Source organism: Episyrphus balteatus, chromosome 3, assembly GCF_945859705.1.
Source record: "Episyrphus balteatus chromosome 3, idEpiBalt1.1, whole genome shotgun sequence".
Lineage (NCBI taxonomy): Eukaryota > Metazoa > Arthropoda > Insecta > Diptera > Syrphidae > Episyrphus > Episyrphus balteatus.
In genome coordinates, this window is record NC_079136.1 from 93,477,485 (window position 1) to 93,686,795 (window position 209,311).

A 209,311-nucleotide genomic window follows, 5' to 3' on the forward strand; every position below is an offset into this window, starting at 1 on the left:
TGTTTTTTAGGGCGATTCGTAAGACATTCCAAAGATCCTTTTCATAGACCAAAAATCACAGACGAAAAACCACTCCCCTCTAGGCAAAGGAAGGGCATTTATTTATAAGAACTAACTAAAAAGGACGATAGAAAGGACAACAGTCAGCCAGAAAACCAACTAGAAGTGCGTTATGAATAATTTAGGTGTAACATCATGTCCTCCCTTGTCATTTGTTGGCAAACCATATTTCTTGTATTTCTAACATCTTCTTCATCTTCTTTGTGTTGAGAATATCATCCCACTAATACACATGTCTGAAAGTTGCAACACGTCTTTGGCGTATCCTTGAGCCAGTAAAAGGATAAGTTAATAAGAAACATAATTTGAAATTAAATTGATAAATTAAGGTTTATTGTCAAGACATGCGGCATATCATTGTTTGTTTAATTTTTCTCTTTTTTTGCTATAAGGATGAGATATCCTTTCATGGTAATAATTATTTAAACACATAAAAAAGGACGAAGATTCGAGTGTGTTTTGAAAGCGAAACAGAAAGAATAAAAAAAAATTACAAACAATTAAAATTGAGACAAACAAAACGATAATTTTCCTTATCTTGTTAAAGTTAATATTTCTTTTATGGGACTTTTTGGGGGTTGAACCAAGCTTACTCTTCTCTCACGTGAATCTGAGTCTGAGTTCTGGAGAGAAGGGTAATGGTGAAGAAAGGGACTAAGGAGGAAAATTATAAAGAAGAAAAAGATGTAATCCTTCGGCAGAGGTAATTTCTTGTTATTCTTAATTGTGCGGTCGTTTTACAAGGCTTTACTTTAATTAGGAGCCAAGAAGGCGACAACGAACGACAATGACAAAAGGGTGATGGTAACGATTTTTACACAGCATGTTGTATGGGTCTCTTGGAAAATTGTAGACGGTGCGGATGGGCCAGAACAACTCTGCCTATAACTGGACAATTACCTAATTTGAAGTTATCAACAATAAAATAGCAGCTAGGGTAAGTGGTGTCACAGTAATGGGCATTGTGTTAATTATTCCTTTTGTACCTATTTTCATAAAAAGGTACAGGAAAGGCAAGGAGAGGATTTAATAATTTGGTATAATTTAAAAATAAAATGGAATATTTTTTAATGATGCTATACGATGGTTATTGTTTAGAAATTTAACAAATTTAATATTCATTTTGATTCTTCAGAAAATTTGGTATAGCGAGAGCCCCACTGCAATTTTTGATGATAGAATAAAATTATTGGAAAAGTCTTTGAATTGTACGTATAAGATTTACACAGTCCTGTAGGCATTTGGAAGCTTAGGGGCAATAGTTTTTAAATATGAATGATACCATAAAGATGACTGGGACAAAAATAAATCCAACGTCCGAATTCCCTACTAGAATTTGCAAGACATCTCAAAAACCAATTGGGATTAAAAAACCTCTCAAAAAAAAAAAAAAAAAAAACAATAATTTTATGCTATCATTCACACTAAAAACATTTTGCATTAAAAAATGTTATTGCAACTGAAAAATATTTGCATTGAAAATAAAATTCAATGCAAAATGTGTAATACATTAAATATTAAATAAAATGTGTACATTTAAATTTCTCACAATTTTACCTATTTGGCCACATATTAGGTTCAATTTTATAGCTTAAATACCTAATGTGTTGTCAAATAGCCAAAATTGTAAGAAATTCGATGAATATTTAAAAAAAAATATTTAGTGCACACATTTTGCATAGATTTTTTTTTTTTCAATGCAGACATTTTTACTTGCGATATAGGTACTATAGGGCAAGTTTAGGATTCGTAAAAAAATCGAACTCGAGATAATAGACCAGTGCCGATGCCTTCAAAAATATTAAAAAGTACAAAAAAATCATAGTAGGATGAAACCCATTGGAAAAGGAGGGGAATATGATAAGAATGAAAGGAAAAATAAATTACGGGTGAGCCGAGTTCGGGAAGTGGGTGAATTGAATTTTTAATGGTAAAAAATGGTATATCTCGATTTCCGTCAAAACTACAAATCCTATAGAAAAAAGTTGTATGGCAAAGTTGTAGGTAATAAAAAGATCTACAACTTTTAATCAATGTTACATGAAATCTTACGTTTTTTGAGTATTTAAAGTGTAAATTTGAATAAATAGGCCAAAATTGTAAACAATGATAAAAATTTTTTTTCCAATTCAAGCTTTTTTCATTTTTTGAATTTTACTAGAACATGTTCTATAGTATACTAATGTAAATTTTTTTTTACACCATCAGAAAAAAAACATTTTAACGAACGAAATGCCCACCGACTTTTTGAAAAAAGCTGATATTTTGACACGTGAATTTTCGATTGAAAATTAGGGTGTTTTTTTGGTATTAAGTCAAAATTAGGTGAACAAATTAATATTTTAAATCAAATAAATTACAGTGTATTTGGGACATAATAAGGTAAGTTTTCACCAAATTTCGTAAAAAAATTTTTGTTTTTGAAAAAGATAAAAATAAAAAACCAAAAACTCTTTTTTTTGAATTTTTCACTAAATTTTGAGGTTATGTGAAAAAATTGTAGATCTTTTTATTACCTACAGCTTTGCCATACAACTTTTTTCTATAGGATTTGTAGTTTTGCCGGAAATCGAGATATACCATTTTTTACCATTAAAAACTCAACCCACTCACTTCCCGAACTCGGCTCGACCGTAATTTATTTTTCCTTTAATTTTCATCATATTCACCTCCTTTTCCAATGGGTTTCATTCTACTATGATTTTTTTTGGTTTCAAAAATTATCGACCCTGGTCTATAACAATTTTACATGATATTACGATGATGGAGAATGCCAAAAAAGTGTGTCCGGCAATTCTGTGTGTGTGTGTGTGTGTGTGTGTGACTTAAATGAAAATTTGTATACAAAAGTGTTTAAGTAAAGGTAATATTAAAATTTTAGAAAATTTTCAAAAAACGCATTTTTGGATTTTTAAAAAATATTTCAAATTTTTTTTGAAAAATCAATTTTTTGAAAACGGATCAATGAAAAATTTTGAAATTTAGTTTTTATGTGTAAATTAATTATTTCTTCAAAATGGCATACCAACTTTTTTTTTGAAAAATGTAAAAAAAATTTTACATATTATAAAAAATTATTTTTTTAAAAAACGGCTCCAACGATTTTCGAAATTTTTTTTTCTAAAAATATCTTTTTATACAAGTAATAAAATGGTATACTTAGTTTTCTGTAAGAGATCATTGAAAGCGGTATTTAATTATTTATTTTTTTTTTTTTTTTGAAAAATGTTAAAAAATTTTTATATATAAAAAATTTTTTTTTTAAAAAACGGCTCCAACGATTTTCGAAATTTTTATTCTAAAAATATCTTTTTATACAAGTAATAAAATGTCGTACTTAGTTTTTTGTAAGAGATCATTGAAAGCGGTATTTAATTTTTAATTTTTTTTTGCACCACTTTTGAAATTCCGTGCAAATATCAAATTTTAAATTTATCCTTTGTTTAATGAAAAGCTTTAACATTAGAGTTACTTTTACCATAAGAGCAAGTACGTGCGACCCCAGTCGTACAGTTAATTTTAGTGGAGCGTTCGTTTGGTCCATCTATAAGTATTGATAAAAATGTGTGAATAATTTTTTTTTTTTTTCAAACAAAAGCTTTTATAAAATTTTAATACAAAAAAACCAAAAATTAAAAAAAAAATAATTTTTAGTTTAAAAAAAATGAAACTGTTTTCTTTATTTTAAAAATCTTTTTTTTTGAAATTTTAGCGTGTAGGTACCTACCTACCTATATTAAATTACTACAAAATGGCATATCAATTTTTTTATCAAAAAATTATTTCTTTTAAATAAAATAATAAATAGAAAACAATGCTCAAATAATTTTTAAATAGTTTTGCTAAAAACGCTATATTAGTAAAAAAAAATATCATTTAAAAATTGTGTTTTCCTTTCTTAAAAACAGATTTTAATGTTTTCCGATTACAATTTTTTATAAAAATAAGTTTAAAAAATGTAAGCACCTTGAACTCAAAGAACAAGCTCGAGCGATTCAGTCGTGCAATTTCTTCATAATTAGGGTTTTCAAATAATGTTCCATTTTGATAGTCACCCTGTTGCCAAAAATGACGTCTACATATTTAGGGCTTGAGGCAATTTAAAAAGTTATTTTGATAACTTTTTAAAAAATTAATAATTATGTAAATCTTTTGTCCATCTCTTTCCATCTATATAAAATCAATAAAAAAAGCTCCAATACCGTTAGTACAATGGACGAATTTAGAGTATAAATCAATAAAAAATCAAAAAATTATTTTTCAATAGAGTTCGTTCACAAACTTATTCGCAAATGCATAGCTAATATTTTTCTATCAAAATATTTTATTAAGAAAAAGGCAATATATTCTCAGACGAAAAAGTTTTACATTTCCAGATGTCAACTCTCTATCTTATTTTTCTTCCTCATCCCATCAAAATATTCACCCACACAGAAGACACCTCCAGAGATCCTGACAAAACATTCATCATAACAAAAAACACCAATGGCACCATCAGGAGCACTAAAGCAAAAATGAACACCGATACAGCTGAAAGAATATACAATAAATAAAAAAAAAGAATAAAACAAAAGAAATAAAAAATCACTGTTTATCTAAATGAAAAGTCTTTCTCTTTTTCTTTTTATTTGCTTTTCTCCAACCATTGCGCTAATGCCGAGAAAGAATCTACTATATTCCTTCACCTTCGTTTGAAGAAGAATTTTAAATTTCCATAATTATATGCATCAGAAGGTTAAAAAATAAACGAACGTGGAATACTCTGCGCTGTTATTCGAAACAATGCAAATTGGAGAAAATATATATATTTTCGCACACAACAATGGCGTTTTTATTGTGCAAAGCAAATATTGACTTGGAATAAAAATGATTTAAAATTATATACACGATGTGGTTTAAGATACACTTCAAATAATTGTTAATTTTATATTCCATTGTTTTAAGAAAAAAAGGGAGGTTCGAGAAGATTTATTTGATTGCATGATTTTTCCAATTTGCTTTTCTAAAATTACATTTTTGTAGATATTTTGTATAATTTGGATGCTTACAGGACTAAATAGTTCAGGTTTATATACAAAGATAAAAAAAAGAGAATTTCTTTTCTAAAAACAATAATAACCACTTTATCTAAACCCTTTTACGACTTTATCCATTCCCGAAATGTATCAACCTTATCATTAAAACATTTAAAATATTATCAGTACAAACATACTTTGACCGAAGACAGCACAAGTTTCCATAACGCTTAAGCGGATTTGAAATGCCTGGACACGCCACACGGACACTTCCTATTCCGAAGCATTCGAACAGAAGAAAGGTAACCAAACATATGAAAGTCCTAAATCACTGCTGATGGTGTTGTCACCCCAGAAAAAAACAAGGTACTTCCTTTGGGAATTAGCCTCCTTCTTTTGTCACGAGTACCGGTACTGCAGAACATACACCACATATCAGAGTTTAAACCTCATAAAGGACATATATGAGTGAATTTTTCACAGAAGGGCTGTGAAAATTATTTCTCTGGCAGAGTGATTAAAAGTTTTTATCCAGCTTTCTGCTGAGGACGACTTATGAAAGTGAAAAAAAAAAACATGCTTCATACTGTAATTAATGCCATTTTTGGTCCTTTTTCAAAAAGTATTTAATGCAATCATAAGTTTCAGTCAAAAAAATAATATTCACTTTTAAAAAATAACATTTGGCAAACTACTCCATAAAACCATGTAGGTTTTTGGGGTAGGTACTCAATTGGGATCATCAGACACAGAGAGCTAAAAAGGACATAGACTCGAGTTGTTCGATGAACTTTAACGTGGCTTTTATGCAAATATCAGCTATTTATAATAAGAAGCAATCGTTACTTTCTTTAGCTGAAATGGGTCCTTCAAAGAGGCATAACATGGAAATGGAAGTTGTATTCCTGGAAGCAGGATCATATTCAATAAGCCATTTCGGAAGACAAAACTCCTCAGGAGTGCTTATTGTTTGATTTATGTGTCTACAAGGACTTCGTTTATTGAACTAAGGGCTCTACTTCACTCTCTTTTCGTAAAGCTTTTAGAATAAATGTGTTTGAGTTCGAAAGTAGTTTAGTTATTAATATAAATGTTGTTGATGTAAAATTCAGATCCTTTCCAAAGCCAACATTGCATCGAAACAACGTTGAATTGTTCTTTCTTTTCAAAATATTTAATATGCATAACTTATAAATTTCAATTTAGGCAATTTCATGCCCTGCCACTAATTAATTAACAAATTTTTGGCGTGCACATATTATATTTTTTTGTGATGAGCTCATCATAAATTTTCCTACCGGAAATCCTTTTTGTACGATACACACATGTGTGGCAAAATTGTGGCCGCGAAAAGACACATATTCTCTTGGTTTTCTCTTGAACCGCGTTAAGGGTAAGAATTCAGCCACATTGTGTTGTAATGTAGATTGTTTGCTTTTGGTACAAATACAGGAAGAAGTTTTGAAGGAGTTTCTTCGTTGTTTGTTGTTTGTCCCGCCATAAATTTAGTTTGCATAAAAGTTTAAAGATATTTGAACAACGACAAAATGTTACGCATGTATGGGAGAAGTTTCTTGTTATGTTCAAATAAAAGACGAAATGACTTGAATGAAAATGAATAGTTTTTGGGTAAAAGAAACATAAACTACTGTCTCAGATATTCAATAAGAAACAAAATAAAAGGATGTAGTGAAAGGAAATAGAACCTTACAATTACAATGAATTTGACTTCCTAGATGCCTTAATACGATAAACTCTTTCACAACCAACAAACTCAATAGTTACAAACTATATTACATGTTAAGTTACAAAAAAGTTGTTGGTCAGTATACAAAGAATGACAACCCTCTTTCTCTCAAGATTTAAGGAGAATTAATTTTAGTTATATGCAAGAAGTTAAAGACCCCAGTTTCTTCGGCAACAAAATTTTTTTCCAGAACCCTGCTCCAGAACTATCACACATTTCAAATCCATCAATTTTATAGAGCATTTAAGATGATCTTTTGCTCAGCTAAAGCGGACGATTTTGTATGCGTTCTAGAACTGACTTATAACAAACTAAGCTTATGAAACATGATCTAAGGCTATTTTCCGATGTTGGATCTCATGGAACTAAAATCAAGACAATTTAACTTCCTAAAAAATTGTTTGCTCTATTAAATAAGGATTTGTCATAGCAAGTTCCTGGAGTGGCTTTTTGAGAAATAAAATTCACATTTTTTATCTGGGATTGGTGAGCTTTCATGTCATATTGTGTCTCTTTTAAATAGATTTTGAACTTTTTTTGTCATTCTTTTTAGGCATTTTAATTGGTTAAATCGGCAGAACATCTCCGTAAATGGTAAAAAATTGTATTTCTCGAATTCCGGCAAAACTACAAGTCTTATGAAAAAAAGTTTTATGACAAAGTTATATGTAATAAAAAGATCTACCTTTTGTATAAACATTACCTTAAAATGTATGTAAAAAATTCAAAAAAAAAAAAATAAAATTTTTTTTTATTTTTATCCTTTTCAATTTTGTGAAAACTTAACTTAATATTTGTTTTTTCACCTTATTTTGACTTAATATCAAAAAATACCCTTATTTTCAATTAAAAATTCTCTTGTCAAAATATCTGCTTTTTCCAAAAAAGTCGGTGGTCGGTTGAAATCTCTAATTTCTGATGGTATAAAGAAAATTTACATTACTATACTACAGTACATGTTCTCGGAAAATGCAAAAAATGAAAAAAAAATTGAATTCGAATTTTTTTTTTTAATCATTATGTACAATTTTCGTTTATTTATTAAAATTTACAATCCATGTAACATTAAATCTTACGGTTTTTGAATAATTAAAGTGTAAATTTTATTTTCATTTCATATCATATTCACCTCCTTTTCCAATAGGTTTCATCTTACTGTTATTTTTTTTACTTTTTAATGTTTTTGAAGACTTCGGCCCTGTTCTATAATACCTAAATGTTTTTATAATAGAAATTTCAGAAATAGTCACTGTGGTGTATACGTACTTTTTTATATTTTTCGTTGAAATTTTATTAAAATTTAAGGTTGTGTTAGTTATACTATTTTAAACTCGAAAACGGCTAAACCGATTTGACAGAAAATAGGTGGGGATGTAGCTTAGAACCAGGACACGGACATAGGATATGCCGTTGTCGTGGGACGTGACATAAAACGTGGTATAAAAAAACGATACTGACTGGCCAAGTTTTTTTTCTCAAATTTTAGTATAGTCCCAAAGAAGGTTTTTATGAAGAAAAAACCTGAAAAAAATTACAGAAAAGAATATAAATCGTAAACTTAAATACAAAACATAACATTGATTTTTATTCAGAATTTAAATTTTAAAATTTCGTAAAAACTTTCATTAAAAAATAAATACAAATAAAATTTAAGAAAAAAGTGTCATGGGAAAATAATTGAAAGAAGTTAGTTTAAAGCATTTAAAGCACATGAATATATCGTCAGCTCTCGATCTATAAGTAAGATGTGCATTCTTCGTGGACTGTCCTTTCAATGTAAAAAAAATCTTAGAGCAGGAAGAGTGGCCTAACCCCTTAAAGTCTATTACCTACTTTATCACCATTCTCAAGAAAAAGATGTTTAACTTTTTTTGTTTTTGTTTTTTTTTTTTTGCAATCAAATTGCTCATCATCTATCAATCCCTTGAAAGATAGATCCAAGTTTATAAGCTATAGAAAAACCACCATCATGAATAATTAATTTTTACCATTCCAAAAAAGGCAATGGGTCAGGTGATTTTGAAATAAAAACAAATAGGCAAACAGCTTGCGGGCATCGTTTGTTTAGTAGAAAATGTTTCTCAACTTTTTAATGGCTACTAAAAGCACTTAAAAAAAGGTCCTGTTTGTTTGTTTTTTTTTTTTTTTTTCAACTCAACGAGAAGAGAAGTAAGAGAAGAAGACTTGAACCCAATTAAATTAATTTGATAACCGATGAACTTTTATCCGATCCGAAAATTGAGGCCATCTGGTCTCTAAAGAATAATGATTTTTTTTTTGCTGTTGGTGATTAGAATTATATTTTATAAAATCTATTCATTTATTTTATAACTTGATTTTGAGGATGATTAAAAATGTCGTTGGAGAGAAGTTGAAAAAAAATATGTTTTGAAACACAAACAAATTGAAAATTTGGGGGTACCTTAGTCATAAAAAAATTGAAAATGCGCTTAAAACTGTGCTAGCTCTCCGACTTCATATTTTTTTGATGATATCTTGCTTGATAAGTTATAGGTACAAATTAAAAAAAAATACAAATTAACAATAGTAAAAATACAAAAACACATATTGTTCGTATCGAATGGCATTATTTAAGAAATTTAAATATATTTTTTTTTAATAAATTAAAGATAAGTAGCTTGCTTCTGTTTAATTCAATTCTTTTAAGAAAAATACCTAAGTTATGCATTAAATTTCATTTGTTCGTTCATTCGCTCTTTCGATTTGCAAGGGGCTTTAGTATCTACGATAGCTTTTAATTCATACTTTCTCCTATCAACTGGTAACTGAAGATCAGTTTTGGTCCCCTAAATTAATTTTAAATCAAATTAAAAATAAATATTATTAATTCAATAAATGTTTTGTCTTATGGAAAACCATTTAAATTAAAACAAAACCAATTTCTTGCCAATACTAAATCCAAAAGCAAAGACGTCATAGTAAAATATTTATGTACTATAATACGATCTACTATCGCAAAACTAATTTCACAAATCAGCATAAAACTTACATACGTGAGGTTGGTTCACTATACTTTACTCAATGCGACGAGTTTTTAATTTGACCAACAATTTGACATCGGGGATGTAGCTCAGATGGTAGAGCGCTCGCTTAGCATGTGAGAGGTACGGGGATCGATGCCCCGCATCTCCAGTGACTTTTTTTTTTAATTCATATTTTTTGAAGTGGTATTTTAAGTAGCAATCGCTTTAACTAATCGAACTCGAAAGAGACTATAGGCATTAAGAAAAACTCATTGGTTCAAATTCAAGTTAGGTTTTTTTTGTAAATAAATTATTTTATTTTCAAGAATTTATATAAAAATGTTCAAAAAAATATCTTGGGAAATAGGTCTATACTCTATACTGTTTGTTCCCTATTTATTGAGCTTTTGTACCAAGTGACTTTCCAAACTTTTTATTTAAAAAAAAAATTGATACAATGTTAAATTAAAATTAAAAAAAAAAATTTGCCGGTTAACGATAATTAAATGTGATAACGTCATAAGAAAATTATGAAAATAAATATTTGTAAGCAAAAACAAAACAAAAGTTTTCAATTTCGTATGTTTCCATAAAAAGTATTTGGCTGTCTTGGGATTTGAACCCCAAATCTCAGGTGTAAAAGACAATTCGTAAAACTTATTTTATTCAAAGTTTTGGCGTATACTTTCAAGAAAAATAAATCACAACAATACCATTACTGTTAAAAAAAGAGCCGAGTTCTCCTATGTTGAAATTATGCTGGCACAAAAAGTATTGAGATGTAAAAGTGTACCAAGTTCTAAAGTTTGGGTTCAAATTCGTATCAATAAAATTTTGATTGTTCCCTTGACAATTTTTCTTTTAATTACCGATTTTTAAAGTTATTTTAAAAATTGCCAAGTTAACAATCAAAATTTTATTGATACAAATTTGAACCCAAACTTTAGAACTTGGTACACTTTTACATCTCAATACTTTTTGTGCCAGCATAATTTCAACATAGGAGAACTTGGCTCTTTTTTAACCGTAATGTTTTTGTTGTGATTTCACTACTTTTTGCAAGGTATGGCTGTAGAATTAAAAATCTTTATATTTGATGAAAATTCAGCGGAAATGGGCGGTTGCCACGCCCCCTGGCTGAAATTCTCAAACTTTAATTTTGTTCCTTTGTATAAACTACTAGCTCTACCATTTTACTAAATTTAAAGATTCTACGATAATCAGAAGTGCTCTATAATATTTGATCAAAATTCAGCGGAAATGGGCGGATGCCACGTCATCAGAATTGAAAATCTCAATTTTTTTCCTTTGTACACACCACAAGTTCTATCACCGTGCAAAATTTCAAGTTTCTACGATATCGGGAAGTTTTCCATAATTTTGATGATCTGTCAGTGAGTCAGTTACGGTTTTTGCGATTTTTGAAGCCCTATATCTTAGAAACTACTCATCGTATGAGGCTGAAATATTGTGAGGTGTTTGGTTTTGACCAGTTCAACAAATGTAGCGAGTTTGAAATTTCTAGCATCTTTGGTGTGGAAGTTAGAGGGGGGTCGAAAATGGCCTGAGTTGTTTTCTGTAAATAAGGGTGTAGTGCCAAAGTTGCTAGAGAATTTGGCTGGGCACTACCGTGCCCCTTGATATAGACAGCTATCAAAACTATAGAGGTTTCAATAAAATGGTCGGAAAAACTTCGTAAATAACAAGATAGACATGAGTGACAAAAGCTTCTATAGCGACAAAATTTGAAAAAAACGACTAAAGCAACAAGAGCGAAAAGAGCGGCAAAAAATCAATAGCAAAAAAAGGAACAAAAGTTATAAGAGCGACAAAGGCGACAAGAGTGACAAAAACGACGAAATGAAGATGCTCTCGACAAATATGAGAAAAAAGCAATGAAAATCACAAAATAAAAAACGACAACCGAAATGAATAACAAAAGCGACAAAAGTGACAAGAGCGACAAAAGCGATTTTAGCGACAAGAGTAATACTTATGATGAGCCTTTGATAGTAGATTGAAGCTTGATCTAAGGTCTGTATGTACATCTTCAAAAGACGATATAATTTATTTGCAAATTAATAACTAAATTTTTCAAAACTCTTTTTTTTAATCATAATCAATACCTAGTAGGAAAATTCTTTGTTTCAAAACAAAAACAAACTTTTAATTTCCAATCACACGTTCAAAAACCTTAAACATCGAAAGAGCATACAAAATACTTTTGCGTAGGTAGTATAGAGGCCAGACCTCTATTAGAAAATCCCCTCGGGATTCTATAAGTGATCCATTTATCTTTTTCGTAACAACGACACCGCACAATTACAACAATCGATTTATCTTTTAAACGAAAAATACCGACAGAAATAGATGCAAAGATACTCTGAAAATCCTATATAACAAACGACAAAGATATCCACAGCTTGGCATCTTAGAGCTGTCGAATGAATTGTAATCGAAAAAAATACAACAACAAAAAAACAAAATAAAAAACGCAATCATCGATTGCAAATGGTATCTGTATAAAGAAAGCCCGCAGAACAATTTCAAACAAAAAATAAAAAGAAAGACTTCATTTTTAAAGAAAGGAAAACTCACTAAAAAGTATCAAACGGACATAATTTATACCCTACCACTTTGCCACCACTGCTACTTGTTAACAGTGGGGTTATTTGCTATAAAACATGATCTTAAACCGTATTTTTTTTTTATTTTCGAACAACAATAGAAAATAATCTTTATTTCTTCTTAATGAGGTATTCTTTTTTATTCTTTCTATTGGACCGCCCATTTTCGCCTTTTAGCTATACTTAACCCTCTGTAGGCACACCTCTTTTTTGTGACGTGATAGGCACACGGGTGCGAATTTGGTTTATACTTTTTCATGTCGCAACAACTTTTTTCGGTCAAAATAATTTATAGAGAATCAAGTATGAAATTGATGTAGAATATTCCGAGGAATTCGAATATTGTATTCACAATACCGAAAAAAATATTTTCACCCTTATAAAGAGACTTTTTTGTGACCACTTTTTTGAAAAATCGTAATTTTTATATTTTTGTCCTGCCAAATTCGCACCCGTATGCCGACAGAGGGTTAATGAACTTAAATCTTTTTTGGGTTATTCTACTAGGTTGCCGAAAATTCGTTAAGAAAAATTTTTATCTTTAAGGACTAAAAATTAGTTATTGATATCCCACTGTTAAATGCCACCACTTTTTTGTACCACCAGATCGCAAAGGCATACCAGCGATTATCCTTCAAGATAAGGAAGTGCTATAGGAAAGTGCCACCTAACCACCCATTTGTTATCGATTGATTTCTGTTACCGAAACAAAACAACTTGTTTTCCATTACCATGTCCTTCCGATCCAAAGAAAGGGCAAAAAAAAAAAACAAAAACACAAAAAACAAAAATTCTGAAATAAAATGTAGAAAAAAACAAAGAAGTACTTCTGCTAAGGCTAAGCCTCACCTAATGGACTTCTTTTGGAGGGAAGAGGATATTGAAGAATGAATGGTTTTGGTCAGCAATTGGGGTAGTCAGGGATATTTAGTTGGATTTAGCCTTCAACACTTCGTCCAAGTTGTGGGGGTGAAATCCTGGTAATGAGGGTTATTTCGTTGGGAGATTTGTCTGCGGGTTATCCTGTTATGGTTAGTCGGATTCGTGTTAGTTGCCAGAAAATCATTTGTCCATTTAGCCGCACTGGATTTCGAAGTTGGCTATTTTTATTCATCCTTCTTAGAATTGTAGAAGAAAATGAGATCGAAGGATGGTTTGATTTTTGCTGATTTTACTGATTGTATTGTACAGTACGAAAATGTATAACTACTACCTACTCAAGTTTGCTTACGCAGTTTATAAGTTTTCTTTATTACTTTTCGGCCATCCATAAGGCTACAAATCACAAGAGATGGTAATTTGCAAATTGTTTTGCTTATATGGAAAAATATGACACCATAAAAAGCAATCTGGCCCGAAGGACAATATAAAAGATAGAAGGCAGTGAAAATATGCGAAAATGTAGAAAAAAAAACGTCCGCAGGATATGTCAGCATTTTTTTGTTTTTGTTTTTTTTTTTACTGTTTAAGGACCAGCATTATTATATTTGTGAATAAAAACAAAAAAGGACACATCATCCTTAAATGATGGCATCTACCACATTACCTTGAGTTTTTTTTTTTTTTTTTTTTTTTTTTTTTCATTTTGTGTGATATCTTTGAGAGGAGGACATTAGAGCATTAACATAATTTATGTGGTATTGGGGGTGGTAACCAGGACATAAAATGATGTCCAGAGAGAGGCAATTTGTTCACTTTCCATATACCTACCCATACAATGGCTGCCTGGTCATCCTTGAACAAATAAGCACCTAATAAGGGATATAATGTCATAGGGGTGGATGTTTTTTATCGCTCAAGGTGATTTCTTGTAGTTTAAGTTATGGGGGGACATTATGAAATTTTGGTACAATCTGGATGATATTATCTGCGCTAGTGTTACATTGTTTATGCCATATTTGAATCGGATGGAGCCAGTTTGGGTTTAGATCATTTGATGTAATAAATTCTGAGAAATATAGGGGCGTAAGGGTAACAAAAAGCTACACACTTTCAGGTGAAAAAAACGAATTTCGGTAACTTTTTCCTATATATTCTGAAGCATTAACATACCTACAGAGCTTCACACCTTTGGCTTAAGATGTTTAATTTTTTAAGGAGAATTTTTTTTTTTTTTGGTTTCTTATTTTCTCTATCATCTATACGAAATGCTACCAATGGATTTTAAATATTCGTGTAAACTAGCGGAAAAAAATAAGGGATCAAAAAAGTGACTCAAGTGACTCAAGAAATTTTAAAGCTCGAACTTTCTAATTTTTATATTTTTTTTGCATTTCTATTGATAAAAATGTTTGACTTTAAGACAGTTTTATCAATAGAAATGCATATAAAAAAGTGAAAAAAATGTTTTTTTTTTTTTTTTGTTAAAGATTATGATCATTTAAAGTCAAAACCGTGATCCATTAATTATTTTGCAAAACTCAATCGAATAAAATTTAAAAATGGTTTAATAGATTGAATCGATACATATATAAGACTTTAAAAGGCACAATTAACATTTTTGGTTTTCTCGACATTTCCCGTTTTTTCTTGATTTTCAAATTATTGCAAAAAATTAAAATAAATAATTTTTTTTTCAAAAACCCATACTTTTTTGGGAAATTTATTCAAGATTTCAAAACTCTCCCTAATTTTCTTGTGCAATCAGCGGCTGCTGAGATATTGATGGTTAAAGACAAAAGGATTCTTTTTCGTTCAAAGTTCGATATCTCAGCATCGAAGTGAAAATAATAATATAATAATAAGAAAATAAATAATTAAACTGGAGGAACAAGTTATCCGATTCATATAGTGGTTAACTTAGAAAAAGAATTTTGAAAAAAATGTTTTTAGGTATTCAAATGGCTTGAGCCGAACACGTAGCTTGAAGCATTTTTTCTTTGTAAATTCTCTTCAAAAGTTCGTGGTTTAAAATCCTGTTTCAAAATTTCAGTGCTAACATTTTTAAGGGAAATACAATTACTTGAAAATTGTAAATTGTTTGTTTAATGCCTTAATTTTTTCCGCTACTGTAGAAATTGTCTAGAATGTTAAAGCTTTTTATAGAATAAAAGAATTATTTAATTTTATTTTATCGTTTATTAAAAAAATAGAAAAGTACTAAAAATTGTTTTTAAAATTATGAAATCTATCAAATGAAGGCGTTTCGATTTCTTAACAAAGAATTTTTGAAATTTTTTTTTTTAGTTTTTTTCGTAAAAAGTAGTTTTTTTTTTTACTAATAAAATTACTAAAACCCTTTAGTAAAAAATAATTCGTTGAAGTCGGTTTATTCTTTAAAGTCAGAAACGGTTCTATGGCAGGTGTCGTAAAAAACGGGTCAGAAAATGTTTTTTTTTTTAAGTGGTATCTTATTGGCAAAAAAACACGTATTTTTTTTTTATAAATATATTTAGAGACGTTTTTGAGAAAAAACAATTTTTTTAAATTTTGGTCCTCGAATTCGATTTTGTTTACGTATCTTAAGCTTGCCCTGTAGTAGAAGTGGGCACTTCTATCGCAAGTAAACAAATGATAAAAACCGATGAGGAGGCCAAACGAACTAAAATTTGGAAAGAGACTCCTAAACTCAGACAGGCGAAATCACTACTTGGGAATTACAACCAAAAAAGATTTAAAACCTGCATTAACCTGAGTAGAAACAACCTGAGAATAATAACAGGGATCCTTACAGGCCACTGCAAGCTGAGAAAACACCTCAACAACATTGGCCTGGCAGACAGTGCCACCTGTAGATTCTGCAACAATAATGAAGAGACACCAGAACACATACTGGGCAACTGTGAAGCACTAATGCACAATCGACACAGATACCTGGGCCAGCACCAGGTAACAAGTAAAGATCTACCGTCGATAGAAATACTCCAGTTAATCAAATACCTAAAAAGTATCAAACTGGAGACTGTACTGTAAGTAGTTAATTGCAGCCAAATTTGGGGGCACAATAGACCTTTAAGGTCGCAGTGCAACTTTCCCCCACAACACATTCATTCATTTATTCATCGCAAGTAAAAAAAGGCGCCGGAAATGGGGGAGAACTTGTGAAGAGCAATACAGCAATTCGATTTCTATATCTAAGACTTCAAGGAACAGTACAATTCAAAGAAAATCCTGTTTAAAATGTTTGTGATGTTCCGCCGAATTTTTCTGTAATTCGGCTGTATTATTTATTCTTATTTTTGGTGATATTTAAAAAAATAACTGATCAAAAACACAGCCTTTGCCTTCTTACAATCAATCATTACCATGTTTGAACACGAAAAATGCACAAACATGCATTTATTTTTTTCTTATCTTTGTTGATTTGAATAGAAACTTGATTTTTCATTGATTTATTAAAATCATAAACTTTAGAGGCTGTTATAAATAAAAATTTATACGTTTTTCACCAGTTAATGGGCGCATTCACGAACCTAGTGACTTGTTCTGATTGGCTGAAAACAACAAAAAAATTAGTTAAAATTTCCCCTCCGACCGACGTAGGGAAACAATTCTATTTTGATTTTAGTTTTTTAGTGGAATTGATGAAAAAAGCATATAAAATAAAATAAATTGTGCAGTATGTAAATATAAATTATGAATTACAATCAAAAAAGCTATTTAAACCACTCAAAACACATTTTTTTTATTTCATCTGTCAACTAACTTTGTAGTCCAAATTCGCATTCCAAAAGCTAGTTGAAATTCGACTACGTAGTCACTACATTCGTGAATGCGAGCAATATAAATTGTTCACTGTGTCGTATGAGTAATATTTTCTTTAGAAACAATAATAAAACTATAAATAATGTGTGGTATATACATGCGGCTCAATGGTCTAGGGGTATGATTCTCGCTTTGGGTGCGAGAGGTCCCGGGTTCAAATCCCGGTTGAGCCCGTATTTTTTGTTTAAAAAACTTAATTTTTTACATGCTCTATAGAGCACGTATGGTTTCGTATGTATGAAAAAAATTTTGAGATTTTAATCAAAACCAACGATTTTGTCCAACGTCAGAGCTAATGTGTATGTCTTTTACTCAATCAATGATAATTTTAGCATGTAGGTAGGAGTGCTGAGAAATTTGACTAAGCGATTTTTAAAAAGAGGTCCTCATCTATATGACATAAAATTCAAAAACAAAAACTCATATCTGACTTATAAGGTATATGTAACAAAAAAAAATCTACGGATAGACAATCGTGGTTGTTTTCTTGATTTCGAGACATTCTTGAACTCAACATGTTTAATTAGTTTCTTAAAAATGCCTGACACTGAATAATATTTAAATACCTTTCAAGTAATCTTTGTACCAACCGCAACGCCATAGCCATATAATTAAAATTTCAAGCTGTAATTGTTAAACTTTCGATTACTTTGTCTGAAATAATTTTTTCTTGCTTGCCTCAAAGGCATTAATTGCTTGCCATGTTCTTCTTAACATTTCACACTTCAACCCATGACTTTTCAAATACAAAAAAAATTAAATCGTCTAAAAAGCTATTTACCTAAATAAGGCTACTTCGTTAACAAAAAATCCATTAATTGCCTGCGGTTTAAGGAAAAAATACGAAAGTAAAAAAAAAATCTTAAACAAAAGAATCACTGAAAGCCATTGAATCATTTTTTTTTCCGTTTAGATAACAAATCTGTCTGAATGCCAGCAATTTAAATGAATGGAAGCAAAATCATTAACGCCATTCGAAACAGAAATGTTAACCATTCCATTCCCATACTGCCGACCGAACTTTATACCAACATACACGACTATACAACAATCCGCTACTGCTGCTGCTGCTTCTGTATAACCATCACTCCTCCAAAAATGTTAAACCAACCCTGAAACCTCTGTAACCACTTCGAGTGTTAACTTATTTTGAGGTTTGAGCAAGGCCAAAAACTCAAAATTAAACACCACGACACACTTCCACGAAGTAGGTTCATTCTGAATATGATAGTCATAGTTGGGAAAACATTGCCAAAGGGTTGATTCCATTATGGATTCTATATCAGAGTATGAGAAATCTTTAAGGAATGTTCGAAGAAGAAGAAGAAGAAGTGTACATTTTCATTTTATTTTTCTTTAACCCAGGGAAAACTTTCTTCTTGCTGTCTTGAGTTGGCTTGAGCTGAATTTAATTATTCATAACTCCTTCGGGTTTGGTAATAACGATGTCGTTAAACATGTTTTCTGAATGTTCCATATTAAAAGTTGGGGGGCATGTTCTTACCTATGTGAGTTGTACCTTTTGTTTTATGATATTGAGAGACGACAATGTAAATACACAAACAAGAATATTGTTAATTGGTTTGGGGGAAAAACGTCGTCTTCGTTGTTGTGTCGGTATCAAGAGTCATATAAGGGTAATTTTTGAAAACATATTGCTATTCAATGGAACATAAGTTTTCTTGGCTTGTTTTTGAAATCTGGGTAGTGAGGGTGGGGTGGTTTAACTTATGACCCAAAGATACGAGTTTTTAATTATATTTTAATAGTTGCTGGAAAGTCGTAAAATGAAATTTTTCATTTCTACTTGATATTTTTTTTCTGACACCACCGAGTGTTCTGTATTGTAATGTAGATCTTATCCCCAAACTACTTCCATCCTAATACGGCATAAGAGGAGGTTAATACAGCCTTCTTTTTTCCATGCAAGTTTTTAGCAAAATAGAAGCTGTGGACAATTTTAGTAAGTAGACAATTCCTGATTTTGATTCTATGATTCCCTCCTTGATATGGAATTAGTTCAAAAATACAAATATGTTGAGTTATGTTTTTTTTTAGTCAAAGTAGTTCGCTCAGTGGCAAAATTTGAAAGTTTCAAAAAAAAATTATTATATTATAATAATTTTACCTTTTATGAAAACTAAAAATGTTTGACATCGAGAGAGAGCTCGATCAAAGATGCAAAAAACTGCATTCCATCACATTTATGACTCGTTATAATTTTTTTATTTTCAAAAATTATTGGCTCTGGTCTATTAATATTACGGAAACAAAAAAAATTTGAAAAACTGTTAAAGCATATCGTATAAAGATCTAAAATTGTTTTGCAAATGGTCACACTTGTCGCACTTGTCACGATTGTCACACTTGTCACAATTGTCGCACTTGTTTCACATGTCGAATTTATCGCACTTTTATTTAATGGAGTTGGTTACATCATCACATGATGTTTGAGTCACAAAAATTGAATACGGCTAAATTAGATAAAATATGGACTTTCAAAACCTACCTATTTTTGGTATTTTTGAGCCATTTTTATTTAACATATGTTTAAAAAAAAATGATGATTAGCATGTTGAAAGATAAAGTATTTTCTTTTCTTCCGTTACACATTCAATATCTATAGATGCTCAAAGTATAAAAATAGACTATTTAGTATTTCGACATTTCAAAAATGTAATTTTTTCTCTTTTTTTAATAGTTTTTCTTGATTTTTTTTACAAAGTGGTGATATTATTTTTTCTATTATAGGTGATATAATTGTGAATTTATTGCCGATCAAATTTTATCAGTAAATCATATACATTTTACTTCGAAAAAACACAAAGCGCCTTTAAATTAGTACACATTAAGAGTTTTTTATTCAATATTTTTCAATAATTTGGAATGAGAAATTGATATGAAAAGTTGATAGTAAAATATGAAAAAAAAAAAAAAATTTCGAAAATGTGATATTTAAATATCATCCTGATAATAAAAATATTGTTTTAATATTTTAATTACACTGGTCAACAAGGTTTTTGTCACAACAACCGGAATATACTTTTCTAGTAGTTTTTGATGTGCTGAACTCGAATCTGAAGTCAAAAAATTGTTATTTTCCTCCATTTTGAAATATTAACGTTAGAAAATGTCAAAAAACGTCATTTTGGCTATTTTCGAGGGTATGTTTTTATGTGGGGTAGTTCATTATGAATTAATTTGTAACGGTGCCTATAAGAACTGGTTTTATTCTTTCAAAAAATGTTTAAATATTTCCGATATCTCTTTTATAGCCCGAGATATTTAAAATTTAAGTAGCGGTCTTTGAATCAGAAATCAGGCCAACCAAATCAAACATTTTTTGCCTCAAGCACAAAATATAGTTTTCTGAAGGTTTTTGGGTTGCTGAACTCGAATCCGCAATCAGAAAAATTCTAAAAACAGCCAAAATGACGATTTTTAGCATTTTATAACGGTAATATTTCAAAAACGGAGGCCAATAAAATTTCTGACTTCAGATACGGATTCAACACCCCAAAAACTACTAGAAAAGTATATTTTGGTTCTTGTGGCAAAAAAAAAAAGTTAAATTTTGTTGACCAGTGTTATCATAAAACACATTTTATAGAGCATTTTTTGCTGATATTTAAAAAATGTTAATTTGATATTTAAAAAATGTTAAATTGATATTGGTTTTTTTTTTTCGGTGTATCAATAGGAAATTTAATTATCTACAAAAAAAATTCTTAATAAAAATTTTCAAATTCGGATTCCTTTTCTAATTATAGACAAAAAAAAAAAAAACAAAAAGTAACAAAAAGAGTCGAAAATATTGATCGTTACAAAAATTATCATATCTTTTGACTTAGATATCCATAGATTTTAAAAAAAATTATTTTGTTATTTTTGCCAGGAAGTACACTACACATACAAATATAAAACCATGAGGATTCCAAGGATTTAAATTTTTTATTTTAGTATAAGAACTTTTTTTTTGCAAAAATTTCCTTAAAAATCGTTTTTTTTTTTTTAATGTTTTGATACATTGCACTTAAACATCTGGAGTGACCCAAAAAAAGTTATTCCAGTGTTTGTTGCTTATTTATTCAGCTTTCAGGCTTTTCTGTTTCGATTGATCGTTTATTACTCAAGATATGGGCCGAATACTAAGTATGCTGGAAAAAAAAACTTTGAAAAATCATATCTCGAAAACTTTTCCATAAACATTTTTTTGGATAAGATTTTCGAGTTTCTTGGGTTCGAATCTATATGAAAAGTATAACGGCACTTGGTGTCAAAAATAATTTTATTTTTTTGTAAACTAGTGTTTCAGAAAGAAATTTTCATAATTTTCATAATATTCTATGTATAGAAGTAAGTACACCATAATATGATATTGGTTTATACAAGTCACACTCTCCCGTTTAATACTTATTCATTGTTTTCTCCGATTTACCCACGAACCCTACAAGGCGAAATCAATATTTTGAATACCTTTCCAAGTAAAATAAACCAAAATCTAGCTATCTTATCTTTCAATGCAAAGACATAAAACATGCACACATGAATAGCATAAAATGTCCTTCCAGTCGACAAATATTTAATTAAAAGATTTTCAAGAAGTATATCGCCTCTTAGCAATCAATTAAGATAAGTTTTGTCCCTTTGTCTGGGAGAAATCTTCTGAGAGAAATAAACTTCTCCATTTAAACATACGTGGGACATATCATCTATATTCTAATACTGCCAAAAAGGAGCGGAAATTGCTAAAATTCAAAAGACAACACCCGAATTCCAAAAAACACACGTAAAACAAGAAACAACCATCCCGCAGAAATATATATCTTTGGGCCAAAAATAATTTTATAATCCGCATTCTAGCAAGCTACGCCTGGTTGAGTTCATATAAAGGATAACCCCTCTAACACACATTCGAGTAAAACTCTAAAGGACACCATTTGCATAGCTAAGCACCGATTTAGTCCGAAAATGTTCTCCTAATTGGCTGCGATAGCACCCGAGGGACCAATGTAAGTGACAGCAGATACAATCATTAGAATTATTATCACCATCATCATCATCATCTTTGCCGCAATCATCATAATCCATGCGAGCGAGTATAAGGTATATAAAATAGTATCCCAAAAGAAGAGGAGTCCTGCGGGTGTCCTTTCTTCACTGCTAGAGCAATTGGGACTGAGAATGAAGGTTGGATTCGCCAGTTAATGGACGGTTATCGTTGTAATCGGTTTATACACTTGAATGAAAATGAAATTAGCATTTTTGTTTGCCTTTTACGCTTTGGAATGGAACCTCTCTCTCCCATTTGACCATTGACCAATTCTTTCTGAAGCAATTTAATAAGAATTTTATGTACTTTTGGTCTTCATTCGAATGGAAGATATTCTTTTCGATTCATGCAGTAAAAATAAATACCATCCCATTAATGCGTATAGCCAAAGGAATAATCAACCTTGTTTTTGTTCGATTTATAAGGGAATACAAAAAATAAATGGTTGAGGGAAGAAATTGTCTTCAGTACAAAGACAAATGACCCTTATCACAGTGCGTTATTTATATTTGGATGTTTTTATCTATTTTAGGAGTTCGAAGAAAAATCTTAGTATTCAAACAGAATAGAACTCAATTTTAACGCTGGTATTTCATCCTGAAATATTGAAAGGTGTTTAGTCTAAGAAAAGTTTTTTTTTTTTATTTTACTTGCAAATAGGATTGGTTAATACCTAACAAATGGGTGTACCATAAATCGCAGACTTGAGTTAAAGATTTATTTGCACGTCGTTTTGCACTTACACTGTGGCGTATACGTGCTCTATTTTTTTAAAGGTTTTTTTTCTCTTAACAGCTTGTACCCCCATGTGACATTTCTGTTACAAACCAACACAAAGATCCCACAAAAGCTTTACAAAATATATTTATTTTCTTTTGACGCTTATAACCTAATTTTTAAATACATATTTCTTTATCGAAATGGTACGCCATATTTCTAATAATTGACACCAATAGTTTTTAATGGGCACTTAATATTTAAAGTTCGGCGTTTTTTGAAATTAAGGAAATTTGTATAAAAATTAAGGAATTTAAAAAAAATAGTTTTTCTGGATAAACTAACGAGGTTTTATTTTCGGATTTTAGGAAAGTACCTAAAAATAAATATTAGATATTTTTTTGTTCGAATTTTAGCATGTACAGTGCGGTTCACATGGTTAGACGCACCAATTTTCGTTAACATAAATTTCATTTTTTTGTAGGTGTGTGCAAGAATAACCAAAAAAAATGTATTTATTAGAATGGTTAGTTAGTTCTTAATAGAAAAACAAAAAGAAATAGTGGGTGAGTTGAAGTTAACGGTACTTTTTAGTCCTTCTTGTCTGTGATGTAAGAAAAAGGGCAGCTTTTTTCGGTTCACATGATTAGACGCACACCTTAAATTAGTTAGTTTGGCGAGATCTAATGCACTGATTTGATTACATTTGGAAGATTAAACATCAAGAAGTTATTTTTTAGTGATTTTCATTAAAAATCTGTTAAAAAAATTTCTGAGCGCGAAAAAATAAGGGATAAATGACGCGTTGGATGAAGTGACTATTTCGAGAGAAATTATTTAAAAAACAGTGCCTCCTACGAAAAACACTTCAAAGGAGGAACAATAGAAGCTTTAACACCCCAGAAAAATGAAAATTTATGAAAAAAGCGTCGAAAACAGCTCTATCCCCGAGCAAAATTAAAGAAAAAGCTAGGCTAACGGCAAGAACATCAACTTTTCGGTGAATTTTTTTGAATGCTGAACATCCTAGATTAAAATTAAACTTAACAATAGTTTTTAAAAACCACAATTTGAAAGAAACAGCGGATGGAGATCGCACGTCTTCACATAACGTGGGAAACAAGTTTTTGAAGTTTTTTTTAAATTGGCGAAATGTGTTTTTTCTAATGAAAAAGAATTTAATTTGAATTGTTCTCATGGGTATTTCCACAACTTTCACGATTTTCACAAGGAGGAAAAGTTTTTGACACTTCAACATTTAAGAAAAGGAGGAGTAATGGTTTTGGGAGCCATTTAATATTACATTCGATTTAGTTTTCGTTTCAATCCGCTCTTTTTTTCAAACGGCGTTTTTTAAAGACTATTTTTAAGTTTTCTATATCTATAAACCAAAATATATTATTTAAACTTATTGTTTTAATCCGTAAATATCTATCTCAATCTGCATCTGCAGCCCAAACCAATCAAACGATTTGCTTCAAACTTGGTAGTTCAGGGTTTTTGGTGATTTCCTTGAGGGAAAATTGAAATTTTTTTAGGATCAAAACTAACGGTACTTGCTATTCACATGATCAAAACAAAAGAAGATGTTTTTCTCCAAAATGGCTCTAACGATTTTTATTACAAAATAATTGTGTAGTGTGGGAAATAAGTTCTTACTTTAAAGAAAATGGACCATTTTAAGAACTTTAGAACTGTTTTAGTGATTTGGTACTAGGCTTTATAATAATTCTAAATTGTTCTTTTTCACAGAATGTCCAAATTATTTTTTTTTTTGTTTTATCATTTTGCTATCACCTTGGAGCAGGGTTGTAAAAATCATTTTTTTTTATTTGTTTTTCATTACAAAAAAAAACAAATATTTATTGCAACTAAAATTTTACAACTGAAAAAAAAAATTGCATTAAAAAAAAATTTTGATTGCAACTGAAAAACATTTGCAATATTTCCATTACACAAAAATATTCCTTGCATATAAAAATATTTTGCATTAAAAAAATAATTTTATTGCAATTAAAAAATTTTCTACATTGAGTTTTTTTTTTGTAATATTCGTCCAATTTCGTACAATTTTGACTATTTGGCCTTGCATTCGGTTCAATATTATAGTTGAAATAGCTTATACATACATTATTATTATTATTATTTAATGCACATATATTTCGCTCTGATTTTTTTTTTCAATGCAGAAAATTTTTTATTTGCAATAATTTTTTTTATGCAAAATATTTATTTATTTGTAATACAAATTTAATTTTAAATGCAAATATTATTCAGTTGCAATAACATTTTTTTTTTACTTGCAAGAAATATCCTTTACAAATTAAAAAAAAAATATTTACTGCAAATAAAAAAAATTCATTAAACAAAAAAATATTTATTGTAACTGAAAAATATTTGCATTAAAAAAATTTATTGCAACTGAAAAATATTTGCATTGAAAAAAAATATTTATTGCAACTAAAAATATTTTGCATTAAAAAAAATTGTATTCGAAACGAAAAAAATTGCATTGAAGATAAAATTTTTACTGCAAATAAAAATATTTTGCATTGCAAATAAAAAATTTTCTGCATTGAAAAATAAAATTCAAAGTGTGTGCATTATTTAGGTTAGGTTCAATGTTATAGTTGAAATCGCTAATATATGGTCAAATAGTAAAAATTGTAAGAAATTCGACGAATATTAAAAAAAAAAATATTTACCTACGCACACATTTTGCATTGAATTTTTTTTTTTCAATGCAAAATATTTTTATTTGCAATAAAAATTTTACTGGCAATGCATTTTTTTTCATTTGCAATGCAATTTTCTTTTAATGCAAAATATTTTTAGTTTCAATAAATATTTTTGTTTTTAATTGATATTTTAAAAACCCTTGTTGCAATAAATATAAGTGATTGGATTTAAAATTTACTTTATATAAGCCAAACTAAATCCAGAGTGAATAACATGGCCGTAAGTCAAAAATATAATAGTAATGCCAAAATATATCCCTTCTAAAAATCCCTACAGGCGCTGCTATCTATATCAAAATAGTTAGATCAATTATCCCATAGTTTTTCATTTAATTTATTTTAGTATTTTGATTTTAATTTAAAAAAAAAAATACCTTATTTATTGCATTCCACAAAACCAAAAATCTTTTCGCCACCGTTTGAGAGCCACTGTGACAAATCTCTCCACTACGCACGCTCAATTCTTTAAACTCTTGCCAACTTCACATCTATTATTGCCGGAATGCTATTTTTCCAAATGTCAGCTGTCACTCACACATGTCGAATAACTGGAATTCGCCAATTACTATTTTTCACACAAAATCAACAAATTGTTTTTGTTTTGTTTTTTCTTATTTTTCTTTTAAGAATAAAATAAAAATTACATTTTAGATGAGTTTATTAATTATTTACAAATTGCTTTTTCATGAAATACATTGGTTGTTGGTTTAATCGATGAAATGTTTCTTTAAAATTAAGTTAAAGTGAAATTTGTAACAAGCCAAGTGCCCAAAAGTGTTGCAATGCAAAAAGTGAAATGGAAATCTTCTAAATTAAAAAGTTAAATAAAATAATTAAAGATGGAATCCAATAAAAAATCAAGTCCGGCAAAAAAACCAAAACCAATCCAAAAGCCGCCTGTGTCAAATAAAAAGAAAAACACAAATATCCCAAATGCAAAAGCATCACAATCGTCCAGCAAAAATGTGTCTAATTCGACTAAAGCGTCGGAAAGTAACCCAACTGCCAAGGCATCACAATCGTCCAATAAAAATGAATCCAATTCGAAACAATCGGCAGATAAACCAACAAGTCGACAACATTCTGAGCACAACGACAGAAGGTAAGTTTTGTCAACATCAAAATGAGAACCGAGTCGTAATAATTCACGACCTTCCAACCATGTAACGTTTTAATAAGCGACACTTCTTCTGCATAGGTAAACGAGGATTAGTCTCAGATTTGCCAAGATCTGTGAAAGAAGTTGGTAGATTTGTTTTACAGGTGGAGTTCTGGACAAAAGATATTCTTTAAAACAAACGATTCAATGGTCTTGGAAGAAGGCTTAACCAATTAATCGGTTCCTCGATGGTTCAAGAGCACGACAGCGCAAAAGCAAACGTTTCGTTTTTATATTGGTCTCCAAAACTTCGCCAAGAAGCCCTAAGTATAGGTCCTGGCTTCGTCTTTTGTTGGAGTTTTGTTAATAGTGAGACAAATCTTCCTGGATACACCACTTAGATATTATCAAAGTACTCACCCTTCTTTTCTAAAAAGATTGCCCTTTTCAACTCCTGGAGGGATACAAACTCTTTTTTCAGATCAATCATGAAGAGCTAGTCCTTGATCATTATTTGAGTTTCAAGGCGCTGAGTGCAACTTCTAAAAGTCCTTCTGTTCTTTGAACCTCTTTTAACTTGTTTATATGATTAGGTATACAAAAGTTGTCCGCTAAACTGGAAAGTTAGGAAATACAACTTTGGTTAGGGAAAGCCAGGCATTTTTGAGAGCGGTCAATTTTGTTTTTAACCTTTTTAAAATACTCGCTGGAAAAAAATGTATATAATCAATCACCGCTTTGCACCTTACTTTAACAATCAACTCCTTGAAGCTGTTAACAAATCTGAAAAATATTTTATTTGCTTGGATGAAATAGGTACACAATAAAGTAGATCAAAAAGGACAAATGGATTTCGTTACTTCAATAAAACGAAAGGCATGGTCTGTAATCGATGTTTAGAGATCATTTTTTTATGCTATTATGCCTGATTTACAATATAGCCAGACGTCGAGACGAGAGCTAGCGAGATTTTTTCTTGGTCATTTAAATCGTAAGCCATTTGGTAATGTTAAGATTTGTTTGGGTAATTGTCTATTTTTGACAGGAAATAGAAGAATGTGTGTAAAAAGAACGACATTATTTGGTTAAGCATCGAAAACTAGATATCAATTTTATTTTCGCAACGTTCATTTTTAAATCGCTTATTAAAAGCCCAATAACTTTGATTTGCCAAATGTTTCTAGTGATTTACAAGTCATAATAGGGCCCTAATTCGTTTGTCCTAGATTGTAAACCCAAATTTCTTTGAATATTTCCTAGACATATGTACATAGGTTAGACAGATTATGATGTTAAGTGTGTATCAAGGTGCAAATTGCAATTTGTTTTATACGTCTATCTCTTTAAAATTTTTTGGTCAAACGGTTGATAAACGAATAAGACTAGTTTGTATCAAAAATTTTTGGGTAGCAGTTCTAGATTCACGGAGCTAAGGATCAGATATACTTTAAACTTAAACTCCTGCTCAAATTTAACGAACGTCCTTCTTATTCTATATAAAAAAAAAAAACGATTATTACTTTATACCTCAGCATCATAGTTCTTTTCTCAAATGAGACAAGAGTGAGTTTAGATTCAAGGGATGGAATGAAATGTTTATGGAGAAGATTTGGGGAACGATTTGCATTTTGGAGTCGGGTCATAAATTTTACGGGGGCTCTAATCTGCTTTCCAAGACGTACGGTGTTAGTGAGCTTTCCTAGACCTACGTTATGCTTATGTTCCCAAAAATAATAATCTGGATCAACTAAAAAATACAGTAAAAGAAAAGCCGTGGAATATTTCACTGTAAAACGTTTAAAACTTAATTATTTGTGGAACAAAAAGCCGACTCTAAGTATGCGCTGAAAGAGGAAATACCAAGCAGTTAAGGGGTAATAACACCTTGTAAACCACGAAATCGAGCGTCATATTCATCAGCGTATAAAACAAAGAAGAAATATTATTTTCTTTTGGTGTTTGATTAGTTTGATTAAGTATATTAATAGGTAACAGAATAGGTTAGTGTTAGATTTTTTAATGATGTGAAATTTTTTAAATGGCGGTGTAGTTCAGGATGATAGTAAAATCCTGTGCTCCCATCGGGCGACCAACTAACTCCTACAGTTCTTAACCGATTGGGCTGAAATTTTGTGTGGAGCTTAAAAATACTATTCTCTAGTGAAGTACGTAGGATTTTTTTAAAATATTAAAATTTAACGATTTTATGGTCTTTTTTCAACGAATTTTGTTTTTGGGATGAAATAATTTTTTCAAACTAATGCCATTTCTTTAAAAATTAATATTTTAAAAAAATCCTACGTACTTCACTAGCGAATAGTATTTTTAAGCTCCACACAAAATTTCAGCCCAATCGGTTTAAAACTGTAGGAGTTAGTTGGTCGCCCGATGGGAGCACAGGATTTAACTATCATCCTGAACTACACCGCCATTTAAAAAATTTCACATTAGCCTATTCTGTTACCTATTAATCTACTTAATTAAACTAAACAAACACCAAAAGAAAATAATATTTCTTCTTTGTTTTATACGCTGATGAAAATGACGCTCGATTTCGTGGTTTACAAGGTGTTATTACCCCTTAATTCAAGTGTGCAGCTAGACTCTTGATTTCGAGGTCTTAACAAATACGGAGCTTTAACTAACACTCGGTTTTAATTTCACAGTTTTAATACTTGTATGAAGAAATCACTTGGTACTCACTTGAGTGGTAACGATTGGTATAATAAACAGGTACTGATTTTAAGCTTGTACTGTGTCCTAGCTAGAACTTGGTGCTTAATTAACAGAACTAGGACTTAGTTCTTGAGTGAAAAAATGAGTTGCTACTAAATTTAGACTTAGAACAAGAATTAACGCTAGCACTCTGAAGAAATTTTGTTAAAGTTGGAATACCTACAAGCAGCGATGCCAACTGAGGCATAATTATGCCTTTTAGGCATAATTTTATTAGCTAAGGCATTGAGGCTTATTTTTTGCCAAAAAGGCATAATTTTTTTCTTTCTACTCTTGATTTATATTTTAAAACTTTCTTATAATTTTTTAAATATTTTAATAATAAGACTAAAAACTTATATTTTCTATATCTTTTAAATAAAAGTTGTTCGAAATTTTATATACAGAATTTGTTTTTACCATTTAGCTCTTGGTAGTGTTTAATTTTTCGAAGAATTTTGTTCACACTAATCACTTTTACTAGAAAAGAATCTAATTTTGTTGCTGTAAAAAGGTCTAAAACGCTTGCAAATAGGCTAATATTTTTTATTGGTGAAAAAAATTGGGCGCTAATTTTTTCCAATTATATGAAGCAACGTCTTGAAATATTCTTTTCGAAGAAAAAAAGTTTCCGTTACGTGCCTTTTCAATCGTCAGTTAGACTATCAGAAGAATAAATTTCAATACAAAAAATTTTATTCCTAGGAATAATCTCTATCTGAGGTTTATCTGACTATTGAAAAATTGGCCCTTAATGTTTAAATTGATTAAAAAAACATTTCGTTCTGTGTACTTGTGTACTTTTTGTATATAATTTTTAAGCATAAACTAAGAAATTTAAATTGAGGAATAATTTATTTGAAAAGGCATAATTTTTTTTCAAGTGAGGCATAATTTTGACTGAATGGGTTGGCAACGCTGCCTACAAGTGTGATTTTGCTTTGTAGTTTACAATATTTCTGAAAAGTCCAGAGATGAAATTTCACTCCATAAGAATCATTCCTGAAAACAGATATGCACCGTGGTATCTTTTATCAGAAGGTTATATGCCCACAAGCCAAAAGTACATTCTAATGAAAAAACATCTACTTAAAATATAGGCCATGATTCCTTAATTTAAAAGAAGTATTTTATTGCATAACATTATTTTTTTACGTAAATTAAAACTTGAAACTTTACACACATGAAATAAAAAAAAAACAACTAATGAAAAAAAAAATCAATTACAAATTTACTATCTACTGGATTTTTATTCGAACTTTCTCTTAAATTGGTTTTATTTATTATCATCATTCTTCTATACTAAACTTAAACTGCTCTATAACCTTGAACTATAAGATCGAATACTCCGATCTAGCCCTGCATTTCTCTAAGTCTTCAAAATTATGTATATCAAGCGGCTCAATGGTCTAGGGGTATGATTCTCGCTTTGGGTGCGAGAGGTCCCGGGTTCAAATCCCGGTTGAGCCCATTCATTTTTTGTATTTTTGGCCCAAAATTTGCATTGCAGTTTGTCAATCAAAAGTCAAAATTAAAAATACATTCATATTGAAATTAAAAAAATACTTAAAAAACTAACCACAAGTCTGTCAGTGAGGTGGTTAATGAGTAATAGCCTAAGATTTACAAGCCAATTGAACTGCTATTAATATTGTACCCCAAATGTGATTTCACATCACAAATTATTATTAGGTTTATACCCTAAAAATCATAAAAAGTATCCATTTTTTTGTTTTATTTTACACAGTGTTTTAAAAGCAGATGTTGCAAGAAATAAAAAAAAAAAACAATTTAAACCAATGTTATCCGTGGAATGGGCTTGACTTTCACATGCGTTATGATGGCGAAAACGTGTTGATAAATAGGACAAAGTTTGAGTTCGATGAAAGAATATAAAATATTTTTGTTTTCTGGTTTGAGTGTAGAGAACGAGGTGTTTTACTCCGTTTATTACAAATAAACGAGGGTAACACACTTGTGTTGATCCTTAATGCGATATAAATGCCAATGTATTCGATTCAATGATTCTTATATTTTTCTTTTCGTTTTATGTGAATAAGGTACATATGGTTTCAATATTTTGAAAATTCAAGAATCCTTATGCGGAAATCTGGATTTTATTTTTTGTAAATCTATTTTTGAGAAAAAAAAAAAAAATTAAAAATATTTTCAAACTCAGAATTTTGAAAAAATTAAAAAATTTACATTTTTCGGTAGTATAAGAAAGTTAAACAAAAATAAATAAATACAGTAGACTCTCGCTAACTTGAACATACGATAACTTGAACAATCCAATAACTTGAACATGGTATTTTCTTCTACTTTTGTATTACTGATTCTATAAGTTGAACAACTAAAATACTTGAAGCTCTATAACTTGAACAAATAAATTTTTTTTTAACAGAAATTTGAATTTCCTCAATGTAGTAACTACGTTTTTAATTGCGTTTTGTGTCATTTACATTAATTTATAAAACAAATTGAATTCATACAAAAACGAAGACTTTTTTTTATGTTCCAGTTACTTGAACAATCCAGTAACTTGAACAAGCCTGGTTTAGCATGTGTTCAAGTTAGCGAGATTCCACTGTAAGTCTTTTCTTAAATAGTGACCTTAACCCTCTACTGCATGAATTAATATTAGCGGACGAAAAAATTAAAAAATGCTTTACATGGGTTCTTTGGGTTGTTTCAAAACGGTTTACATTAAAAAAATTTGTTTAAATTAATTTGTTTAAAAAATTTATTTATAAGCCAAATTTGGCTTCGTATGCATTAAGGGGTAAGAAATTTTACTAATTTTATTTATTCAGATTATGTAAAGAATAAAATTAAAAAAATCAAAAGATAAATATTCATCATTTAAAAACAAAATAAAGTAAAATAAATACATTGCATTACAAAAGGTTAAGAATTAATTCAAATTTGGCTCATTTTAAGCCATGGAACCGAGAAAAGCAATTTGTTTTTTCCGTTATATATATTTTTTTCTGGTTCACATTCTTTCCACTGTCAAAGTAAGTCTTGCTCCAACATTTTCACCCACTCCCAGATCTTAAAAAAACTAAAAAGTAATAAAATGATTGAAAATATTATAGGTAAGCCTCCCTCCCCCTAAATTTTTTGTGGTTACGCCCCTGGAAATGGGGTTAAGGTAAAAAAAATGTCTCTAAAAGTGAAGGGGCTCCATTTCTGAAGCTTTCAAGCAAAAAAAAATGTAAAGGAACAAAATTTTCCAACAACAAAATTTAACAAATTGTGTAGATTTAAAACCCCTTAATGCATACGAAGCCAAATATGGCTTCCGTACTTTTTGCCCTCCCAAGACCAGGCCAATAACTTTTTTTCAATAAAAATTGGTTCATAGCGTACATAATAAGATAATCTATCAAAAATAAATTTTTAATTCGACTTTTCTTTCCAAACAAACGCAGTAATTAACACTTAAAGTATGAATATATTCTACACTTTCGATTTCAATGCACACGACTGATCGACTCACCTGTGATCATAAAATACACCTTTATTTTGTGTCGGACACACGAAAAAACTATCCTTATGGGTTCTCAGAAACACAAAGAAGAGGATTGTATTGAATCTTTATAATTTTTTTGTGACAGAGAAGAGAAAAGTGCATACAAATAGACAAAACCATATTTGGCTTCGTATGCAGTAGAGGGTTAAGCTCCAGAGGGGTTTGCCCAAGTATGAGAAGAAGAAGTAGGAGCAAATATTTTTATTACAACCAAGATATAAAAATATTTATTAATTCATTATTATTGTTATCGCTCTACGAGCAGTTACTTCGCTTCAGCTAAATTTTAAATTGGACTTCCACTTTGTATTTCGTATTTTCAAATTGTTAAATTTGAAACAATTTGAGAAGCGAAATCAATTAAAGCTTAGAGAGACAAATTGATACTTCCTAAGCAAATAAAAAATAAAAAAAAAAAAATACTAATTGGAGATGCGGGGCATCGATCCCCGTACCTCTCACATGCTAAGCGAGCGCTCTACCATCTGAGCTACATCCCCTTGTTGCACCTCGCAATTTTTGTTTTCATTTCCGATAAAGATAAAATTTTCGTAGCCCAGGAAGCTTTTTTAAAGAAAGTATATAGTTAAACTCGCATGGACAAACGATATATTTTTGGGACTTTAAAATTTTCAGTACAAAATTTGGTTTTGTAATATCTTCTAACCAAACGATAGAAATTTAAATTTTTGAAAAAAGAGTCATTTTTGGGGATTTATTTAAAGAACTCGAGTTGGACAAACGACAAAATTTTGAATTTTTGAAAAAAAGTAATTTTTGGAGATTTCAGGGGGACTTTAAAATTTGCATACACTCTGGTGTATGTGTAACATTTGTTGGGAATTTTGTAAATTTGTATTTTGATTATTTCCTCAACATAGGGTGGAAAAACAATGATTTTTGGTTTGTATCCATTGTTCAAGGTGGACAAACGATGGCCGTTTGTATTTTAGAAAAAAATGGCTCCGCGAAATTAGGCCCCAGGAAATAAGGCCCCAAAAGAAAAAATTAATTTAATTGGGGTATTTTTTCATAATGAAAATATGCCCCAATAGTCTATTGAATAGACCCTTTTGGATGGAACAAATTCGTTCAAGAGTTTTTATTGGCGATTATGATTCCTTGGCATACAAGAATACTCCACCCAAAAGTGCTACTAAATCCATTGGTGCATTTCTGAGAAAACGGCAACACTGGTCGGTTTTCAGTTTTTTTGATTTAACTCGAAAACCAAGCCTGACTTTGAAATGGTTCAAAGACACTTTTCATAGCAAATTAAATTTTCTGTCAAGTTAAGATGGTTAAAAAATTTTAAAAATTATTTTTGTCTAAAATTCTAACCTAAAATCAAAGAAAAAAAAGTTAAAAAATTGACAATTTTATTTTTTTTTACTAAATCAAGGGGCATTTTGCGTATGTAGCCGGGACGTCCAAACTTTGTACTAATGAAATAAAGTAGAGGTAAAATCCTTTGATAATATGCAATTTTTAATTTTTTTTGTCAAGAAACAACTTAAATGTACCTATTCAAAAATTAGCACTTTTTCTAAATTTTTGACTTTTTTAGTTAAAAGCAAGTTTTTAAAACTCGATAAAATCGTATTAATTGGTAACTTTTAGACTTTTAAAGTAAACATACTTCGAGGGATTGATTTAATATAAACTAAATATGACAAACAAAAAAATTTATTTGCATCCTTATGGCCTTTTGTGCAATTTTGTGTATGTGCATTTTTATAAATTCGGGTCGAATGGATGGACGGAGAGCCATTAGCTTTGGTCTATTGCATAGAAGAACATTTAATACCAACTCTTTTACTGTTTTCAATGGCCTGAAAAACAATTCTTGTAAAATCCGCGACCAACGAAAAGTTTCTCTTGAAAAACGAAAAAAATACTCTAATGAGTTTGAAACAAAATAGCTCAGGGAAATTAGTAAATCAAATTGCACTTTTCGCGGGACAAATTTTTTTCATGGAACGTGTTTTAGTGAATGTCCTTATCGTAAAAGTGAATTTTTTGGGATGATAAGATATCGGGAACAGCCGCCATCTTGGAAAAGAGGTCGGTGCCGTTTTTATTTTATAACTCCATTTTTACTCATTTAAACCAAAAATGTCCGAGGGTAGACTTATTATCAATTAAATTATCTAAAAAATGTTATACAAATGAATTCCGTGAGTTAGTTAAATTCAATTTTATAGTCGGTCAAAGTCCGGGTTCTTCTCGCAAGGTTAAGACAATATGACATTTTTTCAAATATCTGAAGAACTTTTGATTTGTTGGGGATTTTCTTAAAGAATGAATTATAGCACTTTTAATTATCTATGAAATGAACCCTTTATTGTTTTTGTAACCATCACATTGTAGAGGCAACCAAACGTCGAAGTCATGATATACGATTTTTTAACTGAACATATTTGGGATTTCAATAGTTCAAATAAACAATCAAAAATTAAACACAATAGTCTCGAAAACATAACGGCTTACACACCTCATATCTTGAGTTATACTTATCGTAATGCTGAGATTGAGGTGTTCATGTTTAGGAAAAATGACAGGGCATCAGTTCTTATATTTAGAATTTTAAATAGTGTCACTTGAGCTTATTCACATTAATTGGAAAATTCACTTCATTTAAAACCTCGAAAACCATATAAAGGTTAACATTAAAGATTTCAAACTTTGAATTCAATATTTAGACGAATATAGTTAAAAAACTGTTTACTTATATTTTGGTTATACCTCCACTTCAAAAATTTGCTCGGTCTAATAGAAGAAAACTTGTTATTTTCTCACTTTTGGATAGTAGAATGTGAACTTCGACGTTAGATGGCTTATACATTATGTTGGTTACAGTAACGATAAAGGGCTCATTTCATAGATAATTCAAAGTGCTATAATTCATACTTTAAGAAAATCCCCAACAAATCAAAAGTTCTTCAGATATTTGAAAAAATGTCATATTGTCTTAACCTTGCGAGAAGAACCCGGACTTTGACCGACTATAAAATTGAATTTAACTAACTCACGGAATTCATTTGTATAACATTTTTTAGATAATTTAATTGATAATAAGTCTACCCTCGGACATTTTTGGTTTAAATGAGTAAAAATGGAGTTATAAAATAAAAACGGCACCGACCTCTTTTCCAAGATGGCGGCTGTTCCCGATATCTTATCATCCCAAAAAATTCACTTTTACGATAAGGACATTCACTAAAACACGTTCCATGAAAAAAATTTGTCCCGCGAAAAGTGCAATTTGATTTACTAATTTCCCTGAGCTATTTTGTTTCAAACTCATTAGAGTATTTTTTTCGTTTTTCAAGAGAAACTTTTCGTTGGTCGCGGATTTTACAAGAATTGTTTTTCAGGCCATTGAAAACAGTAAAAGAGTTGGTATTAAATGTTCTTCTATGCAATAGACCAAAGCTAATGGCTCTCCGTCCATCCATTCGACCCGAATTTATAAAAATGCACATACACAAAATTGCACAAAAGGCCATAAGGATGCAAATAAATTTTTTTGTTTGTCATATTTAGTTTATATTAAATCAATCCCTCGAAGTATGTTTACTTTAAAAGTCTAAAAGTTACCAATTAATACGATTTTATCGAGTTTTAAAAACTTGCTTTTAACTAAAAAAGTCAAAAATTTAGAAAAAGTGCTAATTTTTGAATAGGTACATTTAAGTTGTTTCTTGACAAAAAAAATTAAAAATTGCATATTATTAAAGGATTTTACCTCTACTTTATTTCATTAGTACAAAGTTTGGACGTCCCGGCTACATACGCAAAATGCCCCTTGATTTAGTAAAAAAAAATAAAATTGTCAATTTTTTAACTTTTTTTTCTTTGATTTTAGGTTAGAATTTTAGACAAAAATAATTTTTAAAATTTTTTAACCATCTTAACTTGACAGAAAATTTAATTTGCTATGAAAAGTGTCTTTGAACCATTTCAAAGTCAGGCTTGGTTTTCGAGTTAAATCAAAAAAACTGAAAACCGACCAGTGTTGCCGTTTTCTCAGAAATGCACCAATGGATTTAGTAGCACTTTTGGGTGGAGTATTCTTGTATGCCAAGGAATCATAATCGCCAATAAAAAGTCTTGAACGAATTTGTTCTATTTTTGCTCTGGAGCTCGGGTCTATTAAATAGACTACAATGAAACAAGGCCCCATCAAAATGAAAAAATGCCCCAAATATAAATGAAATAAAGTTTTTAAAATACAATGAAAGTAAGCCCCAAAATAAGTGTTTAGGTCTAATTTTATAGGGGCTTTATTTCGTAATGAAATTATGCCCAAAAAACAAAATGAAACAAGGCCTTAAAATTTGTTTTTTGAATTTCTCCAAAACGGTGGGTGGAAAAACGATAAATATTTGGCATGTATATTAGGGTGTATATTAGGTTGTATTAGGGTCTGAGATTTGATAATATGTAAAAAAAAATTATAATATCGTTCGTCTTTGGCTCGCTCAAATCCGTTGAAGTTGTTAAGAAAAAAAAGATTTTATATGAAAAAATGATTTTTTTCCTTCACTAACTATTTCGCAGCTTCTATGTGTGCTCAATTCCAACAAATATAAGTTTTTTCTTGGAATTATCTTTCACGTAAAAGCCTAAAAATATTTAATATATTTTTTTTTTGTATCCAAACCGCGCAATTTAAAAAAAAATCATATTTTTCAAAAACCTCTAAAAATCCAAATTTCTTCGATTTCTTCCTATATTTTGAGCGAGCCAAAGATATTAATTAAAATGAAAATTGTAAACGCAGGATTTAATTTTGATATGAAAAAAAAAACAGGTGGACCAACAATTGGTATTGGTTTTATATGTAATTCTCAAAATTTGAGCGGTTGTTTAAACGATTTTTAAGGCTCCCTATACAAAAATAGAATTTGCTCTAAATTTTTTTTTGAGGTGTGGACAAAGGAAAATTTTGGCTAACCAAACATGGACAAATTAGACTTTGTTTGGTATAAAAAAATATTGAGGTCGAAGTTCTGGCTTCACGGAGCTAGCCCAGGAAGCAGCGACAGCTTTGATGAAGTCATATCAATACGGCTAATTTGCGTGTGAGCATCATGAAAAACGAAATTGCACAACTGTCACCTCAGAGGCGTTAGTGAGAAAAAAAAAATTATAAAACATACTTAAGTATGAAAAAATCTTACATTACACTTAGAAGGCATGAAAACGTACACTGAGAAAATAACGCAATTCAAAATGTAATATACTCAACTTTGATTTAATGTTGAAAAAATTTGTTGAAATAACTCAAACAAATTTGAAAATTCTTTTCATACTTCACGTTATATTGATTTGTGGTGATCCTTGAAGCTTGATCAACGAAGTGGAGTTTTGATCAATAGGGCTGCTCAACTTTAGTTGACCCCAACAACGCATCACTGATCAACAATAACACGGTGTTACAAAAATGAGGTTTTAAAATATACGCGGGCGGAGACCTATCAGGTTTTGTAGAGCTAGTCGCACTGAATACGAAACGGTATTTGAAAATCCCCTAACACCCCCAAAATCTGGAGTTACGGGCAAAAAACGGTTTTTTGGACCTTCACCCATTGAAAAAATTCTAGCTTCGACAATTTTTTACCCATTTTTACAGTTTCTGATAGAAGATAAATATACCTTTTTAACAATGTATAAAACATGTAACTCGGTTAAACCACTTAGAATTTATAAGATGTCAAAGTTCAAAAATTCAATTTTCTAATTTTCTCATAAACTAGAAGACATAGAAACGTATAGTTTTCACTGTTCGATAAGGAATTAATTGAGGCAGTTTTCTGTCCAAGTAATTTATTTACTAAAATTCACAGTCTGGACAAAAATAGTATAAAATGAGTTTTCAAACATTTTTTTTTCCCTATTTTTAACTTTGAAATCGATTATTTCAAAAACTATTAGTAATATTATATTGATTTAAAAATTAGAATCAAATGCACAATTTTGCCTTTTGGAAATGGTATCATTTATTACTGTAAGTGTTGTCGTTGTTTTTTAATCATTTTTTTTTTTTATTTTGATAATTTTTTTTTAGAAAAATGCCCCTCCCACCTAAACGGATGGAGATAGACCCCCCTCTTTAAGAAAAAAAATGTTTGTATTCAGCTCCTCTACAAAAACCCTTCATCAAATCCTGGCGTCCAACTTATCCTACTACGTGCCGAAACAACATTTTTGTTCTATACCTAAAAGTTCGAATTTCTGTATCTGGGTTGAAATCGAAAAATTTTTTTTCTAAACCAATTTTGAAGTCATTTTCATAAAAAATACATCGATCAATTGGGAAATAGATATAGTTTTAGAATATATTTTTTAAATAGCATGTTGTTTTGAAAACATATACTTTAAATTGATGCCGAAGTTGGGCAAATGACAAAAAAAATTGAATTTTTGAACTTTGACATCTTATAAATTCTAAGTGGTTTAACCGAGTTACATGTTTTATACATTGTTAAAAAGGTATATTTATCTTCTATCAGAAACTATAAAAAAATCGAAAATGGGTAAAAAATTGTCGAAGCTAGAATTTTTTCAATGGGTGAAGGCCCAAAAAACCGTTTTTTGCCCGTAACTCCAGATTTTGGGGGTGTTAGGGGATTTTCAAATACCGTTTCGTATTCAGTGCGACTAGCTCTACAAAACCTGATAGGTCTCCGCCCGCGTATATTTTGAGTGTTACACCGTGTAATCAACTTGTGATTTTTCAAAATTAATAAAAACTTTGATTTAAGTATATTTTATAATTAAAAACAAATTAAAATTTACGTCATGTGAATTTTTCCAAAACTGTCTACTGCCACAGGAGTGCTCCCAATATAATTTGACGGTTGCTTTTATACTTTTGTATAAATTTTCGCTTAGTCGTTTACGAAAAAGTCAGAAATTAATAAAAAAAAAGGTTTTGTCGGATTTCCCCTCCCAGAGCTACTTTCCTATTAAACAACAGGCTTCAATTTCATCATATTAAATTAACTTCATAAATACCGAAACCATGATACCATTCATGTATACGTTCAGTATAGAGTTGTCAATACACTGTATCTCCATCGGTCCTCTGGAATTCACAAATAAAACATATTGAAAAAGTTTGACAGGACAATTCACTTGGAATGCTGAAAGCAGTAAAAACCTTCCAACCGAAAAAAAAAATAAAATAAAAAAAAAAAACTTTCTCCCGTTATTGGCGGAAATTTATGTGTTAATTTTCCTATTTTTCACTTTGAGTCCGTTTTTCGTCCTTATTGTTTGAAAGAATAAAAAAAAAAGAAAACAAACTTTTTTCGGGAGGCACCAAATCAAAAGGTGAAAAAGGACCAAACCCGGACAGTGTGTCCCCTTTCCGAACAACAACTACGATGTGTCGTCCGGTGTGAAAAGTAATTTTTCTTAAATACACAAAAGGTGACAAACAAACACAATCAGCTAGGCAAAAAAAAAAAAACAAAAAATAAATAAATGGAAAGGATATTAAAAAAAAAAGGACGAAAAAAAATGATTATAATAAATGAGTGAAGAATGGTGTTCTTGTTTTTTTTGTTTTTCTTTCAAAAAAAAAAAAAAGAATGAACAAAAAATGCGCATTTTTCTCGCGAATATTTGCCAAGTGTAAATGGCATTTGTATAGAAGTGGGTGGACAGCACTTTCCAGATAAACCCTAATTTTTAGGTGGAGTCTTTTATTCCAAGAATTTCAATAAATTACCCATTCCAAGATTTTTTTTTTTTTGTATTGAATTTTTTTTTTTTTTATTTTCGAAAAACAACGTCCGCCACAACCTAACCAATCATCTGGATCACAAATAGCAATTATCCAAATCCCTTGTTGTTTTTGTTGAAAAATTTCCCTAACCAGACTGAGGGAGACAACGTGAGCAAGAATACACAAGACGTGTAAATTGGACAACTGACCGAAAACCAGGTCCCGTTCCATTGAAATACTTAAACTAACAATCCTGATCCTTATTTGTAGAAAACCATCTGTAGACAGACAGAAAATTTACCACACACACATTGGATCAGTGGCTGCGGTGGTGACGTTAATGGTAGTGGTTGGGGTAGTTCTATTTCTTATTAAGGAGCATGAGTCGAATTCAGGATATATATGGGTTTTCAATTTTTTTGTTTTTTTTTTTGGAAGGAAAACGGATATAATGTGTAAGAAGGAAGAGCAAGCGGGTGAGGGAAAAGATAATAAAAATAAAAATTCCAATCAATCGCCGAACAGAAATTTTTCTTGTTTCTACAAAATTTCTCCAGACTCGACTCATTTGCTGCTTTGCATCGGCTCTGTTGTCCTACGTTTTCGTTGTTCTTAAAATTCTGTTCTAAGAACCAGAGTTGCCGTCTTCTGTTATATAAAATTCAAAAATAAATAAAAGTAACCTTAACCATTTTTATTTTGCAAAAAATCAATAAACTCCATACGAATTTACATTTTGAGTTTTTTATAATTCACACTCACTTTATTCAAAAAATTCTAAAATACTGTGCAAGGAAGTCGGAACAAATAATCTGAAATATCAAGAAAGGCTTGATTTGAATATGTACAGACTGAATGAGTAGGTAAATCTCAATTTTAGCATATACCTACATTAGGGTGGGTAAAAACAAAAATCGAAATTTGCTAGACACCTCAAGAATATGCACACCAAATATTAGCTCTTTATATTAATATCGAGGTCCTCTGCTTCGGTTGAAACAATTAATTTTATGCCAAGGACTTCTTTGTAGAACGTTTAAGCCCCAACAAGAATACATCTTGCTTATTTGAAATTAAAGAATTTTCAGTGAATTAGAAAATTATGAAAAGTAAAAAATGTTTTTCTAATTTTTTTTTTTCCTACAAGAACATGTAAAGATTTATAAAAAAATGATTTTTTTTTTAGTAGAAGCTTGATGTAAAAATGCAAAATTGCGAAGCAGAAGACCTCATATTTGGTGTGTATATTCTAGAGGTGTCTAGCAATCGATTTTTCGGAGTAAAAAATAAAAAAAAAAAGGATTTCGATTTTTTTGACCCACCCTAATATACATAGATAAGTACAAAAAATTGGGAGAATGTCTTGGAGAATAGACCTTTAGAAGTGGGTTCCAAAAAGTACTATTGTTTTTGGGGAAAAACCATTTCTTCTTCTGACATCCTTTAAAAAAACACGTCTTTCCTAAAATAGTCCAATAAATGAAGCTAAAAAAAAGGGGGTTACCCTACAAAAGGTCCGGTAGTTCTAAATTTTTGATATGTTGTTAGGTATGGTTAGTAGATAGAAAAACCAAATTTCCACAACCACGCCCCCTCCGCCCCCTTCAGCATCACCGAAAAACCATAGAAATCTGGCACTTTTTTCACTTTTATGCCCATAACTTTCTTCTGGTGCATTTTACTGAAAAAAAGTTGTTGGTAGACTTGTAGAAAACATAATTTCCTATGAAAATGACCTTGGTAGTATTTTTATACATCCAAAAACAACGAAGTTATGAAGCTTCCAAAAACATGTAAAATTTCGGATTTTGCAATATTTTCAGTTTCTTGTCACTTAACAGTGCTATAACTCTTTAACAATTGACTTTTACGCAAAAGTCTTCATAATCAATCTTATAGACAATTTAATTACCTAAAATAAAATGTAACCCACTTTGATTTTGTGAATCAAATAACCGAGTTAGGGCTAAAATAGTAAAAAAGTATTTTTGATAGTTTTAGAAAATTTTTTAATTATCCATTAAATGAAGGATTTGAATCCCACAAAAAGTCGGGTGGTTCTTATTCTATATTTAATCAGGTTCTAATGGTAGATTGAAAAAAAAATTCATAGCCACGCCCCCTCCGCCCCCTTAACCATACTCCAAAAACCAATTCTGCATTTTTTTCAGTTTTATGAAGTTTCATATATGAGTTGATGAGTTGACAAGTACGATTGAAGGAGGTTCAGCTTTATTGCTATATACAACAGGGTGGTCCTTAGGAACAAAAAATTGGGGACGTCCCCTAGAGTGGTTCCAAATCAGGAAAAAAAAGCCCTAATTTTTTCAAATTTGTATTCCTAACCCTTCCTGACCATATTTAATTAAGAAGTTTATATCAAAAATCCGCCATTTACCCAACACTGGACACAGAATATCGCCCTTGCTATAGTAACTTCTTATCAAAATAGGGCCAGGAAGGGTCAGAGATAAAAATTAAAAAAAAAATAGGGTATTTTTTTTCCTGATTTGGAACCAATCTAGGGGGCGTCGCACTCAATTTTCGAAAAAGAGTAAAATAAGGACCACCCTAATATACAACTATCAATCGGAAGTTGATACAAATTTAATTTTAATATCTTATTACTTAATTAAAAAAAGTTTTGAAAGCAGAGAATGGTCCTAGTCGTTATAAAGAAATCTAATTACAAAATTCCAGTTGACCAGTTTTCCTATAATTTTGGTTTAAAAACCCAAAATTACAGTATTTATCAACAATCGATTGACAGTTGTAAATCACAATACGGGTGATTATAAAATGGATAATAAAACAGTCAAATCCTGTTTGCCTAAGAAGTATGGAGAAGGTTAAAAGGTTGAGAGTAGTCAAAGCAGCCGCAGGCACAGTTTTGGAAGTCATTCGGTCTAAAGTTTACAATACAGATGAGTACCCTTACCCATCCTCTATTTTTTGAAACTGTAATACTGAAGAATAAGAGTGGCCCTTTGGATAAATGGAAAAGGAAATGTTTGGCCTTATCCCATGCTGTTATAGCTGCTGCTCGTCCCCGATCCTTCCTTTCCCCCTTCAAACAAGAATAAGTGTATATGTATAGGAAGGTCCTGAGCTTCTCATTTATATGATTACATCCCTTGGCTTTTCATCAAATCACCACGAGGCGCAGCTACTTTAAGTTTCTACTATCATGCAACCACAACCACCCCTGATTCAACTCGAACGTAAGGATGCTTTCTTCCAGTTGCGCCAGAATTAGTATCTAAAGCAGGTACCATAGAGCTTCAAAGATTTTTGAGGAAGACATCGACTTACTATACCTAGGGCAGAGAACGTGTATGTACCTTCGAAAACCTGGGAGGATCAATTTATCTGATGAATTCTCCATTTTTCACATTCAATTCTATGGAGAACGTCTCATTCATGCCATAAGTGAATGTGACACCACCTCAAACATCTTTGTTTTCGGAAAAAAACAAATTTTGCAAAATGTTTCAAAAACCCCTCTGCTCTTGAAGCTGCAGAGAAGCTAAGGACCCAAATGCCAGAGATCAGAAAGTATCGGAGGCGGAAGAACATATCTTGTTGGCTTTATATGGAGAGGACAGTAGTCATATCTCTAAGCTCTCTTCGATATTTCAAATTTATGAGCAGTTCAACTAACTTAATTTGTGCAAACTACCGCGTACAACAGATCCAGCACACTTTCATTTCCTCCGGACTTATCACCAGATCATGGCGTGGATGGGTATTGAGAAAAACCTCTGAAATGGGGCTGGACGAGAGGATGCCACGTATTGCAACCCATTAAAACTGTGCAAGATCCTGCTCCCCAAAAATTGATGAAAGCTGTGTCATGCAAATACCTATGTGCCTAGATGCATGGGAGCTGGCAGATGCAGGAAAGAGGGACTTAAATGTTCCACATTCTGTAATTTTTGCTGTGGACAATCCTGTCAAAATCGTCCACTTGAATTTTTTATGAAGATGTCGACGAAGAAGATCAGATATCATCGATCAATTTGAAGAAAAATTCAACGAAGCCAACTTTTCTCATAATTCACCATCTTCAACTCCACCTATTACTTCTATATTTCCCCACCTGCTACCCCTTCCCCTCATAACGCAATTCTTTTACCTTCGTCCACTCATAGCCCAAAGCTTTATAAGCGCATGAGATATTAAACTAGGTTATTAAGAAATACGACTTTTATTAAATAAAAACACTTACTATTACCTGGTTCTTATCAAAATAATAAAGTTATGCAAATGAATTCCCTACAAAAGGATTTTTGGCTAAAAATTAAAAATTGGGAAGTTATAGCGCTGTAAACAGGTAAGAAACTGAAAATAAAGAAAAACGGAAATTGTAACTTTTTTTTGAAAATTCTTAGTTTGGTGGATATTGGATGTGCAAGTTGTAGAAAATTTTGTGTTCTACAATTTTGCACATTAATTTTTCACATTTAAATGACCAGAAGGAAGCTATGGGCATAAAACTGAAAAAATGCAGAATTGGTTTTTGGGGTATGGTTAAGGGGGCGGAGGGGGCGTGGCTATGAATTTTTTTTTCAATCTACCATTAGAACCTGATTAAATATAGAATAAGAACCACCCGACTTTTTGTGGGATTCAAATCCTTCATTTAATGGATAATTAAAAAATTTTCTAAAACTACCAAAAATACTTTTTTACTATTTTAGCCCTAACTCGGTTATTTGATTCACAAAATCAAAGTGGGTTACATTTTATTTTAGGTAATTAAATTGTCTATAAGATTGATTATGAAGACTTTTGCGTAAAAGTCAATTGTTAAAGAGTTATAGCACTGTTAAGTGACAAGAAACTGAAAATATTGCAAAATCCGAAATTTTACATGTTTTTGGAAGCTTCATAACTTCGTTGTTTTTGGATGTATAAAAATACTACCAAGGTCATTTTCGTAGGAAATTATGTTTTCTACAAGTCTACCAACAACTTTTTTTCAATAAAATGCACCAGAAGAAAGTTATGGGCATAAAAGTGAAAAAAGTGCCAGATTTCTATGGTTTTTCGGTGATGCTGAAGGGGGCGGAGGGGGCGTGGTTGTGGAAATTTGGTTTTTCTATCTACTAACCATACCTAACAACATATCAAAAATTTAGAACTACCGGACCTTTTGTAGGGTAAAACTCCTTTATTTACTGGACTAAAAGCTCCTTTTTTAAAAACGTTTCTTTCGTCAGGAAAACAAATCCTAATTCCAGTAGCAAAGATTAGTAGAAAGATTAGCTTCCTAAAAACGGTATTTATAAATCACTAGGTAACTCTGCTTGTTGCTCAATATGCGCTCATTTATCCCTTCGAATGGAATGAGTTTTTTTTGGCGAAAAGGATTTTGAAGTTGGATCTTTCAACATTCTGTTTTGTTTTGTGGGTGAGTGGGAAGTGACGTCGATGACGCCGGCGGCGCGAAACCAAAGTAATTTTTCGGTACGATGATGATGACAACCAACTCTACTACGACGACGGAGACCACGACGACGATGTGTCCAAAGTCGGAGAAAGTCCGGTCAAATTCCAGAGGACTCATCTGAATATTATTCGTCGTTGAACAGGAAGATGTCGTGGATTGTTGTTTTTCCATCGTCAGCTACGTCGTCGTCGTCGTCTAAGGTAGAGATATAAACCGTGTCGTCGTTGTGGATTGTGCTTATATTTTTTTATTTCTTTTTTTGCTTCTCTGTAGCATAAAGAGTGAAAAACTTTTTCAACGATAACATTCTCTTGATTCTAGGATGTTTCCTTTTACATGCGACATGGTAATCTCTGTTGTATAGTGGGTGAATGAGTCTCTCATAACTTGTAAAATACAAACAAAACAACCTATAGCACAGCAACGGGATGTTTTCATTTATTAGTTTGTTTTTAATTTTCTTCTCCTGACTTCGAAAAGAGTTATGAGATTGAATGTTGTTGTGGATGGAATTTTTCGTTGGATTTAGATATTCAATTTTAGGTAATTGAGTTCAAGCAACAAATGGTAGAAAATTTAAAGTTGACCTTAAATTTTTTTTAAGGCGTTAGAGGTGTTGTCATCTTCTATGGAAAATTCAATTCGATGAATGAAAAGATTTTTTATATTTTGTTTTGCTGAACTGCAATATTTTTTTTTTTTTTTAAAGGGATTAAAATCAAAAAATTGCTACTTTCTCAACCAAGCACTTTTCATAGTCCGTTCAGCAAAGAAAAAGTGTCCTTGTTTAAAAACTCAACACAGATCTTTGGAAAAAATCTTCCTGGTCGGCAACAAACAAAAAAAAAAAAAAGTCGGGAGCAAAAACTCTTTAAGGTGATTTAAATTAACTTGAGTGTGCTGTTTACTACTCATCACTATTTTCGCTTTTAAGTCTCAAAAACTATATTTGGAAAACGTGACGTACCAAAGAGATTTTGACTTCGGACTCGGAATCAGCACACAAAAATCCTTTTGAAAAATATGGTTTGGTTCAAGCTCTATTTTCGTTGCCGATCAGTGTAGTATAAAAAGTAGTTTATTAAAGAAAATGAATAAAATCAGTCTAATAAAAGAATATTTTTGGAGATGCGGGGCATCGATCCCCGTACCTCTCACATGCTAAGCGAGCGCTCTACCATCTGAGCTACATCCCCGTTATAAAATTGTTAACCTTAAATTTTTTTTGAAAAAAACTATAAAAGAATTCAATGGCCAATGGTTTAAGCTTCTATGAGTGGTAAGCTAAAAATTTTACTATTCCAAACACGTAGTACATGCAGGTGTGCAATGCCACAAAATGGTACTAAAAACAATTATTTGGTTTACCTTTTATTTTGTTTACATTGAAGAAATCCTATCTTAACTTACTTTGCTCTGTATCAGCCCATAAAATAAACAATGCATATCCAATATAGTTTTCTTTTTTTTTATTAAAAAAAAAAAAAAAAAAAAAAAAAATGGGATTGGACACAAAAAATAGTACGTATACGCCACAGTGTGTCAATTAATTAATTAACTTATATTTGCGAATGAATTTTTTTTCTGCATTATATACAAACTTTATGTTCCTACAGTCAGGTTGAAAACAGAGCTACAAGTCTATATGAAGTTGCAAGACCAAATTTTGCTCACCTTTACTACGCCTACTTACAATTAGGACCAGATACACTCATTATTTGTATCTATTTTTTTTTTTTAACCTATAGCTATGATAAATTTCTTAATAAGTAAGAAAGTAAGTAGGTACACAGAATGATGATAAGAAATAGTTGTCAACAATTTTGATTAATACAGAAATAATAAAAAGTATCAATTTCCGTTTTTGAGAAAATTGTTGTATCTTTAAACCTTTATTTGGGAGATATTCATTGTAATACTAATTTTCAACGAAATACGAACATACATTCGTTAAAGCCATAGTTCTTGATAATGTTTGAAAATTTAAAAAACTTCTGCTATATACATATGTAGAGTAAGAAAAAAAGAGGCAAAACGAGGGCTATATATTGGTTTTATGATCAAGTCCTGGAAAAACTAAAACTACAATGTCCTGACCTGACTAATTTCAGATGTGAAATCGTGAACATATGTACATTTGTGAATGTTTTTACAATTTTGAATATTTAAAATAAAGATCTTCGTTTCATATGAAAAGAAAAAAAAATATATAAAAAGGAGTTTATAATAAAAGAATATCTCCTTAACTTAATAGTTACAACATTTATTTAAAATTTGATTTTAATTAATTTTGCGACGCGTTTCGGATTACTTATCCATCATCGGACAGAGGTGTAGTTGACGTTTTGAAACGTTTTGACTTCACCAGTTCATATGAAGAGAAAAAAAATATAATAAAAGGAATTTATAATAAAAGAATATCTCCTGATTTTAATAAAAAGGATACTTTTGGAGATGCGGGGCATCGATCCCCGTACCTCTCACATGCTAAGCGAGCGCTCTACCATCTGAGCTACATCCCCATTAAATATTGCTAACTATAAGCTTATATTCAACTTAATTTCGAAATCATTATGCTTGGAGGGACTGGTTTACTTATTGTCATTTAAAACACGTTTCAAGCCAGTAAACCTATAAAATGTTGCGTATACGCCACAGTGTATCATTATACGAAGATTGTTTTAAATATTTAAAGGAAAGAAACACCACGAAGAGAATTATGGACGTAATTATTAACATATCGCTCATTTACTTCAACAGCGTAGGTACTAACTCCAAAAATTGTTTCTTCAAAAAAACAGTTTCAAGTTTCTTATTTTTTCATACTTTCATCGAGTATGAAGGAACAAAATCTTTATAGATGCTTTTTATATTTGCCAGGTTTCATGTTTTATCAACATGTTTTTTATATGAATCAACACTTGCGGTCGAGTTTTAATAAACCATCAGCTACCTTTTTTTCCGTTATTTAAAGTTGGAAAAAATCTTGTACCGTTTACCCATCCAAATGCCACCAGGATTCTTTTTTGAGCTTATATCCTGGCGGAGATCGTTTCAAACTCAAATAGAAACCAAATTAATATTAAAAGCTTTTAGTTTTCTAGAACAAAAAAATTTTGTGTCCTTTAAAAGGATATTTTTGGAGATGCGGGGCATCGATCCCCGTACCTCTCACATGCTAAGCGAGCGCTCTACCATCTGAGCTACATCCCCGTTGAAAATTACCACCAATTTCCAACTCAAAAATAAGAGAAAGAAATTACAATCAAAATTTACTTCACCTACTTATTTCAATTAATTGGAGTAACCGGTTAATTGATATTTTGTTTACGTTCACACTAAGAAGTACGCTAACTTTGCATAGCAAGTTTGCTTGCGTTGACTTCAAGCAAGCAGATGTGATTTGTTTGGTTTGGAACTCTCAGATAAATATCATGCATTCACTATGCACAGTAGACGTGTGTGAAATGACAATAACCAAAACCAAGAATGGTCACTAGATTGGCATTTTACTCTGATTGCTCCTCTTCGGAATGAACTAAGTTTTTAAATGGACGATTGATGGTAAGTTTTAATGGGGATGTAGCTCAGATGGTAGAGCGCTCGCTTAGCATGTGAGAGGTACGGGGATCGATGCCCCGCATCTCCAAAAGTATCCTTTTTATCAAAATCAGGAGATATTCTTTTATTATAAATTCCTTTTATTATATTTTTTTTCTCTTCATATGAACTGGTGAAGTCAAAACGTTTCAAAACGTCAACTACACCTCTGTCCGATGATGGATAAGTAATCCGAAACGCGTCGCAAAATTAATTAAAATCAAATTTTAAATAAATGTTGTAACTATTAAGTTTAAAAATAAAATAAATTTAAAATAAAATAATAATTATATTTTCAATAAAAAATTTTGTTTTTAATTTATATATTCATAAAACATACAACATGGAGACAACACCACAAAATCTATCAAGTCAGAACATTGTAGTTTTAGTTTTTCCAGGACTTGATCATTAAACCAATATATAGCCCCCGTCTTGTCTCTTTTTTTACTTACTCTATACAGTAGAAATTTTCAAACATTATCAAGAACCATGGCTTTAACGAATGGATGAAAATCTGTATTACAATGAATATCTCCCAAATGAAGGTTTGAAGGTACAACAATTGTCTTTCCCTCATCACTCAATAAAGACAATGTTCCTATTGAGTTCGTAGACAAAGCAAAGAATCTTGGAATATACTTTAATCAGAATCTGAATTGGAAAGATCATATCAATAGCATAGTATCAAAAATATATTATTGTATTCTTCGAGGTTTGAGTCCTACCAAAATTTACTTGCCTATAGCCGTAAAACTAAAATTAATCAAGACCTTTGTATTGCCTATTGTTATGTATGGTTGTGAACTATTTTCAAATTTTAATGCTGAATCACTATCGAAGTTAAATGTCGCCTATAATAGTTGCGCAAGATATGTTTTCAATTTGAGTCGATATGACCACTTTTCTACTTATGCTAAGCAAATAAATGGTTGCTCACTGATAGCTCTGTTAAAATTTAGAACAGTTTTTGCACTACAAAAAATTATTTCAACAAGAACTCCAAACTATCTGTTTTCAAAAATTAAATTTAATAACTCTCAAAGAACCCATGCAATAGTTCCACCTAGATATCAATCTTTGGCCAGCAGTCGACAGTTTTTTGTTTATGCAATTCACCTTTGGAATAATCTCCGTCAAAATCAAACATATAAAAACTTAATATTTCAACATTTCGCTACTGATTAATAATATATACAATGACTCGAGTACATGCAATTTTGTTATTTTTTTAATTTTTTTTTGTTTAGTGTTTTTACTTATTTGTAAATTTAAATTTTCAAACCAATTGTTTTCCTGTACAAGAGAAAAAGAACGTAATTCTTATTTATGTATGGAGTTAAATTATTAATAAATAAATAAATAAATAAAAAACGGAAATTGATTCTTTTTTGTTGTTATTTCCGTACTAATCAAAATATTTGACAACTATTTCTTATCATCAGTCTGTGTACCTACTTACTTTTTTACTTATTAAGAAATTTATCGAAGCTGGAGTTTTAAAAGATAATAAAAATAAAGGGTGTACCCTAGACTGGGCCAAAAAAATAAAATATTTTTTTTTTTTGAAAGTTACTTCGAAAATCTTGTTCAGGATGATGAAAAAAAATTTTGTGAAAATTTGAGCCGTTAAAAAAAATTTTAAGAGGTCTATCATCGATGTTTTTTATTTTTATACATGATATGATGTTTTACAACAGAACTGCTAGACGATCAAAGTAAAAAAAATTTCTGTTCATTTTTTCTTATATAAAATTAAATTTCCTACAAAAAAGATCTAATTGAAAATTTTCGTCAGACGAGCCGTATTCGAGTAATTAAGCTTTTTAAATCGAAGTATTTTTTCAATTTGACTGTTTCACTTTGGAATTTTGTGATGAACAAATAAGTGAATAGAAAAATAAAACCACGACAGATTCTTATAGGAAATTTAATTCTCTACAAAAAAGGTCTTGTAGTAATTTTCCCTAAATTGAGTTCTAAAGAAGTTATTCACGATTTAAATCGAGAAAAAAATTAAAAAATCAATTTTCAATTTCAAAATTTTCTAATTCACTGAAAATTCAATATTTTCAAATTAGCAAGATGTTGATGATAAAAAGTTCCTTGGCAGCAAATTAATTGCTTTAACCGTTTAGATGAAAATCGTATTCAAATCGCAATGCATACTTGTCATAAGAAAACTATTGAAATCAGTGGACATTGGTTTTGATACGAATATCTTCTTAACGGTTAAAGCAATTAATTTGCTGCCAGGAAACTTTTTATAGAACGTTTAAGTCCCTACAAGCAATGCCGTCTTTACCATAAGGGCACACGGGGCCCGTGCCCAGGGCCCCCATTCTCAGGGGGCCCCGAAGGAACGAATATTATATTCTCAAAACATTTTTGTCGGTCAGACCATCTACCAAAAAATTTTAGTTTTTATATGGCAACCAAACAATCAAATAAATTTTTTTCTACACCTATACGGAAAATATATGTTTTCAAAAAGAAAACAAACTATGTGGCGTTGTATGCGGACAAAATTTTAAATCCAAACCACCAAACCCAAATTCAATTTTCAAAAAAAAAATAAGACAATAATATTTTCAAAAAACAAGAAAAATACCTTTTTTTCCACTGTAGGTAAGATTATTTATTATTTATTAATAAAAACAACGAATTCTCTTCCATTATCTTTTTCCTTAAATAATAATTTCGTTTGAAGTTTGCAAAACTGTCAAATTTGTAGTGCGTGTTAAAATCAGTGTAAAAATATGAGTAATTCGTATTAAAAGACGAAAAAGAATCAATTCGTCGGCAAAAAAACATCAATACATTTTCCGTTGGAAAATGTTTACGAAAAAACTATTGTCGGCTCGTCGACGGTACATCAATGTTTTGGTTCAATGGAAAACACCATGGTACAATGGTTTTAATTTGAATTGCGAATTGCTCTCGTATTTAAAGATTGACACATAAAATTCATTAAATAACTTTTAAAAAAATTGTTTTTCAAAAAAAAAAAAAATTTATTTTTTAAATCCAAAAATAACACCGGCACACAAAAAAAAGTGTCATGTACCAGGAACCAGACCTATCTTTCTATATGTTCTATGAATTGGAATTTCAAGTCTGTTTGGCCCTGTCACCCTCCAGTTTTGAGTAAAATGCAAAAAACTCAAAAAAAGGAAGTTTTTTTTACCTTTTTTGGGGTCATTGTTGCATTTTTCTCAAAACTGGAGGGTGACCGAGAAAAACGTACTTGAAATTCGGATTCAGCGGGTCCAAGCACTAGAAAGATAGGTCTGGTTCCTAGTACATACAACTTTTTTTTTGTGTGCTGGCACTGTCGCGACATGTTGCTGTCATCCCCGGCACACAAAAAAAAAATTTCCAAAATAATTTTTTTTTTTAAGTTTTCTTAGTTTTAATATCAGTATAAACCTTTTTATGTAAAAATTTTCATTAAAATCGGTTGTGTCGTTTTCATTAAGAAATCGTTCTATGGCAAGTAGGTACCGTTAATAACGGTCCAAAAAATATTTTTCTTCTTTCCAAAGTGCGGCCTTATTTGCAGCAAAACATATTTTTTTTTCAAAGCAAAATCGTTATCCGTTTTTGAGAAAATTGCAATATCTCGAAAACTTTATATTGGAGATATCCGTTGAAAAAGAGACATTAAAATAAAAAGGCAAAAAATAAAAAAACGGCTCTTGAAAATTACGTAGAAATCGTATGTACCGAGTTTTTAGCAAATCTATCAATCCGTTTGAGCTCCTTTTTCCAATTCTTCAAACTGAAACTTATAACGGATACAGGGTACAATTATTGGTAGTGGCAACGATTGATGTCTCGATGCACGTATTATTGGCAGCCCCTTTACTTTATATGAAACGATATATTGGCACCCCTTTTTAACCATAACCATTGCCTTTAAGGTTTAAGCCAACCATTGTACTTATTTTACTTACCAAAAGGGCCCCAAATTCATGTGTGCCCAAGGGCCCCAGGATAGTTAAAGACGGCCCTGCCTACAAGAAAACATCTTGCTAATTTTAAAATATTGAATTTTCAGTGAATTAGAAAATTTTGAAATTGAAATTGATTTTTTAATTTTTTTCTCGATTTAAATCGTGAATAACTTCTTTAGAACTCAATTTAGGGAAAATTACTACAAATTTTCAATTAGATCTTTTTTGTAGGAAATTTAATTTTATATAAGAAAAAATGAACAGAATTTTTTTTTTACTTTGATCGTCTAGCAGTTCTGTTGTAAAACATCATATCATGTATAAAAATAAAAAACATCGATGATATCCCTCTTAAAATTTTTTTTAACGGCTCAAATTTTCACAAAATTTTTACTTGCGATATAGGTACTATAGGGCAAGTTTAGGATTCGTAAAAAAAATCGAACTCGAGATAACAATTTTACATGACATTACGATGAATCAGAGTTGGGGAGTAATCATTACATTTGTAATTAATTACTAATTAATTACAATGCAATTACTAGTGGAGTAATTGCATTGTAATCGAATTACTTTCCCATTACAATGGAAATGTAATTCGAAATGCAATTACAATTAAATTACCGTGTAATTTTATTGTAATTAAAACGATGAAATTACAAAAGTAATTGCATTGTAATTAAAATTGTAATTTTAAAGTAATTATATTTTAAAAACAAAATAAAACCAAAATCTAAACCTTCAACATTTCAAAGAAAAACTATGCCACATGCCACATGTAAAGGGTGGACCTACAGGGATGGGAGTTGTACCCAAATGTAGGTTAGAGTCCCCGCTACCTTCGGGCATCAAAAATTTTGTATTCATTTTTTTTCTTCAAAATTCCGATATATAGCCGTTGGAAGTTGGGGGCGCGAAAAAGCTTCTGGGAGCTGAACGCTTTGACCTAGAGACATGGGGGTGGTGCCATATGAAAGGTTATATTCTCAGCTACCCAATAGTGGTATAATCCGGTTTTTGGATTTTGTTCAAAATTCCGAGATAATTGCGTTTGAAAGTTGGGGTAAAATTTTTTTTCGAAAAATCCCCGAACCTTTCAACGCTCCGCGAAGCTTAACCGCTTGAGAGCAATTTTTGGGAGTGATGCCAAATGATAGCTTGTGTCATGGGCCTACGCTTTGCACATTGTCAGATTTTTAAAAAATCATCTTCCATTTTAAACCACCGCATCATGCCTATTTTTTCAGAATCGGGCTTAACTTTTGTTTGACCTTTAAGTTCTCCCGGTTTGAGAACGCGTGCACCTACAGGGATAGAGTTGTACCCAAATGTAGGTTGGAGTCCCGCTACCTTTGGGCATCAAAAAAAATTTTTCATTTTTTTCAAAATTCCGATTATCAAGTTGCAAGTTCCATGTAGCAAGTTGCATGTGGCAAGTTTCATGTGGCAAGTTGCATGTGGCAAGTTGCATGTGGCAAGTTGCATGTGGCAAGTTGCATGTGGCAAGTTTCATATGTTGCATGTGCCAAGTTGCATGTGGGAAGTTGCATGTAGCAAGTTGCAAAGCCATTGTTCCTGATGTACAACACAATACTTCAATCGTCGTCGCTCCCATTGAAAGATTTTCTTCATTTGCGGGCATAATGCACTGCGGTGAAATAAGTTATCGGACACAAACTTTGAAAAGTTTGTTTTGCTTAAAGCAATAATAAATTACCAGTAATTTTACTGTAACTTTTCGCGTAATATGATAATTGCTGTGTCTTATTATTCTCGTGATCCAGATCAAATCATATTGTTTTCATTTCTCTTACAAAAAAAAGCAGGATCTTGCTTTGTTATTGTATAGCTAACAAATAAAATGATCTGATCTAGATCACGGGAATAATAAAACACAGCTAATATTAATTAATTTATTGAATGATTTTGTTTCATTTGACTAAAATAAAATGTTTAATTTAATTTAGAAATTAATTTCAGAGTTTCAATTACAATATAATTACTTTCAAATTCCAAAATATTTAATTACAATGCAATTACTTTTGTAATTTCATAATGTAATTACAATAAAATTACACGGTAATTTAATTGTAATTGCATTTCGAATTACATTTCCATTGTAATGGGAAAGTAATTCGATTACAATGCAATTACCCTGTAATTACATGTAATGTAATTAACGATTCGATTACCCAACTCTGACGATGATGGAGAATGCCAAAAAAGTGGGTCCGGCAATTCTGTCTGTCTGTCTGTCTGTCCGTCTGTCTGTCTGTAAGAACCTCGAGCTACATCCTAAACTACTGAAGGGATTTTCTTTAAACTTGGTAGTTAACAGTTTTGAGTGATTCCCTAGAGGAGAAATTGAAGTTTTTTTTTTAGGACCAAAACTAACGGTACCTGTCATATAACGGAAACAGAAAAGTTGATTTATTTTAAAAACGGCTCTAACGATTTTGATTAAAATTTTTCTGCTTACTGTTACAGATAAGAGCCTTCTTTGACAATAAAAAAAATATTTTTTGTACCGTTATCAACGGTACCTGCCATAGAACGGTTTTTTTGATTTATGAATTTCTCATAAACGACATAACAGATTTCGACCAAATTTTTAATACAGAAACGTTTAATCAATCATTATTTAAAAAAATTTAAAATTTTTCAAAAACCACATTTTTGGATTTTTAAAAAATATTTCAAAATTTTTTTTTGAAAAATCAATTTTTTGGAAACGAGTTGGTGAAAAAATTTGAAATTTTGTTTTTATGTGTAAATTAATTATTTATTCAAAATTGCATATCAACTTTTTTTTTGAAAAATGTTAGAAAATTTTTATATATAAAAAATAATTTTTTAAAAAAACGGCTCTAACGATTTTCGAAAATTTTTTTCTAAAAATTCCTTTTTATACTAGAAATAAAATGGCATACTTTGTTTTTTGTAAAAGATCATTTAAAACGGTATTTTATTATTTATAAAAACGGATTTTATTTTTTTTGTACCACTAACGAAATTCCGTGAAAATGTCAAATTTTCCCTAATTTTTTTCAATAAAAAACTTTAACATTAGAGTAACTTTTACCATAAGAGCAAGTACGTGCGACCCCAGTCGTGCAATTTATTTTTTCATCATCCTGAACAAGATTTTCGAAGTAACTTTCAAAAAAAAAAATATTTTATTTTTATGGCCCAGTCTAGTGTACCCTGTACCTGCTCCTAATTGTAGGTAGGTGTAGTTAAGGTGGGCAATATGTGATCTTGCAACTTGATATAGACTTGTAGCTCTGTTTTTAACCTGAGTGTGGGAACATATTGAATGTACATAATGTCTGTATATAATGCAGAAAAAAAACTCATTCGCAAATATGATGAATAATAAATCAACATAAACTTATTAACTGACACACTGTGGCGTATACGTTCTATTTTTTGTGTCCATTCCCACATTTTATTTTTTCATTTTTCCTATCAAATAAAAAAAAAAATAAAAAATAAATTACATATGCATTGTTTTTTTTATGTACAGATACAAAGCAAAGTAAGTTAAGATAGGATTTCTTTAATGTAAACAAAATAAAAGTGAAACCAAAAAATTGTTTTTAGTGCCATTTTGTGGCATTGCACACCATTGGCATTGTACTACGTGTTTGGAATAATAAAATTTTAAGCTTACTACTCATAGTAGCTTAAACCATTGAATTCTTTTATAATTTTTTTTTTTTTCAAAGAAATTTGTGGTTAACAATTTTATAACGGGGATGTAGCTCAGATGGTAGAGCGCTCGCTTAGCATGTGAGAGGTACGGGGATCGATGCCCCGCATCTCCAAAAATATCCTTCTTAAGGACACAACTTTTTTATTCCTAAAACTGACACACAAATAAACTAATTTCACATGTTATCGTAACTAAACAATTATAATTATCAAATCCCAAGACAATTTTGCTTAAAAAAAAAAAAAACTATTCCAAGATTTGAAAGACTGAAAAGCTTAAAAGTTCACTTCTGAAAGGCATATTGAATGCCCTATAAGTATAGTATCCACCCACAAAAATGTTGAAAAAATAGTAAATGCTTTTACTTTGAAAAATTGTAAAGTCTGAACTATTTTATCCACATTTTGTGCATACCAAACCTAGTTTATACTTATTAATATCCTATTGCTAATATTAAGTATTTTTTATGCGTACGGGCAAATGTCTTGTACATATAAAAGAGTTTTTGATATTTCCTTCCTCATCTCCTTTAAGAGAAAAAAATTGAATGAATTTTTATTTCATACAACATTATTTTTTCTAAATTCTCTTGATTTTCAAAATATTTACGATAATATACTAATATGAGGAACTTTAACGCTCACTTCCTGTCTAAAGCTCACAAATTTTATTTCTGGACTGTATTCATTTTTCATTGAAGATTGAAGAAATCCATCATTTTTCTAATCCTTCTCCTTATCTGAAAGATTATTCGTTAAAGGAGAACCACCAGTTTGTACGTAAATGTTAATGTTTTCAGTCCTTCAATAACAGCCATCCTGTCGTATGTTTTGTTTTTATATTAGGCGTTCAGAATAATAATGGGTCAAGTCCACTTCTCTACAAGTTGGATGTTGTAAGCTTTAAGGTCTTAATAATTAAGTGTTTCGTTTTATCTTAAATAGAATGAAAAAAAAATATTTTTTTCAAAAGTTACTTTAATTTCTAAGAAAAAACTTCTGAATATTTCATATTTAATATTTCACACCTGTTCTGAAGTGTCTCTCTCTCTGTTTTTGCAATTTTAGTCTGTGTTATGAGATTTATGGTCAATTTCATAAAGCCCTTTTAAACAATTATCAGGCTTTTACATCTTAAAATGACGGTTGTGCCATACAAAAAACCGTCATTTAAAATTTTAAAAGCCTTATAAATCCTTATGAGATCGGCCAATAAAGTTTTTTAAATAAACTAAAACAAACTGTGTGATATAGAAACAAAGATAGCAGATTCTATAAACAAAAACAAAATAAGTTGAAACTTAATTGTTCCAATCCATTTATAGTGCAGATCAATCGCCCATGTTGTACTCGGTGGCGTATACGTAATATTTTAATTTCTTTTGTTTATAATTTCTTATTGCTTTGTATGGAATTAACAACAATTGTATATTTTCAGAAACGTGTTTTAAATGATAATTATCTTAAATAATACAGTCGCTTAAACCACAATGACTACAAGAAATTCAGTAAACTAGTGGTCAGCAAATTTCAATGGGGATGTAGCTCAGATGGTAGAGCGCTCGCTTAGCATGTGAGAGGTACGGGGATCGATGCCCCGCATCTCCAAGAAATCCTTTTTAAGGATACACACTTTTTTTTTAAATAAAAAAAAAACGAGCTTGTCGGTCGAAAAAAGAATGGGGCACAAAAAGCAAGCGGAATAAAATATGTAGTTGGAATATTGAAATATCTCATCTTAAAAAAAGTTAATATTTTTAATAATATTTTATGTTTTGAATGTGTTAAGTATTTTCTAAACTGTATGAAGCTAGATAAATGCTGGTACACTGTGGCGTATACGTAATATTTTTTTTTCTTTTGTTAATACTTCCTTAGTAATGGTATCGAGCCAACAACAATTACATTATGTATCTTCATAACGCGTTTAAAATGGTAATTATGTTTCTCCAAATAAATCAGACCCTCAACCCACAAACACTACGAAATTGAATTGAAATCAAGTTGTTTTCATAGTTTTTTTTTTTTTTTTTCAATAAACTATTGGTCAGCAGATTTCAACGGGGATGTAGCTCAGATGGTAGAGCGCTCGCTTATCATGTGAGAGGTACGGGCATCGATGCCCCGCTTCTCCAAAAATATCCTTTTAAGGACACAACTTTTTCAAAAAAAAAAAAAAAAAAAAAAAACAACAACATAAACATTTAATTTTCAATCGCATTTAGTGTTAATTTAGCATAAAATCATTTTCAAAAGTTATTTATTATTAATTAAAAAAAAAAGAAATACTTAACCAAACCTCTCGATGGTTGAATTTTCAAGTTGAAAAAATATATATTTGTTTAAGTCTCTTCTTTTTCATGACGGTTTATAAATTAAACTTCATTAATTCCTGCCACAGCTTTGTCAATAGTCCCAAACTGAAATTGTAATTTAGTTTTTTTTTTGTATGAAATCACGGATATCCTTTTTTATTTAACTATGGTTTAAATTAAAATATTCAAACCCTGATTTTACCACCATTCCTCATCACACGTCAAAAAAAAAAAAACAAGACAAAAAATAAAATAAATCCTAAAGACAATAAGAAAATATGCGGAAATGAATAAACGTCTCGACTTTTGCACATAAAATACAGCCGGCCTGGCCTGTCTTAAGATATCGCCCCAGCCCACTCTCAGAAATAAAAAATAAAAAAACAGAAGAAATGAATTTGAATAACAAAATTATCATCTCAAACTTTCACCTTTCACAGTAAGTTGGATTCTTTTTCTTATACTTATCCCTCCTGTTTATACTTCCTTGAAAGACAAAAGGACTTCTCGATCTATCTATACATATCCCAAGAGTGCAGATACAGAAAAAAAAAAAAATTATAAGGATACTACCCAGCACACCTTCAACCCCAATCTCCGGGACAAGATTATTAACACTCCACTAAATATGCATTTCTTATGTCGACATGGGATGGTTAAAAAAATAACACAGGACCTTTTTTTCGTTATATTATTCCGAAAAGCAAAAAAAAAAAAATACAAAAATAAAAAGAACAAAAGGAAAAACCAACAAAACTCCCAAAAGTAAAATGGATGCACTCGTCCTGTTTATCTAGGAACATCCCCAACCAGAAGTCGCCTTTACGTGTTGTTTTTATTCTCGACTAACTTTTACTCTCAAAAACCCGAAAAAAGGACACATTTGGGTGTTTTTCTTATAAATGGATGTAGACTCCTTAATGGCACTTCTCCATTTGACGATTGCCACACGACTCCCATATAAATAAGTTCGAGTGTTGTCGTCTGTTTACTTTTTGGATGTACCTTCGTCTTGTCCTGAGAGAATCCGCATGCGTTTTGAAACTAAATCTACATCATTCATAAAGTTCTTTTGGCGCGAAATTCAAATAGCATCCACATATTGTCCACAAAATTCGTCCTTTCTGGTCTTAATCATGAGTATCAGAGACGTTGGCTACCTCCGCACGTGGTACAAAGTCTGTGGGAATCTCACCAACCAGTCCCCCAAAACAATTGTTTTGGTTTTTTTTTTTTTTTTTGTTCGTTGGTTTGGTCGTTTTTTTTTTTTTTTTTGTGGCGCTATATCTTTAGCAAGGAGGGTTGTTCCTTTCACAAGGACTTTGGTGTCTGTATATAGATTTCTCGTATAAACTTTTAGAGGGTTGTTCCACAACGGAATGCTAAGTGGCCTGGCCAGCCAGCAGGATTCTGGCATTTCGTTGCTGGATCCCAAATCGGTTGTTTGGTGGGTTTTTTTAATCGTCCGATGGGAAAAGGATATTTTTCGTTCGTGTTGTTGTTGTTGCTTCGTGTTATCCTCTTTTCGAGTGATGATGGTGTGTTGATGTCGTTACGGAAGGACGATTCCCTTTGAAGTGCGAACGTTTATATGATGTGTGATATAAATATCGGGTGATGGCGGTGGGTGGCACAGTAATTGCAGTGTAATTTTTAACGTGATTTTTAACGCGGTTTTTGCGTTTAATTTTTTTTTCCAGTAGTTTATACAAAATGTGTGTGAGTTTTTTTAAATAACAGAAAATTGTGAGAAAATGATTAAGTATTATTAAATTCTGTGGTAATAAGCAACATAGTTGCATAGTGTAAAAAGCATAAATTGTGATTTTTTTGGAAAATACTTAGTCGTAAGAGTACATGAATTTAATTCTGTAAATGTGATTTAAATTAATTCAAGCTAAAAAAATTAAAAATTTGTGAAATTTATCGATATAATCTATCAAAGGTTAGTTTATTTTTTTTTTTTACATTTTTAATTATTCCTATGCTCGAAAACTTCTCAAAATATATTTTTAAACCAATTACCAAAAAAAAAAAAATCTTACCCATTCCTGCTTTACCAAATTCGTTTTATGTCTAAATTTTCAAAAATAAATTATTCCTGTCAAATTGTATTCGGACTCACATAAAAGTGAATAATTTTGGTTAAATTGTTTTTTTTTTTTTTTTTTAATTGTCGAACTCAATTTTTAAGTTATATCAAAAAATTTCACACTGCAACTATTGGAAATTTTTAAAAAGTGAGAACATTCAAAAAAGTTATATAAGTTAGAAAAATGATAGATAGAGTTGTACTAATAAAGTTAACTAGCAGAAATTTTTGAAATAATACGTTCAAAAAAGTTTTTTGAAATATACAAGCAAAATAATTTGTAACGTACTCTCGAGATGTTGTCGAGTCGGAGATGAAAATTTAAGAAAACTTCAACCCCAAAACCACCCACTCCATACACTACCAGTAGGGTTCAGAGCTTACAGGGACTCTAAAACCTACATGGAAGCAAAAGTGGATGGGTGTCCTGTTCCCTAACCGCGCGGCATGCTTGCATGGCCAAAGGTTAGCTCGTCGGTGGGGGGATTCTTGTAGCCAGGGAACTGGACGGCCGTTACTTTTTCATGCCGTTGAAAATTGTACGAAAAATATCGCGAAGCTGATTTGTCCATTATTATTTTTACAACCTGAAAATATTTTGTTTCCTTGTTAAAGTGAGGAGAGCCAGATGTATTGCTCTCAGAGGACTATCCCACCCTATAGTGTCACACATTCCTACTCTATGAGCAGGTCCATGTGACCAACCTAGTTACCACGGCCTCAATATTTGTAGCAACCCCAAAAGAACAAAATAAAACAAAAAAATAAACTAAGTTCTCATTTTGCCGTTATCGCCTTATAGCTCACTCTTGTGAGAGCCACATCCACCTGAAAAAAAAAAAAACCTAAACCATAATCATGGTTTCAACTTCAAAAAGCCAAAATAAAAAATTTATAGCAAAAGTCATCTTATCAAATTCACAACAAAAAAAAAATGACTAAATTCGATGCAGAATAAAATTAACCCATCCATATGTAAGTAACCTCAGTAAAGATAAAAGATGTTTTTTTCTTAATTGAAGTGTACAACAAATTTTATTAAAATTTAAAAAAAAATATCAATAGAACCTAATACGAAATGTTTCGACAAATCACTTATAGCCAAAATGATAATAAAGAAAAATGTATAAATGTTCAAATTTTTTTATAAAAAAAATATAATTTGATTATAAAATAATTATAGTTAAATTTCAAATTAATATGAATTCAATATTAATTCATTAATCATCACAAAAAAAAGTTAATAAAAAAAAATCACAATGACACCTTCCTTAGCAATGTCAACAAAAAAAATTATCAATTAGAAAGTTTCAGTGTACTTTTTTTTCTTTCTTTTTCTCTATATATATTTTTTTCTATCTTTCTCTTTAATCTTATTATTCTTATCTTTCGTATCTTTCTTGTTTTCACTTTTCAAATATCTTTATCTTTTATGTTTAAATTTGCAACAATTAAAAATTATTTAAATTAAATTAAATTATATTCGTTCGTTCAAATTTTCAATCAATAAATTAATATTCTCACTTACCCCACAAATTGTTTTGCAATTTTGCATATTTTTATGTGTTACAGTGGTGAATTGTATTTTTGTTCTTCGTTGTTTATAATTCACATTTGGTCATTTCCTCCTGATAATGTGCACACCATCGCAGGATTGAGTTTTTGTTGTTGTTTTGTTATGATTTTGCTTATTTATTTTAAAGCTAGACTAAAATAGGGTAAAATAGAAAAAAGAAATTTGAACGAATTGAATGTACAAGGTCAAATAGTAGATATGCAATAATTTAAGATTTATAAAACTTTTTTTTTATTTTTTTACTTGAAAGAAAGATTTTTAGGTACTTAGCTTTTATAGGTTTTGTGATGATTTTTTTTTTTTGAAACGTGATGAGATGAAGGCTCAGGTAGAAGATGATTTTATATGTTTTTCCTGGATATTGCTTATTTAGGTTATAAGTGCAATTTTAGATGTTTTCCTGGATGTTTTCCGAGGATGAAAGTTTGGATGATTTTGATTGTTGAGTTGAGAGTGTGTGTTGTATTTTTTTTTTTGCTGTTAATTTTATTTAGTCCTTGCAGGATTTTTAAACAGGATCAAAAAAATAAAAATATGTACTTTTTTTTTTACACATTTAAATAAAAAGGTTCCAAGATGGAGATTTTGGGGGTGATTTTTTTTTGTTTGCTCAGGCTGCGAGTCAAATAGTTTTTTTTTCTGAACTTGGGCGATATTGTGTGGCTTAGCAAAAAGAGCACTTTTAGACTTTAAAAAGTCTGATTGGATGGTCGGTTTTTTTTTTTGTTTCGAATCGAATTCGATCGATTTTTACTCTGGAGCACCTGATTGAAAAATCACATTAATTTACATGTTCGTATCTAGGTACGTAGAGCGAGTAAACGAAAAATGTCTCACCTTTAATTTTAAGCAGTAATGTTTAATAAAACACAAAATTAATGTATGTAGGTGTTAATTAAAACAATTAGAATTTTCTCCACCTGGAGCACCTGGTAGAAAAAAATCACGAGGGCAAGTATTAGGGTAAAATGTAAAGCCAACTCAATTAAAAAAAATCTCACCTTTTAAAATAATTGGGTTTTGCGCACAAAAGTAGGTATTGTTTTTTTTTAAGATAACAATTATTTGTAAAAAAAAACTTGAAAAAAAAACTTTAAATTAAACTTTTTTTAAAAAAAACTTGAAATTGAAAAAAAAAACACTTGTAAAAAAAACTTCTTGTATCTTTGACTCGGATATAACGTATAACGTGTAATGTACGGGAAAAATCACCAAAAAAAGGAAAGATTATGATTTTCTTGAACTATTTATACCCTTGAGTAGACTCACAGGTTCCCTCACACATACACTCTCAAAACAATCATGGACGAAATATTTGAGTTTCCGTTTAGTCATTTAATCAATGGTTTTTGACCACAAAAATACAAATAATATCTTAAAATTCATTTCTGAATTTTTCAAAAATATGTGTAATATTTCTTATCATTTTTGGTCAAAATTCACCGATTTTAAGATTTTTTTTGATATTATATTTCACTGTATATGTGAAATTTTTTTTTGTAAAATTTCGAATTTCGAAAATTTTATAAGAAAATTTGTCCTTGAACATTAATTTTTTGTTTTTTTTTGTTTTTACCTTTTTTTCTACCTATTTTTGTTCAACCTAACATACCAAGAACTGCTATAAGCTTCTATTACGACCAAGTTGATTCTAGGTGCCTCGTAGTCCAGTGGATAGAGATGCTGAACACATCTCAGACCCCCTGGTTCGAGTACCGGTGCGTGCACCAATGTCTTTTTTTTTCTTTTTGTCATTTTTTTATATTTTTTCATTTTTTTTTTTTTTCATAATTGTTTTTTTTTTTTTTTTAAACTACCTAATACAAAACAACTCAAAAAAAAAACAACCCTTAGCAGTTTTGGAGAGGTGTAGAATATCCTTACATATTTTGGAAAGATTTCATATAACACCAAGTCGAGCTTATTCATTGCTCCTACATGTATGCAACATTTTTTGTATTGATGTATATTTTTTTGCTTAGGTTCCACAAAGCTGAAATATACCTAACCACAGCTTCTCAAACTATTAAATATACAAACACAGCAGACATAGAACACTAACAATGACCAACGATGTTCTAGTTCTAGTAACTATTCACATCTAAGACACAAAAAATAAAGTTGTTAAATGATAGGTTTCCTACAAAACATTTTCATTTTGTATGCTACGAAGCTTAAAAATGAAAATGCAAAGAAACCTGAAAATGTAATTCTATCAAGAGAAAAACCCACGCCCGAGGATAAAGTGTCTCGTGTTCAGACTGAGTTAGCCTTGAGTTCACTTTTTTTTTGTTTTACTTTTTGAGGTCTTTCGAATGAAATATTCCCAGTATTTGTCCTTGTTCATTCTCCAACTCGTAAAGATGGTTGCCTTTTAATTCTAGCCTTCAAAAACTTTGGACACAACTTAGCATTTCTTTTTTTGAATGCGTCGCTAAGGATAAAATTTCGTTTATATACAACATCACCTATCTTGAAATTTGAAAGCTTGTAACCGAATTACAAAAACTTAAAATTAAAACGAAGCTCAAAAAAGTTAATTAAGAAAATTTGTTGGTTTGAAAAAAAATTGAAAATTAATTTTTCGAAAATTTAAAACCCAATATGCAAATAAAAAAAACGAATCAAAGCTTTAATCAAATTAAAAAAAAATAAAAATAAAAAGGTAATAATAAAAATAAAAATAATAACAAAATAAGAAAAAAAATTTAATCGAAATCAAAAAAAAAAATTAAAAAAAAATCAATTGAAAAAAAAATATAAACCGAAAAAGCACAATATTTTTTGAAACAATTAAAAAAAAAATTGTAATTAAGTGAAGATAATTAAGTTTAAAAAAAAAATAAATCGAATATTAATAATAGATACAAAAAAAAATTAATTTAAAAAAAAAATAAAAATTAGAAAGCCAAAAAAAAATCAAAAAAAAATAAATTCAGAAAACAAAATAAATTAAAAAAAAAATATCAAAAATAGTTGAAAAATATTGTTCTTTTTTTTACGATTTTCAAAACGATTCGAAAATAAAAAAAAATCAATCAAAAAAAAGGAAAGCGACTTTACCGAAACAAAAAAAAATTAAATCAAAAATCACAAATGAAATCAATAGAAAAATTATAAAAAATAAATCAAAACAAAAAAATGTCAAAAAAAGTTTTTCAAAATATTTAAAAAAAAGGATCTTTTTTTTTTTTTTTTTAATACCAAAGAAAAATGTAAAGTAAAAAAAATTATATTTTGAAATATGTATTTTTAAAATGATATTTTCAACTAAAAATCTTAGTTGAAACAAAACAAAATATATAATGTATTTTGTACTCAATATTCATGATGTAGGTGGATGTGACTCTACGTTTTGAGAATACACCCGAGCTAAACGACGAAAACGATTGTTATATACTCACTCACAAGTAAACAGTATCTTCGATTTCTAATTATGAGAAGACGTGGACAATTTGAAGATTGTAGTGCTTATATGAAAATTTAAATTTTGAATAAAAAACAAACATAAATAAGTTAATCTTTTGCAGCGAACTAGTAGGCTCTTAGCCACGCTATCGGTCAAAAGATTAAACAAAAATGTAAGTTAAAGAAAATGAAAACTGAATCTAATTAAAAAAAGTTAAATATTAGAAATAGAAAAGGAATTAAGTTTATCTTTTGCAGCGAACTAGTAGGCTCCCAGCCACACTATCGGTCAAAAGATAAAACCAAAAAAGGAAAGAAAAAAAATAAATCTAATTTGAAAGGTAAGAGAAATATAAGTATTTAAGGAACAGAGAGAGAAAAGGTCCGAAGCAACAGACTAGACGAGGATCACACCCATCTACTGGACATCTTATCCTTACTCAAACTGAGAAACCAAAAAAAATTATATTTACAATTTAAGAAAAGCAAAAAAAAATATTAAATGAAATCAACCAGGAAATAATCGATACCTGCAGCAGACTAATCGAGGATCTCACCCAATTACTGGTCAAGTTCTCGAATTTATTTTCCTGATGCCATTAAGAAAAATAAAAAAATTTAAAATTGAGAAAAAAAAAATTAAAAGAAAAAAAATAAGAATTGAATGTAAAATAATTTAGCACTAACAACTTGCATTGAACCAACGCGACTCAAAAATCAAAAAAAAATTATAAATTTTTTTTAAGTTTTTCAAAAACAAGACAAAATCGGGCCCCACGTTGGGCGCCACCTGTAACGTACTCTCGAGATGTTGTCGAGTCGGAGATGAAAATTTAAGAAAACTTCAACCCCAAAACCACCCACTCCATACACTACCAGTAGGGTTCAGAGCTTACAGGGACTCTAAAACCTACATGGAAGCAAAAGTGGATGGGTGTCCTGTTCCCTAACCGCGCGGCATGCTTGCATGGCCAAAGGTTAGCTCGTCGGTGGGGGGATTCTTGTAGCCAGGGAACTGGACGGCCGTTACTTTTTCATGCCGTTGAAAATTGTACGAAAAATATCGCGAAGCTGATTTGTCCATTATTATTTTTACAACCTGAAAATATTTTGTTTCCTTGTTAAAGTGAGGAGAGCCAGATGTATTGCTCTCAGAGGACTATCCCACCCTATAGTGTCACACATTCCTACTCTATGAGCAGGTCCATGTGACCAACCTAGTTACCACGGCCTCAATATTTGTAGCAACCCCAAAAGAACAAAATAAAACAAAAAAATAAACTAAGTTCTCATTTTGCCGTTATCGCCTTATAGCTCACTCTTGTGAGAGCCACATCCACCTGAAAAAAAAAAAAACCTAAACCATAATCATGGTTTCAACTTCAAAAAGCCAAAATAAAAAATTTATAGCAAAAGTCATCTTATCAAATTCACAACAAAAAAAAAATGACTAAATTCGATGCAGAATAAAATTAACCCATCCATATGTAAGTAACCTCAGTAAAGATAAAAGATGTTTTTTTCTTAATTGAAGTGTACAACAAATTTTATTAAAATTTAAAAAAAAATATCAATAGAACCTAATACGAAATGTTTCGACAAATCACTTATAGCCAAAATGATAATAAAGAAAAATGTATAAATGTTCAAATTTTTTTATAAAAAAAATATAATTTGATTATAAAATAATTATAGTTAAATTTCAAATTAATATGAATTCAATATTAATTCATTAATCATCACAAAAAAAAGTTAATAAAAAAAAATCACAATGACACCTTCCTTAGCAATGTCAACAAAAAAAATTATCAATTAGAAAGTTTCAGTGTACTTTTTTTTCTTTCTTTTTCTCTATATATATTTTTTTCTATCTTTCTCTTTAATCTTATTATTCTTATCTTTCGTATCTTTCTTGTTTTCACTTTTCAAATATCTTTATCTTTTATGTTTAAATTTGCAACAATTAAAAATTATTTAAATTAAATTAAATTATATTCGTTCGTTCAAATTTTCAATCAATAAATTAATATTCTCACTTACCCCACAAATTGTTTTGCAATTTTGCATATTTTTATGTGTTACAGTGGTGAATTGTATTTTTGTTCTTCGTTGTTTATAATTCACATTTGGTCATTTCCTCCTGATAATGTGCACACCATCGCAGGATTGAGTTTTTGTTGTTGTTTTGTTATGATTTTGCTTATTTATTTTAAAGCTAGACTAAAATAGGGTAAAATAGAAAAAAGAAATTTGAACGAATTGAATGTACAAGGTCAAATAGTAGATATGCAATAATTTAAGATTTATAAAACTTTTTTTTTATTTTTTTACTTGAAAGAAAGATTTTTAGGTACTTAGCTTTTATAGGTTTTGTGATGATTTTTTTTTTTTGAAACGTGATGAGATGAAGGCTCAGGTAGAAGATGATTTTATATGTTTTTCCTGGATATTGCTTATTTAGGTTATAAGTGCAATTTTAGATGTTTTCCTGGATGTTTTCCGAGGATGAAAGTTTGGATGATTTTGATTGTTGAGTTGAGAGTGTGTGTTGTATTTTTTTTTTTGCTGTTAATTTTATTTAGTCCTTGCAGGATTTTTAAACAGGATCAAAAAAATAAAAATATGTACTTTTTTTTTTACACATTTAAATAAAAAGGTTCCAAGATGGAGATTTTGGGGGTGATTTTTTTTTGTTTGCTCAGGCTGCGAGTCAAATAGTTTTTTTTTCTGAACTTGGGCGATATTGTGTGGCTTAGCAAAAAGAGCACTTTTAGACTTTAAAAAGTCTGATTGGATGGTCGGTTTTTTTTTTTGTTTCGAATCGAATTCGATCGATTTTTACTCTGGAGCACCTGATTGAAAAATCACATTAATTTACATGTTCGTATCTAGGTACGTAGAGCGAGTAAACGAAAAATGTCTCACCTTTAATTTTAAGCAGTAATGTTTAATAAAACACAAAATTAATGTATGTAGGTGTTAATTAAAACAATTAGAATTTTCTCCACCTGGAGCACCTGGTAGAAAAAAATCACGAGGGCAAGTATTAGGGTAAAATGTAAAGCCAACTCAATTAAAAAAAATCTCACCTTTTAAAATAATTGGGTTTTGCGCACAAAAGTAGGTATTGTTTTTTTTTAAGATAACAATTATTTGTAAAAAAAAACTTGAAAAAAAAACTTTAAATTAAACTTTTTTTAAAAAAAACTTGAAATTGAAAAAAAAACACTTGTAAAAAAAACTTCTTGTATCTTTGACTCGGATATAACGTATAACGTGTAATGTACGGGAAAAATCACCAAAAAAAGGAAAGATTATGATTTTCTTGAACTATTTATACCCTTGAGTAGACTCACAGGTTCCCTCACACATACACTCTCAAAACAATCATGGACGAAATATTTGAGTTTCCGTTTAGTCATTTAATCAATGGTTTTTGACCACAAAAATACAAATAATATCTTAAAATTCATTTCTGAATTTTTCAAAAATATGTGTAATATTTCTTATCATTTTTGGTCAAAATTCACCGATTTTAAGATTTTTTTTGATATTATATTTCACTGTATATGTGAAATTTTTTTTTGTAAAATTTCGAATTTCGAAAATTTTATAAGAAAATTTGTCCTTGAACATTAATTTTTTGTTTTTTTTTGTTTTTACCTTTTTTTCTACCTATTTTTGTTCAACCTAACATACCAAGAACTGCTATAAGCTTCTATTACGACCAAGTTGATTCTAGGTGCCTCGTAGTCCAGTGGATAGAGATGCTGAACACATCTCAGACCCCCTGGTTCGAGTACCGGTGCGTGCACCAATGTCTTTTTTTTTCTTTTTGTCATTTTTTTATATTTTTTCATTTTTTTTTTTTTTCATAATTGTTTTTTTTTTTTTTTTAAACTACCTAATACAAAACAACTCAAAAAAAAAACAACCCTTAGCAGTTTTGGAGAGGTGTAGAATATCCTTACATATTTTGGAAAGATTTCATATAACACCAAGTCGAGCTTATTCATTGCTCCTACATGTATGCAACATTTTTTGTATTGATGTATATTTTTTTGCTTAGGTTCCACAAAGCTGAAATATACCTAACCACAGCTTCTCAAACTATTAAATATACAAACACAGCAGACATAGAACACTAACAATGACCAACGATGTTCTAGTTCTAGTAACTATTCACATCTAAGACACAAAAAATAAAGTTGTTAAATGATAGGTTTCCTACAAATTTTTAAAAATATTTTTTCGTTCCTTCAAAAAGTGCTGATTTCATGTACCTATTTTCCAACGGAATATGGATTTTTGGTACGAAACCAATAATTGTTATTTGCAGCGTAGTAAGCCAATAACGAAAAAAAGAGAACATGTGTTTCATGCTGTGAGAAATTTTGTTTTGCACCTTTAGTTAATGTTTAGCACACCAAAAACTAGACCAAAACCGTAAATAAGAACGCGGTACTTCGCTAAAATTGTTAAGCTTTTTTTATTTTTCCCCCGATTTTTGGAAAAATTTTTGAAAATCTATTTTGTATTGCAACAAATGATTTTTAAATTTAATTCATCGCATCTACAACACCCATAAATATAATTTAAAAAAACGCTTCAAACCACAACGATAGTGTATTCCAATTTCTAATTGAATTTAATTTGTTCGAAAATGTGGGTTTATTTACTGTACATAGCCATGCATATTGCTTTCGAAGCAAAGGTGTCGCTTAGTTAACGAGGGAGGAGTAGTGATGGGCAAATACCCGGTATATTCCATTTGTGGGTTTATACCCTGGGTATATATCGGGTATTTACCAAAACGAGGGTAAAAACGGGTATTTACTTATAATCGCTACAAATTCGATTGTTTGTCATCAGAACCCTGTTTCAGAGCTACTACATCAACTACATCAGCTACATCAGCAACCTCAAAAGCCAATAGTTGAGTCCGATTGAAATTCGGGAAATATTTCTTATGGTTTAAATAGTGTAAATGTTCAAAAAATGCTTCGTGAAGTCCAACAGGCCTCCGCAATTAAAGTCATTGATGTAGCTGATGTAAACAGTGTATTAAGTTCTGAAATAGGCTCCTTATATTATATAAACATGACAGGGGCACACTTGTTCGGTCTTCTTGATTGAGGTTATTTTGTTGTGTTAAATTTTGGAGGAAAAAACAATTTATTTTTTTGTTCACCCACGTTTATTAGTGTTTGTTTTTCAAAAACGGATGTATAGTTTTAAATGATATTTTCAGAGTTATGACGTTATGAGCAAGAAAAAAGTAATTTAAGAAAAATCCGCTTAAATTGAAACTGCTTGAAAACGGCCCTATTTATAAAAAAAGTTTTATTTAATTAAAGACACTAGCGGAAAAAATTAAAGGATCAAAAGAAAAATTTCAAAATTTTAAACAAGATAAAGCTCAAACTTTCTAGTTTTGAGAAATCATAATTATTTTTTTTCAAGCTACATGTTCGGCTCAATCCTATTAAATCCAAAAAAAAGAAAATTGGAAATTTTTCCTTTTTTTTTTTGGTCTAAAAACTTGGAAAAAATCTTTCCAGCTTAACCCCAATATGGATCGGATAACTTGTTTATCCAGCTTAAATTTTCTTTTTTAAAGTTTGATTTCGACGCTGAGATATCGATTTTAGAACGGGAAAGGATCTTTTTGGCTTTAGATCAATAAATCGGCATCCGCTGATTGCACAAGAAAAGGAGTGTTTTGAAATCTTCAATAAATTTCATACAAAAATCTAGTGGTTTTAAAAAAAAAAAATATTTTTTTTTGCAATTTATGGAAAAATCAAGAAAAAAACGTGCTTTTGGTTCCTATCGGGATAATCAGGCGCTAACTTATATAAAATGGTTAGATCAAAAAGCGTAGAGCGGTTGTGTGTAGTTTTATTAATAAGTATGAACAAAGCGCGCTTTACTTTTTTAAGACTAACCATTTGACATAAACTAACAAAATTATTTTATAGTTTTTAATGCGTGATAAAAGCGTTGTTTTTAAAATTATATATTTTACTATGTATTTTACTTTTTATTCTTATCATTATTCTTATCATTATTGAAGGTATTCGACTTACATAGGTTGTATGTTGTATAAGCCTCCATGATTTTTTTTCCATTTAATTGATTTGGAATGTTTCAATGTTTTTAAGCTTCCGTTTGTTACAATAAGTTGAAGGCTAAAATTGATTTGGGGTGTTTCGACCCACTCACGCCCCTCCCCTGACCACCAAAATATTGTGTTGACGTCTGAATTACATATGTGTACAAAGTTTCAGCTTGATACGATAATCGGAAGTCGGTCAAAATTAACTTCTTTGATTTTATTACATTGCTAGTTAGTTTGTTTGTTACAAGTGAAGCTAATAAAAGCTTATTAAAAATACAAGTATTGATTGAAAACGTTCTAAAGGGCATGTAATGGAATTTATGCAAAAAATATTTCTTGACATCACTCCTCCCCCTAGTGGGATGTTTCATTTTCGTCTGTAAATCGTAAATACCCTCATTTTGGGTATATACCCGCCGTTTGGGTATTTACCCGGTATATACCCGGTAAATACCCATTTGTAAATACCCACCCGATTGGTATATTCCCAAGGCACATCACTAGGGAGGAGCCTCGGAACCACGTCATTAAGAATTCAAACTGATACCGCCTTGTATTTCTGTAACCCACACAAACTTCACTTCTTAAAATTAATAACTTTCATCTAGCAGTTTACGCGGACTATATCTTTAAGTACAGCATAAATAAACAATTTATAAATTTATAGTAAACGCATTCAAAATCAAACTTAAATATATCCGTTCAAAACTTAATATACACTTCTTGAAAAAAAAATTATGCCTGAAAAGAAAATATAAAATTTTTAGCGATTTTGTTAAAAGTTTTTTGTATTGGAGACGTAAAAAAGCAATTTTAATATTAAACACACTTTTAAGATTTTGAGACCGAGCATTTTAATGTTATAAAATTCAAATTTAAATTTTGCTGGCAACTTTTTTTTTGAAAAGTTCCATAAAAGTTGAAAGGCTCATCATCGTCAACTTGTAACTATAGTTAAAAAGAAAAAAACTCACCATAGACTATAAATTGATTTTGTTAATTTTTTGAGTTCTTCCTTAATAAAACTTCAGATCTCCTTAAAAAAAGATTACAATCCACATACATTTTTGTTTTGAAATTTGTGAAAAATTTAAAGTGTATGTGTCATCTGCAAAGATACAACTATTAAAATGCTTGAAGATCACTCATGTTCCTTAAGTTAAATTTCATGCCAGATTAAAGAGTCTTTGCAACTTGCATAAAAAGTTTCCGTTTTCAAAATAGTAAAATAGTTCACTAATGATTTGTCTTTGAAAAAAGTAAAATTTCTTGTAATTTGTTCACACTATTCATCTGCATCTTTTCATGGAATTACCCTTTTACAAAACTATTTGAAAGTTTTTTCTCTTGAGATATGCAAGTTCAGTGAGAGGAGACTTCGAGATGTCGCCTGGGATCAAAGGCTCACTAAGCCAATCGGTGTTTCAATTTAAATGTTATTAATGCTTTAATAAATAAAATGCGACCTATTTTGAGAATAATTACTTTTCGAATTTTGAGATTTTTAAGAAATCAAAAAATGTATTCTTTCTTAAATTTTGCAAATTTTTATTTTAACGCTTACTCAAAATTTTTTATAAGTACAAAAAAAATCCTTGAACTTAAGAACGGCCCAAAACATACTTTTTGACGTGATAACGTCTTATAAATCGATGAACCATGGCAGCCACCACAAAAAAGTGACGCCATTTTCTCACATTCCACTCTCGCACTTTCGCAGTGCGGCAAAAATTTAAATTCAAAATTAAAAAAAAAAACTATTAGTGATACAAAAATTATCTATAGCTAATTTGAAAGATAATAACCTAAAGCTTAATCCAAGTGAAGGATTTTTAAACGCGAAGTCGTAGAGAATTGATTTTTTTTTTGCTATAGATAGATGAGATTAATTTAAGAATAACTGCATTTAAGAAAAAATTCTAAAAAATTTTGAAACTAAGCTATAACGTTTTGTTTGAACGTTGTACACGTGTTGGGGCTATGACAAAATGATGATTTTGGGTAAAGGAAATTTTTTTTGACAATTCCAAAAATGCCAGGTGAAAGATGAGGGAAAAAAAATTAGGCGTCTGATACGGATTTTTTTCCAACACTCTGCGTTTCGAAATATGAATTTTTGAAAAATACCTTGTTTTTTAGGGGTATTTTTGGGTAATTTTTGATTTTTAGCTTTTTTTTGGAGTGTTCAAAAAATCTAAAACTTATAGGACATGTAGGTTTTAGCTTTGCCTTGTGCATACATGTGCAAAAACTTGGAATCGTTTCGTGAGTTTTGACTGAATAACGGAAGAAACAAGTTTAAAAAAAAAACACGTTTTTTGACCGTTTTTAACCGATTTTCATCGTTTTTTATTTTTATCTTTTTTTCTTTATTAGATACAAAATTTTTTGTATCCCAACACAGTTATGTAATTTTTTTGAACCAAGTTAATCGAGCGTCTAGTCAAAATGTATACTTTTCTGAATTTTATTACATACATTTTTAGACATAAAATGCATCACTGCACTTTCCCTGCACCAGATACATACTTGTGCCCATAGAAAAAAATAGTACACTCATCGAGACCTTTCATTTGATGTATGTATGTCTCAATGTGTTACACCAATGGGCCAAAATGCTCACTCTCTTTTAGTTTGTAAGGTGTTCGTATCGCAAACACTTTTGATCTGAAACATGTACAGTACATGATGTATCAGTGAGAACCGGGCTGTAAATTTTAGGAGCTGCGTTTTTATCAACTATATTATGTCTGATTGTTATCTCGTTTATTTTTTTTTTTTTTTTTCGAAGCCTTAACTTGCCCTTAAATACCAATAACCAATTTACCTATATCGCAGATTTCCACCAATATTTTTTGTTACCAATTATTTTCGCTATTTGTCTCAAAGTAATCTAATTTGATTAGACTATTTATTTGTATTTGTTGAGCAAATAACCGATTAAAAATTCATATATATAGAAATATTCAGCTGTTATTATTTAACCATGAAAAGGAAATCGTAAAATTTAGCTACTTACTAAAAGAATAATAATAAATAAATGCTCTTAATACAGAAACAAAACTAGTTTTATTGTCACTATAACGGATTAATGTGAAGTTACCATTCATTGAGAAATTTACGCAATAAACGTAGATCGATTGGAAATCGAACGTGATTGAATTAATAATTACCTAAATAACCGTTGTCAATCAAGTTATGCAGCTGTGTTATTTTGACACGTCGGGTGTCTTTTGAATTGAAGTTTATTTTTATTCTTCGTTTGAAAAAATTAATGATTGCTGGCCATTTTCAACGGGGATGTAGCTCAGATGGTAGAGCGCTCGCTTAGCATGTGAGAGGTACGGGGATCGATGCCCCGCATCTCCAAAATGTGTTTTTTTTTTGTATTTTAAAAATTTTTAAGTGTAGCTATTATAAAGACATTTTTTTTTAATTAATCAATGCTTTTGTTATTTTCTTTCAAACATTATGGAACACTTCTGATTATAGTGAATGGTAAATTCTTTAAACTTGATGGAATGGTAGAACTGTTGTTTTCTTAAAGTGAACAAATTTCATATTTAAGATACTATGCTTTAGATGTGTGGCATCCACCCCTATTGAAATACATAAGAATTTTTATATTTCTAATCATTCCAACTGACGAAATTATGAGATTTAAAAAAAGGGACGCGAAATTCATCCACATTGCCTAATCAAATACAAAAAAAATTATTCAAGTATTAAAGAAAGATTTCAATAGAAATGAAATACAAATATCAAATGTCACACCCGTAACAGTGTATATTTTTGATATTGTTTCTTCGTTTTGTGTCTCTTTGCGTAAAAGATACTGAAGATAAACATACAGATATACATTTAGAAAACAATAAACGTAAATTAAAAATCAAGTTCATAGGTCACACCCGGTAACGCAAACAAACAAAATAAAATAAACTAAATTTTCAGGTTAACCATTGTCATTGTCATTACTCAATTTGAATTTTTATTGATAAGTGTCACATCCCTAAAAATACTATTAAAATTGTCATAAACAAACTTTGTCTGAAAAATTGTATTTAATTTTAAAATGAGTTAAGTGAAACTAAAAACTATCTCAAAACAATTCAAGAAAAAAAAAATTCTCGGACACATCAATAGACAATTTTCTGGAGTCTTGATAAAGAGTGAGAAACAATTACTTGTTTTGAAAACACTTCCAATGTTCTGCATTTTCTTAAGCAAGAAATTAACTTAGTTACTATACATATGAAATGAAATTATTGGTATTCAAGTTCTTAAGAAAAAAACAAAAGTAATTTTTGTTGTACGTAATAATCACGATAAGTCAATGTGAGCTCCACCGGGACGAAACGCCAAATTTTTGTTTAGGCTAAAGGCCGTAAAAGGCTTTATAAAAAACTTACTTTTGGTTTTTTCTTTAGAAATTGAATACCAATATTTAGCTCAGGTTAAAATGGTCTCATTTTGTATAGTTTTGGAAAAAAAATCAAAAGGCTACTGCTTTCCTAGAACTTTTTTAAGTTTTACTTGTCACATTTTTTTAAAATCTTTTTCAAGTTTCAAGAACATAGATTTTAGGACTATCACTATTTTTTTTATTCTAAAAAAAGACAAAAAAATATACGGAATTTTTAGTTGTGATTCAATGATAGAACTTTGCCTTAAAAAATTGCATTACATAAGCTTTTTTTTCTTAGCTCAATTTCACATTCCAAATTTTGAAAAGAAGTTCCACTTAATAAATCTTAACCAAGAATAAAAAAAAGAAACAAAAACACCTTTACTTTATCCACATCTAACTTGCACCACTTTATAAACCTTGTTTACTTTTCATTCGGCATACGAAGAAGAGTTTGTCTTCCCCTTGTTCCAAAAAAAAAAACTTTTTTACTAAATATCTTTTGTTTTTGGCAGGAGGTATAAATATACTCGTATGTATTGTGATGATCCTGGAGGGGACGACTCAACAATGATGGCAGAAGTTTTTACTCTCAATGAGTCCTTGCGAAATCGTTTTCTTTCCAAACAAACAATAAAATATTGGCACATTAATGTTTAGTCAGACGTAAAATTACTTTTAAGTCTTTTCACTATGTCTCATTCTTTTTTCCCATTCTCAATACAACCTTGCTTCTTTTTCTAATGTTTTTTTTTTTTGTTTTTTCTTGGTTCGAAAGTTTTAAAATAATGCAAAAAAAAATATTTCCTATATTTTCCGGGCATTAATCCGCTTTATTGAGGGAGGCCCAGACGTGCGTCGTGGTGGCAATCTGGATTGATGCTCTTTGCCTTTTGCTGTCTAAAAATGTCATCCCCTGCTTCCGACCCCACATTCCAATCATTTCTTTTTTTATTTCCTTCAAGCTTCGATGAAAATATTGTGATCATCTCAATTAGGGATGAAGCTCACTCTCTCTTTTGCTCACTTTCGTTACTCTTGGATTGTTATATTGTTCCTATGATTATATTCCGATTGACAGGAGAAAGAGCACATCATTTTGCTCTCGAAGTTCATTACGTTCTTAAAACTTAGAGAGGGAAGGGGTGTTTTAATCTGATTGTCGGTATGATTTGTCACCCCCTCATTCATCGCGGCGATGGCATTTTGAAATACATTTATTAATCATAATAAAATGGATTTTTGACGGCAAAAGAAAAGAAAATAAACTTTTTCGAGTGTTTGCTGTTTAATTAAAAAAAGAAAGATATTTTTTTTTCTCTCGATGAAGTACCAGATGCTCCAACAACGACACTTGACGGAGGTTGTTGGAAGTGTCTCAATAGATTGTCTCAAAAACTTAAGTGAAAATATTTAATATGTTTTTTTTTTTTACTGTGAAAAAATGCAAATAATAATTCGAAAAAAAAAAGATTTTTTTAATGAAAAACTTTTTAATTGGTTTAGAAGTTGCGTTAAACTGAGGTGATTCTTGAATTAAAATTTATTATTTTAATACGGTTACTTTTTGATTTTTGTAATTTTTGTAATAGTTTTTTTTTTTCACTGCGAAGAATTTCATCAGCAAATACTTGCTTATTAGCTTTACAAAGTAGCGTTTAAGAACCAATTTACTTGTTCTTCTAAAAACGATTTTCCATTTTTACTTGCTCTATAGGGCAAGTATTGGTTTCGTGTCGAAAAAAAAATTTGAGGTTTTAATCAAAACCAACATTACGATGATGGAGAATTTCAAAAAAGTGGGTCTCGCAATTCCGTCCGTGCGTCTGTACGTCTGTGCGTCTGTGCGGTTGTGCGTCCATCTGTACACATTTCCACAGCCTAAACGGGTGGACGGATTTTCTTCAAATTTGGTACAGATGATTTTTATAGAATTCTGAAAGTTGGTTTTTTTTTGTTTTTTTATATCTCGTTTAGAACGTATACCTCCCATACAAAAAAAATACGATATTGCGAATTTCTCGAAAACGGCTCTAACGATTTTGATGAAACTTTGTATACGTAATATTTAAAGCAGTGGCAATAAAACTGCATTTTTATTTTTTCTCAAAAAAGTCAAATAACAAAAAAAAATTTTTTTCATGCCCTAAATGTCGGCTCTTCCTCAATATCATTTTTTTTTTTTAATTTAGAGCCAGCTTTTAAAATCTACAAGTAGACTAACATAAAAGTGCTTTGAACTGCAAGAGCAAGTACGTGCGACCCCAGTCGTGCATTTTATTTTCTTTGAAATATGAATTTCATGTCGGTAAACAAAACGCAGTGACTAATTTCTCAGCACTAATCCACTCTGTTTACAAAAGTGAAGTTTAAAATAAAAATAAAATGAAAAAAAACATCAATTTGGTAAGGTTTATAAATAAACTTTGGAAAGTGAATTAAGGTCCATTTTCTTCACTCGGAGAATTTTTAATATAAAAATTCTCAAGTTTTGTTCAACTCCGAGTGAAGAAAATGGACCTAAACGTATTCCCAAAATCTTTTCTTGTCATTCAATTTCAACAAATAAATTTGTTTGTAAAGGCCAGCAGTCGTACCCGCAACATGAGCGAATAAACATACTTAATTATAAAAATAACCAAACCCAAACGGTCATTATAGCACTCAATAGACATGTATGGATTCCTATGGATAGATGGAAGTTGTATTTGCTTTGCTTTCTCCGATTGCTGGTAAATTTCAACGGGGATGTAGCTCAGATGGTAGAGCGCTCGCTTAGCATGTGAGAGGTACGGGGATCGATGCCCCGCATCTCCAAGAGTTTTTTTTTTATTTTTTACTGGACTATTTTTTAGAGGATGTTTTATTTATTGTTTAATGGACAACTTAGTATGTGCTTTTGAAAGAAGTTTTTAAATATTGTTAAAAAAATATATTTTATTTATTTTTGTGTTTGACTGTTTCAGAACATATTCCAGGTTTTTGATCATGAGATATAAATAAGATTTATTAACGTTCTTCAGGGAATATGTTTGAATTAAACTATAGCTCATTAAATTAAAAAAATAATTAAACTCAATTTCTATTTAATTGAAATTAAATTTCAATTTAATTTCAATTCAATTTCAATTCAATTTCAATTCAATTTCAATGCAATTTCAATTCAATTTCAATTCAATTTCAATTCAATTTCAATTCAATTTCAATTCAATTTCAATTCAATTTCAACTCAATTTCAATTCAATTTCAATTCAATTTCAATTCAATTTCAATTCAATTTCAATTCAATTTCAATTCAATATCAATTCTATTTCAATTAAATTTCAATTCAATTTCAATTCAATTTCAATTCAATTCAATTTCAATTCAATTTCAATTCAATTTCAATTTCAATTCAATTTCAATGAAATTGAATTAAAATAAAATAATAAAATCAAAATTATATAAAACTCAAACAACAAAAAAGGGTTGAAGAGGAAAAAAGTATTAAAACGAAATAGAATATGAAAATAATTTATATTTTATAGAGAAGACTTTTTAAATAAAACAAAAGCTTGAGATAAGAATTAAAATAGCGTAAAAAAATAAAAGTTTAAAAAAATGGGATGAAATAAATCAAATCTGCAGATTTTGATTTGCGGCAGAAAATGGGACTTGAAATCCATTCAGAATGTCAAGCTTGTTGGGAATTCCCTTTGTAGGGGATCCCAAAAGTAATAATTTAAAATACATATCTCAAATTGTTACCATTTTAGATTAAATGCACTTCTTGTGAAATTTCGAAAAATTCCTACTTTGAAACAGTATTTTACTTCCCCTGTTCATAATTGATTTTTGTTTTTACAAACGTTCACTAAAACATTGGTAAATTAAAATCAATTATTTAATCAAAACATTATTTATTTTGTTCGCCATATCGCTACAAATTAGTTAGCAGTTTTAATGAAATTCAATTTCTTACTTTTATTTTATAGAGCAACACCCTAAAAAATAAATTGTACATTTTGAAACTGGTCTATCATTTTTATAACTTGCCTAGTTATCACAGTTTTCAATAAAAGTATAAAAGATTCGGAAATTGAAGTTAGGATGAAAGATAACTATAATTTGAATTCAACAAAACAATGTTTTTCAGAGTAAAAAAAAAAAAAACAATAAAAAACATAATTTTTTTTAATTTGTCAATTGTTCCTAATTGTCAATTATTGTTTAAGGGACAGATTTGTAAAAAAAAAAAAAACAAAAATAAATTATGAACAGGGGAAGCAAAATACTGTTTTAAAGTAGGAATTTTTCGAAATTTAATCGGAAACTGTAAATATTTGGGATAAACAAGTTACCAAATTTTAAGAGCCCTTTAAATAGCCTATCAGGATATTTGATTTTAATCATTAATTTTGAGACACCTTGTAGATGACAGTAAAAAAAAATTTGCAAACATTTTTGTAAAACTTTTATTTTATACATTTTTGTTATTTTTTTTAAACAATCAATTTAAAGTATATTTAAAAGCAAATGACGGATTTTTAAAGTAGAGATTCTAACCTTTTTATTGATATACAACACTTATAAGGTTTCTTCACAAACTTCTGAGAAAACTAAGTTTAAACTGTTATATAAAATAGGACGAAAAACAATAAAAATTGAAATGTAAGGTTCGAGACTCATTTTAATTACTTTTATCCAAAATATATTTAAAACAATGTATGCTATCATAATTGCGCACATTTTTATTATGTTAAACAATCATTACTTTTTTGAAATGATCACATTTGTTAAAACCAATTTTGAGATGGTTTTGGTCGTTTGGTCCCATTGTGCGCTGCTTGGACTATTAAGGATCCATATTCGAGGTTTTCAACCTCACGCTTCGAGTTTGTGGTGGACTCTATAGTACTTTTGCCGTTCGAATATGATTTTGGTTTGAATTCCTTGCATTATCTCGCCGGACTGCGTCGGTGTTTATTTGTTTTACATATCCCCCTTTTTTCAGTTTTCTGACCAAGTTGATGCAAGTAAAGTTCGTGTTTGAATTTCCAATGAAGGTACAGTGGACAGAACATTAAAATAATCTTTCTCTAAAAGGAAGCCAGAAAGTCCGATTTTGTCAATGCCCATGCCTTCACCCAATACAGCAAGACTGTAATGACTCATTTCTTGAACAGGGCTTTCTTAATCCTTTAAAAGAAGGCTTTACTGCCATTTCAGTCTCGAGAAGCCGATGTTGACATGAAAGAATTTCCTGATTTTACCCATGCCCTAACATCCCTAAATAAAATCGACCGTTTTTTTTTTTCGTTTCATCTCTTTTTCGGTCTTAAAATTCGGTGTTCTTATCTCCGTTTTGGTTTATTAGAATGAAAACAAAATTTGTTCTAAAAAAATTACAACTGGACACAACTACTATTATACTGTTCTACTTGTGCCTGAGACGGTTGACAATAATAAAACAGCAATTTTTGTATTATTTTATCAATGAAACTTGGCTTACTACTTTTTTTTTGTATTGATTACTCATTGTTTTTATTAAATTTTATGTTAATTTAACCGGCTCATTCCACACCCATTACCGTCATCTTGACTTTTTCTATCAAACGAAAGAATTTCAGTTTACCAATAAATTACTTAAATGTATGATCATAATCAGTACAAGTGTATCTTCAATCTAAACGTCGAAGAATACCTCTGAGCTCTGAAGGCTTTTTAATTAATTATTCAATATAATCTCGTTGATTCTGCTTACGTCAAGTAAAATTCCAAACCTCTTCTACATTTCTTTTATCGCTTCTTCTAAGGGTTGAGAGTGTAAAACAATTTTAAAACAAACACTTCTTTCTTTCGCATATATATCAAATATTCTACCGCAGACGACATTTCAGCCTCTCTTTGGCTAACAGGGAGTATAAAATATGGAAATAAATCGCTTCATCCGGTTTTTTACGGTGAATATCTTGGAAGCAAATTGATGAATATTCACATATACCGGCGAGAAAACAGCAACTCTGCTGATGGCTTGAGTTATAACGACTACAAAAGGTACTTCTTCTTTTGCTGGTATAGTAAACTGCCAATATGCTTGTTTCTTTTTGTTTGTCTGTGCAACAAAAAATAAACCCCATCACATTTGTTTGCCATCACATATGAATCCTTCTCATACTTATAGTTGAACAAAAAAAATCCCCAACGGATACCAGGAGTTGAAATCAACCCGCGTAATTTGATTTCCACCCTTGCTTTGGTTTTTATACCCCATATAAGAGGGTTGAGTGAATTCGTCCTGTTTGTTTTCCTAAGTTGGCTGTTAAGCAATTAAAAAACGTGTATGAGTTCAGAGGAGGTGGATTGTTGTGAAACGGTATGCTCCTTGGAGCCTCGTATAATGATACATGATGTGCTATTTACGATGACAGTTTCTGTTTTAATTTTACTGGATCGGCAGTGAATTTTAAAACAAACAAGGGATGAAAATTACAGTTGGTGTAGTTGCTGTGTGTGGTTCTTCAGCAATTGTCGTCAATTTTGCTCCCACATAAAGTTTTTTTGGAAAATATTTTTGGCTGGATGGAGAAGTCCTTCATTATTACACGATAGTTAGTCTTACTTTTTGAATTTTTTGTTTTCTTTTTTGAGGAAATTGTAGTAAGGTGTTGTTGTTGTTGTTTTTTTTTCCTCATGATTGCTCCATTGGGTGATGCTTTGTGTGTGGGATTTCCCTCCCCCTCATGATTTTGTTTACTCTTGCCTTAGTATCTAATTTTATTTTGGTTGAGATGTGATACAAGACGAGCAGAACCAACGACGATGATATTTGTGTATATTTTCATTTTGTGTATATTGTAAAAGAAAAGTTCTTCGCACAGTTTTTCCCCGACAAATGAAAATTTATTACCTGAGTGTTTTTAATTGTTTTAAGTGTTTTACGATGTTGTTTGTCTTATGTACGAACTCTTTCGCATTTTGAATTTAGGGAGAAAGCAAATGTAAAATTTTTGTTGGCATGAGTTCTTTGAATGCTCATCCATATGTATAGTTTTATTGAAATAAATCGCGTATAGATATCGTTGTGGTGTGGTATGGTGTATCACAGTTGGAATTACAAACGTGTCTTGCATATCTAATTTTAAAAATATAAAAGAATGAATATATTTTTTTTTTGTCTATAATTTCAAAGTTTAAAGAAACGAAAATTGTTGAAATTTTTATCGGGGATGTAGATCAGATGGTAGTGTACTCTCTTAGCATGGGAGACAATAGGGGATCAATCCCCCTCATCCCCAATTGTTTTTTGGTTTTTTTAAAGGTACATTTTTATTTTTTTTTTTTAAGTGCCCTTGGGTAACCCTAATTTTGGCAGTAATCGATTGTGGTAATTGATTACAAAAGTAATCGAATACAAAAAGGATTGATCTTTACAAAAGTTATCTTTAAAATGCGAATTTCTATGTGGCAACACCATTTTTAAGGAAAAATTAACACATGACCAAATTAGTCAGATCTGTACTTTTTTCAAAAAAAGCAACATTTAAAATGCTAATAAATATTAAAATTATTTAAGTAATGTATGCGTACAAATATGGTAACCCTATTCAAATAAAAAAAATTCAAAGCAAATGTGTGATTTTGTATACACTGAAAGCTTTAAAAATGTACCTTACTGAGACCTTCTTCTATCTTAAATAATATCGATTGCCATCTCTTAGATACAAAAAAATTACTCGGCTACCCTACCACCAACAATATTTTTTTTTCGCCTAAAATGTAAAACAATTGATAAAGTTAAAGGCTAAAGCTGATCAGATTAAGGTGAGACTGTTTTCGATCTAAAAAATGCATTACCTCAAAAATACAATCAAGTAGGCACTCGCCAACCCTATCTGAATGTTAAAAAACACCAAAAACCCTCATTTTAAAATTTGATCAATATATAAAAAAAATTGTATGGTGATATTTTTAAATCTAAGAAAGTACTGGGCACCTCACTCAAAAAGTTAAAATTTGTTAACTCTGTTAAATACGATACATATTTTGGGTAAGTTTTGTTTGTGTTTTTTTTAAACAGTGGAATATATGTGCCCTTAATTATGAAAGTGGACTAAGGCACTCCCAAAAATGGCATCAAATCTAGCCTAAAAATAATTATTATTTAAGGGGTAAAGTTTATTTGAAAGCGAAATCCCAGTAAATAAACTTCTTTATTGCTCCTCTAGTGATTTCATAAAAGAAATATAATTAAATCGTTATAATAAAATTATTATATAAGTTTTTCTTCAAACAATGCAAAAAGTGACTTAGTCCACTTTCATAATCATGGGCACATATCGTTGTCGAGTACGTTGAATATGATTGCCCAATAGCGAAATTCACATTTTTGATTTTTTGAAAAAAATTCCAATTCTTTAAAAAAAATTTATTTTTTTTTAAATGAAATGTTTTAAAACTTTGTTGTTCTACTTTTTTGAATTTTTTTATATAACAAACCATTTTTATAAAAATAAGATTTTTAAGTTTGTTTTTGTCTAAAAATTCATTGTTGTACAAGAAATTGAAAATGATATTTCGTTTAGAGATTAAGAATAAATGTTTTCGTAACTTTAAAATATGATTTTACGTTTTTTATGCTAACATTTCTTAAAAAATCAAATTAAAATTATTCTTTTATGATTTTTTACATAAAAAGCTTGAACACTCGCACCTTTGTTTTACAATTAAAACAATTACGTGCTATCCAGTCGTACTTTGTATTACTACAAGGACTCAATTTTTTTTTTGTATATACCTACCAGCCGGTTGTATAAATCATTGTATATCAACATTTGATACTATACAATTTGCCTACTATACTTGTACCTCAGGTCAAGAAATAAAAAGTAATGCTTCTAATATTTTTCGCTAACGACATTATACTTTAGTGTTCTGAGATCTTAAAATTTCTACTAATAGTCCAGTAATTTTAGGTTTTATCTGCGGAAAAATTCCTACTGGGCTGAATTTTGGTATACAGCTTAATGACGGCTTTGTTATGAAGATGTGAAAAATCGACATTGATATCGTGTCCGCGTTAAGAGTTATAGGGGTCAAAAGGTCACAAAAACTGGTTTTTCACGATTTTCAGCAAAACGGTAAGTCTTATCAAAAAATATTCAATGCAAGAATTGTAGACCAGATTATTATATATAAAAAGTGTCATGACACTTTTTTTCCTAAGACCCACCGTTTCTTGGGTATAACGATTCAAAAAGTTGAAGTTTAGTTGTAATCGTCATAGTCCTATTCCTGAAAAAAAAAACTCCTAACTGAAAAGTTCCTGAAATTTCATTATTTTTTAGCTTGAATTTCGTTCCTCCACTGTTAAGAATATGGGGAAACCAAAAAAAAATGGAAATTTTCGCCATTTTTCCGATTGGGGCCCTTCTCCCGAAACCATTTCCCTGGGAATTTTTGTTTAGAATATGTCTGAAAATATACAGGGTGTGCAATAGAGAATGGACAACCCTAAAACGGCTTATAGCTACACTCATGATTGTTCTAAAAACAGATAGAAAAAAGTTCTATCGCAACCAGTTCATAAAATATGGACTTTTTTTCGTTCAGTGTATTTTAAATTTTATCATCTTATGTTTTCGTTCACTTCAACCACGAATGAATGAATTTTATTTATTTCTTTTTTTTATAATTTTCTACAATAATTGGATGAGTACATAAACACTTTAAAAATTTCATAGCTATTGCACATTTTCGTAAAAAAAATTTTGAAATCTGTTTTTTGATGCAAAATGTAAAAAAAGTATTTTATGAAAAATTTTAAATACCTGTGGTATAAAATAAATCTATAAAAACCTAGGTGGCCATCTTTCTTAAAAATATTCTCCTTATACCAGAATATTTTTAAGAAAGTTGGCCACCTAGGTTTCTATAGATTTATTTTATACCACAGGTGTTTAAAATTTTTCATAAAATACTTTTTTTACATTTTGCATCAAAAAACAGATTTCAAAATTTTTTTTACGAAAATGTGCAATAGCTTTGAAATTTTTAAAGTGTTTATGTACTCATCCAATTATTGTAGAAAATTATAAAAAAAAGAAATAAATAAAATTCATTCATTCGTGGTTGAAGTGAACGAAAACATAAGATGATAAAATTTAAAATACACTGAACGAAAAAAAGTCCATATTTTATGAACTGGTTGCGATAGAACTTTTTTCTATCTGTTTTTAGAACAATCATAAGTGTAGCTATAAGCCGTTTTAGGGTTGTCCATTCTCTATTGCACACCCTGTATATTTTCAGACATATTCTAAACAAAAATTCCCAGGGAAATGGTTTCGGGAGAAGGGCCCCAATCGGAAAAATGTCGAAAATTTCCATTTTTTTTTGGTTTCCCCATATTCTTATCAGTTGAGGAACGAAATTCAAGCTAAAAAAAATAATGAAATTTCAGGAACTTTTCAGTTAGGAGTTTTTTTTTCAGGAATAGGATTATGACGATTACAACTAAACTTCAACTTTTTGAATTGTTATACCTAAGAAACGGTGGGTCTTAGGAAAAAAAGTGTCATGACACTTCTTATATATAATAATCTGGTCTACAATTCTTGCATTGAAAATTTTTTGATAAGACTTACCGTTTTGCTGAAAATCGTGAAAAACCAGTTTTTGTGACCTTTTGACCCCTATAACTCTTAACGCGGACACGATATCAATGTCGATTTTTCACATCTTCATAACAAAGCCGTCATTAAGCTGTATACCAAAATTCAGCCCAGTAGGAATTTTTCCGCAGATTGGGCTTAAAAATGACTAAAATGACTGGGCTATAAACCTTTTCGTAATTTTAAATGTCAAAGAATTGTCATATTGTTTCACTACTAACCATCAGCAATTAAAGTAAAGAGAAATTTTACGGTAACTATGGTGTATGAGTAACTTTTTATTATTTAAAAATCTTTTTCAAAATTTTATATTCTTAAGTAATTAAAAAAAAAATTTTTGGACAATTTGGCCATAGCCGTAACCTGTTTCAACTGTAATATTAGATCTAATGTAAGACCGAATATCTCTCAGGGAAAAAACTTTTAATGCACACATTTTAGATTGATTTTTTTTATGCAAAAAAGCTCAAATTCCAAGGGGGGTAAAATTTTACAAGAGATAAATAAAAACTTTAATGTGTAAAAATACACCCTGGATGGTTTTGGTTTGTGTCTTTTTAATATGGACGCTGCCGATACAATTAATTGCATACAATTCCTTGCATAAGTATAAACACACTATTAAAAATCAATTTTTTGGGTAAGGGTGATGTTTTTTTTTTGTTTTTAACTAAAAATACAAGTTTTTTTCAGTGTTGCATAAGCATTGCATTATATTTACTCCAAATAATAGTTTGAACAAAAATTAATTTCTGCACCAATTTCCGCTGCATTTTTCTTGGCCATAGTTTTAATTTTAATGAAAAAAATTTCTTCAGATTTCTTGAAACCAAAACAGAACAATATGTAGGTACCTTTATAATACAGTGTGGGACAAATATATATTACTTACTATATAATTTATTATTAGCCTATTAATTAAAGGTGAATGATTTTATATAACATTAAAAAAGCTATTGTTGTTCCATTCAAAGAGTAACAATTGCACTTTTTGTTCAAACCAACTTTTAATCAAAGTATGTAATTCATATAATCCATTTTCCCTCGCAAAAAAAGTGAACTAGTTTTGTTTTCATGAAGCAGTCATTCAGTTATAAAGTGTCTAAAAAAATGTCTTGAACAGGTTTTGCTGACCATGGCAAATGGGTTACATTAATGTGCGTCCGGCACACCTTTTGTTGGATTTTGTGATTGATAAAGAAAAAAACATTATACCTTTCGAATTGCTACTTATTTCTTGTATAGTTTTACCATTGCAGTACTTTCAAGTAGGGGATGTAGCTCAGATGGTAGAGCGCTCGCTTAGCATGTGAGAGGTACGGGGATCGATGCCCCGCATCTCCAGTAATCTTTTTTCAATGGGATAAGCTCTTATCATTTTTAAAATATTTTTTTGAATAAAAATTATAATTTAAAGTTCTATTTTAAACCTCTTAATAAGGCCTCTTTGGGTGGTCAAAAAAGTTAAAGGGCTTCCAATGACACTTTTTAGGGCCAAGTTAACACTGCTCAAAAAATCGTACACAACTAATGTTTAAATCTTCTTGCATTTTAAATTACTTCCAACTTCAAGACGCTCAATAAAAAAATACCCCTCAGTAAAAAGATGTTAATTTATAAAGAAACAAGGAATTCTTAATGCAATCAACGCCATACTCTATAATTTTTCCTCCAAGCAAGGAAAAAATGAAAGAAAACCCAAGATTAATTTAACAGATTTAAAATTTATAACTTCAAGACATGAATTGAGAGATTGCAAACAAAAAAAAAAATAATAAATTCCAAAAGAGAAACAATTATACAAAAAAAAAAAATAATAAGAAACCTCGCCACAAATCTTTTCACCTTAAACTAATTAAAAAATGTTCCTTCGAATTAATTCGCTTAAAAATGCATGTCCTTTGTTTGTAATGATTTAAAATTCCAACTTTATTCTTCATCAACGCCATCGTACGCACCAAGAAAAGAAAAAAGTGATGAAGAATGTAAGAAGGTTCTATAGCACCTGACTCTGGGACCGAGCGTGACGTGACTTCGGGTTTTCTCTCAACCACCATTTCCTCCTCCGGACTCCTTCTTTTAAACATTTCAAATAAATATTTTCATTAATCACAGCGATAAATATTTCATGGTATTTTTGTCAAGCATAAAAGTTTTTGACTTGCAAAAGTTTTTGAATAGCAAGTAAATTGAGGTAAATCACAAATTAGGTTCCATTTCAAAGATTCTGAGTGACATTGTTGTGGTTATGTTATATTTATATTGGAGGAGGGGAGAGAGTAGTAGTATTTTTTTTTTTCTTTTTTGAGGATCCTGATGAAACTGGGTAGATAAATTTACTTATAGATAGGTGCGACAAGATTTATTTAATATGCAAAGCACGTAGGTAAAAAGGATTCTTTTTCCTTTTGACAAGTTCATAACATTTAGAATTCACTGTTTGTTCAGTTGAAAGTGTGAGAGTTAAAAATTTGAAAAAAAAGTCAACCAGTAAACATTTTTTCAGAGCCCTACAGTGGCGTTTGCAAAAAAATATTTAGGTGTTTTTTTTTATAACAATTTGGTAAAATAGTCCAGATTTATTTATTTTTGTATTTATGTATTTTTAGTAAAAAGTTTGGTTTTTTAGTTCCAAATTTGGTTTCAAATATTTTAAACAAATTTGGATGTAGATAATGGTTCTTTTTTGAGCCATTGTGTTTTGAAAGAAAATGAGTTAATATCAACTTTCTGTCTATTTATCTGCTTGTCTGAATAAGGAGCTTAAGCAATTCCATACTTTTAAAAACTGATTTTTTTTTTAAAAGCCATTAATTTATTTTATACAGGTTTATGAATGATTTTGAAACAAAAAGTTATTATTAATTGAATGTACCTATTATTCCTTTCTGATACCAAAAAATGTTATACTCTTTCCCTTCTACCCATCCCAAAAACTGCATCCGAAAAGTCAAATATCCAAAGTCTTTGAAGGAATATTGTTGCCACATATCTCAATACCATATTTTTGGTATCATGGAAGAAAATTCGTCCGTTCTGACTTAATGGGGGAAATAGAATCTTATATAATTTTTAGGGGCATGTCGGGCTTTTCAAAACTCCCAAAAGAAAATGTTTAAGGATCCAAACTACTGCTTTATTTTTAATTCAGACTCCGAATTTTTATAATTCCGGAGAACATGTTTTCTAGTATACATATTACATAGTAAATATGAAAAAGGGATCATGTCCACTTTAATCCAAGGAGAATGGGCATTTTGGAAATTTGCGAATCTATTAATTCATTTAAATTAATTTCTTATTTAAAAATTATTTTTACTTGCGATATAGGTACTTATATACGGTGACCATATTTCTGGAAGCGAAACCCGGGACAAATAAAAAAAATCGTAAGATCATTTTGAAAATATTAATTTTTCAGAAAAAAAATAACATTTTCTGAAATGAGTTTTCATAATTTTTCCTTATTTTGATATCAAGATTTCCTAAACGATTTAATTTGAGCATTTTTGATGAATTCATTTAAATCGTTTACGAAATCAGAAATCATTTTTTAATCAAAATCAGGAGAGCTGTTTTTTAAAATTTTAATTTTGTTTAAATTAATTTGAAATTGTATGATCTTTAATTCAACTTTTAACTTGTCCTTAAAAGTTTATAAACTCTTCTTCTTTACTCTTTCATTTGTTGTTCATTATTCGAAAAAAAAAATTTCCTCTTGTAGCTTTTCAACCTGACAAACAAAACCTGGAACTTATTGACTAACAATTTTAAGAACTAAAACCTAGTCTAGAGAAAATTTTCATACGTAACCAGTACAACGAAATCGTAAGGGAAATTTTTTCTTTTCGTTGCACATTACGCGGTCTAGCCAACGAAATTCTTACCTGTGCTAGAATACTTGGAGAGTTTTCAATCGTTTGTCACTCCAATTTATTTGTCCAGTCAATTTTTCTTGCTCCAAAAGTTTTTTAACTTTCCTTTTGCTTCATTAGCGTACTGAGCTGAATGCTTTATCCGAAAAATTAGAAAAAATTTAATTTCCAACCACTGTTTTCTTGTTTTCTGTACAAATATTGAAAATAGAATGTGCAAATACGGGACAATCACGGGACAAATAACAAAATACGGGACACTTATACGTCCCGGGTTTCTTAAATAAAAACCCGGGACAAGCTGTAGAAATACGGGACAGTCCCGGGTAAACCGGGACGGATGGTCACCGTAACTATATATCAAGTTATGCATTCGTACAAAAAAAAAAAATTGAGATAACATTTTTCCATGACATTACGATGGTAGACAATGCCAAAAAAGTGGGTCCCGGAAGTCCGTCTGTCTGTCTGTCTGTCTGTCTGTCTGTCAGTCTGTCTGTCAGTCTGTCAGTCTGTCAGTCTGTCTGTCTGTCTGTCTGTATAAGGAGCTACAGCCTAAACGGATGGACCGATTAATGTCAAACTTGGTATGTAGCGTTATTTGGCGACTCTCCAGAGGGGTTTTTGGAATTAATTTTTTTGGACCAAAAATAACGGTACTTGTCATATACCGATTTTAGTAAAATTAAAATAGCTCGAAAACGGCTCCAACGATTTTGTTTAAAAAATTCAAATGTTAGTTTTACGCTAAGGTCTATATTTCAATGAAAAATTTTTTATTTGAAAATCATTATTAACGGTACCTGCCATAGAACCGTTTTTTTTAAATTCGAATATCTCCGAAACTTCTTATTCGATTTCAACGAAACTTTTTGTGAAGAAGCATTTATATAATTTAAATATAAACCAAAAATAAAATTTTCAAAAAAATAATTTTTGGATTTTAAAAAAAATTTTGAAAATTTTTTTTTGAAAAATGAAATTTTCGAAAACGGGACATTGAATTTTTTTGAAATTTTGTTTTTAGATGTTGATTAGTGATTTCTACAAAATGGCATTACAATTTTATTTTTAAACTTTTTTTCCAAAAAATTATTTATAAAAAATTGTTTTTTTAAAAAACGGCTCTAACGATTTTGAAAATTTTTTTTCTAAAAATGCACGTTAATATATCAATCAAAACTGCATACTTGTTTTGGAGGGCAATTTAATTTCAGATTTTATTTTATTTTTTTTTTTAAACGAATTTTATTTTTTTTTCCAAATTTCTACATAAAAAGTCTTAAAAATTTAAGCAACTTTAACTCCAAGAGCAAGTTCGTGCGACCCAGTCGTGCATTTTATTTTTTAATTCACTCAGTTTGTTTTTTTTTTTTTAATTACTTTCAGTAGCCTTTTTTATGAAATAAAACATATTTTTTTTATGAAAATAAACTGGGCTTTAATAAAAAGCACAAAAAATTAATACTCATTAACGTGTTTTTTTAATTAAATGATATGAAAGTGTAAAAAACAACTTCAAAAACGAAGAAAATTGTGTTTGATGCAAAATTGTGGAGAAACGGTTGTCCGCAGAAAAAAAGTTTTTAGACAAACTAAAACTGTAATAAATTCTTGATTGGTTGTAAAAAAAAACTTTCGAATATAACGTAGTTTGGCAAAGATGAGGCCAGTTAAAGGACAAGAGAGAAAAAATCATAAAAACTGTGGTAACTCGAAAACGGGACGAAAACGAGAAAATTAACTCTAAAGTTTTTCGACTTAAAATGACCTCAGGAATCCATGGTTTTCATTTGGGGCGGTGACTGTGGGACACCCTGTATAAAGATATAATGTGAAAAACAATGAAAATATTACATTAACAAAACTTCAGTTCTCAATGGAAAAGTAAGAATAGATTAAAGTAAAAAAACTAGCATTGTATCCAATCGTTGACCTAATAGAAATTGACAATTGATTCCATATCCTGACCGCGTAAATGAAAAATTGACGTTGTGACGCTAGACTTTTGTACCTTATTGGCTTCAGATTCAGATGTATGTTAGACCGCGGAAAGTTAATTTTTTTATAAAGATATTCCGGTTGTTTTTGGTGAATAATATTATAGAGCATTTTGACGGATTTTAGCTTTAAAAAGTTTTCAAGTGTACATCCAAGCATGCGATTTGAATATTCAGAGACATGGTCATAACGACCAAGGTTGAAAACATATCTTGCACAGGAGTTAACAGCAACTCTGAGTTTACTTAGGGAGCTTGTGTCAGGATCACAGAAAAGTTCACAGCCATAGCTGATAATAGGGACAATAAGAGACTTCACAAGTTTAAGTTTTAATGTGTCAAAAAATTGTTTAAAAACTAAATTGTATATATACATATTTGCAATCTCAAAGCTAATAGTTATTGTAGTTTGTAGCTAAATAAATAAATAAATTAAAATGCTAATTCTCCGGAATTTTTCCCCGATTTAGTAGGTACAGTAAATTTTTTGATTTTATTTCCTCTATATGAAAATATTGATTAATATAAATTTAAGTGTTTATTTTACTATACACATATATTTTTTGATAACAAAATTTGAACCATTACTTAAATGATTTCATTTAATAAAAAATGTCATTAAGCTAGCTTTAAATATCATCAGTAAGAACTTTAACCGGAAAGTTGCCTTCAATACGTTACTTAACTTCGAGAATTTCTAGATAATTTCTATCTCAATTTAGTTGCAATCAGGGTTGTAGGTAAAAAATTATTTTTTTAATGCATTTGTTTTCTATTAAAAATTAAAATAATATAATGCAAATAAAGCATTTTTGCATTAAAAAAAAATAAATAGATATTTATTGCAACTGAAAAAAATTTGCATTAAAAAAAATTTATTGGAACTGAGAAATATTTGCATTAAAATAAATATTTATAGAAATAAAAAAATTTTGCATTTAAAGAAATGTTATTGCAACTGAAAAATATTTGCATTGAAAATAAAAATTTTTATTGCAAATAAAAAAATTTTCCATTAAAAATTTTACTGCAAATAAAATATTATCTGCATTAAAAAAATTCAATGCAAAATGTGTGCATTAAATATTTGTTTTTTAATATTTGTCGAATTTCTTACAATTTTGGCTATTAGCTGTTTTAACTATAATATTGAACGTGAACCTAATAAAACAATAATTGTTCTTATAATTTGAAGAATTCATCCAAAATATTCTGAAATAAGTGCATGGATTTTTCCTTAACTATCCCCGTTTTTTTTTCATTTTTATTAAGTTTCTTTCTGTTCTAATCCTCTGAGAAAAGTCACAGAAGTCAATTAAAATGACAAAACGTGACTCCATTCCAAGATGGTATTCCCTCAACCAGGAGTATATAGTTGATAGCATGAAGTGTTCTTTCTTTCTTTTCTTTATTTGTTTTTTTTTTTCCAAGTTGAAGGAAAATAAATATTGAAGTTCTGGGAGTGGATTGTAAGAGTTTAATGAGAAAAGGTAAAACGTTATTATATGTCCTTGTGTGTGAATAAATGTTTCCTCCATTCTCTTTCCACAATAGTGTAGTGGTGTTAAAATCCTACCAGTTTGAGTTCACGTTTACTCGTAAATACAAAAACGTTTTAGAGTTTTCACTAATTGTTGCATGTACCCTTACAATCTAATAAGATCCTATTAATACCTGACAACTTGACATATGAAAACCTTTAAACAACAGCTTGAAGACTTTGAACTAGGTAATAGTATAAGGGAGGTTAGATTTATTTGAAAAGAAGCATATTATCTTATAGAGGAAACTGAGTTTGAATGTCATCAACAACGATAAAAGTTGATAACAATTATAAAAAAGGTTTTATTTTGTTTCAAAATGATTTTTCATTCCTTACTGTAATTTGCAGTATTTGATGTCCTCTTTTTTTTTATTTCAGATATCAAAGACCAGAAAAACCCTATCATCGACATTCAAATCAGAGAGTAAGTTTTTTTTTCCTAAAAAATCACAAAATTCAAATCAATTGAAAGCTTATTTAATTTAAATAATTTTTACAGCGTGATAATAGAAACCATTACAATTCAAATTACGACTCTGACCGAAATTTCAATCGAAGGCCATACCAAAATTGGAATTCTTCTTCGAATCCAAATAATTTCAGTAATCGTGTGTGGCAACGTAACTATAACTCAAATCATTCATATAATCGATATGGAAATTCAAATTATCAAAACTTTAATAATTTCCAAAGAGATGGCGGAAACAATTATCCCAATAATCACTCACGGCAGCAATCTGAAACTTTTAGAAACTTTCAATCACCAAATGTTGAATCGGTGCAAAATAACATAGGCAATTTTTTGGATAATTCCGAAAATCAAAACTTTTGTGCGGATAATAGTGCTGGAGATATTCCGGTGCAAGAAAGCAATCCACCTGATACAGAACCTACTACAATTCAAAATCAAGAAGTTGCATTTAATCAACTTGATGAATACTTACCAAATCAAGTTGACGAAAATCAACAACTAAACAACGACACTTTTCCGCTGGAACAATTAACAGAACAAAACCAAGAACAAGTTTCATTTACCATTGAAGAAATTAATGAAGATTTTCAACCTATCCAACAAATACACGAAAATATTCAAGAAGAATTGTCAACAAATCAAAATATTCCTTCAGAGCAATTTGAACAATTAAACCAGTACAACAGTCCAAACCAAAGCACAAACGATCTACTTGCCAATATAAAAACCGAACTTCCAGAACCAGAATTTAATTTAGACAACTGCCTTAATAGTAACAATCCTTCTCCTCTAATTTCTGTTATTCCGATTTCCCGCTTAATCAAAAGCGAAATTCAAGACTTGAATAGAAATGATATAATTGCTCCAACCACTCCCACTGGAAGTAGACGTTCCTTAAGACCGAATTTAGTACAACGGAAAAAAAGCATCTCCAAAGACGGCAGTTTGAGTGAAAATCTTGTTCAACGTGTTGCTAATATGGACAAAGTTGGTATTAAAAATGTTATCAATAGTTCTGGTACAAAATACGATGCAGCATTAAAAATTCAAGCACGCAAAAAGCTTCGCGAAGAAATCCGAAAGCAATTAAAGTCGATGAATTTTACTCCACCGGAAGATAATGAAAATAATGTTCTTATTCCGGATGAAATTGTTGATTCGATGAGCATTCCTGCAGTAGTATTGGATGAAATTAGAAAAGCTTTCGGTATAGTTTTAGTTGAAGATAAAAATTCAAAAATGCCTGCAGATATTGCTGAAAAAGTCGAAGATAGCCCTCCTCCAAAACCGGCTGTGGAACCTCTCATACAGCTAACTGAAACAACCGAAAGATCTACAAAATCTCCTTCTCCCAAAGTTACTCCTGAACCTATCATACATTCAAGCGAAAGATCACCGAAATCTCCCGACCTTATGAGTAGAATCAAAATGTTAGAAGAATGCAAATCTCAATCCGAAAAATCAACTCCTAAAATTAAAGTAGAACCACCAAGACGAAGCCGGTCTACAGAACCGATTCTTATAATTGATTCATCATCAAGCTCATCCAGCTCCGAATCTAGCAGTGATTCGGATACAAGTTCAACTTCTAGCGGAAGTAATTGCAGTAATTCTTCATCCTTCAAACGTCGACGAAGAAAGAAACGAATACTTGAAGCAAATGTGGTGGGAAATTTTGAAAAACTCATCCTGCCAAATCTTACTCCCGCCCAACGTCGTCGGTACAAAGAGAAATACTCCAAAACTACAAAAAATTCTTTACTGTATATCTATGGAGTTTGTGTTAGCAGAGCGAATAGCAATAAAAATCCTGCTGATGAAAAAGAACAACTCAAATTGAAGCAAAATTTAAGCTCTGCTGACAATGCTCAAGCTTTAGAATTCCTAATGAAAGCCATACTTAATCTCTTTGAAAAGCAAAAAGAAACGCTAAAGAAAAACAAAGTGAATAAAACTTTGGCAACGCAATCGCAAATCAAAAGTCCCAATCTTGTTAGTGATATGAGAAAAAAATCAAATCAGAGATATTCTGATGTTGACAAAGAATCGCGAAGGAGGCGAAGTGAAAGTGCCAACTCGGTAGAATTATCGAAACATCAAAGTACTGATAAATTGGATAAGAAGCAGGAAAGTCCTAAAAGTGCGAATGCATCAAAAAGGGTGTCGTTTTCGGATGATGGGACACCTGTTGTATTGGAAATAGAATCAGATTCTGAAACAACGGGTGGTGAAAATCCACCCTCAAGGCAATGGAAGTCTCCAGGCGAGAAAAAGTGCATTGAAATTGAACCGAATATGCAATTGAGTAGTCTGGGAACTTTGAAATCACCCTTAGAATTGGAAACAGCGCTGAGTACACTTGGAATGATGCAATCTCCATTAGCAAACTATTCATTTGATATAGATTCTTTGAAGTCGCAAAGTAAAATTGGAGATGAAGCTGTAAGTAGTATTCGTGAAATTGATGTTAAACTAATGGAACTTCATAAACGAAAAATGTACATCGAAGAAATGATTCTCAAATTGCAAAAAGACAAGATGGAGGTTGACTTGTGGACGATGAAATTACAAAATGAAAAGTTTATACTGCTGAATTCAGCTTTGACGTGTGCTTCGAGTAGTTCGGGTTCACCGAAAGCAGTTTCGGTAACAAAACGGAACTTAACAGAAGTTTTAGTTGAAGATGATGTTCAAGCTCGAAAAAAGCGTTGTCAGAGAGATATTCAAGAAATTCCAGCCGAAGCTACTAGTGCAATCAAAGAGATTATATCCAAAATGATATTAAAGCCTAGGCAGACAAAACAACAAACAAGACGAACTATAAGTAGTTCGAAGGATGAAGAAAGTTCAGAAGAAAAGCCAAGACCGACAAAACAAACAAAGCAAACAAGAAAAACTACAAATATATCCAAGGATGAAGAAAGTTCAGAAGAAACATTAACTCCTAGCAAACGAAGAAGTTCTAGAATATCAAAAGCTCAAGATAAAAGCGATAAAATATCATCTAAGAAACAATCTAAACCACAGCTGGAAGTACAACCAACTAAAGTTATCGAAAAAGAACAAAAACAAAAAGAGAAAGAAAAAGAAGTAATAGAAGAAGAAGATGAAGATGTTAAGACTGTAGAAGTTCCAAAAATCGATTATTCAAATGTTGCAAATGGTAATCTTGAAGGATGGAAACTTCCAATTACACAAATAATAGTTATTGGTGAAGCAATAGTTGCAGCTTCAGAAGATGGAAATATATATAAGTTTAATATAAGAACGCGAGTGTTGGAGTCGAAATTTTCGAAACACACCGAAGCCATAACACAAATTTTTACCTGTCCAAAGGAGAATTTTGTATACACAACATCACTAGATGGATTTTTGAAGAAGACTTCAATTGAGGTAAGTTTTATTAGATTTAATAAATTACAAACTTTTCCATAGTTAATTTTTTTACGTATATAAAGAATGTGTACTAGAGTGACCGCAACTCCCATAGAAATTTTTTTTGTTCGAATTTTTATTCAAGGGGACCTCAAAAACTGTTCAGCCTTTGCAGATTTTTAGTTAGCCAACATTAAAGCTCCATTTAATAAGTCTAAATGGTATCAAAAACCTCTGTTTTTTCACTGTTTTGCGAAGAAAATTAGCTCTAGCTCCCAAACAGATGGGGCTATTTTCTAAAATGTTGGCTATGTAAAAATCTGAAGGCTAAACATTTTATGGGCTTCCCCCGATTAAATCGATTTCTTGCGGTCACTCTAATGCGTACAGTACACATGTACATAAGTCATAATTTTTCTAATATTTTTTTTTTATTTAACTTTATTCCTTTTGATAGAATTTCGGTTTAGAACTTCAATCGCTTAATCTTCAAGAACCTTTACAATCTATTGATATCGAATGGAATACAGCATTTATTGGCAGTCGTTGGGGAAATATTTTTACCTACGATATAAAGGTAAGTTAACAATTATTTTGTTTTGCTTTTACATTCAGTATATTTCTTGACTTGAAATTAAGTGGATTAAGGGTTGATAAAATATTTTATCGTTTTTTTTATTCCAAATGAAAATGTGCATCACAACAAATCTTTCCGAATCATTTTTACGTTACACCTTAGAAAATATCTCGATGCAACTTTTCGTTAAATGCATTGTCAATATCGATATATATGATGATGAAGTCCTTCGCGTACGAATCGTCGGCTTAGAGTGAATACCTGCTAACTTTCACCTACTAACTGCACAAAATTATTTTTCAAAAATTGAGCTCAGAAATTTTTTTAATGCAAATATTTTTCAGTTGCAATAAATTTTTTTTTTTTCAGTTGCAATATATATTTTTTTTAATGGTATTTTTTTTTTTCGGAATAAATATTTATTTGTAGTGGAAAACAAATGCGATAAACAAAATGATTTTTCGCATCCTTTAAAATTAATTTTAAAGGAACATTTTAAATTATTACAATGTACCAAAACTACTTATATTGACGGTATTTAATTTGTGCCTTATCTCCTTGATAATATGCGCTTGAAATTTTTCATAACTTTAATACAAATAAAATGTAAAATACATAATAATCAAAGATAGACCTGAATCCTTATTTATTTAGCTACAAATTTAAAAATTAATTAGCTTTGATGTTGCAAAATTCTATATAGTTCTTGTTTAACACAATTCTTTGATATATTAAAATCAATTACATTAAAATAATTATTAAAAGCTGCATGAATTCCATAATTTGTTCTGTTAAATCTTTCTTTTAGGAAATCAATTGATCTTAATGATCTTGGATAAATATTTATGTTCAGTTGTGACAAAAGATACTGTGAGTCGATCGTTCCAATTAAAACATCATAGACAGATAAAATTTTTGTAATAGTTCTTCTGTCAGCTAGTGATGGCAAATTAATTAAGGCTAGGCGTTGGTTATAGGGTGGTAGATTTGTGTTGTTATTCCATGGTAGATGTCGAAGGGCATAAAATAAGAATTGTTTTTGTACGGAGTCTAGTCGGTTAATATTAGATTGGTAAAATGGGCTCCAAACACAGCTGCAGTATTCTATACTTGGCCGCACAAGAGAACAGTACAAGGTCTTTAAGATGCATGGGTCTCGAAATTCTTTTGAAAAACGGCACACAAACCCTAACCTGCATTTCGCTTTATTTATGATGTGATCAATATGTTTGTTAAAGTCTAGTTTTTGATCCATTACAACGCCAAAATCACAGAAGCTATCAACTCTCTCAATTGGTTGATTACACAACATATAAACATTTAAGAAGGGTAACCGTTTACGAGTAAAAGTTAGGCACTTACACTTACAATACAATAATGTGATTTTACAGTGATTTAAAATTTTTTTGTAGCTACCTACTCATTTTTTTCTTTTTTAGTCGCAAAATAAAAATAAAAATATGAGTTATAACTTATTATAGTCAAACACCGTTTGACTTACGAAAATATCTTCATAAAAGTTTTTAACCTCCAAACTAAATGTGCCATTTGATTGTATAACAAACAAATTTTAGAAAAAAAAAATTTTACAATCGTTAGAGCCAGTAAAAAAAAATTTGTTTGTGCGTAAAATTTTCAAACAACAATTTTGTTTGCCATTCTAAATATATTACAAGCGATACATGCAAATTCTTTGACCGTTTTGAAAAAAAAATGATTGTTAGAAAAAAAATGTTTTTGAAAAAAAAAACGAATCCGTAACAAAAGTGTGAAAACAAAAAGTATTCACGACTTTTAGTATTAAGGTAGGAAAGTATGAAACAATAAAAGTATTCAAGGAAAAAAGTATGCGCGACAAAAGTTCGAAAAATGGAAAACTATTATTTTGACTGGGTTTTGATCTGGCAATAGTTACAAAGAGAAATGAATATTTGCGAAAACAAAATTGGAGATGGACAATTCTGATTAGTCAAAAAGGAATACATAAATAGAAAAAACTAAGACGAATTAATGAAAATAGAACCAACAAATTAAAACAAAATAAAACAAAACAAAACAAAATAAAATAAAATAAATCAGAATTGTCCATCACCAATTTTGTTTTCGCAAATACTCATTTCTCTTTGTAACTACATATTGCCAGATCAAAACCCAGTCAAAATAATAGTTTTCCATTTTTCGAACTTTTGTCGCGCATACTTTTTTCCTTGAATACTTTTATTGTTTTATACTTTCCTACCTAATACTAAAAGTCGTGAATACTTTTTGTTTTCACACTTTTGACGGGTTCCCAAAAAAAAAACGACTACTCAAACGCTTCTGCAAAAACTTTTTCATTCAAATTGGTTGAGTCGTTGAAGAGTATGCAAGAAATACATTTTCCTTCAAGCAAGACTTTATTTGGGGTAGATGGAGCTATAGTTATCTGGGTTGCGAAAAATTGTAGTTTTCATAAGAGTCAACAGCCAAACTACATGCACACAAATTGGAACGAATTCATTTTTAAAAGTCGAAACTAACTCACTAACTGAACTATTTGAAGCCCCAGAGAAATGATTTTAGGCTCCAAACAGTAATTTACAAAAAAATTAAATTTTCTTGGACACCAAGTGTCGTTATATATAAGATTGTTTTTTCAAGCATTATGTTGATTAATAAATGACCAATCTGATAAAAAAAACCCGCATGTGAATGCAATAAACAAGAAACACTAGAATAACTTTTGTTATTCCCCTCAAAAGTTTAAATTATTAAAAAATCCTTTTTTTTACAAGAAATTTTTGAAAAAAAAAAATCTTAAAAATTATGGAAAAAATTTAAAGATAGAGCGTTTTTGTATAGATAAAAAAATTAGACTCTTTTTTTTACCTACTTTTCGAGTAAAAACAATTGGTTTCAGTGTCCATTATGACTGTAAACTAGTACACTGAACCAAAAAGGTACATAAAATTAATGAATTTGTACATTAAATGAATGTAAAAGTTCATGGCAAATGAGCCAATGTACAAATTCATTAAATTTATGAATCTTGTTATGAACAAATTCATAAGCGAATGAATCTTTCTTAAAATTTAAGAATAAGTTCTTAAATTTTAAGAATTCTGTTCATAAACGAATTCGAAAATTTTTGAACATGTTTAAGAAAAGTTTCTTAGATTTTAAGAAAAGTTTCTTAGATTTTAAGAAAAATTCATACAATTTAAGAATTATTTCTTAAATCTTTTTTTTTTTTGCTATAATTTAAGAATAAATTTTAAGAAAAGTTTCTTACATTTTAAGATTATTTCTTAAATTTTATGATTTTTTTCATAAATTTCGTAAAAATTTAAATGAAATTTTGTTTATATTTTATGAAAAAAATCATAAAAACTATGAATTTTTCTTAAAGTTTTATGATTGCTTTCATAAAATATAATACACTTTTCATTAAAATTTATGCTGTTATTTATATAAATGCATGTAATACATTACCATTCCAAGCCTTTAATTTGTTCCTAAAAAATTGTATTCCAAACAAACAAACAGCAAAAGAAAACAACCCAAAATCTAAAACAAAAAATGAAAATTGTTTTTAAAAATAAAAGAAATTATTAAGTGTTTAAACGTTATAAAAATGTTTTATTGATCACTATCACTATAAATTTCACTATAAATTGAATTTTTAATTTAATTTTACTTCTTTAATGGATGCATCATCTGGAAAGATAGAAAAAACGTTTGTATTAGTAAAATGAATATGTAGTATTTGATTTAAAAAAATCGAAATAGCTAGAAGGTTAAATTATCTAATTCTTACCTTATTGTAATCGGCAGCATTAGACTCTGGAGCTGAAAAAAAATAAACAATACAAAATTGAATAAGTTGGGGAAAGATAAAAATATAAAGAATGTTGGTACCTATGAGAAATGTTGATAATATTAAGTTAAAACCAAATTTAAATATTTAGAGAAATAAAATAAAATGCAACACTTACTAAATTCAATGTTTTGCTTTAGTTTGCAATGACAATTTCAAGTGTACAGGATTTGTTGAGAATCGCCTTTAATATGGTTTTTATTTTGTGTTGATTTTCCCCCCTTTGCCGGTCCAAACTCCAAAGTTGAAGATTACGTACGTGCCTCCATATTTCACAAAACTATAAAATTACGATTTTCAATTTTAAAATATGTTCCTATAACAAAAAAAAAAATATATTTAATAAATAAAAGAAAGCAATTTTTAACGTTATATGTTTTTATACTTATCTGAGTATATGGGAAAGAGGCAACGGGAACCACCAATATTTAACACTGTTAAATGTACTTATACTCTTTAAAATGCTTAACACTATAAACAATATTGTCTTTTATTCACAAACTTTTATAACTTGTTTCGGCAACCACTGTCCAATTTGAATATCAGATTTATAATTAAATCCTCAAAGAAATCTTTCTAAGACATATATTCAGAACAACAGTTATTATTTTCTAGATTGATGAAAAAGTACATAGACTTCAAGAAAATATACTTAAACAGTCAAAACGTAAGAATTTTTTAATTAATTATATGTATACTTTCATAAGATTTAATGAATTAATTCTTAAATTTTGGATAAATATGAATTTCGAACATAAAAAGTATGAACAGATTCTTAAATTTTAAGAATAAGTTCTTAATACCGAATCCAGGATAACGCTAAAATATTCCTTGTTTTTCGATTAATGAAATACATTCATTTTAAGAAAAAATACATTCATTTAAAGAAAAAATACTTAAAAACACAAAATTTATGAACTTCTTACAAATTTAATTTTGAAAATAGAAGGGAAAAAGTCAATTTTAAAAATTATTTTAACACAAAATACAATTGAATGGAAAATAATAGTGAATTTCATATTTCATTCATAAAAGTATGTCCAGATTCTATGATTCAGCAAAATATTCTTTCAAATTGGAGCTAGAAGTTTATGAATTTATTCATAAACTTTCGTATTCGTTCTTAAAAAAAAACCATAAAAATATTTTCCATAGGAAAATTTTTATGAAAAATGATTCTTAAATTTTATGAATCTTTCTTAAAACTAAACTTTTTTTTTAAGAATTTGTGCTTAAATTTAATGAATTTTTCTTAAAAATGTATGAATTTTGGTTTATGAACGAGATTCATAGTTTTTAAGAATAATACTTTTTTCAGTGTATGATATTGGAAGTTTCATAAGCTTTAAGACCGTGATGTATCGTTTTTTCCAAAAATTAGTCAATAAGGGCTAAAAGCATCAAAGACTTGGGTATTTTTGAAAATGTTTTGCATATTGGCAAATATTGGGTTCGACACTTTTATCCGAAAACTAAGAATGTTCATTGGGTCATAGGGTAAGGTGGTATACCACATTAGGTCATTTGCGCACTCTTATACACACTATTGTGTAAGAGTGCGCGGCTTCGTTTGTAAGAGTGCGCAGCTGCGTACCTACAGGTGTATGTTCGCACAAAAGTCGCAAATAAAACTGCCTATCTTTAAATAAACAGAGTATTTTTCAACCCATCACTCCTTGCATGAGGAACAATCAATTTAGTCTTCGATTAATGGTTCCGAAAAAATTTCAATATTTCCTAGTTACTTTCATTCGCTTGTTTTTTGTAAAACTTGTATTTGGTTTCTTTTTGGTTGGAATTGCTTTTTCTAGCTGCTGTTTGCTAGTATATGGACAAATGCCAGTTATTTTGGAGCCTTGGATAGCATTTACTGCTCTTATAACCCGTGCACTCTTATGATGATGATGTCATCATGGTGCGCACTTTTACACGTTCAGACATGTAATCGAAGAATATATATGTATGTATTTCACAATGCACTTAACTAGCACCTCTGTTTACAAACACATTTGCATGAAATTTTGACAGCAGATCAAACTCATTTAGATCTTTCCAAAATAAGTGCATTCAGTCTTATATTCCCTTTCAAAATCGCTTTGCGCACTCTTATCAACCGCGCACCCTTATACCATCCTAACGGGTGCCTATTGTTTAGCCTTTTTTACTTCGATTTCTGTTATTTCGTTTTTGACCCAATTTTTTTTGATTAGTTCGTCATCCTTTATTTGGGTTTTCGTTTACTTCGTATTTCGATCACTTCGCCCAACTATAACTTCGCCTTGTGTCTTCTCGATTTTTATTTATTTCGCATTTTCATTACAAGTCCAATGAGTTGTTTCGTCAAGGTTCATTTCGTTTTTAGTTTATTTTGGCATCTGGTTATTCCGTCTTCAGTTTTGTGGATTGTTTTGGGTTTTGAAGACTTTTGGATTATAGATAAGCAAATCCTTGTTATATAAGAGATCTGTTACCTTAAATTGTAACGAATTCGTTGTTTTTTTCTTTTTTGGGCATATTTAAAATTAACAGGCACTCAAAATGACGCGAATTATTCGCCACCATTTGTTTCACCATTTTTTTGTGGATGTTAATAGCCTAAGGGCGTTAAAATTTTAACGCCCTTAGGCTATTAACATCCACAAAAAAATGGCGAAACAAATGGTGGCGAAATAATTAAAGTCCAAGTGAACTAAAGGCGACTTAATTCCAAAACGAAATAATAAAAAAACGAAGTAATCAATAACAAAATAAACTAAAAACGAAGTCATAAGAAAACGGAGTATAAGTTTGTCGAAATAAGGAAAAACGAAATAAATAAAAAACTAAACAACAAAAATACGAAACAATAAAATAACTAATCGACTTAGACGGAACAACCAAAAACCGAAATAAGAAAAGCGAAACAAACCATATCCCATCCTAACCTATTTATGTATAAACTGTACCTTCCTCTATTGCTATTTGAGAAATTTTAATTAAAAAAAAAAATAAATAAATACAAAAAATTGTAGGTGCGTTCGAATTTACTCATCATTATTTATTTTTTTATATTATTCAGACTCAAAATTTTGTACATGAATTATTTATGTTTTGTTTGAAAATAAGTAAGTGCATTTTATTCTTTCGAAGTTTATCAAGTTCTGAAAAAATTCTCAGCCTGATTGAAAGTTTCATCAGGAGTTGATGAAAATGTTAGCTGCGAACTTTGAAAGTTAAGACAAGATTCACGAAAATCAAATTTACGTGTAATTTAAAAATTAATAATGTAAAAATAATAATTAAAATTTAGTCGAAATAATTATATTTGTTAAGATTTCTTCGCATTTCAATAAGATTAATAACTTTTCGTTAGGACTCACAATAGGGAACAAGTGAGTTAGAACTGTTTTCCAATGCAATCTTATTCACGTGGAAATTACAAACATAGTTTGAATAGTTTAAAATTTTAAAGATTTATTTGTTCCAATGTTTCTTCATCTTGTGCCCATGATCATGGTGATCATGATGATGATGATGATGGTGGTCATCATCATCCCCATCAGAGTCTTTAGTTATACGCAACTCAATAATGTGTTCTTGTATACTCGATGTCTAGAAATTTTAAAATAATTTTAATTAATCTTCAAATAAAAATAAAAACAGAATTAAATCTTACTTGAGGTGCTGCTGGGGCTGGTGGAGGTGGATAATAGACTGGTGGTGGCGGTGGTAATGGAACAAGGTACGAAAACGATGGAGATGATTTTCCCGTCTTGTCAAGGAATGCTTGCCATATAGTTTCAAAAAATCCCATATTAGGTTGAGGATAACCAAAAACCGGATATGATGGTGCTCCAAAAAACGGAGATGGACAAAAAGGATATGGAAATGATGGCGATGATCCAAAACCAAATCCGTTCACCAACCAGGGTCGTCCTGATAATCCATACAAAAGTACCTGAAAATCAAAACTTATCCTTCAGTATATTAAGATATGCTCAATAATACTTACGATGAAAAAGAAAAATTGCATAACAAAATTGAAATTGATACTGAACATGAATTAACTGTTGCCTTTCGGTTTTATACTAAATTTGCATAATTCATTTTCTTTTTTCATCATCGATATAAATGAAAATGCAGAATCATAGATTTAGAAAGTGAAATTGTTTCCTGATGACGCCTCTGATGTGATAATTTTGTACAAACATAATTATTGTCATCGTTAATATGTCTAGGGCATTATAATGACTATTATGAATGATGGCCGTAAAAAACATTATTCATTATCAAGTGTCAATGCAACTATTATTATTATTAATTAAACCTTTAATTAAGCTTCGATTAATAGCTTTGGAAGAGGTTGTTCGATGTGTTTTGTGATACCAAGATAATTTCCTAGATATCTAGATAACTTTTGTTGGTGGTATACTGTTATTTGCGATCGACTATTGGGTTTTTTGTTCAATATTTTGTTTCCTTAGACAAAATATTCTTAATTTTTGTTTTCTCATGATGCTCCCAGCAAACGTAAATTGTCATGTGACAAAAAATTTCTCTGGAGAATCAGAAATTGCCAACTTTATAATAAATAAATCTGAAAATTTTCAAGTACAAATGTAAAGAGGCCCGAAATATGTATTTGTCCGTGTTAATACAAACATTTAATAAATTCACTAATTGAACAATTAAAATTACTCTTTCTTCAACGTTTTAAATGAATTTTAAACAAAACCACAAAATATTATATTGTGAGGAAATATTTTTCGAACAAGTTTTCAATATTTCAGTCAACTGAGTGCAGTGTCCATTTTACACCGCAGTTTACTTTTGATAACGTAATTCACACTCACGAATTATTCTAAACCATATCAATATTTTCAGTAAGAAATGAGGCTAGAAGTGGATAATTCTATTCAAAAGTTCATTGATATTTTCCAAACCAATGATCCCAACAAAAAAAAAAGGAAGAGCGATATTCATCGATGTTTAGAAAATATCGATGTCGGGTGAAAAATAATCGATTTTCTAACAACAAAAATTTTCATACCTTCTCTTTAAAAAATTTTGACATTTATTTTCGATGAAAAATGTTAAAAAAATATGTTTAGAAAATATCGATGTTGGAGGAAAAATCATCGATGTTTTAACAAACAAGTTGAGCAAACATACAAGAACGAAGAACAAATAATAAAAATTATTTTAATTTTAAGTGGAGCGATTGAATATACATACAACTTTTTAAGGCCGTATATAAATTGCGTTAAAATTCGAGTTAAAATTTTCACCTTGGTTAAAATTTTTGTCCTGCTATCTAGTAGAATAAATCTTAACCTATTTTATTCTCCACGCAAGTGGATCTTTTAATTTGTTTTAGATTCAATCGAAATAATCATTTTTATCAAAAAATAAAACCGACTTCCATGGATCAAAACTTTATTTATATGGAGAATTGAAAAACGATTTTACCATTAATACTCACAAACAAGATGAGGTTCGATCTGTAAATCCGTCCTTAGAAACATGTCAATTCTTGCTCCCTTTCCAATATTGTTTTTGAAAATTTTAGTCATTACCAAATATTTTGGCATCGATATACAAATTTATATTATCATGTACATTAGGGTGGGTCAAAAAAATCGAAATTCTTTTTTTGATTTGGTACTCCGAAAAATCGATTGCTAAACACCTCTAGAATATACACACCAAATATGAGCTCTTTATATTAATGGGAAGGTCCTCCGCTTTGCAATTTTCCATTTTTACATCAAGCTTCTACTAAAAAAAAATAATTTTTTTGTTAATTGACTTTTTAACAAATTTCTTTTCATATTCTTGTAGGAAATTGTACGCTCTACGAAAAAGGCCTTGTACACTTTTTTCGTTTATCTAACCGTTGAATAGATATTTGAGGTCCAAAAATCGAGAAAATCTTTAAAAATTCGTTTTTTGTTCTGAATTTTGTAACAAATTGAAAAATTATAATAATTAAACGCGCAAGACATATTCTTGTTGGAAATTGATTGCTCCACAAAAAAGGTCTTGTTAACTTTTTTCATTAATCTAACCAATTTAAAGATATTCGAGGTCAAAGTTAAACAAAAGTATAAAAACATTTTATATTTTAAAAAAATTTCCAATTCACTGAAACTTCATTATTTTCAAATTAACAAGATATATTCTTGTAGGGGCTTAAACGTTCTACAAAAAATTCCTTGGAATCAAATTGATTGCTTTAACCGTTTAGAAGATATTCGTATCCAAACCAATGCTCACTGATTTCAATAGTTTTCTTATGACCCGTATGCATTGCGATTTGGATACGAATATCTTCTAAACGGTTAAAGCAATCAATTTCATTCCAAGGAATTTTTTGTAGAACGTTTAAGCCCCTACAAGAATATATCTTGCTAAATTGAAAATACTGAATTTTCAGTGAACTGGAAAATTTTTAAAAAAATAAAATGTTTTTATAATTTTTTTTTAACTTTGACCTCTAATATCTTTAGAATGGTTAGGTTAATGAAAAAAGCTAACAAGACCTTTTTTGTGGAGCAATCAATTTCCAACAAGAATATGTCTTGCGCGTTTAATTATTATAATTTTTCAATTTGTTACAAAATTAAGAACAAAAAACGAATTTTTAAAGATTTTCTGAAATTTTTGGACCTCAAATATCTATTAAAAGGTTAGATAAACGAAAAAAGTGTACAAGGCCTTTTTCGTAGAGCGTACAATTTCCTACAAGAATATGAAAAGAAATTTGCTAAAAAGTCAATTAATAAAAAAATTATTTTTTTTTTAGTAGAAGCTTGATGTAAAAATGGAAAATTGCAAAGCGGAGGACCTTCCCATTAATATAAAGAGCTCATATTTGGTGTGTATATTCTAGAGGTGTTTAGCAATCGATTTTTCGGAGTACCAAATCAAAAAAAAGAATTTGGATTTTTTTGACCCACCCTAATGTACATACACACATGTTGTTTTATCATGTGGTATGTTTGAAGATCTCAGCAATTGAGGTCATTTGAGCTTTTTAATTGAATTCTACCAATTTTTGTTTAGAAAATAGCTTTTGGACCTTTTTCTGATTTCACCTCTGTTTACCCTACTAAAGTTTAACATTTTTAAAAATCTTGAATATTCAAATTTTTAAATTTAATTTTCTCTGACATAATATTTTTTTTAACACCTCTAAAACTTGCCATATAAGTAATGTGGCGAAAAAAATTCAAAAAATGAACTTTCAAGCGTGGCAACTCTATGCCCACCACCTTTAAGAAAATATAACTCCCAACTAAACGATGAGGGTAGGTCGTCCTATGGTGGGATCGAAAAGAAAAATCAAAAATTTAATAGGATGAAATAAGTTTTATTTTTCAATCAACGTTGTCATAAGTGGGTCAAACTGACTCAGGAAAAAATTTAATCTTTCACCACTAGGCTTTTTGATGATTTCTATAATGACGATCTTGTTGAAAATAAATTGCACGACTGGGGTCGCACGTACTTGCTCTTAGAGTTCAAGTTGCTTAAATTTTAAAGACTTTTTATATAGAAATTTGGAAAATCTAAATATATGGGAAAGAAAAAAAAAAGGAAATTCGTTTTTTAAAAAAATAATATAAAATCTGAAATCAAATTGCCCCCCAAAACAAGTATGCAGTTTTGACTGATATACTAACATGCATTTTTAGAAAAAAAAATTTCAAAATCGTTAGAGCCGTTTTTTAAAAAACTAATTTTTTATAAATAATTTCTTGGAAAAAAAGTTTTAAAATAAAATTGGTATGCCATTTTGTAGAAATCACTGATCAACATCTAAACACAAAATTTCAAAAAAAATTTAATGTCCCGTTTTCGAAAATTGGATTTTTCAAAAAAAAATTTTCAAAATTTTTTTAAAAATCCAAAAAGTATTTTTTTCAAAATTTTGCTTTTGGCTTATATTTAAATTATATAAATTCTTCATCACAAAAAGTTTCGTTGAAATAGAATAAGCACTTTCGGAGATAATCGGATTTAAAAAAAACGGTTCTATGGCAGGTACCGTTAATAATGATTTTCAAAAAAAAAAATTTTCATTAGAAGATAGACCTTGTCTTAAAACTTACATTTGAATTTTTTAAACAAAATCGTTGGAGCCGTTTTTGAGCAATTTCAACTTTACTAAAATCGGTATATGACAAGTACCGTTATTTTTGGTCCAAAAAAATTAATTCCAAAAATCCCTCTGGAGAGTCGCCAAATAACGCTACACACCAAGTTTGACATTAATCGGTCCATCCGTTTAGGCTGTAGCTCCTTATACAGACAGACAAACAGACTGACAGACTGACAGACTGACAGACTGACAGACTGACAGACTGACAGACTGACAGACTGACAGACTGACAGACTGACAGACAGACAGACTGACTTCCGGGACCGACTTTTTTGGCATTCTCTACCATCGTAATGTTATGGAAAAATGTTATCTCAACTTTTTTTTTTTTTGTACGAATACATAACTTGATATATAGTACCTATATCGCAAGTAAAAATTACACGTATTACTTTAGATTTTACTAAAGAGATTTCTGCACCATTAAGTGCCAATGATCGGTTAAAAATCTAATTCGCTGCATTAAAAGTTCTAGATGGTTCTACATGTAGGAAGATTCTCTAGATTTATGTGGATTCTCTAACCTAAGTGTTGAGACATTACAGTCGCCAGTCTTTATTTTAATTTTGATTTTGATTGAAAACAGTATTTATTTTTTTTAAAGAAAATTTTAATAACAATATAATTCGTACACAGCTTTTTAAGTAGTATAATATACAACTCGTTGTTTCTTAATAATTCAAATTGTAATTTTATAATGTGCTGATTTTTAATTTGAAAATTCTTTTGTTTTTCTCATCTTTCTTTAGAATTGGTTACTTTAATCATACGGTATCACTTTAAAAAGTTTTAACCTACTATAATTCATTAATAAATTAATTTTAAATAAAAATAAATTAAAAATAAAATTAACACAATAATGTCAACAAATATATAATTATAGAAAAAAAAAAATTGTTCTTAATTCCATTTTGGTTTTTCCTCATGCCAGTGATTTTGATGTTGATGTTGATGCTGATTTTGATTTTTGTGATACGAATTGTCAGAATCTTTGACTATTACTCGAACCCTTGAATGCTACAAGAAAAATTTCATCAATATTTTACAAAATGTATAAAAAATATAAAATTGTATTTACCTTTGGTGGTGGTGGTGGAGGTGGCGGTGGTTGAGGCATTGATTTGGCCTTTTTCGAAAATATAGCATCTATAATGTTTGAAATCAACGTTTGTTTTGGTGAATAAGGCTGAGCTATAAGATATGGAGGTGGGTACTGAGGAGGTGGATAAGGATAGGGTGGTGGAAAGGGTGGTGGGAAAGAAGGTGGAAAAAAGGGTGCCGAAGAGAAAGATGGGGCTAGTATTACTGTTGGAGGTGGACAAAACGAGCCACCACATCCACCTCCAAAAGGTCCAAAAGGAAATGGTGAATTTGCAGCTACTGACAAAGGTATTGATGGTGGTGATGGCGGTGAAAAAAATCCAAATCCATTTGCTTGTTTATATCGTGTCGTGAATAGTCCAAATAAAAGGACCTTTAAAAATTAAGTTTTTTTATTTATAGATTTCTTGTATCGTTAAATTTTAAATCCTTACTCACATTTATTACAAATTGCAATGTTTGTGATCGCATGACGGTTCTGAAGACGAACTGAAGACAATGTTTGTAAAAGCTTTAGGTTTTATAACAATTTTCTTTTCGATCTTACATTCGTATATTATTGATAATTAACTTTCATTGATCGTAGGATGGAAGTGACATCAAAGAAAGTAATATGCTCTCTTATTGACATCTTTTATGTAATATACGAATGATTACGATCATACTTTATAGCTTGACTTGATCTTCACAAAAAACATTCAATGTCAAGATGTGTCAGTGACACTATAATTACGGCATTTGAAACTAAACGTTGATTGATTATTTAAACCTTTTGCTTTGATTAGCGGAAGGTTTTTCTTATGAAAATGTTTCATGTGCAAAAATTGTATTTAGCTTGCAAAGGTAGCTACACCAGGTTCAATGTTAATGGATGTGATTTTCTTGGCGATCTCATATGGCGAGTGCAAGTTAATGACTCTCTTATGGAGTATCACCTGGAAACGATAAATTTTTTGATAATTCGGTTGATCTTCATTGGCATTCGCACAAAGCCCTTAACGTGGAGTTTTTGGAACCTTTATTTTTGTTTAATGTGCGCCAACTAAAGGGTTTTGGGTACCCTTCCCCCAAAAAAATTTGGCTGTAGAAATTGACTCCACAGCCAAATGTTGTCAATTTGACAACCAAATGTTGTCAATTTGATTACCAAATTGTAAAAATTACAATTTTGCGAACGAATTCACAACTATCTAGTAATTTTAACGATTTGGTGATCAAATTTACACTTGGTTGTCAAATTGACAACATTTGGTTGTCGGGTCAATTTCTACAACCAAATTTTTTTGGGTGTTAATATGTAGGTATATTAGGATGGTCCTTATTTTTCTTTTTTGCGAAGAGGGTGCCATTGTTTTTTTGAAGAGGCTATAAACTGTCATTTTTTTTTCCTTTAAAAGCAAATGATTAAATATCGAAAAACTGAAAAAAAAACAAAAACTTCTTAATGAAATAGGGACAGGAAGGGTTAGGAATAAAAATTTGAAAAATTTAGGGCATTTTTTTTTTCCTGATTTGGAACCAATCCCCATTTTTTTTTTACATGATTCGATTCGGTTATTCAAAACTCGGTCGTAACAAAACAATCGATCGTAAAGTTGTCACGTGAATTAGCCTTAGGCTTTTTTTCATTCGATGTGTTAGCTTCATTCTCAAAGTTCGCTATTGTAATTATATCTAATAGGGAACTGTGGAAAAGGAATCAGCAGAAAAGAGTGGTTTTTGAAACTAAAGCAACATAAAATGGTTAAGGGCACTAAACGACAACGGTCTTTCGTGTGCAAGTCGTGTTGAAAACCCTAAGAAAATAGGCATGTCAGCTGTTCCTAGTTTTTTTTCCTGTGGTGTTTAAACCTTCAAAAGGCCGTAAAACGTGTGCTCATAGAGGAGTGTGAGGTTCTTACTCGCTGAAACCAGCTGTTCCTCTCTTAGTATAATAATTTCGTTCAGTAAATTACGGAAGCGTTTTCAACGAATTTCTGCACAACACAACAGCTTTTGGGAGTTGCCACAGCAACAGCACTTTTTGTTTCATAGAAAAACGCTGCTGGCAGCTATTTATTTCTTTTCGCTGCAAAGTGTTGGTTTGGGAGAGCCTTGACTCAAAGTTATCACGTCATGCTTTCTTATTATTGCGGTCTTATCTCATTGCTTTAAAGTTAGTTTAGTAGAGGCGTACGTTGAGCTGCTGGGGCCCGGAATTTTTTTCTCTTAAGCTTTCTTCATAACTGAAAAACGAAAGTTTCTGAAAGTCTGGGGTCGAGCTATGGCATACGTTCGTTAACGTTTTGACTATTGCTCATAAACATAAAGCGTCAATACGTTAACGTACGTGTGCCGTAGTTCGATTCCCCTGGTTCCTGAGCTATTTGCATCCAAACATTATTTTCCTTACATTCAGAGGCAGATATCTGCGGACCAAACAAGTCCGATACAAGTTTTTAAAGGGATACCCCTTGGAAGAAAAAAAGAGTTTCCTACAAATTCAACGAGAAAATCACTGCAAACACTCAATCTGTAGTTTGAAGAAATGTTTTTCAAGTAAATTAAATAAAAAAATGACTCCTGCCACGAATGATGAAAACGAAAGACTTTTTTAAAAGACTCAAGATTGGTTTGAAGACATTTTTAATAATTTTTTTTTTTTGTTGCAAAAACAACTAGGATACGGCACTATTATATTCATAGAAAATAAAAAAAAATACAAGTAAATACAAAATTTAATTTTAATTAGAATAGCAAAATCTTACCTCTGAGCCCCTCAAGACAAATTCAAAACTCATTTCCCAAGACGGCAAAACTCACCCCGCGCATTCTTATATTCATACTCATAACAATCGATTTTAAATTATTGCCCAGACGTGATTGTAATTCACGGTACCTACTTTAATATTTGGTCTTCTTCGTCGTCACGAATTCCCTTCCCCATCCCAATTTCCATATTTTATCGCCCTGCGAGTTCAAGAAGATTCACAAAATACATAGTCAAATTTTTCGTTCATATAAATCCATGCACCAGATGCATTCACCATTGTCCACCTTGTAGGGCGTTTCAAGGGATAAATACACCAATCCTTTTGTTTGAAAAATGTATATCTCTAGTCCTTGTCTCCTATAAAGAAAACCAAATAAACAAACCATTAGAAATGCTTGCTTTTGAAAACTAGTGCACTTACAAAGCTTGCAAAGTTTCCCCATCATAGACAAGCGCATGCGTTTAATGTCATTCAAAGTTGTAGTTGCACGTTGAAGAAAAAAAAAATCCTTGCACATATCGATGCAGAGTGCACAAAGGATAAAGGACTTTCCCTTTAAGAAGGATGGCTTCCATTTTCAACTTCAGTTTGGGCATGTCAGGTCTTCATTTCTGCATCGTATAACTACTGCGAGAATATATTCCTTGTCTTGCTTTTGAGTAAGAGACAAAGTTCCATTACCAAGCTATGGTATATTGTAGGTTAAGAAGCTTTTTTTGTTTTTGTTTTGCTTAAAGGTGCAACTGGAACTGGAAATGGGGCTGCTGTTTGGTTGGTTCCACACTCTATATACAAGCTTTTGTTATATAAACATTTCATTGGTCGAGAAATGCGAATAGAACTTCTTGCTAAAGGTGTAGTGCATCAATGTTTAAGATAAAAGGAGTAAAAAATATGAAAACTAACAAAAATATGCAATCGTGTTGTAGACTCTTTTATTTTAGGACAAATTTGAAATCCAAAATGGCTGGTTGTGGGTAGTAACATTGATACGTAAAATAAAACAAAGGCAAATTTAGATTAAACAAAGTTTAAGTGAACCACACCTCATGAAGCATTATTTTTCAAAACAAAATAATGGGTTCAACAGCGAAAAATGCAACTTTTTTTTTGTAGAAAATACTTAGTGTGTTCAATTTTCCGGACTGTTCCGAACACAAAATTATAGCTTTTTTGCTGTTTGTTGCAGTTGTTATAGAAATTCTGCTAAAATATGTTTGATCTAATTTAACAGCTTGAATGTTAAACTTAAAAAGAGGGCAAAAACACAAAAAAAAATATAGTTGCATAGTCGTTTTCACGATATCAGTCGTTATTAAAATTTACTGACTTAAGTTTTTACACAAGTAGGATACATTAAAAGGCAAAATAAGCATCCAATATCGGTTTGTGTTTACCGTTTTGCCGTGAATTTTGACATATCGTCGGTGAAACCAGAAAAGTGTGTCACTCCAAATTTTCTGAATATTAGATTTGAATGCCATCTGTTAGACAAACCTGATATCTACCGTTCCTTAAACATTGTATATATATTTCTATAGTACTATCAATCCATGAAAATACTTTAGCGACATCTTTTGGTAGATCTGCACTTCAATTTTCTGCATAAGGTTCAAACATAAAATAAACTAGCGATCCCAGCGGTGGCGACGCAAAACAGAAAATTCTACTTCATGAGAGTACTATAAGAATATACATATATACAATGCCTTAAACTGGAAATCCCCTTAAAGTTCATAGTTTTTAATTTATTAGCAAATTAGAAAATGAAAACTCATACAAATGCCTTCAAAACGATGTTGTTTTTTTTTTGCTCTCCTATAAAATTTGCTAAAATGCAGTTACACTCTTTTCTGGTTTCACCGACGATATGTGTTTTCATTTAAAAACCATGATTTTTGGTTCAATTGTAGGTACAAATGAATCCAATAATAACAACATATTTCTTGACACCTCTTTTAAGATCAACTGATTCATTCCAACTACAGAAATGATACGATTTTTTATCGCCATGTATATAATCTTCTGCGTTACTTTTGGTAGCCATAAACGCACAATTCCTGAGCGTTAAAAAATAACTTGGTATATGTTGCAAAGTTACCTCTGGCAAGCGCGAAGTAATCTCGGAATCCGGGTCACGGTATTCCAAAGATTTTTGATGAGCTGAACTCAAAATCCGATGTCATAGTTCATTCAATTAGGAGTCAAATGCAGGAGAAATAAAAAAAAAAGTTGTGAAGTCAGTAAATTTTGGAATTTGGATGCAGCATTGAAAAAAGATTTGTTCTGAGTATATATTAGACTGATTCAAAAAAATTTTTTTTTCTTTTGTTCAAAGCAATGTTGAAAATATTGTTGGAAATGACAAAAAAAAAATACTGTAAAAGTTTCAGCCCTTAATGTTAACATTTAGTACCGCCGCATCGCAAATTTCTATTTCCCATACGATTTGTATGGGAAAGATTGTGTATTTGTGTTTTATCTTTTTAATGGTTCATCGAAAAGGCTTGACAAAATCATTTTCTTTTATAAAATTGTCTGCTCTACAAAAAAGCTTTTATTAATTTTTTTGATTTACCCCCGCGTTTCGAAGTTATTCAACTTTAAAATATAAAAAGTAATTTTTTCTCATTTTTTTTCGATTTTTTGACGAAATTATTAGGTTTTTCAAAAAATTTGGCAAAATTTTAAAGTATTTGTATTCTATGTTGTGTTTTGGTTTCACAGATTCCTTTATATAACTCTCAAACCCCTAATACTATCATATTAGATTTTTTCAATAAATTCGAATTATTCATTTTTTCAACTAAAAATTATTTTAATTAATTTTTCGCGTCCGTTTTTTTTTAAATTTCATAAATGCAATTTTGTAGAGTGTTCAATTTTATACAAGAAAATGATTAAATCTAGCCTTTTTGATGACCCATTAAAAAGATAAAAAATTCTAAACACAAATACACAATCTTTCCCATACAAATCGTATTGGAAATAGAAATTTGCGATGCGGCGGTACTAAATGTTAACATTAAGGGCTGAAACTTTTACAGTATTTTTTTTTTCGTCATTTCCAACAATATTTTCAACATTGCTTTGAACAAAAGAAAAAAAATTTTTTTTGAATCAGTCTAGTAGGTATATATACTTTGCGTATTAATTGGTCTTGTGGAGCGTCCGCAATTTTGAAAAACGCATAAGTCTGAATATCTCGAGAACGACTTGTAACACAGGTTATTCGCAAGAATCTTTCTGATATTTTCTCTAGTACATCATTTTTTTATGGGAGTAACATTTTCCGAGCACCACAAATGGTGTTTTTTTTTTTGTTTTTAATAACCATTAGATTTAAGTGGGAAATAACTGAAAATGATATTCTTTGTCGTGCTCTAACTCTGAGAGTATTACTCTCACAGGAAAATGATGTATATGAGAGAAATAAAGATAGTAATAAATTTCCAACCCGAAAGGTCCTTCTAAATTTTCTGAGTGAAAAGTCGTTCTCGAGATATTGAAAAACGTAGGCGTTTTTCAAAATGGCGGACGCCCCACAAGACCAATTAATACGCAAACACCTGTGATTTTGCAAAAATCTATGGAAACGTAGCTGGCCTACTTTTTTGAAAATATGCGCGTCTAAAGGGTATTTAAAAATGGTAATTTTTTTCGTCGTATCTAGAGTACTAAAAATGTTATTAGTACCAATATGCAAAAAAAAAAACAAAGAACGTATTAATTTAATAAATTAATTTTACTGGGATAATTCATAGGTTTTTAAAAATTACTGCCAAAAACGAATGAATTCCATTGGTTTTATTTTTTGTTCTTATGTTATATTTTTGTATTGTGTATTTGTATTTTGTATTGTGCGTTACCCAGGGGCGTATACAGGATTTCTTCTTGGGGGGGGTCATGCCAAATTTTTGTTTACAAAAGTTTTGATAGTAGGCATAAACTTAAAAATGTGCTATTTGAATTAATAAAGTTCGCTCGTTTTGCATTTCCAATCGAACAGTTCAAAGAGTTCTAAGAATAACCAAACAAAAACGTTGTGTGATTCGTTTGCTTTTGTTTATGGTTTAGCCTTAAGTTTGACCAATTAAGACCATCCTGTCCTTAAAGTACAGTGTAATGTATAGGATGGATTTTTATGCACTTAAAAACGAAAAATATGCCCTTAAAATGTGCTCTTAAAACTTAAAAATAATAAATATGCACTTTCAATATGCATGTAAAATATCAATATTTCTTTTAAATTATAAAAAAAGATTTTACGTAACTTTTATGAAATCTGTATACGAAACCATTTCCGAGTTCAAAGATGTAACTTTTTGGAAATATTGGTTTTTTTTTTTTTAATAACTAAAATTGTAGAAAATTTACTCTTAAATAATCCAATTTATCATTTGATCGTGTTTTTTATGAGTTTGGACAACGTTGGTTTGTCAGTTTTGCACAGCATTTGCTTACGTTTTCTAATTGACTTTCAGTCACTTTTAGTAAAAAATTTCAAGCCTGTAGCTTCGTTATTTTTGCTAATTTTTGCGAAAATATGCACGAGAAACATGCATTTATTTCCAAAATATATCAAAATATGCAAAAAAAAAATGCAAATAAATGCAAAATATGCAAATATATGCTCTAACAATTGATTGCCATTTTAAAGGAAATCTCCTGATTCGTATACATAGTTCGTTGCCATGCTTCCAAGGTGTTTCTAAAAAAATATGCATTTGCATGGAAACCCGATCCCTAGTAATGTACAAGTCCTTCGATTGAATAATTTGCCTTTAAACAACTCATTTAATCAACGCATTGTTTTCCGCTAGCCCAGAATTATTTTACAAGTTAAAATAAAAATCATATTTATTAAATAACACTGGTAACTTTCAAATTAATTGTGTTCCTAACCTCAGGCAAACGAATCGCAAAGTTTTGCAAAAACAATTGCAATTGAAAATGCGAATTTGTATTTCCTTTAACACGAGGGGGTTACAGGATTCAAATATGTACCTCTGTCAAAATAGTAAAGACATACAAATATTTTTGGCTTAACAGAACATATTAAACAAAATTATGCTAGTTTTAAGGTAGATATCTTTTCGAAATTTCAAACATCAATACTAATTAAAGAAATGCTTTAGATCACTTACTAAGGATTTTACAATATTCGGCTCTGATTTCGTCAGCTTTCAGGATTCAGGTATTTATCAGCGGTTTATAATATAAAACATATTCAGTTATATTTATTAGACTTTCTTAAATTGATTTTCGAAGGTTATTTTAAGTGACCTAAGCTTGCTTAAATATTTAATTTGCCTTTAGACAAGGTTGCTTATATTTTTATCTATTATCGGTTTAGTCAAAAAATATTTGGATTTTAAATCCATACAAAACTCTACAACACAGCTTAATTTGTAGCCTATCAATGCCTTATTTTTATTACCGAACGAATCAAAATAATCCTAATCCAGCATAGCAGTCGCTTAAATATGACCACCTCCCCAAATATGGGAAAATAGTTGGTTTGAATACCGAAAAATTTTTTCATTTTCGTTCATGTTCTAAAACTTCGACATTTTGAAAATCATCTTTCTCAAAATAATTTTTGGTAGCACATAACAATTTCTTGTTTAAGTTTTGAGTTCTTGGGGGGGTCATGACCCCGTGACCCCCCCCCTCCTGTATACGCCGCACAGTGGAACGTCTAGTACAAAATTCCGGACATTGGGTGAAATTTTTTTTTTCATTCTTGTACATATTTTTTGTTTGTTAATCATAGAAAATTGTCCCTTCTTTCATAATCCACAAGTTATTTTTATCAAAATGTTTTGGTTTCCAAGATACAGAGTCTCAAGTCGGGACTATTTCACAAGAAAAAAAATGATGTTTTTCTTAGAAATTTTCATACTCTTATATCTGGCTCATTTTTTAAGATATCTTCTTGAAATAAATTTTGTTGATAAGATACTGATATCTAAAATATATATTTAAGAAAAAATCCTAAAATTTTATTTCTAAATAATTCTAAAACACGTTTTTCTATAACCCTTTTTGAAAATTTCTCTTCAACTTTGAAAAGGCTTTTAAAAAAATGCTCACATATGCCCGCTCTCTTAGTAGTCTAGAATGAAAGCTTAATAGTTCGTGTATAATATTTTAAAAAATTTGGATCCGACCGAATCCGACCCCGTTTTTTAGAGCACCATCTTTATAAATTTAACCCTTTAGGTAGTATTTATTTATTTATTTTTTTTATTTTTTCCTATCTGTAAAGGGGAGGGTTGGTGTTATTTGGCTAGCTTAGAGTGACATGGGGTAGTTTAAACCAAGAATGTAACTACTGAATACATAACGTAAGACAGATTGACCAAAAAAATAAAGAAAGAGTGAGTAAAAACAATTAATTTTTAAGGTTTTTTTAAGAGTAAAGCACTGTCAGAGTGATCAACGAATGAACGAACTGTAATTTTTTATGCTTATGTATTTTCTAACAAAATCTGGATAATAAAGTAGCAATCTAACTAAAGTTTAAATTAAAAAAAAAAATATATATATATTTCAATTTCTAAAGCCCAGTATCCTGCTGAAGCGAAACGGAAATTTGTATAAAAAAACAGCACAACGAAAAATTTTGTTATGCTTTTCGTTTCACAGCACACGAGATTGACAAACGATATTATTAGGTACCTGTACTTAAATACTTGGAAAGTTTTCAATAATGTTTTTTCTGGTAAAATTCCTTGGTATAAAAGAATTTTGCACTTTGTGAATTTTAATTTCTTCAAAATTATTTTCAAGTTTTAATTTATTGACATTATTTAATTTTGACTTTCGTTGCTGACTTTGGAGGCTTTTCGCTTCAGCAGCGTACTAGGTTAGCTTAAAATAATGTTATGGCTTCGAAATTAAATTTGTCTTACAAAACAATTTGTTCTCGGAATTGTTTCTTATTTAAGAAAATAATATGTATTTTTTTTTTTTTTGGTTTTTCGAAAAATTTAAACTCCAGTTTTTTGTTAAGAAATTTGTTCTAAAAATATGTACAATTTCATTTGTTCGTTCATTTGATCATTCGTTGGTCGCTCTTATGTACATTGTACATTTTAATTTGAAATTTTAGCTACTTGTCTTTCATATTTAGCTGTACATAGCTTTATGATTTTTTGATAAATAATTTTAGTGTATAAGTAGGTATGTATATCGTATTTTGTTTGCTTTGTTGTTTTTTTTTAATGAATCCATCATTATCTTTTAAATTAATTTCATTATTAAGTTGGCAATATCTATATTTTATCATATTTTTTATGTTTATGTTGGTATTTTCATAATAATACCAATTCATTTTTAAATAACACATATTTACATAAGATAATCCTTTTTAAGCTATTTTTTATTCATAATAATTTTTTTGCAAATAATCCGTATTTTAAAAGACTGTTAACAAAATATGTAAACGCTTTTTTTTTACTTAATAAATAAGACAATAACGTAAAGTATTAATTTTATGTGTAGTAAAATAAGGATTTGGTAGTTTTTGTATGTTAATAGCTATTTTAAGTAAAAAAAAATTAAAGAACTAAACATTTTTTGTGATTTTTTATTGGATTCAATTCTGCGATTTTCAAGAAGCAATATAGCGAAAACCGTTTTAGGATCCGTTCATTAGATCAGAAGTTACAGTCCCATGACCACTTTTTCATAGTTTCGATCCACTGTGCGCCGTTGGCGTTACCATTGAAAAAATGCTATAATAGTTGGTACTTTCACTTAATTTCACAGGATATTTTGGTACTAATTGCCAATCTTCTCTCTCCCTAAAAAAAACCGGATGATATTTGGACGAAAAGACTTTTTAGTTAGGAACTATATAATAACTTTCGAAATATTGAACTTAAAATTTGGAACATTGTTAAAACAACATTGTAAAATCTGTAAAACAAAAAATCTAAAACCCCCATTTTTGGAAAAAAACGTTTATAAATTTTTTTAGAGGGGTCGTATCGGTTCTCATTTCATATTATTAAAAAAATACTTAAAAATAATGTGTCATTATGGCCAGATTTTATAGCTTGATCAACTGTCTTCTTCTCCCCACTCTTTTAAAAATAAACCACTACAAAATACAGTAAGTATACCCCACAGTGAACGTGGACAACGTATAAATAAAGTGATTTCAACTTTGGCCTGGATGCCAACACATCAACATCGAAATCAATTAACACTTGCACTCAATAATTGAGACAAAATCTTCATTTTTTTTTGTCGTCAGTATTAATAGATGAACAGGTCCACCAAATCCTTACAAATAAGAATCAATAATTTTAAAAATATTTCTTAGCCTAGCAAATTCAACAATAGACCACATGTGTAAAAAAGTGTTAAAAAAGTTAGGAGTCCTTAGAAGGACGCGTAAAAACATTTCAAAAAATAGTGCAATAAAAGTGTTTAATGTAACTGTCAAGCCCCATTTTGAATATTGTCTTCTCTATTTGTGTAACATAATAGGCTATTGATTATGTCGAAAAAAACAGGGTAATAAGGAACTAAGACGTTCACGGGTTTTTATTGCAGGAATCGTTCAATGATTTATAAAAGAATATAAAACCGCGGAGTGCTATTAAATGAGAGGGTGGAAACTGAAGATAAGGGTGCAAAAGCCCCCTTTTTGGTTTTTTCAATATACCTCGTAAACCAAGCAAAATTTTGATATATTGCACATAAAACTTTTTGTAGAGAATTAAATTTCCTATTGGAATAATGTTTTTTTAAAAATTGAAAAAAAAAATTTCATACCAAAATAGTCGAAACAATCATAAAAAAATATCAAAAAAATCGATTTTTTGAGTTTTTTTGCTTTTTTACTTGTACATTTTTTTGGGTTGAGATAGACATAAACGTTGCTCCAAACAAAAAAATAAGATAAAATTTCCTTCAAAATGCTGTACTCACTAAATTTTTTCATTGAAAATTGACCGAAGTATGGCCATTTTAATCTATCTTTTTTTTCGCATTTTTAGTTTTACTCAGTAAAACAGAAACATTTGAGGGGAAAGTATGATTACTTAAGCACCAAGAACTGATAATGAGATTTTGTAGAGGGGTTAAATACAATCATTGTTTACTATGGGAGGGAGGGTCAATGTCCCCCCGTTTTGGAGGGAGGGGCAATTTTCTAAAAAAAATACTTAAAATTAAAAAAAAATATTAAAAAACAACGGCAACACTTACAGTTTTGATTGATACTCTTTTCAAAAGCTAGAATTATACAGTAATTTCGATTGGCAGTCCGGAATCATTCTGAAAGCGTTTTATTCGCACAAAACTGACAGTTTTGTATGAATAAAATTTTTTCAGAATGATTCCGGACGCTTCCGGACTGCCAATCGAAAACGCCAATAAACTTAATATTAATTTTAAAATGAAGTTATTTTAATCAATTATTTTTGAAATAAACGAGTGATTCCGATAAAGAAAGTATTTTGTCTATTTTTCAATTTTCTCAAAAAGTAGAAGGCATAGGAACATTATGATTTTCATGATTTGATAAGAAATCAATTAAGGAAGTTTACTTTGTCGATCAATTTCGTATTGAGGTCCACAGTCTTTGTGAAAATTGTACTCAATGTATTTTTAAACTTTTTTTTCACAAGTTTTGACTTTGAAATCGGGTATTTAAAAAACAATTGATTAAAATAACTTCATTTTAAAATTAATATTAAGTTTATAATTCTAGCTTTTGAAAAAAGTATCAATCAAAACTGTAAGTGTTGCCGTTGTTTTTTAATAATTTTTTTTATTTTAAGTATTTTTTTTAGAAAATTTAGAAAAAACAGGGGGACATTGACCCCCCTCCCATAGTAAATAATAATTGTATTTAACCCCTCTACAAAATCTCATTATCAGTTCTTGGTGCTTAAGTTATCGTACTTTCCCCTCAAATGTTTCTATTTTACTTGAGTAAAACTAAAAATGCGAAAAAAAGATAGATTAAAATAGCCATACTTCGGTTAATTTTCAATGAAAAAATTTAGTGAGTACAGCATTTTGAAGGAAATTTAATCTTCTTTTTTTGTTTGAAGCAACGTTTATGTCTATCTCAACCAAAAAAAAATATACAAGTAAAAAAGCAAAAAAACTCAAAAAATCGATTTTTTAGATATTTTTTTTATGATTGTTTCGACTATTTTGGTATGGAAATTTTTTTTTCAATTTTTAAAAAAACATTATTCCAATAGGAAATTTAATTCTCTACAAAAAGTTTTATGTGCAATATATCAAAATTTTGCTTGGTTTACGAGGTATATTGAAAAAACCAAAAAGGGGGCTTTTGCACCCCTATCTTCAGTTTCCACCCTCTCATTTAATAGCACTCCGCGGTTTTATCTTCTTTTATAACCCATTGAACGATTCCTGCAATAAAAACCCGTGAACGTCTTAGTTCCTTTCTAAACTACATAATCAATAGCCTATAACCCAAAAAACTAGACTACAAAAATTGCAAAACAAAGCCATGCGAACAATACTAAAATGTGATCGGTATAGCTACGGTGACCATCCGGTTTACCCGGGACTGTCCCGTATTTCTATAGCTTGTCCCGGGTTTTTATTTAAGAAACCCGGGACGTATAAGTGTCCCGTATTTTGAAATTTGTCCCGTGATTGTCACGTATTTGCAAATTTCCTGATTTTTTTATTCAAAATGTTAATTACTGTGTAAGGAAAACAAGAAAACAGTGGTTGGAAAATAAAAGTTTTTCTTATTTTACGGATAAAAGCATTAAAAATACTTTTTAGAAGTTAATAACAGAACCTATTATAAAATTGTTTTCTTCATTTCTAACTTCCATGTGGACGTTTAAATGATTTCAACGAAAATTTTCCATAAAAATCGTGAAAGAAATCTAGACCCCAAAAAACTTTTTGAGTAGTGAAATCGAACAGGGAAGAAAAAATCGAATGCCTTGTTCGATTTCACTAGTCAAAAAGTTTTTTTTTATAGAAATAAAAGTATATTTTTCTAATGGTTTTTTGTGCGCTGAGCTCGAATCTGAAGTGAGAAAAATTCTATCACATCACGTTTTTGACATATTACCATGCCAAAAATCAGAAAAATAGTGTTTGGGACGTTCAAAATTCAATATCTCAAAAACTTTGCACGTTAGAGCTATTCTAGTGCTTGATTCAAATTAAAAAGGTCAATGACCATTCGAAAAGTATAATTTGGTTTCTATGGAAAATTATTTCTCGCCAATAATACTGTCATTTACGGGAAAATCAATCTTAAAAATCGTTTTTTTGTTTTTTTTTTTTCAATTTCCAATATTTTCTAAAACAAAAGTATAGTTTTTCCACACAATCTTTAAAAAACGGTTTTAAGCTAAATAATTGCATTCCAAACATTTCAAAAATCAAAAATTTTTTCGGTAACTTTTTTGATTGAAAAATAGGCTATTTTTTCAAATTAAATTCGTCAAATTAACTTTTTGCTCAAAAAACATTTTTAATAAATAGAAAACATAACAAAGTAATTTTTAACCAAGTTTTGTTAAAATCCAACTATTTTTGTAAAAGATAAAAATAAAAAATAAAAAAATTGTATTTTTGCCTTTTTTTTTCAATGTTTTTGAGGTTATAGAAAAAAATTGTTTGGGTAAAAGTTGTAGACATTTACACTACCTACAACTTTTGCATTTGACTTTTTTCGATAGGACGTCTAATTTTGACAGAAATCGTAAAAAACCATGATTTTTGACACCCACCCCACTTTTTCGCCCACCCACCCCCTTTCCCCCAATTTTTTTGTGGGCAATTTATTTTTCCCCTTTCATATACCATTTATCCTAAATTTTCCCACCACAATTATGCTGCTAATAATTTGTTCAACTTTTGCCTCCTGAAAACCGGATTGGCACTGGTCTAATTTGAAATAGGTATCAACAATTTGAATCAATTTAAAAATCAAATATTTATATATGCCAAAACTTATATTTATTAAAATTTAGATGTCAATTATTTTGAATGTAACATAAATATCAAATGTAAATTATCATTAAATATAAATGGCCACTGAGCCAAATAAAGTTCAAAATCAAAAAAAATTATTTTTAAAATATTACAAAAACAAAAATAAACAAATACAGTGGACGTCCAATATAACGAATACCCGATATAGTGAATTTTCGATTAACGAACGTTTTTTTATATTAAAATTAACATCTCAAAATAATAGCGAATGCTGATCATAATTTACTATCCGTTAATTTCATAGATTTTTTCAAGTCTTTTGAGCGTAGGTGAAAAAAAAATTTTTTTTTGCGTTTACCTGTATTGTATCAACATTGTGTATTTGTGTATTTATATCACATTATTTTATAAATGCCTTTTTTATTTTCAGAACAACAGCTTATCTGAATCGCTTCTTTGTTCGTCAGGAAGCTCTATAATTGCAATAAGAGCTACTAAAGAAGGTCCTCGCAAAATACTAATCGTCTCCTCGAAAGGAAACCAAATTAATTTTCGAGATGCAATGACCGGACTTTTGCTGAGATCTTTAGATGTCCCCGACAACCTTCACATATACAGCATTCTTTTGGACGATGGATGTGTCTATTGTGGTACTCAACGCAGTGAAATTCATCAATACAATTTTACTGTAAGATATTTTTTTTTTTGGTCTCATACTATTCGTATCTTTATTACTTCATGTTTATTTATTAGACTGGAGGACGTATAGCAATATTTCAATGTGGCAATGGTGCAGTTTCTATGAAATTGTACAAAGATAAATACATATTTGTTGGTTGCTATGATGGATTTGTCTATGTTTTGGATAAGACAACAGGATGTCAAATAGGACGGTTTCCAGGATCTGGAAAAATGATTTTGGCACTCGAGATCGCAGGCGATAAAGTAATATTCATTAAATCCTTAGTAAAATTTAAAAAAAATTGTATACGTTTTTCTTTCAGCTTATTACATCGGCCAAGGACAATACGATGCAAATTATTGATATACCCAAGTATATTGCTACTATAAAGGATAAAAGTTAAAGCATATTATTCTGCAGCCTTAAATATTTTTCTCGACACATTTTTTTATATCTTATTTTATTTACCTGCATATACATTAAATTTCTTTGTTAAAAGAATAAAATTAAGTTCAATAAATTTTGTATTTTTGATTTTTCTACTCAATCAAGTGAACTTGTGGGAATATTTGATTCCAATCTATGGTCTTATTTTGTGATATCTTAGATATAAGTATATCAATGGCCCTTGTAATAAATGTGCATCAGCTGAATGTGAGCTTTTAAATAAGCAAATATTTGCTTAAAACTGCTGTAAACGAATTTACTAGGGTTCTGACTTCTGACACTTGAAGCCAGTCAAATTCTACTGAATTGCTAGCTATTCATAATACGAAATTCAGATCTTATTCGATTTGCTATTCATAATTAGGACCATAATCATAATTTATATTTCGAATTTTAAGATTTCTCTTTTCGTCTGTTTTGGTCACAATAATTTATTAATGAAAGTTATCTTTGGTCAACAAAACTGATCATTTTATTTCCGTTATAAATAGAGCTCAAAGAGACCTTTCATTTGATGTATCACTCGATGGATTTGGGGGACTTGTTTGAAAATCCGAAAATATCGGCTTCGAAATGTAAGAAAAAAATATTTTTTGTTTTCAGTTATGAATAGAGCTCAAAAAGACCTTTCATTTGATGTCTCACTCGATGGAATTGGAGGAAAATGCTTTATTTTTAGGCTATTTGATTTTTTCTCTAAAAAAATAGATTTGTAATTATTTTACCTAAATGGATAGGCCGTTTCATTGTGAACTCATATCTATAAGCCAAAACTTGTTGCGAGACCTTGATCCGAAAATATCTGCTTCCGAAAAAGAAAAAACAATATTTCGACTGCAAATAATTCAGCACCCAGAAGTCCAAGAAACTTTTGGTTTTCAGTTATGAATAGAGCTTACAGAGGCCTTTCTTTTCATGTATCACTCGATAGATTCGGGGGACTTTTTTGAAAATTCATTATTTTTATCATTTGATTTTTTCTCGAAAATCCTAAAAAAATAAATTTTTAATTTTTTTACATAAATGAGTTGGCATATTCATTGTGAGCTTATATCTGTAAATCTAATTTTGTTTCGAGACCTTGATCCGAAAATATCTGCTTCCGAAAAAGAAAAAACAATATTTCGACTGCAAATAATTCGGCAACCAGACGTCCAAGAAACTTTTTATTTTCAGTTATGAATAAGCTCTATTCATAACTGAAAAACAGAGGTCTTTCTTTTCATGTATCACTCGATAGATTCGAAAATGCGTTATTTTTTTCGAAAATCTTAAAAAAATAGATTTGGATTTTTTTTAACTGAATGCATCGACCTGTTCAATGCGAACTCATATCTGCTAACCAAAACTTTTTTCGAGACCTTGATCCGAAAATATCTGCTTCGGAATGTAAAAAAAATATGTAATATTTCGATGGCAAATAATTCGGCAACCAGACCTCCTAGAATTTTTTTTATTTTCAGTTATTAATAGAGCTCAAAGAGACCTTTCATTTGATGTCTCACTCGATGATTTTGGAGGGCTTTTTCGAAAATGCATTATTTTTTGGCTATGGCCTATGGGTTAACCCCGATTTTTTCTCGAAAGAAAAAAAAATGTTTTGGCAGCACATAACTATGCAAACTGATCTCCAAAATATGAATAGAGCTTAAAAAAACCTTTCTTTCGATGTCTCACTCCATGAATTTAGTAGAAAATTTTAAAATACATTTTTATGCATTTTTTCTCGAAACTCCGACAGCTTGGTTTCAAAAATGAAACACATTGGCTTGTATGGGGCTTACTTAGAACTTTTTAGCACCTCTTTAAATCATCTTACGATAAAATCTACTTAAATACTTATGGCGTTTTCGATTGGCAGTCCGGAAGCGTCCGGAATCATTCTGAAAAAATTTTATTCACACAAAACTGTCAGTTTTGTACGAATAAAACGCTTTCAGAATGATTCCGGACGCTTCCGGACTGCCAATCGAAAACGCCATTATAGTAATTTCGATTGGCAGTCCCGAATCATTCTGAAAGCGTTTTATTCGCACAAAACTGACAGTTTTGTATGAATAAAATTTTTTCAGAATGATTCCGGACGCTTCCGGACTGCCAATCGAAAACGCCATTATTTTCAAGGCGACGAATACACATCTATACAAATACATATATAAATTTATTAATATTTTTTGTTCTTTACAACATAAAATCTACCGTATAATAAGAAAGATATTCAAAATATTAGAATATTGGACATTTATAAATAATTTTAAATAATTTATTTTGGGGCTACGCTTAGATTTTGAATTGGTATTATCATGTTGAATGGATATTGCAACAATTCAACACAAGATGGTCTTTGCTTTGGATTATGTTGTAGACACTTCTTTGCCATCTGTAAAGAAAACATCAATTTTTATTTATGTCGTTTTTACAAATACAAATAACAAAAAAATCTCATTACCTGGACCAACATAATTGGATAGTATGATGGTAACGCTGGATATTGAATTTCTGTTGTAGGACTGGTTATGGCATTAACCTTGGCGTAAATGTTCTTGATGTGACCGAATGGAGTCTTTTGATAGATTAGTAGATATAATATACAACCGAGGGACCAGACATCAGATTTAGTTGAAATCTAACAATTAAAGAATTTGAATCATGTACCTATTACACCAATCTTCAAAAGTATTTAAAACAATATTTTGGTATTTTCTTGGGACAAAATAGGGCATTGGTAATTTAATGGTTAATTAAGACTGGTGACTTTGAATTTACCTTTATTTTTGGCTGGTTCTTTCCCATAGGACTATTTCCAGTTGATGTATCAATTAAAGCTTCTGGACTAATATAATTAAATGTTCCGGCTTGTGAAAACTTAATGATACTCGTTGAATCGATGGCTATATTACTGGCTATTCCAAAATCAATCAATTTTAGTCTTCCATGAACCATCAAAAAGTTTGCAGGCTTGAGATCTGAATGTATAACACCTAAAAATATGAATTTGTTATAAATAACCTTACAATATCATCTGTTGGACAAAAGAACAAAAAAAAACTTACCATTTTGATGAATGTAAGAAACAGATTGTAACATCTGATACCAAAAGTTCATTAACACATAGAGAGGTAAATTGGTTTTATACGTTGAAAGTATTTTATGTAAATCTGAATCACCTTTCTCCATTACCATATATAATTTGGATTCTTTGGCAAGAAGTTCACTGTTAAAGCAAATCTTTTTAAAAGATACAAAATTATATGTGTTTATTTAGAACTCACTATTCGTATAAGGAAACAACACAAATGTTTCCCTGCAGTTTAGCTAGTAGTTTAGTTTCGTTTAAGTAACCTTCAACAACTGCGGCATCTCCTCGTAGATCAACTATCTACAAATATAAAAAAAATCTTTGTAAGGAGTGTTCAGTGTTTTACAACTATGAGACTAATGGTTGTTTTGTATGATTTTTAATAGAAAAAATAGACTCTTCTCTAAAGAATCAATAGTTTTAGACTAAGGAACTGTTACCTTACCTTTTTCAAAGCATATCATTTTACCAAACGAGAATTCAATAATATTTTGAATATTCTAACAAATATTTTAATTAATAATATTTTTTTTGGCTGGAACATTTTTGGTAAATTTAATAATGATTGTAACATTTTGTTCAAAGATGATATTTTAAATATTTCTCCCATATAGTTCGGACTTTCCCTCAAAAATAACTTTTTAACGTCCCAATTAAATATTCATCTTAAATTTAATAACTGTTGTTAAAAATTACTCGATTTATTTAAAATAAAATGCACAACTGTATCGCACGCGCTTGTACTTATGGTAAAAATAGCTTTTATGTTGAAGTTCAATTTGTTTCATGCCATTTCGAACAAAAAACTAAAAAGTACATCAAACCGTTTCGAAAATTTTTTTTTTTAAATAAATGTGTTTTTCGAAAATCATACTCGTTGAATCGTTGAAATCGATTAAATCGTTTTAGAAATAAACAAAACGGTTCTGTGACACTTCCGTTGTTAAACGGTTAAAGACAGTTTTTTACTTCGAAAACACGACCTTATTTGCGATAGAACACACAAATTTTAATCAAAATCATTTGAGCCGTTTTTGAAAGATTAAGTTTTCCTCCAAGTTCTCAGCCAGATATGTACCGTTAATTTTGGTACTAAAAATCACATTCTCTGTCATGTTTGATTGATATCTTGAGTTCGGTTTTTTTTGCGAATCCTAAATCGGATACTTAAAAATAAAATACAAGAATGAGTCGCACGTACTTGGTCTTGTAGTTCAAAAAGTATTAATCAATTAACATTTAGATTATAAGAACTGTGTTTATATAAATTTTGAAACAAATTTGGGAAGTATGCGGAAAGAGCCGACAAAACTGAAGATTTTTTTTTGTTTTTCAAAAAATGAAAGTATCATTTTTTCATTATGTGAGTTTTTTTAAGAAAATATAAAAATGCAATTTTATAACGATCGTTTAAGCAAAAGCTTTTTTTCGAGAAAATTGCGATACCTGGAACAATTTTTATAGGAGCTATGAAAAAAAAAAAAATAGTATATAAAAAAATAATTGCGGCAAACTCTCAAAATCTACTTGATTTTGTTAGCAGCGAACACATTTGAGGCGTTCAGAGTAAATGGGTCAAATCCATTTCTCTACAAGTTGGATGTTTTAAGGTCTTAAGTGTTTCGTTTTATTTTAAATAAAATGAAAGAAAGTAATTATAGAGGTAAAGAGATATTGATCTCTCAAAGTTCAGTAAAATGCAAAAGTTTCAAATATTCTGAACGCCTTATTTATAACTCATTGTTCTGTTTTGTATGTTGCGTTGAATATCGATCACAACTTCGTCTGCCATTTATCGACTTCAAGTTGAAGGCTTATGACAGTGTCAACAGGAAAGAGAATTATCGCTGATAAGCTCATTTCAATTATACGATGTCACGTCCTGCACAGAGGAAGATTGTTTATTTAATCAAGCGTACATAATTTATGAAATATTGGCATGTAATATCTAATATCTATCATCATTTTAAAGCCAGCATTTGTTATATTAAGATTTTGAGTAATTAAGTTGTGGTTTACGTTGTATAAATTAAACATATTATATTTAAAGGAGAATACAACTCCAAGCTAGTATTAGAGTGTATAGGTAAACTTAACGAACTTGACAAAATAAACAAAGTCACACTGCCCTGGGTACCTGGGCACGTTGGTTGGTGTCCAGGGGAACGAGGAGGCGGACTCTTTAGCAACAACGGGTGCAAGTTCCCCTTTAATGGGACCCGAACTGTATTGCGGAATAGGAGAAAATGTTATTTAAAAAAAATAAAACTAGACTAGGACACCAGGAGAAAAAGGAACTGGGCACAACTACCAAAACTGAGACAAGCGAAAATGCTTCTCGGGAACTACAACCAAGAACGTTTCAAATCATGTTTTAGTCTAAGTAGGAACAACCTCAGGTTAATCACTGGTCTTCACATGGGCCACTGTAAATTAAGTAGGCACCTAAACATTTTGGACCTAGTAAATAGTGCAACATGTAGATTCTGTAATGAAAAAGAAGAAACACCAGATCACATTCTTGGTAGTTGCAATGCACTAATACACCAAAGATTCAAACACCTGGGTTGCTGCCAGGTCGAAGAGGAAAAATTACACTCTATGAAAATACCCCAAATACTCAATTTCCTGAAAGGAATTAGGTTAGAGGAGGATCTATAAAATGAGAACTAACTCAGCTAGCTTAAAAGTGGGACACAATAGATCTTATAGGTCGCAGTGCATCTTACACTCCAAATAACAATCAATCCATCAAGGGAGAATACCGCTCATAATTGGTACAATGGTCCATTATACATAATGACTCAGAAAAACTTCTAAGACTTTGGCTGGGGACATTGAATTTTAACACGAGACAGAATAAACAAAGCGTCAATTTCACCTCTTAATGATAAGAACGTCTAATGTAAGATGGTAGGTTTAAAGGGCCCTGCCATCATAAATTTCTGAGAGAAAATTTTAACAATCTCTTTTGCATCTATTTGGTTCTCGTTTTTTGTTGAGGTGACCATACTCAATGATCGGTCTGACGAATGCTAGACGAATTCGAAGTTAAAAAAAAAACCGCACACTATGGCGCAAAAGTTTAGTTGAGGCCTAGGGATGATCCAAGGACTTAATAAGCCTAAGTAAGTATGTAAGTATGATATCAATAGAAACTGATGAATGGCAAATTGAATTCGTTAATATATCAGAATTTTTATGGTTGCCTATTTTCTGTAATCCAAAAATCGAAGCTTACTAGAGCATCTACATAACAATTAGAATATGATCCCATCATTTGAATCAAAATAATTCCGACAAATTCATTTGAATGAAATTGTAAATTTTTGTCTAAATTTTTATTTTTTAAAATATTCCTATTCTATTCATTTATCTAAATCTAAACCTTCTTATGAATTTGAGAAAATCATTAATTTTCATATTAAATTTTGATAAAAATTAAAATATTCAACAAAAAATGATTTCTTACTTTAAGTGCACAATCCTTTCCAGAATCTTTCCGTTGTGCCAAATAAACACTGCTCGATCCTCCACAGCCTAGTTTCTTTTTGATTTCATACTCCGAACCATTAATAGTAATTATACTCTCATTTGATTTTGCTGGCTCAGCATTTTTTAACTCAGTTTCTTGCTCACTAAAAGCAAGTGATTTCTTTGATTTCATATCAGCATCACTTCTAGTAGCTGGTTTCGATTTAACTTGCTTTTCAGCAGTTCCCGGAGTTGCACTATCATTCATCGTGTCGCAAAGTGACAATGTAATACTGTTGTTGGTGAGTTGCGGAGCTCTTGCAACAGCCATTGGAGTTTGAAATAGAACTTTCTGAGAACGAAACTCATTGGCAATTGCTGTCCGCTCTTTGCGAGATGTCGAACAAAGGTCTTTGGGTCGTCGGGCCACTGACCATGAACGAATTTGTGGTGTTGCAAATTGAGCATCGGATTGTTTCAAAGGAGTTTCGATTTCAACTCCTACGTTTTTTGGTGGTGGTTGAGAAGAAACAATTGAAGGAGGAGGAGCAGAAACAATAGTAGAAATATGATTCTCTTGAATCGGTTTAAGTGGAAGCTTTTGTGGCTGGACTTCGGCATGAGTCGAGGCGATAACATCCTCATTTTTCTTTGATGACACTGTGTCATTTAGTTTCATTTTATCAAAATTCAAGAGAAACGAATCATTTGTTGATTCATTTACTGTAATTTTTGGACGATTGGGATGCCTTTTAGGTGAGTTGTCTTCATTGTCGCTTATAGCCGGACTCATGAACGAGTCATTGAGAATGGCGCAATTGAACCTTTTTTTTTATGGAGGATTTACTTTAGTTTAATTTGAGTTTATAAATCAATTTGTTTACCTATCATTCTTGTTTTCATCTTCATCAGAATCGGATTCTAGAGGAGGCAGCTCCGAGACACGTTTTGGTCTACAATTAGCACAGATTTTTTCTTTATTTACTTATTCAATATAATCAAAATTGAAAACTTACACATTTCGATGTTTGAAGGAATCACCACGATGTAATTCTCGCTTTTCTTTGTTTTCATTTTTTCTATAGAAAACAAAAATAAATTTTATATTCATTTTTAATTAAAAGTTGTTCAAATTGGAAACACCTACGTTTTTTGTGGTGTTCGATCATCTTCTGAATCTGGTTCTAATGGAGGAATATCTTTGACTCGTCTTGGTAAAAATGACATTTATTTATATCAGAAAAATACTTGTTTAGGAAATGTTTATATTTAATAAAAATTAAAAAGGATTCTTTACAAAAAATTAATTTAAAATAAACAAAACAAGTTTTGAAAATTTTTTTGACAGTTTAATTGAAATTGTTTCGTTAAGTATTTTTGTGTGAAGTTGGTGGTAGTTTAAATATGTATAGACGACATCTGGTTGTAGGTTTTTGTAACTAAACAGTGGAACAATAAATTTTTTATTTAACTAAAAACTGAACTGAACCTTGAATCTTGTGCACAGCGAAACGAAAACGTAAAGGAGAGCGAAATGCAATTATGGTTTATGGAACAGTTTTCGTTTGTATTTTTTTTTTTTAAACTAAAGCCTAGTACGCAGTTCGGGAAAAAAACAAATTTTATCCCTACAATTTTAAGGCTTAACTACATTGGCTCAAAAAGTGAAAAAGTACAAAAGTGAACATTTTCACACGCATTTTTGTATAGTTTCTCGTGATGAAAAATTAAAACAAATTATGCAGAAAGCTTATTTTTTGGTCTAAAAAACACTTTGTATACTCTTTATCACAAAACAATTACGATAGCCAGAAAAAAAATCTTTTCACTTTTGTATTTTTTGAAAAAGTGGTGTATAGCCTGGTACGCAGCTCGCGCTAAATTTTAGCTCCCATACAATTTATCGAAAAATTTTAGCCGAGCTAAAATGGGTCCCATACAAATTATCGATAACTTGTATGGGAATTTTATCTCAGCTAAAATTTAGCGCGAGCAGCGTACCAGGCTTATGTAGTTAAGCTTTTAATCTCAACAAAATATTAGGGGTATTCACGATCCGATGCAACTGGTCTAGTATCATTGCAAAAGTGCAAAAGTGTAAAATCTTACAACACTACAACAACAAAATATATGGATTGAAATTTTACAATGGTCTTGCACTTTTGCTAAACCCTAACCCTATTGCAAAATAAAAATACAATGGAGTAAAATAATTTTTGACAGATGGCAGCTCACCGTCGCGACGCCCATGATAAACAGTTTGTCTTTTTTATTCTGTTTATAATGGTTGTAGCTACTCATGTCCCGTAATTTAGTTTTCTTTTGATGTAAAATAATTAGTGAAAATTAATTAACCCGAACAAAACAAAGAATTAAATTATAAAAAATGGAAAAAAGAAGAAGCAACGGTTAAGGAAAAAAAAAACATCATTCATGCTTCAATATTTACTATAGATAAGAAGAGGGGCGTTCACGATCTATTGTAAAAAAATAAAATTTTACATTTTTACTAGGCCTGTTGCACCAGATCGTGAATACCCCTTTAAGCCTGGTACGCAGCTCGCGCTAAATTTTAGCTCCCATACAAATTATCGAAAAATTTTATCTAAACTAAAATGGATCCCATACAAATTATCGATAACTTGTATGGGAATTTTATCTCGGCTAAAATTTAGCGCGAGCATCGTACCAGGCTATACTTGTGAAGCAAGTCGTGAAGTGAATTGATACAATTTTTGTTTGTTTTCAATTTCCAAATTAATTTTTTTCGAAAAATATATAGGGAGATAGTAGATTCACGAGTGAAAGAGTTTCCCGTACATTTTGCACGTGAACTACTTAACGTCGTGAAGCAAAACTATCCAATTTTTTTTTTTACTACGAAAGCTTACAGGAACGTTCACGGTCGACCAAAAAAAAATGTATGGATTCGACAAGTAAATGTACTAAGCTAGGGGAGCGAAATGCAAATACATATGAAATTATTTTCGTTGGTGATTTTCTGTAATTTTTCAACAAAAAATGTCAAAGTAAAAAATTTCAAAAATATTGAGGATTTAAGGGTATATGAGTGGTGGCACTAGCTAGTGTTGTCAAATTCTGAATTAAAAATGTAAAGTAATGACCTTTTCGCTCTATTTCCATTAATATAATTGAGCTAGGCTCTTTAATAACTGAAACAGAATGCCTCGCTCAGTGACTAAAATGACAGCTGTCAAAAATGTGAACTTTATATATAGAAGTCACCGATCGACAACGGAATGCAGTCGCTCAGCAATTTCCTCACATATTGATTTTTCGATTCGTGATTCGTTGCGCTACGCGTTTGACGTTTATTGTTTTTTTTCACGAGCTGTCTTTTGTTTACTATTTCTATTTCTATTTTTTTTTTTTTTTTATTTTTCTCAAGTGCCTCAGTGGAACTATTTGTTTTAAGAACCTAGTATGATTGAAACGAAATTGTCCATACATCGGAATTTAATTGTTTTTATTCTTGAATTTTTTTAATTGTAATTTTATAACTTTTACTTACAGTATTCGATGGTATTTTTTTGTTAATAGCCTTTTCACACCAAGCCAAAAACGCGGTTTTTGCGAAAAACCCCAAAAACCTATATCAAAAACACAAGTTTTTCCATACATTTTTCATAAACCACAAGTTTTCGTAAAACACAAGTTTTTGATTAAACTCGTCAAAAACCTGAAAATGAAAACATTCAACTCCAAACGAAATAACCAAACAAACCTTTTGAGAAATTCAGCAACAATTCAGCACACAAAAAAAAAAGAACTGACAGCAGACATAAAAAAAGAACTGACAGGCAAAGATAACTAGTTGTTTTACAAATGCGGTTTGTTAATTTTTTTTTGATAATATAAATCAAATTCGTTTTTTTATTTCTTTCATTAATTACAGAAAATGGCATAGCACAAAAAAAAAACAAAAAAAAAAAAATGATGTGGGGGACCAAAGATGAGGAGTTCCTGTTGGAACTTTGTCTAAAGAATTTGAGAGGCGGCCAATTTATTATTCTCTCTATATTAAAATGAAACTACATAATTTAACGACCAAATAAATAAAATTGTATTTAAATTGTCAGAGTTTATTTTATTTGATCAATTTTGTGAGCTCAAGCTGTTACTCAAGTTGTTACAACAAAAATAAATAAATCCCACTGAAAACTTGACATTTGGATGTCAAAACATTATAAACGTCAAACAAAAACCTGTAAACTTGTGGTGTGAACGCTTTTCAGGTTTTTGAAAACTTTTTGCCATAAACCGCGTTTTTGGGTTTGGTGTGAAAAGGCTATAACATGTTCAATGATTTTCGAGGCTTTAAAAAATGTTCGTTTCGCATCAGCATTGTACTAGGCTTTAGATGCCTTGTAAACACTACCTTATAATTCAGAGTGAACTCTTAGATATAGAATAAACAAACAAACCTTCTTGACTTTTTTGTTCAAATGTCAAATCTCAAGTTCATTTTTTTTTTTTCATTAATCATCTTCATCAGTTCACTTGAAAAATACCAAATAAAAATAAAAACAAAAGAATTTAATTCAGCTGACTTTTTCTATTTAACACAACCATTTTAATATTATTCATCAATTCCATGCAATCAATTGCAAAAGCATAAAGTTTTATTTTAACTTATGGAAAGTTTAAAAAATTATAAATCATAATTGAATAAATTCTTCAATCAAAACAAATTCAGCATAAATACAGTGGGTAAGTACCTTCAACTTCAACAAAATTAGATATTTTTCAATAAATAGACTTTTATTTAACGTCGTCATAAAGGTGCTAGCGAAAATAATAGATGGAGAATACAAATGAAAATGGGAATGAGACTGGTCAGCCTCAGACGTCCACAGATCGTAGTCAGTTGCTTGATCCGGTGTTAACTTCCAGCGCGGACACCAACTTTAAGCCTCTGAAAACTGTACCGGCTTTTAGGTGAGTTATGATGATGGAAGAAGTTTTTTTATTCATTTTTTCAGGGCGGTACTTGTGTACAATTATTTTTGTATATATGCAAAATTCTAATCAGTTGATAAGGAAAACAAAGAGCTTTAAATAGAAAGTAGTGGTATTAAAATTTAATTTATCGGTCATGCACTTGTGTTCTCTCTATTTTCATATAGATTTAATATGAAGATCTAGAAACAGCACTGCCTTTTTTTTCTGCTCAAAATGTAAAATGACCCTTCTCGAGTCTAAAAAGTGTTAAACAGTTTAAGCTGGAAATGTAGAAACAATTCTGTCTAGATTGAGGCGCTAGATTATCTAGATTCTAGATACTTATAGATTATTTTGTTGTCCTTAGGTTGCTCTAACGGCCGATTTCTTCACAGAGTCCTAGCGCTAGTACCGGTCCTAGTCCTAAAGTTAGTACTCAAATCGGTATCAACTCATTTCTTCACTCAAGTTCTAAGCCCTAGAACTGTCAATTTAGGACCGAGTACTAGTTAGGACTTGGTCCTAGCTAGGTCCTCAAAATAAGGTAGTACCTGGTTATTATACCAATCGTTAGTACTCAAATCGGTACCAAGTGATTTCTTCACACAAGTACTGTCTGTCAAATTGGTACCGATTTTTGCTTAGGACGTCCTAAAAGTTAGAACCTAAAATTCGACAGTCTAGCGACGATAAAACTTGATTTGGTTGGATTTTTTGCATTCATTCGAAAATTTAATTAGCAGTTTTGAGATTTGATGTCCTTTTAAATTCACTTTTTGCTTTTTCCGGATTTTTATTCTGATTTTGGCATTTTATTTTTTTGTCGAAATTGTGCATTTTGTAATTTTTGTTTGAAGAAAATGGATTTAATTTTTGATGCACAATTGGAAAACGCCATCTGTCCAACAATTAAAAAAAGTTGTGGGAAGACGTTTTTAATAAAAAGTCGGCGCCTTTTACTTCTTCAAGTTATAGTTAATAACGCGACTCTCACCGATTACTTCTATCAGACATAATTACACAAAAAAAGACTGCACTTTTAAAAACTGTTATTTTTATTGAAATTATTTTTGTAAGTACAAACGTCTAATACGCAAACTATCTTTTTATTGGCTAACTTAAGATGATTCTTCTTCCGGCAGGCGACCCTCGTAGTTAACAGATCATGACATCCCATTTTTAATTTTGACACTTCTTGATAGAACTTGAATTTTATTTTTTTTTTTTATTTTCATTTTTTCTTGTTAGGTCTTCTTAAGCGTCATTAAAATGTTTTTAAATTATTTTCTAAATGGTGATTTCACTAAATTTAAACGCTTTTTGTCTATTTTGTTTTGTTTAATTTGCTGAATTATCAAAATAATATATTTAAAACATCAAAATATTGTCAAAATGACAGTTAGACCAGTTTTATACGTATTAATTCTTAGGACTGCGTTGTGAATTTAGATCAGGTCCTATAAATGTGAAGAAATGCTCAGGTACTAACTTTTCGTTAGGACCGAGTACTAGTGCTAGGACCTGGTCTAGCTAGATCGGGTACTAGGCTGACTTAGGACTCATGTGAAGAAATTGGCTGTAAATTTTATACTAAAATTGCTTTACTATCAATTATTTTTTTTCATTTACACATTTTTGTCAATGCATAACAAAAAAATAGGCAAACATTTTGTTTTTTATTCAAAAGATTGATTCATCACCATATGCAAAAAAGCATCCTCAGATCATTAGACAACCTCCAGTATTTAACTGTCTCTTTATTGTACTTAAGATTGAATTCTGAGTTCTTTGGACGTCTAACATAAAATTTTTCGTCGGATCCAAACAAGTTCTCCTTGGTTTCATCGAACCATAAGACATTCAACCAGCTAAAACGGTGAAGGTGTTGTTTTCTTAAAAAAAAAAAACTAAGTGAAGTGAAACTAAATTCTTCCAAGAAGGCTGGTTTCATTCCGAAATTTTACAGGTACATAATAATAACATTTTTTTAGATCCCTTGTTGACGAAAATGCAAATTGCGATTTTTAAACATTTTATTTTGGTATACCAAAAGCTTTTAATAGACTACTATTACACCAGTTTTTTATATTAATAAAGAGCTTATAAATACAAAAAGTGCTTCGTTTAAAACCACACGTTAGTGGAGTTATATAAGTTTTCATTTATGGGAGCGTAAACTTGGAGCATTCCTGTTCTCTGTAGAGAAGTTAAAGTTGTGTTCATACCCAAAGCAAAGAAATCCACAATCAAACATCAAAACCGCACTGAAAAACCTTAGAGTAGATAGCTGACTGGGTCAGTGAATAGACTTCATTCACGTTTTTTGTGAATTTCAAATGCATTTTATGGCTAAACTTTTTTGCACTGTGATTCGATATTCTTCGAATAAGACACAAATCTAACGGCCAATTTCTTCACATGAGTACTAAGTCAGCCTAGTACCCGATCTAGCTAGACCAGGTCCTAGCACCAGTACTCGGTCCTAACGAAAAGTTAGTACCTGAGCATTTCTTCACATTTATAGGACCTGATCTAAGTTCACAACGCGGTCCTAAGAATTTAATCGTATAAAACTGGTCTAACTGTCATTTTGACAATATTTTGATGTTTGAAATTATTTTATTTTGAAATTTCAACAAATAAAAGAAAACAAATAGACATAAAACGTTAAATTAATGGTATCACTGATTTTCTCATTAAAAAAATTATAATAAATTTTAAGAAGACCCAACAAAAAAATGAAATTTAAGTTCAATCAAGAAGTTTCACAATCAAAAATAGAATGTTATGATCTAAATAAAATTGGCAAATGACGAGGGATTTCTTTAATAATCTGGGCTGGCAAAGGATGAACCACCAGTCCCCTACAGGAATAATAATATTAAGAAATAACATAAACAGTGTAACAGATGTGTAAATCAACATCCTTCAATAAAAATAACAGTTTTTTAAGGCGCATTTCTTTTTTTTTTTTGTGTGTTTCTCATAGAAGTCATCGGTGCAAGTCGCATTATTTTAACATTACTTGTAGACGAGCTTGCACATAGCCTTCAAAAAAATTTGTTAATGGAACGAACATATTAGTTTGTGTTCGAAACAAGAAGATTGATGTCGAACATCCGTCTGTGATACTGTGGTTCAAAACTTGTTCCACCCAAAAAAATGGAGTCGAAAGATCATACTTTAAGTAGTCGTAGGCTACTATTTTCCAAGTCTAAGTATAACCTTAATCGTAAATGGTTTCAGCATTGTCGGGCGTCTAGAAATGTAAATGCAGAGTGCCTACGCAAAGATCATCTTTTTTGACTTAGTTTTCACTTTTAGAAAGTTCAATATACATTTTTGTTACTTTTTCATCCAGAAGTATTCTTTTCTTCATTCTTCACGTTCTAGGATTGCATTTCTCATTTCAGGTGTTTTTGGTGAATTTTAAAAAATCATTAATTTCACTAAAATCAACATAAAAAGCCGGAAATAACACCCAAGAAATTAAAAAATCTGTAAGATATTTCTTGAAAAGCATGAAATTCATTGCTTTGTTTCAAGTACTAACCGCTAGACTACCGATTTCGAGGTCCTAACAAATACCGAGTCCTAACTAATACTCGGTACCAATTTGACAGTACTAAGGCTTAGGACTTTTGTGAAGAAATCACTTGGTACCGATTTGAGTACTAACGATTGGTATAATAACTGGGTACCAGCCGATTTTGAGGGGCTAGCTAGGACCTAGTCCTAACTAGTACTCGGTCCTAAATTGACAGTTTAAGGACCTAGTACTTGGGTGAAGAAATGAGTTGATACCGATTTGAGTACTAACTTTAGGACTAGGACCGGTACTAGCACTAGGACTCTGTGAAGAAATCGGCCGTAAGCAAAGAAAATCACCCATCCCTAAAAAATAAATACTAAAGCGCCCACCCAAACTTGATATTTTTGTATGACATTGGTATGGATATCCACTCCCATTAACAAGTTAGCAACAAATAAAATGCACGAATGGGTCGCACGTACTTGCTCTTGTGTTGAAAGTGCTTGGGAGTACTAAAGTTTTTTTTAAATTAATAAAATGTGTTTTTTTAACAAATTTAAAAAAAAAGTTAAAAAATGAAATAAAATTTGATTTAAAGTTAAAAAAAAATCTCGTACCGTTTTCCAAAAAATTGATTTTTCGAAAAATTTTCTTAATATTAATGTTTGTGAAAAAATTTTGATTCAAACCGTACGGGTCGTTTACGAGAAAGTCAGATATCAAGAAAAAACAGTTAAAAAAATATGTTTTTTACTTCAAAAGTACGGCCATACTTTATATATTTTTATTTTTTAATCAAAATCATAATGGCTAATGGTGATAATGGCAAGAACCTTTAATATTGGACCTAAAAACCCTTAACTACCAAGTTTGTAGTTTGGGTTGGAAAATATCCGTCTACCAAGTTTGTAGCAAATCCCTTAAATGGTTTAGGCTGAAGTTCGAGATAGAGACAGACAAACAGACAGAATTGCGAGACCGACTTTTTTGCATTCTCTATCATCGTAATTCTGATTGTTAGCTAGAGTCGATTTTTTAACGAATTCTAAACTTGCCCTATAGTACCTATCGCAAGTAAAAAGTAGTATGTCATACTACTTCCTTAAAAAAGTATAAAGCTTTTATTGTTTAAAAATGGGTGAATGTTAACAATGATGCTTCACAATATTGGCAAAAATTTAGACATTTCCTAGTTTTCGTAAGTTTCTTTTTAAATTTTCAATTTAAGAGCCGACTAGAGCGGCCGCATTTTTGTTCACCGAACCCTCTTCAATCATTAAAAATTGATATTTTTTTAATTTAATTTTCATTCGTCAGCATTCATCTGCTTATTTCAACTGCGATTTCTTTTACCGGAGTGCTGCTTGCGGCTGGCTCACCACCAGAAAAAAGATGTCAGGCCTATTTCACAATGCTATATTTACGGGCCGTATTCTGGGTTCTAACTTATGTAAGTTCTTTTTTTTGATATAATATGTAGGTTTTAATAGTAAAAAGCATTTTCTCCTATAGCTCTTCGACCACTTTGTCAAACACCAACATGAGGAACTACGCTTGAATGGCTATCACGATTTTCATCGTACTACTGCTATGCATAAAGGAGTACCTCTACATGTGGTTTCTCTTTGGAATACAACTATTCTAGCCGTGCAAGCACTAATGCAACACTACTACGGTGATCATTTTGCTGAACATTGTGCTGAAGGATTCCTTTCGCCGATTTCTTACATAACCACATTTAATATTCTAGAAACGATGGTTCTTGGGTGCATTAACGGAAGTTATATTGGTAAGCTTTTCTGGTTACAAATTCAACAAATATTATTTCATACTTAAATCTAGTTCGAGTAAGAAAATTCAATAAAAGTGGTCATCCACCTGACGCACTTACCGGAACGATCTGTACTGAAGGTTCTTTAGGTCTTCTTCAATCGAGAAATAATGCAGCTGAGTTACTAGAAAAACAAGTACGTTGATTTTTGTTTTAATATAAAATACATGCTTACATTTTTGTATTTTTTTTTTTTTATTTATAGGCCGATCTTATTAACTTCCTTAAGGATCACAACTTAAAGCTCAATCAGAAGCTTATGCAATTGAATGCCCAAGTTCGAACTGTTCATTTAAATTAAACGAGTGGTAAATGATAAGACAATAAAATTATTTGGTTGTTGAATAACTAATTGATGGTCCTCCATAACGTGATTATAACGTTAAACAAATATTCTATTGGATTTGTACTCGTAAATAATTACATAATACATATAAGTTTTACTTTACTTATTTTACAATTTGCTAAATAAATAAATACAAAATATTTTTATTAAAAAAATCTTTTATTTGCTTTAATTATTTTTCTGTAAATAAATAAAAAGTGACGTGATAAAAAAATGGACATAATCCAAACGTTCAACGCAGACCAACTGAACTAAAGTTCTGAATGTTTAGAGGTTCTTATTGGTAAAAAGTAGCCAATCAGAGCCTCTTAAGCTTTAGAACTTCAGTTCAAGTTGTTTGCGTTGAACGCGGGAAATGTTAGCAATAGACGAAAATGTCTAAATCAGTATATTGAATATATTCCTCACATTTGATGGAGCTAAAATGCACAATATGCCAGCTTCCAGACGATCTTTAAAAAAACTTATCCAATTTTGAACACCAAGTTGTTCGAGATCCTAGGGTGATTATCTGTATCGCATAAGCAAACAAAAGTTTTAGCGTGTGCGAAAGATTTACTTCAGTCCATGAAGCAAATCTTTCGCACATGCGAAAACGTTCCATTCATAAGGAGAAAAACAAATTGAATGTCCGGACCTTAAACAGGCCACGTCCAGCTGATTATTAGTGGATACCCCGGATAGATAAAAAAAACTGCGATGAAATGGAGAAGGCATACAGAAGACAAAAATCTGCGGTATCTACTACGTAAGGTGCCTGAAAAAACAGAAACAGGTTGTTTGGTTGCAGGTTTGTATCAACTACTTCGACTAAGGTCTTCTATGACGTTAAAAACATGTAATGTAGCATGTCGTACTTTTAAAATAAAAAAATTGGACCGATTTACTTGTACTTGTCATGAATGAATGTCGGGGGAAGTTGCACTGTGAGCTTTTAGGTCTATTTTGCCCCCAATTAAGCTGCAATTTACTTCTTACAACTCGGTCTACAGGTTCATATCTTTCAGGTGTTTTATTATTTGGGATATTTCTAGCGACGGTAATTCTTGACATAGAATCGTTTTCTTGATGTCTGACTTTCTCGCAAGCGACACGACCGATTTCAATGAAATTTTGTTTACAAAAACGTTCTAGTATCTCTAATTTTAAAATAAAGAAAAAATCACACATTTTTTTTAAGGGACCATTGGATTTTATTGTAACTCTGTTTTTTTCTTAATTTTTTTTTTTAATTACAAAAAAAAAAAAACAATTTTCATTTTTTTTTTCTAAAAATTCTTTGTTACACAAATAATTAAATTGGAGGTCAAACCATTTACGGAGATGTTTTCGTAACTTTAAGCCCAATTCCTTCACTCTCCATTATATTTTAAGTCGTGTTATCGAAGGAAACAAATGGTAGTCAGAAGATGTAAATTCCGGGCTATAAATTCCCAGACGCTTTTTTTCAAATAGTTTTTTACCAAGTTGCTACATGTATTTCATCTTCTTCTTTTCTTCATCTTCAAACTTTTTGGGCTGGTCTGACCGTTCTTTGTATTTCATATCAAAATCACTGCTTTTAAATCGTCGAAACCACTCACCACAAGTCGGTTTGCATAGAGCAGTTTTCTTTAAATTGAAGCAGAGACGCAATGATCAATCGCTGTTGATTTCAATTTGACCAAACGAAACATGCTAATTCTTATTATACTCCTTTGACAGTACTTTGACCTTAATACATTGGAAATGTAATTAATACTAATTATGATATCTGGCGAAAAGCGATAGAAATTAAGTTAGACTCACAAAAACTTACTGGTGTAAATAAATTTTCTTGAGTTTACATACTTGATTAATTGCCTTGTCTATAAATGATCTTAACATGAATCTGATTTGTAACAGGATTGTGGATTAGTACGGGTTTCTTTACTTTAATTCCTATATACGCATTAATTTAAATTTACCAAATCTGGCGAACCCCACATGTCGTCGATAATAGAGAATTAACCAAAGAAATCCATTGAACCCTTGATCACTGAAATGTTATCTTTAAAAAACCATAAATAAATAAAACAAAAATTTTTTTTATTGTATATCTATTATCTACGGTTTCCTTTTATTTATCATTTTTTGTTTTATTTTCATAAAGCATTAATTTTGTTTGAATGTTTCATTTTCTTATCGAACTCTTTTGTTTGAGTTTTTTTTTATAACATACATACATGAATATATGATAAACACATACATACATACATAAAATCTGAATCTGGATTTTTACTTTTTTATGTTAAAATTTACTTTTTTTTTGTTTATTTTCATTTCCTAATATCGTTGTTATATCAAATTATATTTGCTTGTTTTCGTAATAACTATAATAAAAATTAATGTCGAGAAATTTTAAACAAAACAATTTGAAAAATTAAAAAAATAAAAATTAATAATTTGAATTTAAAAGATAAACATAACCAAACATTTGCAATAACAAAACAAATAAACATTTAAATTTTTACAAATAAATTTTGGCAAATATCTAACCATAAAATATTAAGACAAATACAAATTGTTGCACAAATAAAACATTATGTATTACAAAAGTATAAATGTATAGTAAGTAATAAAAGAAAAAAAAAAATAAATAATTATTTTATAATGATAATAAAATAATTATTTGAGAAAATAAAATATAAATAAAAAATATGTAATTAATAAAAATATAATTTTAATTATAATAAATGGAATTATTTCTTTTGTTTTTTTTTTTTTTTTATTTTCATTCTGACTGAGAGGCGTTTATAGTAATAAAGAAAATAACATGGAATATAATTGATAATATTGTTTTGTTTCGCAAAATGGTTTAATATTTTTTTTTAGATAGTAATTTTATTAAATTAAATGTATTTTTTAAGTCTAAGCATAGATACCTGTTCAGATTTTTTGCTGTTTTATTTAAATTTAACAGTTCATTCTATTTTAGTAATTATTTATTTATTTATGTGTGAATGGGTGTTTTTTTTTTTCATTTAAATTTATTTAATCCTATCGTTTTATTTTTCTCTCTTAATTTGACACTATCATTCAGTTCCTTTTTTGTGTTTTATAGTTTTGTTTCCCATTTATCTCAAACTTACTTACAGAAAAATAAACTAAAAGATTGATTATTTTTTTTTTAAATTTTTTTTTTTTTTCATTTTAAATGTTTCATCTAAAATTGCACAGCAAACAAGTGTTTCTAATGTCTTCCTGTATTGTTTTTTATTCCACTTTTTTTCAATCAGTTTGTTTTATATTTTTTGTTTTGTTTTAGAAAAAAAACTATTCGTTTCATTTACAAACAAAGATTAAAACATAAACCAGCAAAATTAATAATTTTAAAAGTTATTTCTAATATATCGCGTTATTTTTCATCGTATTTTTTTCGTAAATTTTAATTTTCAAACCCTTCGCTAATTTTTCTTTTCATTTGCATTTTTGTTTTTGTATTTAATTCCGATTGTTGTTGGTTGGTAAATTACTTTTGCTAACCATATTCTTAAAATATTAAATGTATATTATATAAAAATAGATTCATTATGAATTAAAGTTATGTATAAGTGATTTTGCTTTTAATATTTTTTTGTATTGAATAAATTTTAACAGTTTTTTTTTTTTTTCTCGCTAGACTTTGGCTAGAAATTTATTCTAATTTTCAAACTCAGATAGAAATCCGTGAGAGCTAGCTCTAATTCTGTTTGTGAGTGGGTTTTTTCTGTAGTCCAATGTTACAAGAATTCTATCGCTGTTGTTGTTTTTGTTTTACATTCAAAATAAAATACAAAATAATAACATAATATGTATGTATAATAGTAAATTAATATTTTTTTTGTTGTTTTAAATTTATTGTAGTCTTAGAAACAAACATAAAGTTGTCTGTTAGTTTGAATTTTGCTGTTTGAAAGCAATTGGAGATGGAGTTACTTTTTTTTTTTCCTTACATACTCTCATTTCAAACAGTACAATGGCAATGATTTATCAGTTAAATTTAGCAGATTTTTATTAAGAAATTCATGTAAAAACTGACTGACTTTCTGTTCATTTTTGTTTTTGTTTATTATTTTTTTTTTTATGTGTAAAAAGTCATATTCTAATAGTTCATCGATTAGAAAATGATTTAAGTTTATTTTTGTTTTATATTTTCTTTTATTATTATTTCATTACGTTAAGTTCTGGAAGGCAATCTTAATCTCCATTTGTATCTGATGAATTTATTCAACATTAAATGTCCTGCAAATGTAAAATTTAAAATTATTAAGGTTTTGTTATAAACAATATTATAAAAAAGCACTCTGAATAACTGAAAAAGAAAAATACCAAAAAATAGAAAGCTCTTGGTGATATGGTAAATAATATTATATTTCTATAAGTAGTGGTAATTTTTGTTCCAGCCTAAGTCGCTTAAGCGATTCTCTTATAACTTGGTAGTAAGGCTACCTTCGCGCCTCTAAGGAGGCTTTTTTCATTTTTTTGCACGCATACCACTTTCCCTCCACTTTTTTTTTCTTGTTGTCTGAAAATGCCTCTTTTTAATATTTTAGTGCCTCTTTGTCCTTTTTTTTAATTTATATTCTACTTCTTTTCCTTTGTCAATTGTTTTTCCTGAAAACATTTATCAATAAAGTATTTCTTTAAAGACTGAGCAATTAATTTGTGTTTTTAATCTATTACTTCTATATAGTAAGCCTTAGTGTAGTAGAAATAGTAAAAATGTATTTATTAATGATAGGTACAAACTTAGTAAGGGGATACATAATTTTCTTATTTTTTTTACAAATTTTGGTTAGTTTTTTTTTTTAACGGAATTTTAAAAAATTATGTAATCTGTTTTTTAATCGACAATTACATAATTAAATAGCTTAATTCGCTTGGGGCTCAAGTTCATTTTACAAGTTATTTGTGTCATTTTAACAACTTAACAACTTAGTAGTGCATTAGTTTGTATTTAACAATTTCCACAAAACCAAACTCAGTATAAAATATTTTCACGCTACTCGAGCGTGTATTTTATTTTGTTTTGAACACTTTTTGATTGAGGCATCTTTTTTTTCTTGAAAATCTATTTATTGCCCTCTTTCTCAAAATCTACCAAAAAAGCCCTACTTGGTAGTAAACAGCAGTATTACTTCAGATTGGAAATTGAAAAACTAACGGTTCGGGAATACAATGTAACTGTATTGTATGTATTTGCAAAAAGATCAATTGAAGACACAGAATTAATGGCGTAGCTATCAGTATTTAAATAAATTTTGGATGCTTGGTCTACGCGAAATTTTTTCAACTCTTTTAATTTAACAACTTAACTGTCCCCATAGAAACTTATTATAAAACATTATACGTCCAGCTTTATTCTCATCTCATCGACTCTTCGTCCCATGAACCACATTGGATTCATATAATTTTGTTTTACACCTTACGTAAAAGCACGCATTATTTGGATCTCTTATTAAAAAAGTATTCATTCTATAGGAAAATTAAGAAATGTAAAAAAGAAAGATAATTAAATTTACTATCAAAAACGTCCTTGCAAATTTTCTGTTAAATGAGTCGTTTTCGCGATATTGATCAAAACGTATTTTTCAAAACGGCCGTGGACAAAACATATAATCAAGCCTCTTTTATTATCCTGCATTCAGATATTAATGCCTCTACAATTTTTCCTAGATTTGTTTTCTTTTTTCAATCGCGCGCCTGTACTATTAATTGTGTTTTAATTTTCTTATTATGTGCCTACCTATATAATAATTGTGTATCGTAATTAAAAAAATATTCTTCGATATGTTAACATATGTATAACTTCCCCCAAAATAAAAAAAAATCTAAGATTTTTTTATGAAATAACTTTTTTTGCTTAAACAGTTTTCCAAGTTTTTTTTGCAGTTTGGTAAAGTATTTCTTCTTTTTCTACACATTCATGAATAAATTATGTTCTATAGCAATATTTTCATATAGCAAACACGTTTTTAGACACACGTCTTTATGAATCATATATGACTCATGGACTCCAGAAACATGGAACAGAAAATATTCTATGAGTCAAACATTATTTGTATCAAGAAAAATCAAATGGAAAGTGTTACCGACTATCAGGAACAGCGCAAATGAAGTGCTGTTTAATGCAAATGCGAGATTTTAAAACTGTTGAAATTAATGCTTATGTTCGGCAACGTCAATTCCACTCTTTTACAAAACAGTTTAATGAATGATTTAGAGTGTTTGATATCGTGTCGGCACAACGCCAAAACCGCGAATCTGCATTTTTGGACATTTTCACTTTAATTGCGTCATTGTACTTGTTATCGGCCCCCCTAATCACTGCGTCCATCCCGATCCTCCATCTGTAGCCTAGAAGCCTAAACTATCAAATTCCGTTGCACGAGTTTACATAAGAAGCCGTTTTTCTCAAAACTACAATTTTGCAGATTCGTGGTTTTGGCTTTGTACCCACGATATTTAGGTTATGTACCGAAATGGCCGGTGCAGTATCGTCTTGATATAATACTATTTAATTGTTCAGCCAATTTAACTTTTTTATTAAAAAAAACTTTTCTCCTAAGCAAGTTTGAGTTTTCTGGAGAGACTGGAAATTCTTAACAAAAATTTCGAAATTAGGAGCTTTTTAAGTGTTAGAGGTCATTCTTGTCATTATGTACATTTTTTAATTACATACAACGTTTTGAGTTCTTTTTAAAGGCCAGTCGAAATTTTTCGGAAAAATTGGGATTGTGCCTGATGGAAAAGCGTATGTATAATATTTATATAAACTTTTCAAATTACAGAGAGATGCAGAAATAACGTAGAAATATAGATATTAAAATTTAAATACATTATGTATATTTTGTTTTTCTATACCAAAATTTGCTTCACGATAAATAGTCACTCAAGTAATGTTCAGCGTTAAATGAATACGTCTCCAAAGAACCGTTATCAGACCCATTCACACATATCTGCGACGGGGATACTATCTATGCAGTTTCTTTTTAAGTTTCAGTGATGTTGTTGATAGAGATGCGACGTACATATTCGTTTATTTTAATTTAACTTACTTGTTTTTCCCCGTTAGAATGTTTTAATAAATTAATTTCTTCCTCCTTTGAACGAACGATACTTCTCCAGTTTTCTTCTTGTTCCCGGGCACGAGCTTCAAGCTCTAATAATGTATTCCCCTAAAAAATTGCAAGAAAATTTAAAATACAAACTTTTATAACATTTGTGATAAAAAGTTATTAAACTTACGGTCTTTGTAACGAGTTTAGTCAACTCTTCTGAGTTCGCTCGTAATTGAGCGTTTTGTGATTGCAATTTGAGTATTTCAGCTTTGTCAGCAGCCGACGCTGATTCTACATCGCTACTACTGCCACCGCTGCTGGTATTAGTGCTAACACTACTACTATTTTTAATACTATCACTATTATTTTTTGTATCTTCACTACTATTTAAGTTATTATGATTATGTGAAGAATGATTACTACTACTGTTGCTATTTGTTGCTGGTATAGTGGTGGTGTTAGTGCTGGTGGTGTTAGTGGCGGTAGTTGCACTATTTTTACTTATAGATTGTTTAACATGTGTCGCTAAGACCTGCTCGACCCATTGGTCAAACGATAACGAAAGTGCTGATCCGGCATTTGCTTTAACTGCATCCGGATACAAACGTTCTAATATTTCGCGGATTTGTTTTTGCTCATTTGCCGGATCTGATTTGATTGTAACTGCTTTTTGTTGTTCTTGTGATAGAAGTAGTGCATGTTGTTGTTGCTGTAGCTGTTAAAGAAAAGAAGAAAAAGATGACATTAAAAAAAAAATCCATTCAATTTACACAATTGTGTTATCGCTCAAAGGAAATTGGTATCGAAAATAAATTGAAAAAAAAAAACACTTACACCTAAGCTGTTGCTAATTTGTTTCTTTGCTGTTTCAGCATTTTGTAAAGCCTCAACCAACTTCCAGTTTTTAGTACGCAAGTCCTACGAAAGGAAACATAACAATATAGCATTGCAATTGCTTTTCATTAATTTTGTTTTTTTTTTTTTTATAGTTAAATTTGAAAACAATTATTAATATCTAATGAAGTATAAATTAAAATGTTAAATATTACAACGAAAATGAAAACATTTATTTTGATTAAAATTAAAAAAAAAAAATATTGCAAAACTACATTTAAATTATGAATCCTGTTAAAACTGGAAGTATGGTATTACATTTTTTTATTTATGAAGCAACAAGCTAGTGAAATAGCATGGCTTTATCTTGATCCTTTAGAAATAAAAGTATTTTTTATGTATTAATAAGCAAGATGAGTAATTAGTTGATCTGGAGTAAGTTAAATTGTTTAGTTTACAAAATGATCCATTTAATTATACTAAGGCGATTGAATGAAATATTTTCAGATTATTACCAAGAATACACTTTGTTATGAAGTTAAATTAAATTGCATTTGGAAAAATAGTTAGTTCTAACTGATATTAAATCCATTTGTATTTGATTGATAAAAATCGTGGCTCTTAATTTTACTAAGTAAAAGATCATTTGTCTCACGGAACTGCAACTCGCAATGTTTAGTCGATTTTTACATAAAGAAATAAAGATCAGAAAATTGACAACTACTGTCGATCATAAATCATAATGGACAACCGCAATACAGATTTCTCAGATAACGGATCTCCGATCACTCTTTCTGTTTTTGCTTAATAGACAATACCAATTCGGGATTATTGATCGATCAGATCAGACAAAATTATCAAAAAGAATAAATGACAAGAAGAGCACATTTTTTGTGTTGAATGGATCTATTTGAAGAAAACAAATGTGAAAAAGTTTCGTTTACTGAAAATATTTCCGATCAATGAACAAAAACCAAAATCTTTACTAAAGGCGTACAATTATTTGTAACCAATCCCGGTTATAACTTTCTTTATTAATGTGTGTAAAAACGAATGTCAATATGGTAACTATGTATGGTATGTATTGTATCACCGTTGGCTAAGAGTGAAAAACAGCTATCTCCACTTTTACAGTCCTGACAAAAATATTTAAAAATTAGAAAATTTCTTAATTTTTGAATAAATCCAAAACAATGTCAAGTTATTCTTCAATCTTCATACCACTTAATGTTAAAGAATTGATACTTTTTTTTTTGTGTTTTTAATCAATTTTTGAAATCATGTTTTCGTGGAATTAGCAGATTTTCACTCTATTGATATTGAACATTAAACATTTTTCACATTCTCTATATGCGATATAATTAACAGGCGAAACGGTTACGATCTAAAGCTAGGTATTCGATTTTTGTTTACTAAACTGAATCGATTGTCTACATTTTTTCAAATATGATTTCCATAGGAAAATAATATTACAGCAGGTTTGAACTCATTGCATTATAAATACGAAACCTTATGGCAGTAGTTCATGACATTTAAAAGAGAAAATTCTTCCAAATCTTCAGAAAAATTTAACAAGTCTTAAATTTAACACATTTAATACCCGAAATAAATTATTATAATGAAGATAAAAAGAAAATTTTGTTTAAACTAAAACTCAAACACAAAAAAAAAAAAACCAAATAAAATTTTATATTAAATATTTATCAAAAAATAACTTACATTATTCTTTTCTTTTTGCTCTTGAATTTGCTTAATAAGTTCATCTTCTTTGCTAGCCAACTGCTTCAATGAGTTCTCATATTCTGAAAGTTTTTTATCCTTTTCTTCCAAGGCTGTCTGAAGGATATCCAAATTATTCTTTAAATCAGTATCTTGCTTATTTTTCTCTTCAGCCTGATTATTAATTCCACCAATCTCTTCGCTAAGCTCCTTATTTGCCAAATTCAAAGCATCAATTTCCTGTTGCATATCACCAAACTGATTCAATGCCATATCTAACTCAGCTTGTTTGGAATCCAATGCATTTTGTAAATTACGAAGTTCCACTTTGTTAGATTCGTGTTCGCCTTCGGTGCTCTTTGCTTTTTCCAGCTCATAGCGTTGTTTGTTAATGACAACTTCGGCTTCGTCCAATTTTTGTTCAAGCAACTGAATTTGATTGACTTGAGCTTGAATTATTTCGTTAGTTTTTTGTTTGGCATCTTCAACTCCTTGATGTGATGCATTGACCAAGCATTTCAAATCATTCACACATTGTTCTTTGTGAACGAGTTCGGCCTTCAATTCGGTAATTGCTTGTTCTTTGTGAGCGAGTTCAGCTTGCAGCATAGTAGAACGTTCATTCTCACGTTGCAACTGAACCAAAACTTCTTGTGAACTAGCCTGTTTCTCAAGACGCAACTTATTCTGGAATTGTTGACGTTCCAATGCAAATTTATCATTGATATTTTGTATTTCTTGGGCCATTGCAGCAATTTCTGTCTTTTTGGCTTGAATTTCTTCAATATAACCCTTGACTGTAGCATTTATTTGAGCACGCTCACTATTGATCTCAGTACGCATATCACGGAGCTTAGCTTGAATTCCAATTGAAGATTCTTGTTCTTCTTGCAAAGCCTTTTCTTTCTCTTCCAATTGTTTCTTCAACTTCTGAACAATATCATCGCTCCATTCGGAATGAGAAGCGGGCATATCTTGCTGTTTGTTCAACAAGTAATCAATGAGAATTTGAATTTCACTACGGTTCAATTCGGCCCGACCAAAGAGATTCATCAAGAGACTCACACCAATTGTATCGTTTTCATTAATCTTATCCAAGGCAATGTTTTCCTTGTCGTTCTTCTTCTTATTTTGCTGTTTTAGTTTGTTGTTTTGATTTTTGGGTGAACCAGTACGAACTGGTTTCTCATCCAATTGCTTTAAATCTTTCGAAACATTGGTGATTTCTACGGCTTCTGTTTCTTTCTTGGGTTTGTTCGGCTTTCTTTGTTCCTTGGCTTTCTTGATTTCAACGTTTTCCTGTTTCTTAATTTCAACTGCATCCTTTGGTGGTTTGGATTCAATACTATTCAAAGCAGGTTTCTCTTCGTTTGTGATGATGGTTTCCTTCACTACAACATTCTCCTGCTTGTTAGCTAAAATACCAGCACTTTTGGTATTGGCATTTTTACGTTGCTTATTGGATTTGTTGGTTGCCTTTTGATTGTCTGCACTAGAACGATGCTGGCCGACATTGCTTCCATTATCAGAATCAACAATTTCGGCTTCGGGAGCAGCGAAATCTACCACCTGAACTACAGGTATAGCTTTCTTGGAAACTATTTGTTGTGGTTCTTCGGGCATATCTTCAATTGATGGATTTTCCGATTGAGCATCGCTGTCATCAACTTCGGTCGTGTTGTCTTCGGTTTTCTTTTGTTGTTTCTGTCGTTTCTCCTTTTTCAGTTCTTTCTTGCTTGGCAATTTTGAGCTACGCGCTTGTTTTTTGGCAGCCTTTGCTGGTCCGTAGATTTTTTCGGTCATTGCTTTTTTCTCGGCAACAATTTCTTCAAATGTTTTCCGACGGAAAAACTTGTTTATGAATAACAAAGAAAATAAAGATGCCAGGAATACACATGCGATTATAATTAAAATTTGAAAATCCATATTTGCATATCTTCTACTGAACAATTTTTTTTAATAAATTGAAACTTTTTTTTTGAATTTCTAAACAATTATTTATTCTGTAAAGAAAGAAAGGAAAGAAAAAAAATATTAATTATTTATTTGAATCAGTTTTATTTAAGCTATTTAATGTATGTATGTACATATGAATATGTGATATTCTTTAAATCGATAAAACATATGTTAACCACGAAAACGCTAATGAAAGTAATAGCAACTGGCAATTGACAAGAAAAATAATTGAAAAAAGATGTATCGATTTCTATACCTATACATATGTTTTATACTGTATGTTTTTTTTTTAATTCTTTGTTCAATGTTTTGGAAGACAGATAAGTATAACGACTGAAGACAAAAAAAAGCTAGAGTTCAAGAAATGATGAACTTTTATCCGATATTGTAATCACTTATGCGTCTTAAAAAAAAGCAGATTAGATAATTTGCATTATTTACTTGCACTGATTCTGATTTTTTTTAGAAAATAAAATAAATTTCAAGGCAAAGGCACAGTCATCTTCTTCATACAATATGTTTGAATAACTCAGTCAGAGTCATTCAAATTTGTATGTCTTATTTTAATATAGTTATCATTGATCTTTAATTAAAAATAAAATATGTAAAATGGACATAACTTTTAACCTCTAGCAAAGACATCTATTTAATTATTTTAAGTAAAAGATCAACAATTCTTAAATTATACGATACCGAATCTGAGCACTAGGAGCTGTAGGAAGACATCTCCATTTTATATTGTTCAGATAATTAGTTTATAGACATCTCCATTTTATATTGTTCAGATAATTAGTTTATAGGTCGGAACAAAGTTTTTTTTTTAATTTGGGACATCATTATTCATGGGAAGCCTCTTGCACGCACAAATTGTGTACACAAATAATACATTCATATATAGAATTATGATTTCCAAACGCGCATTTTTGTGATTCAATCATTTTTGGTTTGATTTTTATAATGTCAAATGAAACAGTTTTTCAGTTTTTAATTTTTGGAATAACAACCTTTGTATAATTAATAAACTCCATAAAACCAACACCTACCTAAATTATTTATATTAATTCCAGTTGTTGAAGAAACGAAAAAATAAACACTATACTACATACATATATACATTTTATTTTTTGTTCAATTCAGACACGCTCGTGTGAATTACTTTGGAAGAATTGTGAATGAATGACGGTATGTGTCATTAAAGTCGGCGAAAATAAACCTGCATTTAAGAGTGCCACAACGGCAAAGAATTAATGATGAAACATAATACGTAGATGCTAATAAGTGACAAGTCTAAAAGTGATACACTATACAAAAATGCGGTTGTTTCTAAATTTAAGCTAATGACTTGATCAACCAAAATGGTAGTGAATCACTTTTAGTAAAATTATAATCTAAGTTATGAATGTTGGATTTTTAAAATTTGAATTTTTTTCTGAGTTAAGGCTTAATAAAGTTGTTGAAGACATATAAAATATTGAATTGTCACTATTGCAAATGCATATCATTCAGAGAGATAGGGAGACCGGAGAGTCTGTAAATCAGTAAGGTTTAAATTTTTGTATGCATATATATTATTTATTATTATATCAATCAAATAAATAAATGAATGAATGAAAAAAAAAGGCTGAATAAATACAAGGTTTTACATAATGTATGTCTACAGGCTTTTAAATTAAAACATACAAGCCTATAGTTTTCAGTCAGCTATAATGTAAGTCATAATTTTGTTACAAATGGTATAAAACGCAAATAAGAAAGGAAGTATTTTAGCAGCGACTTTTCGGTTAATACTTTTTTGAGGCTTTTCAAATGGAAAATTAGCCCAGGCGAGCGTTTACCTGTCTTTTTCAACCTTTGATAAACAAATATTCTTGACATACTGAATGATATTTATATTTGTTCAGCGCTCTATTCCAAACTCATGGGGCACAATCCAAAACTATATTGGCTCTATTTCTTTATTTATTTAAAGTCACTATAAAAGTCAGAAAAAAGTTAACGATTTCTTTTCTGAATATTTTTCGAGCTACGACTGCTGGAAAGTGTGAAACACAACATCTTTCAAAACCAGAAATCTTACTGTAATGAGATAGGATTTTCAAATGATATATGTACATTAGAGTGACCGCAACTCCCATAGAAAAAATTTTTTGTCGAATTTTTTTCGGGGGAACCCCATAAAATGTTCCGCCTTTGCAGATTTTTAGATAGCCAAAATTTCAGCTCGATTGGATAACTCTAAATGGTGCCGACACTCGCTCAAAGTATCAAAAATCTCTGTTTTTTCACTGTTTTTCGAAGAAAATTAGCTCTAGCTCCCAGACAGATCGAGTTATTTTCACTTTTTATATATTAAATTAAAGGTAGTGTTGTAACACATAATTCAGATGCTAAATTTGTTTAGTTTTACTAAAAAAGAAAAATATTGTCATCAATTTAAATTTTCAGTACTTACCACAAAAAGAGCTGAAGTGCAAACTCGATTTAAAATTAAACTTTTTTTAACTGTTTTATTCTGCGGATAGGGATAGAATGGATGTTTCTCTATCTCTGGGCCCTCGGGTAGCAAAAGTATGAGGTATAGTCGTGGGGTGAAAGAGCTATTAAGAATGAATCTTTCTTTGTTATTGGATCGATGTAAGGCATCTGATAGAAATGCTTCTCGCATAATTATAGCTACAATAGAAGCACTACGGCAAAATCCAATTGACTTTGTAGTTTCAAAATCAAACTTACATTCAACAAGAAAAAACTTTTGCTTGGTTTAATGCCCCAAGAGCTTATCTGGCTCCTAAACAAGATCTTGATCTTTTGCGTAATTGCATTGAATACCTCAAGATAGACAAAGATATTTCAGAGTAGGCTCTTGCTAAATTCTCAAACCATTTATGGTATTTAAGTTCAGAGCAGGCAGGTCTGGCGTTCTTTGACCTAACTTTACCAGATGGCGAACAAAATTAGAAACGGCCAACATAATTTTGAAAACTAGTGAAACGGAAACCAACAGAAAAGTAAATCCAAAGCTACAGACACATGAAGATGAACAATTTGTCACAGCAGGGTTAAAAAATATTGTGAACAAAGAAACATTGAACTTTTTCAGCCGATTGAAAACAGACACAAGTTTTCTCAAAGAACCTCCAAATCTTTGGCCCGAAAACCCGCATTTTAAAAAAGGCTTTTAAAAAGTGCAATCACTTAAAGTCGTAAATGACATGACAGAAAGAGGAGTCAAATTAATAACGGATTTTAATAACCTTTTAATTGAAGATGAGGAACAAAAACAATATGTACTTCAAGTAGTCAGTGAGTGCCGAAAATTGTATCCTGATGCTTCCAAAACTACTTTGTAAATCTGTTGATTAAATTTTTTTAGTATTTACTTCATTAATTATGTATAAGAAATGTAACACGATGTTATTTTTTTTGTTTTTTAGGCCGTGTGTGAATTGCGTAAAATAGTTCACATAGTGTAAAATATTTGACACTGTTGAGGTGAATAAAAAATTTTCAGCTGTTAAAAATTTATTGGGCTCTGGGACCTGGTTTCATAGCAGAAAAGAGGCAGAGAAAAATATTAAACAATAAGCCATACAGCTGAAATTTTTTTGTTCACCTCAATAGTGTCAAAAATTTTACACAGTGTTAACTATTTAACGCAATTCACACACAGCCTTAGAATTCTGTTAAATGTTTCGTTTTTTTAAATAAAACAGTTTAAAAAAAAAGTTTCATTTTAAATCGAGTTTGCACTTCAGCTCTTTTTGAGGTAAGTACTGAAAATTTAAATTGATGACAAAATTTTTCTTTTTTGGTAAAACTAAACAAATTTAGCATCTGAATTATGTGTAGCAACACTACCTTTAATTAAATATATAAAAAGTGAAAATAACCCGATCTGTTTGGGAGCTAGAGCTAATTTTCTTCGAAAAACAGTGAAAAAACAGAGATTTTTGATACTTTGAGCGAGTGTCGGCACCATTTAGAGTTATCCAATCGAGCTGAAATTTTGGCTATCTAAAAATCTGCAAAGGCGGAACATTTTATGGGGTTCCCCCGACCAAATTTCGAAAATCGATTTCTTGCGGTCACTCTAATGTACATACATACAATGTCCGAAATAAATATAAAGACAGTCAGTCAAACATATTTGCTATTGTGAATTATGAACTTATTTGAGTCGATAGCAAATTTTTTTTTTATTTTTATTTAAACGAAATATTTATAAGATTTCTGAAATTTCGGAGTAGGAAATATAAAAAAAAAATTTCGTTAAAATAAAGATTCACAATGCCAATATTCATTTTCGATGATCGACTATCGAAAAAAGTCGTCTGTCAATGGGCAAACGACAAAAAATCGATGTTAACAAAAATCATTTTTTTTTTTTTTTTGAAAATTTAAAAACTCTTTATTCTTACAAATAATATATATATCAGTCTAAAATATTTAAATTTTCGCAAAACACGGCAACGCTTTATTTCAAAATCTTTAGTAGGTACCGTTTTAAAAAAAATCTGTCTACCAGTATAGACTATGAAAATATGTATGAACGCATAAATAACGTCATGACGAAAACCATTTTTTTGGACTTTTCATCATCGAAATGTTGACTGTTTTAAATGTAAGTACTTGAACTATGAACTACACATTTCAGTGAAAAATCTTATCTTAACAAAATTGCCCCTTATCAACACGAAGCGCCATTATAATTGAAAAAAAACTACTAACACATGATGATAAACGTTAAAAAGTATACTTTGTATTTTGTTTATGGTCCCACTTAATAAATCATTCAAACAAAAATAAAAAGCATAACAAAAACCAATAATCCATTCATAAAAAAAAAAAACAATTCATTCATTTACTCTTAATACATTAAAAAAAATACTGGCTGAAATGCATACAAATTCACGACGTGGTGCATAATTGCCATCAGAAATAAATAAATAAATTTTTAAAAAATCCAAACATACGTAAAACAAAAATTATCATTATTTCGACATATCACTATCTAAACGTACATTAATTCTGTTTGTAGCAAATCATTTAAGAAAAAAAATATGAAAGTTGACATTTTGTTTTAAAAATAAATTATAACCCTGATGATAATGGAAGTTTTTTGTTTTGTTCATTTGCTTCATAAATGAAATCTGCAAACGTCGGCTTTTTACTAAAAAAAAATTACCAGTTGTCTCCTCAAAATTTAATCAAAAATAGAAAAAACCTTGACGTAATCAAATATCAAACAAAAAAAAAGAATACAATTTATGCACGTTTGTATGTGTGGAAAAGTAGTCTGAGAATTTTAGCAAGTGACGAGTACATCTACTGAAACTACGTCATTAAATTGATCTTTATAATGATTTACATACATATGATGAATGATAATGATCGTTTAAGTTTTTTTTTTCGAGGAAACAGCAGCTAAATCACTCATCAGACGATTCAACCTAATTCTCATAGTAAAGTCAATAAAAATAAATTAAATATTGCAAATTTAAATTATGAACAAGAAAAAATAGTTTTACTCTAACTCTCTTTCTCTCTCTCTCTTTTTATCTCTGTCTCTCTTAAAATAAATATGAAGCTACACAATAATGTACGTGAAATATGAATGTTTTTGAGTAAATTAAATTTGTTCCTAGTATTACACAAAATACTGGAGAAATAAAGATTTATTTTCATAATAATTATTTATGCGATTCGATAATTTCCGTTAATATGCTACTCTTACTTTGGTTTTGAGTATATTCATTTTGAATGGCTTTACTCAAAGTGAAAGACATTACGATGATAGAGAATGCCAAAAAAGTGGGTCCCGGAAGACCGTCTGTCTTTCTGTCAGTCTGTCGGTCTATCTGTCTGTAAACGAACCTACAGCCTAAACGGATAGACCGATTGATGTCAAACTTGGTATGTAGCGTTATTTTGCGACTCTCCAGAGGGGATTTTGGAATTAATTTGTTTGGACCAAAAATAACGGTACTTGTCATATACCGATTTTAGTAAAATTGAAATATCTCAAAAACGGCTCCAACGATTTTGTTAAAAAAATTCAAATGTAAGTTTTAAAAGAAGGTATATCTTTTAATAAAAAATTTTATTTTCATTATCATTTTTCATGTTCATTATTATCATTATTAACGGTACCATAGAACCGTTTTTTTTAATGCGATTTACTCTGAAACTACTTATTCGATTTCAACGAAACTTTTTGTAAAAAAGCACGATTTGTATAATTTTAAAATAAGCCAAAAATAAAATTTTGAAAAAAAAATAATTTTTGGATTTTTAAAAAAATTTTGAAAATTTTTTTTTTTTTGAAAAATCAAATTTTCGAAAACGGGACATTGGATTTTTTTGAAATTTTGTTTTTAGATGTTGATTAGTGATTTCTACAAAATGCCATACCAATTTTTTTCTTAACTTTTTTTCCAAAAAATTATTTATAAAAAATTAGTTTTTTAAAAAACGGCTCTAAAGCCTGAACTACATCAAAACACAAAGTCAAAAAAGTAAACAAAGCTCAAAATATAAAAATCACATGTATGTATATTTACCTGACATCTATTGGAAAAAAATTAACAAAAAAAGCTCTTTTGTTTTTGAAGTTTTGAAATTTCAAATAAAAAAAAATTAAAAAAGTAAACAAATTACAATCAACTCCATCTAAGTCCAAGAAGAAGAAAAAACATCGTGTTTACTTTTTTGTACTTTTTTGACGTTGTGTTTTGATGTAGTTCAGGCTTAACGATTTTGAAAACTTTTTTTCTAAAAATGCACCTTAAGATATCAAATAAAACTGCATACTTGTTTTGGAGGACAATTAAATTTCAGATTTTGTTTTATTTAAAAAAAAACAAATTTTGTGTTTTTTTTTCATTTTATTTTTTTTTTATATATATGTAGGTACCTACATTTCCCAAGTTTCTATATAAAAAGTCTTAATTTAAGCAACTTGAACTCTAAGAGCATGTTTGTGCGACCCAGTCGTGCATTTTATTTTTTTGTATTTTTAATTAAAAAAACTATAGTACAGACAAATTAATTGCTCCTTTTTTCGAATAATTGACTCTTTGACAAAAAAAAAAAAAACAATAGGTACATATTGTTTTTAAATGAACATTTTCGCAACTTTTATATGCTAAAAACGGCTCATGTATTTTTTACCAAAATAGTAAGGGTCTTTTTTTTAATCAAATTTAAATCCAAAACCTCTGGAATTTTCAAAAAATGATTTTTTTTAAATATACATATGTATGTAGCTCTCAGTGGTGAGGCCCATTCTTTTTGTAAAGTCGTTTATGAGAATGTAAAAAATAGGAAAACGCTTCTATGGGAGGTACCATTTTTAACTATTTTTATAACTTTAGAAATATTTCAACCAAAAAGGGAAATCCTAAAAACCTTTTTAGTGTCAGCAAAAATTGGATTCTTATGTCGAGTTCCCTTAAAAAAAAAATCGATTTGAAACCTCGACACATTGTTTACGACACGTAAAACGCATGCATATCGATTTTAAATCAATTTTTTTTAAGGAATTCGACATTAGTAAACATTTCAGTTTGCGTAATGTTTGGTATTGTTGGGTGAAAGCCATTTTGAAAACCGAGTGTCTCTCGGCTGTCTCTGAAGTGTGCCAACTACAGAGGAACAGTATTTTGCGAACCTCTTAAGTCAGTATTTGTCAACAATTTGATAAATCCTTGAAAAAACAAATGTGTAGTTTTGACATCTCTGGCAAGCTTATCCGCCTGTTCATGATAACGATAAAGAATGTACGCTGCTCTGTCAGGACCTCAGTGATACCTTTGATGTCAAAAAAGGTTTAAGACAAGACGACGCTTTTATAAATAGTCAGGACCTCACCGATACCTTTGATGTCAAAAAAGGTTTTAGACAAGACGAGGCTTTTTATAAACAGTCGATTTTTTACTTTTTCCTCTTTTGTTCATTTACATTTTGAGGTACATAGGTGCGAGGTATATGTACGGTCATCATCCGTCCTGTTTTACAGAAGACAGTCCTCTTTTTCGTTGTGGTGCCATCTATAATATTTTAACAAAAAGAGGTCAGTGGATTGTTATCTTTTTACTAAATTGTCCTTCTAATGTATTTTTTCTGTCATATACTTTTTTAATTAACTACACACACGGATGCAGATCTTGCTGAAACGGATGTGGTTAAGAAAATGTTTTTGAGTTGGAATTATTGGCATTACCGATTCTTTTGAAAAATTTTTAAAAGAAACCCAAGAGCGTTATGTTTAGGAGTTAGGTTTTGTTTTGTTTTTTTTTTTTTTGTATTCAATTTATGTCTTTGAGATTGGACGAAACAAATTATTGTCACATCTAGCTGCCAGCAGTGAATTGAGGATCTTAATAGATATTTAAATATACATAGTAAGCCCTTATTAACCCTTTCACGACCACGGGGACACATTTGTCAAAAGCCAAGAAATATTATTAAAACGAATCATTTAAAAGATAGACCACATTCTTCCCTTTTGACCAGAAACGCTGAACGATTTTGTTTTGACTTAACTTCATCAGGATTTATGGATTTATTAATCACGATCCACAACACGTCGTTATGTTTGTTAAATAAAAAAAAATTAAAAACTAAAAAAACAGAATAATATTTATTTTGTTTTATTTGAAGTAGAAAAAAATTAAATAAAAACAAACAAAATATACATGAATATGGTTACTAGGTTAGCCAGTTTGTAGAAAACCATTTTTCATTGCCTTCAAACCGTTCTTAAATTGTCGTCAATTTGCACAATTGATCTATTTTGCCTAACAAAAATCAATAAAAATTATCTGTTTTAAGTTTGTATAAGTGAACAATTGTTCACATATTTAGATATGAAATAAGGGAAAGTATATTTTACTGAAATGTATAAGTAAACACTTTTGCGTGAAGCATTTATATTTCCCCACTTTATTAACGGTTTATTATTTTTTTTTTTTTGTTTTGTTTTTCTGTAATCATACGTTTACTCTACCGAAGCCGTCGATTGATAAAATACACTTAGTTTCTAGAGAGGAGATGATGATGCAGTATTGTTTTATATACATAGTTGGAATGTACTCAATGTTCATTAGATTTCCCTAGCGTTTGAACATTGTCGTAGAACTTAAATGATGCCACGAATATGTTGGCAGTCTCGAAACACACACAATAATTAATCAATTTAGCCCAATGTTCTCCTCTGCTTGCGTTTTTGTTTCGCAAAACTATGATTTTAAATGGGTTACAATGCTATTAACCTGAATTTATGTTTATTTAATCTATACATTGCACTTTCTGCAAGGTAATGCAAACAAGTCGTGTATGTGTATGTTTGCACACTCAAATGTTTGATTTTCTTCTTTTCTTTTTTTTTTTGAGTTTGAAGTTTTGGCAAAATTTATATTATCCTCTTGAGGAGCGAAGAATTTTGATTTTTGATAAACCAATATTAAAAAAGTCTATAGAATGATACCCTACAAGAGTATATTTTCGAGGCTTTTACAATTAAATAAAATAATAAAAAAAAAACTCATCAGGCTTTTATCTTCATAATATGTGTGTAGATAGTTTAAGACGGTTCTTAGTTAAAAAATTTGGAAATTATATGCTGACAAATGTCGAAAACAAATGGCAAAATAATCTTGAGAGTTAGATATTTTAAGATTAAAATTTTTATTATTATTTTATTTTTTTCTTCAAACTGCTTTTTGATGAATTTTCATATAAACAGCTTTAATATTCTTAGCAACTTTTACCGTAAAAGCAAGTGCTTGCTTTATTTTAATCAACAATATTTTGAAAATTTTACTATACAAATTCAATTCATTCAAAATTTTCTTTATATTATAGGGTGTATTTAAGTGATAACACTATAAATATGTTTTATTGCTGTCTAAAAATTGGTAAACCTATGCATAGATGGATATTAGGGTGGCTCTTATTTGGGAAATGATTTAACATATCTTATAAACAACAAAGCTGTAGTTTTTAACTAGTTAAATAAAAAATTAAAGTTATATTTAAACGTGCTTTCATTAAAAATTCTGTGGTCACCATCAATAACCGCTTAAGTTAGTTAAGAAAAAAAAATGTGTGATTTTATAATGTTTTCCAGTTTTCAGTCTACATCAGTGTTTCCCAACGTGGGGCCTACGTCCCACAGAGGGGCAGTTCCATTTTATAGGGGGGCAATGAGAATAAGAATATTTATTTTCCGAACATCATTTTTTATTTGTTTTAATGAACTCTTCAGCAACTGTTCAGAACAGAATTTTCTGCATTTTCCCCATAAAACAAAACTAACAACACTTGTCGTTAAATAGTAATCAATTGTTTTTGCTTTCTTTCGAAATTATTATTTTTACTTATTTTCCCTAATTTTTTTTTTTTTTTTTTTTTAACATGAAGGTTTTGATAAGATTCTGGTGGGACATATCACAAAAAAGGTTGAGAAACACTGGTCTACACCTTCTAATTTTTTTAATTTTGAAAAAAAAAATACATTAAAACCATCTAGACTAGATCGAGTTGTTACTGTGTAACGGTTTTTCGAATCATTCGGTTATTCGTTGTGGCCCCAGAATTGAACTACATATTTTCACTTTACATTAGCTGTGTTTTATTTTCCTCGTGATTCAGATTAGATCATCGTATTTATTTGCGAAACAACAAAACAAAATCCTGCTTTTATTGTAAAGCTAATAAAAACAATGATCTGATCTGGATCATGAGAAAAATAAAACACAGCTATTGTTCCCAAATAGGTTTGATTTCAAAGGCTAAAAAATTTGACATGAAATATAAAACAACACAAAAATTGAATATTTAATTTTTCGTTACTTTTTAAAATGCTGAAGTCGAGTCCGAAGAAAGAAAAGATCTATTACGTTCCTATCTTGAGACATATTAACTTCAAAATGTGTGCAAAAGTTGCAATATCTGATAAAGCCGATTACGCATTACATATTTTATGTATAAACAAATAAATTACATTAATATTTTAACTTTCAGGCGATTTCTTGTAAACAAAGAAACACACATACAATTGACTTAATCATGATAGTAAAACAGCTTTACAATTAAAAGCTTTACAACATTTACAAAGATTGTAAGCAGCATCAATCAATTAAGATTGAATTTTAATGATTCTCTTGCATTTCTTTGAATATGAATTAAATACAAATTATTTAAAAGAAGATCTTGAACACAATCTTCCTAAAAACGTAGTAATAAATACTTTCAACTATTAAAGTGGGTTGATTTCACCTCAAGTACTTTTTTTTCTCCATTGCTGAATACTTTCTTTTCACTGGAAAAAAAAACCCAAAGAATGTTCACCAATAAAGATATTTCATTATCAATTTTTGTTTAAGTCACTCCTGACGTCAATAAACTTTGTTGTATGTATAAATAATTAAAATGTATATGTATCTACATACCTGCCTTATAATAAAGAGCCACGTAACATAAGTTAAGCAAAAATTCAACAACGAGGATCCCTAGTCATTTTTTTTCCAGAGAAAAAAAGTATATACAGATACTTTATCCAACAATAAGTCAGTGCGAAAATAAGAAAAAATTTAAAAAAAAAAAACACAACTCCTATCCCATCCGGTTTTGTGTAGCTTTCTTCACATGTTACTATCTCTTCTTAACTTCTTCTTCTTTTTTTTTTTTTGTTTTTGGTTACGAATTGGGAATCACCAAATTGCTTACTTCAAGCCCGGTAAGAGGTATAACAGCCGATTGGTTCGACCCACAGTGTAAAAATTCACAAACTTCTGCAATAACCTTGCATGTAGGAGGAAAATATTGTATGTGTTGGTTTATGTACAGAAACGACTGTTCATCAGTTGTTACATACCAAGATATATCACATGAAACAATCTACACGTCATTGTAATTTTGGTTAATTTTTGTTTCAATATTAATTTTTCTTAAACAAAAACAACCAGACATTGATGTAGCAGAATTAATTTTCGAAACGCGAATATGTATTTTTTGTAACTTCAATTTTAGGGATCAGTATGTACAAATATCAGTGTGACCATACCTTATTTGAAAGCCAAACGAGTTTTAAGTAACAAAGAGACAAAATACGTTTATCTCTGTGTGTTTTTGAACGATTTTCTTTACGGTTAACATTATTTTTGTAAGCTTGATAATAGGAGTTAAGTATTGCATTTAAAATAACTATACTTCAAAAATTCATTCGTGTTTTTTTTTTTACGTTAATTAATGGGAAACACATTTCACGATCGGTACGCAAGAGTAAAAAAAATTGCAGTGATACTGCCCCTATGTAATCTATTTATAATGAAGGTTTTGAATGAACAACAATAGTTACTTGTGTGTGTTATCAAAGCCTAAATTATTTGAATAAAAACATTCAAATAATTTATTATCGACCCAAACCATATTACCGTTTCAATTACAGAGTTTATACTGTGGATACAATTTTGTTTTTTATAATTGTTTTGAATTTAGGAAATTTGGTTCAAATTCAGCTATATTTTCTGGGGAAATTTTTTTTCAAAGATGATTCGTGAGTGATAGCAAACTTCCGAAAATGGGAAAACACCCCGAATATATTTTATAAGATTTTGTCCTCAATTTTTCTTTTTAATGCTCATTTTTATGAAAGTTTTGACGCTTGCTTTATATTTTTATAGAATCAAAATTGTGGAAATCATGTATTTTGTTCGCCCTATTCAAACTTGCTTTAATTGAAACCTGTAACTTTCGAATGCTCCATAGGATTTAAAAAATAAAATGCGTGACTGTGTGAACTCATTTATTTGCTTTTCTAGTAAAAATTGCTTGGAACACATTCTTTTTATGTACAAATTAACACATTTTGATACATAAGTCATATTTATTTTTATAAAATATTGTCTTTTCTGTCTCAATCGAGAATCATTTATTAATGAGCAATTCCAAGGTAACTGTAACAAATAAAATACATATAAATTGATACTGTCCATGAATAAAATTTACTCATTACTTTCATAACATAGCAATCCATTTTTTTTTTACCATTTTCGGACATTTATGTAGTTTTGGGGGATGTGATAATGAATATTTTCTGTGAAACTCTTAAGCTTATTTAATTTTACATGCAGATATGTATAAACAAAATTACAAACTTTTAAACTTGAGTTAAAAAAAATAAAAAAACAAAATGTTTAAATACTTCAGGTTCAGAGAACAAATTGAACAATGACTCAAGTTACATAAATTTAATACCTTATAATACCTGCGATTAAATGCAAAAGAAATTTTTTTCTTTTCTTAAGAATATTTATTTAACGAAATTAGCTATAAATATAAGTTTTTTTTTGCAATGATAAGGGGGTATTTACATCGGTGATCTTATTTTCAGATTTCAGCTTGTTAATTTATTAAAGGTTTTACACCAAACTTTAGTTGATTATTTAAATCTACTCCCTTACTTATATTTCCTAAATTTTGTACTTAGGATGAGGATGTTTTACTTACGACATTTCGTCCCGTTTCTGCTTGAACCTCGTAAGTACATTTTTTTAAAAGATTTTTTTTTCTGTTAAACATTGCTCTAAAACTTACAGATAGAATAGCTGCAAGGGTTTAAGTGTAGAAATAATTCAATTAATATGTCTAAAACATAACTTGATTTCCCTTTGTTCAATTCATATTTTTAATTTTGAGAAAAATGTATATTTATTTTAAGGAATGATCAAATTTATTTGTGTAGATACGTGGTTCAGGCAGAAACGGGACGATTTGTACTTAATAGTTTTTTATCAACAAAAGTAAATAAGCTTCCACAATATGATCATGCTTCATGTTCTGACCAGTTTTTAATGGAATTTCCTTAACAGTAAAATAAGAAGAAAATCAAATAGTTTTTTAGCATAAGGAATTTGATAGATGTATTTTTTTTCTTTTCTAGCTACAAGTGATGCGGAAAAGATCTAAAATTGTATAGGTTGGGCTAAACAAGAAAATAATGTTTGAGGGAGGTATATTTTGAGAGAGGCAATTTCATAAAACAAAAATTAAAATAGAAAAACAAATTAAAAGTCCATGACGACTTACGCAACCTGCTGTCTATACCTTAAGGTAAAAATATTGAAATAAACTCTTTTGGTTTTTGGATATCATAAAAACTACATCACTTTAACCGAATTCCACAGGTATTCAATTTTATTCATATGGTGTTTTCTTACTTCTCACTTGAAAATTAAAATAGACTTTCTTTATCTTCTGTATCTTCTGCATCAAACATACATTTTCTAGCTTGATCCAAAATCTTCTCCCTACGCTTTTACTTTAAAATAGGTTTTTAAAAAAATAATTAGGAGATTTTGATGAATTTGAAATGTTTTGACATTGATCTTTTATCTTTCTTTAACTAATTTCCAACTAAAAATTTTGAACAAAAGGGAATTTTACATTGTTGTTTAAACTGATTTTTTTTTTTTAAGTTTTGAATGATTAAAGCCAAGGTAACTCACCAAATTTTCATTACTCTGAATTCAGAAAAAACATTGCTTTAAATTTAATTACATATATAGGTATGTATGTATATGAGTTTCTATGGCTTTTATATATTGATCCTCTACTGAAAAAAATCCGCTTTTTGAGTTTACTTAAGGCAAAATCATTTTGAGATGTTATCAAAACTATATAAGATGCTTATTTATTTCCTGCTTAGTACTTAAAGCTGCTTTGAACTACTTTTTCAATAGAGCAAAAGTAGTTCAAAGTAGTTTTAAGTAGATAAATGTTCCCAAAAGAACGCAGCTATAAATTTAGGTATCACCCTAAAATTCATAACTAAGAAATCAATAATATTCTAAAATACAACAATTAATTTCAATTAATGAATCATGTACATAAAATATTTCAATACAATCCAAAAACTGTGAAAAAAAAATTTCCTTTTGTATTTTTTTTTTTTTTTTTTTTTCTATAATTTGGTCACACTAATTGTGACATTGTTATACTCTTAAATTTCTTGTTGCCTCCGATTGATAACACCAAACACATTAAAGTGCAAAAAAAAAAAAAAACACAAATCGGATGTACATAGGTACATATCTCTGTTTATAAAAAAAATATAATATAAAAAGTCACCCAACAACAACAAACAGAGATAAAAAAAAAAAGACAGATTAGTCAAACATTAAAATATCAAGAAAATTGAAAAAAAAAAACAAATCAACCACGTATGCAATTGGAATGTTAAAATGTTTGTAATAATAATGGTGGCGGCAATGACACACAGAGTGGACACAGAGATAAACTCCCAACAACTGGCTTTTATTGCTGATTTACAAAAAATCATCACCCGTATAAGTATATGACAGAAAAACGATGGTGTAAAAAAAAATAAAACCGAGAAGTTGCAGTCACATGAACCAACAAAAAAAAAAAAAAACAATAACCCCAGTTTTATAAGCAACAGCAGCAGTATCATCATTCAATTAAACAATTTTACATTTACAATGAACAGAAAAAACAGCATAGAAAAAATAAAAAAAAAAAAAACACACCATTGATGTTGTGTGGAAGCCGGCTAAGGTCATCAACCGGAAGATGAACAAGTAGCTGAGACTGTGAGAGAGAAAAAGAAAGTCTCCACGTTCATCGTATAGTTTCATGATCGTTTCGTCAATCGTCGTCGTCGTTCGTCATTGCTAAACCAACTCTTCCCAGGCAGTCTTTTAAATATGAATGTATCTATCTATCTATATATGCATTTTCATAATTATTTATTACATAGCACAAGATGTGTATATACATATTTAAACAAAAAAAAAGAAAGAAAGAAAAACTGTATATTAGTGATGGGTAGGACACGAATTTAAAATGAGTTTGTATGAGGTACTCATTTTTCGAAATGAGGTGGTACTTTGTCCCACCTCAAATGTCCCATGGGACAAACCAATTTTAGTGGACAATTTCAATTACAAAAAAAAAAAAAAAAAAAATAACAATAACAAACCTCCTTCAATTTACAACTCTTTCTTTTTCTTCTTATTCTTCTTTTTCTTTCTTATCTTTTTTTTTCTTTCTTTTATTTTTTTTCTTTCCTTTCTTTCTTTTCATTCTTCTCTCTTTCATATTTTTATTATTGGTTTCATTTTAGTACATTGTCGTATGTCCTCTTCGTTTTCTTTCTTAAAAAAAAAAACAAACGTCACGTCCTCCTCCTCATTACTTCTAATTTTCTCCCCTCAAAATACGCACCTACTTCAAATGTCCCATAACACAAAACTTCATACATTTATTTATTTTTCATTTTAAAACATTGGTACTCTTTACTCTTCATGCATTTCTTCATACACATACATTATGTACACACATTTCGTGGCGCGTAACATTCATGATTTTCCTTTTCCTCATACACTCAATTTCATTCCTCATCTGCTCATCATCATGAGAAGAGACAGAGAGAAATACAAATAAGTTTTTTTTCTGGAGACGAAAGAGTAAGGAGATATTTTTTTTGTTTTTGTGGTGAGGTGTGAGGTAATACATTTTTTTGCTTTGAGGTGATGGGACATTTCAGAGTGGTGTATGGGACATTTGTATTGCCTCATGTATGAGGTACCCATCACTACTGTATATAGGCCACGACAGACTACGGGCGGCAGTGGAACGGACGGCCGCGTTTGCGATAAATATGCAAAACAGAAAAAAATGCTGTTTTCGTCTCGTCGTCGTCGTCGACCGTTAAGGCTAACTAACGACGACAACGACAAAACAAAAGAATGGAAATCGCTCGGTCAGCCAGAGGCCAGAGCCAGGGAGAGAATCGGCAATCGGGCCGTCCATCGTCCCAATTGCAATTAATAATTTCTGATTGGGATTTTCGCAGCAGCGGCGAGCGCCTGCTGCTGCCGTCGTCGACGTCGAGTCGAGCGGACCAAGCTGGGGCTTCCCTGAGTGACAGGCACACAAGAGAGAACAAGACCTGTGTGTCGCTGGCGATGCCGTTCACCAGCTCACACACAAAATTGATGATGTCACTAAAAATAACTTTTAGCTCTGTGAAAATTTCTTCTTCCTCCGGCGTTCTAGTTTTTTTTATCATTTCTCATTTTTTTTTTTTTTTTTTCATCCTAAATAAAAAATGTATTTACACCATAAAACCCATTCAATGGTGTTAAAATTTTCAACTTAAGACAAAGAAAACTTTAAAACCCAATTGATAAAATCTAAAATCATTCAGAAATAACTTTTGCAGACAAAAGAAATAAGGAAAAAAAAATGAAGAAAAAGACAAGGATTTTTTTTCGTGGCAACTTTTTGACGTTTCTTCATGCAGGGCTCGTTGGTTGGTTAGCTGGCCAACCAACTAACCGCCATTGCGATCTGTGCCGCTGAATTAAAAAAAAAAAATTATTCACTAGCCGATTGGGACTTTTTTCTCCGTCCAAGTTTTTTTTTTTTTCATGATGAAATTATGTGGCATTTCAAAGATTTCTTTTTATAATATGAATAATGAGAATGAATTATAATAGTTTGTTGTATTTAATTTTATATTGATAACTTACAAATGCGTTTAGAATAAATTGAGGAATATATAAAATTCACTGGAATTTTTTTCTTCTTTTTTAAAATATAATCACACTGACATGCAAGCAAAACCAGATTACACTTCTTCAATCAAAATTGTCCAACTAAAAAACCGTACCCGACCAACACACACACAGAAATAAAAAAAAAAGAAAAAAAAACAGCTCGGCGATTTTTCTGTACAGTTCAGTGGTTAATTTTTATTGAAAAGCATCTATTGTGAATGATTTTTGTACGGAATTCCGGATGGTTATGAGAGAGTGCGTTTCACAGGGTTTTGGGTTGAGGACTGAATGATTTCAGGTGCTTTGAAAGCACCCATTTTTGATGGACTGTTTACATTTGGAGTGTTTTTCATAAATTCATCAGCATTTACAAATGTGATGAAAAGTAGAACGGAATAAAAATACACCCATCTGATGCGAAACGAAAAATTTTCAAGTCTCCAAAGTCGACAACGAAAATGCTAACGAAAAAATATCATCGAGTATTCTGTCAAGGTCAAAATAAAAATATTCAAAATTAATTTAAAATCAAGAAAAGTCAACATAACTTTTAAAGCAAGAAATAAATGAAAAACCGTCAACACTGCTCTTGGAGTCAAGAAAAATGCAAAGGGCAGTCAAAAGTAAGTGACAAATGAGTGAAAAATCTCCAATTTTTCGCTAGAGCTGCGTACTGAAAAACGAAAAGCAAAACGAAATTTTTCGTTTAAGATTTCACTATGTTATTTTTGTAATGGAAAATTTCGGTTCAGCTGCGCACTACTCTCAGAGAAGAAAATAGTTAGTATTGGGATAACTATTAAAATAGTTTACAAAAATAGTTATTTGTCAATCGAAAAACGAAGCTTTACCGAAGCTCTACCGAAGCTTTGAGATTTGACAGATAGCTTCGGAAGAGCTTGTATAGCTCTTTAATACATGTCTTATCGAAATTTAAAAAAAAAAAAAAACAACTACAAAAATGAATCCTTTTTTAACTGGTTTTAAATCATGAATTATATCTTTTGATCTGATATTATGTACAATATCCATTAGTTTTTAGTATATCTTTTAAGAATAATTTTAAAAGCATATAATTTTTTTACCACACCCAGGAATCGAACTTCGTATCTGCTTGGTGGTAGTCCACCACTCTACCTACTCGGCCATCCTAGTATATACATTAATGAAATCAAAAACTTAATCAGTTCAAATAGCAGAAATGCCAAAGAAAAAAATGTCCGAGCTAAATTATTCAATAGGTGTGTTTTTTTGTTTATCTATATAGATTTTGTGCAAAAAAACGACATCGAGATTTTTGAAATCAAAACAATTTACGTGTTAAAAACAACAAAAACTTTATCTGTATAGATTTTTGAAAAATCCAGATAATTATCCAGATTTTACTTTCTCTCGATAAAAACAGTAGTGCCAAGGTAGTTTAATTGTTGTGTTCATACAGAAATATCTGAAAATATTAACAAAAAAAAAAAAAGCGGAGAAAACGAGGTTTGAAAAAAACTCTCATAGAAAAAAATAATCAAAAATTAGTTTGACATGGTTGCATTGAAATGTTAATATCTCGAGATATACGCAATGCACTTTTCAGATAAAAGTCTTAAATGGATCCTGATAAGATTGTTGAACAGAAATGTATATAAAATTACCAAAGTTTTTTCGAAAAATTAGAAATAAAAATAAAAAAGTTTTCACATTTGATTTTTAAAAAATCGAAAAAAAAAATTCAATATGGCTACCTTCAAACGCTTATAACACAAGAACGACGCAACTAATGTTAATGGTCATGGTCTTAAAATGTAGCTAAGAATATATAGATAATTTTTGGTTTCTTTGTGAAAAAACAATTTTTTTGAATCCAACATGGATGCCATGGCCATATGAAAATTTTTGTTTGCATCCAACATGGTTGTAATGGCCTTCCCACTTCGGAGTTAAAATAAAAAAAAAAAAACAAAAGCATTATTTTTGACAGACAGCTGCCAAAGTATGTGTACAGTGGTGCCAAATGTTTGCATGGATTTCAAAAATCCCGATGTCGTTTTTTTGCACAAAATCTATATAAGGTGTGTTTTTTTGTTTATCTATATAGTTTTTGTGCAAAAAAACACACCTAATGTCAAAACCAAAAAGTGTCCGAGCAAAATTATTCAATATCAAAACCAAAAATCAAATAAAAACTTGGTTATTTCTGTACAGCCTCTATAAATTTACTAAGCAAGCTTATCCGAAAAACAAGCTTTCTTCGTTTAAGTTTCTTTAACAGTATTTAAACAACTTATTAGAAGTTGTTAAACAAGTCCGAACTTCTATAAGCGATTAAATTCTGAAGCAAGCTCAATACAAGCTGTTTACAAAGCAGAACCTATGAGATCTCAATTTATAGAAGCTGTTGTGCTAGTTGGGAAGCTTTATAGGAGCAAATTTGTTATTCGGGAAGTGATAGTAAAAAACGGCTAATGGTCAAAACAGACGTGTAGTTTTTTCCCTGCAGCAAAATAAAATAACAAGGGCACTTATGGGAGAAAAATCTGCACTCAGCACAGAGCTGCATCATATCTCTATTTCTAAATTCCATGCCAAGTTTCAACAAAAATACAAAATACTTGCTATTTGGCATTACTGATATTGTTGACACAATCTATCATTCAAAAATTCAAATAACGTTCGTTTTGATTTTCTTAAAATGGAAGAACTCATTGAATTCATAAAAAAAAACTTAACCATCTTGTTTTGTTTTATAAATTCATTTATGTCTTCCATTTTAACCGCTTATAATCCATTTTTATCGTTTTCTTAAAAAAAAAATTATAAAAAAAAACAAGGTTATCAATTTTTTGACAGAAATCGGCATCAATAATTTAAAATGTTATGCACATGTATTTTTGGGTGCAGCGCTGCATGCAGCGATGCGTGCAGATGTGCCGCACATCTGTTTTAGCCATAATGCTACTTCTCTACTTGAAATTAAAATGTTCCATATAAAAATATGTATGTTTAGTACTGAATGCAGCCAATGAATTATTTCCCTTTCCTGAACAAAAAAAAAAAATTTTAAATTTCAATCACCCTGTAAAAATAAAAAAAATATCAAATGTCACTTTTATTTCTGATTAGTGATTAGGATTACCAAAAAAAAACAAAAATCCAATTAATAAAAGGAATCAACTTTAAAAATTATTAAAAATTAACCCAAAATGATAGAAATCAAAGCAAAATTAATACGAGCTGATTCTGCAATATACGCTGCAGGTGAAAAAGTTGAATGTCTAATAGAATTCACCAATCGTAATGAAGAAAACACCAAAGAAACATTCAAGTAAAACTTTATAACTTTACCAAAATAACCAATTTATTACAATTTTTCTACAGTGATCATTTAGAAAATCTAGCATGGGCTTCCGTACAAATTCATTGCTATCGCAAAACTACATTTTGTGCAAATTCCGTAACTGATCTAACTGAAATGATTGGAAAAACAGCTCTAGATGCAGTCACACAAACTCCGGGCGAAATTATTGTTGCCACAAAACCAAAGATTTTGTTTTGTGATTTAAAGCTACGACCTGCAGAAACTAAGATATGTGAGTAGTGGATACACTTCCGGTCAATAGAATAGGTTCTCCCTATAAACGATAAAAGCCCTTACGTCCCTTCTTTCCAAGGTCATGGAAACGTTGATTAATTTTCAACTTAAGAAATATCTTGAGGAACGGAAGCTTCTTAATGACCGGCAGTACGGCTTTCGTAGCAACAGGTCAACTGGTGACCTGACCTATCTCACCGAGCAGTGAGAAAGTACGATTGTTGCACTTGATATTATTTCAAAAGCATTTGATAGAGTTTGGCATCAAGCTCTCTTATCGAAAATGCTTGCATTCGGTATTGATGAATGTTTTCTTTGTTGGATTAGAAATTACCTTTCGAATCGTTCAATTCAAGTTGTATTGGATGGATTCAAGTCTGAAACCCACAAAATAAATGCTGGTGTGCCCCAGGGCTCCGTTCTGTCTCCAACTCTCTTTGTCATTTTTATGAATGATCTCCTGTCTGAAATTCTAATCCACTGAACTGTTTTGCCGATGATAGCCTCAGTTTTTCATATTAGTTTCCTGATTCTCGCCCATATTATTCGGATGTGGATCTTGAACAGCTAAATATGATACGTTCTTTATATTCTGATCTTGATAGCATTGTACAATGGGGAGTAAAAAGTGGCGTAGAATTTAATGCTGTTTACTTTCGGAACCTTCCTCCTATACCAAATCGACCAGCTCTTCGTTGTTGGTACATATGTGCCCTTAATTATGAAAGTGGACTAAGTCACTCCTAAAAATGCCATTAAATCTAGCCTTTAAATAATTATTATTTAAAGGGTAAAGTTTATTTGAAAGCGAAATTGCAGTAAATAAACTTCTTTATTGCTCCTCTAGTGATTTCATAAAAGAAATATAATTAAATCGTTATAAGAAAATTATTATGTAAGTTTTTCTTTAAACAATGCAAAAAGTGACTTAGTCCACTTTCATAATTATGGGCACATATGTGCATTACAAACCACCTCCTGAGGAATAAACACATATTTGAAATATTTAGGTTTCCTCCGAAGATGTAAGAAATTTTCCTTCCCGTCTGATCTAGCAATTATTTGTAAGGCATATATATTTGTCCAAAGCTCGAATATAACTCCCACATCTGGGCAGGTGCTCCAATAACGTCGTTGAGTTTCTTGGATAGAATACAAAATAGAGTCATAAAAATGATAGGTCAATAACTGATACAATTACGTCTCTCGAGCACTGTCGTAAAGTCTCATGTCTCACCTTGTTTTATCGTTATTTTTATAAGCAATGCTCAGAAGAAATAGCTTTGCATATTCACGCTTCAAGGAATGCTCATCAGTTTACCATAGAGTCCGATTTCGGACGGAGCGTCAAATACAGAGATTCTTTCTTCATCCGGACTACACGAATGTGGAACGCATTTCAAAACTCCGGACTTCAAAACTAATGTGCAACGGCATCTCCTTTCAAACGACTCCCTATTTTCCTAATGCTCGTACTGTGTTCACCATTTTAAGGGTAGACTAATCCCTTTAGTACCCGCTTATTATAAAAAAAGAAGCCCTGCTCCTTTGGGAGGTGGCAAAGTACTAGTACTAGTAGTTTACTAGCGATTTTCAAATTTCAATGGAACGCACTTTCAACGAATTCAATTCAAATCGTATGTACTCGTAAAGGAGAGCATGAGTAGATGATAGTACTAGATTAACCAACACATCTAATATTAGTAGACTTAGTCTACCACTTCCAATGGAACAGGGCTAAAGAATGAATTTTTGCGCCTACAAAAACCGAAGGAAAACCCTTTATAATGATTCATATTCAAAGATATCCTTTTTTTACTTATTTATAAAAAAAAGATGACTCAAAACTATTACAACAATAAATTAATACAATTTATGACAATGCTCCTAAAAAAGACCTTTTTTCATCGGTCAATAGAATAAGTTAACTTGTCTTATTTGGGAAAATGAGACGAAAACGACTATTGTTAATGTAAAATAGTTTCTATGAATATGATTGATTTTATTTTACTGAATTTATATTGAAAAAAAAAAACTTTTAATTAACAACTATCTGAAAAACTCCAATAGGTTTCGTGAAGTAAAACTTGTTCATGTTATTTAAGTTTACTTTCTTTAGGTTTCTTCTATTGGATTTTTTTATTATATTTTATTCGAAAATTACTATCTTCAATCATAGAATTCACGAAAAAGTCATTTCCCACCTTTTCCAACAAGTTTAGGGTCCGAAGAGTAGAAACACTATTACAAAAGTGCGAGATTTTACCCGTTTTTCTACAGTAATACTGTTCTGACGGTGTGAATACCTCTTTATCCTGCGGAAGAGACTTCTTAAAGGGTCCGAATAAATCACTAAACTCTGAAAATGTAATTTTGAAACTGCATTCTGAAAAGGCTTTTGAAAAGCTTTTTTAAAGAGAAAAAGCTCTTCCTTTCCGTTTACAAGGTGAACCTAATCTATTGACCTGCAGTGTATAACGATTAATTAGGTATAAATCTCTCCTAAAATTATGTCTCAGATTTTTTCAACGATTTTGTACCGCGAGAAGGACCACCAACTTATCGTGGTCATGACATTAAATATTTCTACAAAATCACAATCGCCACACAGAGAGTCAAATCGAAAGTCCAAACTCTTACCGTACCTATACGGGTACTACCCATACCAGTCATTCCAAGACCTGAAGAGCTCGGTACCGAGACGAATGAAGAACTAACTCCCACAAATCCATTTTTAGAAAAAAGAGAAATTACAGAATTAGAAGTTTCCTGGCATCATCTGAAGGTAAATATATTTCTTTTTTGTTTCACTATTATTATAGTACATTATTTCCTTGCAAGAATGTAACAGCTCGAAGATCTCCAAAGTTCTATCGAATAACTAACAAACGAGGCTATGTTGGACGCTTCTGTTTGTTTAAAACCGCTTATAAACTTGGAGAAGATATTGTAGGAAGTTTAGATTTTGCCAATTTTGAGGTTCGTTGTGTGCAATTTTCCGTAAAATTGCAATCCGAAGAGGTACTTTTGAGAAAAACGATTCCAGCTAAAGATGAAAGCGATACATCTTCGGTAAATTCATCATCGGATTTGAGTAGCATTGCAGCAATGGAAGGATTAAAATCAACGACAAGTGAAGACGTATCTGGAAAGTTTACAACATATGCGACTAGTCATCAGGTTTGCTATTCAATGTTGCAAACACAAATTATTATTCCCATTCCATTGCATGCGGCACCATCATTTCGGACTGACTTGGTTGATGTAAGATGGCGGCTGCATTTTGAATTTGTAAGTAGTACAATGATGGACATTGGTAAGCCGAATGCTGAAAGCGGAGAATTGACGGCACCACAAGAGATTCCTGTAGAAACAATGATTTGGAATTTACCAGTGGCAATTTATTCTGCAAATCCCCTACAGATTTATTCACCAAGTCCAGCTTATAATTTGTTGATTCGATAAAACGAGAAAGGTTTTTGTTAATAAAGAAAATAGATTGTTATTTTAAATCTAAGTTTTTTTTTTTAAAAGATTTTTGTAGTTCACCACGAGGGATTGGAAAAATTGTATATATCCTTATAATCGATTTTGCGGTGACAATATATCTACATCTAATTTAATGCAAAAACGATTTAAATTCTTCATTTCTTGTTACTAACTCACATTCCAAGGAATCGCTTGAACCAATTTGGTTTTTACAAAGCTACTCACTCAACAAGAACTTAATAATTATATTAATTCCTAATCTACTATGCCCTCTAAATGTATAATTCATAATCAATTCGTTGAGCTGCAATCTCCAACCGGCTAAATCACCAACCATCGAGGCATATCTGAAAAACTGTTACAACTACCAAATTATGTCTAGAGAAAGTAGAGTAGAGTACATTACCCAGGCCAACTCTTTATGAACAACTATCTTCCAAAATGGGAAGACCCAACCAATCAATCTATCAAGCACTAAACACATGAGAACGACCAATGAATGAACGAAATTAATTTATGAATCATATCTTACCTTTTTAAATACTAGGACCTTGAGGTAAAATAAATCATTTTCTTTTCTAAAATGAAAAATATGAGCCATCAGTTTTAAGACCAATTTTTCTAAATTTTTCCGAAAAATTACGTTCCCTTTCGTTCACTCTGGTTGTTGTCTTGCCTTTGAACGAGATTGAAAATTGATTGTATTTTGTATCTCTAGTAATCTGGTGATTGTAAATAATCAACCTTTTTGGTGAACGAATCAATCGCGATTGACATAGCATTTACATTTACGCGGTTTCATGAAAGAATATAATTATATTTGAAAATTACATGCACTTTATGTGTTAATTGGTGTTGTACAACATTCCAATATGATATTAATTTAATTTATTAATTCAAGATTTTTCAATACTCGGAAACATTTTAAAAATGTAACGGTGTATGTATCTACAAAATTGTAAGAATTTGTTTTTTGAATGTCATTTTTAAAGGAATGCTAATTTCGTTTTCTATTGACGAATCTCAGAATGAGATTTGTGAATTTGACAGCTGAAAGGGGGGGTGAAGAGGGGAAATAGTGGACAAATCTCAGATTTTATGATCTATTTGCGTCCTGAGATTCAAAAAAATGACAAAAAATGAATCTGAGATTCAAGAATCTGATTCTGGATTTTTATCAAGATTCACGCATACAAACACACGCACTTTCACATACACTCCTCTGTTTGACATTTGTCTGAACATTTGTTGTTGTTTTATTTTTTTTATACGCACAGATTTCGCACACAATTACAAAACTAGATTTCATATTCTATTTGCAGTGGAAAATCTGAGAATTTTACACAAAAATCTCAAAAGTCAATAGAAAACGACATAATGTTACTAGGCAAATAAATATTAGTGCCGGGCTACACGGTGGTTTTTCAATCGCCTAACCAGTCAATTCAATCAATAAAAAAATTCAAAATTAATTTAAAATCAAGAAAAATCAACAGAAAATAATTTTTAAAGCAAGAAATAAATGAATAGGAAGTGAAAAAACCGTCAACACTGCTCTTGGAGGTTAAAGGCTAGAGGGGTGAGGATTTTCCTCTTTTTGACGTTTGTTCCTAGAAAATGTGAATTGGAACGTGATTGGAAACAACACTGTGTAGCCAGGCCCTTAAGTACTTAAAATTAACCCCTAAAGGCTTGGCCACACCGGAGGGTACGCGGTAGAGGTACAGGTAACGGTACGGGTATTTGTATGGAAAAAATTCCAAACTGACACATCAACGTTCGGGTGTGGAATTTTTTTAATACAAATATCGTTGCCGCTACCCGTACCGCTACCGCGTACCCTCCGGTGTGGCCAAGCCTTAAAGCCTAGTACGCTGCTGATGCGAAACGAAAAATGTTCAAGTCTCTAAAGTTGACAACGAAAATGCTAACGAAAAAATATCATCGAGTATTCTGTCAAAGTAATAAAAAAATTCAAAATTAATATAAAGTCAAGAAAAATCAACAGAAAATAATTTTTAAAGCAAGAAATAAATGAATTAGAAGTAAAAAAAAACCGTCAAAACTGCTCTTGGAGTCAAGAAAAATGCACAGGACATTAAAGAGTAAGTGACAAATGAGTGAAAACTCCAATTTTTCGGTAGAGCTGCGTACTGAAAAACGAAAAGCATAACGAAATTTTCCGTTCAGGATTTCGTTAACGAAAATTTGTATGGAAAATTTCTTTTCGCTTCAGCAGTGTACTATGCTTTAAGCAAAAGTTATTCGAAAATTAAAAAAAAAGAATTCAAATCTCATGCCACAAAAATGTTTTGCGTTTTTTTGGACCATTTTACGAAAGTGGCTATTTTGGCTCTAAGATTTTTCAAAATCGGCTACTCCAAAATATTCTGGCAACACTTACCGAGCTCTATTTACTAATCTAAATTAAATAGACAAGATTATTTTTAAGTTAATTTCGATGAGAAATTAACTGACTAAACTTTATTAAGCTCAGATGACGATTGTACCGAACGATGTCATAGTTCACGTACATCAACCTTATTTGTTTTACTTAGAACTGAAAATGAGATAATTTATAATTTCTTCGTCTAAAATCCAACTTTTCCCAACTTGGTATCGGTTTTGGGATTAGCAGTTAGATCTTGAACGCAAACAATAGTCTCATTAATTAAAGTTTGCAACTGACGCAAACTTTGTATTTGAAGCAATCGAAGAATACGAACAGCATAATCCAGTGCTGGATCATCAGCTACTTTATCATTGCCTTGAGAAAATGGAAAAGGTGTTCCCGTTATTGCAGCTCGTTTTCTTACCTCTGGTGCAAGTCGTTCATGTACAATACGAACAATAGCTTCTAACTGTATCAAATGATTGGGATGATGGGCAATTTGCAGTTTCTTAGCCATCGCACGAACTCCACTTATGAAATCTTTATGTTGAACTGAGAAAGAAAATAAAATTGAATCAAGGAATGGAAACTATAAGTTTAAGTTGTTTAAACTTACAATCAATATTATCGAATAAATTTTCAGCTTTAATGCTTGGTGCCACCGATTTACTATCTCGTTCTAAAATATTCTTCGAATTGATGTCCTGATAATTTTCTGGAGCATCTAAGAATTCTAATCGAACGGCATAGCTTAGCAACCATGACAATTCTTCTAATGGAGAATCGAACTTGGGAATGCCGACATCAATTTTATAATGTTGATATGCCTTTTCCCATTCTGGCAAATTGTCAACTTTACGTAAATTAACACGATCTTCTATTTTGTATTGTCGGATTTTTTGATCTTCTAACCAAAGGACTGTGCTGGCAAAAACATTTCGATCTGAAAAATATTGGAATGAGAAAAGGTTTATTGGTTTGCTTTATTAGATCTTTTATAGGAGAAAGTACTCACTTTGAGCATCAACAGAATCTGGACTTGGGTGCTCCAAGGCTTCTAATTTCATTTTTAACATTTTGTTTTTTTATGAATAAGTTATTTGTTTTAGAAAAAGAGTTTTTTATTTTTCCGTGCACCGGAAAAATTGTAAAATTTGCAAAGTTTAATAAAATTGACGCTGTCAAAACAAAAAGGGTAGTTTATGAATGTAATAGATTAATAAATACACTTCGTTGCCGACATGGTATTCTTTCAGAATTACCAGCTAAGATAAACGAAAACAGAAATAATTTTTATTCATAAAAAAATTCATTGACCTACTATATATGGACTGCTAGTCGTTTGACTTTTCCATACAAAAATTGAAAAAAAATGATTCCACATCTTTCTAGCTCTACTAGCGGTATAACCTTAGACGGCGAAAAGAGGAAACTTTTAGTGAATGACATCTTTCGTTAAAAGGTAGTGCTTTCTCTGTTTTTCTATATTTGTTCCTTTCGCACTTCGTCAAAAATGTTGCACTTATTCTCCGCTTTTTTTTAGGGCGCTAGTATCGCGAAGAAACAAGTGGAACCAACCTGAATATGCTTCTAGCAGTCCATATATATTAAGTCAATGAAAAAATTGAAACATAAAAAAACAATTCTGAGCATGCAGAAAATTAAAAATTTTGTTGGTTAAACCTGGGGCCGAATTGCGACATACGATTGCAATCATACGTTGACGTCTTGACACTATTATGTTTTTGTGTTTTTCTATTATTTTGAAATTAGGAGTGCAAAATTGAAGCTGAAGCAAAACAAAAAATTTTTAAATCGCCAAAGGCAATAGCGCATGGTGTAAAAGAGAAGGTACGAAAGAAAAAAAGATGGTTCCGAAGTTTTTGACAGCTGCTGCCCTATTGGGCTTTTAAGCAATCTATCTTTGTCTTTTTCCTTTCTATCATAACTGTTAATTAAAGAAGTACAAGAAAAAACCAACCTATCAAATCAAGTCAATTCTGAGGAAAACAAACGCGTACATGCATAAAACAGCCACTTTTCCTCAGAATTGAAATGTCAAAAGTTTTTTTCTGTTTTTTTTTTATTTTTCCTTCGACACTGACGTTTGGCTTAAAAGCCCAATTGAAATTGTTGTTGTAAAACAAATTTCTTGGAAATTGTTGTTACTTTTGACTTTGCCAAATTAAACGTCAAAAACTTATTTACTTCATTTTGTAAAATGGCTACTCTAATGATCATACCTTGTTTTTTTATACCATGGCAATAGCGAACGTGATGAATGCTATTGAGTATTGTGCCAGAGTCAAAATAATAAAAATACAAATACAAAAATTCAGAAAATTAAAAAAATATCAGAAAATAAGTTTTAAAGCAAAAACAAAACAAATTAATTCTGTTCAAGATTTCGTTGTGCTATTTTTGTATGGAAAATTTCGTTTCACTTCAGCTGCGTACAATGCCCGAATTTTAACGCAATTCACATAACGGCCTTAAAATAACTATTTTTGTCCGTATGTATGTAATGCTTTCTCGAACGAACCTAATTCACATTACCGACGGCAATACAGAATTAATCTACTACAAATTGTTGAAGTAAACAAAATACACGTGCATTTTTATTTCTAAACGTCAAACTTATTTTTGTTTTCTAACATTTTTTTAATTCCATTCAGTAGATTTATTTTTACAAAAGGTTTAATCATAAATAATTTTAAAATATGGCAACAAAGGCAATTAAAAGAAAAGCACCAACAGGTTAATTGAACAAAAATAATGAAATCCAAAAGCTTACTTTACTTATTTCTTGTATTTCAGTGAAACCAAAAGCCAAACCCGTTGAACACACAGAAACTTCTTCTGAAGATGAAAATAATTCAGAAACAGAAGAAACCAGTGGTAACGCAGGTTGGGCTGATTCCATAGCTAAAGTTTTAAATACCAACAAGCCTAAAACAAAAAAATCCATCGTCCTTTCGAAGGCTAAAAAAATTGCACCAAAATCTAAAGATGCCACTGATGCTATAAGTTTTGAAATTGTCGGTGAGGGTGAGATTAAGGAAGAAAAACCAGACAAAGATGCAATTGATCAGCAAGCTAAAAAGTTAAAAAATCAACAACTAGCTTTGAGAGTTAAACCATCAACAGATGAATTTGAGCGTGAAAGAGCACTTCGAAAAATTGCCACTCGAGGTGTTGTGCAACTATTCAATGCTGTTCGTCTACAACAAAAGGATATAGACCAGCAATTGAAGAAAGCTGGTCCTTTAGATTCAAAAAGAGAAGCTGTTATGAACAATATTGATAAAAAGAAGTTTTTGGATGTATTGATGGGTGGTACTCGGGCCAAGTCGCAAGCAATTGATAATCCTGTCAAGATTGAGGGCAAAATGGAAGATCAAGATGACGACGATGATGATGGTGACGATAATAATGGAAAGAAAAAGTGTTGGAGTGTATTACGGTAATATTTCAAATAGGTTTTCAAAATAAGCTTATATTGACACCTTATATATTTCAGAGATGATTTCATGACAAACAAAAAGATCAAACATTGGGATGAAGAGGAAAGTGAAGAAGAAGGTGCGAATGGTTCTTCTGATGATGAATAATAGTTTTGTTATATTTTATTTTATTTAATCTTATAAAAAATATAAATATCTACAAACATAAAAAAATAAGGTTTACTGTCTTTTAATTTTTTTGTTTAAATATGGGCACATTAAGGAGTCTTGCAATACCCAATGACACTGCTCCTGAAAGTGGAAAAAGGTCTTATTGAATTCCAGGTTGAACTGTTTATCTCAAAGTGGGTACATACCACCAGATACTAATTTCATAATGTTTGATTCGAATTTCTTTCTTTTTTGTGCTTGATAGTAGATATAGACACCCATGGCTATAACGCCAAAACCACTAACTAGTCTACATTCTAAACAATCCTTTTGTTTAAGATTATCATTTGACATTTTTTTTAAATTCAAACTTGGATCTTGGAGCTTCAAAAAAATATTTTGTGCTATTTTTTCCTTTTTGTAATAAAGTTTTTGATGATTTTTGTAGATGTCAAAACTATCATAAACATTTTCAATAAAGATGTAAGACTTTTACAGGGTGTTCTTTTTAAAGTAGCATCATTTTCATCCGGATATTTTTGATAATTCAAGAACTTGATTTTTTTTTAGTTTTGAGATTTTTGGGTTTTCTTTTTCGTTGAATGTCGACAAGTTGACATGGCGACGGACAAGGTGACATGGTGACAAAGTGACATGGCGACAAAGCGACATGGTGAAAAGGCGACATGGCGATAAGGCGACATATGGCAACAAGGCGACAAAAGGCGACGTGGTTACTTGGCGACAAGGCGACATGGCTACAAGGCGACATGGTGACATGGCGATAAGGCGACATGAAGACATGGCGACATATGGCAACAAGGCGACATGGCGACAAGGTGACATGGCGACAAGGCGACATGGCGACACATGGCGACAATGTGATATGGCAATGCGACATGGCGACAAGACGACATGGGAAGAGTGTGACGATTGGGACAGGTGCGAAAATTGGCATTTTTTGTTATGCATGTTGTGTTTAGCATGTTACATGTAACAGTAGCTTGTAATGTGTTTAGATGAATGCCCTTATAATAGAAGTCAAATCGTTGGGACTATAGGATTTCGGGAGCAGCCGCCATCTTGGTAAAGAGGTTGGTACCGGTTTATTTAATAGCTCCATTTTTAGTCATTTTTACCAAAAATGACCAATTACACTTATTTGCAATAAAATTATGTAAAAAATGATACCTATACATTAGAGTTGGGCACTTAAGTTCACTTGAGTGATCGATCACTTTAGTTCAAATCACGCTACTGAACTAGTTCTGAACTAGTTCATTTTAGTTCAATTAATTTTAATCACTCCGGTTTTGTTAAAATTAAAAAACAAAACTAGTTTGTACAAACTGTAACCAAATTTATGTAAAATTGACGCATTCTACATAATAAAACAAATACAACTTAAAAATAACAGATATTTACATATTTTATTTTCTATAAAAATTCTTAATTTCGTTCATATACTAATACTTGTCGAGCTTTCTGGTTCCTGACAAAAGTCTAGAAGAAGTACGTTTTGCTTTCATTAAATCGAAATCATAGTAATTGCAAGGACCAAGATGATACTTGTTTTTTGTTCTTGCTCAGAAAAAAGGGTAAGTGGAGCCAGGGGCGTACACTCCCTTGGGGCAAGCGGGGCGGCGCCCCGGGGCCTCCGGCTGACCCCAGGGCCCCAACTGGAGAAAATGCAGAGAAGGAAACTTTTAGCATAAATTGAGTTACAAAGTAGGCAAATTAAAATGTATTTGAATAACTTCGGATACAAGGGAGACAAATTATATCATTCAGTGTAATGTATAATGCATTGGTAGCCACACAATATATATTGATTTAATAAAAAGGTTACCCCAGGGGCCCCAAAAAAATAAACTGCTTTTTTAAAAGAAAAAAATTTAATTTTATCTTAGGGCCCCAAAAAATATTACTTGAAAAATCTTTGCAACCACAAATAATACATTAGGAGCCCCAAAAAGCAAAAAAAAACAACTTCAGGCCGCGGGCCCTAAAACCCTTTACTTCGGGGCGTCAAAAAAAATTAAATTAAAAAAAATTGTTTTTTAAATTAAATTACATTTGTTGATGGATTACTAAATATTACTTTAGGAGCCCCAAAAACTATGACCTCGGGGCTCCAAAAATATTATATGAAGGGTCCCAAAAAATAATTTTTCAGGAACCCCGTTAGTTGAGAGCCAATCAAATATTAATTTGGGGGCCCCAAAATCTATTACTAAGGAGCCCAAAAATATTCATCAAATTTTCTGATGGCATGACAAATATTATTTGAGGATCCTCAAAAGCTATTACTTCAGTGGTTCAAAACAATCAAATGGAAAATTAAATATCAATTTAGGGGCCCCAACATAAATAAATCAGAGCCCAAAATAAAAACATTACGTTATTGGTGGCATTCCGAATATTACTTCAGAACAGAGGCCCCAATACCTATTAATTTTTGGCTCCAAAAAACACTCACTTTTGAGGCCCCAAAAATAGTTTTTCAGGGGCCCCAAAATAAAAAAAATATTATGTCTGGTGATGGAAAATCAAATACATATATGTATATATTTATTACTTCAGAACAGAGGCCCCAAGAACTATCAATTCTAAGCTTCAAAATTTTTTATTTTAGGGTACTCTAAATGTTTAATTTTTGGGGCCCCAAAATTAATTTTTCAGGGGGTGCACAGTAAAAAAAATTATGTTTAATGATGAAAAATCAAATATGTACAATGTACATGTTCATATTACTTCAGAACAGAGGCCCCAAGAACTATTAATTCTAAGCTAAAAAAAATTTATTTTAGGGGTCTCTAAATATTCAATTTTGGGGGCCCCTAGTACAAGGATTTGCTACTTTTATGATAGAAATTTTAAGTAAGTACAGCAAAGTGCATTACGAACATAATAAAACATTAAAATAAACCTAAAAATATATAAGCCAGACAAAAAAATGTATGGCGTAAACGTACTTTTGTTTTTGTATCTAAGTGGCCCCCAAATATCAAAGAGGCCCCAAATTTTAGTCTTGCCCCGGGGCCCCGGCAACTCAACGTACGCCACTGAGTGGAGCTTGAAGCAGAAACGCTGATACTGGCAAAAGCGACCTTTTGTTTTACATCTAAAACTTGAGGTAGAGCAGAAGAACTGATTTCGCTCAACAAAGAATTGGGTGCAATTTCATATGCACTTTGGTTCTGCACCCCTTTTTTAAACGTCTGTCGGGTTAAAAGGGCGCTGTCGTCGTATTAGACAAGGACCAAATTTGAAAATTCCCTATCGTCGCCTCAATAAAATAATGTCGTATGTTACATTCGGCTACTTTTGGGAAAACGCAATTAAAGTTCAGATTTTTTTTTCTCGAAAACTGTACGGTCAATTTTTTTTTAAATATCATGACATATACAAAAAATATTTGTCTATTGAAATTTGTTAGAATTATTTCAATATTCCTCTGACGCTATTAGTACCCTTGTTCTAGAGTCTAGAATTGGAATTACTAATGTAGATAATTACCATCCACCCTTGGAAATCTTTTTTGACTGTAGCAGTCATGTTACTGAAAACAGTAATGACATTGATTGCTCCTATTTTTTTGATTTCAGAAAAGCAAATTTTGAGTTGCTATCCGAAAACTTATATAGGTCTGGAATATCAGACGTATTGTCTTTGTCTAATATTGATGAAGCTGTTAACAGTTTCTATAGTATTCTAAACAATTGTCTTATTAATACTCTTTCCATGAAAAAAATGAAAAATACGAATTTAAATCAATCTTGGTACACAAAAGAACTGAAATCGTTGAGAAATAAACGAAATAAAGCATGGAAAACTTACCTAAAAACCTTATCTCTAACTGATTACGCCTCTTATAGCGCTCTGTTTGAAGAATTTAAATCTCTTTCAAAAACACTTTACACCAATTATTTAATTGAGAAAGGAAATAGCTTAAAAAAAGATCCTAAGTCTTTTTGGAAACTCGTTAACTCTAATAGCGTTTTCGTTTGGTCGTCCGGGACTGTCCGGAATTCTTCCGAACGATTCTGAAACTGATCGTTTGGCACTCAATGACAGTTCTAATTCTGAAAAGAAGAGAAAATCGATTCTGAATTTTGAGGCAGAATCAAAACCAGAATCACGCACACATGTTCACACTTAAGACGTCAAAGTAATGAAATGTCATTCTTTGTTGTTCATTTCTCTATTTTAAGATTTTTAACTATGCACAAACTTTAAACTATATTTAAATAAAGTGAAGAAAACAAAAAAAAAAAAAGATAACTTAATAATAATAAAAAAAATAAACAAAACAAAACTTTCATCAGACGTTCGCATTTGACGCTTCACAAATACAAAGAAACCCAAACTTCAGAATCAAAAAAAAGTATCCAACTCTGATCGTTTGGCATTCCGGATCGGACAGTCCCGGACAGTTCTAAGAATTCCCAAACGAAAACGCTATAAGAAAAACTCAGATGGCTACCCTGCAAATTTTATTTATGAAAACGTCCCAATGCAACAAACCTTTGACATTTGCAATGCTTTTGCGACAAATTTCCGTAAATCTTTTGTTGATGAGGCTTTTGACATTGACGAAATATTTTTTAGAAATCTACAAAGCTATTCCCAAACGTGTTGTAACAATATCCCTGTACTAGAAAGTACTGTTTTAGAAATTCTTTCATCGTTGAATGACGATTGTTCGGTTTGACCAAATGGTGTTCCTCCAATATTATTGAAAAACTGTAGAAACTCGTTATCTAAGCCCCTAACGTATTTGTTTGAACTTTCCCTCAAATCTGGAAAATTTCCCATCATTTGGAAATCATCATTTCTAACTCCTATTTTCAAGAAGGGTGATAAGACAGACATAAAGAATTATAGACCTATTTCAAAACTATCGTGCATTCCGAAGATTTTCGAAAAAGTTGTTTGTGAGAGTGTAGCATTTTTTAGCAAGAATCTAGTATGTGAACAACAGCATGGTTTTATGAGGAAAAAATCAACTATTACTAATCTCCTTACCTTTTTATATAAATGTTCAAATGCTTTAGAAAAAGGAAGTGAAGTTGATTGCATATACACTGATTTTTCTAAAGCGTTTGATCAATTAAATCATAAAATTATTTCTTTCAAGCTAAAAGCTTTTGGTTTTCCGCCTTTTTTTATAGCCTGGATAGAATCATACCTTGAGAATAGATCCTATCAAGTTAAATTCAGGAACTGTCTTTCTGACCCCTTTATTGCTCGCTCAGGTGTACCCCAGGGAAGCCATCTGGGTCCATTTCTTTTTATACTTGCTATAAATGATGTAACTTCATGCATTAATTCAAGTGAAATTCTTATATTCGCCGATGATATGAAGATTTTTAAGACAATAAAAAACAACCATGACCGGATTCTTCTACAAGCTGACATTGACAGTTTTAGTGTTTGGTGTGGGAAAAACGATCTCTCTCTCAACCCAGTCAAATGTCAAACAATTACTTTCTCTCGAAAACGAGTCCCGAATGCCTTCGATTATTGTACATCGCAACACAAGCTCTGTCGAGTATTTAGTTTTAAGGACTTGGGTGTCCAATTCAGTTCAAACTTAGAATTCACCGAACACATTAATTTCATAGTAAACAAAGCGAGCTCAATGCTTGGATTTGTAAAACGCTGGGCAAAGGAGTTTGACGATCCATTTGTCACACTTTCTTTATACAACTGCTATGTTCGACCCCACCTCGAGTACGCTTCCCAAGTATGGAGTCCTTTTTATGAGGTTCATAAGAATCGTATAGAATCAATCCAACATAATTTCATACGCTTTGCTCTAAAGGGTCTACCTTGGACAGATCCTTACAACTTACCACCTTACGATCAGCGGATTCAACTTTTAAACATGCAAACTTTGCAACAAAGGCGTGTCAATAACGATATTATATTCTTTCATCAATTAATTAATGGCCAACTTGACGCTCCTGACTTATTAGGTTGCCTTGGCTTTAACTATCCGGGAGGATCTCACCACCTACGAAGATTTGAACTCTTACATATTGACTTTCATAGAACAAACTATGGTATAAACGAGCCTCTTAACCGAATGAGCAAACTTTATAATTTAAACGATATTGACTTTAATATGAGCAAGATGAAATTAAAAGCTTTATTTCGAACCAGTGCTCCACAGACGTGATTGTCAGTTAATGTTTTAATTAGATTTTTAAATTGTAAATATGTTAGTATATCATTTTTATATTAATTGTATATTGTGCATGTGGATAGTATTTAATTGTTTTTGTCCTACTAACTACTAACACATGCACTAATGATGAACCCTCTGATAGTAGTATACAGCTTGCTCTAAGCTGACTACATCAAAGAATCTGAAGTGAAAAAAAAAAAAAAAATTCCAATCCAAAAACAAATAAGAGCCCCCGCACACTACAGACTTTCTATCGGCCGATAGTTTAGTCGGGTTGGGCTCCTAGTGTGCGCACAGGCAGCCGACTAAACAATCGGGTCGCTAGGAAATATTTTAGTTTGAAGGCAGTTGTGTAGCAAAACAAACTTTTTTTTCGATCAAACAAACTTTTTGATCGGCCGATACTTAATCGTTGTAGTGTGCGCACTTTCATACATTTTCATTCTTATTATGAAACCGACTAAACTGTCGGGCGATAGAAAGTTTGTAGTGTGCGGGGGCTCTAATAGTCAATTTTCTCCAATATGCCGATGTCGTATGTAACGTTTTCACAGAAACTACTTGTTAGCCAAACACATACGACAAATTGATGACACATACGACAAAAATAAGCAAAGTTTAATTCGACACTTGTTTACGACATACGACAAATAGATGTCAAATTCAATGCGAAAAAACATAGAAGAAGGTTTTTTCTTTTAAAACAACTAACGTTAATTTATTAACTTTTTAAAATAACATTGGCTCTTAGTAATAACCCGAGTTTAGCAAAACTCGATTTTAACAAAGACATCAATGGTAAAATAACATACATCTAACTTCTAAACTTAGAATTGGTTTAGAAGCAGTTCACCTATAAAATGATAGAACTTTTTTAATTTGGAAGTGAGATTGTTAAAATCGAGGTTTCGCTAAATTCGGATTTATTACTATGGGCTATACTTCACAACAAAATTCTTTCTTAAAGAGAAACTAACATAAATAGAAAAAAAATAATAGGTACATTATTTTTAAAGCAATTTTAGAATTAATGAGATCACAGTTTACTAAAATTGAGTTACTGTTCAAGTTGAATTAAAATTATTACACTTTAAAGATAGAACGATAAAAGCTTCATACAAATTTCGTAGGGCCAAGTTTACATTGTCTCTGGATTGGGAACATTGGGGGAACCTAAAGGATCGACATCAAGGAATTCATCTTCCAAAATGTAGTTACGTATGCTAAATTAATAAAATCATAAAACCACTATTTTATGTTCTTTGTATACATAAAATAGAGCATTAAACTCCTCGGATAAACTTGGCGCAGGTTCACTCGTCTGACCTGCTCGACATCTTGATTGCAACTGAAATTACACTCGTCAGTGTATTTCCTTATGGGACATACGACAAACGTTTACTGAAATTCCAGTAAAATATTGTTGTATGTGTAGCAAAAACAGCACATACGACAATTATTTACCGAATGAAGAAAAACACAGATTTTGTATGAAAAAATTGTAGTATGTGATAATTTTTGTCGTATGTGCACGTTTTCTGTGCACTTACGACAAAAAGCTACTGAAAATGTTTGTTAACCTACACATACGACAAAATTCATAGCGATTATCTCGGAAACGGATAAAGATATCGAAAAACGGATTACACAGAATGAAAGAGAAAAAATCAATTAGCAGAACTGCATTCAAATCTCAAAACCTCAATTTTGCACATACGACAATATTTTATTGAGGCGACGCTATATGGATGGGACTTCCTTTCACCCAAAAAATATATTAAAATAAAATGCACGACTGGGTCGCACGTACTTGCTCTTGTAGTTCAAAGTATCGTTATCTTAAATATCTATTGGAAATTTAAGATTTTGTTTAGTGTCGAGAAAAAATACAAAAAAAAAAATTAAAGTTAAAAAAATTACATTTAAATTTATTTTTTTCAAAAACCTTATAAAAAATTTTTTTCAAAAACTTCTTTTTAATTTTTTTTTTTACATTCACCAGTTCAAAATTTTGAATAAAATTGACTTATGCTTTGATGAAATTTATGAACTTTAAAAATATGCCAATTTTTGAAAAACGGCAACGCCATATTTCAGTTCTCCGCATTTTTTGAGAAAAACTAAAAACGCAGTTTTGTTAGAATCAGTAAAAGTATTACGTACACTAAATTTAATCAAAATCGTTAGAGCCGTTTTCGAGAAATTTGCAATACCTCGAAAACGTTATGGAGATATGCGTTAAAACGGAGATATTAAAAAAATAAAAAAAAACGGGTCTAGGGAATTACGTAAAAGTCATCTGTACCAAGTTTCAAGCAAATCCATCCATCCGTTTAGGCCCTAGATGGACGATGTACAGATGGACGTACAGACGCACAGACGCACAGACCGACGGACGGCATGACGAAAACCACTTTTTTGATCTTCTCCATTATCGTAATGTTGGTTTTGATTAAAACCTCAAATTTTTTTTTCTACACGAAACCAATACTTGCCCTATAGAGCAAGTAAAAATGATAACGTAAGGTGAGCGCAAGCTGTTTTGTAATGTCATATTACGACTGCTCTAGATTGCTGTTTAGTTTGTTGGAACAAATCTTTTCCGCTATTCGCGAACTAAATTGAACTAAGTAAGTGAACTAAGTTCACAGTTCATTGAACTAGTTCGTTCGCGAACTACACAAGTCTACTATACATAAAATAGAATAAAAGTATTCCGTGAATTAAATTCAATTTAATAGTTGGTCAAAGTCCAGGTTTACTTTTCTACCAAAAGAAAGTCTAACTTTATGCACTATACCCTTTATAAGATAATAAAGATTATCGAACTTTTTTTCTAAGAAAGTTCTATTTTAGTGAAAACAATATAAATTAATCAATAAACATAAATAAATCATGTCCATAAGTAGGTACGTCGAAATATTTGAACTATAATCATTCACATTTATCACTACAAGAATTCGAATCCATTTATTAGAATTCGGTCATTTAAATTTATCAAATAAAAACAATAATAGTGTTGGACTTAAATCAATCATAATATTATTTATATTAACATAAGTCAGTAATTAAACGAATGCAGAAGTGAAGTCACACTGCTAATCTTGTTGACAAAAATTTGAGATTGTTTTGATACTGATCTTTCGAGACAAACAGCTCAAGTGGAATAACAAAATAGAAAGCTCTTATCAAAGCTAACAGGACTGTGTAGAAATTCATTAAAAATTTTTCTAATCTTTTGATTCAACATACATTTTTTAATTAAGTCCTTTTGACTTTTGAGTCTTACAAGATTGCAAAACAAAATTGAAGCAATTTAACCCCATGACTTCTATTGAATTATTGGCAATTAGACATCAAATAGAACCCATAGATATTAATGCTTTTATTGTTTATAATAATTAAAATTATTAGTAAAATTACTGCGTATCCGTAATGTTATCATAAGTTCATCTCATTTGAACTTTATGTTTCTAGAATCTAGACTGATGGTGATAATAAATAAAAGAAAAAGATACAAAACCAAACCAAACTCAAAAGTCAACGTCGAAATGAAAACGGTAGATAGCGTAAGTGTTGACTGTTGACAGTTATCAAAAAAATAATAAAAAAAATTGCAGCCATATATTTTGTGAGTTATGGGCATTCCTAAAGACCAAAAAAGATAGGTTTTTCCACTATTATTTTCATAAACCTTTGCTAAAGCGAAGTCTACGAACTATTACTTTTAGTGCCAGTTGTACAAATGAGGGTCACCCTTGGTTCAGGAATTTAACCCGCCGATTTCAGCGGATTAGGTGCGAGTCAACTTCGGTTCAAGCATGAATGTGGCTATTTTTACATATGTGGACCTTGAACCAGTGCTAAAACTCAGCTTTGCTTTCGATTTCAGAAGATAAAATTTGCTGATCCACCTACTTCAGGAGAAAAACTTATGCAATTGCAATAGCACTTTAGCTACAAAATTTTGAACATAAATATTTATAACATTTAAAAAAATCATTTTCTTAAATAGAAAAAATAAAGAATAGGTAAGGGGCCCCGAATTTTTATCTTGCCTCGGGGCTCCGATTTCCGATAGCTCAATGTTATCCACTATCATTCAGAATTCCTCCCTATTTCAAAGTAGGTTTTTTTTTTTACATACACATTCTCTCAAGATAGTTTATCTTCAACCGCACTCCACGAATGCAAAATAATTGCTAAACCTCAATCATCCAATACTGCATCGAAAACATTACATACAAGACCCAAGTCGTTAACATTCTATATTGAAAGAGACCTATGGTCTCACTGTTAGAATCTGGGAAGCCCTTCAAACTATTTGTGCCTATCAATGTTGAAAGAAAAAGTACAACTTGTTTCCTATGGTTAGATGGTGACACAAATCACACTAATTACTTAACAAAATCCTCTTGAAATAAAAGCAATTATACCACTTCAAATTATAGTTCTTTGCCACTGACACTGAGACAATAAGTAGATCGTGGCTATCTAAACTTTTCAATAGAAACCTTTTAAAAAATACCCCAACGTTCTGCAAATAATGCTGCCGATAAGAGAACTCATTGAAAAATGTATGAAAGGAAGGAAATTGCCAATAGTATAGATTTATTAACAATTATTATTTGTATCGAAAAAATTTGTTCTTAATGTCGAGATAAGATAAGATAAGTAACACTTTGAAGTTGACTGCTTTTCCAGCTATAAAACTAGGTGAAGCTCTTTTGATGCCTGGCATTTCTCTTAAATACCTTAAAAAAAATTAATGTTTCTTAGTTTTTAATTAATTCAATAAAAATGCAAGCAATTCAAATTAACGCAAGTATTATCTTGCTTTTATCAATTGGATATTTCGTAGGCGTCGAAAGCCATGGAATGATGATGCAACCTGTTAGTCGTGGTTCCCGATGGAGGGTTGATTCCTCAGCACCTAAGAACTACGACGACAATGGATTATTCTGTGGTGGATACGGCGTGAGTCTTTATTTCATACTTTAAGATATTACTCAGATTTGAAAATATCTTTTCAAAAATAAATTTAGACACAATGGTCAACTTACGGTGGAAAATGTGGACTTTGTGGTGATAGTTACGGTGAGCCAACTCCTAGGCCCCACGAAAATGGTGGAACTTTCGGTGAAGGAGTTATTGTTGAGCTTTACAAAGCTGGACAAATTGCTGAAATAAGTGTTAAAATAACAACAAATCACAAAGGAAAATTCATCTTTCATCTGTGCAATATTGATTCACAGCCAGAATCGGAGGAGTGCTTCGACAATGAACCTTTAGAGCTTAGCTCAGGAGGTTATGAATATCAGGTGAAATATGGTACGGGCTACCATAATGCTTCTGTAATTATACCTTCAGATGTAGCCTGTAGTCATTGTGTGATAAGGTGGACTTATATAACTGGTGAGTTTTTGGACAAAAAATTTATTTGCCATTATGGTATTGATTATATTACTTAACTATTTTGTAGCTAACTCATGGGGAATATGTGAAGATGGAAGTGGTGCTCTTGGATGTGGACCGCAAGAACAATTCAAAAACTGTGCTGATGTTGCTATTTTGCCCTCGTCCTTGCCAATTTATAACGAAATCCCATAATGTACAATAGATTAAATAATTATAATGATTTAAAAAGAAAAGTATAATAAAAAAAGGGCATTATTTAATTAAAACTTGAGTATGGCCACAGTATGAACTTATCGCTTTTGAACGTGAACGGAAAAAAGAATTGTCTAACTTAAAACAATAATACTTTTAACAAGTCCTTTTTTGGGCTAAGCTTAATTATTTGATGCAAAGTGCACAGTTTCTTTATCTCCACAAACTCTCTCTGCTCTAAAATTCCATGTAGGAAAAAAGTTTAAGAATGAAGGTTTACTTTATAACTTTAGTAGCACCACTCTTAATCTCAATATTATTTTTTTGGAAACGTAGGTATCATACATGCGTTCCTAAGCAACGCAGAAACTCTTGAAGAGTTCACCAAAAAAATTTATCAGATTTTAGATTTGTATCTTCAAAAAGTATTCTGTTTCTCTTTGGCTGTAAAAAAAGTTTCATATGACGTTTCTTAACTGGGCATTTGTTATATTCGTGTGTTTCGTACCTCGTTTAAAATGAAGAAAAAAAGTTGTCTTGAAATGGGGAAATTAAAAAAGAATTAAGGAAGTAACAAAGTCAGGATACCGCCACCGCCACCCTCGGCACCACCAGCCCCTCCACCGCCGACCCCGCGGCCTTCGTCTTCTGAAATTCTGAATTTTTGAAACGTATCATACTTCGTTACGTATGCTTTTGTAGCTTTATCATACCATATGTATTATAAACTTGCGACCAAAAAAATTAAATCAATCCCTTTTGCATTTTAAAAATAACAATTGCCATGGTTCCAATACTTCTGCTGTCTGCTGAAATATTTTTGGTAGAACTTTACTATGAATTGAGGGCTAAAACATAAAAATTTCATTGCATAATTTTCGCGGAACCCGTTATCTTACAAAAACTAACAATAATAATACAAATTTAATAATTGAAGTTGGCACAAGTGACGAGCTGGATACATTAAAAGACAGTAATGGGTAACTTCAAGAAATATTAGGGTCTAGACATTTAATCAAAGTCATTTTCTGAAAGAAAATTTAGGTAGACGAGTAAATCGAGCTAGGGAGACTTTTTTTTTGCCTAACTATGAAGTCAACTTTTCATTAAAATTTGCACGAAACCGATACGTGCTCTGTACAGCATGTAAAAGGTAAGTTTTTTTAGGCAAAAAATACGGGCTCAACCGGGATTTGAACCCGGGACCTCTCGCACCCAAAGCGAGAATCATACCCCTAGACCATTGAGCCGCATATCTATACCACACATTTTTAAAATTTGATTATTGTTCTTAAAAAAATACTCATACGCCACAGTGAACAATTTTTATTAACCGGTGATAAACACATCAAAATTTATTTTTTAAACTGGGACACAAATAAAATATCATTGAACATCTTACTGTGTGTTAAAATTTTGAATACAAAAGGTGTCATTCAATTTAAGTGTACAATAAAATTTATTCAAGAAAATCTGATGTAGGGTTTTTGAGAAAAAAAATCTGATATTATTTGATTTTGTTTTCCCAAAAGTAACCAAATGTAACATACGACAAACATTTATCCAAGCAAAGAATTTGTAAGTGTAACTTTCTATTTGCTCTTGCATCCATAAATTTGATTCTCGTTCACTAAATAGTCGATTGTGAATTTTTGAAGTCGAAACTTTGAAAAGTATTAAATGGATAATTTTTTGAAAAAAGGAAAGACTGTCACGCAAGCCCAAAAAGAATTTTTAATACATTTTTTGGAACAAAATTCGGAAATGGCACCCGACAGATAAGGCAACTATTTAAAAAACAAATGATTCGCAGGACAAGTGTTAAATCGAAAATGAAAACAATTAACTCTCTGTAGACACACCTCTTTTTGTGACGTGATAAGCACAGGGGTGCGAATTTGGTTTATACTTTTTCATTAATCTTTTTATTTTTTCCTGCCAATGGAAAAGTTTTTTTGAAATTTTAATTCATTTCAATTTCATTTAAAGTGTGTTTGGGAGAAAACCAAAAATGCAAAAAACCTATGGGGACAGTTTTCAAATTTTTAATCGCGGCTTACAGCAGGCATTTAAATCCTCGTGATCGATTTTTGCGATTGAATAATGGCGTCGCATTTGTGTCCCTAGTCTTAAAAGTGTGCGTGTATCCATAACGCTATATTGTAGTCATATCTGTGGTTGGTAAGAATAAGTTGATCTTTGAAGTGTTGCTAACGGCCATATTATTCACTAGTTTAAAAAATACATCTGGATGTAAAGAAATTGAAATGTGAAAAATAAACCCAAATCCATAATATTCACTACCACACAGAGAAAAAAGTGAAAAATAAACCCAAATCCATAATATTCACTTCCACACAGAGAAAAAAGTAGTCATTTTGAACTACTTTTTAACTATTTTCATAGTTAAAATGGGGATAACTCTATTGGATTTGGATTTATTTTGGACATTTGACAATTTTACATCCAGATGTATTTTTTAAAGTAGTGAATAATATGGCCGTAAGTGTTAGATGTATACCGTTTTTTAAGACGCATTTTTGTTTTTAGTCATAAAAGACAATTGTTCGTGTTATTAAAAAAAAACAGATAGACAGAATTTAAAAATTCAACTCGCATTTTTTCTATTTATTGCTGGCTCAATTTCAATGTTTTTAATTATGTAAGTAAAATTGAAAAAGCATAAGGTCTCTTAATATTTAAAGAACTACGACATTTAAAAAAGTTTACATAGATCTTTGTATAATCTAATATTTAAAACATCCCTTTCTTCTTCTGAATTGAAAATCGCACGTTAAATATCTACAAAAACAGGTTTTTTTTTGACAAAAGTTCTCAACCAAACCGAAATTGTAAAAACACAATGTACCAATCAAATTTTTATTTGTTTGTAAACTTTTTTTGCTCTAATGAATTGAAGTTTAATTGCGTCAATAAAAAAATAAACCACCTCAACAAGCAAAACGCACAATTTCAATAAAAACTAATAACTGGTAAAAAAATCAAATATTAAATATTTGTAGTACAAACAGACTACACTTTTTTTGTTCAAATAACATAATTTCCTACTTTTTCGTCTATAAAACCCAGTGGTTATGTTTCGACATTGTTCATTTCGATTCGATTATTTAAGTATTTCAAATTTTAAAGTGAACCTTATTAAATTTCGAAAAAATGATTGGGCTTATTAAGATTTGCTTGGTAGTTTTGTTATCCATTGGCTGCGAATATCTAACCGGTGTTAACAGCCATGGAATGATGTTGGAGCCTGTTAGCCGTGGATCCCGATGGAGGACAGATCGCACAGCACCCGCAAACTATGACGACAATGGTTTATATTGTGGAGGATATGCCGTCCAATGGTCAGCCTATGCAGGAAAATGCGGAATATGCGGTGATAGTTACGGTGACAAAATGCCAAGACCCCATGAAATCGGTGGAACTTATGGCCAAGGAGTAATTGTTGGAAAATACAAGGCTGGCCAAGAATTAGATGTTTCAATCAAAATTACCCAAAATCACAAGGGATATTTCGTATTCCAACTATGCAATATGGACTCTCAGCCAGAGTCGGAAAGATGCTACTCAGATAATCCTGTTCAGGTTAAGGAAGGTGGCTATAAGCATTATTTAAATTCTGACGAAAACCGTTTTTACAATACAACCATAATACTTCCACCAAAATTCACATGCAAAAAATGTGGATTGAGATGGATTTACAACACAGGTAAGTTGTTCTTTATAGAGTAAAATTTATAAATTATTCATTCAATATGTGATATTATAGGCAATTCTTGGGGTACATGTGATGATGGAACAGGTGCTATCGGTTGTGGACCACAGGAACAATTCGTTAACTGTGCTGATATAACTATTTCTTAAAAAAAATGTATTTTTAAAAATATGAAAATAAACTTTGCATCTTTAAAAATTAACTGTATTATATACATTTGTTAATTAATAAATTTGCGACGGTCAACAATCCGGATTGTACTCATGCCAGTAGGTATGACTACAAGTTATTGACCCCTTAAGCGTATATTCTTATAAAACTGTTTGAATTTGTTTTCATACGGGGATTTTGGACAGCGATAAAAATGTTATATTAATTGATTTCTTCTACAGAAAAAAAGTTACGTATACACCCCCATGTACCACCAGTTGTTCTATTGTTTCAATTGAATGACCTGTCTAGAAAATTTAATCAAAATACAGTGGTAAAACTAAATAAAGGGAACAATTTAAATGGATTGGGTTGGGGTATAATTTTTTTACCCTAAGAGTTACTGCGTTTATGTTGCGTTACTTAGTTTTGGCAATTAAAGTCTTAATTCAAGCGAAAAAAATTAGATTTGTATTTTATTAACTGAATGCATAGGCCCGTTGATTATGAGCACATATCTTTAATTTAAAACCTCTTTCAAGACTTTCTTAAAATAGAAATCGACTTCGGAAAGAAATAAAAAGAAGGAAAACAAGAATGCGTGGTTGGAAATATCTCAGAAACCAGACCTCCAAGAAACTTAAAGTTTTCAATAATGAATAGAGTTTAGAAAGACTTTTCTTTTGATGTATTACTCGATGCGTTTGGAGGAAATTTTAAAACATGTATCTTTTTTGGCAAGGGGTACCCCTTGGATTTTTTTTTCGAAAATAAAAAAAAATAAATGTGTATTTTTTACCTGCTAATTATAAACCCATATCCAAATCGGATAAGGAATGTAAAATATAACTACATATTTAAAATTTAATTAAATTACTTACGTGCATAAATATGTTCAATTGACATCATATTATACATATAAATATAAACTAACTAGCAGACAAAAAACAAAAAGTAAGCCTAATTTCAGTTTTGTTGTTGAGGTCACATAATTACACTCATGAAAAAAGTTAAATTGATGAAAAATGCGTATAAACTTCAGCACATAACCTCAAACCCCGTGTTTTAAAAGATCTGTGCCTAGGTTCATTGCCTTATAAACACGTGTAGAAAATAAAACGTTCAAATTTATAAATGTTTTTATTTGTTTACTTGTCTTTATTTTATTTGTTTAACTGTCTTAATTTTTTTGAAGCCCATTCTATTTGCACATATGTTTGAAAAAGGTTCAAAGCAATTTTTGTATTGTATTTTATTTAATTGACAACTAATTGTATTTTGTATTGACGATAATATCGACAATAACATTTCTTGAAATTGATATTAAAAGCTTTTTTCACTCAAGTAATTTAATTTGATGTTTATTTTAATTTAAAACAAATACATAAAAATATAATTACAAATACAAAATTAAGATTTTTCAGATATTCTGAAATAAACAAGCCCAGAGAATATTAATTAATTAAGCCCTGATTTTTCAATCGTCAGTTAGACTAACAAACGAATAATGGCAATAGGGGTATTCATGAAACGATGTAAACTCTTATAAACCTGGTATAAACGTGGTAAAGTGGTAAACGTGTCAAAATTGTGTATGGGTTTGACAGCTCGTTTACCATATTTACCATTTTACCAAGTTTACCCAGAGCTTACACCGTTGCATGAATGAATAGTAGGTAATCTTTTAATACCCCTAACTCTAACTTAAGTTTATTTGACTTCTGACTATGAAAAATTAGCCCTTAAAGAAATTAGTTTTTACGTTATTGATTTATTTCAATAAATTGAGGTACTGTTTTTAATAAAATTTAATAAGTAGATAATTAGCCAGTTAGTACTTATTCTCCCCAGATAGAGAAAAAATCATTTTTCAACAGTCGGATATATAGCCTATTCCTTTAATAAAAATATTTAATAGAGGAATTAAACTATCTGCTTCTTTCAGAGACGAATAAAAATTGTTCTAAGGAATAATCCCAACAGTTGTCAAAGCTGTTTTGAAGAAAATATCGATAAAAAATATAGCGAAAACAAGAAAACAAAAACAATTATGAATAAAAATGACGTTCAATTTTGAATACCTATTTTTGAATTTGACATTTTTTTTTTTTGTTATTCTGTGAATAGATTTTTCTTGATTGAAAAATTCAATATTATCTGATTGTTTATGAGCGTAATAACTTTATTCGTCAGACGGTTAACCGACTGTTTATTACACAGAGAGCCAATTTTTCAATAGTCAGTTAAACAGTCAGTTAGTACTTATTCCTAAGGATAGAGAAAAAATCAATTTTTCAACAGGCAGATATAGCTTATTTCTAAGAATAAAACTATCTGTTTCTTTCACAGACGAATAAAAATTATTCTAAGGAATAATCTCAACAAAAATATTGTGTCAGTTGTCAAAGCTGTTTTGAAATAATTTTGAAAAAAATACAGTGGAACACCGGAAAACAAAAACAGTCATGAATAAAAATGACGTTTAATTTTAAATATTTTTGAATTTGACAATTTTTTTTTTTGTTCTTCTTGATTGAAAAATTCGATGTTTTTATCTGATTGTTTATGAGCCTAATAACTTTATTCGTAGAACAGTTAACTGACTGTTTATTAGAAGATAGAAAAATTGGCTCAGAGAAAAAAAAATAAGTATTTTAATAGTTAAAACTGGTAGGTATTACTATTTTAAATAGTCATTATTGACTATTAAAAAATAGTCACTATTGACTATTTCAATAGTCACATATAACTATTTTAGTAGTTCAAATTGACTATTTAATAGTTAATTTGGAGAATACGAGTACCTACTTCGATTGACTGTTAAAATAGTCAAAAATAACTATTTTTTTAACTATTTAGTTATCCCGATAATCACTATTTTATTCTTTGAGTGTAGAAGATTGAAAAATTGACTCGACGTTATAACCGCTAAAAAACATTAAAAGTAAATCATTTTTCAAAAATGTATCTTTATTATTTTTTATTGCTTGTTTTTTATTTATAAATAATCGAAATATTCCTATTTCGTAAAGTATTTCGCAGAGAATTAAATAGATCTTTCTTTTTAGAAAAATGCTATTTAACAAAGAGTTTTTTTAATTAAATGATTTCAAAGAAAAAACAAAAAGGATTCCCAAATAATTAAAATCTTCTTTCCTAGGAAAACCGTTAAATAAACAGGGAAAAATTGAGATGAATTTTATGTCGAATTCTTTTTAACAAAAAAAATCGAATTAAAATCGATCTCAATGCTTTTTACGTGTAGGTAGTAAACAATGTTCCGCGCATATTTGACAGAACGAAAAATCGATTTTATTTCGATTTTTTTTTAAAGGAATTCGACATTACATAAATATTATCCTATTAATTTTTGTATGAATTTAACAAAAATTTTGAAATAAGTAGAAATTTGACAAAAATTAAGCTGTAGAAACATCCTAGGTACATTAAAACTGTTATACCTAAGTTTTGTTTCCTAAAAAAGTTTCACCAATAAAGTGGGTTTTGCCATTCCTTCCTTGGGGTATCTGACTTTGCAACTTTTTTAAACGTGAATGTGCCTATGTAGGTATATCGTCATTGTGCACGCCTTTAATTCATTACACTACCAATACCAACTACCACCACTTTGATTATTTCTTTCTTATTATAGACACACTCCCCTTCCATTTCAGTCCTCGTTTGTCGTTTGAGTTGTCTGAATGATAGATATTATGATTACTCAAACAGCGAAGCGAACATGAGAAAAAGAATACAGTACAGCTTGTGCGCTTCATCTTGCTATTTTTCCTGAATGCTTGGTTGTTTTTCGGCTTCGCGACTGAAATGCGACAGCGAAAGCGTGCACCTATCGGCGTTTTGTATTGTTTTTTTTTTTGTTTATTTTTAGCGATAGCGCTATTTCAGATTTCAGACAAAGAAAGAAGAATATTATTATTATGGGAACTTAAATCGAAATCGCCTCTCTAAAATTAAAAAGAAACTGAAATAAAATGATAGTACCTAGTAATATAAGTTCATTCTTTGTTTCAGTGGTATTCAAATTAACAATTGAGTTGAAAACTAAAAATAAATATAGGTAGTTATTGACCATAGAAACCGAAGATAAGGAAATAAAACGAATATTTGGCGAATGGCAATGTAGTGTCGCATTCGCAATTTCGCATACCGCATCCGCCATTTGTAACTGACAGGTGTAGACTCAAACAATGCGCCGTAGTTTACAAACAAACAGTACAGAACGTACAGTTATTTCAACATCTCCAAACATTCTCGTCGTTTGACACAATGGCTGAAGGCGTAGAAGACACAAAAGCCAAATCGAACTGCATCATCCACACGCGCGGTAGTTGCCAACCAACCAAGAAAGGACAAGTTGACACAGAACACGGAATTATTGGAACTTCAAGTCCGCTGAACAACTGGGCGATCAGCAAAATTCGTAGACTCCATCTGCATGTTTTGAATTTTTCTTTCCATGCCGATTGAAAGTTCAGTTTGTGTATGTGTATGAAAATTTAAGTAATGGAAGAGCGAGAAGATTGCGTGGAAGGTAGCACATGTGTATCAGGGAGGGGGAAACTGGTATAATAATACAAAAAGAAGGCTGGGCATAGTCATATAGCCGTTCAGGGGTTGAAAACTTTTATTATTAGCCCTCACGGCCAGATTTTGATGTTAAATAGCCAGACAAGTCTAATGTTTTGTGAATTGATTAGTTTGACATTACATTAAAGATAGGCGAGAGGTATGTAGGTACCATGAAACTTCGTATATCGTATTCGTACGCTGGCGCTGGTTACCATAACGATAAGCAATAGAAAATTGAAATTCAAGTACATAGAGGAAGGAATACCTAGAGAACCGACTCGTACCCCCCTTGCCTAAAACACCCGCAAATTTCATTTGAGGTGAATAGAAGAGAACTCTCTTATTTTACTCTTTTTTTCTTATCCGTGAATACGTGTGAGTGGTGGATTCAGAAAAAAGATGGCGGTTGTAGCTCAAAAAAAAAATCTAAAGTGACAGCTGACAGCTGTCAATTTCTGATAATTATTTTGTTTTGGTTGCGAAATAGAAGTTTTTTTCAAGTTTTTCCGCGATAAGTTATTTTATAAAAAAGGTGCAAAAGATAGATAAGAATAATGATAATTAATAAATAATCGGTTCAATTCTGAATTAAAACTCTCGGAGAAATGTGTTGCGTAAAACGGCTTTATATTAAAATTTCGTGAATGTAGTTTCCTCTCCGTTTGAATTTTGTGTAAAATAAAATAAATACATTTGTGCCCTTGGAGGAGCAAGACCTCCTATTTACCGCCGAGTCCTTTCATTTCAATGATACTCTTGCCAATTCCTCC

At 30.4% G+C, this 209,311-nt stretch overlaps 10 protein-coding genes, 2 long non-coding RNA genes and 14 other non-coding genes across 29 annotated transcripts; 16 read left to right on the forward strand and 10 right to left on the reverse strand.

Moving 5' to 3' along the window:
* Window positions 1-9,902: 9,902 nt before the first annotated feature.
* On the forward strand, window positions 9,903-9,975 carry Trnaa-agc (transfer RNA alanine (anticodon AGC)). The gene has a single exon. It is a non-coding gene; the product is annotated as a tRNA-Ala (tRNA).
* Window positions 9,976-17,238: 7,263 nt separating this feature from the next.
* Trnap-ugg (transfer RNA proline (anticodon UGG)) lies at window positions 17,239-17,310 on the forward strand. Its single transcript has one exon. It is a non-coding gene; the product is annotated as a tRNA-Pro (tRNA).
* Window positions 17,311-26,063: 8,753 nt separating this feature from the next.
* Window positions 26,064-96,862, forward strand: LOC129915139 (GATA zinc finger domain-containing protein 14-like). The gene is made up of 4 exons (XM_055994604.1): window positions 26,064-26,747; window positions 95,820-95,865; window positions 95,941-96,796; window positions 96,840-96,862. Exons 1-4 carry the CDS (start codon window positions 26,485-26,487, stop codon window positions 96,860-96,862), a joined length of 1,188 nt encoding a protein of 395 aa, XP_055850579.1. The 5' UTR covers window positions 26,064-26,484.
* Trnap-ugg (transfer RNA proline (anticodon UGG)) lies at window positions 30,858-30,929 on the forward strand. Its single transcript has one exon. It is a non-coding gene; the product is annotated as a tRNA-Pro (tRNA).
* Window positions 33,422-33,494, reverse strand: Trnaa-agc (transfer RNA alanine (anticodon AGC)). Its single transcript has one exon. It is a non-coding gene; the product is annotated as a tRNA-Ala (tRNA).
* Trnaa-agc (transfer RNA alanine (anticodon AGC)) lies at window positions 47,308-47,380 on the reverse strand. The gene has a single exon. It is a non-coding gene; the product is annotated as a tRNA-Ala (tRNA).
* Trnaa-agc (transfer RNA alanine (anticodon AGC)) lies at window positions 48,634-48,706 on the reverse strand. Its single transcript has one exon. It is a non-coding gene; the product is annotated as a tRNA-Ala (tRNA).
* On the reverse strand, window positions 49,325-49,397 carry Trnaa-agc (transfer RNA alanine (anticodon AGC)). The gene has a single exon. It is a non-coding gene; the product is annotated as a tRNA-Ala (tRNA).
* On the forward strand, window positions 49,761-49,833 carry Trnaa-agc (transfer RNA alanine (anticodon AGC)). The gene has a single exon. It is a non-coding gene; the product is annotated as a tRNA-Ala (tRNA).
* On the forward strand, window positions 57,495-57,567 carry Trnaa-agc (transfer RNA alanine (anticodon AGC)). Its single transcript has one exon. It is a non-coding gene; the product is annotated as a tRNA-Ala (tRNA).
* Trnaa-agc (transfer RNA alanine (anticodon AGC)) lies at window positions 58,990-59,062 on the forward strand. Its single transcript has one exon. It is a non-coding gene; the product is annotated as a tRNA-Ala (tRNA).
* Window positions 63,703-64,639, reverse strand: LOC129917159 (uncharacterized). The gene is made up of 2 exons (XR_008772595.1): window positions 64,275-64,639; window positions 63,703-64,201 (listed from the first exon to the last, which is right to left on the reverse strand). It is a non-coding gene; the product is annotated as an uncharacterized LOC129917159 (long non-coding RNA).
* On the reverse strand, window positions 69,199-70,120 carry LOC129917158 (uncharacterized). 2 transcript variants are annotated; one of them, XR_008772594.1, is made up of 3 exons: window positions 69,935-70,120; window positions 69,771-69,862; window positions 69,199-69,697 (listed from the first exon to the last, which is right to left on the reverse strand). It is a non-coding gene; the product is annotated as an uncharacterized LOC129917158 (long non-coding RNA). The 2 variants fall into 2 exon arrangements; XR_008772593.1 differs by having other exon boundaries at window positions 69,771-70,120.
* Trnaa-agc (transfer RNA alanine (anticodon AGC)) lies at window positions 76,263-76,335 on the forward strand. Its single transcript has one exon. It is a non-coding gene; the product is annotated as a tRNA-Ala (tRNA).
* Trnaa-agc (transfer RNA alanine (anticodon AGC)) lies at window positions 80,116-80,188 on the forward strand. Its single transcript has one exon. It is a non-coding gene; the product is annotated as a tRNA-Ala (tRNA).
* On the forward strand, window positions 89,295-89,367 carry Trnaa-agc (transfer RNA alanine (anticodon AGC)). Its single transcript has one exon. It is a non-coding gene; the product is annotated as a tRNA-Ala (tRNA).
* LOC129917157 (uncharacterized) lies at window positions 95,947-128,888 on the forward strand. The gene is made up of 5 exons (XM_055997542.1): window positions 95,947-99,306; window positions 99,746-99,865; window positions 128,110-128,367; window positions 128,433-128,624; window positions 128,684-128,888. The coding sequence occupies exons 1-5, from the start codon at window positions 96,892-96,894 to the stop codon at window positions 128,762-128,764; spliced, it is 3,066 nt and encodes a 1,021-aa protein (XP_055853517.1). The 5' UTR covers window positions 95,947-96,891; the 3' UTR covers window positions 128,765-128,888.
* A 2,062-nt stretch (window positions 128,889-130,950) lies between these two features.
* Window positions 130,951-136,706, reverse strand: LOC129914360 (dual specificity protein kinase Ttk). The gene is made up of 9 exons (XM_055993564.1): window positions 136,509-136,706; window positions 136,378-136,440; window positions 136,246-136,314; window positions 135,360-136,185; window positions 132,081-132,187; window positions 131,862-132,022; window positions 131,575-131,789; window positions 131,258-131,434; window positions 130,951-131,188 (listed from the first exon to the last, which is right to left on the reverse strand). Exons 1-9 carry the CDS (start codon window positions 136,586-136,588, stop codon window positions 131,072-131,074), a joined length of 1,815 nt encoding a protein of 604 aa, XP_055849539.1. The 5' UTR covers window positions 136,589-136,706; the 3' UTR covers window positions 130,951-131,071.
* A 3,158-nt stretch (window positions 136,707-139,864) lies between these two features.
* Window positions 139,865-146,143, forward strand: LOC129915646 (transmembrane protein 192). Its single transcript, XM_055995291.1, has 6 exons — window positions 139,865-140,092; window positions 140,165-140,320; window positions 145,173-145,305; window positions 145,368-145,644; window positions 145,698-145,822; window positions 145,892-146,143. Exons 2-6 carry the CDS (start codon window positions 140,184-140,186, stop codon window positions 145,985-145,987), a joined length of 768 nt encoding a protein of 255 aa, XP_055851266.1. The 5' UTR covers window positions 139,865-140,092; window positions 140,165-140,183; the 3' UTR covers window positions 145,988-146,143.
* A 2,855-nt stretch (window positions 146,144-148,998) lies between these two features.
* On the reverse strand, window positions 148,999-175,318 carry LOC129916404 (ribosome-binding protein 1). 2 transcript variants are annotated; one of them, XM_055996320.1, is made up of 6 exons: window positions 175,161-175,318; window positions 155,647-157,649; window positions 153,928-154,011; window positions 153,281-153,808; window positions 153,091-153,210; window positions 148,999-150,274 (listed from the first exon to the last, which is right to left on the reverse strand). In XM_055996320.1, exons 2-6 carry the CDS (start codon window positions 157,570-157,572, stop codon window positions 150,266-150,268), a joined length of 2,667 nt encoding a protein of 888 aa, XP_055852295.1. In that variant the 5' UTR covers window positions 157,573-157,649; window positions 175,161-175,318; the 3' UTR covers window positions 148,999-150,265. The 2 variants fall into 2 exon arrangements, with proteins under 2 accessions (XP_055852295.1, XP_055852296.1); XM_055996321.1 differs by lacking the exon at window positions 153,928-154,011.
* A 2,972-nt stretch (window positions 175,319-178,290) lies between these two features.
* LOC129916406 (RAB6A-GEF complex partner protein 2) lies at window positions 178,291-182,282 on the forward strand. The gene is made up of 4 exons (XM_055996322.1): window positions 178,291-178,503; window positions 178,557-178,768; window positions 181,290-181,555; window positions 181,612-182,282. The coding sequence occupies exons 1-4, from the start codon at window positions 178,382-178,384 to the stop codon at window positions 182,233-182,235; spliced, it is 1,224 nt and encodes a 407-aa protein (XP_055852297.1). The 5' UTR covers window positions 178,291-178,381; the 3' UTR covers window positions 182,236-182,282.
* Window positions 182,283-184,700: 2,418 nt separating this feature from the next.
* On the reverse strand, window positions 184,701-185,838 carry LOC129916407 (RNA transcription, translation and transport factor protein). The gene is made up of 3 exons (XM_055996323.1): window positions 185,667-185,838; window positions 185,268-185,594; window positions 184,701-185,203 (listed from the first exon to the last, which is right to left on the reverse strand). The coding sequence occupies exons 1-3, from the start codon at window positions 185,725-185,727 to the stop codon at window positions 184,851-184,853; spliced, it is 741 nt and encodes a 246-aa protein (XP_055852298.1). The 5' UTR covers window positions 185,728-185,838; the 3' UTR covers window positions 184,701-184,850.
* Window positions 185,839-187,266: 1,428 nt separating this feature from the next.
* On the forward strand, window positions 187,267-188,331 carry LOC129916408 (RRP15-like protein). Its single transcript, XM_055996324.1, has 3 exons — window positions 187,267-187,408; window positions 187,469-188,114; window positions 188,172-188,331. The coding sequence occupies exons 1-3, from the start codon at window positions 187,372-187,374 to the stop codon at window positions 188,260-188,262; spliced, it is 774 nt and encodes a 257-aa protein (XP_055852299.1). The 5' UTR covers window positions 187,267-187,371; the 3' UTR covers window positions 188,263-188,331.
* Window positions 188,332-199,207: 10,876 nt separating this feature from the next.
* On the forward strand, window positions 199,208-200,165 carry LOC129916409 (uncharacterized). The gene is made up of 3 exons (XM_055996326.1): window positions 199,208-199,435; window positions 199,504-199,873; window positions 199,941-200,165. The coding sequence occupies exons 1-3, from the start codon at window positions 199,259-199,261 to the stop codon at window positions 200,066-200,068; spliced, it is 675 nt and encodes a 224-aa protein (XP_055852301.1). The 5' UTR covers window positions 199,208-199,258; the 3' UTR covers window positions 200,069-200,165.
* Window positions 200,166-201,246: 1,081 nt separating this feature from the next.
* Trnap-ugg (transfer RNA proline (anticodon UGG)) lies at window positions 201,247-201,318 on the reverse strand. Its single transcript has one exon. It is a non-coding gene; the product is annotated as a tRNA-Pro (tRNA).
* Window positions 201,319-201,487: 169 nt separating this feature from the next.
* On the forward strand, window positions 201,488-203,982 carry LOC129916410 (uncharacterized). Of its 2 annotated transcripts, XM_055996328.1 has the most exons (3): window positions 201,488-201,646; window positions 203,274-203,795; window positions 203,856-203,982. In XM_055996328.1, the coding sequence occupies exons 2-3, from the start codon at window positions 203,324-203,326 to the stop codon at window positions 203,948-203,950; spliced, it is 567 nt and encodes a 188-aa protein (XP_055852303.1). In that variant the 5' UTR covers window positions 201,488-201,646; window positions 203,274-203,323; the 3' UTR covers window positions 203,951-203,982. The 2 variants fall into 2 exon arrangements, with proteins under 2 accessions (XP_055852303.1, XP_055852302.1); XM_055996327.1 differs by lacking the exon at window positions 201,488-201,646 and having other exon boundaries at window positions 202,720-203,795.
* The last annotated feature ends 5,329 nt before the right edge of the window (window positions 203,983-209,311 follow it).

Excerpts from the sequence above, each read along its gene's own strand:
- LOC129916404 (XM_055996320.1), bottom strand. The coding sequence starts at position 157,572 with ATGGATTTTCAAATTTTAATTATAATCGCATGTGTATTCCTGGCATCT. Across the intron at positions 154,012-155,646 it reads AGCAAAAAGAAAAGAATAAT|GACTTGCGTACTAAAAACTG; the intron begins GTAAGTTATTTT and ends TTCCTTTCGTAG. Across the intron at positions 153,211-153,280 it reads CTAAACTCGTTACAAAGACC|GGGAATACATTATTAGAGCT; the intron begins GTAAGTTTAATA and ends GCAATTTTTTAG.
- LOC129916408 (XM_055996324.1), top strand. The coding sequence starts at position 187,372 with ATGGCAACAAAGGCAATTAAAAGAAAAGCACCAACAG. Across the intron at positions 187,409-187,468 it reads TAAAAGAAAAGCACCAACAG|TGAAACCAAAAGCCAAACCC; the intron begins GTTAATTGAACA and ends CTTGTATTTCAG. Across the intron at positions 188,115-188,171 it reads AAGTGTTGGAGTGTATTACG|AGATGATTTCATGACAAACA; the intron begins GTAATATTTCAA and ends TATATATTTCAG.
- LOC129916410 (XM_055996327.1), top strand. The coding sequence starts at position 203,243 with ATGATTGGGCTTATTAAGATTTGCTTGGTAGTTTTGTTATCCATTGGC. Across the intron at positions 203,796-203,855 it reads GAGATGGATTTACAACACAG|GCAATTCTTGGGGTACATGT; the intron begins GTAAGTTGTTCT and ends GTGATATTATAG.
- LOC129915646 (XM_055995291.1), top strand. The coding sequence starts at position 140,184 with ATGGAGAATACAAATGAAAATGGGAATGAGACTGGTCAGCCTCAGACG. Across the intron at positions 145,306-145,367 it reads TATTCTGGGTTCTAACTTAT|CTCTTCGACCACTTTGTCAA; the intron begins GTAAGTTCTTTT and ends TTTCTCCTATAG. Across the intron at positions 145,823-145,891 it reads CTGAGTTACTAGAAAAACAA|GCCGATCTTATTAACTTCCT; the intron begins GTACGTTGATTT and ends TTTTATTTATAG.
- LOC129916409 (XM_055996326.1), top strand. The coding sequence starts at position 199,259 with ATGCAAGCAATTCAAATTAACGCAAGTATTATCTTGCTTTTATCAATT. Across the intron at positions 199,436-199,503 it reads TATTCTGTGGTGGATACGGC|ACACAATGGTCAACTTACGG; the intron begins GTGAGTCTTTAT and ends AAATAAATTTAG. Across the intron at positions 199,874-199,940 it reads AAGGTGGACTTATATAACTG|CTAACTCATGGGGAATATGT; the intron begins GTGAGTTTTTGG and ends ACTATTTTGTAG.
- LOC129916407 (XM_055996323.1), bottom strand. The coding sequence starts at position 185,727 with ATGTTAAAAATGAAATTAGAAGCCTTGGAGCACCCAAGTCCAGATTCT. Across the intron at positions 185,595-185,666 it reads AGATTCTGTTGATGCTCAAA|ATCGAAATGTTTTTGCCAGC; the intron begins GTGAGTACTTTC and ends AATATTTTTCAG. Across the intron at positions 185,204-185,267 it reads TTTATTCGATAATATTGATT|TTCAACATAAAGATTTCATA; the intron begins GTAAGTTTAAAC and ends TTTCTTTCTCAG.
- LOC129916406 (XM_055996322.1), top strand. The coding sequence starts at position 178,382 with ATGATAGAAATCAAAGCAAAATTAATACGAGCTGATTCTGCAATATAC. Across the intron at positions 178,504-178,556 it reads AACACCAAAGAAACATTCAA|TGATCATTTAGAAAATCTAG; the intron begins GTAAAACTTTAT and ends ATTTTTCTACAG. Across the intron at positions 178,769-181,289 it reads ACCTGCAGAAACTAAGATAT|ATTTTTTCAACGATTTTGTA; the intron begins GTGAGTAGTGGA and ends ATTATGTCTCAG.
- LOC129917157 (XM_055997542.1), top strand. The coding sequence starts at position 96,892 with ATGGACAAAGTTGGTATTAAAAATGTTATCAATAGTTCTGGTACAAAA. Across the intron at positions 99,866-128,109 it reads TTTTTACCTACGATATAAAG|AACAACAGCTTATCTGAATC; the intron begins GTAAGTTAACAA and ends TTTTATTTTCAG. Across the intron at positions 128,368-128,432 it reads TTCATCAATACAATTTTACT|ACTGGAGGACGTATAGCAAT; the intron begins GTAAGATATTTT and ends TTTATTTATTAG.
- LOC129914360 (XM_055993564.1), bottom strand. The coding sequence starts at position 136,588 with ATGTCATTTTTACCAAGACGAGTCAAAGATATTCCTCCATTAGAACCA. Across the intron at positions 132,023-132,080 it reads GTTGTTTCCTTATACGAATA|TGAACTTCTTGCCAAAGAAT; the intron begins GTGAGTTCTAAA and ends TTGCTTTAACAG. Across the intron at positions 131,790-131,861 it reads TTCTTACATTCATCAAAATG|GTGTTATACATTCAGATCTC; the intron begins GTAAGTTTTTTT and ends TCATATTTTTAG.
- LOC129915139 (XM_055994604.1), top strand. The coding sequence starts at position 26,485 with ATGGAATCCAATAAAAAATCAAGTCCGGCAAAAAAACCAAAACCAATC. Across the intron at positions 26,748-95,819 it reads TCTGAGCACAACGACAGAAG|ATATCAAAGACCAGAAAAAC; the intron begins GTAAGTTTTGTC and ends TTTTTATTTCAG. Across the intron at positions 95,866-95,940 it reads ATCGACATTCAAATCAGAGA|CGTGATAATAGAAACCATTA; the intron begins GTAAGTTTTTTT and ends TAATTTTTACAG.